The 249,519-nt window shown below is 41.4% G+C and overlaps 3 protein-coding genes and 2 pseudogenes across 15 annotated transcripts; 3 read left to right on the top strand and 2 right to left on the bottom strand.

Annotated features, from left to right (window-relative positions):
* Window positions 1-15,597: 15,597 nt before the first annotated feature.
* Window positions 15,598-22,148, top strand: LOC307186344 (cytochrome P450 2J2-like; annotated as a pseudogene). The gene is made up of 5 exons: window positions 15,598-15,900; window positions 16,312-16,453; window positions 17,246-17,430; window positions 21,702-21,842; window positions 21,932-22,148. The product of its transcript is annotated as a cytochrome P450 2J2-like (transcript).
* Window positions 22,149-36,337: 14,189 nt separating this feature from the next.
* On the top strand, window positions 36,338-101,615 carry PARL (presenilin associated rhomboid like). 2 transcript variants are annotated; one of them, XM_079922525.1, is made up of 10 exons: window positions 36,338-36,482; window positions 45,704-45,899; window positions 46,371-46,511; window positions 48,824-48,872; window positions 81,398-81,493; window positions 82,082-82,231; window positions 83,685-83,755; window positions 96,747-96,848; window positions 96,988-97,085; window positions 100,470-101,227. In XM_079922525.1, exons 1-10 carry the CDS (start codon window positions 36,358-36,360, stop codon window positions 100,579-100,581), a joined length of 1,140 nt encoding a protein of 379 aa, XP_079778651.1. In that variant the 5' UTR covers window positions 36,338-36,357; the 3' UTR covers window positions 100,582-101,227. The 2 variants fall into 2 exon arrangements, with proteins under 2 accessions (XP_079778651.1, XP_079778652.1); XM_079922526.1 differs by lacking the exons at window positions 36,338-36,482; window positions 45,704-45,899 and having other exon boundaries at window positions 46,412-46,511; window positions 48,824-49,331; window positions 100,470-101,615.
* A 2,593-nt stretch (window positions 101,616-104,208) lies between these two features.
* Window positions 104,209-112,483, top strand: MAP6D1 (MAP6 domain containing 1). Of its 2 annotated transcripts, XR_013828501.1 has the most exons (4): window positions 104,209-104,668; window positions 109,653-109,770; window positions 110,350-110,489; window positions 111,913-112,483. XR_013828501.1 is itself a non-coding variant. In XM_079922527.1 (3 exons), the coding sequence occupies exons 1-3, from the start codon at window positions 104,289-104,291 to the stop codon at window positions 110,428-110,430; spliced, it is 579 nt and encodes a 192-aa protein (XP_079778653.1). In that variant the 5' UTR covers window positions 104,209-104,288; the 3' UTR covers window positions 110,431-112,483. The 2 variants fall into 2 exon arrangements, 1 of the variants encoding a protein (XP_079778653.1); XM_079922527.1 differs by having other exon boundaries at window positions 110,350-112,483.
* Window positions 112,484-114,914: 2,431 nt separating this feature from the next.
* YEATS2 (YEATS domain containing 2) lies at window positions 114,915-229,986 on the bottom strand (the record flags this gene model as incomplete). Of its 9 annotated transcripts, none has more annotated exons than XM_079922513.1 (32): window positions 229,786-229,986; window positions 210,632-210,705; window positions 203,365-203,482; window positions 199,304-199,401; window positions 198,693-198,785; window positions 194,727-194,972; window positions 193,045-193,160; window positions 180,322-180,483; window positions 171,334-171,445; window positions 167,627-167,671; window positions 165,202-165,382; window positions 163,980-164,222; window positions 162,302-162,460; window positions 160,673-160,776; window positions 159,213-159,320; window positions 158,560-158,742; window positions 150,717-150,975; window positions 148,410-148,571; window positions 146,314-146,459; window positions 145,380-145,538; window positions 142,384-142,560; window positions 141,601-141,787; window positions 129,391-129,519; window positions 128,802-128,900; window positions 124,286-124,388; window positions 123,055-123,128; window positions 121,908-121,987; window positions 120,758-120,959; window positions 118,900-119,126; window positions 117,941-118,015; window positions 117,177-117,250; window positions 114,915-115,789 (listed from the first exon to the last, which is right to left on the bottom strand). In XM_079922513.1, exons 3-32 carry the CDS (start codon window positions 203,462-203,464, stop codon window positions 115,681-115,683), a joined length of 4,212 nt encoding a protein of 1,403 aa, XP_079778639.1. In that variant the 5' UTR covers window positions 203,465-203,482; window positions 210,632-210,705; window positions 229,786-229,986. The 9 variants fall into 9 exon arrangements, with proteins under 9 accessions (XP_079778639.1, XP_079778643.1, XP_079778642.1 ...); XM_079922517.1 differs by having other exon boundaries at window positions 159,213-159,317; XM_079922516.1 differs by having other exon boundaries at window positions 163,980-164,219.
* On the bottom strand, window positions 207,651-208,824 carry LOC307186707 (large ribosomal subunit protein eL29-like; annotated as a pseudogene). The gene has a single exon. The product of its transcript is annotated as a large ribosomal subunit protein eL29-like (transcript).
* Window positions 229,987-249,519: the final 19,533 nt, after the last annotated feature.

Raw genomic sequence — 249,519 nt, 5'->3', positions numbered from 1 at the left:
CTTAATAAGTATGACACTACTTAGCTGACTCTTGAATCATGCCTTATACGTGGATGCTCAGTGAATATTTGTTAATAGAAGCCAATGTTGCAGACTTTTCTTTGTGGTCATGACAAAAAAGAATTTGATTCCTCGGGAATTCCCTGGCAATCCAGTGGTTAGGACTCTGCACTTTCACTGCCGTGGGCCCGGGTTCAATCCCTGGTCGGCATTTGAGGTGTGGCTTAGTGATGTGACAGCTCCTTTCCTACCCCTTTCCTGATTGATCACCTAGAAATAGGGCCTAGTATTGAGAGGAAATGAGTCACGGGTGGAGGGGGGGGCACACAGAAACCTTACCTTGCACTGATGGTTGCCTGCATGGTCGTGAGACATATTTTCTAAATAAATTTTTTTCCTTATTATAAAAATAATGCATGCTTTTTGTACAAAATTTGGAAAATGCAGACAGGTGCAGTGCAGAAACCCAAAATTGCCTGAACCCTACCATGGCAGTGTGTTTTACAAGCATGGCTGCAACAGCACCTCCCATCTCATGGGCTTTCCTGCAATGTGACCTTGCTACTCTCCCATCAAGAGGTGGAGTCTTGTATCTCCACCCCCTTGAATCTGCGTGGGCTCTGTGGCTACTTTAACCAACAGAATATGGTGGTGCTGTGCCAGTTTTGCACAAAGCCCTTTTGTGGCCTAGCAGCTCACACTTCCTGCCTCTTGGAAGCCAACCACCATGTCAGCAGTGCAGCTATCTGGAGACCAGCATACCGTGAGATTTACAAAGCATATGGAGGGTTCCTGGAAGATGAGAGAGTGTATGGAGATGGAGTGAGGCCGGGGAGTACTGAGACATCAGACATGTGAGTGAAGAAGCCATTTTGGAAGTGAAACCTCCAGCCCCAGTCATCCCAGCTGATGCCACGTAAATCAGAGATGAACTGGCCAGCCAGAACTGTCCCCAAATTCCTGAGCAAAATAAAATGTTTTTAAGCCATTACATTGTGGGGTGGTTTCACAACACTACTGAGGCATCCATCACCCAAAAATAGCCAGTGTTATCTTGTTGTATTCTTTTATTTTTATTTTTTTGCAGTACGCGGGCCTCTCACTGTTGTGGCCTCTCCCGCCGCAGAGCACAGGCTCCGGACGCGCAGGCTCGGCGGCCATGGCTCACGGGCCCAGCCGCTCCGCGGCATGTGGGATCTTCCCGGACCGGGGCACGGACCCGCGTCGCCCGCATTGGCAGGCGGACCCCCCCAACCACTGCGCCACCAGAGAAGCCCTCTTTTCTTTTTTTTTTTTTTCTGTTTTTTTTTTCGGTAGGCGAGCCTCCCACCGCTGTGGCTTCTCCCGTTGCGGAGCACGGGCTCCGGACGCGCAGGCTCAGCGGCCATGGCTCACGGGCCCAGCCGCTCCGCGGCATGTGGGATCTTCCCGCCCCGACCGGGGCACGAACCCGTGTCCCCTGCATCGGCAGGCGGACTCTCAACCACTGCGCCACCAGGGAAGCCCCTTCTTTTCTTTTTTTTAACGGGTTTTTTGTTTGTTTTTGGCTGTGCCATGCAGCATGCGGGTTCCTAGTTCCCCAACCAGGGATCGAACCCTCGCCCCCTGCGGTGGAAGCACAGAGTCTCAACCATTGTTCCGCCAGGTAAGTCCCTGGTTGTATTCTTTCTTTTTTTTTTTTTTTAACGTTTTTATTGGAGTATAATTGATTTACAATGGTGTGTTAGTTTCTGCTTTATAACAAAGTGAATCAGCTATACATATACATATATCCCCATATCTCTTCTCTCTTGCGTCTCCCTCCCTCCCACCCTCCCTTTCCCACCCCTCTAGGTGGTCACAAAGCACCGAGCTGATCTCCCTGTGCTATGCAGCTGCTTCCCACTAGCTATCTATTTTACGTTTGGTAGTGTATATATGTCCATGCCACTCCCTCACTTTGTCCCAGCTTACCCTTGCCCCTCCCCGTGTCCTCAAGTCCATTCTCTAGTAGGTCTGCGTCTTTATTCCTGTCTTGCCCCTAGGTTCTTCATGCCTGGTTGTATTCTTTATAGCTTTTTCTAAACATGTATTTTTTTCCTTTTTAAAAAATTATCAAAAATACTATGTATGCATTTTTGTTAGAAATCCAAGTAGCACTTAAACATAAAAAATGTAGAGAGTAGAAATGCATCTTAATCACTCCCTACAGAAAAAGGCAACCACTGTTAATAATTTGATCTGTATTTTTCCAGGCATTTTTTAAAAACACATAACAGCATTATTCATTTAAAATATAATTCAGGGACTTACCTGGCGGTCCAGTAGTTAGGGCTTGGCACTTCCACTGCCATGGCCCCAGGTTCAGTCCCTGGCCGGGGAACTAAGATCCCACAAGCCTCACGGCACAGCCAAAATAAAATAAAAGTCATTAAAAATAAAATTAGGATAACTTACATATACAACTTGTATGATCTCAACTAATATATTATGAACATTTTCTCATGTCAACTATTCTTCAGAAACATGATTTTAATAGTTTTATAGCATTGTCTTGTAGAGATACACTTACTTGTTTCATTCAAAAAGTATTTATTGAGCATCTAGTATAAGGCAGACACTGTTCTAAGAACTGACAGTATAGTAGTGAATAAAACAGAGAACATCCTTGCCCTCATGGACTTTACATCCTATTGGGAGAACAGGCAGTCAGTAAGATATGTGGAATATTAGATAATGATAAGGTCCAGGAAAAAAATAAATAAAGCAGGGAAGGGCACCAGAGGGTAAAATTATAGAGAACCTGTCCAGTCTCACTGAGAAGATGACTTTGATGTGCTTTTTATATGAACAATCCAATTTTTTTTTATTTGCTTGCGCTGGGTTTTAGTTGTGGTAGGCAGGCTCCTTAGTTGAGGCTCATGGGCTCCTTAGTTGCAGCATGCAGACTCCTTACTTGTGACATGCAACTAGTTGCAGCATGCATGTGGGGTCTAGTTCCCTGACCAGGGATCGAACCTGGGCCTCCTGCATTGGGAACATGGAATCTTATCCACTGCGCCACCAGGAAAGTCTCTAAACAATCCAATTTTGATGGATATTTAGGTTGTTTCAGTTTTCAGTTTTCCATGTTGTCTTTAAATTTTATTCTTTAAATATTTATTTATTTATTTTTGGCTGCGTTGGGTCTTCCTTGCTGTATGTGGGCTTTCTCTAGTTGTGTCGAGTGGGGCTACTCTTTGTTGCGGTGTGCGGGCTTCTCATCGCGGTGGCTTCTCTTGTTGCAGAGCATGGGCTCTAGGCGCGCGGGCTTCAGTAGTTGTGGCACATGGGCTCAGTAGTTGTGGCTCGTGGGCTCTAGGCACGTGGGCTTCAGTAGTTGTGGTGCACGGGCTTAGTTGCTCCGTGACATGTGAGATCTTCCCGGACCAGGGCTTGAACCCGTGTCCCCTGCAATGGCAGGCAGATTCTTAACCACTGCGCCACCAGGGAAGTCCCTAAATTTGATTTTTAAAGGCAATTTCCACATCACCATTCTGTCCTCTCACGGCTTATAATTCCCTGAGTCCAAGTAGATAGTCAGAATCTGCTAACTGCTTTCAGCAGCTTATCACAATGACCCCACCCTGTCACAGAGCAGTGTGGTGCTGGGAGGGGGGGAGTGAGAGTCACTCGTGAACCCAGGCTTTCTCCTTCTGGTCATTCTGCCAACCTCTAGGCTTGAAGTCCTCAGCCAGATCCTCTGTGTGGGCTAGTAAAACAGGGAAGAAAGAGCATGCAGTGTTGAACAGGAAGTTTTTGTGGGCCAGACCTAAAGATATTATATATTACTTCCACTCAAATTCCACTGGCTAGAGCTCACTTCTGTAGCTGCGAGGGAAGCTGGGCAATGTCTAGCTGTGTGCCCAGGAGGCAAAAACTGCTTTGAGGACAAAACAGCTTTGGTGAACATCTAGCCACCTCTGCTGCAGGGAATTAGTGACCCATTGGAGCCTGTTTACAGGTATAGAAACAAAATACTAGTCTCATAAAATCCTCATGTCTACTTCATAATAAGTATTGATTTGTTGTATTTTAATTAATGTTTTAAACCTAATAAGCTTTATAACCTATCAGTGTTGTCACCTTCAACAAGGAAAGAGAGTACTCATATTATCTGGGCACCTGTGTGCCAAGCACTGTGGAGGCGCCTGCAATATGACCTTATTTAATTTTCTCAATTATTGCACTAGGTAGGTGTTATTAAACACGTTTTGCTGATGAAGAAACAGGTCCATGAAGATTAAGTTCTCTCGGGTCACACATCCAGTACGTGGTAAATTACATAGAATTCAAACCCAGACAGTTTGATTCTAGACTTCTAGTGGTTCTCTTGCATCTGATGACCTCAGCCTCAGTTGCTTCAGGAATAAATGAATGTGCTGGACCAGATGGTCTCTAAGATTTCTTCCAGCTCCAGTTCTGATTAACATGGATCAACAAATATGTCCTGAAAAACCTGGGTCCTGGTAACCTCATTTGAAGCATAGCTCCAGAACTGTGTCCATCCCTCCTAGCTCCCACGAGGGAGATGGTGTGTATTTGGAGGCAGGGGGTCACCTCTTTTCCTGGGATCTTCTCCCTGTCCTGCTGCTGTCTCTGGCCTGGGCTCCGGCAAACTCCCACCCACCCCCTCTGGTGGACTCAGCATAGGAAGACCAAGCCAGCTGCTGCCTGAGTGAGAACTGTCAGAGCTTGGAATTGCTCTCCCACAGCTATGGTACAGCCGCCTTCCTGAAGAGGAGCCCCATCACACACCCAGGACTGGCCCAGTGCCAGCCAGGGAGGAGTGTGGGCACACGGTTGCTGGGGCCAAGACACTCACCTTGCCCAGACAGTTCTAGGGGCTGAGGGACACTGTCCTGACCAACCTTTTGTGTCCTTGACAAAGAATCTAGTGGGCTGTGGTCCTGGGACCATTCTGTCCACTGATGACAGAAAATGTGTCAACAGGCCCACTTGGGGTCCTCCCCTACCTCATCCCCACGGGCCTATGAGAGAGGCCTTCCCTCCAAGCTCTCACTTCTCCTTCCCATGTTATTGACCCAACTATCTCTTCCCTCCCAGCTTCCCGATACCTGGACTCTAGCTTCCTCTGGACTTTTTCCTTTCCCCCCAAAATATTTCTGGAGCATCCATTAAGTGCTGGGCACTCTGCTGGCCACTGGAGACCAAAAACAGACACATGGAGCTCGCGGCTGAAAAAGAAGAGAGACTGAAACAATGTGCTCTCTGTAGCTGTCTCTTTTTCTCTCCCTCCTTCCTCCTCCATGATTCTCTGCTCTTGTTCTATGCAGCCAGCATGCTGAGAGCAGCCAGGCTCTCTCATAACTGGGGAGGTGCCTGGACCGGTTCTGGCCTGGGTTGTACAGACACCCTTTGCTCCTGTCAGCGGTGTTCTTTACCTTGAAATGGTAATGACCTTGGGGTCATGCGTTCTCACCTTGAGTGTGGAAAGGTCTGAGGGTCTAATATAAGGATGTGAGCCCGGGGCTGGTGCCAAAAGGCCAAAAAGGCCTTTGGCCTTGGGCCTCCCTGAGATCAGCCCCAGGAGCCCTCTGCACCAGACTGTCCAGACTAACCCACCAAGCTGCCTCACAGAGGGCAGAGCCTTGAAGTAATCAGTGGAAGGGTTTTTGCCTAGAGCGTCCTTGGTGGATGTTTCCTGTGGGAGCCTGGCAGCTGGTCAAGATTGTAGGTGCTCGGTCCTGGCCACCCACCATGTGATACCACCGCTGGCATTCATAGTTAGATAAGCAAAACAGTGTTTGACTAAGAGACGTGATACTACCCACTCCTAGGTATGATCGGATTCTCCCTGTAAATCACGCCACACTAGGCGAGCCATTTTGTACTTACAGAGAGACCGTCACTCCTCTGGTTTCAATTCTTTGTCCTTGGTCAGTACTAGAGTCATTCTCAGAAATGGACCCATGAGGAAAGCTGCTGCTCGTCTTCCAGAAAATCTCTGTTGACAACTTTGTCTCTAGATAATAGTCCGCACAGTAAATCCCTTTCAGAATTTGCTGCTGGGAAAATTCTCTCCTTCTCAATGGGGATTCTGGAACACATGGTGTCTCCACTCTTATTCTTAAGCTCAGGCACTGTAAGTACATTTGTCTCCGTCTATTTCCAGTGTCCTCCGTAAGATTTTGGGTCTTTCCTTTTGACTGTTTAAAATATAGTTAATATTTTTAACAAAAAACTTCCATAAATCTTGTTTGCATAAGAGGAATAGGCTGAGTATAATGAAAACATCGTTCTGGTTTGATGAATAATTCAACTACTCCGGAGCTCCGTGAAGGCAGGAGGTGTTGGGTGTGGGTGTGCCCGTGTGCATGGGGAGGGCGTTGGCTACCCTCCGCCGCGCTCTTCAGACACCAAGCCTCCTCCCGAGCCCTGGGATCCTACTCCTGGGGCACAGCAGTGGCGCATGGGAGTGTCTTTTGTGGCCCCACTCCCCCTCTCAAATTGAGGTTGAAAGCAAGCCACTCCCTGTGGGAACTGGAATGCTCAGCAGAATTCTCAATGCTGAGATCACATTACAGTGAGACATCACATCATCATTTCCCTGCCTGCAAAGTCTGGAGACTTTCGGAGTCGGAGGCTGTAGGGTGTTCATGGGGAGTGGTCAAACTGGGATACTTTGGAGAATGAAAGAGACACAATTAATGTTATAATGTGCAAAGCATGACGTGTCCTTTAGGGCCGGCCATTGTCCCGGTTGCCTGGGTATTATGGTCTCTGAGTCTGACCCTCCTTCAGTTAGGGACCTGTGGGTCTCCCGGTCTTCCCCAGAAATAGCTCCAGTTCTTTGGGGACTTCATCTAGCTGTCCGGAGGCCACCTGTATTTTTTCCCACTCACTCCCAGGAGGCATAAGGCGCATTGTGCAAATTCAACACAAATGTAGGAAGTACAAGTCCCTCTCTTTGTTCATGTGTACGGAAATAACTTTAGGGACCTCTCCTCCCTCACCTCTTCTTATTTCTTTTATCTCTAGTGGTCTCCGTACCTCCTTATTTTTGTCTCCTCCCCTTCAGAGTGGAGGGAGAGGTAGGGGTGGGGCTACAGGTAGCCCAAACCTTGCTGGAGTGGGTGTGGAGTGGAAGTGAGCATGGATTAGGCCCAGGTTTGGGTAGATCTAGAGGTGGGAGGAAGCAGCCTTTTATCTGGAATCCATCACATTGCAGGGAGCAGTCTATTTTGGAGAATACCTCCTGCCGGGGCCCAGGCCCCTTGGTTGAGGCTGTGATATGCTGTCCATAACCACTGTTTCTCCAGGGGCCACAGAAGGGGGTCCCCCCGGATGGGGAAGAGGAGAGAAAGGAGGAGTGGAAAAGGCATCTCAGTTCTGAAGAAGGGGCTCCTGGGTGCAGCATCAGACAGGGTGCAAAGCCAGACCTGGGACCAGCCTGGGCCCTGTGAAGGAGGCCTCTACAGCCGCATCAGGATCTCTGGAAGCATGACTGGCTCAGGGTTTCTCACATTTGTTTTTCTCTTGGCCTTTAGTAAACTCCCTTTTGAGTATGTTGGCTTGTCCCAGCTGAGAGGCAGCTGTGGAAAGAGAAAACTGAACTTGGAGACAGAAGACCTGGGTTAGAATTGTAGCCCTACCACTTTCTTGAGCAAATCAGTTCACCCTTGCTTTCTTCATCTGTAAGACAGAAGCAATAATGGTACGCAGAAACTGGGTTCGCCTCCTGGTGGGTGTCGAGCCAAAAGATGTACCCAAGCCAAAGAGCAGGAGAGGAGAAGGACTTACTACTCGCAGCAGGTAAGGAGAACACTGGGATCTTTCCCAAAGCAGTGTCTCCCCAAACAGCAAAACTGGGGGCGTTTTAAGCTAAGTGTAGATGTATATTCATAAAGGGGCCTGGGCGGTCTACGGAGTCCAAGCTTTAGTTGATTGGAGTCACGAGGGTCAGAAAAGGTCAACATCATCATCCCTTAGGTTCCAGTTGATCTGGTGGTTGAACCCTTCAGGCTAATGTTTACCGTGGTAGCAGAACCGGGAGCCTTGAGAGCCCATATTACCTTTGCTAATTTTACTTCTCTTGCCTGATAACAGTTGTTTGTTTCTGCATTCTTTTGTTCCCTTAGGGTCATTAGTTTTTAACGATCAAGGGCCAGCATTGTGGCCAGGCATAGATCACAAAATGACTTAGGCCCAAAATGGCTTCTTTTATGTCCAGAAAGCCAGGCTTGCTTGGTTTTCTTTCTCCGGGGATCCCCTACCTTACCTGCTTATAGTAACATCCATCACAGTGTCATAGAAAGCACTGGTTTAGGAATTCGATGGGCAGATACCTCACACAGGGCAGGTTCCCAGCCAAGACATCTTTAGTTGATTTGAGTCGCTCCTAGAGGAATAAGAGATGGGGGTCTGAGCTTTGTCTGCCCTTGGCTTAGAATTCTAAAAAGGAAACAGGGAGCCCCATGGCCTGGATGGTGATGGTGGCTGGAATCATAAGGGGACCATCTCTGAAGGTATGACTTGAGGGTGGGCTACCCCAGGATCAGACACTGCATGGGGACTTCCCTCTAAGTGGGAACCGTGTGGCCTACCTCCACCATCTTGTTGGGGAGCGCACACCTCACAGTGTAACACTGAGGGCCTTGGCCAAGCAATGAGGAGGGGGTTAGTGTCCTGGAGCCTCCGTTCCAGGTCCTGGACCTGCCATCCCCAGAATCGGATTGCGGTCTGGCCCTGTGTGCTGTGTGTGTCTCTCTTCCAGGAGCCACATCCCACCCTCAGGAGCCAGAAGGAGGGGAGGAAGTTTGTCAAAGTTCAACACACTTAGAAATGTTGACCAGGCAAGTCTCCCATTAGGGGAATAAATTTCTGTGTCTTAAAGAAAAGGCTTCCAATGCTGTATCTGATTCTGAGGAGGCTCTGAGAAACATTCCTACCTAGCCAAGACACCCAGAATGTAGCTGGACCCGAATGAAATGTGGTCAGTGGGTCACAGGACAGATGACCGACCCATCTTTCTATCCTACGACAATCTCCCAAAACAGAGTCACCGTCACAGCCACTGCCCAATTCCCTGCATTTGTGCAAAAGCCTCTACTAAAACCCTCATGCCTGCCAGCACCACCCACCCCAGCCGTCCCCAGAACACCATCCCCATGTGCCCAAACCACCAAAACCATCTGAGTTAACTCAAAGGCTGCAACGGTGTACTAGGTTACATGTGAGATATTCCAAGGTCCCCACACTGCAGTGGGGGAGAGGAGGGGGTAAAGCAAAAGTCTAAACATGTGTGGAAGGACCACCATGAAAGAGCTCTCATGCAGTGGACACTGGTGTGCTCACACAGAGGAAAGTGAGCAGTGGGACTGGCCTGGGGGGCCACCAGGTCCTTCTGTTAGTAAGTCCACGTTACCTAATGGCACCTTGGGACTCTGAGCAATCGGGTGACACTGTTGGAGAAACCCAAAGGAAGGCCCTTAGGACCTTGTCATATTGTGGAAGAGATGGAGTGGATACCCATGTAGTTAACAGAGCCAAGGCAAGGACCACTGTGGGAGAGGGTTGGGGTGTTTGGAGGTAGTGGATAGAGACCGGTGAGGTTGGCTAGAGAAGCATTTCGAGAAGTGTAGGCTCTTAAGCAACAATTTGAGGAAGAAGGAACATGACATGTTGAAGAGGGGAAGGCAACTTATAAAAAGCGGAAGCCAGCAGTTTTGTGGAAATTGCAGCAGTAACAGTATTTGTACCAGTGTGTACATTATCCACAAGCACTTGCATCTCACATTGTCTCAGCTCATCCTCCCAACAGCCCTGTGAGGGGAGCATCCTTGTCATCACATCCAGGTGAGAGAGGCCTTGAAGATAGATGGAACTTCTAGAGGAGGAGACATGGGGGAAGGGCCTCCAGGCAGAGGGAACTACATGAGCAAAGGCATAGAGATGGGGAAGGACTGACTGTGTGGATGGAGAGATTAGTGCAGGGTTTCCACATGCAGAGTGAAGTCTGAGAACTATTCCTCAGTTGATGGACCATTCATCATTTTTGGCCGTTATGGATGCTGCTGCTATGAACACTTGTGTACACATTGTGGTGTGAACATATATTTTCATTTCTCTTGGGTATACACCTAGGAGTGGAACCGCTGGGTCATGTGCTAATTCTATGATTAACCATTTGAGGAACTGCTAGAGGGTTTCCAAAGCAGCTGCACCATTTTACATTTTCTACAGGATTTCTTGCCCTCCAGCTTCTAATTGGATTTGACCAATGGGAGGCACATTACATTACAGACATCAGAGGGTAGAGCAGAGGATGGGGTATTTATTTTCTGCAGGATTGCCATAAACCAGCTGCATCTCACTACTGAAGGCCAGAGTTCTTGTCAGTGATCCACCAAGAGTCACTGGTGGGTCTCCACCAAACTAAGGGCTCCAGGCTCCTCTACTGATGTCTCTGTCCCTTGGCTTTTTTAAAAATTGTGGTAAAATATACACAGTATAAAGCTTACCGTTTTAATCTTTTTTTTTTTGGCCACACCGTGCAGCTCGCAGGATCTTAGTTCCCCGACCAGGGATCCAACCTGGGCCCCCTGCAGTGCAAGCAAGGAGTCCTAACCACTGGACCGCCAGGGAATTTCCCACATTTTAATCATTTTTAAGTGTACAGTTGAGTGGCATTAAGTGCGTTCACTTTGTTGTGTAGCCATCACCCTCATCCATCTCCAGAGCTTTTCCATCTATCTGAACTGAAACTCCACACGGGTTAATCGATGCCCATCTCCTTCTCAGCCTTGAGTGGGCAGGACGCCCCGCGTGGCTACCCTGGAGCACTGCACCGTGCCTTGTGGTTCCACTACCTCCTGCCCACACACCTTTGTAAATCTCTCTTAAACTATCTTCAATTTACTCAACTTGAGTGAACCATTTATCTCCCGCCACACCTGGTACAACAACTCTCTGAGGCAATGCCTAAAATTATCATCACCATTGTACAAATGAGAAAACCAAGGCAGGGGGAGGCTGAATAACTTACCCAAGGTCCTCACCTAGTAAGGGGAGAACTAGGATTTCGACTCAGCAATCTGGCTCCAGGTCAGCTGAGATAAAAGCAAAGGCTACAGAAAGTGACAACTGACAAACACGGGGATCCCGGGCAGGTGAAGAGTTCAAGCTGACCAGAGGCTGGAGCAGGGGTGGGGGTGACTGGGAGGCTGGAGAGGCCTCCAGAGACACTGTTTAGCACCTGGGCAGAGGGGAGCAGGAAAGATGAGCGCAGTCTGCATCATGCTGAGCCAGAATAGCATATCCCAAGGGGAGACACCGCCGCTGCCAGTGGCTGCCCCGTCCCTCGCCGAGCTGACCCAGGCGGTCGGCTGAGACTCGCAGGAAGAGGCCGAGAGGACCTTGACTGGGGTTGAGCTCCATGGGCCAGAGGTGAGGCTGCTCTGGGAATGAAGCTGTCCCAACCTGTCCCAGGCCGGGGCCCTGTGGCCCTGCTGAGTAGCCAGGCCTGGGTGTGACTAGCGTGACCAAGTGGATTTACTCCATTGTGAGAAGACTCCTGGGATTGCCTCCCAACGTGACACTGCCTGATTGTGCTGGGATAACAGCGGAGGTCAGAAGGCGCTGGAGAGGAGGGTGGCCGGACAGAGCTAAAGAGAAGGCTGGAGCGCACTGGCAGCCCAGGGCTGGAGGCAAAGGGGTGAGGGACGTGCAGGCCCAAGATGTTCTCCCTGCTCAGCGGGCTGGCTTTGCTGGCTGTCTCCTTCCTGCTCTTGAAACTTGGCACCATCTACTGGGAAAGGAGCCCCCTTCCTCCTGGTCCTTTCCCCTTCCCCATCCTTGGAAACCTATGGCAACTAAGCTTTCAGCTGCACCCAGAGACACTTCTCCAGGTAGGGAATCCGTCCTGAGTTGGAGGTCCTCCGGAGAGGGGGGCACATGGACCCTCCCCCTCAGCCCAGGGACACTAGAAGCAAGGAACTGGGCTCAGACACGCCTGGGGAGGTGAATCCTGCACCTGCCACTCACTTGCTCTATGACCTCAAGCCTCAGTTTTCTCATCTGTCAAATGCAGGGTTGTTGGGGGATTGGAAACATTGAATGTAAAAACTTTGCACAGGGACGTCCCTGGCGGTCCAGTGGCTAAGGCTCCACGCTCCCAATGCAGGGGGCGTGGGTTCAATCCCTGGTCAGGGAACTAGATCCCACATGCGGCAACTAAGAGTTCACATGCCACAACTGAGACCTGGAGCAACCAAATAAATAAGTAAATAAATATTTAAAAAAAAAAAAAACAACTTTGCACAGAGGTCACCCAAGAGGTTTCTGCGGCAGAGCTCCACTGCCAATGTAATGAGGTGGAGAACACTCTTTAACAGGACTCTGCTCCAGGAGAGCACTGTTTGTGGCTGGAAGGAATTTTCTGAAAAGCCACTTGAGATGCGAACTGGGGAGAATGGGACCCCCGAGGGCACACTCAGGTAGCACTGCTACACCAAGCCCCCTTCTAGGGTGGGTGGATCCCACCAGTGGGAGGGTTTTGTTGCCCTGAGTGGGGGGTCTGAAATCCGGGCCAGAGCTGACTTATTGCTGAGAACTGGAGGAGACAATTCCCCTCCCCATGACAATGCTCAGCTGTCATCAATGTTGACTAAGTATTTTATAAAATTCTGGTTGAAGATTCTAGATGACCACGATCCCCAGGCTCCTCATGTAGTAGGAAAAGCACTGCACTGAGAGTCGGGACACCTGGGTATGAAGCCCTGGTCTTTTGCTTTCTTTTTTGGCCTCCATTTTCTTTCTTTGTTTTTCTTTTTCTTTTTTTGGCCACACCGTGAAGCCTACGGGATCTTCATTCCCCGACCAGGGATTGAACCCACGCCCCTGGCAGTGAGAGCATCAAGTCCTAACCACTGCACCGCCAGGGAATTCCCTGGCCTCCATTTTCATAAACTAGAGATTATGATACCTACCTCGCACACTTATACTGAAAGTGCACTCAAGTAATATATGTAAAGGCCACACTGGACACTGAGCCCTGAAGAAAGTATAGTTATAATTGACTATTATCTGTAAAATGGGTAGAGCATACCCACCTCCCAGGATCCTTGGGGTCCAAACTAGACGCCGTATGTGTAAGTGCTGGGCCCTGACTATTCTAGGTGCTCAGGGAGCCTGTGATGTGACCCCAGCTGGCACTAGTACTGGCTGTGGGAACCCAGGGTTTGGCTTGTCTGACGAATGGGGTGGCGGGTGCTCTGAGAAGGTGCACCCGAGGTAAGTGTTGGGTGCGAGAAGGTGGAGATTCATGCCAAGAGGAAGGTTCCCGGGAATGGGGCCAGCTGAGCTTTCTCTGCAGCCCTGGGACCCTGTCTCTCTGCAGCTGGCCCAGGCTCACGGCAACGTGTTCACCACGTGGGTGGGCCCGACGCCCGTGGTGGTGCTGAGTGGCTTCTGGGTAGTGAAGGAAGCCCTGGTCTCCAACTCGGAGCAGTTCTCAGGCCGGCCCCTCACCCCGCTCTTCCGGGACGTGTTTGGAGAAAGAGGCAAGGCTGCCCTCTCTGCTGGGAACGGGGTGGCTGGATGGTGACTGCACCCAGGAGTCCCCTGGGGTGACCCAGAACTGTTAACAGGGAGGAATCTGCCAGGAGGACTCGGGTCTCCTCAAACACCGCTGTGCGAGGGGAGGGGGCAGCATGGGAAGGAACCAGCTCTGGAGGGTCAAAAAGACCTGAGTCAAGTCTCCGCTGTGCCCCTGCCAGCTGTGTGACCGGGCGAGGCAGCCTCCCTCTCCGTCCCTCAGTGTGCCCGTCTGTTAGATGGGGATAGTGGCTGCTCTCGCCTCCTCGGGATGTGGGGGAGATTAAGTGAGCCCTACAGCCAAGAGTGCCCAGGACAGCGCCTGGCTCAGCAAATGCCCTTCCCCCCGCCTCCTCCCCTCCAGGCTCCATCCTCCCTTCCCTTCTTTATCTCCTCCTCCATTTCTTGTAGGGACTCTTAAAGGCAAAATCAGATTGGCAGCTTGGGAGGAGGGCATAGCTGAGCTCACCTTGATGGTACCAGGCCCACGGACCACATGACCGCCAAATGCCCCTCGGTCAGAGCACCAGCTGCGAGCTGATTGGGAAGGCTGCCCAGGGGTCTGCTCTCCCTGCCTGAGTGAGAGCCAGGTGGCCCTGGCCTTGGAGGCTGGGATGGGCTGCTGACTGTCCCCCAACCCGGGCCCAGGGGTCATCTGCAGCAATGGGCACACGTGGAGGCAGCAGAGATGCTTCTGCCTGGCAACGCTTCGGGAGCTAGGCCTAGGCAAGCTGGCAGTGGAGCTGCAGTTGCAGGGAGAGGCGGCAGAGCTGGCAGAGGGCTTCCACCAGGAGCAGGGTAAGGAGCGGCTGGGGCAAGACCACCCTAATCCCTCCACAACAAACAAGCACACTCCTGCAAGGAGGCTGAGCCCTCGGGTGTGTGTGTGTGTGTGTGTGTGTGTGTGTGTAAAGGGGTGGACCCTTTGCGGGTCCAGTAGGGGATTTGTGCTACATCAATAAATCAGGAGTTTCTGTAAGGTGGGCAAGTGGGCAGACAGAGGCCCAGGAACGTCCAGTCCATTGAGAAGCCTGAAGCCCTTCTCTACAGATGGGGAAATGTCCTCCCTCAACATCTTGAGCCTTTTATACCACAGACCCTTTGCACATGCTGTTCCCCCTCTGGAATGTCCTAATCCACTCCCCTTTCCTCCCTGTGAGAAACCACTGCTCCTTTCAGACCTGGCTGACATCACCTGCCTAAGAAGCCCTCCCCAAATCCCAGGCACAGCTGGTCCCTGCATCCTTTGTTCCCAGCTGGGACATACCTGCCCCACGTTCTAGTGTGTTTAAATGGGTCTGTCTCCCACACCTCTCCCTGCAAACCCAGCGCCTGTCACCAAGCCTGGCTCATAGAAGTTGCTCCGTAAGCATTTGCTGAGTGAATGACTGAAGACTGGGAATGAATGAGTGATGCAATGAGTGACCTTATACAGACTGGATGAACACTCAGGGCAGTGCTCTTTTTGCCTCCTCGCCCTGAGCCCTGCCCCTCTGTTCTCAGGTAGACCCTTCGACCCTCGGGTACACATTGTCACGTCCACGGCCAGAGTCATTGGGACCCTCGTGTTTGGCTGCCGCTTCCTCTTGGAGGATCCCTTCTTCCAGGAACTGATTCAAGCCATCGACTTTGGCCTGGCCTTTGTCAGCACCATTTGGTGCAGGGTAAGCTGGCCCTCGGGGAGGCAGGTGTGCCGACCATTGGACAGCTGGGGGCCCAGGGTAGGCAGGGGCCTCAGCCAGGGCATAGCAGGGAGGGTGTCAGGTAGGCAGGAGGAAGGCCATGGGGCCTGATTCTGGGTTCCTCAGGCAGCCTCTGCTCAGCAAAATGACGATTCACAGCATCAAAGTTCCTTTATTGTGGTTGAGCATGGAAGTGTGGGCAGGGAGTAAGAGACAGGTTAAACCCCCTTAAATACAGCTGTCTGGGCCTGCGACATCCTAGCTGAGCCCTGGGTCCAGTCTCTGCTACTACTGCCTTCATTACTGTCTAGATTACTTTGGGAGTGTGGAGAGTTTCCAGATGACGAGCGGTCCTGGGATGCCCATGTCAGAGGTTCCAGACCACTTTGGTGCCCCCAGCACCATTCTGAGCTGCCCTGGCTCAGGGTCAGCACCTGAGCAGCCCCTGGGCAGGCCTCTTCCCCCACAGCTGTATGATCGGTTCCCCTGGGCCTTCCACCGCCTCCCAGGCCCCCACCAGGAGATGTTTAGGTACCAGAAGGCTGTGCGAGGCTATATCTGCCGGGAGATCAGCAGACACAAACTCAGGACACCTGAGGCCCCCAAGGAGTTCATCAGCTGCTACCTGGCCCAGATCACTAAGGTGGGCCTGAAACAGCTGCAGACGGAGGGAGGGAGGGACGGAGGGGGCTGTCTTCCCGGCTGCATCTCATTTCAAGGCCACGGCCTCAGTTCCTCATCCTGACCTCAGTTTTTCAGAACACGCTGAAGCAGCAGCCGTTTGGGTTTTTCCCTCCCTATCTTTACCCAGGCCGGCGCTGGCTCCTGCAGGCATGGGTAGGGTGGGAAGCAGGGGACCTGGCTGATGTCAGGGCAGTTTTCCCCTCAAAAGTCAGTGCAGTCCTGGGACTCAGGCCCTTCTGACCCCAGAGGAGTTCTGGTCCCACAAGTTTAGGGACAGGCCAGGCCTCAGTCAGGGAGATGCCAGGGCTCTGTGAGAGGAGAGCTTCAGACTCAGAGCTGCTCTCCCCACCACTCATCCCCCACCCACCAGGCCACGGACGACCCTGTCTCTACATTCAATGAAGAAAACCTGATCCAGGTAGTGGTCGACCTGTTTCTGGGAGGCACTGACACCACGGCCACTACCCTGTGCTGGGCACTCATCTACGTGGTCCAGCATGGAGCCCTCCGGGGTAAGGGGGCCATGGTTACACCCTGCTGACTGCCCCATGCCCATTACCCCTGCTGTGGGCTTCTGGGCTGAAGGAACCTGTCCCCATCACTGTCTTTGGTCTGTGGCCCCAGGGGTGGGTCCTGCTCTCACTGCTGTGGTGTAGGAGGTGTTCATGGCTTTGAATCAGATGGAGGGGCTGGGGGGTGGGGACTTCTAGTCCCACCCTGCTACTGACTGAGTGATCCTGGGTAAGTAATTCAACCACTTAGGAACAGTGTGAAATGAGGCAACATTATTTCACCCATTCAGTAATGATCCAGCACCTACTAAGTGCCAGGCCCTGTGTCAATGTCCACCAAGATCACAAAGGAAAGAAAGGCGGCTAGAGTTCTCTCAGGGACAAACTGGCCATGACCTGAGTTCAGATCCTGGTTCCACTAGTTTTGTGGCCTTCAGAAAAGTACCGGTCCTGTCACAGCCTCAGTTTTCTTGTCTGTAAAGTGGAGACAACAGTTCCTACCCCATAGGACTCTTTGTATATAGAACACTTGGCACACAGTGGGTGCTGAAATCTGGGTCCTAGCCCTTCCCTCAAGTTCCCCTCGGAGGAGCAACTCCTGCAAAATCTTGTTCACAAGCTCTGCCTCAGAGAGGGACTGCCACTGTTGGGACCAGGGGTGGCTGAGTGGGGTAGGGCAACCTAGGGGCGATGAACCTTGGCGACTGTCTCTGGGTGGGGACGAGGACGGTAGGGCGTGGTGGGGAGGTCGGGCTGCAGCCCTTCCCGGGACCCACGCAGAGCCGCCTGCAGAGAGGGTGCAGCGGGAACTGGATGCGGTGCTGGGCACCTCCCAGGCCATCCGCTACTAGGACCGCGAGCTACTGCCCTACACCCGCACCGTCCGTGAGGTGCAGCGCCTCAGCTGCGTCGTGACCACAGATGCCGTGCGCCAGTGAGTGACCTCCACCCATGTGCACGGCCACCCCGTGCCCAAGGTAGGTGGCCCCAGTGTGACCTCATGCTCGATCCAGTGCCTGCAGAAAGCACCCTTCGCTGGGCTGCCTGCCCAGCACAGCCACCTGCTACAGCTTCTGCCTGTCTGCCAACTCAGTCAATCATGCATCCATCCATCCCTTCATCTCTATCCATGGCATTCCGGATGGAGAGTTATGATTGCGAAAGAATACACTCAATTAGGGATATTTTTAAATGTTCTGTGTTGTTCAGAAGTAACCCCTGCAGACATTTTAATGCACCTCTTTCCAGTCTTTTTTGTCCACATATATTTTACGTAGCTGTGATTATGCTGAATGTATAACTCTGAATCCTTCATTTCACTTAACATATCATTCTGATTCTTCTACATTACTGGTTCCCAAACTTCTAGGTACACCAGAATCACATGCAGGGCTTGCTAAAATGTATGTTGCTGGGAGCCATTCCCAGAATATTGGGGGTGAGGCCTGAGAATCTGCCTTTCTGACAGGTTCCCAAGTGGTGTGGATGCGTTGGGGCCCGGGACCACATTTTGAAAACCACTGTTCCACGTCACTCTAAATGGCTGCATAATGTTCCACCAGATGGATGTTTTCTAATTCTTAACCCTTATTGGTGAACTTTTAGCCTATTTGCCATTTATGTGCCTTAGGCTTGGTCTGCATTTTGTGTTATATCCTTAGAACTGATTTCTAGTAGAAACGCCTTTCTCATTTCTTTCATTTTATAACTAGGTTAAGAGAACAAGTACTGAATAAGGAGAGATAGAGGAATAAAGTTAAATCAAACTGTTTAGGTCAAGAACAGCCACTGTATATGTACATAAAACTTGAGTCTGAGCTTCCCTGGATCAAGTCAAAAAAGGAAATCCCGATTAGGTATGACTCGCATTATGTCATAAAAGGAGGCATGCCTGAATCAGGAAAACTGGCTTATCACCCTTCGAGAAGTTATTATGAAGATCATCAATCAGAATACCTTTTTGAGGGCCCGTGGACGATGTATTGGGTGGTGCCTTCAGTAGGAGTTTAAAGACACAGAAATATTCTTTCATATGGTAGCTTCTTCTTATCTTCAACCCTTTTTTTTTTTTTTTTTTTTTTTTTTTGCGGTACCCGGGCCTCTCCCCGCTGTGGCCTCTCCCGTTGTGGAGCACAGGCTCCGGACGCGCAGGCTCAGCGGCCATGGCTCATGGGCCCAGCTGCCCTACGGCATGTGGGATCTTCGCGGACCAGGGCACGAACCCGCATCCCCTGCATCGGCAGGCGGACTCCCAACCACTGCGCCACCAGGGAAACCCTCTTCAACCCATTTTAAACGATGAAAGTTTAACATGAACACATTTCTCTTATCTGAAGGCTCCATGGGGAGGTTCCACTGTCAGAGCACTTGCATTGCTTTCTTCAGGATTCAGTGTCTCCTGGGCTGTTGGCTGGAGGCCACCCTCAGTTCCTTAACATTGGGCCTCTACATAGGGCAGCTCAAAACATAGCGGCGGCCCTTCACTAGAGAGAGCAAGTGAGAAGACAGAAGCTACCGTCTTTTTGTATCCTAATCTCAGATGTGGTATCCCATCACTTTTGCCATATTCTATTTGCTAGAAGTGAGTCACTAGAGGCAGCCCACCGTCAAGGGGAGATGGTTGTACGGGGAGTGAATGCCAGGCATCATGAATCATTTTGGGAGTGGGGTGTCATTTTAAAGGAAATGTAGCACAGGTGTGTAGGTGGCAAGGTTGCCATTTTAATGAAGATGAAACAGAGTCACTCATCTTGGTGCCCTATGCACAGAGGTGCGCTGTGTTAAGACTTTCCTCAGAAAGGGACTTTGGCTCAGCACTGATGCTCCAGCCTGTCCCTGGAGGAAGCCTCAATGGTACAAGGTGGTACACCGTGAAAACAATGGGGATAGAAGGTATGGGGGCCCAATTTTTTCCATCATGAGAATCTTTGTTCAACTTTTACAACCATGGTTCAGGGAAGACTTGACAGGAAGGGCCCTGCCAGGACGTGATTATTAAATTCTTATTAATTTGATCAGACTTGAGATTCCTGACTCCATGCATTTTTTTCTTCATAATAACCCTGTCCTTTAGATGCTGTTGCTACTGTTAATCTTTTTTTTTTTAACAGATAGCTTAAGAGAGCTCAAGTAACTGCCGCAAACACACAGTTAGAAAGGTACTTAACTGAGTTTCGAATTCATGTCCCTCTGATTCCAAATATTTTGCTCTACCATACTCCCTGCCGTTCATATTGCTCTAGAAATGCCTCTTTAGGAAGTTAAGTGAATCAGCATGTTGGAAGGAGGCGTTTTGCATTGTCTATTGGTCTGCCAGATTGGCTAATACTGAACAGTCCTTGGCAGTATTTGGCCATCAAGTTCAGAGGTTAGACAAATGTCTCCTTAATTGTGAGGATAGGACCATGTCATCAACTCATTTTGCTGTTATCCTGGTAGAAGCCCCCAGGCCCTGGTTGTCCAAGAGTTGTTCCAAGGTCAAGTTAAAAAGGAGGGAACTAAGGTTCAGCTCTGCTTCATGTCGTTTGGGATTAGAAATTTCCTTATTAATAGCCCATTCCTGCCAATTTGATTCTAGGAGGTGTTCTGTGATAAGAGCTCCAGGGAGCCATTAACAGCCTGGAATCAATACTGAGCTTTTCCAACTTGGGCGAGAGATGTCTCCTGAAAGTAGAATCAAAGCTTGACAGTAGATCAGTAAATGTTACAGATATTCCTAAACGGTTCAGTCGAGTGACAGCGACAACAGCAATGGTCCCTAATACAGAGGTGGCGCTTCAAGCCTGTCTCTCTTCAGACATTCTATTTGGTTGTAAGCTCCAAGCTGCCATTTACTGGGAAGAAGTTGGGATAGAATCCCCAGGAGGTATCCAGCAGGCAGATGGCTCTATAATTTGTAGGAGAAGGAGGGTTGCCCGTGTTGTGTGCTGGGTAGGCTATGGTCTGAGCCTGTCCCACAAATTAATATAAGTTAATCACTTTGCAAGGAGTCCAGAACATTACCCAGAACAGGATAGAAATAATTCTGGAGGGAAAAGAGCATCTTGCCAGGAGCCTCTGCATCTGAAGGTGATTATTAAGAACTGTTGTAATGCAGAGGTTACTTCATCCCTGGTAGTGAAAATGGAGGGAAATTCCCAGGACTATAACTAAGAAACAAACAGCTCACTCAGGCAGCAGCGAGAACACGTGCTTCCCAATCCCTCTGATTAAAGCCACGGAGTAAAGAGGTCTGGGTGCCTGTCAGTCTGGATGGCTAAGGTCAGGCCCCTCCCTTAAGGCTTCAGTAGAGCAACTAAAAAACAAAAAAAAAAAAAAGAAGAAGAAGAAGAAAAAAGAAAAGTGCCTTCTGAAAGTATTTACATTGTCTGAACTTCTGCATTCTTCACCGGCTTCTCTTTGGTGTGCAGGCTTCAAACTGCTGAGTTTTTAATTTCAAGATGCCTTTGTCAAAACTGAGAATCTCGTGGCCAGTTAGTTCTCTAGTCCCCACAGGGGTGACCAGTTTAATTCTCTGGTGTTGGTTAATGAGCCACAGGCTATGAGGCCTTCCTCAGAGCACCTGGAGCTGCACCTCCCAGGTCCCGGGTCCATAGCCAACCCCATCCTGGTTCCACTTTGGCTTCCTGGTCAGCCCAGGGCCCACGTGATAAGGAGCTGAAGTCACCAACAGGAGCATTTGGCTCCTTTCTTCTCCCATCTGTTCAGTCTGATTCTCTTTCCAGTTATTCACTTCTTTGAGGTAGAGTGAGGGCTCGGGTTAGAGGTCACTCTCTCCTCTCCCTAATCCTAAGGATTGAAGTTTTCTGTCTCTTCTTGTATCTGCCTTGTTACTCAGTCTTTCTTTCACTTTGTTTGTCTGCCATTCCATTTCTCCTCTCTCTCTCTCTTTCACACACACACACACACACACACACACACACCACCAGTATTCATTGCCCTGTGCAGAACTTGGTCCCCTCCGTTCATGCCCAATAGCCACTGGCCCTCTTCCTAGGAGGCAGAAGCTGAGTCTCTAGCCTGGGCCAGGAGTCTTTAGGATGGAGGTGGGTGCCCCTTAGCCGGGAGAGCATAATGCCCAACAACTTCACTGATGTGAAGGCCTGTCTGCTGAATCTCTTTGAGGCCCCCTGGTCCCAGGCAACTCTCCTCTGCACACCGAGTGTTCTCTGAGCTCATATCAGCCCAGCATCAGGGCTGGGTGCTGGGCCAGCTGAGCTCCCTGAGCCATACCAGCTCCTCTCTGGAGGGCACCATCATCTTGTCCAACCTGGCCTCTGTGCTCTATGACCCTGAGTGTTGGGAGACCCCCAACAATTCAACCCTGGCCACTTCCTGGACAAGGATGGAAACTTCCTGGTCAGTGAGGCCTTCCTGCCATTCTCTGCAGGTACTGGACACAGCACTGGGTCATGGGTGGTGGGTGTGACAGGACAGGCACAGGGACAGCTGCCACCCTCTGACCTTTCCTTCACACAGGGCATCGGTGTGCCTAGGGGACCAGCTGGCTTGGATGGAGCTCTTCCTGATGTTTGCCACCCTCCTCAGGACCTTTTGGTTCCAACTGCCAGAGGGGAGCCCAGGGCTCAGGCGGGAGTACGTCTTTGGGGGCACTCGGCAGCCCCGGCCCCAGAAGATCTGTGCCGTGCCCCATCTGAACTGCCCCAACCCAGGTCCTGGAGAGGAGGGCGCGTAGCCAATGGCAGGGCGCGGGGGCGGTCTGGAGACTTGTCCCCCACAAAGACCTTCCTTAGTCTCTTTCGGCTCCTGAAAAGTTGAAGAAGGACAGAGGTTCACCAACTCAGCTGCCTGTGGTTCCCCCTAACACAGGCTCTGGTGAGTGACGTTGGAGAGTAGACGTATTAAGGGCTCTACAAAGGTGGCTCAGTTTGGGTAATTCAGTTCTTAGGATTTTACAAGGTTGGTTAAGAGGTTTGGCCTTGAATCACTTCACAAGATTAATCTGGGGACTCAAGCCTCACAAGGTGGCAGCTAAAGAGGTTCAGAGGGAGAGGCATTTGAGAAAAACTATAAATACAGTAGTGCATCCAAGTATTATCCATGCTGGCCCCTGATAGTCCAAAACTGGGAGGCTTATTTTCTGTCCTCTCCTGCCCTCTACTGACTGGATGCGAGAAGTGCAGGTCCCTGCCAACACGGGACAGGGAAAGATCTTCCCGACTCTCTGTATCAGGCAAAGCCAGCAAATTAGGATGCCCCAAGGTTTGAAACACCGTGTCTCCAGACAAGTCTTGCTTATTAAAAAAGAATAACTTGTATTAAGAAAATTCAAATCAAAATGAGATACCACTACACACCTATTTGAATTGCTGAAAACAAAGCCCTGAGCCCAAGTACTGGAATTCTCACACAGTGCTGATGGGAATGTAAAATGGTACAACCACACTGGAAAACAGTTTGGGAATTCCTGGTACAATTAACATTATACCATACAACCCAGCTGTCTCACTCCTGGTATTTAACTAAAAAAGATGAAACTATATGTTCACAACAAACCATACTATCTGAATTCCATTTTCTGTGATATTCGAAAAGACAAAACTATAGGACATAAAACATAACTGGTGGCAAGGTCTAGGAGTAGGGTTCTGGGCTGACTATAAAGGGACACAAGGGAACTTTCTGGGATGATGGAAATGTTCTGTATCTTGATTGTGGTGATGGTTACACACCTGTATGTGTTTGTCAAAAATCATTGAACTGTTACTTAAAAAGGTGAATGTTATTGTGTATAAATCATATCTCAGTAAATCTGACTTCTAAGAAAGAAATGTCTTACCTTTCTCCTTTGATTTATTTAAAAGATGTACCTATGAATTGTAAACAACTAGAACAAAGCACAGATGTAGAAAACAAACTTATGGTTACCAGGGGATAAGGGCAGGGGAAGGGATAAATTGGGAGATTGGGATTGACATATACACAGTACTATATATAAAATAGATAACTAATAAGAACCTGCTGTATAGCACAGGGAACTCTACTCAGTACTTTGTAATGGCCTATATGGGAAAAGAATCTTAAAAAAAAAGATATATGTGTATGTATAACTGATTCGCTTTCCTATACACCTGAAACTAACACAACATTGTAAATCAACTATACTCCAATAAAAATTAAAACAAACAAACAAACAAAGGGTGTCACTCATCATCCCCTTATACAAAGGGTTAAGTTGCAACCCACTTACCAGTGGTAGTGTAGTCACCCATGACAATGCACTCTGAGGGGAATTCAGGATGGAAAAAACAGGTTGAAGCTTCTGTATTTTGGGTATAAAGGCCCCTTGATAGTTAAGATGCTTACCTCAGGAAGAATTTCAATGACCCCCAGATTCTTGCATTTTCCTATGCATAAATAGATAAGCACTAAAATCATTAACTTTGTGATTAGCAGTAACCTTTTTAATGCTTAACTACATGTATTTTCCACCAAAAAATTCATATACATACTGGCCCCTCCCCTCCCTCTTTGGAGCAGTTCCTCAGGGCTCTCTGAGAGGCTGTCTCCCGAGCTACAGTCCTCAGTACAGTCCCTGAATAAAACTGAAACTCACTGCTCCCGCTCTTAAGTTGTGTGTTTTTTCAGTGGACAGAATGAACCAACAGTTCTAATTAGTAGGACATCAGTCATCACTGTGATGAAATAAAATTCATATTTTATGGCAAGACAAGAACAAATTTAAACAAAAGTTTTCTTTGCCGGTTTGGGCCTCCTCCCTCCCCTTTAGTGTGTGTCGTGCATCTGCATTAACCAGACCTCCTTAGGAGATAACCTTCCTTCTTAATCTCGTAAGGGGCCATGATGACACATGACCCTCTATTCGCTTTATACGTGCAGATCTGGATTGTGTAAATTGTCAATAATGCGTCATTTGATGTATATTTGTCTCAAAATGTACATAACTGTGCTTTGACCTCTAATGGGTGGAACAGTCCTCAGAGCTTTCTGAAAGACTGTCTCCCAGGTTAGAATCCTCAGGTTGGTTCCAGTAAAATTTTCCATTTCTTTCTTAGATCGACTATTAATTTTTTCATCCACAACTGCTACACTGAGCTGGGAAAATTCCAGCCAGAAATGAGGAAACTTGTATTAGTTAGCCTCTGGCCTTTTTGCAAGCAAATGTACGGTTCTTCTAGGCTTTTTTTTTCTTCTTTTTTTAAATTGAAGTATCGTTGACATACAATGTTTCAGGTGTACAGCAAAATGATTCAGTTATATATGTGTGTGTGTATATATATATACATATATTCTTTTTTAGATTCTCTTGTAAAAAGGTTATCACATTATAGGTTATCACAAGATATTGAATATAGTTCCCTGTGCTATACAGTAGGTCCTTGTTGTTTATCTACTTTATATATAGTTGTGTATATATGTTAATCCCAAACTCCTAATTTATCCCTTCCTCCCCCTTTCCCCTTTGGTAACCATGAGTTTGTTTTCTATATCTATGAGTCTATTTCCATTTTGTAAATAAGTTCATTTGTATCATTTTTTTAGATTCCACATGTTAGTGATATCATATATTTGTCTTTATCTGACTTCGCTTAGTATGATAATCTCTAGGTCCATCCATGTTGCTGCAAATGGCAATATTTCATTCGTTTTTATGGCTGAGTAATATTCTCTTATAGGCTTTTAGAAATCTTGAAGCTTTCTCACAGACACCTCATTTTCTGTGTGGAACCATACCCAGGGCCTGGGGAGTCCAGAGTGGGGCCCTCTGGGCAAGCAGGGTCCCAGAAAGCAGCAGAAAGTCTAGGGTTCTCTTGCCTGGGTGATCCCCTCCCAGGGCTGGCAGCCTCTGGTGACCCAGGCAGGCTCTAGTGTGGAGAAAATAAAGTGGGCCCTGATGCAACTACTTCTTGCCTCACTCTCCTAATCCTCTGTCAATTCTCTCCCTGTTAGAGCCCCTGTGGTATAATAAGAAATGCATCTGGTCTCTGTCCCTTGTTCCTGGCACAAAGCTCCTCAAACCCTTGGAATTTCCCAAGCAACAGGAGTGCCTATAGCCTGTTGGTCAGAGGCACGGGTGATACCCTGAATTTGTGACTGACATCACAATTGGGGAATGGGAGCAGTCCTGCGGGACTTAGCCCATAACCTGTGGAATCTCCAGGTAGATCATGTCAGAATTGCTTTGTGGTGTGAAAAACATGCATTGGAGCCACTATCTCAAGCTTGCAGCACCCTCTAACACCCACCCCCACCCCCATCCAGCCTCCTGTCTTTGAGCCTGCCTGTCCCCCTGCATGTTACTCCTTTCAAAGGCCAACTTTTCCAGGAAGCTTTCTTTCACATGGGCTTCGACCCGGGTTGAAATCTCAGTTTTGCTATCAATAACTCTTGTGTGCCTCTATTTCCTCATCTGTCAAATGGAATGATAATAGGAGTTCTCCCTTAGGACTGTGTGAATGCCAATGTTCAGCATAGAGCCTGGTACATGATAAGTGCTCAGCTGATGTTGATGGAGATCTGTTTCCCCCATGCACACACACACATAAGCACTACATCTTCATTTATGGCCCTAAAATGAAAATGATGATGAGAGGCGCCCTTCCCCTGTGGATGGGCTTCCACTTCAGTTTCTAATATCTCACGATGATAGCTGCTATATGTTTATTTTGTTGTTGTTTTTGTTTTTGTTTTTTTAAATGGGCTTCTATCTTACAGGATGCAGTACAAGCTTTGAATCAGAGGACAATGTTGTGATATATCTCATAAGCCCAAGAGTCCAGAGGTTGTAGTGGGGAGAAAAGAAAAGTCTCCTGTTATTACACCTAGTAAACTGCTCCGATAGCTTTTTTTTTTTGAATTTTTGAATTTTATTTAATTTACTTTTTTATACAACAGGTTTTATTAGTCATCAATTTTATACACTTCAGTGTATACATGTCAATCCCAATCGCCCAACTCATCACACCACCACCCCCCACTTTCCCCCCTTGGTGTCCATACGTTTGTTCTCTACATCTGTGTCTCTATTTCTGCCCTGCAAACCAGTTCATCTTTACCATTTTTCTAGGTTCCACATATATGTGTTAATATACGATATTTGTTTTTCTCTTTCTGACTTACTTCACTCTGTATGACAGTCTCTAAATCCATCCATGTCTCTACAAATGACCCAACTTCGTTCAATTTTATAGCTGAGTAACATTCCATTGTATATATGTACCACGTCTTCTTTACCCATTTGCCTGTCAATGGGCATTTAGGTTGCTTCCATGACCTGGCTATTGTAAATAGTGCTGCAATGAACATTGGGGTGCATGTGTCTTTTTGAATTATGATTTTCTCTGGGTATATGCCCAGTAGTGGGATTGCTGGGTCATATGGTAGTTCTATTTTTAGTTTTTTAAGGAACCTCCATCTGTTCTCCATATTGGCTGTATCAATTTACATTCCCACCAACAGTGCAAGAGGGTTCCCTTTTCTCAACACCCTCTCCAGCATTTGTTTGTAGATTTTCTGATGATGCCCATTCTAACTGGTGTGAGGTGATACTTCGTTGTAGTTTTAATTTGCATTTCTCTAATAATTAGTGATGTTGAGCAGCTTTTCATGTGCTTCTTGGCCATCTGTGTGTCTTCTTTGGAGAAATGTCTATTTAGGTCTTCTGCCCATTTTTAGATTGGGTTGTTTGTTTTTTTAATATTGACCTGCAAGAGCTGTTTATATATTTTGGAGATTAATCCTTTGTCCATTGATTCGTTTGCAAATATTTTCTCCCATTCTGAGGGTTGTCTTTTGGTCTTGTTTGTAGTTTCCTTTGCTGTGCAAAAGCTTTTAAGTGTCATTAGGTCCCATTTGTTTATTTTTGGTTTTATTTCCATTACTCTAGGAGGTGGATCAAAAAAGATCTTACTGTGATTTATGTCAAAGAGTGTTCTTCCTATGCTTTCCTCTGAGATTTTTATAGTGTCCAGTCTTACATTTAGGTCTCTAAGCCATTTTGAGTTTGTTTTTGTGTATGGTGTTAGGGAGTGTTCTAATTTCATTCTTTTACATGTAGCTTTCCAGTTTTCCCAGCACCACTTATTGAAGAGGCTGTCTTTTCTCCATTGTATATCCTTGCCACCTTTGTCATAGATTAGTTGACCATAGGTGCGTGGGTTTATCTCTGGGCTTTCTATCCTGTTCCATTGATCTATATTTCTGTTTTTGTGCCAGTACCATATTGTCTTGATTACTGTAGCTTTGTAGTATAGTCTGAAGTCAGGGAGGCTGATTCCTCCAGCTCCGTTTTTCTTTCTCAAGATTGCTTTGACTGTTTGGGGTCTTTTGTGTTTCCATACAAAGTGTGAAATTTTTTGTTCTAGTTCTGTGAAAAATGCCATTGGTAATTTGATAGGGATTGCATTGAATCTGTAGATTGCTTTGGGTAGTAGAGTCATTTTCACAATGTTGATTCTTCCAATCCAAGAACATGGTATATCTCTCCATCTGTTTGTATCATCTTTAATTTCTTTCATCAGTGTCTTATAGTTTTCTGTATACAGGTCTTTTGTCTCCCTAGGTAGGTTTATTCCTAGGTATTTTATTCTTTTTGTTGCAGTGGTAAATGGATTTCTCTTTCAGATTTTTCATCATTAGTGTATAGGAATGCAAGAGATTTCTGTGCATTAATTTTGTATCCTGCAACTTTACCAAATTCATTGATTAGCTCTGGTAGTTTTCTGGTGGCAACTTTAGGATTCTCATCTGCAAACAGTGACAGCTTTACTTCTTCTCTTCCGATTTGTATTCCTTTTATTTCTTTTTCTTCTCTGATTCCGTGGCTAGGACTTCCAAAACTATGTTGAATAACAGTGGTGAGAGTGGACATCCTTGTCTTGTTCCTGATCTTAGAGGAAATGCTTTCAGTTTTTCACCATTGAGAATGATGTTTACTGTGGGTTTGTCGTATATGGCCTTTATTATGCTGAGGTAGCTTCCCTCTGTGCCCACTTTCTGGAGAGTTTTTATCATAAATCGGTGCTGAATTTTGTCAAAAGCTTTCTCTGCATCTATTGAGATGATCATATGGTTTTTCTTCTTCAATTTGTTACTATGGTGTATCACATGGATTGATTTGCATACATTGAAGAATCCTTGCATCCCTGGGATAAATCCCACTTGATCATGGTGTATGATCCTTTTAATGTGTTGTTGGATTCTGTTTGCTAGTATTTTGTTGAGGATTTTTGCATCTATATTCATGAGTGATATTGGTCTGTAATTTTCTTTTTTTGTAGTATCTTTATCTGGTTTTGGTATCAGGGTGATCGTGGCCTCATAGAATGGGTTTGAGAGTGTTCCTTCCTCTGCGATTTTTTGGAAGAGTTTGAGAAGATGGGTGTTACCTCTTCTCTAAATGTTTGATAGAATTCGCCTGTAAAGACATCTGGTCCTGGACTTTCATTTTTTGGAAAACTTTTAATCACAGTTTCAATTTCATTACTTGTGATTGGTCTGTTCATATTTTCTATTTCTTCCTGGTTCAGTCTTGGAAGGTTATACCTTTCTAAGAATTTGTCCATTTCTTCCAGGTTGTCCATTTTATTGGCATAGAGTTGCTTGTAGTAGTCTCTTAGGATGCTTTATATTTCTGCGGTGTCTGTTGTAACTTCTCCTTTTTCACTTCTAATTTTATTGATTTGAGTCCTCTCCCTCTTTTTCTTGATGAGTCTGGCTAATGGTTTCTCAATTTTATCTTCTCAAAGAACCAGCTTTTAGTTTTATTGATCTTTGTTATTGTTTTCTTTGTTTCTATTTCATTTATTTCTGCTCTGGTCTATATGATTTCTTTCCTTCTGCTAACTTTGGCTTTTGTTTATTCTTCTTTCTCTAATTCCTTTAGGTGTAAGGTTAGATTGTTTGAGATTTTTTTGTTTCTTGAGGTAGGCTTGTATTGCTATAAACTTCCTTCTTAGAACTGCTTTTTGTAATTTGTCTCTAGGTATTTTTTGTAATTTGTCTCTAGGTATTTTTTGATTTCCTCTTTGATTTCTTCAGTGATCTCTTGGTTATTTAGTAATGTATTGTTTAGCCTCCATGTGTTTGTGTTTTTTTCCCTGTAATTTATTTCTAATCTCATAGCATTATGGTCAGAAAAGATGCTTGATATGATTTCAGTTTTCTTAAATTTACTGAGGTTTGATTTGTGACCCAAATGTGATCTATCCTGGAGAATGTTCTGTGTGCACTTGAGAAGAAAGTGTAATCTGCTGTTTTGGGATGGAATGTCCTATAAATATCAATTAAATCTATCTGGTCTATTGTGTCATTTAAAGCTTGTGTTTCCTTATTAATTTTCTGTTTGGATGATCTGTCCATTGGTGTAAGTGAGGTGTTAAAGTCCCCCACTATTATTGTGTTACTGTCGATTTCCTCTTTTATAGCTGTTAGCAGTTGCCTTATGTATTGAGGTGCTCTTATGTTAGGTGCATAAATATTTATAATTGTTATATCTTCTTCTTGGAGTGATCCCTTGATCATTATGTAGTGTCCTTCCTTGTCTCTTGTAACATTCTTTATTTTATTTATTTATTTATTATTATTATTTTTTTTGGCAGTACAAGGGCCTCTCACTGCTGTGGCCTCTCCCGTCGTGGAGCACAGGCTCCGGACGCGCAGGCTCAGCAGCCATGGCTCACGGGCCCAGCTGCTCTGCGGCATGTGGGATCTTCCCAGACCGGGGCACGAACCTGTGTCCCCTGCATCGGCAGGCAGACTCTCAACCACTGCACCACCAGGGAAGCCCTATGGGTTTGTTTTTGTAGTTCCTTTTCTTCTCTTGTGTTTCTCACTTAGAGACTTTCCTTTAGCATTTGTTGTAGGGCTGGTTTGGTGGTGGTGAATTCTCTTAGCTTTTGCCTGTCTGTAAAGCTTTGGATTTCTCCGTTGAATCTGAATGAGCTGCTTGCCGGGTAGAGTAATCTTGGTTGAAGGTTCTTCCCTTTCATCACTTTAAATATATCATGCCACTCCCTTCTGGTTTGTAGAGTGTCTGCTGAGAAATCAGCTGTTAACCTTATGGAAGTTCCCTTGTATGTTATAACAAATTGTTGCTTTCAATAATTTTTTCAATAATTTTTCTTTGTCTTTAATTTTTGTCAGTTTGATTACTATGTGTCTCAGCGTGTTTCTCCTTGGGTTTATCCTGCCTGGGACTCTCTGTGCTTCCTGGACTTGGGTGGCTATTTCCTTTCCCATGTTAGGGAAGTTTTCGACTATAATCTCTTCAAATATTTTCTCGGGTCCTTTCTCTCTCTCTTCTCCTTCTGGGACCCCTATAATGCGAACGTTGTTGCATTTAATGTTGTCCCAGAGGTCTCTTAGGCTGTCTTCATTTCTTTTCATTCTTTTTTCTTTATTCTGTTCCATGGCAGTGAATTCTACCATTCTGTCTTCCAGGTCACTAATCCGTTCTGCTTCAGTTACTCTGCTATTGCGTCCTTCTAGTGTATTTTTCATTTCAGTTATTGTATTGTTCATCTCTGTTTGTTTGTTCTTTAATTCTTCTAGGTCTTTGTTAAACATTTCTTGCATCTTCTCAATCTTTGCCTCCATTCTTTTTCTGATGTCCTGTATCATCTTCACTATCATTATTCTGAATTCTTTTTCTGGAAGGTTGCCTATCTCCACTTCATTTAGTTGTTTTTCTGGGGTTTTATCTTGTTCCTTCTTCTGGTACATAGCCCTTTGCCTTTTCCTCTTGTCTATCTTTCTGTGAATGTGGATTTTGTTCCACAGGCTGCAGGATTGTAGTTCTTGCTTCTGCTGTCTCGCTACTATATGTTGAGTTTCAACAATGTGCACCTGGCCACCTGACACATACAAAGTCATTTAATCATCAAAATGACAAGGTAGAAGTTATCTGAATTCATAGAAATGAGTCAAAGTGTCAGATTATCAATAGCCTCAGTTTTCTCACCTGCAAAGTGGAGATAATAATGCTAACTCATTTGGTTGATATTAAGATTAAATTAAATATGACAATGTATGCAAAATACCCATCACAGTACCTGGTACATACTAAGTGCACAATAAATGGCAAATAATAATAAATACTCCTGTGCCTGGATTATAGTCAGCACACCTCCATAGATCCTTTCCACTCATCCTGACTCCTGGCTGTCCCGTGAGGACCCTGCTTCTGCCGCAGACTTTGAGTTGAGGCTGCTTGTTCTTCCTCTGTCAGTTCAGGTTCTCACCAGAAATAGCAGCCTCACTCAAAGCAATGAGGAGAGCTTAAATAACAGAACACAGAGGCCAACCCATGTGGATCAAGGAGGAAGAGAGTGGATGGAGTAAGTGCCTTTCTCCTCCCATGCTCCAATCTCCTGTTGGTGCCTGCAATTGGCTGAGTCCAGCTGAAAGCCAGAGGGCAGGGGAGCCCATTGATCTGGTCCATAAAGGTTAGTCTTGAGGGGCCTGGAGCAGGATACAAGAGTGATCTGGAGGAGCAAGAAGAGAATATCCAGCACATCCCCACCTCAGAATCCTTGGGTTCTGGAGGTGGACCACATCCTCCTCATGCCCTAATGATTCTTTCAGATCACTTGTCCACAGATCACCTGGAGCTTGTATTTATCCTCTGTTGACACTCTATCCTCTATTTCTAGCCATTCATCAGCACAATTAATCTTCTGGTCACTGCTTCTCTTTCACTGAAGCCTCAGGATTCCTCTCCAAGTCCTGCTGTCATCCTGGTGACACCAAGTTAATGTGAGTAGCCCAGTCAACATCCAGGACTCTCAGTTTCTAGGCTGCCTCATCTTTAGTGACTTCCAGCTTCCTTCCTCTTTAGCCATCAACCGTATGACCACACCCAAATTCTTGTTAGCAGCTAGAGAAGTTCCCCCTAGGAAATGACAAATTCACATATCCCTATCAAGGACTGTGAGGGCTCTGAACAAGTTAGCCTGACACAGTTTTATGGATGCTGGTAGAAAACACAGAATCTTGGGTCAAAGATGAAGTACAACTTATTAGAGCAATAGCATTAGCCAGAATATCAACATTTTTGTGTTGATTCCCTGGGTTCCAATTCCCACGGGACAATGCAATGAAGGCTAAATGACACCTGCACACTGAGTGGGTTGCATTATAGGAGAGGAATGCTGAGTTTAGGGAACTGGAAACTTCTATAATGGGCAGTAAGCATGCCCTTGCTCTGTCAAGTGATACTAATCTCTATCTTCCAAGGTGTTATGGACCGAATTGTGACCCCCCTAAAATTTGTATGTCAAGGCTCTAATCCCCAGTGTGATGGTATTTGGAGATGGGGACTTTGGGAGATAATTAGGTGTAGATGAGGTCATGAGGTAGGGCCTCCATGATGGGATTAGTGCCCTTAAAAGAAGAGACACCAGGGAGCTTGCTGTCTCTCTCTGCCACGTGAAGGCAAAGCAGTAAGTCAGCCATCTGCAACCAGGAAGAGAACTCTCACCAGAACTCGACCACGCTAGTGCCTTGATCTCAAATTTCCAGCCTCCAGAACTGTGTGAGAGAAGTTTCTGTTGTTTAACCCACCCAGACTATTGTATTTTCTTATGGCAGCCCAAGTAGACTAAGATGCAAGGCTATAAGCAAATATACCCCTTTGCTCTGGAAGAAAATGCCTTTATCTCAAGGTTGTTTGCTTGCTTACCACTTTTGTTCGGCTGAGTAAATTTGAAGATCTCAATTAGATCTTCATTTAATGATTCATGAATTGGACAGTATCCCATCTTAGCACTTAGAAAGGAGCTCTCAGGACCTGTCCGAAATGGAAGCTTATTATAGGCAGAAGGGGGAGGAAAAAGAAAGCTTCTAGCAAAAGAGTGGATTGTTTCAGGCAAGGTCACCTTCATTTGGGGGAAGCTGTGGGTCTATCAGGCAGATTACCCGACTAGTGCTGACCAGGTAATTCCAGATTGACTGGTTAAAGGACACATTCCTGGGAGAGGCTGAAAATGCAATTAGGTTACGTATTAAGTCTTGTTTTCCTGATGTGGGGCTTAGCACAGGTGACTCCATTTTGGCCTTGTTGTTTCTTTCTTAATACTATTAAAATGGTAGATACCCCAAGCTCAGTGTTCTTTAGTTGAGATGCAAAACCACTGCATGTTCAGCATTCACCTGGCCCTGTAGGACTTGCAGAACAAGGCGCGCCCCTGCAAACACGATGCACATGATGCTTGTTGTGCTGTGGGTAATAAAGTCTTTTCTTTCTGACCCGGGAGTCTCCTGTTTTCTGCCACCATCTAAACTAATTAGCTTGCAAATAGGGTAAAATCAAATCTCATAGTTGACACCTATGACAGAGCCAAAGTTAATTTATTTTAGTTTCTCAAAGAAGTCATGCCCTGGAAGACATCACAAATGCTACTTTCTCTACCTAGAACATTTCATCCCTTCTCTTCTCCTGGTAACTACCATCAGTTTCTCTGGGAAGCCTTCTCCCCTGCCTCCCGTTCCTTATCCCTTGACAGCATTATTTCCCCCCTCCTCCAAACCCCCAGAGAGCCTTCTGCTTCTCTGACCATAGCACTTCTTTCAATGTATTATAATTCCCTGTTTATTTACTTGGTCCCTTCTTCCCCTGTAGAGTAGGATCTCTGTGAGGACAGAGATAGTGTCTTCTAAAATATATCCCAGATCTAGTACATTGCTGGGCATACTGTAGGTGTTTAATAAGTATTTATGGAATGAATGTGGTGTTATTATACTGATATGCATAAAGCAGTATTAAAACACAGATGAAGGTCATCTAAATCAGTGTGAAGGTCTAAGAGGAAAGCCTTAAAGGGAACCAAAATGTCACCCCCAAGTATGACTCTGACATAAAAGTTATTTTGAGCTGAAGGCAATCAAGAAGCAGTAAATGTGGAAAAAGCTCCCCCTTTTCTTTCTAAAGGCAGGAAATAAATGTTTCCTTTCATGGAGACAGACATCAGCCCAAAGACTAGAGACCAGTGTAAAAGTAAACTCAAAATGGAGTTGGTGTTGCTAAGAGAGCCCTCTAAAATACAGCTGGGAGATCATTGAGGAAGTGTGACTTACACACATCTCAGCCTGGATGGAATCTGACCTTTTGACCACTTATTGTCTTAACACCGGCATCCAGAATATCTATCCAGTGTTCCAGAAACTCAAGATAATTATTCGACTCACCCTAAAATTAGCTCATGACAGCCTACCTACTTATTTGACCCTTACCCTAGAATAACTAGTGAGAGCCTGTCCCTTAAGGAATATTGCCCTAAGGGATTGCCTGAGAGTCCAACATAATTCTTTTTTTTGGCCGTGTGGCTTGTGGGATATCAGTTCCCTGACCAGGGATTGAACCCAGGCCATGGAAGTAAAAGCCCAGAATCCTAAACGCTAGGCCACCAGGGAACCCTCTAATTCTTGAACAACCTTGTGGCTTTTGCCTTTATAAGCCCCTGATTCCTTCTCTTCCCCGGAACACTCTTGGTTTTACCCTAATCTGTGTCTCTGAATTGCAGTTCTTGAGACCCTAAATAAAGGGTCTTTGCAGCTGCGATATTATTATGAATACTAATTATTAATATTATTGTTCAACAAGAGACACTGGTGTAATCTGCAAACAAGCTTTGTAAACCTAACTCTCATCTTCCTACTTAAGGAAGATAAGCCCTAGTTGGACTACTCCTAGTCCAAGCCTCATTGTCTTGTCAATTCTTCACAAATTGTTTCTTTGTAGAAAAGGTATAAAAACTTCCTGCTCTGGTCACTTCTTCTGGTCTTCATTTTCTTTCGAAGACTCCCATGTACATGTAAAAAATCAATAAACTTTGTGTGCTGTTCTCCTGTTAATGTCTTTGTCACTACCTTTCAGACCTGGCCAGGGACCCTAAGAGGTTGGAGGAAAACTTTTTCCTACAGCTTCCTAGAGGAGGTGACGATTCAAGTTGGTCTGGAGGACAAATTTGTTAGTAGGCAGAGAAGGGAAAGGCGTTTCAGGCAGTGAGGATGGTATATGAACTCGGGAGAAGTAGGGACTGGAAAAGTAGTGCCTTTCAGAAACTGCGGGGACTTCCCTGGTGGCGTGGTGGTTGGGGGTCCGCCTGCCGATGCAGGGGACACGGGTTCGTGCCCCGGTCCGGGTAGATCCCACATGCCGCGGAGCGGCTGGGCCCGTGAGCCATGGTCGCTGAGCTTGCGGGGCCTGTGCTCCGCAGCGGGAGAGGCCGCAGAGGTGAGAGGCCCGCGTACCGCAAAAAAAAACCCAAAAAAACTGCGTATGTTTCAGTATGACTGCAGCTAGGGTCAGAGGGAGGGATGGAGTGGCAGGAAATAAAGCTGACGGGTAGGCAAGGGCTGATCATGAAGTTTGAATTTTATCTAGAATCTAGATTTTCATGTCACGCTTGGACTTTTTGTTAAAGGCACATCCTCTTCAGTGTATCATAACGTGAAATGGTGGGCAGAAAAAAGAGTAGTAATTTAAGAAAACTTGGGTTGCAATATTGGTTCCTCCACTCACTTCTCTCTGGGCCTCAGAACCACGGTAAAAAAAAAAAAGCAGTAATAACATCTATCTTAAGAGTTTTGCGAGGATTAAATGCAGTAACTTAGGTAAAGATACATGGCATCATTCAATAAATTCGTTTTTCCCCCTCTTTTTCCTGTGGGTCGGTAGGGTGGAGGCCTGGCCGCTTTAGCACGCCCCTCCCAGGTCGAGGCTGGGCACTGCCGGGAGAACTGCTGCCGACCGGACTGCTGCCGATCGGCGGGTCCCTCTCCCTCAGGTTGGTCCGGCCTGGGATCGGCCGCACGGGGGCGCGCTAGGCTGCCCCTCGGCACTCTATGGTTCTTCCTTTCGACCCGGAAGTGGTTCCGGGCGGGGTTTGGTAAGGTCGGGCCATGGTGGGGCAGAGGTTGGGAAGATGGCGTGGCGAGGTTTGGCGCAGAGAGGCTGGGGCTGTGGTCAGGCGTGGGCTCCGCCGGCGGGCGGCCGCAGCTGCGAGGAGCTCACTGCAGCCCTGGGTCAGCCGCGGCTGCTCGGGCGCAGGTAATGGTCGCGTCTCGGGGCTTCTCGCCTCTCGTGCCCTCGGCTCCGGCAGCGCATCCTGAGGGGCGGAGGCCGTGCGGTTCTCTTATGCTGCCCCCGGCTCACCCTCTCTCTTCACCAGCCCCTCCTCTCTCCCTCCCCCTTTACCCCTCGCCTGCGTCCAGTCCTCGCTTCTTGCCGCGCCACCCTGCCCGGGTGCACAGTGACCAGCCCCGGCCCAACTCTCCGTGAGCCCGCGGTGGCCCCTTTCCCATCCGGAGGGACGGGAAAAGTAATCTGTGAGGGCTGATTGCGCACCACGCCTCATAATCCTGCGAGCAAGAGTTAACACAGCTGGTAGAATGGCAGGGCTGAGATTTTATTCTGTCAGTCTTTATAAAACCTTTGTTTTACTACAAATTACCTTCTTTATCGTTTAGAGAACTCTGTAAGGGAAGGCGGAGTCAGAGGAGGGCATCACTTTGCCTCTTGCAGAGTTGTAGGAGAGGCTTTTCTGTTAAAGAAGTTGGGAAGTGGAGTATTTGGTTTCTAGATGACTTGGAAAGAAAAGTCAATTTTTCCCGAGTAGAAGCTGTATGAAGAGTACGGTCTATCAGTATTTGCTGCTTTTGTATTAGAGTAATTCAACTCTAAATTGAGAGAAGAGAGAAATCCCTGAACTAATATTCTGATGTGTATTTGGCTCTGAAATTTCTTCCTGTTCTTTAACAGAATTTCAGCTCTGCCAGTTTCTGACTTGGTTAGATGTGTGCCTGGAATCCACCTGACTGATAGTAGCAAGGAACATGAAGTGTTTATCAACATGGGGATTAGCCAGTGGTAAATAATTGAGGCTCCAATATGGTGGAGCCATCCTTAATTTTAAAATCACCTGGAGTGTTTTTAGACTGTATTTCCCAGGCCCTATTGCAGTCCTTCCTGTCATCTTGCCCGGTGCTGGGGGGCGGGGAGTGAAAGAACCTGCAGTTCTAAACAAGCACTGCGTGTGTGTAGGATCAGAAATTTGTGGAAAACCGGCTTATATTGTACCTTAACTTCATGATACACTGGAACATGGAGCCTCAGGCACTAATCTTAAACTCCTGAGGAGATGGAGAATGAGGTCAGGTGGAGGTGGTGGTTGATTTCAGTGGTCCTGATTCCATTTCCACTTTACTCCAAATCCCAGTCGAAATTGCATGGTTTGAGGGGGAGGAAAAGTGAATACAGTTATTAGGAGGCAACAGGTGTTAAATATTCAAGATATGCGTTAGGAAGGGAAAGGAAAAGAACTAACTTGGTTAATGAGGCCATTTAAAAAAAATCATGTGATGTTGAAGATTAGCATCACAATTTTTTAGTTTGTCATTTATATGCAGAGTTTGAAATTGACATTTTTTTGTGGTGACACTGAAAAATGTGCATTACAAGAGATTGTAGGTAAGCCTGAAATATAATAGAATATATGTCTACTTTCCTCTAGAAAGCATGAGTTTCCTTGTATATAACTTTATTAGGTCTGCTTTCACTTCTAGTGGTTCTAAAATTAGTATGTGGAGGAATGAAGTCATGGATACGGTTAAAAAGCAGAGGTCTGGGCTCAGTCCTTGTGATTTTGATGTAATGGGCCTGAAGTGTGGCTGAGAATTTGCATTGTTTTCGTCTTACAAGAACTACAGGTGGTGATATTCCTCAAAATTTCTGCAAACAATAGCAGGCCCAAGGCAGCCCACCAGCCAAGAATGGTTTCTATGTCTTTAAAGGGTTGCAAAACAAAACACTATGCCGCAGAGTTTTAAATTGTTCTTCACAAAGACTAAAATGTTTATTGTCTGGCTCTTTACAGAAAAAAGAGACTATTTCACTTAGGGTTTTCAGAAACTTTACCATGATCAAACTGTTGGCAGCACTGCTGAAAAATGGTTTAGGTCTGAAAGAAGCCTGCGTAATTTGTCAGTTGTATAGAACTAGCTAAGAGAAGAAAATAGTTGATTGTAGCACTTACACAGAGCTTAAATCTTTTAGATTAGGATAACAATCTTAAGATATCTTTAGGTTAAATACCTGACAAATTAGTAAATCAGGTATATTCAATTATTTTCCCTGTTTAATTCACCATGTATTAACTCAAGGTGAGTTTTAAGAAAATAATTGTGGCATGCAAGAGTTTATGCCCCTTCCCCTAAATACAACTATTTTCTTTTAAGTGGGATGAGTCTGTTGTGTGTGTGCTTGGACACGTCTTGTCTCCATTTGCACAATAGGCCACTTCTACTCAGTTTATTCACACAAATCTATAGTAACATAGACATTAGTGCTGACTTGTACGATATCTAAGTGGCATTGTCTTTATCCTCACACTGTTGAAAACAATTCACTAGATCGTGTTATCTCACCACTAAGGCAACAGATATATAGACATGACTTTTCAATTTAAAAGTTACGGGATGATATTAAAAAATGGAACCATAACAATTGTGTGGTTAGTGGTAACTCAAGCATTCATAAGATCTTCCCACTTTGAGCACGTTACATTGCTTTCACAAATCGCTAGTTATTGGCAGAAGGACCAAAGCACAGAGCAAAAAGGCAGGCCTGTCCTCATGAGTTGGTATATACCTTTTGTGACTCTTTCCTCCCATCCCACCCCCATGCATTTTATTGTGTTGCTTCCTTTGTTTTCCAGACTTATTTCAGGTCATTTATTTTTCCATATTACCTACCCATATGAATGGTTAGAGCTTAAGAACCTAGGCCTTTAAATATGATATCAAACATTTGCATTTGGAGACATTTATTACACTTTTCCTGGTTGGTTTTACTTCTAAGAAATGTAAAACAAAAGCTCACTAAGGACAGAGAACGTACCTTGTCATATAATGTGTGACGAAGTACTTATTACATCTAAAAGCATCCTTGTACCAACAGAAAACCCAGCTCTAGCTGACCTTAATAATTAGGGGAATTTATTGGTTTATACCGTTAAAAAGTCCAGAGGTGAGCCTGGCTTCTGGGTGAGGCAAGATCGTGTTTCAGATTGTCACCAGGACTCCATTTTCCTCCATGGCTTGGCTCTGCTTCCTAAACGTTGGCTTTATGCTCTCAGTATGCTATCTCCTTGTTGTAAGATGGCTGTCAGCAGCTCTTGGGGCTATATACTTGTAGGTTCAAGTCCAGCAGAAAAGATTTTCTTCCCCAGTATTACAAACAAAATCTTGAAATTTGAATTTCACTGGACTGGATTGGCCTAACTTGGGATGCATGTTCATCTTTGAATTCCTTAAAGTTGCCAGGGATGTGGGACGTGTAGGTTCGCTTAAGCCAGTCAGGAGCTTGGTGTGCCTCCCCAAACCAAGTGGCTGGAAATTCCAGGGTACCCTTAGGTGCGGATGCTAGGATTGAGCCAAAAAAGCTCACTGTCAGTCCTAGTGAAACTTTTGTATTGGAATACTTTGGTTACAAATCCTAATTTTAAAATTCTAGTCAGATAGGATTAACCTGTAGATAACCATTGTAATTTAAGTAGAAATGTTGTTGGAAGGATGAGGGATTAGATTCTAGCTCCTGCTGTTCAAAGTGGTTCATGAACGAGCAGTTCAGGACAGGGTTTGCCAAACATATTTTGTAAATGGCTCGATAGAAAATAGGGCCACGTAGGTCACTGTCAGATATTCTTTTTCTTTTAAACAACTCTTTTAAGCAATAATAAATGAGACAACTGAGGAAGCTGCTACCAGATCAGGTTCTGCTAACCAAAGTAAGAACTATGCTGTCTCCACCGTTATTTTCACTAGCAGAAGTCATGCCTCGTGTGCTGCCTCTCACTCAACTCAGTTCTGACTTCAGGTGTTGTGCTGATGTATCTGATTAACAGGCCCTGATCACATCTCGAATACTAACCAAAAGGATACCTGAGAAATAGTTCTTAGCTTTCCAGTCCCTGCAGCATGTGAATGTACCATAGGTGAAAGGAATAGGTGTTCAGTGAGCCAAGTCATAGTACTTAATTCTATCCAACAAGTTCTGTATGTCCAACTCTAATTCCCAGTGTATGTATTCCTAACATGTATTTTGCATCTGAACTGCATCTGGGGCCAATTTGTTCTTGGTGTCCTCAGTCCCACACTTAACTTCTGTTGAGATTCTCAAGGTAAATATTATTCTAGGCAAAAGGTCTGGCTTTGCGTCAAATCCAGATTCCCAACCTGGTGTATTTGTATTCCTTTTCAAGTATTGTGCTTCAGAATTGTAAATGAGTTGATGAGCTGTAGAAGAACTGATTGAGTACATATCCTGGAGTATTAAGCTGTTGGAGATATAAAGAAATCTCATCCTTCATATTTCTTGGTCTAAAAGGAAGAAAATGTGGCCTACTGGTTGGGATTCTGGGTTCTCACTGCCGTGACCCAGGTTCAATCTTGGTTGGGGAGCTGAGATCTTGTAAGCCACGAGACGTGACCAAAAAAAAAAAGAATACCAGAAACCAACAACATTGGGTTACGATTTTTTTTTAACTTATTTATTTATTTTTGGCTGCGTTGGGTCTTCGTTGCTGTGCGCAGGCTTTCTCTAGTTGCAGCAAGCGGGGGCTGCTTCATGGTGGTGTGCGGGCTTCTCATTGCAGTGGCTTCTCGTTGCGGAGCACGGTCTCTGGGCACATGGGCTTCACTAGTTGTGGCTCACAGGCTCAGTAGTTATGGCTCCCCGGCTCTAGAGCGCAGGCTCAGTAGTTGTGGCACATGGGCTTAGTTGCTCCATGGCATGTGAGATCTTCCCGGACCAGGGCTCGAACCCGTGTCCCCCTGCATTGGCAGATGGATTCTTAACCACTGCTGCCACCAGGGAGGCCCTGGGTTACAATTTGTAACCATTTACAGGGAAACATTTAAAGGAAACATATTCCTATTACTTTGTGTCACATCTTTGGGGTTTTTGGCCCAAAGTGGTGTTACTTGTAATTTATTTACTAGACCTAGCTCTAAATTACTTCGGAATATTTAATAAAAATCAAATCCAATTGCAAAGGATTAACATCTGCCACTTTTAAAGCTGTTATCAGTTAGGAATGCATTTGGCTATAAGTTAATTGTTGCTTAAAGAAACGAGAGGAGTATTTAGCATAAAATGATTGGAGGTAGGTGGCTATTGTCTTTGCTCAGTGGCTCAAAAAATGTTAAGGTTAGTTTCTGAAGCCCTTGGCCTTTCTCTGGGCATTCAAGATGACTGCCTCATCTCTAGGAAATTGCGTCCTTTTTCAAGGCAAAAAGAAGTGGGAGGGATGTGACATTAGTGATACCTCCAATTTTATCAGATAAGCAAAACCTTTTCAAGAGGTTTCTAAACAGTTAAATCTCATTTTGTCAGAACTCTGTAATATGGCCATTCCTAGCCATAGGAGAGACTGGTAAAGTGAAGATATTTATCTTTCCTAGGCTCTGCAGAAAAAGCAGGCAACAGAACAAGAACTAGAAATAGATTTGCAATTAGCCATTCAACAGTTACTTGCTATAGGATATTCATAAGACTGGGAACAGGTTCTGAAGTTCAGAGCCATTCAGAGCAGCATTGGCATTGTTTGACTAAGTGTACTGCTTTCCGAAATAGATTTTGTTGAAAGAAGTAGCACTTATTTGTTAGTACAAATTCTAAATTATTAGAAGTTTTAAGGTGAATTACTTTATCATCATCACCCATCCTCACCATGTGATGTCTGAGAAGTTGAACTGTGGCGTAGACTTAGTGTTGAAGACAGAGCATTTTAGGTGAGTAATGGTAATAGTAGCTATACCATTTTTCTGAGTTTCGTGTTTCCAAATGCCTGCTAGACATCACCTGGGTGTTCTACCAATGCTAAAAATACTTCATTGCAATATAATTTACATGTAGTAAAACATATAAGTATTAACGCATACAGCCCATTAGTTCTGACAAATGTATACACCTGTGCAACCATCACCTAAAAATAAAGATACTGCCCATCATTCCATCAAGTTCCCTCTTGCCCCTTTCCAATCAAGTCCCACTTTACGCAACCACTATTAATTTTTTTTAAAAATTATTTATTTATTTATTTTTGGCTGTGTTGGGTCTTCATTGCTGTGCGCAGGCTTTCTCTAGTTGCAGCGAGCAGGGGCTACTCTTCGTTGTGATGCATGGGCTTCTCATTGAGGTGACTTCTCTTGTTGCAGAGCACGGGCTCTGGGTGCGCGGGCTTCAGTATTTGTGGATGAGGGCTCAGTAGTTGTGGCTCATGGGCTCTAGAACGTGGGCCCAGTAGTTGTGGCGCATGGGCCTAGTTGCTCCACAGCATATGGAATCTTCCTGGACCAGGGCTCGAACCCGTGTCCCCTTCATTGGCAGGTGGATTCTTAACCACTGTACCACCAGGGAAGTCCACCACTATTGATTTTGGTCACCACAAATTATTTTTGCCTGTTCTTTAGCTTGATATGCATTAATGGAATCACACACATTATGTGCTCTTTTGTGTTTGACTTCTTTTACTCAGCAGTGTTTTTGAGATTCATCCGTGATGTGTGATCAGTAGTTTTTCACTGAGTGATACAGTGGCCCTCTGTATCTCCAGGTTCCTCATCCATGTATTCAAACAACTGTGGATGGGGAATGTCACTGTATTATGTCATTTTATATAAGGGATTTCAGCATCCCGAATTTGGTATCCGCAGGGAGTCCTAGAACCAGTCTCCCGTGGATACTGAGGGACCACTGTATTCCATTGTATGAATATTACACAGTTCATCCTTTCCCCTGTTGATGGAAATTTAAGTTCCAATTTTTACCTGTTAGAACTGAGCTGATGTGATTGCAGGCATTTTAAACAGTGCCCAAGATGGAATTATTCATCTCTCATTTTCCAGTTTCCTATTTTGGTGCCTCTGATTTTCCTTGTCTTAGTGAGTAGTACCACCTTCCTTTCAGTTATTCAGAATAAAACCAATAATCATTCTTGACCCCTTCTTTCTTCTAACATAATTATTGACCCTTTCTTTATTAGGAACTGGCCTTGGTGGTGGAGATAAAATGAATACAGAAGTGATAATCTAGTTATGGTACAGGCAATAAATGAGACAAGTATAAGAGTACATACAGGATGCTTTAGGACTCTAGGAGTACAGAGGAGACACCCAGCCTGCGAGAGTTTAGGAAGGCTTCCTGGAGGAGGAAATAAATGAACTGAATTTTGAAGGGCACGAAAAAGTTAAAGGGAAGTAAGTACCGCAACAAAGGAGTAGCATTGCTCAATTTGGTGGGGTGATGAAAAATTTACTGTGAGATTTAAAGCAGGGGAATGATAATATATTTGTGCCTAATAAAATGTGGAGGATGAGTTGGAGTAAGGCAGTATTAGAAGCAGTGAGATCTGTTAGGAAATGGTAGAGTATTCCAGGCCAAAAGGGATGAACTAAGGGATTGTGTGGGAATTAGGGAGAGAATGTTGGCCCTCTAAGAGGGCATTTGAGGAAGTGTTGAATGTTTGTGGAAGAGTGATATGAGGAAAGAAGAACATGCAACATGTTAAAATGTTTGAACTTAAGTCAGCTGTTGCTGTTGTTTAGGCATGGGGTACGGGACTAGATTAGGAGTGAAAAAAATATTTGACAGATTTGGTTTTAAATTAGATGGTAAGAATTAAGCAGAGAGAACTCCATAATGACTTCTAGATTTTTAATCTTAGTGATTAAGATAACTGTGGGCCCACTGAAAGAATAAAGAAGTCAGAAAATGGAGCTTGTAGAAGGGGATGAATTCCCTTCTGAATATATTGATTTTAAAGTAATAGGGAGCATATCCAAGTAGAATTATTCAGTATACAGTTGGAAATACAAGACAAGAAAATTGAGGCTGGGACTAGAGACATATATTTGAATCATTTACTTGCTTAGAAGTCATCCGGGCCACAGAAATGAACTTTTTCTTTTATTCAACCAAAGTGTTTCAAGGCCCACGTTACAAAGGTGAGAAGACCTGTCTGACTGGCAGACAGGAGTTCTATGAGTCTGAAGGATATAGTAGGATTAGAGTACAATGAGAACAAACAGGAAGGGGCCTCTACATGGTCTACCTGGGGGAAATTACCATTTTACAAAAGAAAAAAATGCTTCACAAATTTATATGGGTTCAGTTTGAATGGAGAATGTGTAAAGGAACTGTTAGAGCCTTTAAGTATATCTGTCTTTATGGGATAGGAGAAAGGGGGAAGCCGTTAGGAAAGCACGTGTGAAGAGCAGGGAGTGCAACCTTACAGGCGCTGACAGGTGTGATCAGTAGTGTCAGATGTTTTGAGGAGGTCAAGCTATAAGGACTCAAACAAGAAAACCCTTTATAGAACATCTAGTTGGGTGTCCCCCAAACTGGTAGTGAAGTAAATAGGGGGCAAGGTGGGGAAAATCTGCCAATTTGTAATGGTTAGTACTTATAAAAGGAAAATCATTATTTGATTTAAATGTTTGGCCAAACTTCAAAAAAAATAAAGCTATTCTGTGCTAATTCAAACCACAACTTGTAGTTCTCCAGCTTTTTACAGGATTGCAGACTGTGTGGGGGATGGATACAAATTATTCTGTTGATTGATACACAGTAACGGCGCAAACAGATGCCCTGTAAAGCTGCTGTAGTTTATGTCTCTCCTTTTTCAGAAGGGCACAGTTCATTGTTTTGACTGAATCCTACCTGGGAGTAGGAGTCTTGGTGGCTTTGGGGCTGCATAGTGAGAATAAACTGAAATGGTGATGATGCACGTCAGTTGGGGAGGCTCGTAGAGGTTGATGTTTGCAAGATGCAGCTCTGTTTCTTCCTTCCTTCCCTCCTTCCTTCCTTCTTTCCTTCCTTCCTATTTATTTTCCTTATTTTTTTTTGGCTGCATCGGGCCTTAGTTGCAGCACACGGGATCTTCGTTGAGGCACACAGGATCTTTAATTACCACACTCGGTCTCTGTTGCTGCGCTCAGGCTTCTTACTAGTTGCGGCGTGAGGGTTTTCTGTCTCTAGTTGTGGTGCGCGGGCTCCAGGGTGCATGGGCTCTATAGTTGTGTTGCGCGGGCTCCAGAGCACAAGGGCTCTGTAGTTTGTGGCACGCAGGCTCTCTCATTGAGGTGCGTGATCTCAGTAGTTGTGGCGCGTGGGCTTAGTTGTCCCGAGGCATGTGGGATCTTAGTTCCCCAATCAGGGATCGAACCCACGTCCCTGCAGCTCTGTTTCTAATCTGTTATTTTCCCCTATAGGTTTAATGTTTTTATTCAGCAAAAATGTGGATTCAGAAAAGCACCCAGGAAGGTTGAACCTCGAAGATCAGACACAGGAACAAGTAGTGAAGCATACAAGAGAAGTGCTTTGATTCCTCCTGTAGAAGAAACAGCCTTTTATCCTTCTCCTTATCCTATAAGGACTCTTGTAAAGCCTTTGTTTTTTACTGTTGGGGTAAGAGCTCACGTCACTAGGAGTTACCTACCTTGCTGCAGGTGTAGTGTTAAAGTATCAATACTACTTGTCCTATTTGGGCTCCCTTAAAGACAAGTGGAGTGGGATCAAAAGGATCTGGGGTCATGATTACAATAGAACATGAATTTAATAATTGCTGTTAGAGTATGGGTCATTTATGTAAGCCCTGGAGAAGAAACTCATGGGCCTCTTATTTGGTATAACAATGCAAGTGATACTGAGTTGATATTTTGAATTTTATTGGAAAAGTTCTAACTGTAAACAGGCCCCAGGGTACTGTAACGTTAATAAAATGGGAAACAATTAAGTGTTCTTTTCACCTAGTAAGTTTCAGTGGGCCAGATGTTCCTTATGTTTATAAAAAGCAATGAAAATGAAATATCATCCTTGGAACTACGTATAGATCTATTTAAAAAATTTTTTCTTTTGTAATATATTTATTTTATATAGTTTACAGGCTGTGCATTTGGATCAGCTGCCATTTGGCAATATGAATCACTGAAATCCAGGGTGCAGAGTTATTTTGATGGTATAAAAGCTGATTGGTTGGATAGCATAAGACCACAGAAGGAAGGAGACTTCAGAAAGGAGGTAAAGATAAACATGGCATTTTTTTTGTTCTAGTTGATCAGTTTTTGAAGTCTGGTTATTTATGAAGTGTTTTTAGTTAATGGCAACGTTAGATCAGTAGATGTGAAGTCATTGCAGTTAATATTCTTCTTTAGAGTCATTTCATTGTAGTAAGTATCAATGTTTCGTATGTCTGGCAACGTTGTACTTAACAGTGTTCCAAGAAGTTTGTCCCTCTACCCACATATCAAGAATCACCACAGATAGTTGTTAAAAATTAATGTTTTGGAGCCTCTTCCAGCTCTACTAAGGGCCACTGTTTTACAGTACATATTAGAATCATAGGGAGTTTTATGCTTGAGGGGTAGAGATACTATGTGGGTTTTAAAAAGCTTCTCAGTGACATGATGTTTATATATCTCTGATAAATAACCACTGTTGATGTTTTTTCTAACTGTGCTCAGGGGATCAAGATGCAAGAAAAGGGTACAAATATAGAGCTTTTAGAACTTTTCGTTATTTCATATGCAAGTTGATGGCCTTCCTTCCAGCTAACTGATTTTCTTAAAATGTTGCCTTTTAGATAAAGCGTATATTTTATTTCATTTGCCAGTACTTATTGAGCAGAGACCATAAGCTAATTTGTGGATCCAGGTCCATTTATTTTTCAAGCACCTCCGTATTTTTTTATGACACACTGCTCTTCCAGTTTGGAGAGAGTGTTGATATCCTCTTCAGTTTTCTCCTTCCTAGGAACTTCTTATTCCTGGCTAGTGAGAGAGCAGCCTTGGGTTTTCTTTTTCCTAATGATAGTTGAAGGTTCCTCTAAGTAGGGAGAAGGATTCATTCCTCCTTGTTTCCCCATAGACACAAGAAGCATGAGCCCTACCAGTTCTAGAGAGGCTTTATGTCAGAAGAACAATGGATGTAATATTTGCAGGTAAAACCTGCAGTAATGAGCAGTGGTTTTTATTCAGTACAGTATGTTTGAGAAGATAGTAACACTGACCTATTCCACAGTCCTGGATCCCTTGAAAGCTACAGGCTTCTGCACTATAAAGTTTTGATACCCAAATTGTTCCTTGGAATGGTGAAAATGACACATGCAATATACATAATCTTCATCCAAAGATGGATTTGTTTAAAGTAGTTAAATGATAAAATATAAAATCCATGTTAAAGAAAATTGAAATAACACATAAATATATCATGGGAAGTGAAAGTCCTGGGAACCCGTGCCCCACTACTACATATGCAGTGAGTAAGGTCTGAGAGTTCACACACATTTAAATTGTTGTTGACCTTGAACAACTCAGGGGTTGGAGTGCTGACCCTCCACGCAGTGGCACACGTGCCTGTAACTTTATAGTTGGAGCTCTGTAACAGCGGTCCCACATCTGTGGATTCCACCAACTGCGAATGGTGTAGTATATTGTAGTACGTATTTATTGAAAAAAATCTGCATATAAGTCCAGTGCAGTTCAAACCCCTGCTGTTCAAAGGTCAACTGAATTACAAAAATGGCATCATTGTTGTGCATGAATCAAATATATGTTGATCTGTAACTTTTTTCTTTACCTTGGGTTTCTTTCTGTATTAGTATACAAAGTCTGGTTCAGTTTTATAGTTAGAACATAGTTTTTTTTAATTAAAAAACTTTAATCATGGAAAATTTCAAAGGTAAAGTAAAAAGAGTGAAGAGAATGGTATAATGAACCCCTGTCATCCAATGTCAACAATTATTGACATGTAGCCAACTTTGTTTCATCTAGTTCCCCTTTTTTCCCTTCCCTCCCCACCACTGATTACTATAAAGCAAATTCTAGGCATATATCATCTATAAAATTTCAAGGTGTGTCCCTAAAAGATTAGGATTCTGTCTTTTTCTAAACCTCAATCTAGTATTATACCTTTAAAAAAAAAAGGCAATTTTAGTAGAAAATATTCTTGGTTAGAATTTTAAAACTAGATTGGGTCTTGGTGAACAATCACTTGATAGTGTGCTAGGTACTTTATGTTATTGATATTCCTCACAGTGGTATTGCTATATATCTGTTACTGTCTCCATTTTATGTTATCAGGAAACTGAAGTTTAGAAGTTATTTGAGGTCACAAGCTTATCAGTGGCTTTGTGTAGAGAATGCAGGCTGTCTGACTATAAAACACCTGTGTTTTCCACTCTATCACATATTTGTTATGTCTGTTGTTCAGTAGAGATTTTTATAGATGAGGACTCTTTCATTTATGCACAAAGGATTTTCTTTCTTGCTTTTCATTTACATAGCCTGAAATTATTTACCATATGGTGACATGCAATTTTTCTTCTGTTTTAGATTAACAAGTGGTGGAATAACCTAAGTGATGGCCAGCGGACTGTGACAGGTTTGTGTTAGCTTACACGTTTTAGCCATTCAAGGGAAGAGAAATCAAACCAAAAGGTACAGTATGTCATAGTCAATGGCTTTTGTACCATGCTCATCAGTGGTTTAGAAGACAGAGTTTCTGTACCTTCAGGCTAATGTAATGGTTTGAAAGTAGTGTGGCATAAAAGGTATACATGAGGCTCTGGGTCAGTTATTTTCTAATTTTGATCTAGTATGATATTGATCAAGTGATCTATCTTTGTTGTAAAATCCTAGCTTGTGAAATAGGTTATGAGTAATTATTACTTTCCCATTAAAGTAACTAAAGGGGACATTGATTAAGTACCTTCTTTATGCAGCATGCTTTATACATATTCTCTCTGTACCTCACAGGGTTGCTTACAGGGTAGTTATCTCCCTTTTTACAGATAAGGAAACTGGCTTTCAGAGAAGGAACTTTTCGAAGGTCACACTGCTAGTAAGTAAGAGCTGAGTTTCAAAACCCAGGTCTGTCTCATCCTAAAGCCGGTTTTCTCTTTTCTATACCATGCTGTTTATAAAATCCTCTTTAAATGTAAGCATAACATGTATATCACCATGATAATTTGTTTTTTTAAATTTTTATGGAAGACAGATCTGGCTCTTCAAGGTAACACTTGTGCAATATATTATGGACTTAGTTATTTTGAGAAATTTGGGGAAATGGATTTGTAAGTTCTTTAACAGTTGTGCAGATAGGGAAAAAAATCTTCCTAGAGAAATAGCAAAATACTGCTTTTCCTTAAATATGGTTAGACTTAATGGTACTCTTAATTTTCTATACCTACTTAAGTGGAGAAAAGGTGCTTATGTTTCTTCATTCAGACTGTCTGGAAGGTTTAATTTTTCTCTCTCCTTGGTGGAACCTGATCCTGTCTTCAAGCTTATGGTTTAGACATTGCTTCCTGCAGGAAGTGCTTTTTTTCTGAACTCATTGCACTTTTTAACCACTTATAACACAGCCTGCCTTATATAATTGTACATGTATCATCTTTGAGGACAGTGATGAGATTCATTTTGCTATAGCTCCTAGCACATACCTGGCACACAGTAAAGGCATTCAATTAAAATCTATTGAGTGAATGAATGTCGATGAGATCTTGAATCAAAAGATTGAGATTTTTCAAAGTATATTGCCATACTGTATAATTGATTAGTGAGGTCTTAATAAATATGATAACTTCAAAAATAGCTATGTAATAACACGTTTCCATTGGAATTAATTGGGATTTTTGGTTTGTTTGCTTGTTTTCTGAAAATTAATAGCCTTTCCTTAGGGTAGCAAAGTTTTGATTTTTTTTGATATTTTCAAAGTATCTCACAATTAGTTGATACTTAGTGTTCTTTGAAGATTGTGAAGATTTTGTCATTTAACATTTGAGGAAACCTGGGACCAGAATTTAAAACCTTTTTCATGCCAGGAAATGGTTTATCCAAAGAAGTTGGTATTTGGAGATAATTAAAAATCAGAATTCTTTCCCTTAGGTGACGTTGCAGTGTAACTAGCAGCTTGAGTATAAAGTACTTCGAACCACATAAATGTGAATGGTCATGCTAAAGACCTTAAATACTTATTGTCAGGTTAGCTAAGTGACTTTTAAAGGCTGAGGAAATGCTCTTTGATCTGTTCAGTGTCATCTCAAACTCCTTCAGGAAATAATTATTCTGGTAGCAGTGAATCTAGCCTCACTGTTGGTGGTGCTTTATAATCAGTTAGCTATGCACTAAAATTTCAATGGTTAATAAACTTGTGCTTTAGTTATATCTTGTCTCTTTTCAGAGGTGCCAGTTCATTCCACTGACCTTGCTTAGCCCCTCGATTGCTTCCTTTAGGCTGATTCTAAGTGAGGTTGGCTCAGCTCCTGGCTTTTATTGAGGATGGGGTGACAGATTCATTCTGTGCCATATTTTCCTTGGATTGTAGCTGTTCTCTGAGTGTTTTTCTTTTTGTATTTTGAAAGAACTCGACAAGTCCTTAGGCCACTGACCTAGAAAGTTTCAAAGCTCTGTAAGACTAGTGTGCTTCTTTGCTCTGTAGTTTCACACCTAGACACTGGCAGCTTGAAAGCTGTAGCAGGTTAAAGATTTTGCAGTTTTACACCAAACATTTCATGTAAGAATTCCTTGCTATCTGAACCTAATGTGCTCATGGATTTGGATGGCAAGATTTTGGTTATAGCAAATTCAGACAGCAAAATGTTTTATCCAAATGCATTTGTTTCCTGAGCTTGAGGTGTAACAAGGGATATCTCAAATTTATCCATATCTCTTTTGAGTCCTAGGTTTGGATAAGAACAGTTGAAATCATAAGGGATACCTGTAATTTACTTTATCTTTAAGGTGGAATCCAGTGGTGAGGTGAAAAACCTCCCTTAGAGCTGATAGCAGTTTTGGAGTCCCTAGTTTTTGACTCTTCTAGCTCAATCTGTCCCTGGAAATCACTTTGTCAAGGTCTGCCAGAGAACTGGTCTTAATCCCTTAATCTTTTTTTTTCTTATCTGGTTTAGGGATTTTTTTTTTTGTCTTAATTGTTACACAGACATATCTCCCCAAACTTCACATTGCTCTGCAAAAGTTGTTACAAGTTCACTTGGTGTTTGTAGGATGAAGGGGGAGCAGCAAGTAGCATTCTTCAAAGTTAGGCTTGTCCCTGGTGCTTTTATATTTCAGCTGGTCTCCTGTATTGTCTTGCTCTGCAAGGCTTTTTTTTTTTTTTTTTTTTTTTTTTGCAGTACACGGGCCTCTCACTGTTGTGGCCTCTCCCGTTGCGGAGCACAGGCTCCAGACGTGCAGGCTCAGCGGCCATGGCTCACGGGCCCAGCCGCCCCGCGGCATGGGGGATCTTCCCGGACTGGGACACGAACCCGTGTCCCCTGCATCGGCAGGCGGACTCTCAACCACTGTGCCACCAGGGAAGCCCTCTGCAAGGCTTTTAAGCCTGTAGTAGAGGTCCCAGGCAACCCCCAAGGAGAGTATTTCCCCTACATTTCTAGCTTTTAGAGATGCCTGTGAGGCACTCGTCATAGTTTTAGTTATTTCTGGGGAAAGGATAACAAAACTAATGCTTGAGTGCCAGCTAGGCTTCAAGTACTATGTTAGGTACTTTACGGACACACATATTATTGTTAATCCTTATTATTAATCTTCTTAAATTATTTATTTATTTTTGGCTGCGTTGGGTCTTTGTTGCTGTGCGTGGGCTTTCTCTAGTTGTGGCGAGTGGGGGCCACTCTTCGTTGCATGGGCTTCTTATTGCAGTGGCTTCTCTTTGCTGCAGAGCACGGGCTCTAGGCATGTGGGCTTCAGTAGTTGCAGCATGCGGGCTGAGTAGTTGTGGCTCGCTGGCTCTAGAGTGCAGGTTCAGTAGTTGTGGCGCATGGGCTTAGTTGCGCTGCGGCATGTGGGATCTTCCCGGACCAGGGCCGTGTCCCCTGCATTGGCAGGTGGATTCTTAACCACTGTGCCACCAGGGAAGTCCTTAAGAGCCCTGTTACTGGTATCCTCATTGTTCAGATGGGGTAAGTGAGGCTCAGAGAGGTTAAATAACTTGTCTGAGATCACACAGCTAGAAAGGCTGGAGATGGGAAACAAACTCCTTAGTTCAAATAATATGCGTTTTATTACGTCCATTCACTTTCTGCTATAGCAAACCACCACTAATTACCTTTCTGATAAACCACACTGCCTTTCCCCATCTCAGGTATCTGAGTGCTAATTCATAGACCAAATTGCAGCAAATTGTCCCAAGGCAGCAGGCTGGCATTCAGTGAAGAAAGAGGGACGTTTTCGGCTACTCGGTTTATAGTTTGTCATTGTAAAATGAATAAATGTGCATAGTAACATTAAAATAGAGAATATGTAAAATAAAAAATAAATCTGACTGTAGACGTCCAGTTCCACCCCCATAACCATTGCCTTTTTAGCTGCTTGTATATTCTTCCAAAGCACCTGTTTATATATAGACATTTATATCTGTATCTAACTATGGTTTAAACACAAACGGTAGCATGTAATGCATACTCCTCTACACCTCCACACCTCCTCTACTCCTCTACACCTTTATTTTTTTTCACTTAGTATTTTAAAGGACATTCCATATCGATACAAGTAGGTCTATTGTATGCTTCCCCCCCCACCCCCCGCCCCGGTATGCGGGCCTCCCACTGTTGTGGCCTCTCCCGTTGCGGAGCACAGGCTCTGGATGCGCAGGCTCAGCAGCCATGGCTCACGGGCCCAGCCGCTCCGCGGCATGTGGGATCTTCCCGGACCGGGGCACGAACCTGCGTCCCCTGCATCGGCAGGCAGACTCTCAACCACTGCGCAACCAGGGAAGCCCCTGTGTGCTTTTTAAAAGTATTTTATTGAAGTATAATATACATAGAAGAACATGCACATGTCAGATGTACAACTGATTTTCACAAACTGAGCACATCCACATAACTAGCACCCAGATCAAGAAATGGAAATTACCAGCACGCCAGGGTCATTCTTTTTAATGGCATTGCAGCAGTTCGTGCAAATGAATACTATTGTAACAAGTCTTCTATTAATGAATACTTAGGTTGTCTTTAGTCTTGCTTTCATAGGAGGATGGAAGATGGATAGTCCCTTTGGATTTCCTCTCGATTTCAGGAAGCTGTGGAACCAGTCCTTAACTTGTTTTGTGGATACTCCCCAGAAGGAGAAATTACAGCCACTGTGTGAGGCCGACAGAATGATCCCAGTGCTTGTAGTCCTGGCTCCCAGGGAACCTGAGGACCGCTTGAACTCAGCTGTTTGGCTGCTGTGGGTGTGTGTGCTTGTCATTGTCTGGACTAGCCAAGTTCATTCAGATAGAGGAGCAGTGGAGGGGTGAGCTGGCCCACCTCAAACAGAAGGGATGCTGTACTTAGCTGTTAGACTCCAACTGGGATAGTCTTTTTTTTTTTTCTTTTTTAGGAAAAGAGAGAAAGAGATTGTACCCCCTTCCTTGGAGGAAAATAGGCTGAAGTTACTGAACCCCCAGTAGTGCTTCCCAAATCAGTGTATTTTTTTTTTTTAAATCAAGGTATAATTCACATGTCCTAAAATTCATCATTTAAAAGCACAGTTGACCCTTGAACAATGCAGAGATTAGGGTTGCTGACCCTCCACACAGTTGAAAATCTGTGTGTAACTTTATAGTCAGCACTCTGTCCACTGTTACACATCCGTGGATTCAACCAACCATGGCTCATGTAGTACCGTAGCACTTTAAAAAAAAAACTTTGTAAGGTGGACCTGTGCAGTTCAAACTCATGTTGTTCAAGGGTTAACTATACAGTTCAGTGGTTTTTATTATATTTACAAGGTTGTGCTACTATCACCATCACCTACTCCCAGAACATTTTCATTACCCCAGAAAGAAACCCTATAGCCATTAGCAGTCACTCCCTATTCCCCTCCTCCCCTCAGCCCTAGACACCTACTTTCTTTCTCTGTGGATTTGTCTGTTCTAGACACTTCATAAAAATGGAATCACATAAATATGAGGTGTTTTGTGGCTGCTTCTTTCACTTAGCATAATGTTTTCAGAGTTCATCCATAGTGGCACGTGTCAATACATATTTCTTTTTATGGCTAAATATTCCATGATATGGATACATCATATTTTATTTATTCATTCATCTGTTGGTGGACATTTGTTTCTACTTTTTGGCTTAATATTATGATAATGCTGCTATGAATTTTCATATATATGTTTTGTGTGGACATATGTTTTCATTTCTCTTGCTAATATACCTAGAAGTGGAATTGTTGGGTCATATGGTACTCTGTTTAACTTTTTAAGAACTGTGGTAAAAAAAACACATAAAATGCACCATTTAAACCATTTTTAAGTGTATAGCTTAGTAGAGTTAATTATATTCACATTGTTATGAAACACCTCCAAAACTCTTTTCGTCTTGTAAAACTGAAACTCTATACCCATTATACAACAATTTCCTTTTTTTTTCCCTTCCCCAGCTCCTGGTAACTATCATGCCACTTTTTTTTTTTTTTTTTTGCGATATGTGGGCCTCTCACTGTTGTGGCCTCTCCCGTTGCGGAGCACAGGCTCTGGACGCGCAGGCTCAGTGGCCATGGCTCACAGGCCCAGCCGCTCTGTGGCATGTGCGATCTTCCCAGACCGGGGCACGAACCCGTGTCCCCTGCATCGGCAGGCAGACTCTCAACCACTGCGCCACCAGGGAAGCCCTCATGCCACTTTTTGTTTCTATAAATTTCAGTAGTTTAGATACCTTATATAAGTGGAATCACACAATACTTGTCTTTTTTGACTGGTTTATTTCACTTAACGTAATGTCCTCAAGGGTCATCCATGTTGTAACATGTGACAAGATTTCCTTCCTTTTTTAAGGCTGAATAATTAATTCCTTTGTGTGTATACACCACATTTTGTTTATCCTTTCATTCTTCGATGGCCATTTGGGTTGCTTCCACCTCTTGGCTATTGTGAGTAGTGCTGCTAGGAACATGGGTGTGCAAATCTCTTTGTGTCCCTGCTTTCAATTCTTTTGGATATATACCCAGAAGTAGGATTGCTGAACTATATGGTAGTTCTATTTTTAATTATTTGAGGAAGCTCCATACTGTTTTCTATAGTGTTTGCACCATTTTACAATCCTACAACAGTTCTGATTTCTTTGCATCCTTGTCAGCACTTGATATTTTCTGTTTATGGTTTTTTAAAAAATGGGTGCCATCCTAATGGGTGTGAGGTGACACATTGTGATTTTGATTTGCATTTCTCTAATTAGCTGTGTTGCTCATCTTTTCATATGTTGGTTGGCCATTTGAATATCATCTTTGGATAAATGTTCAAGTTCTTTGCTCACTTTAATCAGGTTCAATTTTGTTGTTGAGTTGTAGGAATTCTTTATATGTTCTAGATATTAACCCTTTATCAGATAGGTGACTTGCAAATATGTTCTCCTGTTCTTTAGGTTACCTTTCACTCTGTTGATTGTGTCCTTTGCACAAAAGCTTTTAGGTTTGATGTCCCATTTGTCTATTTTTGCTCTTTTGGTGTCATAGCCAAGAAATCATTGCCAAATCCAATGTTATGAGGATTTTCCCCTGTGTTCTTCTAGGAATTTTAAAGTTTTTGGTCTTACCTTTAGGCCTCTAATTAATTTTTAGTTAATTTTTGTGTAGGGTGTAAGGTAAGAGTCCAAGTTTATTCTTTTGAGTGTGAATATCCACTTTTCCCTGTTTTCTTTCTGAAGAATGCCAAATTGTTTTCTAAAGTGGCTGCACCATTTTATATTCCCTTAAGCAGTGTATGAGGATTCCATTTGTTATTGCTTGTCCTTTTCTAATATATCATCAACTACAATTTTTTGGTATTTTTTTATTGTGGTAAAATATACATAACATAAAATCTATCATTTTAGCCATACCATAAAGTGTGCAATTCAGTGGCATCAAGTACATTCACAGTGTTGTGCAACCGTCATCACTGTCCATTTCTAGAACTTTTCAGCATCCCAAACAAACTCTGTACCCATTAAACAATAACTTCCCATTTCCCCTGCCCCTTAGCCTTTGGTAACCACCATTCTACTTTCTGTTTCTGTGAGTTTGCCTACACTTCATATAAGTGGAATTATAAAATATGTTTTTGTGTCTGGCTTCTGTTGTTTAGCATACTGTTTTCCAGGTTCATCCACATTTTAGCACATATCAGAATTTCATTCTTTTTTAAGGCTGAATAATACTGCATTGTTTTTTCAATTATTTTTAAAATTGAAGTATAGTTGATTTACAATGTTACATTAATTTCTGCTATACAGCAAAGTGATTCAGTTATATATATATATATATACATTCCTTTTTAAAAATATTCTTTATTATGGTTTATGGTTTATCATAGAATATTGAATATAGCTCTTTGTGCTATACAATAGGACCTTGTTGTTTATCCATTCTATATATAAAAGCTCACATCTGCTAACCCCAACCTCCCACTCCATCCCTCCCCCAGCTTCCTCCCCCTTGGCAACCACAGGTCTGTTCTCTATGTCTGTGAGTCTGTTTCTGTTTCATAGATAGGTTCATTTGCGTCATATTTTAGATTCCACGTGTAAGTGATATCATATATTTGTCTTTCTCTTTCTGACTGACTTCACTTAATATGATAATCTCTAGTTGCATCCATGTTGCTGCAAATGGCATTATTTCATTCTTTTTTATGGCTGAGTAGTATTCCATTGTATATATGCGCCACGTCTTCTTTATCCATTCATCCATTGATGGACATTCAGGTGTTTCCATATCTTGGCTATTGTGAATAGTGCTGCTATGAACATAGGGGGTGCATGTATCTTTTTGAGTTATAGTTTTGTCTGGATATGTGCCCCGGAGTGGGATTGCTGGATCATATGGTAATTCTGTTTCTGGTTTTCTGAGGAACCTCCATACTGTTTGCCACAGTGGCTGCAAAATCTTACATTCCCACGAACAGTATAAGAGGGTTGCCTTATCTCCACACCCTCTCCAGCATTTGTTATTTGTAGACTTTATAATGATGGCCATTCTGACCAGTGTGAGGTGGTACTTCATTGTAGTTTTAGTTTTTTATTTATTTATTTTTTTAAACATCTTTATTGGAGTATAATTGCTTTATAATGGTTTGTTAGTTTCTGCTTTATAACAAAGTGAATCAGTCATACATATACATATGTTCCCGTATCTCTTCCCTCTTGCATCTCCCTCCCTCCCACCCTCCCTATCCCACCCCTCTAGGCGGTCACAAACCACCTAGCTGATCTCCCTGTACTATGCGGCTGGTTCCCACTAGCTATCTATTTTATGTTTGGTAGTGTATATATGTCCATGCCACTCTCTCGCTTTGTGACAGCTTACCCTTCCCCCTCCTCATATCCTCAAGTGCATTCTCTAGTAGGTCTGTATCTTTATTCCCGTCTTGCCCCTAGGTTCTTTTTTTTCTTCTTTGTGGTACGCGGGCCTCTCACTGCTGTGGCCTCTCCTGCTGCAGAGCAAAGGCTCAGGACGCGCAGGCCCAGTGGCCACGGCCCACGGGCCCAGCCGCTTCACAGCATGTGGGATCTTCCCGGACCGGGGAACGAACCCATGTCCCCTGCATCGGCAGGCAGACTCTCAACCACTGTGCCACCAGGGAAGTCCACCTCTAGGTTCTTGATGACTTTTTTTTTTTTTTTTTTTTTGCTTAGATTCCATATATATGTGTTAGCATACGGTATTTGTTTTTCTCTTTCTGACTTACTTCATTCTGTATGACAGACTCTACGTCCATCCACCTCACTACAAATAACTCAATTTCGTTTCTTTTTATGGCTGAGCAATATTCCATTGTATATATGTGCCACATTTTCTTTATCCATTCATGTGTTGATGGACACTTAGGTTGCTCCCATGTCCTGGCTATTGTAAATAGAGCTGCAATGAACATTTTGGTACATGACTCTTTTTGAATTACGGTTTTCTCAGGGTATATGCCCAGGAGTGGGATTGCTGGGTCATATGGTAGTTCTATTTTTAGTTTCTTAAGGAGCCTCCATACTGTTCTCCATAGTGGCTGTATCAATTTACATTCCCACCAGCAGTGCAAGAGGGTTCCCTTTTGTCCACACCCTCTCCAGCATTTATTTTATTTATTTATTTATTTGTTTGTTTATTTTGTGGTATTCGGGCCTCTCACTACTGTGGCCTCTCCCATTGAGGAGCACAGGCTCCGGACGCGCAGGCTCAGCAGCAGCCATGGCTTACGGGCGCAGCCGCTCCGCGGCATGTGGGATCCTCACAGACCAGGTCACGAACCCGCGTCCCTTCCATTGGCAGGCTGACTCTCAACCACTGCGCCACCAGGGAAGCCCATCTCCAGCATTTATTGTTTGTAGATTTTTTGATGATGGCCATTCTGACTGGTGTGAGATGATATCTCATTGTAGTTTGGATTTGCATTTCTGTAATGATTAATGATGTTCAGCATTCTTTCATGTGTTTGTTGGCAGTCTGTATATCTTCTTTGGAGAAATGTCTATTTAGGTCTTCTGCCCATTTTTGGATTGGGTTGTTTGTTTTCTTGTTATTGAGCTGCATGAGCTGCTTATAAATTTTGGAAATTAATCCTTTGTCAGTTGCTTCATTTGCAAATATTTTTTCCCATTCTGAGGGTTGTCTTTTGGTCTTGTTTATGGTTTCCTTTGCTGTGCAAAAGCTTTGAAGTTTCATTAGGTCCCATTTGTTTATTTTTGTTTTTATTTCCATTTCTCTAGGAGATGGGTCAAAAAGGATCTTGCTGTGATTTATGTCGTAGAGTGTTCTGCCTATGTTTTCCTCTAAGAGTTTGATAGTGTCTGGCCTTACATTTAGGTCTTTAATCCATATTGAGCTTATTTTTGTGTATGGTGTTAGGGAGTGTTCTAGTTTCATACTTTTACATGTAGCTGTCCAGTTTTCCCAGCACCACTTATTGAAGAGGCTGTCTTTTAACCACTGTATATTCTTGCCTCCTTTATCAAAGATAAGGTGACCATATGTGTGTGGGTTTATCTCTGGGCATTCTGTCCTGTTCCATTGATCTATATTTCTGTTTTTGTGCCACTACCATACTGTCTTGATTACTGTAGGTTTGTAATATAGTCTGAAATCAGTGAGCCTGATCCCTCCAGTTCCGTTTTTCTTTCTCAAGATTGCTTTGGCTATTTGCGGTCTTTTGCGTTTCCATACAAATTGTGAAATTTTTTGTTCTAGTTCTGTGAAAAATGCCAGTGGTAATTTGGTAGAGATTGCACTGAATCTGTAGATTGCTTCGGGTAGTGGAGACATTTTCACAATGTTGATTCTTCCAGTCCAAGAACATGGTATATCGCTCCATCTATTTGTATCATCTTTAATTTCTTTCGTCAGTGTCTTATAATTTTCTGCATACAGGACTTTTGTCTCCTTAGGTAGGTTTATTCCTAGATATTTTATTCTTTTTGTTGCAGTGGTAAATGGGAGTGTTTTCTTGATTTCACTTTCAGATTTTTCATCATTAGTGTATAGGAATGCTGGAGATTTTTGTGCATTAATTTTGTATCCTGCTACTTTACCAAATTCATTGATTAGCTCTAGTAGTTTTCTGGTACCATCTTTAGGATTCTCTATGTATAGTATCATGTCATCTCCAAACAGTGACAGCTTTACTTCTTCTTTTCCGATTTGAATTCCTTTTATTTCTTTTTCTTCTCTGATTGCTGTGGCTAAAACTTCCAAAACTATGTTGAATAAGATTGGTGAGAGTGGGCAGCCTTGTCTTGTTTCTGATCTTAGTGGAAATGCTTTCAGTTTTTCTCCATTGAGGACGATGTTGGCTGTGGGTTTGTCATATATGGCCTTTATTATGTTGAGGAAAGTTCCCTCTATGCCTACTTTCTGCAGGGTTTTTAATCATAAATGGGTGTTGAATTTTGTCGAAAGCTTTCTCTGCATCTATTGAGATGATCATTTGGTTTTTCTCCTTCAGTTTGTTAATATGGTGTATCACATTGATTGATTTGCATATATTGAAGAATCCTTGCATTCCTGGGATAAACCCCACTTGATCATGGTGTATGATCCTTTTAATGTGCTGCTGGATTCTGTTTGCCAGTATTTTGTTGAGGATTTTTGCATCTATGTTCATCAGTGATATTGGCCTGTAGTGTTCTTTGTGACACTTTTGGTTTTGGTATCAGGGTGATGGTGGCCTCTTCGAATGAGTTTGGGAGCTATATTTTGGAAGAGTTTGAGAAGGATAGGTGTTAGCTCTTCTCTAAATGTTTGATAGAATTTGCCTGTGAAACCATCTGGTCCTGGGCTTTTGTTTGTTGGAAGATTTCTAATCACAGTTTCAATTTCAGTGCTTGTGATTGGTCTGTTCATAGTTTCTGTTTCTTTCTGGTTCAGTCTCTGAAGCTTGTGCCTTTCTAAGAATTTGTCCATTTCTTCCAGGTTGTCCATTTTATCGGCATAAAGTTGCTTGTAGTAATGTCTCATGATACTTTGTATTTCTGCAGTGTCAGTTGTTACTTCTCCTTTTTCATTTCTAATTCTATTGATTTGAGTCTTCTCCCTTCTTTTTTTTTAAATTTATTTATTTATTTTTGGCTGTGTCTGGTCTTTTTTGCTACATGCGGGCTTTCTCTAGTTGTGGCGAGCAGGGGCTACTCTTCGTTGCGGTGTGCGGGCTTCTCATTGCAGTGGCTTCTCTTGTTGCAGAGCACAGGCTCTAGGGCACACAGGCTTCAGTAGTTGAGGCACATGGGCTCAGAAGTTGGGGCTCGCGGGCTCTAGAGTGCAGGCTCAGTAGTTGTGGCTTCCGGGCTTAGTTGCTCCTCGGCATGTGGGATCTTCCTGGACCAGAGATTGAACCCATGTCACCTGCATTGGCAGGCGGATTCTTAACCACTGCGCAACCAGGGAAGCCCTCCCTTTTTTTCTTGATGAGTCTGGCTAGTGGTTTATCAATTTTGTTTATCTTCTCAAAGAACCAGCTTTTAGTTTTATTGATCTTTGCTATCGTTTCCTTCATTTCTTTTTCATTTATTTCTGATCTGATCTTTATGATTTCTTTCCTTCTGCTAACTTTGGGGTTTTTTGTTCTTCTTTCTCTAATTGCTTTAGGTGTAAGGTTAGGTTGTTTATTTGAGATGTTTCTTTTTTCTTGAGGTAGGATTGTATTGCTATAAACAACCCTCTTAGAACTGCTTTTGCTGCATCCCATAGGTTTTGGGTCATCGTGTTTTCATTGTCTTTTGTTTATAGGTATTTTTTGCTTTCCTCTTTGATTTCCTCAGTGATCTCTTGGTTATTAAGTAGTGTATTGTTTAGCCTCCATGTGTTTGTATTTTTTACAGATTTTTTCCTGTAATTGATATCTAGTCTCATAGTGTTGTGGTCGGAAAAGATACCTGCTATGATTTCAATTTTCTTAAATTTACCAAGGCTTGATTTGTGACCCAAGATACGATCTATCCTGGAGAGTGTTCCATGAGCACTTGAGAAGAATGTGTATTCTATTGTTTTTGGATGGAATGTCCTATAAATATCAATTAAGTCTACCTTGTTTAATGTATCATTTAAAGCTTGTGTTTCCTTATTTATTTTCAGATTGGATGATCTGTCCTTTGGTGAAAGTGGGGTGTTAAAGTCCCCTAATATGATAGTGTTACTGTCAATTTCCCCTTTTATGGCTGTTAGTATTTGCCTTATGTATTGAGGTGTTCCTATGTTGGGTGCATAAATATTTACAATTGTTATGTCTTCTTCTTGGATCGATCCCTTGATCATTATGTAGTGTCCTTCTTTGTGTCTTGTAATAGTCTTTATTTTAAAGTCTGTTTTGTCTGATATGAGAATTGCTACTCCAGCTTTCTTTTCATTTCCATTTGCCTCGAATATCTTTTTCCATCCCCTCACTTTTAATCTGTATGTGTCCCTAGGTCTGAAGTGGGTCTCATGTAGACAGCATATACTTGGGTCTTGTTTTTGTATACATTCAGCCAGTCTGTGTCTTCTGGTTGGAGTATTTAATCCATTTACATTTAAGGTAATTATCGATATGTATGTTTCTATTCACATTTTCTTAATTGTTTTGGGTTTGTTATTGTAGGTCTTTTCCTTCTCTTGTGTTTCCTGCCTAGAGAATTTCTTTTAGCATTTGTTGTAAAGCTGGTTTGGTGGTGCTGAATTCTCTCAGCTTTTGCTTGTCTGTAAAGGTTTTAATTTCTCCATCAAATCTGAATGAGATCGTTGCTGGGTAGAGTAATCTTGGTTGCAGGTTTTTCTCTGTCATCACTTTAAATATGTCCTGCCACTCCCTTCTGGCTTGCAGAGTTTCTGCTGAAAGATCAGCTGTTAACCTTATGGGGATTCCCTTGTGTGTTATTTGTTGTTTTTCCCTTGCTGCTTTTAATATGTTTTCTTCGTATTTAATTTTTGACAGTTTGATTAATATGTGTCTCGGTGTGTTTCTGCTTGGATTTATCCTATATGGGACTCTCTGTGCTTCCTGGACTTGATTAACTATTTCCTTTCCCATATTAAGGAAGTTTTCACCTATAATCTCTTCAAATATATTCTCAGTCCCTTTCTCTTTCTCTTCTTCTTCTGGGACCCCTATAATTCGAATTTTGGTGCGTTTAATGTTGTCCCAGAGGTCTCTGAGACTGTCCTCAGTTCTTTTCCTTCTTTTTCTTTATTCTGCTCTGCAGTAGTTATTTCTACTATTTTATCTTCCAGGTCACTTCTCCGTTCTTCTGCCTCAGTTATTCTGCTGTTGATTCCTTCTAGAGAATTTTTAATTTCATTTATTATGTTGTTCATCGTTGTTTGTTTACTCTTTAGTTCTTCTGGGTCCTTGTTAAACATTTCTTGTATTTTCTCTATTCTGTTTCGAAGATTTTGGATCATGTTTACTATCATTATTCTGAATACTTTTTCAGGTAGACTGCCTATTTCCTCTTCATTTGTTAGGTCTGATAGGTTTTTAACTTGCTCCTTCATCTGCTGTGTTTCTTTCTGTCTTCTCATTTTGCTTAACTTACTGTGTTTGGGGTCTCCTTTTCGCAGGCTGCAGGTTCGTAGTTCCTGTTGTTTTTGGTGTCTGTCCCCAGTTGCTAAGGTTGGTTCCGTGGGTTGTGTAGGTTTTCTGGTGGATGGGACTCGTGCCTGTGTTCTGGTGGATGAGGCTGGATCTTGTCTTTCTGGTGGTGTGTTTTGGGGTGTCTGGCCTTATTATGATTTTAGGCAGCCTCTCTGCTAATGGGTGGGGTTGTGTTCCTGTCTTGCTAGTTGTTTGGCATAGGGTGTCCAGCACTGTAGCTTGCTGGTCATTGAGTGAAGCTGGGTCTTGGTGTTGAGATGGAGATCTTTGGGAGATTTTTGCCATTTGATCTTATGTGGAGCTGGGAGGTCTCTTGTGGACCAGTGTCCTGAAGTTGGCTCTCCCACCTCAGAGGCGCAGCACTGACTCCTGGCTGGAGCACCAAGAGCCTTTCATCCACACGGCTCAGAATAAAAGGGAGAAAAAATAGAAAGAAAGATAAAATGAAGTTATTAAAATAAAAAACAATTATTAAGAAAAAAATTTAAAAAAAAACGGACAGACAGAACCCTAGGACAAATGGTAAAAGCAAAGCTATACAGACAAAATCACACACAGAAGCATATACATACACACTCACAAAAAGAGAAAAAGGGGGAAAAAATATATCTTTGGCTCCCAAAGTCCACCTCCTCAATTTGCGATGATTCGTTGTTTGTTCAGGTATTTCACAGATGCAGGGTACATCCAGTTCATTGTGGGGATTTAATTCGCTGCTCCTGAGGCTGCTGGGAGAAATTCCCTTACTCTTCTTTGTTCTCACAGCTCCCGGGTTCAGGTTTGGATTTGGCCCCGCCTCTGTGTGTAGGTCGCCTGAGGGCATTGTTCTTTGCTCAGACAGGACGGGGTTAAAGGAGCAGCTGATTCGGGGGCTCTGGCTCACTCAGGCCGGGGGGAGGGAGGGGTACAGATGCAGGGAGAGCCTGCGGCAGCAGAGGCCAGCGTGACATTGCAACAGCCTGAGGCGCGCCGTGCGTTCTCCCGGGGAGGTTGTCCCTGATCCCAGGACCCTGGCAGTGGCGGGCTGCACAGGCTCCCGGGAGCGGGAGTGTGCAGAGTGACCTGTGCTTGCAACAGGCTTCTTGGTGGCGGCAGCAGCAACCTTAGCGTCCCATGCCTACGCGCTGATTGCCACGGCTCACGCCCGTCTCTGGAGCTCCTTTAAGCGGCGCTTTTAATCCCCTCTCCTCACGCACCAGGAAACAAAGAGGGAAGAAAAAGTCTCTTGCCTCTTCAGGAGGTCCAGACTTTTTCCCAGACTCCCTACCGGCTAGCCGAGGCGCACTAGCCCCCTTCAGGCTGTGTTCACGCAGCCAACCCCAGTCTTCTCCCTGGGATCTGACCTGCCAAGCCCGAGCCTCAGCTCCCAGCCCCCCACCCGCCCCACTGGGTGAGCAGACAAGCCTCTCAGGCTAGTGAGTGCTGGTCGGCACCGATCCTGTGTGGGAACCTCTCCACTGTGCCTTCTGCACCCCTGTTGCTGCGCTCTTCTCTGTGGCTCTGAAGCTCCCCTCCTCCGCCACCCGCAGCTCCTCCTGCGAACGGGCTTCCTAGTGTGCGGAAACCTTTCCTCCTTCATAGCTCCCTCCCAGTGGTTGAGGTCCCGTCCCTATTCTTTTGTCTCTGTTTTTTCTTTTTTCTTTTGCCCTACCCAGTTACGTGGGGAGTTTCTTGCCTTTTGGGAGGTCTGAGGTCTTCTGCCAGAGTTCAGTAGGTGTTGTATAGGAGCTGTTCCATGTGTAGATGTATTTGTGGAGAGGAATGTGATCTCCGCGTCTTACTCTTCCACCATCTTGAAGCTCCCGGTGTAGTTTTAGTTTTGATTTGCGTATCTCTAATAATTAGCGATGTTGAGCATCCTTTCGTGGGTCTGTCGGCCACCTCTATGTCGTTTTTGGAGAGATGTCTATTTAGGTCTTCTGCTTTTTGTTTGTTTCTTTTTTTGGCTCTGTCATGTGGCTTGTGGGATCTTAGTTCCCTGATCAGCAATTAAACCCCGGCTCTCAGCAGTGAAACCACTAACCACTGTTTTCTTGTTGTTGAGTTGTATGAACTGTTTGTATATTTTGAAAGTTAAGCTCTTGTCAGTTGCATTGTTTGCACATGTTTTCTCCCATTCTGTAGGTTGTCTTTTTGTTTTGTTCATGGTTTCCTTTGCTGTGCAAAAGCTTGTCAGTTTGATTAGGTCTTATTTGTTTATTTTTGTTTTTATTTCTATTGCCTTGGGAGACTGACCTGAGAAAACATTGGTATGATTTATGTCAGAGAATGTTTTGCCTGTGATCTCTTCTAGGAGTTTTATTGTGTCATGTCTTAACGTTGAAGGCTTTAACCATTTTGAGTTTATTTTTGTGTGTGGTGGGAGTGTTCTGACTTCTTCGGTTTACACACGGCTGTCCCACTTTCCCAACACCACTTGCTGAAGAGACTGTCTTTTCCCCTTTGTATTGAGGCGGAACAATATTGCCTTGTATGTATACACTGCATTTTGTTTATCCAGTCATCTGTTGATGGGCATTTGGTTTGTTTCACCTTTTGGCTATCGTGAATAATGCTGCTAAGAACATTCACTGTAAGTCTGTTTTTCTGTTTTAAGTCCCTACTTTCAATTCTCTGGAGTATATATTTAGAAATGGAATTGCTACATCATATGGTAATTCTATGTTTAACTTTTTGAGAAACTGTTGAATTGTTTTTCACAGTAGTTGCGCCATTTTACATTCCCACCAGCAGTGTATCAATACAGGAGTTCCAGTTTCTCCATATCCTTGCTAATACTTGTTATTTTCCTTTTTTTCTTTTTTTTAACAATAGCCATCCTAATGTGTGGCAAGTGGTATCTCATAGTTTTGCCTACGTTTCCCTAATGACTGGTAATGCTGAGCATCTTTTCATGTGCTATTGTCCATTTATTCTTTGGAGAAATGTCTGTTTAAATCCTTTGTTTATTTTATTTTATTTTTTTGGCTGTGCCACATGTCAAGTGGGATCTTAGTTCCCTGACCAGGGGTCGAACCCACGCCCCCTGTAGTGGAAGTGCAGAGTCCTAACCACTGGACCACCAGGGAAGTCCCACTTTGTCCATTTTTTGAGTTGTCTTTTTGTTGAGTTGTAAGAGTTCTTTATATATTCTGGATACTAGACCTTTATTAGATATATGATTTGCAAATATTTTTTCCTATTCTATGGGCTGTCATCACTTCAATAGTGTTCTTTGCAGCATGAACTTTTTAATGAAATCCATTTTATCTTTTATTTTATTGTGCTTTAAGTGTTATATCAAGGAAACTGTGGCCTAATCCATGGTCACAAAAATTTACACCTATGTTTTTTTCTAAGATTTTATAGTTTTAGCTTTTACATTTAGGTCTTTGATTCATTTTGAATTAACGTTTGTATTCAGTTTGAGGAAGGTGTCCATATTCATTCTTTTGCTGGTGGATATCTACTTGCTCTGGCACCATTTGTTAAAAAAGACTATTCTTTTCCCATTGAATTGTCTTGAGACCACAGTTAAAAAAAAAAAAGAAAACCAGCTGACATAGATGTATGGATGTACTTCTGAACTCTCAATTCTATTCCATTGGTCTATATGTGTATCCTTATGACATACTGTCTTGATTACTGTAGATTTGTACTTTTAAGTTTTCAAACTGGTAATTGTGAGTCTTCCAACTTTGTTAATATGGACTATTACATTGATTATTATATGTTGAACCAATTTTGCCTTTCTGAATAAATTCCACTTGGTCATTGTTTATAATTTCTTATATTCTGCTGGATTTGATTTGGTAGTATTTTCTTGAGGATTTTCCATCTGTGTTCATAAAGGATATTGGTCATTTTCTTGTGATGTTTTTGTCTGGTTTTGATGTCAGGGTAATACTGGCTGCATAGAATGAGTTGAGAAATGTTTCTTTCTTTTCTGTTTTTGGAAGAGTTTGAAAAGAATGGATGTTGATTCTCCTTTATGTTTGCTATAATTTATCAGTTGTAGTAAGTTGAATAGTGTTCCCCAGAATTCATGTCCACCCAGAAACTCACAGTGTTATTTGAAATAAGGTAACCCAGAAACTCAGTGTTATCTTAATTGAAATAGTGAGATCATACTAGATTAAGGTAGGCCCTAAATCCAAAGATTTGTGTCCTTGTAACAAGAGAATAGGACAAAAAGGCACATGCTGAAAAGGAGGCCCTGTGAAGAGATGGAGGCAGAGACTGGAGTGATGCTGCTATAAGCCAAGCAATGCCGAGAGCTACCAGACTCTAGGAAGAAGGAAGGAAGGAGTCTTCCCTAGAGTCATAAGGAAGCATGACGTAGCTGACAATTTGATTTCAAATTTCTAACCTCGAGAACTGTAAGAGAATACATTTCTGTTCTTTTAAGCCACTGAGTTTGTGGTAATTTATTATAGCAGCTCTAGGGAAGTAGTATACTAATAAAGCTATCTGGTCTTGGGCTTTTCTTTATGGGAAGTTTTTTGATTATTAATTCAATCTCTTTACCTGTAAAAAAGGCCTATTCAGGGCTTCCCTGGTGGCGCAGTGGTTGAGAGTCCGCCTGCCGATGTAGGGGACATGGGTTCGTGCCCCGGTCCGGGAGGATCCCACATGCTGTGGAGCGGCTGGGCGCGTGAGCCGTGGCCGCTGGGCCTGCGCATCTGGAGCCTGTGCTCCGCAACGGGAGAGGCCAATTCAGATTCTGTATTCCTTCTTGAGTCGGTTTCAGGGCTTTGTGTCTTTCCGGGAATTTGTCAGTTTCATCTACGTTGTTCTCATTTGTTGGTATATAATTGTTCATAGTATCCTTAGAATCCTTTTTTTTTTTTTTTGGTTTTTTTAAATTTTTATTAGAATCCTTTTTATTTCTGTAAGGTAAGTGGTCTCATTCTGCTTTCTTTCCTGACTTTAGTGATTTTGACTCTTTTCTTCTTTTCTTTGTCAGTCTAGCTAAAGGTTTGTCAATTTTGTTGATCATTTCAAAGAACCAACTTTCAGTTTCATTGATTTTTCTCTGTTTTTCTATTCTCTACTTCGTTTACCCAGACTCTTTATTATTCCCTTCTGCTTGCTTTGGGTTTACTTTGCTCTTTTTTCCTCCTAGTTTATTAAAGTGGAACCTTAGGTTATTGCTTAGAGATCTTTTTTTTTTTTACATCTTTATTGGAGTATAATTGCTTTACAATGGTGTGTTAGTTTCTGCTTGACAGCAAAGTGAATCAGTTATACATATACATATGTTCCCATATCTCTTCCCTCTTGCGTCTCCCTCCCTCCCACCCTCCCTATCCCACCCCTCCAGGCGGTCACAAAGCACCGAGCTGATCTCCCTGTGCTATGTGGCTGCTTCCCACTACCTATCTATTTCATGTTTGGTAGTGTATATATGTCCATGTCTCTCTCTCGATTTGTCACGGCTTACCCTTCCCCCTCCCCATATCCTCAAGTCCATTCTCTAGTAGGTCTGTGTCTTTATTCCTGTCTTACCCCTAGGTTCTTCATGACGTTTTTTTCTTCTTAAATTCCATATATATGTGTTAGCGTACGGTATTTGTCTTTCTCTTTCTGACTTACTTCACTCTGTATGACAGACTCTAGGTCTATCCACCTCATTACAAATAGCTCAATTTCGTTTCTTTTTATGACTGAGTAATACTCCATTGTATATATGTGTCACATCTCCTTTATCCATTCATCCGATGATGGACACTTAGGTTGTTTCCATCTCCGGTCATTGTAAATAGAGTTGCAATGAACATTTTGGTACACGACTCTTTCTAAATTATGGTTTTCTCAGGGTATATGCCCAGTAGTGGGATTGCTGGGTCATATGGTAGTTCTATTTGTAGTTTTTTAAGGAACCTCCATACTGTTCTCCACAGCGGCTGTATCAATTTACATTCCCACCAACAGTTCAAGAGGGTTCCCTTTTGTCCACACCCTCTCCAGCATTTATTGTTTGTAGATTTTTTGATGATGGCCATTCTGACTGGTGTGAGATGATACCTCATTGTAGTTTTGATTTGCATTTCTGTAATGATTAATGATGTTCAGCATTCTTTCATGTGTTTGTTGGCAGTCTGTATATCTTCTTTGGAGAAATGTCTATTTAGGTCTTCTGCCCATTTTTGGATTGGGTTGTTTGTTTTTTTGTTATTGAGCTGCATGAGCTGCTTATAAATTTTGGAAATTAATCCTTTGTCAGTTGCTTCATTGGCAAATATTTTTTCCCATTCTGAGGGTTGTCTTTTGGTCTTGTTTATAGTTTCCTTTGCTATGCAAAAGCTTTGAAGTTTCATTAGGTCCCATTTGTTTATTTTTGTTTTTATTTCCATTTCTCTAGGAGGTGGGTCAAAAAGGATCTTGCTGTGATTTATGTCATAGAGTGTTCTGCCTATGTTTTCCTCTAAGAGTTTGATAGTGTCTGGCCTTACATTTAGGTCTTAAATCCATTTTGAGCTTATTTTTGTGTCTAGTGTTAGGGAGTGATCTAATCTCATACTTTTACATGTAGCTGTCCAGTTTTCCCAGCACCACTTATTGAATAGGCTGTCCTTTCTCCACTGTACCTTCCTGCCTCCTTATCAAAGATAAGGTGACCATATGTGCGTGGGTTTATCTCTGGGCTTTCTATCCTGTTCCATTGATCTTTCTGTTTTTGTGCCAGTACCATACTATCTTGATTACTGTAGCTTTGTAGTATAGTATGAAGTCAGAGAGCCTGATTCCTCCAGCTCCGTTTTTCGTTCTCAAGATTGCTTTGGCTGTTCGGGGTCTTTTGCGTTTCCATACAAATTGTGAAATTTTTTGTTCTAGTTCTGTGAAAAATGCCAGTGGTAATTTGGTAGAGATTGCACTGAATCTGTAGATTGCTTCGGGTAGTGGAGACATTTTCACAATGTTGATTCTTCCAGTCCAAGAACATGGTATATCTCTCCATCTATTTGTATCATCTTTAATTTCTTTCGTCAGTGTCTTATAATTTTCTGCATACAGGACTTTTGTCTCCTTAGGTAGGTTTATTCCTAGATATTTTATTCTTTTTGTTGCAATGGTAAATGGGAGTGTTTTCTTGATTTCACTTTCAGATTTTTCATCCTTAGTGTATAGGAATGCTGGAGATATCTGTGCATTAATTTTGTATCCTGCTACTTTACCAAATTCATTGATTAGCTCTAGTAGTTTTCTGGTAGCATCTTTAGGATTCTCTATGTATAGTATCATGTCATCTCCAAACAGTGACAGCTTTACTTCTTCTTTTCCAATTTGGATTCCTTTTATTTCCTTTTCTCTGATTACTGTGGCTAAAGCTTCCAAAACTATGTTGAATAAGATTGGTGAGAGTGGGCAACCTTGTCTTGTTCCTGATCTTAGTGGAAATGATTTCAGTTTTTCACCATTGAGGACGATGTTGGCCTGGGTTTGTCATATATGGCCTTTATTATGTTGAGGAAAGTTCCCTCTATGCCTACTTTCTGCAGGGTTTTTATCATAAATGGGTGTTGAATTTTGTCGAAAGCTTTCTCTGCATCTGTTGAGATGATCATATGGTTTTTCTCCTTCAATTTGTTAATATGGTGTGTCACCTTTATTGATTTGCATATATTGAAGAATCCTTGCATTCCTGGGATAAACCCCACTTGATCATGGTGTATGATCCTTTTAATGTGCTGTTGGATTCTGTTTGCTAGTATTTTGTTTGAGGATTTTTGCATCTTTGTTCATCATTGATATTGGCCTGTAGTTTTCTTTCTTTGTGACATCCTTGTCTGGTTTTGGTATCAGGGTGATGGTGGCCTCGTATAATGAGTTTGGGAGTGTTCCTCCCTCTGCTATATTTTGGAAGATTTTGAGAAGGATAGGTGTTAGATGTTCTCTAAATGTGTGATAGAATTCGCCTGTGAAGCCATCTGGTCCTGGGCTTTTGTTTGTTGGAAGATTTTTAATCACAGTTTCAATTTCAGTGCTTGTGATTGGTCTGTTCATATTTTCTATTTCTTCCTGATTCAGTCTTGGCTGGTGTGCCTTTCTAACAATTTGTCCATTTCTTCCAGGTTGTCTGTTTTATTTGCATAGAGTTGCTTGTAGTAATCTCTCATGATCTTTTGTATTTCTGCAGTGTCAGTTGTTACTTCTCCTTTTAAATTTCTAATTCTATTGATTTGAGTCTTCTCCCTTTTTTTCTTGATGAGTCTGGTTTATCAATTTTGTTTATTTTCTCAAAGAACCAGGTTTTAGTTTTATTGATCTTTGCTATCATTTCCTTCTTTTATTTTTCATTTCTTTCTTTTTTTTTTCTTTTTTTTTTTTGCGGTATGCTGGCCTCTCACTGTTGTGGCCTCTCCCGTTGCGGAGCACAGGCTCTGGACGCGCAGACTCAGCGGCCATGGCTCACGGGCCCAGCCACTCCGCGGCATGTGGGATCTTCCCGGACAGGGGCATGAACCCGTGTCCCCTGCATCGGCAGGCGGACTCTCAACCAGTGTCCCACCAGGGAAGCCCCATTTATTTCTGATCTGATTTTTATGATTTCTTTCCTTCTGCTAACTTTGGGTGTTTTTTGTTCTTCTTTCTCTAATTGCTTTAGGTGCAAGGGTAGGTTGTTTATTCGAGATGTTTCCTGTTTCTTAAGGTAGGATTGTATTGCTGTAAACTTCCCTCTTATAACTGCTTTTGCTGCATCCCATAGATTTTGGGTCATCGTGTCTCCATTGTCATTTGTTTCTAGGTATTTTTTTATTTCCTCTTTGATTTCTTCAGTGAGCACTTCGTTATTAAATAGTGTATTGTTTAGCCTCCATGTGTTTGTATTTTTTACAGATCTTTTCCTGTAATTGATATCTAGTCTCATAGCGTTGTGGTCAGAAAAGATACTTGATACAATTTCAATTTTTTTAAATTTACCAAGGCTTGATTTGTGACCCAAGATATGATCTATCCTGGAGAATGTTCCATGAGCACTTGAGAAAAATGTGTATTCTGTTGTTTTTTGATGGAATGTCCTATAAATATCAGTTAAGTCCATCTTGTTTAATGTATCATTTAAAGCTTGTGTTTCCTTATTTATTTTCATTTTGGATGATCTGTCCATTGGTGAAAGTGGGATGTTAAAGTCCCCTACTATGAATGTGTTACTGTCGATTTCCCCTTTTATAGCTGTTAGTATTTGCCTTATGTATTCAGGTGCTCCTATGTTGGGTGCATAAATATTTATAATTGTTATATCTTCTTCTTGGATTGATCCCTTGATAATTTTGTAGTGTCCTTCTTTGTCTCTTCTAATATTCTTTATTTTAAAGTCTATTTTGTCTGATATGAGAATTGCTACTCCAGCTTTCTTCTGGTTTCCATTTGCATGAAATATCTTTTTTCGTCCCCTTACTTTCAGTCTGTATGTGTCTCTAGGTCTGAAGTGGGTCTCTTGTAGACAGCAAATACATGGGTCTTGTTTTTGTATCCATTCAGCCAATCTGTGTCTTTTGGTGGGAGCATTTAGTCCATTTACATTTAAGGTAATTATCGATATGTGTGTTCCTATTCACATTTTCTTAATTGTTTTGGGTTCATTATTGTAGGTCTTTTCCTTCTCTTGTGTTTCTTGCCTATAGAAGATCCTTTAGCAGTTGTTGTAAAGCTGGTTTGGTGGTGCTGAATTCTCTCAGCTTTTGCTTATCTGTAAAGGTTTTAATTTCTCCATCAAATCTGAATGAGATCGTTGCTGGGTAGAGTAATCTTGGTTGCAGGTTTTTCTCCGTCATCACTTTAAATATTTCCTGCCACTCCCTTCTGGCTTGCAGAGTTTCTGCTGAAAGATCAGCTGTTAACCTTATGGGGATTCCCTTGTGTGTTATTTGTTGTTTTTCCCTTGCTGCTTTTAATATGTTTTCTTCGTATTTAATTTTTGATAGTTTGATTAATATGTGTCTTGGCTTATTTCTCCTTGGATTTATCCTGTATGGGACTCTCTGTGCTTCCTGGACTTGTTAACTATTTCCTTTCCCATATTAGGGAAGTTTTCAATTATAATCTCTTCAAATATTTTCTCAGTCCCTTTCTTTTTCTCTTCTTCTTCTGGAACCCCTATAATTCGAATGTTGGTGCATTTAATGTTGTCCCAGAGGTCTCTGAGACTGTCCTCAGTTCTTTTCATTCTTTTTTCTTTATTCTGCTGTGCAGTAGTTATTTCCACTATTTTATCTTCCAGGTTACTTATCCATTCTTCTGCCTCAGTTATTCTGCTATTGATCCCATCTAGAGTATTTTTAATTTCATTTATTGTGTTGTTCATCGTTGCTTGTTTCATCTTTAGTTCTTCTAGGTCCTTGTTAAATTTTTCTTGCATTTTGTGTATTCTATTTCCAAGATTTTGGATCATCTTTACTATCATTATTCTGAATTCTTTTTTAGGTAGACTGCGTATTTCCTCTTCATTTGTTAGGTCTGGTGGGTTTTTATCGTGCTCCTTCATCTGCTGTGTGTTTTTCTGTCTTCTCATTTTGCTTATCTTACTGTGTTTGGGGTCTCCTTTTTGCAGGCTGCAGGTTCATAGTTCCGTTGTTTTTGGTGTCTGTCCCCAGTGGCTAAGGTTGGTTCAGTGGGTTGTGTAGGCTTCCTGGTGGAGGGGACTAGTTAGTGCCTGAGTTCTGGTGGATGAGGCTGGATCTTGTCTTTCTGGTGGGCAGGTCCATGACTGGGGGGGTGTTTTGGGGTGTCTGTGGACTTATTATGATTTGGGGCAGCCTCTCTGCTAATGGGTGGGGTTGTGTTCCTGTCTTGCTAGTTTTTTGGCATAGGATGTCCGGCACTGTAGCTTGCTGGTCGTTGAGTGAAGCTGGGTGCTGGTGTTGAGATGGAGATCTCTGGGAGATTTTCGCCGTTTGATATTATGTGGAGCTGGGAGGTCTCTTGTGGACCAGTGTCCTGAAGTTGGCTCTCCCACCTCAGAGGCACAGCACTGACTCCTGGCTGCAGCACCAAGAGCCTTTCATCCACAGGGCTCAGAATAAAAGGGAGGAAAAGTAGAAAGAAAGAATTGGTCAAAGAAGAAAGAAAGGAAGGAAGGAAGGAAGAAAGGAGGCCGGGAGGGAGGGAGGAAGGAAGGAGGGAAGGAAGGAAAAAGAAAGAAAGAAGATAAAGTAAAATAAAATAATATAAAATATGAAAAAGTTACTAAAATAAAAAAATAATTAAGAAAAAAAACAAAAACGGACGGATAGAACCGTAGGACAAATGGTGGAAGCAAAGCTATACAGACAAAATCTCACGGAGAAGCATACACATACACAAAGAGAGGAAAAGGGGAAAAAATCATAAATCTTGCTCTCAAAGTCCACCTTCTCAATTTGGGATGATTCGTTGTGTATTCAGGTATTCCACAGATGTAGGGTACATCAGGTTGATTGTGGAGCTTTAATCCGCTGCTCCTGAGGCTGCTGGGAGAGATTTCCCTTTCTCTTCTTTGTTCTCACAGCTCCCAGGGCCTCAGCTTTGGATTTGGCTCCGGCTCTGCGTGTAGGTCGCTGGAGGGCGTCTGTTCTTTGCTCAGACAGGACGGGGTTAAAGGAGCTGCTGATTCGGGGATTCTGGCTCAGGCCGGGGCGGGGGGGCATGGAGTGCGGGGCGATCCTGCGGCGGCAGAGGCCAGTGTGACGTTGCACCAGCCTGAGGCATGCCGTGCGTTCTCCCGGGGAAGTTGTCCCTGGATCCTGGGAACCTGGCAGTGGCGGGCTGCACAGGCTCCCCGGAAGGGGGGTGTGGATAGTGACCTGTGCTCGCACACAGGCTTCTTGGTGGCGGCAGCAGCAGGCTTAGCGTCTCATGCCCGTCTCTGCGGTCTGCACTTTTAGCCGCGGCTCGCGCCCGTCTCTGGAGCTCCTTTAAGCAGCGCTCTTAATCCCCTCTTTTGGGACCTCTTTTGAGGTCTTCTGCCAGCGTTCAGTAGGTGTTCTGTAGGAGTTGTTCCACGTGTAGATGTATTTCTGGTGTATCTGTGGGGAGGAAGGTGATCTCCGTGTCTTACTCTTCTGCCATCTTCCTGGAAGCCCCCGCTTAGAGATCTTTTTTAGTGTAGGCATTCACAGCCCTGTTTTTGCTGTATCCTGTAAGTTTTAGTGTTGTCTTAGTTAGCTTGATCTGCCAAAACAGAATCCCATACATCAGGTGGCTTAAACAACGGAAATTAATTTTCTCACAGTCTGGGGGCTAGAAGTTTAAGATCAACGTGCCAGCATGGTCGGTTTCTGGTGAGAACTTTATTAGCTTGTAGACTGCCACCTTGCTGTGTCTTCATATGGCAGGTAGAGAGAGGAAGAACAAGCTCTCTGGTATCTGTCATGAGGACACTAATCCCATCATGAAGGCCCTACCTCAGCCTCCTCTAAATCTAATTACCTCCTAAGGCCCCATCCCCAAATACATCCCATTAGGGGTTAAGGCTTCAACATATGAATCTTCGGGGAACACAGTTCAGTTCATAGCAGGTATGTTATATTTTTGTCTTCATTCATCGCAAAGTACTTCCGAATTTTCCTTGCGATTTCTTCTTTGACCCATTGGTTATTTAGGAATGTGTTAATTCCACATATTTGTGAATTTTACAAATGTATTATTGACTTGTAATTTTATTCCATTGTTGTCAGAACCTACTGTTTATAATTTCAGTTTTGAAATTTTCAGTTTGGAAATTTATTGAGACTTGTTTTGTGGCTGAACATATGGTCTATCCTGGGTAATGTTCCACATGCACTTGAGAAGACTGTATTCTGTTGAGTGGTGTATTCTGTAGGTGTCTGTTAGGTCTAGTTTGTTTTTAGTATTCAGATCTCTCCATCTTTGCTGGTAATCTAATTTTATCCATTATTACAAATGAGGTATTGAAGTCTCCCAGCTATTACTGAGTCATTTATATTTCCCTTAAGTTCTGTCAATTTTTACTTCATATATTTTGGGTTTCTACTGTTAGAAGCATATATGTTTGTAATTGTTATATCTTCTTCATGGATATCAAGATTTTTTTTTTACCCTATTTTCATTATATAATAGCATTCTTTGTCTCTAGTAACAAATACTGTCTTAAAGTCTACTTTGTCTTCTTGTGGCTTTCTAGATCCCAGAAATACGTTGGAGGTTTTGTAAGCCCCTATAGACATCTCACTCCTCATATTTTCCTTTTAAGATTTTCGTTTAGTCTCTATTAACCATCACCTCAGGCAGCTGCAAACTTAAACACTTGCCTGTAATTGCTTTTGACAAACGCCCCCTGGGGAAATGAATTTTGTACTTAAGCTCCCAGGCACGTCAAATACAGACATCCTTGCAACAGGGGTCTTCCAAGAAACTATTATCAGATAGGCCAGATGACGATAATTCTTTGGGAACAGGGCTTTGAAAGAATTCAGCTCCATTCTGCTATCTCTGGTGGCTGCCAGGGAAAGTGTATTTTCATGGCTAACATATCTGGAAAGTGGGGGGCGGGGTGGCACTAAGGCAAGTCAGAATGCCTCAAAGCTCTCTGTTCTTATCAAGATTTATCCATTTTTCTTAAAAAAAAAATGCTGGGGGCTTCCCTGGTGGCGCAGTGGTTGAGAGTCCGCCTGCCGATGCAGGGGACACGGATTCGTGCCCCAGTCCGGGAAGATCCTACATGCCGCGGAGCGGCTAGGCCCGTGAGCCATGGCCGCTGAGCCTGCGCATCCGGAGGTTGTGCTCTGCAACGGGAGAGGCCACAACAGTGAGAGGCCTGCGTACCACCAAAAAAAAAAAAAAAAAATGCTGGTTTGCAGCAAGCCTTTGGCTAGTTACCAGGGTTCTAAAAAAGTAGATTCTAACATTTTTTGCCAGTTTTTTCATTGCTTTTATGAAGGACAGAACTTTTGGTGGTCTTTACTCCATTATTCTTGCTGATAGAATCCAGTGCATCACTTTTGGTAAAGGTAGGCACTGAGGCAGCAGCGACCTTCCCAAATCAGTAGTGCCAAGCTGGTCCAAGACATGATTGAGTCAGGAGGAGGCAAGTAACCCTCCTCCTAAATGGAGATACAAACAGAGACCCTAAGCAGTTCTACCTCTCAAAGGAGAAGGAAGGAGGGCAGGGAACCATTTTCTTTGAGCATCTACATACTAGGTGCATCTACTATCTATTTAAGCCTCACTGCAACCTTTATGATGTATAGCAAGTATTATCCTCATTTTACAAGTGAGGAAACTGAAATGAAGGTGGTGAAATGCCACATGCCACAAAGCTTCAAGTGACATACCTAGGATTCAGACCTGAAAAGGCCATTTCCTTTCTACCATATTTTTATTTATTGAGTTGTCTCTGTGTGACCACTGCATGTAATCATGCTTTCTCATTTAATCGTCACTCAACTCTTCGAGGTTGATTTTATTACCCTCATTTTACAGAAGAGGAAACTGAGGCTGAGAGATTAGGCCTCTTGCCCAGGTTATAGTGTAAATAGGACAGAGGCAGTCCTGCTGGGCTCCTTCACCCTTACCTTCAGACAGTGTGCAGTGCTTCCTCAGTAGGCCTACGATTGTCACACCTCCTGCTCACTCGCCTCTGGGGACCAACCTATGCTGTTCCCCGTATAAGGAGCCCTTTGTCTGGTATCTGAAGTCCTAGAGTGACCAAGGTCAAAAGAAATCCCCTTGGCTACCCATGTTGCTGTCTAAGAAAGAGCACTGCATTAGGAATTCTGGCTTAACCACTGAATTTGGCTCTCTGAAAACTTGTGCCTCTTAGAGCCTCAGTTTTCTCATCTATAATTGGCCTTCAAAATGGGATAACCAGGGAAGAAAATATCTGCATTTTACTTTCTCTCTTCTTTTGTTAGTGTATTTTATAATGAATTATAGTTGTTCATGTATATAATTTGGGTATATACGTTCAGCTGTTTACTGATGGGTTGCCTAATCATAGATCACTGGTCTATGAAGTGAGGGGTTTGACTGCAGCGTGTTCCAGTACCAATATTCTGTCAAATTTACCAAAAAGGCCTCTTAGGTTTGGGTTGAAAATTTGGCAATGTTAACTCTTTGGCTACTGTTAACCTGGATATCTTTGGTTATCTTTCCCTTCTTTTCCCTGGTTGTAATTTCTTCAGCCAGAGATGCTCTCTACTTCTCTACAGTGCTGTAGTGCTTGTAGTTTTTGGAATTGAGTGCTGTGTGTCACCGGTTTCAGGAAGTGGCCTGTGGAACTGGCAGAGTAGGCAGAGTAGTTGCCATTTTTCGGCAGGCAGGATGGGGCCCCATCTTGCTTTCTTTGCAGTGAACCATAACTGGAGCAAACTGCAAAGCCCTGACTTATCTTTATGACCATGGAAATCTGGGCCAAACTATTCTCAAGTCTTTTTTACCCTGAGATGCCAAACACTATGTACAACAATCTAGACCTAAGAGTCTCTGGGTTAGTAAAGATGTTTAACTCTGCAAAAGAAACTAAAGAACCCCAGGCAATACTCATCACTGCTCACTTCTTTTTATGATAAACACCTGAGATCTGTTCCTGCAGCTGAGGAGGCCCTGCCCACCTTCCCTGCCCAGGGTTCCAGATTCCTCATTGGGATGTACACACAGTGCTCTTACTTACCTTGTTTATGATCCCTTTCCCCATTTTTTAAAAAATAATTACTGTTCCTCACACCATCTTGGAAAGAGTTGTAGTTATTTACTAAAGATGGTAAAATAGGGCTTCCCTGGTGGCGCAGTGGTTAAGAATCCACCTGCCAATGCAGGGTCACGGGTTCGAGCCCTGGTCTGGGAAGATCCCACATGCCACAGGGCAACTAAGCCCGTGTGCCACAACTACTGAGCCCACATGTCACAACTACTGAAGCCATATGCATAGAGCCCATGGTCCAGAACAAGAGAAGCCACCGCAATAAGAAGCCCGCGCACTGCAACGAAGAGTAGCCCCTGCTCGCCGCAACTAGAGAAAGCCAGTGCGCAGCAACGAAGACCCAACACAGTCAAAAATAAAAGAAAGAAATTTTTTTAAAAAGAAAGATAAAAAAATTTTTTCTAAAGACAAATGGTAAAATAGCTGTCATAATCACAGTCACAGTCCTCACTAGTAGGGCATCTGATAAAATTGATAGGATCAGTTCAGTTAAATGCAGTAAAACACCATTCAGTGTGCTAGGAAGAAAGGAAAGATACTACCAGTTCATTGGACACACTACCAATAGTAAAATGCATCCTGATTTCAGATATTAAAATGGGAAAAAATGTCTTTGGAAAGGAAACTACCATTTTTCATAGATTCTAACTCTTAAGTGGGAGAGCAAAAACTAGAGAGACTAGGAATACCAGTGGATGGCTGAGAGTCTTACAGAGTGCGGAAATATGGGAGCCAAAGGAAAACTCCAAGATGTAGCAGCTGGCAGGGTCTGTACAGTGAATATCTTCTAAAATAAATTATTTTACCAGAATGTTGCTGGAATCAGTCCTTATTATCATTGAAGAAGTTGAAAGGGCTAGTTGCCTGTTGCCTAAAGAGACAGGATGAGTGAATACACGTTTAAATTTCTTTAATTCAAGTAGGTAAGTGTAAGGAGTTGTGGTACCTAAAATTAATGTATCTTTTTAAAATTTGTAGTTTTTAAGAATAACTTAATTTCTTCCCTAAAATTAACTATTTAGTCACATTTTAGCAGTAAATAAACTTACTCAATTTAGTGGTAGTTCTAGCAACATCAGTTCTTGCAGAAAAATAAAAGTCACCCAACTCCTACATGTAGACATTTTCAAAAGCAGTTGCAAAAGTCTTCCAGACTATTACTGAATTCTCATCTAATGAGCATTTTTCTCAGACATGTGGATCTTCATCTTCACAGATGACTTTTTAAAAAAAGTTTTTTGGCCGTGCCGAGCAACATGTGGGATCCTGGGATCCTAGTTCCCTGACCAGGGATTGAACCCACGCCCCCTGCAGTGGAAGCACGAAGTCTTAACTGCTGGATCACCAGGGAAGTCCCTATATGGTTGATCCATAGGTGTTTCCACAAGCTGTCCAGAAGTTAAAGAAGCATACCATTCCCTGTGGAAAAAGAAGCGATGTTCTGTAGCTTTTTGACTCTTGGCCAAAGAACCTAATTCTGTACATTACTTCTGTCTTTGCCTTGGCCATTTTCAAGCAATAATTATAGATCTGATTATTTATTGAGAAGAGTGAACTGTTCTGAAGGAGTAAAATATGGATCTGAGTGAAGGAAGTTAGCTCCTAGAGCATTTTCCAGGAATTTTCTGACTTTACCAACCTGTGACAGTTTTGATACTCAGAAACATTGATTTTACTTACTTAGCTTACTTCCCCCCAGCCCCCCCAGGTATATAATACTCTTAAATAATGTGGTAGAAAATCTTATTTGGGTGGACTTCTTTTTTTTTTTTTTTTTTTTGATGTGGACCACTTTTAAAGTCTTTATTGAACTTGCTACAACACTGCCTCTGTTTTATGTTTTTTGGTGTTTTGGCTGCGAGGCATGCGGCATCCCAGCTCCCCGACCAGGGATTGAACTAGCACCCCCCTGCATTGGAAGGCGAAGTCTCAACCACTGGACTGCCAGGGAAGTCCCTCGGGTGGACTTTTTTTTTTTTTTTTTTGAGGTACGCGGGCCTCTCACTATTGTGGCCTCCTGTTGCGGAGCATAGGCTCTGGACGCGCAGGCTTAGCTGCCATGGCTCACGGGCCCAGCCGCTCCGCAGCATGTGGGATCCTCCCGGAGCGAGGCACGAACCCGTGTCCCCTGTATCGGCAGGCAGACTCTCAACCACTGCGCCACCAGGGAAGCCCCCTTGGGTGGACTTTTGATCAGACTTTCTTTGCTTTTATTTTTAACTTCCCTAAATTATAAATGTTTATTTTGTAGGTATCATAGCTGCAAATGTTTTTGTATTTTGTTTGTGGAGAGTACCTTCTCTACAGCGGACGATGATCAGATATTTCACATCCAGTCCAGCCTCAAGTAAGTCTAACTTGTGTGATTTTATTTTGAGGTAGAGGTAAAATGGAAGAAATATGCTTTATGGTAATTGAAGTGCTATAAAAAAGATGATTTACTTGTCAATAATTGTAAGCAAAATCTGGAGGATAGGCTGTAAACTCTTGGAGGACAGGAACCTCATTTCTCTTACAGCTGTGTCAAGGCACCTAAAATGTACTTTGCACATAGTAGATAATCTAAATATTTTTTAGTGATTTAAGATCTGTGATCACTACAAGTTTACTCTTTGAAGAGACTATTATATACAAGTTTATTTCTTTAATTGAAATAATTTACAAATTCTTTTTTCTAACTTACTTTTTCTATAGGACAAGTTGCTTTCATTGACCTGAGAATCTTTATTGGTTGCTTACTAAGTAGAAAATCTCTGAGATTTAAGATAGCATTTTTCAAGTGTAAAAAGCTGTCTTAAACCATCTTATCCAATCTTTTAACTAGCTCTGGTTTGTTTCTCATGTTTGTGTCATAATAATAATGAAAAAATCTAAAATGGATCATTTTTACTGGCTGTGTGTTCCACAATTACAAGACTTTTTCTTTCTCTTGTAGAGGTCCTTTGTTCTCCAATGTTGCTGTCAACGTTCAGTCATTTCTCCTTGTTTCACATGGCAGCAAATATGTACGTCTTGTGGAGCTTCTCCTCCAGCATAGTGAACATTCTCGGTCAAGAGCAGTTCATGGCAGTGTACTTATCTGCAGGTAACAAGCTTTCATCTCAGGCCCTTTCAGAGTATAAGTGTTCTCCCCTATCTGGAGAAGGGACAAAGGGAATGATTATAGCCGTATTCTATATTCCGTAAGTGCTCAGTACATATTTGTTTCTCAGATTGTATATAGAGAAGGATACAAACTGGTGTAGTGTTTAAGCATGTCATTTTTATCTCCCTAGGCCTTGGTTTCTTCAGCTCAGGCCCATCATTTTATAGATTAGTGGTTCCCAGACTTCCGGCCTGCCTCAATCATCTGGATCTGTGTTAAATAACCTTAACGCTCATTTCCCAAGTGTGTTCAGTTTTCAGAAAACTTTCGATTAGCTATCTAATAAGATTGTCAAGAATTAGTTCATTCTTTGTTGCAAGCATATATTAGCATGGAACCACTCAAGTCATCCTGGAGGTAGCATCATTTCCTTATTTCACTAGTAAATGATAGTGCAGGATTCCCGGTTCCTAGATGCTGCTAAATTGGCAGTTAGTTGATTATATTTTACTTATCTCAAAAAAATTTTTTTTTACTTTGTTTGCAAAATGTACTTAATTCAAACCATAAAGTGTAAAAATTTATTCCTAAAATCCCTTCATTGAAAAACAGTATAGCTGGCAGATATATGTAGTGAAAAGACACTGAGCTTGGAGATGGAAGACCTAGGTTCAGATCCTGTTTCTGCTTACCAGCTGTGTGATGTTGCAGAAAAGACTATATATACTCTCTGAGGATAAAACTGCTTACTCTCATGACATGGGGTTGTAGAAGGGATAAAATAAAAGCACCTACCACAAGGCCCAGAGTGGGTACTTAATCAGTGTTAATTAAATACTCACATGCATCTAGTCCTCAAAACAGAAGCTGAGCAGTATCTTTGGCCTAATAAGTTAAGTGTGTAGTTCTTTCCCCTAGCACTAATGTTGTTGTAGGTACAAAGGGTCTGTTTCAAGTGCCATTAATTCCTGCTCTATAGAAAGTTGCTTTTTAAAGTTAGCCATACTCAGTTCAGATGACATTGGTGCCAAAGGGACCTGTAAAGGATCATCTAGTCTAGGTCTGCAACACATTCATTTGGCAAGCTGGGTAAAATATAGACTCCCTGGTCCCACTCCAGAGGTTCTGATTTAGTGTTTAGAGTGCAGTCCAGAGAATTCCCAGACAGTTGGTGAGCTTGGGAACTAGTCTTTCTTCATACAGTGTAGTTGAGGAAAATGATAACTACAAGGTAAAGTGAATGACCCTCTGTTACTCAGTAAGTGGTACAGTGGGTCAGACTTTGCTTTCCCTGTAATATATCTGAAGCAACAGGCAGGATAAGTATCTATGCCTGCACCTTGTAGTGACCTGGGTAGAAACCCAACATTGTTAGTCTCTGTGGGGTGGAGGTCAGAAATGGAAGCCATTTTTATACCTCACTAAAATTACTGAAATGTGATTTATTTCTTAGGTGTTATTTCCAATTTTGTTAGTTATGTGTGTAAAGTTGCCACAGGAAGATATGGACCATCACTTGGTGCAGTAAGTATTTCTAACTAAAATTTTTTGCTTCATTTTGAAATAATTTTAGAATTACAGGAAAGTTGCAAAATTAGTACAAAGGGTTCCTATATACCCTTAACCCTACTATTAACTACAGAACCACAGTACAACTATCAATGCCAAAATATTAATATTTAAACAATACTATTAACTAATCGACATCTAATTTAGAATTTATACATTTGTAAAGCCCTATAAATTTCAGGTTATAGCTTTTAACCATTGGTCATTTATATATACTTAACTGGCACAGCGTGTATATCATGAGGAGTACTCAGAATAGTGGGTATGCAATCCCCATAAACTGGAGAGCCAGTCTAGCATTGGAAAATTCTGAGTAATTAGAGATTTGAATCTGATACTGTGTCCTCCTCTTCAGTCAATATTTGAGTGCTATGCAGATTAGACTACTAGGCACTGTACTTACTAGAGGCTGAGGATACATCCAGTGAGTAAGATGTCAAAATTCCTGCCCTCAGTTATTTCTGGATGATTTTAAAAAATTACAATTGTGTTTTCTTTTGATTTTAATGACGGATTTCTAGGCACATGGAAATCTTTACGTAATATTTCTTTAAAAACTACACATTCAATTTTTGCATAGTTACATACACTTAAATGTATTCAATGCACTTAAATGTATTCAAATCGAGAATTTCACATTTAAAGAAACTGTAAGAAGGTTCAGTTTTGGAAAAGAATCCTTATGTAAAATAACCATTCCATAATTTGTGTGTTCCTCAGATTTGTGTCTACTTAATTTTCCCAATGAGGCCTGTATCTTGTCCTATGACCTTTATGCTTTCTTAACTTAATCCCACCCCCCCTTTTTTTTCTTCGTGGAATGTTTGTTTTCTATATAAAATTTGATGTCAATATAATTTATATCTCAAATTCTACCTCATTTGCCAACTAAGCACCTGTTTTGTGAAGGCAGTGAAGACCACTAGGAAATGGTCTCTGACTTTCAAGTTTAGTTTAGTTGGGGAGAAAACATTATACACATCTAATGTACACTGAAAGGGCTCAGTAGTCTCTAGAGGACATTGGGGGTTCTGAGGGTGGGAAAACTTTTCTCATTACTTCGGAGGATCTGGGAAGGCATTTTGATGTGCCCTCAGACAAGTGGTATTCCCATTTTACAGATAGGAAACTGAAGTTCATGAATAGAGTGTGGCGGCATGGCATTTGGAATTAGACTGAGTTTGAATCCCAGCTCTGCCACTTACTCATGATTTCCAGGACTTATTACTTAACCTCTCTGAACCTGCTTCCCCATATAAAATGGGGGTAACATACCTATTTCTCATTTGCAATGCAAGTGTGTTTAGAGTGCTTAGCATAGTAAGGAACATGTAGTAAGAAAGGTGGAAATGGTGGTTTCTATTTAGTCATCAAAATCCTATAGAGCCATGGCAGGATAAAATTATTAGCCCCAGATACTTTCATTCATTCTTGGTTAAAATGAAGGAAAACTAAATCACCAGGTATATGATATTTTTAATGAGAAATCTGGAGAAAAAAATACTGTTGACAAAATTGTGATAGAAAATATAAAGTATTGGTCTTATTGCCTTTGAAAGATGAAGATTGTTAAAGAATATTTGTCAATTAACAGTGGCACAAAGGAGCAAGAATACTGACTAGATTTTGGTAAGGGTTTTGTTTAGTTAGAGCTCTGCATATTCTGAATCTCATTTAAAAATGGAACTTCTTACTAGTTATTGGTTATTATTATATTCATTCCCTGTGCTATACAGTATGACCTTGTTGTTTATCCTATATATAATAGTTTGCCTCTGCTAATCCCCAAACTCCCATTCCTTCCCTCCCCTACCCTGCCTTCCCCTTGGCAACCACAAGTCTGTTCTCTGTATCTGTAAGTCTGTTTTTGTTTCATAGATATGTTGATCTGTATCATATTTTAGATTCCATATATAAGTTATATCATATGATATTTGTCTTTCTCCTTCTGACTTAGTATGGTAATTGCTAGGTCCATCCATGTTGCTGCAAATGGCATTATTTCATTCTTTTTGATGGCTGAGTAATATTCGTGTGTGTGTGTGTGTGTGTGTGTGTGTACACACCACATTTTTATCCATTCCCCTGTCGATGGACATTTAGGTTGTTTCCATGTCTTGACTGTTGTAAATAGTGCTGTTATGAACATAGTGGTGCATGTACCTTTTCGAATTCGTTTTGTCTGGGTGTGTGCCAAAGAGTGGGATTGCTGGATCATATGGCAACTCTATTTTTAGTTTTTTGAGGAACCTCCATACTGTTTTCCATAGTGACTGCACCAATCTACATTCTCACCAACAGTATAAGAGGATTCCCTTTTCTCCACACCCTCTCCAGCATTCGTTATTTGTAGACTTTTTAATGTTGGCCTTTATGACCGGTGTGAGGTGGTACCTCATTGTAGTTTTGATTTGCATTTCTCTAATAATTAGCAATGTTGAGCATCTTTTCATGTGTCTATTGGCCACTTGTATTTCTCCTTTGAAGAAAAGTCTATTTAGGTCTTCTGCCCATTTTTCAATTGGGTTTTTTTTTGTTGTTATTGAATTGTATGAGCCGTTTGTATATTTTGGAAATTAAGCCCTCGTCGGTCGCATCATTTGCAAATATTTTCTCCCATTCCTTAGGTTGTCTTGTCATTTTGTTTATGGTTTCCTTTGCTGTGCAAAAGCTTGTAAGTTTGATTAGGTTCCATTTGTTTATTTTTGTTTTTATTTTTGTTGCCTTGGGAACCTGACCTAAGAAAACATTGGTACAATTTATGTTAGAGAATGTTTTGCCTATGATCTCTTCTAGGAGTTTTATCGTATAATATCTTTTGTTTAAGTCTTTAAGTCATTTTGAGTTCATTTCTGTGCATGGTGTGAGGGTGTGTTCTAACTTTATTGATTTACGTGCAGCTGTCCAACTTGCCCAGCACCACTTGCTGAAGAGACTATCCTTTTCCCATGTTATATTCTTGCCTCCTTTGTTGAAGATTGACTGTAGGTGTGTGGGGTTTTTTCTGGGCTTCCTGTTTTGTTCCATTGAGCTGTATGTCTCTTTTTGTGCCAGTACTACACTGTTTTGATTTCTGTAGCTTTGTAGTACTGTCTGAAGTCTGGGAGGGTTATGCCTCCTGCTTTGTTCTTTTTCCTCAGGATTGCTTTGGCAATTCTGGGTCTTTTATGGTTGTATGTAAATTTTAGGATGATTTGTTCTAGTTCTGTGAAAAATGTCATGGGTAATTTGATAGGGATCGAATTAAATCTGTAGATTGTTTTGGGTAGTATTGCCATTTTAACAGTATTAATTCTTCCAATCCAAGAACATGGGATATCTTTCCATTTCTTTGAATCATCTTTAATTTCCTCTCTTAATGTTTTGTAGTTCTCAGTATATAAGTCTTTCACCTCCTTGGTGAGGTTTATTCCTAAGTCCTTTATTTATTTTTTTATGCAATTTTAAAAGGGATTGTTTGTTTCCCTTTCTGATATTTCATTGTTATTGTAAAGAAATGCAACCGATTTCTGTATGTTAATCTTGTATCCTGCTACATTGCTGAATTCCTTTATCAGTTCTAGTAGTTTTTGTGTGGAATCTTTAGGGTTTTCTATATATAGTATGTCATCTACATATAATGACAGTTTTACCTCTTCCCTGCCAATTTGAATACCTTTTATTTCTTGTCTGATTGCTGAGGCTAGGACTTCCAATACTATGTTGAAGAGAAGTGGTGAGAGTGGGCATCCTTGTCTTGTTCCAGATTTTAGCAGGAATGCTTTCAGCTTTTCACCATTGAGTATTATATTGGCTGTGGGTTTGTCATAAATACCTTTTATTATGTTGAGATATGTTCCCTCTGTACTCATTTTTGTAAGGTTTTTTTTAAATCACAAATGGGTGTTTAATTTTATCAAATGCTTTTTCTGCATCTATTGAGATGATCATGTGGTTTTTGTCCTTCCTTTTTTTGTGGTGGTGTAATCACATTGGTTGATTTGCATATGTTAAACCATCCTTGTGACCCTAGGATGAATCCAGTTTGGTCATGGTGTATGACCTTTTTTATGTGTTGTTGGATTCAGTTTGCTAATATTTTGTTGAGAATTTTTGTGTCTGTATTCATCAAAGATATTGGCCTGTAATTTTCTTTTTTGGCAGTGTCTTTGTCTGGTTTTGGTATCAGGGTGGCTTTATAGCATGTCTTTGGGAGTGTTCTTTCCTCTTAAGTCTTTTGGAAGAGTTTGAGAGGGAGCAGTACAAGTTCTTCTTTGTATGTTTAGTAGAATTACCCAGTGAAGCCATCTGGTCCTGGACTTCTCTCTGCAGGGAGTTTTCTTAGTTACAGATTCTATTTCATGTCTAGTGATCTGTTCAAGTTATCTATTTTTTCTTGATTCAGGTTAGGTGGGCTGTATGTTTCTAAAAAGTTGTCCATTTCTTCTGGATTGTCAAGTTTGTTGGCATATAATCGTTCATAGTATTCTCTTACGGTTTTTTGTATTTCTGTGGTATCAGTTGTGATTTCTCCTCTTTCATATTTTGTTTATTTAGGTCTTCTTTCCTTTCTTCTTGGTGAACCTGGCCAGAGGTTTGTCAATTGTTTACTCTTTAAAAGAACCAGCTCTTGATTTTATTGGGTTTTGTCCTATTGTTTTTTTTAATCTTTGTTTTATTTATTTCCTCTCTGATCTTTAATGTCTCCTTCCTTCTGCTGACTAGGTTTTTGTTCTTTTTCTAATTCTTTTAGGTGGTGGGTTAGATTTGAGATTATTTGAGATTTTTCTTATATCTTAAAGAAGGCCTGGGGACTTCCCTGGTGGCGCAGTGGTTGAGAGTCCGCCTGCCGATGCAGGGGACATGGGTTCGTGCCCTGGTCCGGGAAGATCCCACATGCTGCGGAGCGGCTGGGCCCGTGAGCCATGGCCACTGAGCCTGTGTGTCCGGAGCCTGTGCTCTGCAACAGGAGAGGCCACAACAGTGAGAGGCCCATGTACCGCAAAAAAAAAGAAGAAGGCCTGTATTGCTATGAACTTCCCTCTAAGGACTGCTTTTACTGCATCCCATAGATTTTGTATGGTTATGTTTGTAAATAGTTTATCATAGGCTGAATTTGCTCACCAACGTTATGATAACCTGCTTGCTGTAACTTCATTGATTTAACTCATCACTGGTCTAACTTGTACATAAACTGAATTCTTGTGCTTAGGAAAGTATCTTCAGTCTCTTACAAGGTTGCAAGTGAAATAAAGTGATCACTAGTGCAGATTCATTTGGAATTCCATTTTGATTTATCTATAGTGTTCTGGAGTGTTTCTCTTTGTATAACTTTTTAGTGGCTGCTCTGGGTACTACAGTCTATATATCACTTACCACAGCCTACTGGTGGTATCATTTTACCAGTTTGAGTGAAGTGAGCCTTACCTTGCTTTTTGTCCTCATACCTTCCCCAAAATATAATCATCTTAAATATTTCCTCTACATACATTTAAAATATCACTGTTGTAATTTTTGCTTCAGCCATTAAACGTAAGTTAGAAAATTCCAAGAGAGAAGGACAGCCTATTGTATTTACACTCAATTTTTACTTTTTCCATTGTTCTTTCTTTCTGATGTTCCAAGATTTCCTCCTTATATCATTTCATTGTTTAGAAAACTTCTCTTAGCCATTCCTTTAGCCACTAGCCAGTTAGGTCTGCTGGTGACAGATTCTCAATTTTTTTTTCTTTTTTCATTTTTTTTCTACCCTTCATTTCTGAAGGATATTCTCATTGGATATAAAATTCCAGGCTGACAGTTCTTTCAGCAGTTGAAAAATGTGCCACTTTTTTTGGCCTCCGTAGTCTCTGAAGAGAAATTCTTTGTTGTTCAAATAGCTTTTCCCCTATAGGTAAGGTGTCATTTCTCTTACTACTTTCTAGACTTTTTCCATTGTCTTTAGTTTCAGAAGTTTGACTATATGTCTTGTCATGGATATCTGTGTTTATCTTGTTTGTGGTTCACTCGGTTTCTTGAATCTATAGGTTTATGTCTTTTGGGAAATGTTCAGCCATTTCTTCAGATACTTTTTCAGCCTCACCCTTTTTCTTTTCTCCTTCTGGGACTCTGATGACATGATGTTAGATAGTTTGTTATTTCATGGGTCCCTGAAACTCCATTAACTTTTTTTAAAGTCTGTTTTTTCTCTGTTGTTCAGGTTGGGTAATTGCTATTCTGTCTCAAGGTAACAGATTATTTTCTGTCCTTTCCATTCTGCTTGAGCCATTCAGTATTTTTATTTAGGTTATTGTATTTTTCATTCTAAAGTTTACATTGTTCTTGATATCTCCTATTTCTTTGAGCCTTTCTATTTCTTTGCTGTTTTTTACTTATTTCAAGCATGTTTGTAATTGCTTGTTGAACCACTTTTATGATGGCCGTTTTAAAATGCTTGTTAGATAATTCTAACATCTGTGTCATCTTGATGTTGGTATCTATTAATTGTCTTTTCTCATTCAAGTTGAGACTTTTCTGGTTCTTGGTATGATGAGTGGTTTTTATTTTATTTATTTATTTGGCCACGCCTCACAGCTTGCAGGATCTTAGTTCCCTGACTAGGGATTGAACCTCGGCCATGACATTGGAAGTGCCGAGTCCTAACCGCTGGACTACCAGGGAATTCCCTGACGAGTGATTTTTTAAATGAAACCTGGACATTTCAGACATCATGTTATGAGACTTTAATCTTAATTAAATCTACTGTTTAGCAGGCTGCCTCTGACAGTGCTGTGATTGCTACTGCCAGGTGAGTGAGGCAGTCCAGGTTCCCCAGTCTCCTTTGACACTGCGGGGGAAGAGCTCTTGTTGCTGCAGGGCGGGGAGTTTGGGCTCTCCAGGAGACCTTTACTGATACAGCCCTGGCTAGGAGGAGGAAGAGTGCCTTATTACTGCTGCCTGTGTGACCCCCACTGACACCACCCTGTCAGGGACAGTGGGACACCTCATTACAGTCTGTAAGGCTGGAAGTCCAGGCTCTCCACTCAGCTTTTGCTGATGGAGATGGGGCCACAGTTGTTTCTGTGGTGTTTGGCTGGAGTAAAGTGGTTATTGTCTAAAAGTTTGTGTCTTGCTAGGCTATGCTTTCTTAGTCCTTTGGCTAGAGAGAGCATTTTTTGGTACAGGCCTATTTTGTCTGAGTTCATTGGTGTTTCCAGGTTGTGAGCTTCTCCAGAGCCCAGTCTGAGCAGCGTGAGGCCAAAAGAAAACCCAGGGAACTCACCACTGTGTCATTCCTTGGGTCCTAAGGTTCCTAGCTGGGCTGCTTTCCTTTCTCAGTCTTTTAGAGTCATCTTATATTTGTTTCACATACAATGCCCAGGGTTTTTAGCTGTATGTAGCTTGTAGAAGCAGAAGGCCTCTTAGAGCAAATTCATTTAAAATTCATAGTGTAAAAAAAAAATTTTTTATATGATAGATACATGAAGGTTATATATTAATAAAGAAAAGTACTTAATGAAAATTGTTTACTTATGAAATAAATAAAAATATATGTGCATATTGATTACAAGTTCATAACCAGTATACATAAACAAATTATTAGTGGAGAATAAAAGATCGTTACCTCTAATCAAAGAAGCAGACCTCTAGGGTCTACATGGGTTTGGGTTCATGAGTCCCTGAAATTATATCTAAAATATGTATGAATTTTTCTGAGGAGGAAGGGTTCATTTTTATTATATTCTTAAAAGCCTCCTACTAGGAAGGGTGAAAATAATCATGGGGTATGCCAAACATTTGTCTAAAAAGCAAGTTGCAACTTATTCAGACACATAAATATATTTAAATCTATGTAGATATAGGGCACTTTGAGAAAACTTTAGAAGGATAATGGAACTGCCTCCTATCTTTAAAATAATATGATAAGTACAATAAATTATAGTCAAACAGAAACTGACTTTATATACACTACCAAATGTAAAATAGGTAGCTAGTGGGAAGGAGCTGCGTAGCACAGGGAGATCAGCTCAGTGCTTTGTGTCCACCTAGAGGGGTGGGATAGGGAGGGTGGGAGGGAGACGCAAGAGGGAGGAGATATGGGGATGTATGTATATGTATAGTGGATTCACTTTGTTATACAGCAGAAACTAACACACCATTGTAAAGCAATTATACTCTAATAAAGATGTTAAAAAATAAAAATAAAGTCAGAGGAAAAATGAAATTAAAATAAAATTTAATAACAAAAAAACTGACTTTACATAGAAATGCACAGCTAATGAGAATTTTCTTTAATATTTAAATTTCTGTAATGAGTGCTTTAGATGGAGATAATAAGTGCTTTAGATGGAGATAATAATCTATTTACCATATGATCTGGCCATTTCACTCCTAGGTGTTTACCCAAGAGAAATGAAAGAACACAAAGCGTTGTACACAAATGTTCACAGCTTTTTTTGTAACAGCCAAAACTAGAAAAAACTCAAATGTCCATCAGGTGAATGAATATACATATTATGGTATAACCATACAATGGAATATTATTCACCCATGTAAGGGAATAAATTATTGATACAACCACATGGGTGAATTACAAAATAACTATACAGAGTAAAGGAAGCCAGACAACAACAAAAAGGAGTATATGCTGTATTATTCCATTAATATAAAACTCAAAGTGAATCTATCTTAACAGAAAGTAGAGAAGTTGTAGCCTAGGAATGGGAGAGGAGCAGGAGGGACGCACTGCAGAGGAGCACCGGGGAACTTTTGGGGATGATGAACTTTTGGGCCACACTCATAATCTTGAGTGTGGCCATGGTTTCATAGGTATTTATGTGTCAAAACTTAATTATAAACTTTAAACGTGCAGTTTTTTGTGTGTCACTTATACTTCAGTAAACCCAACTTGCTTTTATTTTTTATGTTTAAAGATTTGGGAGTCCTTTGTACTATTCCTGCAAACTTTTCTGTAAGATTTAAATTATTTCAAAATAGGATGTTAAAAAAACACCTAAGAGAAAAATTTCTAAAAGATGCACCTATAATTGACTCTGATTGTCCCTATAATTAAAAGGAAAGGTCCCTACTTTTTTATATTAAAAAGGCTATTTCTGGAAAATAGCATCTACCTCTCTTAATTGCCAACTGTTTAGGGTCTTCTGTGTGAAGAGTTGCTTCAGAATAAAGGATTATCTTACATTTTAGGAATTACTAAAACTTTTAAGAGTTATGAGTCCCAGGCATCCCTGAAGTCCGCAACCCTTTAATATATAGTTGCCAGTCAGCCTAAACAGGGAAACCAGCTCACGCTGCATTCCTAGGAATGGGTTGGGGAAGCTACACGGTGGAAGGACAGCATTAATATTCCTAAGGAGAACCTAAGACATGAGTTCAGGCAAGTGGACAAAGACAACCCAGGGCTTAGGCTAAAAAAATGAAAGAACAAGGAAACAAAGTCAACTACATATTAAAAGGGATAGGCTGGGTGTTGGAGATACATGTTAATTTTGCAGTGGAGGTCAGGAGTCAGAATTCTGTATTCTCTACTTAAGATCAACTGTCTGCTATTGTATATTTACCAAACTGGCTCCTATGTAAGTCTGCAATAGTAACACACGAGGTTCTTCAGAAATCCTGACTTCCCTTCACAGGGCCGTTGCTGCCTTGTGAAGACACACACACATGCACACACAGCCTCCGTAATTTGTTCACTCTTTCGCTGGTTCCCCACTCCACGTCCTTAATGTATCACAGCAGCTTTCAAGGAAGGATATCAGCACTACCTCAGAAGATGGGATTCCCCACAAAACTTGCTGGGTCATGGTTCCTCTAGGGTGCAACATGTTATACTGGCCAAATTTATATTTGTTCTGAAAGATTTGTTTTGGCTAGAACTTCAACATCTGCCACTATAATCTACCAGCATATACTGTATTTAAGCAGAGTGGATGTCAGTGTCACTGAGAATTTGAAAGTTAAAGAGTAACCCTTCACCTTTCAGGCTTTAAGATGTGCAACTTGAGTATCCTAGATTTTTAAATAAAACCTAAAAAAGTCAACTCAACAAAACCCAGAAGAAATCAAGTTGAGACCTTATTTTCTGAGAGAAAAAAACCAATAAAATTATACTTTTCCCCCAAATGAAACAAATATAATTTGGTTAGCTGAATTGAAAGAAGAGCACTGAAATCCTGTACCCTCTAAATTGCTTCTCCGTAGATGATTATATTCTCCATCTAAAGTCCTCATTACAGAAACTTAAATATTAAAGAAATTAGCTGTGCATTATTAGCTGTGCATTTCTCTGTAAAGCCAGTTTCTTTGTGACTATAACTTATTGTACTTATTATACATTAAACATATTTATGTGTCTGAATAAATTGCAACTTGCTTTTTTATTTTTTTAAATGACATTTTATTTTATTTATTTTTTGGTCGCACCATGTGGCTTGCGGGATCTTAGTTCCTCAGCCAGGGATTGAACCTGGGTCCCTGGCAGTGGAAGTGCAGAGTCTTAACCACTGGACCACCAGGGAATTCCCACAACTTGCTTTTTAGACAGATGTTTAGCCTACCCCATGCAGAGATTCTTTATTTTCACCTTTTTTAGTCAGAGGCTTTTAATGAAAATGGACCCCTTTTTTAAAAAAAGGCTGTGGAAATGGTCCAGCTTTTAGGAGACCAAGGAGACATGGCAACTAAATGCAATACGTGGGGAAAAACAGCTGCAAGTGCATTAGTGGAACAATTGATAAAACTGGAATATGTTTATAGATTAAATGAAAGTATAATATATCAGTATAAAATTTCTTGAAATTGAGAACTGTATTGTAGGATATATAAAGATATTCAAGTTCTTAGGAAATACACACTGAAGTATTTAGGGGTAAAAGGGTATGATATATGCAGCCTATGCTCAAATGGTTCAGGAAAAAAAGTATGGATATAAAGAAAAAATGATAAGTGAAATGTGGCAGAATGTTAAAAATTGGTGAATCTGGTTCAGGAGTATTTTGGAGTTTTTTTCAAAGTGAAACAGACCTAAATGTAAAACCTAAAATAAAAACTTACAGAAGAAAACAGGAAAAATTTGTGACCTTATTTTAGGCAAAGATTTCATAGTTGAGAGACCAAAAAGCACAAATTAATAAATCAGACTTCATGTAAGTTAAAAACTTATACTCTTCCAAAGACACTGTTAAAAGGCAAGATACATGCTAAAAGAAAATATTTGCATGTCAGAAGTCTGATATAGGACTTGTGTCTAGACTATATAAAGAAAAATTCAAGAAGAATGGGCAAAAGGTTTGAACAGACACTTCAAAGAAGATGTATGGATAGCAACTAAGCACATGAAAAGATGAACATCATTAGTTGTTAGGAAAATGAAAATAAAAACCACACTGAGATATCACTATAAACCTATATTACAGATTTAAAAGACTGACCATACCAAGTGTTGGTGAGGATGTGGAGGAACTGGAAATCTCATACACTGCTGGTAGGAAAGTAAAACACAAAAACCACTTTGGAAAACAGTTTGGCAGTTGCTGTGCTTCCCCATCATAACTGATTATATTTTGTTGTTTTTACTCATTTATGTCTTTCATGCCAGTCTGTAAGCTCCATTAAGGCAGGGACTGTCAATTTTGTTCCCCTTTGTATCCCCATCATCTAGCATAGTGCCTGGTAGGACTCAAGTATTTGAATGAATGATTATCATGAGATTTAATGTAAACAAGGGATTATGATCCAATTTCTCAAGTATTGTAGCATTTAGAGGAATTAGGAACATGTGTAACATTAAGAAAGTTTAGTTAAATTATCATAATTTATCCAGGAGATATTTCATAGCCATTATCAATTTAAATTATGAAGGTTATATAGCAATGTGGAAAAACACAATAGACGATAAAACTATACAGCAATTATAATTTCAATTATAACAAGAAATGGTTGACTTACTGGTCATAAGGTTTTTAAGTTTCAATTTTTATTCTCAAATACAAGGCTGTTGGGGAAAGTGCTTCTCAAGCAGGTGGATGCATGTGTATCCCTGGGAGGATGCTGTGATGGGGGGGGCGTGTCATGCAGAGCCATGGGATAAATTTGGCATGCTTTCCTGGAGCAGAACATTTGTCAAACGTTTTAAGGAAAATGTTTAGTGTTATAATGAAGCAGGATACAAATTTCACATGATTTATGGTAAAGCATTAAATTTGGGAGAAATTCCACACGTGTGGGTTTCTTTGGGCAAATTCATGCTCACTCTCTGGTTCGAGGAGTTTTGTTTTTGTTTTTTTTAATTTTCTTTCTTTATTTGGTTGTGTTGGGTGTTCATTGCTGCACGTGGGCTTTCTCTAGTTGCAGCGACTGGGGGCTGCTCTTCATCGCGGTGCGCGGGCTTCTCATTGCGGTGGCTTCTCTTGTGGAGCACAGGCTCTAGGCGTGCGGGCTTCAGTAGTTGTGGCACGTGGGCTCAGTAGTTGTGGCTTACGGGCTCTAGAGCGCAGGCTCAGTAGTTACAGCGCACGGGCTTAGTTGCTCCGCGCACGTGGGATCTTCTGGACCAGGGCTAGAACCCATGTCCCCTGCATTGGCAGGCAGATTCTTAACAACTGCGCCACCAGGGAAGTCCCTCGAGGAGTTTTGTTGAAGTTTGAGAAGTCCTTTTTTAGTCATTAAATGAAATGATGCATGTGCCACACATAACACTGTCCCTGAAGTTCATTAACTGTTGACATGCTGGTTGTTACATCTTATTGCCTGTAGTTCAGTCCTTGCCAGGTGGTTACCATATCACGGACTTAGAGTCCCTTTGCCTGATATTTTGTACGTTAGTAACGGAAAGCTTTTTAACTTTGTGCTAACCTAGAAATGTGTGGCTTGTAAACTTTCTGGAAAAAGTATTTCTACTTTAGACGTTATAGTCACTAAGCAGTTGCACATGAGAGTTTCATTTTTTCCCCAATGTGTTAATTTGCAGTCGGGCGCAATCATGACTGTCCTTGCAGCTGTCTGCACTAAGATCCCAGAAGGGAGGCTCGCCATTATCTTCCTTCCAATGTTCACGTTCACGGCAGGGAATGTGAGTATTTTTATGAAGTGAAGTGCTGGGGACAGTGGTGATATTTTTACATTGACTGAATTCTTGCCCTTAAATTAGAAATGTCAATGCTGGAGGAATCAAAGTTGTATCAGTTCTGTTCTCTTTTGCTGGCTTTCAGGCCCTAAAAGCCATTATTGCCGTGGATACAGCAGGAATGATCCTGGGATGGAAATTTTTTGATCATGCAGCACATCTTGGGGGAGCTCTCTTTGGAATGTAAGTTTGAGCATGACTGACTGTTACACTGCTTTCTCAGCTCATCTCCCTCCCCCCACCCCTGAGGAAGGCAGAATAAGGCAGTTACTTCTGTGATGGAAGCAGGGCAGGTGGGGTTGGGAGGGCAAGGAAATCGCAACATGGTTTGCTTTGATCTTGAGCAGCTTCACCATATGAGATGGGAACGTGAGACTGTTGGCCCTGCCCCTGCCTCGGTCATTTGTAGAGGGAGACCATCTGTGCCTTTACCCTCCCCTTAACCTCAAGTCACCTGAACTCATGACTGTCAAAATTCCTAGTCCTTCATGGAGACTGTTGCCCAGCCCCCTAGTCTGTGCTGTATTCCTTTCCCCACTCTCAAGCCACATCTCCCCTGCCCAGTCCCTACCCTGCTCCCCTACCTGGCTACCACTGACCTCACCAGTGCTGGGCAGACACCCTGAGTGGGTGGATCTGGTCCTCTGCTTGCGATGAGTGTGCAGGTGCCTGCTGCATGACTGGAGTAGAGGCCAGATGGCATAAACTCGTGTTGATACTTATTGAGCATCTGTGATGTTGCAGGCACTGAGTTAGTTACCTTGCGTTACATAATTATTACCCCTGTTTCACTGATGGAAACTGAGGCTCAGAAGTGATCTTCCCCAGGTCAAACAGCTCTTAAGTAGCAGAGCAGAGATTTAATAAACCCAGATCCAGAGCCCTCCCAGCCTCTGTCACACCACAGTGATTACAGTTACATTGTGGTTACAAGATCTCCCACTTGTGCTTCAGGCAATGGACCCTTGCCTAAAACATAGTAGTGCTGTAGCGACGCTGTCATAGAACTTCCTCAGGGCTTCTGGAGTCCATCTGACCGTGAGAGGCCCTTCAGCAGAGCTGTTGTCTGTCTGATATGCTGCATCCCTGATGGCCTCTCTTTTCTTGCATAATGTTGCCTTTTACCCTTATTTGGTTTTTACTTTATTTCACAACAATGGGAAACCTTAGTTTTTTAATTTAAAAAAAAAAGTAGAAAAATCTATTCTAAGTGGAGCAGTTTTGCCCAGTAGGCGGTGGAACTAAATGCCATTATGCCATTTATAATTTTCAGTGATGATTAAAGAATAGCATGTGTGAGTTCGAGCTTTAACAGCAGCCCATTATAAATAGTAAAAACTGACCTGGTATTACAGTATGAGAAACATGAAGACTGATGAAAAGGGGTTTTGTTTTATGAACTCTAAATTTACCTGGCTCCTTCCATGTATACTTAAAGGATCTTTTCCCCAGCAGTTTTTTATTCCTCTCAACTATAATTAGATTACCTTTTTCTGTTCTGAAAACTGGATCAAATGTATTTTAAAGTCCAGAATCTGAAAGGCAGAGGAATCCTTTCTCTTTGCTGTTTCTAATTTCAACTCCTTTCATTTACTAGATCTTGGTCATATCTAGAATTCATCTTTTCTAACATCTTTAATGGTGAAGATTCCTCAGTCTAGATTAAAGATGTTAGAAAAGGTAAAGATCTGTTAGTAACCTCCTGCACATTGCTTTGACTTTATGTCCCTGACCACATTTTATGGTCTTCACCTTGTACTGCTGCAGTAATGATAGCTAATGTTTACTGAGTATTTGCTGTGTGCCTACGCTAAGGAGTAATTTAATACTCTTAACATCCTGTGAGGTAGTCCAACTTACAGAAAGGAAACTGCTTAAAGAAAGGAGTTATCCAAGGTCACACAGTGAGTCACTGCAGAGCTGGAGTTTCAGACTGAGCACTAGACTGTGAGGCTGCTACCAAAAACAAACAGAAAAAAAGATACCTCAAAAATTAGTCGGTTTGAAATATTTTCCTAATTTTAATTTAACCAAATGACCAATTACATTTGAACTTACGAGTATAATCAAAACAAGTACCTGTAAGATTAAAGTGTTTGACTCTTTGCTTGAAATAAGTAGGTTAAAAAGATTTGAGAAGACACTTTACTAATGGAGAGTTCCCGATAAGTGTTTCATTTCTTGTAAGAGTTTTATAATTGCATTTGAATCATAGGATGATCCCTTTTCTCTTGTTTTAAGTTCACCAGAGAACGTCACTCTAAGCCCAAAAGAATTTTGTAAACATGCCTGTTAATTTGCATGTTTTTAAAATGCTTTTTTTCTTTCTGTAAATTTACTGATTATTTTTCAAAATTTTAATGGTGACTTTTTATGATTAAATGTTAACTATATTTAGTGAGAATTAGGATTCAGGTACAATTCAAGCCCTTTGTAATAAAAAAAAATACATGCTCCAAACATTAAAAAAATGTTAAAACATTAAACTGCCATTCTGATATCAATTAAATTGAATAGAGCATTTTTTCAGTCAGGTGTCTAAGATGAAAGATCAACAAAATCTAGTTTCTGCCTCAGGGAACATGAAATCTGTTTGGGGAAACCAGGGCAAAAATAAAAGTTTCAATAACAGAAGCTTTTTAAAATAGCCATTCCAAATGCCCCTCCTGCAGGGAAGCTCTCCGGGGAGGCAGGTGCCCTTTGAGCCTGTGCTGCCCTCGGGTAGAGCTCCTGGTCGTGCAGACCCCAGGCCGTGGGCTTCTGATCTCACTCCCTGTGTGTTCCTCAGCTTAAGCAGATGCTCCCGAGAGGCTGAAGTGTAGCACCGCGGTTAGAGCACAGGTTACAGGGTCAGATTTGGGTTCTAGTCTCAGTTTGGTCATTCCTAGTTGTGCAGCCTGAGCAAGTTAAATTACTAAACCTCTCAGTGTTTCACCTTCCTCGGCTTATTGCTTCAGGCTGCTTTTAGGCATTGTTTAGGCATGTTTAACAGAGGATGGGGATTGGAGCTGTATTTTAAAAGGTGGGCAGAATTTGGATCCTTTTGTGTAGCCAGGCTGAAGGTGAGGAAGGAGAGACATTTAAATTAGTATAGCCATCATTATTAGTAAATTCTGATTCTGACATTTCTTACACTTGACATAATAAAAAGAGTCCAGGCTTAGAATCGCTCTGACCTGCTAGTGAGTGCTTGATTGACCACTTAAAAGCTGTTAGCGCCTTGGGCAAATGACTTTCTTTCAGACTTGATTTCTTCATGTTTGTAAATGGGAAAAGTGATACTTGATTTGCAGGGTTGTGGTGAATTAAAAGTAGTGTGTGTGAAGTACTTACATTTTTGGAGCAGTCACACATGGTCCATCCTATTTCCATCTTTTATGTCTTCTGTATATTAAAGGTAAGTCATTGATCTACATTAAATAAATTAATCAGCTTTTTTAATATGCTGGATAGTAAATGACAGTGACATTCAGTTTTTAAAATGTCAGCTTGATATCATCATAGTACTTGGCATTTGTATGTCATACTGTTTGAATGTTGGACCTGGTTTGTTTTTCTTTTCCCCAGATGGTATATTACTTATGGTCATGAACTCATTTGGAAGAACAGGGAGCCTCTAGTGAAAATTTGGCATGAAATGAGGACTAACGGCCCCAAAAAAGGAGGTGGCTCTAAGTAAAACTGGGGTTGGACAATACTGGTACGACTGGTCCATGCTGCCTGAAGCCCTAGGAATGCATCGGCCCTGGAGTGACCACATCTTTGCTCCTGCCTGGAAGACACTGAGCATCTAGCTTTCCCAGTATTTTAAACTATGTCCCCAGTACATGTCTCATTAGAAAATGAATTATGACAAAGTTGTGAAATAAAGGTTTATATCTCTAGTTTGTAAAGAGCGGGTATATGTCTCTTTTGAAGAGCACTAATGCTGCCCTGGAATCTTGCTGTTCGTTGTTATATTTAACATAGTTTGAGTACATGGAAAGGTCTGATTGGAACTCAGAGGTGCTTGTTTTTTAATGTTGGCCTTCTAGCACCTCTGCTAAATATTTACTCTTACTTACCTACCCCTTTCCTTGCTTGGTTAACAGGTAAAAGTTAAGAGCATCTTCTCTCTGGCATGGCTCTGAAATAACAGCTGCAATATTTTCTAAATTTTCCCAAAAAGGTAGGTAACGTTTCGTGGCAGTGAGTGGCATATACAGAAAGACATTTTTAAGTTTTGCTTTCTAGGTTAAAATTGTAGCTAATTAAGAATTAGAAGGAAGTATCTTGGATAAATGCGGACTTGAATCTGAGCCTAATAGCATCTTATGTTGGAAAATGTACATTCTTTGAAGTGGAGCATCATACTGACATAGCAGACAGTGGTCGTCGTCATAGCTTCACTGTAGTGGAACTCGTCCTCGTGATTGAGAATTATTTCTAGGAAATGCGATTTGAGAATTTAAAAGTTTTTCTTGAAAGGATTTATAGGAGAGTTTTTGAGTCTTTTGGTTGATCTCAAAGAGTTACACCAAATTTTGCACCTTGTGCTGGAGAGGGCCGGGCTTGCGTGGTGGCGGGCACAGAGCGCCTGGCTTCATGACAAGGAAGGGAGTCGTGCTCACCTCACACGGTGTTGAGAGCTGAATGGCAGCATGTGCCCAGCACATAGGAATTATCCAGTTATGGTGGTTCTTCATCTTTTTCCCACCAACCTGGACTCTTCTCTGCTGCAAAGTACCGGTCATTCTTGCCCGGCAGGGGACTCTGTTCTAGTTTAGAATAGTCTAAACTAATGTCACTTTAAGGAGAGAGAATTTTTGTTAACCCAGCCCTCATTTTGCCAGTAAGGAACCAGGGCGGTCGTGTGTGGGAACTGCCCAAGGTCACACTGCTGTGCTTTGACATTTCTGAATATGTAGTTATGCTAAGAACCCTGTGACTTACAGATGAGACAAGAAGTGTTTTTCAGAGATGGGATGGGAGGCTGAGATCACATGGACATTCCATATGGAGTCCAAAATGAAATTCATGTTGTCCGTGGGCAGATCTGGAAAACAGGCAACAAAGACACGTCTGCTCTCTCTGCTTTGTGATGTTTAGAGAAGGAACGTTTGGAAGGTCAAGTTACCTACCTGTGAGAGGCCTTGGGAGGTCAGCACCCAGCTCCAGAAGCATAAGCCTAACTGTCCATAGCTTTGGCAACTTTCCCTACTCTCCTGTTTGCCCACTGGGGTATCTTGCTTTCTCATCTTGGCTTCTTTGCTGGCATGTGAGCACCCCAAGGCTGTGCTCTGCCTGGCTAGCGTGCCTCTCAGCCTGTGCTACCTCCACTGTCCTCTGAAGTGTGGGGTCCCAGGAGTGCACTCTTAGCTGTCTCGTCTCTCTCCATTTCTGTGGCTTCAGTTATCTCTGTGAGGCTGTCTTCTGAGCTCTGGACCCACTGAATATCTCTAAGCTGTCACTCAGTACATATGTCTACTTTGTAGACAGTATGGAACTATGTCCCAGGCATAGTTACAGATCCTCAGACCCCACTACAGAGGCACATCAAATATGACTCCTGGCTTAAGCCAGAAACCTGGGGCCATTCTAGATTTCCCTCTCTCACCTCTCATTTCTAGAATCCAGCCCCTTCTCTCCACTCCCAGTGCCTTAAGTTCAGTCCCTTGTCTCTAACCTGGACTGTTGTTAAGATTGTTCTCCAGCTGCTCTCTAAAATGTCCTGTACTTCTCCACAAGGCCACAGAGTGCTAAAAACACTTTAGTCATTTCCTGTTGTCGCCTATGAAAACTCCCTAGTGTGGCTACCAAGGCATTCCGTGGCCCAGCCTCTGCTGCCTGTGGCTGAACCCTTGGCCCCTGGACCCTGCATTCCCACCCGACCCCACTACCCTCCCTCACTATGGGCAGCGAGTCCAGGTCCCTGGCCCTCTCTCCGCTGTTGGAAAGCTCTATTACACTGCTTTCCACATCTGTCACCCACTGCACTGTAAACGTCCTGAAGGCACCCAGCATTATTCCAGGCACATTGTAAGTCCTCTTTGACTGTTGTTTAGTGAATGAAGAAATCAAAACAAGAAGGGCTGCTCTTTTTTTTCTGCAGAACGGAGTGTTTTAGTCACCAGTCTCCCAGGTGGCTGACCCAGGGCCTGGCATACATAAGTCACACAAAGCCAGCGTACCCTGAGCAGGTGTGTAACCTCCCAGTGTCTTCACGGTACACAGGCTCCTCTGCTGCTGCCTCTTGGGCCATGGCCTGGCCAAGGCAGCTGAACTGCTGCCACTTGGGGCAGTCGTTGTGTCGCTTTACTGTGCCTTCAAGCTAAGATAGGCAGTGGTTTGGGAGAGGACTCTGTATTCTGATGGCCAGGGCTGTACTGCAGTCCTCCCTCTGAGGTGCAGGCTGGATGCTGTCCAAGTATATGCTTGAGATGGAGCACTGGGTAATCAGTGCTGTTTCAACAGTGTTACTAGTAATTGGTCTGCAGTGCATACTGAGGGCTAGTGTCAAATATTCAGGAAGCCGTTGCGTGTGGCCAGGGAGCTGTTTGATACCCTGTCCTGCATTAAACAGACTGATCTATGACCTGGAGGATTACCTTTATTTAGCTCTGCACAGGAGGGAGAGAGACTTTTATAGCATAGTGGCCAAAGATTTGTGGCAGCTTTATAAGCAAGCCTTTATGGCCATGCTTTAAAATTAGGGATTTTAGGCCTCAGGAAATATCAGTTGAGGGCTAATGCCAATTCTCAGTGGAAGCTGAATTGGATGTCCCAAATTTGGCATCATAACGGCTGATTCAAACCCGCGTTCTGTGGGAAGCGCGGCCCCAAGTCTTCCCTGTGATCCCCTCATCGCGCGTCTCCCCCTGCGTGCCCACGAGCCCCGCGCTGCAGCCTCGCGCAAATCTGGCAGCCACGGCTTGTCCCCTGTCGGCGGGGTCCAACAGACCCTCCGGGAGGCGAGCTGCAGCCTGGGGGCTGGCGGAGGGCGATCGGCTAGGAATTGTCGCCATTCGGCCCTCGGCCTCTGCGAAGCCAGGTCTAAATTATAAGATAGCATTTAGGGAAGTCTGGATTAAATTATGAGACATTCTTCAAGTTGGACACTTGTGCCTCCGGGCGGTTTCAGTTCCTCCAACCCCAGCCCCGTTTCTGCACCCCGCCAGCCTTACCCTCTTCCTTCACCGGCGTCCAGCTCCAGCCCTGCACAGGCGGCCCTGGCCTCGCGGGGCTGTCGCCCAGCCCTCCCTCCGCTCCCTGGGTGGCCACCCCGAGGCCGGGGGGCGGGGCTGCGGCAGCGCCGGCAGGGCCGCGAGGGCGGGGCCGCGGGCGGGGGCGGCGCTGCCCGGAGCGCAGGGAGTCGAGCGAGCGCGAGCGCCAGGCGCCGGGGCCAGCATGGCGTGGCCCTGCATCAGCCGCCTCTGTTGCCTGGCGCGGCGCTGGAACCAGCTGGACCGCTCCGACGTGGCTGTGCCACTGACCCTGCACAGCTACTCCGAACTCGAGAGCGAGGAGCCGGGCCTGGGCGGTGCCACCTCACGCAGGGGCTCGTCCCCCGCAGGCTCGCGGGACCCCGGCCGGGACGTGCCGCTTACTCAGTACCAGCGGGACTTCGGCGTGTGGACGGCGCCCGCGAGGCCCAGAGATGCAACACTGGGGCGCGGGTCGGGAGCGGGCGGCCGCAGGATCAAGCCCCCCGCGCCCTACAGCCGGGGGGTCTACGTGCTCCCCGTCGGCGACGCAGATGCGGCTGCAGCGGCGACCACATCGTACAGGTATGAGGCTGGGGGCAGGGGAGCGCATTGTACGCAAACCACGTGGTCCCAGGAGACTGAGCTGGGGAGCCTGGAGGATCAGGGTAGGCGGGAGGGAGGAGGCGCCTGGAGCCCCCATCCCACACGACTTAGAGAGCCGTGGGTGGCCTCCGAGGTCATCCCCTTTGGTTCCTGGCACTGCCAGCGTCTCCTTCGATGCTCCCCGACCAGACTCGGAGTGAGTGAGCGAGCGAGCACCTCCGTGGCGGCGAGCTCACTACCTCACTCGCTGCCCTCTCGGGCAGTCCTGGCAGAAAGCCTGCCTTCGACCGAGTTAAAATCCTCTTCCCCTTAACTTCCACCAGGTGGGCCTAGCCATAGGAGGGGTGCTCGCAGGCCAACTGCCTGAGGATCGCCTTCTGTGGGGGCGTTGGTGGTGAGGACCAAATGCAGAGCTTCCAAGTGGGTGGTCCCCTAGAGATGCCACTGAGTGACTGAGGGCAGCTGACTTGGCTTTCACTGAGGACAGGCCTGTGTTCTGCCCCTGGACAGCTGAGGGCTTTCTGTCTTCTTATAACAAGTGATCAGAAAAATTGGAAATTACGGAAATTACAACATAGAAAATGAGTATGCCCTTAATCCTACCCCAAACTCGTAGTTCTTTCTAATCCTTAACATGCATTTGAGTGCGTATCTGTTTATAATTCTTGCATAGATTTGTAACTGTACACGTTTTTTTTTTCTTTCACGTATCGTGGATGTCATTCCGTGTTACTAGATGCTCTCCTACAACATGAATTTTAATGGATGTGCAGTATTTTATCTTATGGATATACATTATCCATATATTGATATATATGTCCACATATTAACCTACTCTCATGTCGTTAAATATTTAGGGTGTTTCTAATTTGGGGCTATTAAAAACACTGTTCCTTTGATCTAGTTACTTCACTTGTAGAAATTTTCCCTACAGGTAACCTTGAACATGGGGTGGGAGCTAAGGAGTATAAGGTACGTGTCAACAACAGTACAGCAGAAAATGGAAACAGTTCCATTGTCCTACTGATGTAGGGGACTGGTTAATTATAGCTCTGCCATAGGATGGGCTACTGGGAAGCCCAGAATGTACTGATAATAGAAGATGTCAAAAAAGATGCAGAACGATACATCTGCTACTATTTGTGTTTTTAAAGGGGTTATTGATACATACATATCTGCTGAAATAAGCGTAGGATGTCTCTGCATGGATGTGTGAGAAAATGGTAACCTTTAGGGAGAGGAAGAAGGGGAAGGAGTTGTGGATGCTGCCAGGGGTGGAAGGAGACTGAGGGACTTTTCACTCTGCCCTTTTGAATCACTGCTTTGTTTTTTTCTTTTGGCTGTGCCACATGGTTTGCAGGATCTTAGTTCCCCGACTAGGGATGGAACCCATGCCCCCTGCAATAGAAGCACGGAATCCTAACCACTGGACCACCAGGGAATTCCCTGAACCACTGCTCTTAAAAAAAAAAAAAGTACATGTATTACCTTTAACAAAAAATTTTAGAGAAAAAAATCTCTCTTTTGATCAGCATTCTTGTAGCTAAATCTTTGCTTATACAATAATTTCTTTAGTATGAATTCCTACCTGTGGAATTAAGGGCCAAAAGGTATGAACTTTCTCCTTCAATTTTATTACTTTTAAAATCAACTGTATTGAGGTATAATTTCCATATAGTAAAATTCATCCATTATAAGTGTACAGCTGGATGACTTTTGTATACACCTGGGCATCACCACCATAATTCAGACACGTGGAACATTTTGTCTCCCCAGAGGTTCCTTCACGGGCATGCAGGTTTTAAGGAACTCGATGGGGAGTGGCTGTTTCAGGATGGGTCTTGTGTTCAGGGACGTGTGCTCAAGCTGAGCTGCAGAAATGCAGCCAGGGGTGTCAGGGCAGGGCAGACACTGAGCCGCAGCACTGGGGCCCCAGCCACGCAGTGGACGGTGCCGACTGCTGCACGACGGGGCCCTGAACCAGCTGGAGGGGCCTTGAATGACAGGTCTGGAAGGCCAGAGGTCCTGGGTGTGCAGCGCCTTCAAATGGCTGATGTTCCAGGCACAGATGGGGGCGGAACTTGCAGGGAGATAGCTTCAGCTCAGGGAAGGAAGCACTTTCTAATAATTAGAACTGACTGGGATGGGTAAGGTCACGTGGTGCTGATCTCCTGCTCACTGGAAGTGTCCAAGCAAAGGCTGGACTTTTAGAAGCCATCCCTCACCCTTGCTGAGCAGATGGCAGGTTTGAATGTCCTGCTGGGTCCTTCCAGCTCCAGTGATACTAAAGGTACTAGTTATTACTCTCTGCTTGGCACGTACCAGGCACCAGGCTTAGGACTTCCCACAGATTATCTCCCCAAGACTTCACAATAACGCCCTGGAATAAGTTCAGTTCTTGCTGTCCCCATTCTATAGATGAGGAACTTGAGTGGCTGGCACGAGGTCACGCAGAGCAGAGCAGAACCCAAGTGTGTCTTGCCTCAGAGACCAAATCTGTGCCCCTAATAGGTTATCATCTCCTAAGATGCTGCCTCCTCTGAATCAGGTAGTTGCTTGACCTGTGTCCGGCAGTGGTGGAAAAGTACTGAGTTGGGCAAGAGTTGGGACTCACTAGAGCTCTCCTTCCTGGTATATAAACTCGGTGGGTCACTTGGCCCCTCTGACCCTTTCCTCATCTGTGAAGCAGAAATAGCAAGAGCTTAGTTGCCTGGGTCACCTGGCAGAGACATAGGACCACTGCTGAACTTGGCTCCCCAGCACCGTGCGAGCCGACCTCGGGGACCCTCCATCTCCCAGCTCTACTACTGGACTGAGCAATTCCATCCCACCTGCCTTCTTGAAAGATGCACGTTACCTAAGCGAACTAGTTAAAGAAATTTACAAAGCAAAGGAAATGAACAGATCCAGAGAGCCCAGGGATACGAGTACTCGTGGCTACTCCTCTCCACCCCAGCAGGTCCTGCCTCACCTGGCCCTTGGTCTCCAGGTGAGAACTGACCTGCCTCTCACTCGGCCAGAAGGGCAGCGGGTCCTGCCCACTGCCAGCCTGGGTCCTTCCTCCTGACCAGCTCCTCCCAGAGCCTTCCCTCCAGAGTTCGGTGTGTCAGCACCCCTGGCCCAGTCGTCTCCCTCTTTCCTTCCTGGGTGAGTCAGTTAAAGGGCCAACAGTCAAAGTGCCAGACTTGACTCCCACTTTTCCAAGTGCCCATCGGGAAGGCTTAGGGAAGTTCAGGGATTTGTTTGAAGCCATGTTGGCCTGAGAACCCAGGCCTCAGGACCCTCAGTCTGGCGCTCTGCAATGCCCTGGGTGGCTCCCTGCCCTTCAGCAGGAGGGACTGCGGCCCTCAAGGTCCAGCTGAGGCTCACATGAGGTGGACAGTGGTGGAAACTTGGTGAGGGGAGGCACAGTTGACTCAGCTAGTCCTGTATTATCTCCTTGGCAGGCCATTAGCCTGCCCTCCTCATCTCCTGGGCAGTCACCAGGCCCTGCCGAGTCTGTCTTCAACGTCCCTTCTCCATCCCCACTGCAGGCCTCCCTCTCACCTGGGCTCCAGCACCAGGCCTGTCCCACAAGGAACCACAGGCACTGCTCTAGCCCCTGGCTCTGGTCACCTCCTGCTCTGGGACCCCTGCAGCCACCCTGGGGCAGCAGGCTTGGGCTGCCAGACCCAAGGCTCAGTTCAGTGTGGGAACAGAAGGGCACACCAAGGGGAGGACCTGCTTCCCCAGGAGAAACAGAGTAGCAGATGGCTCGGGCAGCTGGTCTTTGAAACCTTGCAGCTTTGGAAGCAAAAGTTATCCAATAGGGCCTTGGCCCAATTCGCCTCCTGGTACCCAAGTGCTGGCCACAGACAGACACAGCTGCTCCCTGCACACGTGTCATGCCCAGTGGTGCCCAGCTGTGCTGCTAAGGAGAAAAGGCTGCTTTGTTGATCTCAGGGCCTGAAACCTGGCCAGGGCTGTGGATGGGGTGAGATAGGCTGGGCTGGACCCAGCCCAAATATGGATGCTGCCTCTGGCCATCTGGACCCTTTTCCTCAGAACATCACCTTGGCCAGCGGCTCCTGTGGGCACAGGAGGTCTCTGCCATTTAGTAGGGGAGTTGATAGAATTAAAATAGGTGTTTTTTTTTTTTTTTTTTTTTTTTTAAGAGGAACTGAGGAATTGAGTCTTTGTCAAAAGAATGCTACTCTGAGCACTTGGAGCTAGGCCGTGCCAGCCTTGTCACTTCCCTCCAGGTAGCCAACATCTACCCCCTGTGCAGACCACCGTCCCTCCCTGCTCCTGCACATCAGTGCCCGCGGGCACAGCGCCATACAAAAGCCACAGCGCCAGGCTGTCTTTAGTTTCTTGAGATGGTCACTACGACTTATACTCTTTTGTAGGAGTTAATAAGACAAGTTATTAAAAACTAAACACAACACTGAGCCTCATTTTCTTCCTCAGTTGTAACCAGGTATGGAGGACCGTGCAGTATGCTGTCCAGTCCGTCACCTCCTCTGGACATAAGGGCCACCAGTGACGTGGGCTGCAGGCGAGCGACTTTCGCTGGTTCTGGGCCTCTAGGGCCCCTTGAAGTGGCCCGGAGGCAAGATAGGGAGCCCTGGAGGGCAGGGCTGGAACGTGCTGTCTCTGAGGGCCGGCACACGCCGGGAGCTCGCAGTTCGGGATGAGTAGGATCCAGTTGTTAACTGAGCTCTCTGCTTACTCCCCGTGCAGCCTGTGCCACTGCTCCCCAGCAGCGTGAGAGAAAATTCCCGCTGGAGCTGTCTGGGGTACACTTCGTCTGCTAGTTCTGCCTTTGTAAGGGGAGAAAGGAACATCTGCAGCCAAAGCAGCATCTCAGCAGTGGACATTGGTCAGGAATATTCCAGAAGCACAGGGCAAGGGCCGAGGCCTCTGAGGGGTCAGGGGAAGGGACGGGAGACCCTGTGCAAGGTTGTGATGTGTTCTGTTCCAGACAGGAATTCCAGGCTTGGACTGGAGTGAAGCCATCGAGATCCACGAAGGTGAAACCCGCCACAGTCATCACAACCCACAGCTCTGGATGGGACAGCAGCCCCGGGGCTGGCTTCCAGGTCAGTCCGAAGCTGGTGCTGCAGGGCAAGGGGCTGGGTGCCTGGCTGCAGGCGGTGTGAGGACAGAGGCTTTTCTTCCAGGTTAGGGACTAGGAGTCAGGTTTGGGTGGTGTAGGATGGCATTATGCCAGGGACAGTGGTGTCTCAACACCCAATTGTCACTCGTGAACAGAAAGCCAAGGTGCTGCTTTGTCGTTAGCCACATGTGTGTCCCCCTAGTGCTGACTTCTCTGGGGAGAAGGGTGTCCCCTCCCTTCTAAATCCCAATCTTACCCTTGGCCACTGAGCCCTAGTGACAAGCTGTCCAGGCCCCGGCGTTCATGTAAGGAGGAGCTGGAAGGGAGGTGGGGCCGTTCAGCTTCCTGACTCAACCCAAAAGAGGCTTCAGGGAGAAACGAAGGTCCACGTGCTCCATCTGGCCAATGTCCCCTAACGCAGGAACCCTGCGTTAACTGCAGACCCTTCAGGTTAGCAGTCCCAACTCTCAAGGACAAAGAGGGGATTTTTTTCCTGGAGCTGTGGGGAGGGGGAAAGTCGAGGGAAAGGCCCGCTGATCTGTGGCCACATTTCATTTTCCAGGTCCCTGAGGTGAGGAAGAAGTTCGCCCCTAACCCCTCAGCCATCTTTCAGGCCTCAGCTCCCCGGATCCTCAACGTGTGACTGCCCACGGAGAGGAGCGAGCAGCCACAGAGGATCAGAACCCACTGCCCGGGGACTGGGTGAGGTCTCAGGACCAGATGGCCCCTGCTGTCAGAGGGGGAGGGTCCTCCGTTCTCACCGTGGGGCACTACTTCCTCTCCAAGCTGCACGAGGCTGCGGGCAGAACAGAGGCACAGAGGGACACAGCACCACCCAGCTCAGCTCTGGGCCTCAGAGATGTGTGCGGAAGGCTTCAGATCTTTTTTAATTGCCTCTTTTGGCCACCCTTCATTTTTTAAATCTGAAGAACTTGATCAATTCTACTGTGAACTGAATTGGTCGCTGGGGGCTGAGGAATATGGACATAACAGGTCCTTGAAAGATCCAGTAATGTCCACGTTGTTGTTTTCGCAGGCTGCATGACAATTTTATAACCGATGGTAACCCAAGGTGGTGTCCTTGGATAGTCCCACCAACGGCCCCACATGTTCAGGCTGTAGAAGAAATCTTAGGTTATCACCTGCATGTGACTCATGATGATGCTAAGTAACCAGGAAGAAGTTTCCCAAAGAAGCAGAATATCAATCATAGGGTTTCAGTTTTAAAGACAATTTCTTTATGGCCAAGACGACCCTGGTTTTAACAAAACAAACATTTCTTGGGATGAGTGAAGTACTGAGTGAATGACATTTACCTTAGTATTACTGACTCGTTTTGTTCCCTTAATGTATTGATGACTAGATGGGAACTACTATACTAAGAACTGGGAGCTTCTTTGGGAGAAGGGTGGCATTAGCTTCATTCCCTGAAAGACCTGAAAACGTCATCTCATTACAGGGAGCTCACTAGCTGTTGAGGCAGCTCATTCTGTTTTTGGAAGGCCCTCTCCTTTCTTGACAAATTCCAGCCAGTGCAGCCACTTGGAACTAGCCTGGTCCCCTCTTTGCACAGCAGCCCTCGAAACATTTGAAGGAGTTTGTGTTCCTTTTAGAGATTAGAGGCACAAGCTAAGGACAGTTTCGGTAAGGAAGCTCAAGGATTTCCCTTTGGATCTTTACCTCTTTCCAACCCTCAGGTGGCTTAGCCAGGTGAGCATTTACTTTCACCACAGGAGGTGGCATTCAGGTTTTAGAAGCAGCTCAGAGCGGAGGCGGAGCCCTGTTTCCAGCTCAGGCTGCGAGGGGCCATCAGTCCCCTCAGAGGTGCTAGCACCCAGCTCTGGCACATTTCCAGCAAAGGAAATGTTGAGAGAATCATTTTAAAGGGAAAAGCAAAACCATATGCTTACACAAAGGGTCCTATTATTTCAGACTTCATTGGTTTGCATGTTAGATGCTTCTAAGGGAAAAGAGACTGCGTGCTGGGCATTCTGTGAGAAGCAAACAGATTAATGGTACAATCCCAGATTTTACTAAAACGCAAACATATTGTTTCAATTTAACATTTCTTTAAATTAATTATAAACACGAACGCCTTCTCATGTCTTCCTTTATCTCCTCTTAGTAAGAGGACTTCAATGTGCCATGGCTACTGCTGCTCTCCCTCGGAGGCTTGTAGATTCTGAGAACGCTGACCCTGGGCTGCAGTCGCACTGCTGTCGTATGTAGTAATATTTAACACAACGCATGAACTTCCTCTTTTACACTTACCCATTTCCCCCCAACCCCGCTAGGAGCCTAGGGTAAAAGGACTGTCTTTGAAGCTAGTCTTGGGCTCAAATCTTGGCTTTTCCATTCACTAGCTGGGAGCAGTTTAAGCTTCTGTTTCCTTATCTGCAAAGTATGGGTAATGCCACTCCCCTCCCCACCCCCCCTAGAGAACGTGTTTATGTGCAGCGTGCTTAGTACAGTAAATGGCCAACAAAGCACAGCTGCTGTACTTATTCTCTCCTGCCCAAGCACCCCTTCCCGGGAGCCTGCTTTACTCCCATCTGCAGCTTTGGTCCATCTGATGCCACTGACAGGCCCTCTCAGTAGCCCCTGCCTGTGTCACACCACGTAGCCAGCCATGCCCATCCCTCCCCCAGAGCCTGTCCCAAGAGCCCATTCACTGAGCTGGGGGTAAAGCAGGCTGCCCCATGCTGGCAGTGTTGGCACTGCAGCAGCGGTGGGAGCACCACTGCCTGAGAGAGGCCTGACCTCTGGAAGGCATCCTGCACACCCAGGAACAAACAGCTTTTCAAAAACACCCCAACCCAACAGCCTTCCTTACTAGACTTCATTAATTATTAGATCTGGATTCTGAAACAGCAGCTTCCTCCCACTAGGTCTTCATAAGGCCTTAACACTGAGATAATAGCAGCCTCAGCCACGTGGTTCCAACTCACCTAGGTCATATGTATGATACAAACAGACGAAGACCGAAAGGAACGCACTGGAACACTGATGGTGGCTATCTTTGAGAAGGGGAACTATGGATAATTAAGAATTTTTTACACCTTACAGTATTTGCTAAAAGTTTCTATATAATTAGCATTTTTATATTAAATTAATAAGCAGTTTAATCTGCTTGTTAGGTAATTTTAGCCAAAGGAAAGAGTTCAAATTAATTATTCCATGACCAAAGTTAGCGCTGCAGTAGCAGCCTTGACCAGCCGTGAGGAGGCCCAACCACAGGGAGGCCCCTGGGTCCTGTCACCCACAGTCATTTAGACCAAGACTGATGGCTCCGTAGTGAGTCGAACTCAGAAGAACCCATTACAAACACTGATACTTTCATCCTTGTAATAACTCCAGGATTTTTGGCCAAACTCCAAAAAGCAGCTTTTGAGAGAACCTTGGCCATGCAGCCCACCCTGGGCCAACGGGGGACCCTTTGAGCAGGATCAGCTCCGCTGGCCTCACTCACACAGGCGCCTTCAGTCAGTTAAGAGGGAGTCCCCGATTAAGGTACTGTGACACTGTCCCGTGGCTCCTGTCAAAACCGTGGCTGACACAAATAACATTCAAGAAGGGGGCCTAGTCAATGCCCCTATTCTCCTTCCTCCAGACCATCAACTCCCTAAAGGTTGACACTAAGTGAAGCCTGGTCCCAGGAAAGCTACATACTTGGATTGTATTACAGGGCCTCCTCCCCAAAGAACTACTTACCTTTGAAGAACCAAAGCTTTCAAAGCTTTTAGTTCTTATTAAGGGTGGATATAAATAATAGTCATTTCTGAAATATTTCTGTACTTGCTGTAATTTTTTAGCCACTGTGATAGCAGATGGTCCCAGCAGGACTGGGTCACAGGAGTAACTTCTTTCTGGCTTCAGCACAGACCCATTCTTGCCAGATGAACCAGTGTGCTTCTTGATTGGACAACAGGAGCTGTTTTAATCTTTGCCTTGGCTTTGAGGTAGTTTTCCTTTGCTCCAAGCTGTCAGAAACCACTATGGCCAGGACCAACATGCATTTTTCCAAAACTTTTTCAGATTTTTATATAACTGTAATCCTTATTTTAAGTAGCTGCAAATTCTTTTTGGAAAGAAGTGGAAGAATTAATTCAAGTACACAAACAAACACCTATACCTTTGCCTCATCCCAGCTCTTTTTGACCTAATGTAAGAAAAACCCTACCAAAGTGTAGTGCTCCAAACTCAGAAAAACCCATCACAAATACTGAAAGATTTATTGTAGATATTTTTGTTACACAATTATGTTACATATTATGATACAAATACATTTCATTGCAACATTAATATATATGGGGACTGTTAAATCGCTTACTATTTCTTTTGCAAAAAGATAATTTCTTGAGGCTTTCACATCTGTAATAACTGACTCTGTTCTCATTTGGAGCAAATCTTCATTCTTTAGATCTGAGTCACAGTCCACTGCTGAATGAGTCTACACTTGCCCATTAACCTTGCTTGGAGTATTTTATGTATGGAATATCTGAGCCTTTACTACTGAACTGTTTTATTACTAAGCCAGGACATGCCCTATGCCTTACTGAGTAATTTCCCTCTGCAGCTGCTGTCCTCAGATGCTGAATAAAGGGCAGATTTCTTGTAGTTGCCTCCCTGCCTTCTCCTGACTCGAACATCTAGAGGATTCATGAAAACGTGAATTATGTTGCTTGGATAAGTTTCTTTGGCTCTGACTCACAGCTTTCAGTTTTTCTTGGAGCAGATTCCTAACTGCTGAGAATAAATTCTTTACTTCTACAGACTGTCAGGAGGATTGGGGTAAAGTGTCTATAATGAAACTGGACATCATGCAGGGTGCGGCTAACTTTCCTTTTTCCGACCACTTCTGCCTCCCACTGAGATGGCCTCTGCCTATGACACAATCTGTTCTCACTGCTTCTGAGCACTGACATCCCTGTGTCTTGCCTTTGACAGTCCTTTCTCTACCTTTAAGGCACTCACAAGTGTTTAAAACACTTTTCTTCTTGGGAAAAACTCCTTGACAGAGAAGAACAAGACACCAAATCCACTGGATAGGTTGAACTGTCCAAGGGGCTGCTTCCCACTGGCCACTCAACATGGATTCAGCAGCAGAAGCTCCAGCAGACCACGCCAATGGTGAGGAACCAGCTCTCTGCCTGGCACACACTCAAAGCTGGCCTGACTCTGCCAAGTGCCACGGGCTTTGTGGGTGCTGTCTATGGCTAAGAGCTTCTCAGTTGTAGTCAAACCTTTTCCTGACCTATGCTGGGATCTGTCCATCCCTTGACAATGCTCTGAGACTGGTTGTAGTAATGTTCCTGTGTCCCATGAAAGAAGCATTCTCAGTCTGCAGCCTCCCAGGCTTGTGTGTCTTCCACACAGCATCACTGCTTCCTGAGCCGATGCTTGGGGTCTGAGTGCCGAAGCCCAGCCCTCCTCCAGATGTTATCAGGGTAACTAGAGGGTGGTGGTGGTGGTGCCTGTAACCCCAGCCCACAGAATGGGTGAAATCTCTAGCTTGCCAGACTCATTTTCTGCCTCCTGGAGGGAGACTCAGGCCCAAGGTGCCCACTGGAAAACACACAGAGGACAGAAGGGCCTGATACATGGGGCCTGACCCTGCTCTGATGGAGACCCTGATGGAGCCTGCACGGAGAGGGAACAGATTCAAGCTGACAGAGCATGCATCCACTCATGGCTTCACTCTAGAATCGGGAAACAAACTTCTCTCCTAAAAGGATTTGACCTGGGACTGAACACTGGTGTTACTAAGTGGAGGCAATGGTTTAGTAGCCATCATACTCCGAGGCACACAGAAAACGACCTTCTCTCCCAAATAGAAGAATCATCACAGTTCAAGACTTCGAATCCTGCTTTCCTAGGGGCATCTTCATTCTGTTCACTGATCTTCATTCAATATCCCCATGTGTTTGTTTGTGAGGAAGTCCAGAAAAGGAGTGTTGCAAATGGCCTGGTGAATATTACTCACTGTAATTTCTTTGGGAATCCTGGTCCAAAAAACAAAGATGTTAGTGATTCTCTCAAATATGTAAATAATTTAACCAATTAAGTTACCGAAAGGACCATCCCATGCACGGGCTCCAGTAGGTGGGGATGATGATGAGTGATAGGCATGGTTTAGGGCCACTCTGGGGATGGGGAGTGGGCAGGTGCCTTCTCTCCCCCCCTCTTCTTTCCCACTAATTCCTTTGACTCTGGTGGAGATGTGGCCTACCCTCTTCCCGGTCAGCCCTATTTAGTGCTCAAATATGACTTCCTACCACAGGCATGAGATGGATTTCAATAAGGTGGTTGAATGATTAAGAAGAAGAAAAAAAAAGACTGGGGATTGAGAAAAGAAAAAGGAAGTAAAGCAGAACAGAACGTTCTTGCTGTAATTCAGTCTCAGCCGAATGAAAGCTGAGTCAATGCACCACAGAGCCCATCTCTTGGAAAGATGGGAGATGGAGTTATGGCAGGCCAAGTGTGACGTTCAATGTTCTTATCAGAAGCACTCAGGTCACTCTATGTCTTCACATTTGGAACCAGAGAGGCGAGCAGGGGCTGCAGAGGCACTCCGCCCACTCCTGGATCTCCAGCAGGACAAGAAGCAGCATTACTAGAACTCCTTTATTCCTCACTTTTTGTAAAGACCTCTCTACACTGCCTGATGTGTTACATTCCTGTTAAGTCTGACCTAATCATATTCCTCTGATTTCGGTCTCTTCATGTCCTCAGGTATTCTGTTAAAATTATATAAATTTATGACAGCCTTTAAGCACAACAGAATAAAATAAATTTGTTTCCTTTGAAAGGAATGCCTGTCTATCATTCTTTCAGGGCCCAGGAAAAGAGCAAAATTCAGCGTCCCAATCAATGACAATTAGAGAGGCTGCAAAGAGCACTGGTGAGCCTGTGGGTATAGAGCCAGTGAGATCTAAGTTTAAATCTAGGTTCTATCATGTATTTGCTGGGAAAGCCAGGCAAGATTACCTTTCAGAGCCCGGTTTCCTGATTTCTAAAAACGGAGCATGAGTTCTGAAATGAACAACAAATTAGGTAATATATGCAGTGCCTGGCCCTAAACCTGACACGAAAGAAACACTGCTTTTATCTTCAATGGCAACGAATTGGTATTTGTTCAACCCTGTAACATATGAGAGTCCTACTGAACAGGGTCTATGCAGTAGAGACGGGGAAGATACAGACCTCTCACAACCACGAGACTGTCTCAAAACAACCAAGTAGACCCCCAAGTCTGTCTGGCTCTGAGAATGTCCCAAGCACTGACACCGCCTACTGAAACTGACTTAGGTCTAAAACATCATGATGGGCAACTAAACTGTGAGGAAATATCTGTCAGCCTGATACCACCAACTAAAGAGATAACGGTACCTGTTGTGAGACGCTGCCTGGTATCCAACCGCCAAAGCCTGTCTCAGGATGTCACTGACCAGCTGCTCTGTAGCCTACAACAGAAGATGCTGTTACTCTCAAAAGGGCCACCTGCTTGCTGGCAAGAAGGGATGTAGCTGACCCCATCCCATACCCTAAACTTGGAAACAGCTATATCTAAGGATCAAAAGTCCTTAAGGAAAAATTAAAGGTTCGAATAATAGACCACAAATAATAGCCCACAATTACAGAGGCTATGATTCTGAGAAATTATGAAGGGGGTAACTTTCATTAATCAGACATTATTTTTAAAGAGAACAGGTGAGGGCTATTTGTGAGGTATCCCTGCTCCTGGAGGAGATCTACCAGGAAAGGAACTGCTGAGCTAGGATCTGGCTGGGTAAGGAACCTGGTTTTGTCATCCTCTCACCGAGGGATGGGACAGTTGTGGCTACTGTTGTGACATGTGAGTCACCTCTTTAAGCACTGAGACCTATGACTCTCACCTCAGACTACTTAAAAAGCGCTTGAAATGGCACTGAAAGATATCATTAGAGTGACATCAGCACAGAAACTCTTGTAGCACTACAATTTAATTCATTTAAAAATCAGAAGGAAAAAAAAGAGAAAACTTTAAGCCCGAATAAGCTGAGAAATCGTAAAGCCTGTCATCTCTGTTCCATTTCTGTCCTGCCTGGCTGGCCCCTCAGCGCTTCAGCCCCTGACGGCAGCTCACGGCCCCTCTGCTGCCCACAGGCACCCACCTTCAAAATCATATCTTCCACCACTGACGCATACACATTCCTATGCAGCGCCACAGGCTGCAGGGTGATCCCAATCTGGAAGAGTAGAAGAAAGCCATTTGTTCCTATGTCTTCATGAAAAACAAGCACGCTTCTGATACCCAAGATGATGTCCGGGTGGAAGAATAACTCCACAAACGTTCTGGACAAAACTCATGGAGAAGTAACACAGAATATAACAACCCGAAAATCTGTTATCCTACCACTCCATGTTTCTAAGGGATTGTTAAAAATGCTATTATAATCCTGCTCTTACTCCCTGATCTCCTTCATGAGAGAACGTAGGATTTGCCATGAATTCTGACAGTGGGAGCAACATATTGGAAAGCCTGGAATCAGACTCTCAGGCCCTATTTGCAATAGGTGATAAAGATATACTTGGAAACGGCCCCACTTATCATCTCCTTCTGTAGGTGAAAAAAAACTAGTCTTTCATCACTTGGGTCCCAGGCAGCCGTGCAGCAGGCAGATGCTGAAGTGAGGCTGCGTTCCACTGGAGGTAGGTAGATAATTCTCTCCTGTACCATAAGGGCACTGAGTGCCACGTCCACACCCTGGCAGGGCACTTGGGAGCTATTAGTGTCAGGGAGAGCTCATTATGACATGCCTCATGAGGGAAGGGTGCTTCTACTGAGGCAAATGAGAAAAGAGCAGATGAAAAGTAAAAAACTGCCTACATCTAGCTGCCTTTGCTTCAATTTCATGTTCAACGAGCAGCCTCTCTATACATGTAATTCATTTTCCTGCCCAAGGGCCCCGATGCAGGAAGGCAGGTGCCCAGAGAGCAGAGCCCAGGTTTACCAGGCAGAAGGAAATCATACACCTGCTTCACCAGAAAGTCTGGTGTCAGTTTCTAAGGCTGAACACCTTGCACCTTGCACCTGGTTAGGGATCCAGCAGCACAGGCCTTAGTCCCCTACCTTCTGTGTGATGTCACCAATAAATTCAGAGCCTGGTGTTGGTGGCAGGTAGAATTTCATTTCTTCCTGTTTCTCGTCCTGTTCTTTTTTGATGTTTATCTTTAATGGCTCTGAGAGGTTGAGGATGTCCACCTCCTCCTCATTCTCCGGCTCTCTTTTCTGAAACTGCTGCAGGTCCTCCAGTTTCCGGCAGAGGTTGTCAGCAGAGGAGAATGATGACGGGCACTCTAAATGAGAGGTAATCAGTCTTATGACAGCTGTGGTGACAAAAGAAAGGGACTGTCCATCTCCAAGGGACCAATAGCCTGAGACCCAGAGAAGAAGGGTAAGTATCAAGGGAGCTGACCTTCTTTCTGGTTCTAAAATTCTATGAATCTATAATTATGAGAACTAGTAATTCATAAGGGAGACAAGCACCAAGACAGGCATCCTGTGTTAAAACATACGTGCTGTTAAGGACAATCTAAGTCAAAACAGCACATAATTCATACTTATGCCACCAAAAACAAGGCCATCCTCCCACTCCACTAATTTGTTTTCAGATTTTAAATCTGGAGAATTTAGAAATGCACAATGAAGAAATTAAAAATCATCCATGCTCTGCTTAGAGATAAGTACTACTAACATTTTAGTGTATACCATGCATCCAGTCTTTAATAAGTTGATTTATACAAAACCCAACAAAGAGTATTAGAAGTTTAAAGCCAGCAGGGGCTCTGGGAATCTTCTAGTGCATCCCTTTCACTTTATAGTTAAATAAGTGAGGTCCAGACTGGGACAAGGGCAGCCAGCAGGATGGAGGTAGAGCACCCAGCTCCTGGCTTTCTCTGTTTTATTGGCAGGATGCTCACAGATCAGTCAGTCATATTAACAGAAAGCCTAGTACAGGTAAAGTATTGTGCTTTACATACACTACTGGTGAAGCACAGAAGTAATCGACATGGTCTCTGCTCTCCAAAGAGCTTAGATATAAATCTGACAAACCCTCAAGGTTCTGATATTAAATACCACTGGAGATCAGAGAAAGGAGAGGCCACCCTGTGTTAGGGTGAAAGCTTCATGGAGAAAATGGAACTTGTGCTAAGTCTTAAAGGAACCCCCCCAGACCCTCCCTGTGCTCCAGGTTCCCTCAGACTGGGAGGTGGAGCATCTGTTTTTCTACAGAAATGGGGCTGAGAGGAGAAAACACTCCTTATTCATTAAGGTGAAACTCAAAATATTTTCCCCATATGTCTTTTATACCCAGCTCCCCTGCACCCCTGCCCACATATCTCAGTTATTTGTGTCTTTATCATAAAACAATTCATTTTATCTGCAACATTATTAGTTGTTTAAACCTGTGTCTCCAGCACTGGGCAGTGCACTTCCAGGCTAGGTTTTGGAGATAAAGTAACAGATAAGACATCGTCCCCATCTTCAGGGAGAAGACTCGTCTGTGTGAGGGTGGCTATAAGGTCAAAAAGGAAGAAGTCACTTCTACCACAAGGAAAGGAGTTAGATCAAGAAGGTCTTCAAAGGAGAAATGATGCTGAGGAAGGGGGCTCCTGCATGAACAGTGTGTTCCTGTTGCGTGTCACGGGCCAGAACACTCCTGGCTGGGGCACAACACTTGGGACACTTGGGCACAAATAGTTCTGTAGGGACCATCCTGGGGGGTGGGCGGGACACCCAGGGTGGGCTCCTGTTCTCTAAGGCAGCTCTTGGAGTCCTCAGGTCCCTTCACCTCAGCTGAAGGAAAGAGCATGGAAAACTGCTGGGGCTGACGTGGCCCGAAAACCATGGAGGCTGACAGGTGACCATGTGCTCCAAGGAAACACCTCTCGGCTGCTGATGGTGCCAGAGTCCCACCAGTGCTTACCTGGCTCGCTGTCAATCTGGGTCAGCACATCCTCGATCGAGTCCCCGTCGCTCCTCAGGCTTTCGGGGTCAGGTGGGGTGTAGCCATGGCAGCGACACCAGTGAGCAATGTGCTTGGTTTTAAGCGGGGTCAGGTGATGAAATCTTGGATTCTTTTCCAGTATTTCTTGTAAGACTTTTCGCATTGTCATCGCTCTTTGCCACTTAAAAAAATGGAGGGGGGAGGGGGAGAATTCTTCAACTTAGCGTGTTCAAATAAATCACCCAACTCTAAACTACCATGCTAACTTGTTAGAATCATTTTTTTCTAAGGAAAAAAAATCTGATGGTGTTACTCCTCAGTTTTTTAAAAAAGTAAAAACTCTTACCTAATGCTTATAAAATAAAACTGAAATTCCTAGGTTTGGCCTACAAGGTGTTTCACCTGGTCTTAACCTGTGATCTCCCACTTCCCCAGCCTTCCCAGCCTTACCCAAACTCATCACACAGACTTTCTCAAAGCTTCCTAAGCATGCTCTGTACCTGCTACTTCCCTCTTATATAACCTTACTGTCTGGCACAGTTGCTACCACACGAGTAACAAATACTTGACTTAATTTTAATATAATTCTTTAAAATTTTTTAGAAACTTTTACCAATGCAGAAAAAAGTAGATCTTTCAAAGGCTAGCTACATGTCTTTGGAGAATGAGATTTTTAACTAAGGAAAAAGTTCTACCATCAAATATTTAACGAGGGACTTCCCTGGTGGTCCAGTGGTAAAGCAATCTGCCTTCCAATGTAGGGGACGCAAGTTCGATCCCTGGTAGGGGAGCTAAGATCCCACATGCCACAGGGCAACTAAGCCCTCACGCCGCAACTACTGAGCTCGAGCACCACAAACTACAGAGCCTGCGCGCCACAACTAGAGAGAGAAAACCCACATGCCACAACTAGAGAGAAGGCTGGCGCTGCAACGAAGAGCCAGTGTGCGGCAATGAAGACCCGGCACGGCCAAAAAATAAGTTAAAAAAAAAAATTTAACGAAACATGCTGCAAAATTTATCATTGCTCCATGTGACAAGGTTTATGGAAGCAGCCAGAATGCACATGTGTTTTGGTTATTTTCTCTAATAGGCTCTCAGTGGTGGCCTGCAGCAAACATGGGATTACCTCAGCAGCTCTCCTTTTCCCAATGTTCCAGCCATAATACTGCTCCACAGATTTTGCAGAAAAACAGCTGGCATCTTCACCTAGAATGCACATATCCAGCAAACTCTGAATAAAGTTATGATTTAAATAAAATCTTATTTGCTGGAAGCATGTCCAAAAGTTTCTTTAGACCTCTTTATTGGCTATGTTCCTTAACAGGCAAGTTCAGATGCAACATAACACACTCATTCGTGTGTTCTCAAAACAACAGCCCTCCCTGGGAAATCAGCTTCTCCGGTAGAGAAAGTATCATGGCAGTAGACTACCTATTAAAATAAGTGGAAATGGCACTCCACTGGGAACAGGAGACCTGAGATATAGCCTTGGCCTTGCCATTCACTAAGCTGCCTTGGGCAACCTATATCATCTCTCTGGGCTTCAGTTTTCTTAACTGTAAAATGAGACCACTGGGAAAGACGGTTCCAGAACTGCCTTTCAGCTCTAATATTCTGTATTTGTATCTGAATTTTTAAAAAAATTTTTTTCTTGCTGGGCTAGAAAAATCACTGAGTTTACTTTGAGCTACCTTAAAATGACCCCTTTGAGGGGAAAAAAAATATTTTCTTTGCTATTACAGCTGGAAAAAATAAGCAAGGTAGTCTGTACTTGGCCTATTGTTTTCATATTCCCATGAATGTGAAATGATAATCTGCTTCATCCCTTCCCTCTAAATGTTCGCGGGTGATCTCGCCCGAGAGCGGAAGCCTAAGTATCCACAGGCTGTCGGTCATGCCCTTGGTGAGGGCTGTTGATTCTGTCAGAGCAATTGGGGCTGAGAAGCAAACTGTTCAGTCTTGCTGACAATGGGCAGGGATAGAGGAGACATCACTGCAGGAGGTCTTGACAGTCGTTTATTTCTACAGAGTGAGTGTTAGATGAAAGATAAAAAAATTCCTTCTGCAGATCAAACCGTGCAAATAGTAAGACTAACTGACCAAGATATTGTTAATTCTAAAACCCTGCAAATGAGCTACAGCTGTAGCTAAAACCCTCTATGATAACTACCATGTCAGTATTAATTACAACACCAAGTGATTCAAGTTGACTTAATATCCCAAGTACTTCACAGCTTTAAAAAAATGCATCCATATATTCAGTATTGTCTTACTTTTTGCAGTGATTAAAGGGATCTTCTTTACTACTGCTGTTAAGAGTTGCTGGATAGTCTCTAAATGGTCTATCCTGAGAAAGACAAAGAAAAGAAAATTAAGGTAGGGAATACACAGAGCAGTTTCTAACTGTGTTTGTGTGTGTGTGTGCATATAACACATATGAATGTATGTATATATTTCTCCTTTCCAAGGGAATTAAAATTTAAACCAACTATATTGGTATGTCCTTCCTTCTATGCATAGCCTTCTTTATAAATGAAGAGCATTCAATGCTTAAAAAGTCAACACTAAGATGAAACCCCAAGAATGACAAATTATGCAAACCTGACATTTCATTTTATCTATATTTTAAAATTAAATAGCCACGTAATCTTTTTGCGATGTGATTGTCACTAGAGTAGGGGATTCTATCATATAATGCCTATCTTAGGGGTTATTACAGTTCATGCTGTCACCTGTTATGTGAAAGTGGCTAAGCTTCTACCATTCCCAGCAGTTTGAAATACTTCAAAATATGCAGTCAGAGGTGGGTTCCCAATTCGGAAATTAGAAAATCTCTGGGAGTATTTTTAGAAGAAGCACTGATGGGCTTCCCTGGTGGTACAGTGGTTGAGAGTCCGCCTGCCGATGCAGGGGACACAGGTTCGTGCCCCAGTCTGGGAAGATCCCACATGCCGCAGAGCGGCTAGGCCCGTGAGCCATGGCCGCTGAGCCTGCGCGTCCGGAGCCTATGCTCCACAACGGGAGAGGCCACAACAGTGGGAGGCCCGCGTACCGCAAAAAAAACAAAAAAACGAAGCACTGAGTCTGTATGGGCCATGAAAAGGCAGCTGTTTAAGATTAGGCAGGTGTGTGGATACTCTGACACAAAATGTATACACACCTGAGTAATTACATCATGAAAAATTTCATACCCAAAGATTCAGCAAAGAAACTTCGTGTTGGTAAGCTCAAATGGAGGGAGATCTGTAATTGCAGCGGAGGCTTTTGAGGCAACAAATCAAGTGCTGCTCAGAGGTCACGTCAAGGGGTTAAATGAAGACTCCTGAGCTGTGCAGCAAATGGTAATACTTGTTCACCACACACAGACAGAAGGTTTCCACCCATCAAAGGGCTTAACTCATACACACAACTCTACACATATGCAGCTGTCTCGGGGATGGTTTTTTAAAAGTACCATAAACACACCGAAAGCACAACTCCCTTAGAGAGGACTGAAATAATTACTTAATGACATAGTTTCCCAGCTCAGAACTTTCTTCTGTTTTCACTGCTGTGTGACCATCCTGAGAGGGGCAGCTTGGCACAGGTGTTTCTGGTTCAGTCTTCACTACAAGGGAAGAGCAACAATGAGAGAACTGTTAGGGTTCAATGATGGAAGGACACGTGCGGGCAGAAACAAAAGCTCTTCCATGGAAACTCAGTGAGGACACTGCCACAGCAGCTGCTGCAGAGACATGGCCAGGGCGCTGAGATGGCGCCTATCATCACAGGATCAGCAGACAAGGGGAGAATTGTTAGCCTGGGTCTCATGACAAGGTGGGGCAATAAAGTGGCTTTTTAGATATTTCTTAGAGGGCCAACCACAGTGCTATGTGAGATCTCTCTCTCTCTCACTCACTCACACACACTTGAACAATGCCACATTAAAATACAATGCTGGCCTGTTCTAAGTTCTAATATCCTTTTGCTTATCATCTCTCCAGCTAAGTTTATCAACTTTTAGCATTATCTTAGTGTTCTAAGACACAGGGCAAAAAGCAAAAATCAGGTATGTTGTGCTTGGAAAAATCCAAGCTAATCCCATGCAGCTTTTTAATATCACCAGATCTACTGATGGAAGAGAGCAATGTCTCAGGAGCATTGTCTTCCTTTACTTTCAGTCTTCTTTGATCAAAGTACTGTGAATACACACTCGCTGCTTCTGTATCAGCGTCCCTGCCTTCAGTCTCTTCCCTAACAACCCATTTTGTACGTGAGCACCAGAAAAATTTCCTAAAGGACCGTGTTAGTGTCATTTTCCTACTCAGCATCCTTCAATAGTTTCATAAAAGCAAGGGTCTACAAATGAGATCTACTAGTGCATCTTTCCTTTTTTTGATGTATAACATAACTTGCATAAAATGCACAAATACTAAGGGTACAGTTTGATAAATTTTACCTACGTATTCATCCATGTACCCATCACCCCAATCAAAATAGAGTATTTCCAGTCCTCAACCTGGCTCCCTTACGCTTTTGGCTTTCTTTCCTGCCAAAGATAACCACCTTTTGTCCACTTTAAATTTCATATAACTGGAATCATACTGTGCTACCCTTTTGTGTCAGCATCTTTTTAGCTATTAAAAATAACAATGTAATGGACCTTTGGGTGGACATACACATGCGTTTCCTAGCAGTGTATCTGCTGATAGGGCAGATATATGTTTAACTTTATTAGAAACTGCCAAACTGATTTCCAAAGTAATTATATCCATTTGTAGTCCCATGAGCAGTGTACGTGAGTTCCAGTTGCTTCACATCTTTGCCAACACTTAGTAATGTCAGTTCTTTTCATTTTGGTGATAGAATAGTATCTCACTACGGTTTTAACTTGCATTCCCTTGATGACTGATGAGGTTGAACAACTTTTCATTTCCTTAAGAGAGATTTCAATATCCTCTTCCGTGAAGTACCTGTTTACATTTCTTGCTCTTTAAAAAAAATCGGTGTCAGTCTTTTTCATATTGATTTTTAGGTCTGTGTATATTCTGAACAGAACTCCTTTGTCAAATATATCAATTGCAAATTATCTTCTAGGATGTGGCTTGACTTTCACTCTTAATTTTGTCCCTCTAATAAAATGAGGTTCCTAGTGTTAATAAAGTCTAATTTATCAATCTTTTCTTTTATGGCTAGCTTTCTTGTGTGCTCTTTGCCCAAGGTCATGAAGATATTCTCATATTCTTTTAGAAGCTTTATTGTTTTACCTTCACATTTAGTCTATGATCCAATTCAAATTAATTTCTGTTTATGGTGTAAGGCAGGGGCCAAGTTTTGTTTCCCCAAATGGATATATCCAATTAACTCAGCTCTATTTATTGAAAAGAACATCCTTTCCCTACTGAGTTTGCTGACTATATATGCGTGAGTCTATTTCTGGGCTCTTTTTTCTGTTCAATTATTCTTTTTGTTTCTTTTAAAAAATTTTTTATTTTTAAACAATTTTTAAAGGTTATTTTCCATTTGCAGTTATTACAAAATATTGGCTATATTCCCTGTGTTGTACAATACATCCTTTGAGCTTATCTTACAACCAATAGTTTGTACCTCCCACTACCCCACCCCTATATTCTGTCTATTCTTGAACCAATACTACACTATCTCAATTACTGTAGCTTTACAGTATATATATATCTGGTGGCCCAAGTCCCCTGGCTTTTTGTTCTTCAAGACTGTCTTAGCTACTCTAGGCCTTGCATTCCCATATACATTTTAGATTTAGCTTGTCAATTTCTGCACAAGCACAAAAACAACAATGTAGGGATTCTGACTGGGACTGTATTGAATCTATGTCATTTGGGGGGAGGATTAATAACATATCAGGTCTTTCAGTAAATTAATATAATTAAATAATATATTTATAATTTATTATATTTATAATGGTATATCCTTCCATTTATTTAGATCTTCTAAATTTCAGAAACGTTTAGTGGGTTGTTAGCAGTTAATTTCTATATAGAAATCAAAATGGCTTTTGTATGTATACAGACTTGTATTGCGTGACCTCGCTAATTTCACTGTTAGCGATACATCTTCCCCCAACCCCTAGTGATTCCAAAACTTCAAAAAACAAAAGGAAGGCCTCAGAAAAAGTTCAGATACTCCAGTTCTATAGGTGCAAGTATAGTCACTTTATTTACTTATTGTTTGGCCACACTGCATGGCTTGCAGGTTCCTAGTTTCCCAACCAGGGATTAAACCCAGGCCACGGCAGTGAAAGCGCCTAGCCCTAACCACTGGACCTCCAGGGAATTCCCGCAAGTATACTCACTTTAATCTGGCACGCAAACAATTACAAAATTATATAATCAGCATATTCAGGCTGGGATAGCTATTCCTCTGGAGAAATGAAAACATATGCTGAGACTTACATATACTAGCCCCAAACTGAAAATAACCCTAATCTCCACTAACAGGAGAAAGGATAAACAAATTATGGTATATCCATCCATCCCTACAATGTGGAATACTACTCACCAACAACATGGTTGAATCTCAAAAACATTGCAGTGAGTGAATGAACTTGGACACAAAAGAATGTATGTTCTTCCATTCACATAAAGTTTAAAAATAGACACAAGTAATCTATCATAATAGAAATCAGAACAGTGGTTGCCTATACGGGATGGGAATTGACTGGAAGGGGGCACAAGGTGATGGAAATTTCTATAGCTTGAATGCAATATTGGTTACTTGGGTTTATGCATTTGTCAAAACTCATCAAATGGTATGCTTAGTATCTTTGCACTTTACTACACAAAATTTTCCTCAATTAAAATCAAAACAGAGATGCTCTGGCCCCAGTCCAAAATTAATTGAATCAGAATCTGTATGAGGAAGGCCTATGATATATACCTACTGCTGAGAAGAAACGCTGGTCTAGATTAGTATCAATTCTTCCATCAGGACTAGCTAACTTTTCCTATAAAGAACTAATCAGTAAATATTTTAGGTTTTGTGGGTCATATGATCTCAGCTAGAACTACTCAACTCTTGAGGTTGCAGTGCACCTATGGACAATATGTAAATGAATGGGCATGGCCATGTGCTCATTAAAAAACGAGCAGCAGACTGCAGTCAGCCAACCCTTGCTTTGGATGGTCATGCTCTAAGTTCCAAATCCATCTCTTCACAAGACTATTATGAGACATCCTGGCATGCCTGGAAAGTATTTCAAATTCTGACTGTACTGCTTTCTAGTTTTCTAGACTTGGGAAGTATGGACTTAGTATCTCCAAACTTCAGTTTCCTCATTTGCAAAATGGGCGTAATAGCTGTCCTAAAGTACTGTGATAATTAATGATATATATATAAAGCAGATAGCATAGTGCCTAGTACACTTTAGGCTCTTACACATGGTAGCTATCATTATTGTAGATGTTACAAATGTCAAAATGTGTTAACCCACTGCACTATCTCCATCTACTCAACAGTCAGAAATGTCCCCACTGCCAGCTGCCAAGGTCTGGCCCTACCTACAGATCCTTTACCGCAACTACATACCCCAGATGAGTCCCTTTAATTGGTCTACTCCCCCAAACAAACCCTCTGAGTCTTTGTCTCTACTGTTCCCTTAATCTGGCATGCCCCTTGACCCCTCCACAGCTAAAAATGCTTCACTCTGAAGTCCAGGTTATAATCCTGCTACACAAAAGTGCTACCCACCTAAACACCCCCAGCTTCCCTGACCAGACATCCTAGATTGAAATACTTCAGCATTCATTTTCCAGATCACTTACCCTGCATGTATCAATCATTGCTTGCTGTCTACTGCAACTCTCTTCAACCTGATTATAAGTTCTTGGAGGGCAGAAATGATGCTTTATACATCTCTGTATTTCCCTTAATGTCAAGTCTATATATAAACACTCTACATATTTTTGAAGTGACCGATTCATGGATGCTGAAATTCAAGGGAGTCATATTACAGTAATGTCTTGCACAAAACTTCTGGGCAAATATACTGTGGGAAACTACATACCTTTCGTAACAGTTGCTGGAGCAGAGCTGGGGACAACTGGAGTTGGGGCAGCTACAGGCAGAATGGCAGGTGATTTGTTGGTAGGAAATGACTGAACCACTAACAGGCAAAAAAGGAGGGGAGGATATAAGAAATATAGAAATTATTTTAATGAAAATGATCTAACTCCCAGGTGGTAGCCCCTCCTTAGGCTACTAGCACAAAAACAATTTCAGTACAACAGATATGGTCCTTTTTTAATACAGTGATTGACAAGGTGGCTGTTTACTATTAGTACCAGGGTAAATGAGCTGGTATCTTCAACTGTGGAAATGGGAGCTTGTCACTAAACTCAGAAAATAAAAATCCAATTAACCTGCACTCATAAATGCTTAAAATGTAACCCCCCTACTCAACTTAAGAAATGGGCAGTTATTTAGAAGTCAGCGGATCATTTGGGTTTTACTTTCAGTCCTAGAGGTGGTGCCAGGGAGTATGGTGACAGCTCAAGGGCAGGCTAAAAAGGGAGGAGCGGCCACCAAGTGACGGAATACAGACTTTCCCACCAGACAGACCCTGAGACGACCACACCCACAGGTGAAGAACTCACCTTTATTCACAGGCATCAGTATAGTCTGCACACCTCCAGAAGTGTTTACACTGAGTGGTTTGAGCTGGCTGGGGATTGTCAGAACAGCCTGCTGGGGATTGGACTGACTGGAATGAATCTTTAACAATCCTAAAATAAGTTGGAAGATAAAGCCAAGCTGAAGATCAGATGCTTCCTTGAAGTTCATGCCCTCTTCAGCATTCATATTTTCTCACAGGAGGACATTCTTAGGACATTTACCCTTTCAATAAAGAAAGAGCTGGAAGCATAAGCCAATGGATGCAGCTGATTTCTCAATGAAGCAATGAGGCAACAATAATGATTTATTTTTACCCTGCTATCATAAAGTAATACAAAAACTTTTGGAAAAGTGGGAATAATAGAAAAGAAAAGTCACCCAGAGTCCTACTGCAGAGACAACCAGTATCATCATTTTGAGATAGTTCTTTTCCATGTTTGTTTTATATGACAATTTATTTGTTTTGTATATAGCTGTGATACGTACAAACTGGATGTAAAATTTTGTATTTTGATTTGGGTAACTGTCATTTTCCTACTTAAAAACCTTCTCTGGCTCTGGACTGCCTAGAGAATGTTTCCAAAATTAGTCAAAGCATTCAGAGTCCTTTTTTTTTTTTTTTTTTTGCGGTACGCAGGCCTCTTACTGTTGTGGCCTCTCCCGTTGCGGAGCACAGGCTCCAGACGCGCAGGCTCAGCGGCCATGGCTCACGGGCCCAGCTGCTCCGCAGCATGTGGGATCTTCCCGGACCGGGGCACGAACCCGTGTCCCCTGCATCGGCAGGTGGACTCTCAACCACTGCGCCACCAGGGAAGCCCCCAGAGTCCATTTTAATCTGGTCCTAATTTATCTGCATCTTCTTTACAACAACCTTTACATAGCTAATACTTCAGTCTGTCTACTCACCATATCTTATAATTTCCTATCTCTGTGCAGCCTTTATTTTTCAAACCAGATATTCTCCACTTATTTTAGAAGGGGTCATCCTCTCCCACTTTGCTTTAAAAGAATTTCCATTATAAAACTATTCTAGACATTCAGAGGGCCAGTAAAAAAGTGACAAAAAGAGAGTACACAAGATACAACACAAACACATATTATAACAACTACTTAAAAACAGCGACAGACAGGACTTCCCTGGTGGCGCAGTGGTTGAGATTCCGAGCTCCCAATGCAGGGGGCCCGGGTTCGATCCCTGGTTGGGGAGCTAGATCCCATGTGTATGCTGCAGCTAGGAGTTCGCATTATGCAACCAAGGAGCCTGCCTGCTGCAACTAAGACCTGACGCAGCCAAATAAATTAATTAATTAAATATTTTTTTAAAATACAACGACAGAGGCTAAAGATACTTTAAGGCACTGGAATGCAGTTAGCTTGAGTTAAGAAAAGGAATAGTCTTGGGCTTCCCTGGTGGCGCAGTGGTTGAGAGTCTGCCTGCCGATGCAGGGGACACGGGGGCAGGGAAGATCCCACATGCCGCGGGGCAGCTGGGCCCGTGAGCCATGGCCGCTGAGACTGCGCGTCTGGAGCCTGTGCTCCGCAACGGATGAGGCCACAACAGTGAGAGGCCCGCGTACCGCAAAAAAAAAAAAAAAAAAAAAAGAGAACAGGAATAGTCTTAAATACTTTCAAGAACAAAGCCTTAAATAAACAAGAAAATCGTTCTTTGGAATAGATGAGTGTTAGATCAGTCAAGTAGTAATTACTTAACTGAGATGTGCCCTCCAAGAGTACAACAATGACCTGGTTTCTTCGTATTTTTAAAATTCTTATTTCTATCAAAACATTACATGCTCATCAGTTGAAAAGTTAAAAAGTGCTAAAAGGCATATAACTAAAAATAGCCATCCTTTGCTCCAACTCCCTGTCTTCATCTGGTTCCCCAGTAGCATACACTTTTAACCTTTTGGTGTTTTAATATTTATCTCAGCATTTTTTAAAAGAATGTGTATATTGTAGGCCTTGATTCATTTTGATGTTACACACTGACTTACTATTAAGGTAGATAAGCACTGTAAGGCATTTATACCCGCTCTTCCCTCTCCTCCAATATTGGTCTCTATCGATCCAAAGAATATCATGATGCTATGACTTGATCTCATTTTCTGGAGTTAATAATTTCCTTCTTAGACTTCCGGGAAGATGGCGGAAGAGTAAGACGCGGAGATCACCTTCCTCTCCACAGATACACCAGAAATACATCTACGCGTGGAACAACTCCTACGGAGCACCTACTGAACGCTGGCAGAAGACCTCAGACCTCCCAAAAGGCAAGGAACCCCCCACGTACCTGGTTAGGGCAAAAGAAAAAACTAAACAGAGACAAAAGGATAGGGACGGGTCCTGCACCAGCGGAAGAGAGCTGTGAAGGAGGAAAAGTGTCCACACACTAGGAAGCCCCTTCGCGGGTGGAGACTTCGGGAGGCGGAGTGGGGGAGCTTGGGAGCCGCGGAGGAGAGCACAGCAACAGGGGTGCGGAGGGCAAAGCGGACAGATTCCAGCGCAGAGGATCGGGCCGACCGGCACTCACCAGCCGAGAGGCTTGTCTGCTCGCCCGCCGGGGCGGGCGGGACTGGGAGCTGAGGCTCCGGCTTTTGTCGGAGCGCCTGGAGTGGACTGGGGTTGGCGGTGTGAACACAGCCTGCAGGGCGTTGGTGCGCCGCGGCTGGCCGGGAGAGAGTCCGGGGAGGGGTCTGGACCTGCCGAAGAGGCAAGAGACTTTTACGTCCCTCTTTGTTTCCTGGTGCACGAGGAGAGGGGATTAAGAACGCTGCTTGAGAGAGCTCCAGGGACGGGCGCGAGCCGCGGCTAAGAGTGCGGAGCCCAGAGACGGACATGGGACGCTAAGGCCGCTGCTGCCGCCGCCAGGAGGCCTGTGTGCGAACACAGGTCACTAGCCACACGCCCTTCCGGGGAGCCTGTGCAGCCCGCCACTGCCAGGGTCCCGGGATCCAGGGACGGCTCCCCCGGGAGAGCGCACGGCGCGCCTCAGGCTGCAGCGTCACGCCGGCCTCTGCCGCTGCAGGCCCGCCCCGCACTCCGTGACCCTCCCTACCCCCCGGCCTGGGTGAGCCAGAGCCTCAGAATCAGCGGCTCCTTTAACCCCGTCCTGTCTGAGCAAAGAACAGACGCCCTCCGGCGACCTACACGCACAGGCGGGGCCAAATCCAAAGCTGAGCCCCTGGGAACTGTGAGAACAAAGAAGAGAAAGGGAAATCTCTCCCAGCAGCCTCAGAAGCAGCGGATTAAAGCTCTACAATCAACTTGATGTACGCTGCATCTGTGGAATACCTGAATAGACAACGAATCATCCCAAATTAAGGAGCCCTGTGGATGAAAGGCTCTTGGTGCTGCAGCCAGGACTCAGTGCTGTGCCTCTGAGGTGGGAGAGCCAACTTCAGGACACTGGTCCACAAGAGGCCTCCCAGCTGCACATAATATCAAACAGCAAAAATCTCCGAGAGATCTCCATCTCAACGCCAGCACCCAGCTTCACTCAACGACTAGCAAGCTACAGTGCTGGACATCCTATGCCAAACAACTAGCAAGACAGGAACACAACCCCACCCATTAGCAGAGAGGCTGCCCAAAATCATAATAAGTCTACAGACACCCCAAAACACACCACCAGACGTGGACCTGCCCACCAGAAAGACAAGATCCAGCCTCATACACCAGAACACAGGCACTAGTACCCTCCACCAGGAAGCCTACACAACCCACTGAACCAACCTTAGCCACTGGGGACAGACACAAAAAACAACAGGAACTACGAACCTTCAGCTTGCAAAAAAAAAAAAAGGAGACCCCAAACACAGTAAGATAAGCAAAATGAAAAGACAGAAAAACACTCAGCAGATGAAGGAGCAAGATAAAAACCCACCAGACCTAACAAATGAAGAGGAAATAGGCAGTCTACCTGAAAAAGAATTCAGAATAATGATAGTAAGGTTGATCTGAAATCTTGGAGATAGAATGGACAATAGAATGGACAAATTGCAAGAATCAGTTAACAAGGACCTAAAAGAACTAAAGATGAAACAAGCAACGATGAACAACACAATAAATGAAATTAAAAGTACTCTAGATGGGATCAATAGCAGAATAACTGAGGCAGAAGAACGGATAAGTGACCTGGAAGATAAAATAATGGAAATAACTACTGCAGAGCAGAATAAAGAAAAAAGAATGAAAAGAACTGAGGACAGTCACAGAGACCTCTGGGACAACATTAAACGCACCAACATTCGAATTATAGGGGTTCCAGAAGAAGAAGAGAAAAAGAAAGGGACTGAGAAAATATTTGAAGAGATTATAGTTGAAAACTTCCCTAATATGGGAAAGGAAATAGTTAATCAAGTCCAGGAAGCACAGAGAGTCCCATACAGGATAAATCCAAGGAGAAATACGCCAAGACACATATTAATCAAACTGTCAAAAATTAAATACAAAGAAAACATATTAAAAGCAGCAAGGGAAAAACAACAAATAACACACAAGGGAATCCCCATAAGGTTAACAGCAGAAACTCTGCAAGCCAGAAGGGAGTGGCAGGACATATTGAAAGTGTTGAAGGAGAAAAACCTGCAACCAAGATTACTCTACCCAGCAAGGATCTCATTCAGATTTGATGGAGAAATTAAAACCTTTACAGACAAGCAAAAGCTGAGACAGTTCAGCACCACCAAACCAGCTCTACAACAACTGCTAAAGGAACTTCTCTAGGCAAGAAACACAAAAGAAGGAAAGGACCTACAATGACGAACCCAAAACAATCAAGAAAATGGGAATAGGAACACACATATCGATAATTACCTTAAATGTAAATGGACTAAATGCTCCCACCAAAAGACACAGATTGGCTGAATGGATACAAAAACAAGACCCATATATTTGCTGTCTACAAGAGACCCACTTCAGACCTAGAGACACATACAGACTGAAAGTAAGGGGATGGAAAAAGGTATTTCATGCAAATGGAAACCAGAAGAAAGCTGGAGTAGCAATTCTCATATCAGACAAAATAGACTTTAAAATAAAGAATATTAGAAGAGACAAAGAAGGACACTACAAAATTAGCAAGGGATCAATCCAAGAAGAAGATATAACAATTATAAATATTTATGCACCCAACATAGGAGCACCTGAATACATAAGGCAAATACTAACATCTATAAAAGGGGAAATCGACAGTAACACATTCATAGTAGGGGACTTTAACACCCCACTTTCACCCATGGACAGATCATCCAAAATGAAAATAAATAAGGAAACACAAGCTTTAAATGATACATTAAACGAGATGGAGTTAATTGATATTTATAGGACATTCCATCCAAAAACAACAGAATACACATTTTTCTCAAGTGCTCATGGAACATTCTCCAGGATAGATCATATCTTGCGTCACAAATCAAGCCTTGGTAAATTTAAGAAAATTGAAATTGTATCAAGTATCTTTTCTGACCACAACGCCATGAGACTAGACATCAATTACAGTAAAAGATCTGTAAAAAATACAAACACATGGAGGCTAAACAATACACTACTTAATAATGAAGTGATCACTGAAGAAATCAAAGAGGAAATCAAAAAATATCTAGAGACAAATGACAATGGAGACACAACGACCCAAAACCTGTGGGATGCAGCAAAAGCAGTTCTAAGGGGGAAGTTTATAGCAATACAAGCCCACCTTAAGAAGCAGGAAACATCTCGAATAAACAACCTAACCTTGCACCTCAAGCAATTAGAGAAAGAAGAACAAAAAAACCCCAAAGCTAGCAGAAGGAAAGAAATCATAAAAATCAGATCAGAAATAAATGAAAAAGAAATGAAGGAAACAATAGCAAAGATCAATAAAACTAAAAGCTGGTTCTTTGAGAAGATAAACAAAATTGATAAACCACTAGCCAGACTCATCAAGAAAAAAAGGGAGAAGACTCAAATCAATAGAATTAGAAATGAAAAAGGAGAGGTAACAACTGACACTGCAGAAATAAAAGAGATCATGAGAGATTACTACAAGCAACTCTATGCCAATAAAATGGACAATCTGGAAGAAATGGACAAATTCTTAGAAATGCACAACCTGCCAAGACTGAATCAGGAAGAAATAGAAAATATGAACAGACCAATCACAAGCACTGAAATTGAAACTGTGATTAAAAATCTTCCAACAAACAAAAGCCCAGGACCAGATGGCTTCACAGGTGAATTCTATCAAACATTTAGAGAAGAGCTAACACCTATCCTCAAACTCTTCCAAAATATAGCAGAGGGAGGAACACTCCCAAACTCCTTCTACGAGGCCACCATCACCTTGATACCAAAACCAGACAAGGATGTCACAAAGAAAGAAAACTACAGGCCAATATCACTGATGAACATAGATGTAAAAATCCTCAACAAAATACTAGCAAACAGAATCCAACAGCACATTAAAAGGATCATACACCATGATCAAGTGGGGTTTATTCCAGGAATGCAAGGATTCTTCAATATATGCAATCTATCAATGTGATAAACCATATTAACAAACTGAAGGAGAAAAACCATATGATCATCTCAATAGATGCAGAGAAAGCTTTTGACAAAATTCAACACCCATTTATGATAAAAACCCTGCAGAAAGTAGGCATAGAGGGAACTTTCCTCAACATAATAAAGGCCATATATGACAAGCCCACAGCAAACATCATCCTCAATGGTGAAAAACTGAAAGCATTTGCACTAAGATCAGGAACAAGACAAGGTTGCCCACTCTCACCGCTATTATTCAACATAGTTTTGGAAGTTTTAGCCACAGCAATCAGAGAAGAAAAGGAAATAAAAGGAATCCAAATCGGAAAAGAAGAAGTAAAGCTGTCACTGTTTGCAGATGACATGATCCTATACATAGAGAACCCTAAAGATGCTACCAGAAAACTACTAGAGCTAATCAATGAATTTGGTAAAGTGGCAGGATACAAAATTAATGCACAGAAATCTCTGGCATTCCTATATACTAATGATGAAAAATCTGAAAGTGAAATCAAGAAAACACTCCCATTTACCATTGCAACAAAAAGAATAAAATATCTAGGAATAAACCTACCTAAGGAGACAAAAGATCTGTATGCAGAAAATTATAAGACACTGATGAAAGAAATTAAAGATGATACAAATAGATGGAGAGATATACCATGTTCTTGGATTGGAAGAATCAACATTGTGAAAATGACTCTACTACCGAAAGCAATCTATAGATTCAATGCAATCCCTATCAAACTACCACTGGCATTTTTCACAGAACTAGAACAAAAAATTTTGCAATTTGTATGGAAACACAAAAGACCCCGAATAGCCAAAGCAATCTTGAGAACGAAAGAAGGAACTGGAGGAATCAGGCTCCCAGACTTCAGACTATACTACAAAGCTACAGTTATCAAGACGGTATGGTACTGGCACAAAAACAGAAAGATAGATCAATGGAACAGGATAGAAAGCCCAGAGATAAACCCACGCACATATGGTCACCTTATCTTTGACAAAGGAGGCAGAAATGTACAGTGGAGAAAGGACAGCCTATTCAATAAGTGGTGCTGGGAAAACTGGACAGCTACATGTAAAAGTATGAAATTAGATCACTCCCTAACACCATACACAAAAATAAGCTCAAAATGGATTAAAGACCTAAATGTAAGACCAGAAACTATCAAACTCTTAGAGGAAAACATAGGCAGAACACTCTATGACATAAATCACAGCAAGGTCCTTTTTGACCCACCTCCTAGAGAAATGGAAATAAAAACAAGAGTAAACAAATGGGACCTAATGAAACTTAAAAGCTTTTGCGCAGCAAAGGAAACCATAAAGAAGACCAAAAGACAACCCTCAGAATGGGAGAAAATATTTGCAAATGAAGCAACTGACAAAGAATTGATCTCCAAAATTTATAAGCAGCTCATGCAGCTTAATAACAAGAAAACAAACAACCCAATCCAAAAATGGGCAGAAGACCTACATAGACATTTCTCCAAAGAAGATATACAGAGTGCCAACAAACACATGAAAGAATGCTCAACATCACTAATCATGAGAGAAATGCAAATCAAAACTACAATGAGATATCATCTCACACCAGTCAGAATGGCCATCATCAAAAAATCTACAAACAATAAATGCTGGAGAGGGTGTGGAGAAAAGGGAACCCTCTTACACTGTTGGTGGGAATGTAAATTGATACAGCCACTGTGGAGAACAGTATGGAGGTTCCTTAAAAAGCTACAAATAGAACTACCATATGACCCAGCAATCCCACTACTGGGCATATACCCTGAGAAAACCATAATTCAAAAAGAGTCATGTACCAAAATGTTCATTGCAGCTCTATTTACAATAGCCCAGAGATGGAAACAACCTAAGTGTCCATCATCGGATGAATGGATAAAGATGTGGCACATATATACAATGGAATATTACTCAGCCATAAAAAGAGACGAAATTGAGCTATTTGTAATGAGGTGGATAGACCTAGAGTCTGTCATACAGAGTGAAGTAAGTCAGAAAGAGAGAGACAAATACCGTATGCTAACACATATATATGGAATCTAAGAAAAAAAAATGTCATGAAAAACCTAGGGGTGAAACAGGAATAAAAACACAGACTTACTAGAGAATGGACTTGAGGCTATGGGGAGGGGGAAGGGTAAACGGTGACAAAGCGATAAAGAGGCATGGACATATATACACTACCAAACGTAAGGTAGATAGCTAGTGGGAAGCAGCCGCATAGCACAGGGAGATCAGCTCGGTGCTTTGGGACCGCCTGGAGGGGTGGGATAGGGAGGGTGGGAGGGAGGGAGACGCAAGCGGGAAGAGATATGGGAACATATGTATATATATAACTGATTCATTTTGTTGTGAAGCTGAAACTAACATACCATTGTAAAGCAATTATACTCCAATAAAGATGTTAAAAAAAAAATTAAATCTCTTAGGTTTAAAAAAAAAAAAATAATTTCCTTCTTTTTCATTTGCTTATTTAGTTCTCCTTCAACATCTTACTAAAGTCTTCCCATGTCCTTCAAAAATGCTATAAATCACCCTTTATACAGCTCTCCACATGGTCAAACCTCCTAAATAATTTACAGTTCCATTTTTAAAATAAGAGCTATCCTTCCTGGGACTCTCTGATATGCTCTAATTTGGACTGTTGCTTTCTAGGCCTGCTGCAAAGCCTTCATTCGGGGAGCGCTCTTTCACAGTTACCCTGGGAATTCCCTTTGCCTTCCTCTTTATTTTTGTCCTCTTTCTTGGTCTATACCTCTTCTCTCTGGTGAAACATGTATTTTAGTTATGTTTTGAGACAAGGTCATAGAAAATACATTTGAAAGGTTGTCAGAAAATATTTCTACCCTCATACTCAGTAAAGATCTGGCCAACTACAGAATTCTAGACTACAAGAATTCCCCCCTAGAACTTTGAAAAGCAATATTCTAGCTTCCAGCACTGCTACTGAGAAGCCCAATGATAATGTAATTTCTGAACTTTTCTGTTTATTTTTCTGACAGCTTTTCAGATCTTCTCCTTGTCACTGGTGTTCTGATTTCATGAACAAACTGTGCCTTCTTGTGAGCCACCTTTCACTCATTGTGCTGGACACTGTGCCTCTTGAACCTGGAAGTTCATGCCCTTCAATTTGGGGATAAACTGTTTCATTTCTTGGATCATTTCTTTCCCATTATTTTCTGTTTTCTTTCTGGAATTCCGTTTAGTTTCATGTTGCCAGGGCTCCCTAATACATCATCAAAGTTTCTTTCTTAGTGTCTACTTCTTGGTCTATTCCCTGTTTCCACCTTGTGCCCCATAGTTTAGTCTAAATGCTGTAGCCAGTGACCTGTTAAAAGGAAAAGGCAGCTCGTGTTACTCCTGAGCTGAAGACCCCGCAATGGGTTCTCTTGAAGTAAAAATCAATGTTCTTACAGTGACCTACAAAGGCCCTATGTGATTTGGCCCCCACCACTCTGACTTTATCTCCTGGTTCTCTTTCCCTTGCTTACTCTGCTCTAGTCACAATGGCAATCCTGTTCAAAACAGTTTGTAATGCACACAAAAAAGTTAATTGAAAAATTAAAGGTTATACCTCAATTAAAAAAAAAAGGATACACACACACACACACACACAAACACACACACAAAATGGTCAGTAGAAAACAGTTTGATTCTCTTATGAAAATAATATAAAGTTTCATCAGCAGTATCTCAGGAAACTAGAACTTAAAGCAAGAGACTTCATTTAAAAATCAGAAAAAAGGAGGGCATTCATTTCTTAAACTAGTAATTCCTTCTATTTCTACAATTTCTACTCCAGTGCTAACCCAGTACCTCTAAACATTCAGTTAGCAGAGAACAAGCACTCCCCACATAAAAACTTGGTCGATTTTAACTGGGAGGTAGAAATCATGGGAAAAATAAACCAGCCTTAATCTTTTGGTCTCTACCCAAAAAGCAAACAAAACATAGGGGCTTGATTTAGACTCATGTATGGAATCTAGTGATAATAATAATAAGAACAACAAGAATATCCACAATCTTTTATTTTTAATACCCAAGAGTCGTTAAGATGATTTATTTACAGACCAAAAAGCTCACAAGCCTATGCTTTTATTTTATCAAACTACATGCAGTAACAGTGAAGAATACCCACAATCTTTATGCAGAGATAGTAAGGTATGTGTGTGTATGTATTTATGTTTGTGTGTGTATATACATGTGTGTATGAATATATATCATATATATATTAGCAATACTCAGTTATTTTTCTGTATACCAGTGCCAGTTGGTAAACTATTATTAATCTGCAACAAGGCAATACAGATACTGAGTGTTCAAAAGTTTTGTAACAGTTTGACTTTGTTGTGATATTTTCATTGTATTTTACAGAAGTATCTGTCTGTACTAGATTATAGTAAAACAAAGTTGACCTTTCAAGTTTGAGAAGTAATGCTGTATATTATATCAGCCCCTGGCATCTGGGACAGTACAATGTAATCAAATACATTAATATTTGTGGCAAAAGATGAATATTCATATTAAGTAGTATAAACAGCCTGTCACTGGAGGTCAGATTTTGCCCTAAAATTCATTATGGGGAAAAACAACAATAAACAAACCTTTGGTTTTCACAGCTTTTTGGATTTCAGAATTGCAGATAAGGGAATGTGGACTAACAACAATGATGACACTAAAAATGATAACAGCAGCAATTATTTATATAATGGCAACTACATGTCAGACGGTATCCTAAGCATTTTTATATTAACTCATTTAATCGTCTCAACTTTATGAGGTAGGTATTAGGCAATCTGGCTCTAGGATTTGTGCTCTATGTTACCCAAAGAAGTAAAAGGCACACTCTTCCGGGGCCATTCAGGGTGGGCACAGAGAAATGATACATCTTACCAAAGCTCAAGCATGTCATTCTAACACTACCCAATATAATAACTACCGTTAAAAATAGTATCTTGGGGCTTCCCTGGTGGCACAGTGGTTGAGAATCCGCCTGCCAATGCAGGGGACACGGGTTCGAGCCCTGGTCCAGGAAGATCCCACATGCCACGGAGCAACTAAGCCCGTGCACCACAACTACTGAGCCTGCGTGCCACAACTACTGAAGCACTCCCATCTAGAGCTCGTGCTCCGCAACAAGAGAAGCCACCGCAATGAGAAGCCTGCACACCACAACGAAGAGTAGCCCCCACTCGCCGCAACTAGAGAAAGCCCGTGCACAGCAACCAAGACCCAACACAGCCAAAAATAAAATTAATTTATTAAAAAAAAAATCATGTCTTGGAGTCAACAATGCTAATTTAATTTTATATACTTTGTTTATGAAAGCAAAAAGAGATGTATGTTTTACCATGAGTTCCATGCAAAACTGCTGATAAATACCCAGAAGAGTTCCAGATGGCTAATGTTTTATTATATCAGTTAAGAATTGTTATTCAATCCATAAAAACATTTCAGACTTGAAAATTTACACCTGGATTTTAAATAAGAGTAATTCATCTAAAAGGCAGCTATATGGAAAATGCTGCCGAATTAATGATTTTTAACAATTTATTATTAAAAACTGTTATTATGTAAGACCTTCCACAAATACTCTAGCCCAAAGAAGGGAGCGAGAATAATATTATGGTACAACTGACCTGATACTGTGGCCTTTCCAGAGATGGGGTTTGGTGTGGACACCAGGGACGTAGCACTGATGACAGAGGAGGTAGCAGCCTTGCAGGGTCCCATGGTGGCTGGGCTCACACACACTTGTTGCTGCCCAGAAGTTTTCATTACAGAAGTCATAGCAGATGATGAACTGGGAGCTGTTCCTTCCGACTGCTAACCCACAGGACCAGAAATAATAGATATTAAGAAGAAAGTACTATAACTTAGAACAGTGACTGCCATGTAGCATACCCAATAAATATTAGCTATTAGCGGGCTTCCCTGGTGGCGCAGTGGTTGAGAGTCCGCCTGCCGATGCAGGGGACACGGGTTCAAGCCCTGGTTCGGGAAGATCCCACATGCCATGGAGCATCTAAGCCCGTGCACCACAACTACTGAGCCTGTGTTCTAGAGCCCATGGAGCCACAACTACTGGCCCGCATGCTGCAATTACTGAAGCCCAGTTGCCTAGAGCCCGTGCTCTGCAACAAGAGAAGCCACTGCAATGAGAAGCCCGTGCACCGCAACGAAGAGTAGCCCCCGCTCGCCGCAACTAGAGAAAGCCCAAGAGCAGCAACGAAGACACAATGCAGCCAAAAATAAATAACTTAAATAAATAAATTAAAATAAAATGGTGAGTTTTATGGTATGTGAATTATATTTGAATTTTTAAAAAAGTAATATGGCCCAATAGTGTGCCTGATGAATATCTTACATTTTTACTGCTTTTATGCTTCATTATGGTTTTCCACTATCATGCTACTTCTCACCTGTTGCGCAGGACCATTTGCTGAGAGGGCTACAGCTGGGGAACTGGCAGTTGTAATAACTCCTCCTGCTACCCTCAGCATCGTGGTTCCAGGCTTTGAGAGTTGTGAGGTGGCTGGCACAGACTTCAATGTGCTATCAGATATTTTCATTAGAGATGCCTGTGCCCCCGGGGCCGCCTGCAGAAATAAAATGGATTGGAGTAATAAGTTACCCTGGTTAATAGGCACAATTTAATCCTTACCTACATACACCCCCCAAATACTGCATCCCCAAGAAAGTCTTGCTAATTAAAACTATATGAAGGGGACTTCCCCAGTGGAACAGTGGTTAAGAATCTGCCTGCTAATGCAGGGGACACGGGTTTGAGCCCTGGTCCGGGAAGATCCCACATGCCGCGGAGCAACTAAGCCCGTGCGCCACAACTACCAAGCCTACATGCCACAACTACTGAAACCCGCACACCTAGAGCCTGTGCTCTACAACGAGAAGCCACTGCAATGAGAAGCCCGTGCACCGCAAAAAAGAGTAGCCCCCGCCTGCTGCAACTAGAGAAAGCCCGCGCACAGCAACAAAGACCCAACACAGCCAAAAATAAAGAAAAATAACAAAAATCAAGAATAATCAATACACACATGGGTAAATCTCAGAAACATTCTGTTCAACAATAAAAGCTAACATAAAAGACTATATACTATATAATTTTGTTGATATGAAGTTCAAGAACAGGCAAAAGCTAATCTATGGGGCTTCCATGGTGGCACAGTGGTTGAGAATCTGCCTGCCAATGCAGGGGACACGGGTTCGATCCCTGGTCTGGAAAGATCCCACATACTGCGGAGCAACTAAGCCCGTGCGCCACAACTACTGAGGCTGTGTGCCGCAACTACTGAAGCCCGCGCACCTAGAGCCCGTGCTCCACAACAAGAGAAGCCACCGCAATAAGAAGCCTGCGCACCACAACGAAGAGTAGCCCCTGCTCACCACAACTAGAGAAAGCCCGCATGCAGCCACGAAGACCCAACTCAGCCAAAAATAAATAAATTAAATAAATAGTTTTTTAAAACATCTAATCTATGGTGACAGAAAAATGGTGATAGAAAAAAACTGGAAAGAGAAATGAGGGTATGTTTTAGAGTAATGGAAATGCTCTATATCATGACTGGGATAGTGCTTGCAAGAGCATACCCATTTGTCCAAATTCCCTGAGCAGTATATTTGTGATCTGTGCATTATTCTATGTAAATTATACCTTAATAAAAGGCAACAGCAAACATCTTAGCTGTGGCAGAACAGAAAGAAAGTCACTGCACTGGCTGCAACATGAGCGGATTAGAAGAAATTAGCTAAGATTTTAAAGAATTCTGGGGCCTCATACCTGTTTAAAACAGCAAAGAGCATCTGACCAAAGGGAAGTTAGTACTCAAGGAAACCAAATGCTGGTAATTTGAAAAGATCAACAAAACTGATAAACCTTCTAGCTAGACTGATCAAGAAAAAAAGAGAAGATACATAACTATCAAAGTCAAGAATGAAAAAGGGGACATTACCAAAGATTCTACAGACATTAAAGGATAAGGGAAAATTATGAACAAGTTTGTTCCAAGAAATTCAACTACTTAGATATAATAAAAAAAAAATTCCTTTAAAGATATAAACTACCAAACCTCCTTAAGATAAAATAATGTGAATAGTCAGTCTTATCAATATATCTATTAAATAAATTGAAATTGTAGTTAAAAACCTTCCCAATTAGGAAAACTGCAAGCCATTACGGCTTCACTGGTGTATTCTGAACGGTTAAGGAAGAAATAATACCAAGTTGACATAAACTCTTCCCCAAAAAGTGAAGAGGAGGGAGAAGTTTCCAACTCATTTTATGAGGCCAGCATTACTCTGATACCAAAACCAGACAGAGGGCTTCCCTGGTGGTGCAGTGGTTGAGAGTCCGCCTGCCGATGCAGGGGACACGGGTTCGTGTCCTGGTCTGGGAAGATCCCACATGCCGCGGAGCGGCTGGGCCCATGAGCCATGGCCGCTGAGCCTGCGCTCCGCAATGGGAGAGGCCACAACAGTGAGAAGCTCGCGTACCACACACACACAAAAAAAACCAAACCAGACAGAAATTACAATGAAAACTACTGACCAATATCCCTTGCAAAAATTCAAATTCAATTCAACAATACATATCACAACCACGTAGGGTTTATTCTAGGAATGCAGGGTTGGTTTAACATTTGAACAATCAATGTAATTCACCTTATTAACAAACTAAAAAAGAAAAACCATAGGATCCTCTCAATAGACACAGTAAAAGCATTTGACAAAAATCCAACATCATTTCATGCTTTGAGAACTGCTGATCTACATTCAGTCATAAAAAGTGCATTATTTGTTGATATCCACACTGTCTATATCCTTCTACACTTTGTTTCATTTGGTAAGTTTTTGAGATTTAGCTATAGATGATTATGATATCCCTCGCCCAGTTAAAATTCCCTGTCATTATTCTTCCACCTATGCTAAAGACGCTGTAGAAACATACACCAAACTCCCTATAGCATTTACTTACGATATGGATATCGTGGTTGAAATCACCTATAACACTATTCAGAATCTCCTATATGAAATCCCTCCAGAGAAATTTTAGAATGAAGTGTCTAGAAAATCTTTGTTTCTTCTAAGAAAATATTGTGTGGTTATTTTTTTTCCTCTCACAAATAGTGTGAATTTTATAACTTATCATTGTTCTCATTTTGCTTTGGCAAATTTTATTAAATATACAGGACATTACTGTTTGCATATCTAAACAACTCTCTGGTCTTATCTTCTCATTCTACTTATATTTTCCCAAATCTTATGATTTTATTCTTATTTTTCTATACTATTTTATTGCTTATTTTCTTAGGTAACAATAATTTCTTTGTGGAAAGAGACAAGCTGTAAATATTTGTGTGTGTGTGTGTGTGTGTGTGTGTGTGTGTGTGTGTGTATTTACCTGGGTAAACAAAGTGGTTTTTTGTCCAGAGATGACTTTTAACGTTTGCTGTCCTTGTGCAGAAGATGTGCTGACTCCCAGTGTTCCTTGCACCACTGACCCCGTAGTCAGCTGTTTTCCAGATGTCTGGGGTGATGGCTGGCCAACTAAAAACGTGCCCTAAATTACAAACAAATAAAGACCTGATCAGTAATTTGTTAAGTTCAAATGACTTGCTCTGATTCTTTAAATCACAAGGTCCCATATTATAAGCGACAATGCTACCCTTCAATTCTACAACTCATCAAAATGATTAAAAAGAATAGCTCTGCTCTCAGTGTCACTACTAACAGTTATCCCCACTTCTCAAACTTTGCACTGGAGTTACAGAGCAGGCTGTTGGAAGCTCAAGTTTTACAGTCTAGTCCCCTCATAGCTGGATTTAATCCTTCAGACTGATAACTATCTACTCTCACTAAGAACATCTAGAACCAAAATTCCATTCCCTTCCTTAGAGAGGAGCCAAGACCAGCGACAAGGGGAAAGAAAGGAGGCAGAAGCCTGTTCCTAATCTTGAATCCAATGGAACTCCAAACCATAACTTGATACTATCTCTCTGGTTACGTCTAGGAGAAAATTTTCAACTGCACATTAATACTATTCCAAATCCACGAGAGGCAACAGCATAGCAAAAATCTTTCAGAAAGATCTGGGTTTAAATCCAAACCCTACCACTAGGCTTAGTGGAGAGATCTTGGATAAGTTACGTAGGTCCTTCTGAATCTCCACTCGCTTTTCTCTCAAAACAAAGCAAACCCAAAATAATACAGATTTATAACATGACTAAAATGTTAGTATTGATGCCTGATTCCAGAGCCGTAAAGGTAAATCCACTATAATTAAAGGCAGTCATTAAATAACTGATTTAAAAGATACCAGTCACAAATGAGCAGACCTGAGGGGTTTGCTTGAGGATGTAAGATGTGTAAGTCAGGTGCTGGGATATCCCTCCAGGGCCGGCAGGGCTCTGGGCTCCTCCAGTTCCTCCTCCACTGCCACTGCCACCACCACCGCTACTGGCAGCTGAGCCAGACTGGAGGTCTGAAAACACAACCAATGACAAAGTATTAAGAGAAGGCTTAAGAGAAAAAACAGATGAGCCCAGAGAGATGTTTCCCTTAGGGCTCCACTCCTTCCCTTTCCTCCTTTCCTCCTTTTTTTTTTGTAATATACAAGTTTGTGACAAGAGTGAGAACTTTCTAACGCTGAAGACTGAAATATATTTACGTTTGACTAAATGATGGTCGACTAGTTCAGCTCTGAGTACTGTACTACAATGAAGAACTTATCTTTGCAAGTGTTTTAGCTTAGTTGTGAGAGATCGAGAGTCAGATACATTTTCTAACCAAGTGTTTTTAACCAACACTTAAATGTGCTCAGAGAAGTGCTCCCAAACTTTCTGGCATCTGATTCAATTTCAGTGAACCTGCTGGAATTTAGTGTAATTTTGCAATACTCTCTCTTTTCCATCTCCCCCCCTGCTCTGGAAAAAACCAAGACTTTCTTCATATTTATAACGACGCCAGGTCTTTTTTGCTTTTCAAATTCCACTTTAAAGCCTTTGTACCCTTTTTACTTCCCTTTTGGTGACATTACATATGTAAACTACACTCTAAGTAGCTCTCTGGATGAATTTTGGAAGACTTACATTGTCTTTCTCTTACATATCTAAATTTTTGATACACCACTACTTAGGTATGAGGAAAAAACACCAGGGTAAGAGTGGAAATCGCCCATTACAGTCAGTAAACAAAATGGCTGACTAGCTTTTGAAACTGAGTCCCCCTAAAACCAAATTCCCCTGCTGAGTTTATGATTAATCTCTCTATCCAAAACTTTATTCCCTTTCTTGTCCCCTCTGACCTCAATTCTGTGCTAACTGAACATTAATCAACCAGAGTCAGATGACTAAACCTGCCGTTGTTAACAACATCATTAATGTACTAAAAGTGCTGTTGTAGATAACATCGCTAAGGTAAAAACTCAGATTGTTTCCCTAGGGCAAGATGAGCTAATAGACCCCCAAGCCATGGACCACCTGGCCAGAGAAATGTAAACCAGAGACATCCTGACACCCAAAACTACGATTAAGAAACATCACAAGATGATGATTAACCCCTGCTTCTTTGTTCCTCCCCTTTAAATACCCTGAACTCAAAGACCAAGTTGGAGTGGATCTGAGACTTGTTTCCCACTCCCTTGCTTGGTGCCCTGCAATTAACACTAACTTTGCTGCAAACTCCCACTGTCAGAAATGGTTTTCTGTACCACGGGCACAGGAGCTCTTGCTTGATTACAATTACAACACTGCACTTTGGCAAGTGACTAATTTCAAATGAACCTAACTGCTGTACCAACTATACTTCTGACTCAGATGGAAATAATTCCTCTTACCCTTTCCTTTTCAACACTACCCAAATTGTTTTTCTCTATATGTCAAAGCAAAAGTTTATATAAGCCTAGATAAACCACCTAATTTCCTTGGGGCTTTACATCTTACACACTAAGGCTGAGCCTGTATTTCTCTTGCCATCTCCAAACCTAGCAAACTTGAGTCGCACATCTAAATATAATGGCAAGCAGAGACACTTGATTCCAATCCTATTCCCATCCCCTTCAAAATAAAAACAGGCGTCCAGCAATCTTCTCAGGTGTCACCAGTTTTCAGATACCACTGACAGGAAGAAGTCTTCTTTATTTCCAGCTCACATATACAGCTTTCTCCCAACACAGGCTCAGTAGCCATACCTCTTCAGTGTAATTTGTTCCCAAACCCAGACTCTGAGCAGATAAATCCAAGACAACAGTGTCACCTCCTAAGACTATGATTATTTAAACTCACTTCTAGTTAAAATGTGTGCATGTTTTAAATCCATTTGAGCAAACAGAGCTATGAAAATGCTTCCTGAAACAGGTAAGAACTGCCCCTCAGGTGGATGAGATGAACGTACCCAGAGACCCAAGAACCAAATGATTTAATGATGGACTAACTAGAATTGTTGGTAGCCCGCAGGATGGCTCCTTGAGGGATCAGCAGCAGTTTTCCTTTTCCTGAAGGGTTCTTGCTGTTCGTTGTAAGGTAGAGTTTAGTGCCAGGAGGCAAATTTGCCAAGTTGGCCAAATTAGTGGCTGGCAGCTGCAATGTCGCCATTACTAAAATGGTGAAGGGAATAGAGGGAAAAAAAGAAAGAGGAAAAACATTAAGATAAATTGGAACTGAGGGCAATGCTATCTCTAAAATTAAAACATACACAGAGTAATAAAATACTTATTCAAAGACACTAACAAACAATAAACTCTACAGTTTGCTTCCTAGATGCACAGTGCTTTAAAGGCTGACATTTTTCATTATGTTGCTAATTAAAATATTTACATACTAGAAGAGCTTTCTACAAACTATAAAGAAATTTATATCTGTATATAGAGTGACCATATGTCCTGGTTTGCCCAAAGCCGTTACAATTTATACCTACGTCCCACTATAATTAATAGTGACTCTTAACTCTCAAAAGTACTGTTGTTTAGACAGTCAATAAAATAATCACCCTCTCTATGGATGAATACACATTTGCTTCTCATTTGTTTAAAGCCCCTTTATAGTCAATTTCTAGTAACGATGAATCTACTGATTTGAAACAAGACTTCTAGTCTCCCTCACTTTCTAAGAACTAAAAAATGCTACAGTCAACAATTGGCACATATACTATGAAACTATAATTCATCTTTTAAAAGTCTCACCTATGTCAAACAGCTTTCACTAACCCCTTAGAATTTACTTCTCGATGCACATGGCTGTGATACCTCTAAACATGAAAACTTTCTGCAGTTACTTTGTATTTGAATCTCCAGGAACTGAAGCCTACAGGACCATGTGAGTCCCACAGGGAAAGGACTCTCAACCTCCTGCCACCTGCTAGAGTAGTCCCTCTCAGGACCACTTCACTGTGCAAAGCTTTGGGAGGCAGGAACCCTGGAAGCTGCACCCAATATCAGGGACTGATATTAAACTGAGGGCCATCCCTCTTCATTATGACCAGAACTAATCTCATCTTACACCACTGTGCATCGCAGCCACGCCAGGACTGTAGACCTCTCTGCCACCCGCACCCGGAGTCCCATCTCCACACGGCTCACGGTCCCTGATCTGAACCATCTGCTCATGCTTTCTTCCTTCCCTGACTCTTTCACCAGGCACCCCACTCCAGGAATTCCTGCTGTGATCACTACACCCTCTAGAACATCAACCTCCTTGAACATTATCTCTTTTTGTGGTAATTAAACTCAGTCCTCTGAGGATAAGACTTCCCCAGAAATCCCCTAGCTACGGGCTGTTTTCTGTCTTACCTCAATATCAGAGGGCTAGGACCAGGAAAGGAACATTTTTGCTCTCCAGTTAGACTTTCAGACCATTATCATGGCTCATGCCAGAGGGGGAGAAAAAAAAGCCCTGCCTCTTTTGAGGCTCCTACTTAGCTATACCATCTCCCTCTCTTTTCTGCTCTCATTTACTGAACTCCCAAGTCACTTCCCCTCATTAGCTGAAGGCGGACTCCAGACTCAAAGTATTGTGCTCTGTGCTAAAGGCTCATTCTCAGTGACAACACTATAGATGACTTATTTAATTCTCTGCCTTCTCAGTGCTGTATCTTCCAAACTCCAAAGGTCACTTCTTCTGGCCCATCTCAAACACTCATTTTTAATGCCACAAAAGAACTTTGTCATCAGCAGCAATTCTTCACCTCTGAAATCTTTATTTTGGACCTCCACTACCCTCCCAACTCACTGCTACCATTCTTCAGCCTCATCAAGACCTTTAAAAATTAGTAAATATCAAATACCTGAGGTATATTTCTTCATGCACTCACAGAAACAAACACTAAGGACTAAAACACATTCAAAGTATTTAAACTTTTGTTTAGTAGAGAATGCCTTAGTCAAGTATCTCAAAATGCCGCTGGCAAATGACCATACCAAGACTGTAAGTCTGAACTAGAACACAATGTGGAAATAAGGACAAATGAGAATTATTCTTCAGACTTGAGAGCAGTATCAAGAAACACCCTCTATTTTTACTATTCTTGCTCATACCCGCACATGCGCACACACAACTTAGAGCAAAAGCCTTACAGGCCTCTATGTAAAATGTTACATGAAAAAGATTAACATGTTTTTATATACTCCTTAAAACATCAACATCCTAGGTTTTTCTAGAGAGAACCAAATAGCAAATAAAATCACTAGCACAGAGCGTTTTGGAAGGGGCTGCTGCTGAAAGGGCCCCCGATTAGTATCAGTTACCTGAACCCTGGGATCCACTCTTCTGAGGGCCAGCAGCAGTGACCTGAGCCTTGGTTAAGGCTTGCATCGGCTGAGCGACAATGGTTCCTCCACCTCCACTCACAATTGCCTTGGCAACTCCTTGGGTCACAACTTGCTTTGGACCAACTGCTTTGGCGACAGACGAGCTGGCCTTGGCTACGAGGATCTGGCCACCACTGATTGCCACTGCCTGCTTCACTGCCGAAGGTAGGGTAGACCCAACTGGAACCCCAACAACCTGTTCAAAACAGAGGAGAACCCAGCAGTGCTTCTTCTCATAGTCCCTTGAGGGGTCTTAAAGCAGCACAGTCACTCTGTTCCAGCAAAGAACAAAAGCAAACCCCTAGATAACAACACATGGAGTCTAATTCAATCATCTAGGAATTCTACCTACGATGTGAACAGCAGTATTTCTCAGTCTGGATTTTATTACAATAAAATGTTACAGCTTTTGTCTTAACCCCAGCTACTACCTATAACCTATTTTAATTATAAAAAGTAATATGTGTGTTTTTTTAAAAAAAAACACAGGAAATACAGAGATATAAAGAAAAAAACTCTACTCATCAGAAATAATCTCTTAATTTTTTTTTTTTTTTTTTGCGGTACGCAGGTATCTCACTGTTGTGGCCTCTCCCGTTGCAGAGCACAGGCTCCGGACGCGCAGGCCCAGCGGCCATGGCTCACGGGCCTAGCCGCTCCGCGGCATGTGGGATCTTCCCGGACGGGGGCACGAACCCATGTCCCCTGCATCGGCAGGCGGACTCTCAACCACTGCGCCACCAGGGAAGCCCTCTAATATTTTTAATGTAGTATTTACTTCTGATTCTTTTAAATGTACATTTTGAAACCAAGATTAGGATACATATAGTTTTATAATTTTTAAATTTAACATCATGTTACAACCATTTCCACTGTTATTTTTCAGAAACATTTTGAGATGACCAAAAAATAATGTATTAGAATAGATATACCATAATCTAAGTAAGTATTTCACTACTGTGTGACTATTTAGATAATTTTAAATTTCACATTATGAAAAAACTGCAATAAACATTCTCATATATGAACTATAAACTCCACTACATACTTTTAAATATCACCTCTTCAGTAACCCCTTCTGTGTTATCCCCATCTGAAGCAATATTTCTCCATCACTAGAACATCTAACAATTCATGTCATTTATTATATGGTATAACATGTGACACCTCTTCCAACTTATTTTTTTTTAAAAGTTATCTTTTTCGGGCTTCCCTGGTGGCGCACTGGTTGAGAGTCCACCTGCCGATGCAGGGGACACGGGTTCGTGCCCCGGTCCGGGAAGATCCCACATGCCGTGGAGCAGCTGGGCCCGTGAGACATGGCCACTGGGCCTGCGCATCCAGAACCTGTGCTCCGCAACGGGAGAGGCCACAACAGTGAGAGGCCCGCGTACCGCCAAAAAAAAAAAAAAAAAAAAAAGTTATCTTTTTCTATACTTTCTAATCTTTCCTTTCCTTAAAGGTAGACATTTCATTAAAAAAGAAAAAGTGTAAGCTAGAAAAACATTTAATTCAATTAAAAAAAAAAGATCCCAGCACCCAAAGAATGAAAGTTAGAAGTACCTAGTTCTAAAAATACCGTAAATTTTTTCAAGTAAAAGAATACTTCAGAGCTCTTTTAAAACAAGGTCAATAGTACAATGTTCAATTAGAAGAAACAACTTAATTAATGGAAAATTGGGGCAGTGTTTCACACTCCCTAATTCTTTATTTCATAAAAAGAACTTCTCACCAGAAACTAGATAAAAAGACTTTTACATTCTTTTTTACGAATGGAAAAGATCTGTCTTCTAAAGGCAAAAAAGATAAAGAAGAAAGTACTTTTCAACCATCAGATTGGAGGGGAAAATTTTAAAGCCTGATAATACCAAGAATTGGCTAGAGGATATGGGGAAACAGGAACTTTTGTTCACTGCTGGTAGAAAGGTAAATTTGTACAGCCACTCCAGAGAAGTACTAGGATATCTACTAAAATTGAAAATTCACCCTCTACTGGTAGGGATATATCCCAGAGAAATCTTAGACATGTGCTCAAGGGAACATACACAGAAAGTCCAAGGTAGCGTTATTTGTAATTACAAAAAATTGCAAGTAATCTTAATGTCTACAAAATGAAATATGCTTAATGTCTATAGATAGAGGAATGGATAAAATGTGGTATAAGACAGACTGATGGAATAGCATCCGTTAGTTACAATGAATGAACTGGAACTATATATATATCAACATCAACAGACTTTGCAAGTACAAATATTGAGTGAAAGGGGAGTTGCAGAAAAACATGAGTATAAATATCTTTTATGTAAATCTTCAAAATTCACAATACTACATGTTACGTACAGCTATTACGTATGTAATAAAAAGTATGGACTGTCAAGCTACACATCCAAATTCATGACTGTTGTTTTGGGGAAGAACAAAGTGGACTGCAACTTTATCAGTCATATTTTATTTGGAGAAAAAAATGTTGAATTAAATATGAACATGTTAATTCACAGTGGAGGATATGTGGATATTGATTATATTATTCTCTGTATTTACTGAAATTTTAGAATCTTCCCAAATTAAAAAATAATAGCATTACCTAAGGTAGAACAAAATGTCAAACCATATAACAACTGATGAATGGGATTTTTAAGTTAAATAATCACTAAATCATACATGGTTCCTTTTCAAAGAATGTGAATATAGTAAAATACACTTGTCATGTGCTTGGACAATATGGCTGATGTAAAGAAAATGGTCCCCTAATCAATTGTTATAAACCAGTGTATCAAGAGGAAAGAGTATAGGTTTTTATAAGCAGTCAGACCTGCTTTCCCAGTCTTGTTCCATCAGTTAGTAGCTGCACAGTTATTTAACCTCTTTGAGTTTTAGCTTTAGATATCTCATCTATAAAATACCTCATAAGATCATGAGGCATAAATGAAAATAAGTTTATAAAGTGCCTAGCCAGCATGATGTACACAGTAAACGACAGCTGCAGCCAGCACAACACTTGTTACTATGAACTGAAGACTGGTGATCTATGAGACTACGTAGAGACTCAGGACAGAAAGCCAAAGGATAAACACCTGTCACTACCTTCAGCATTTGGCCAGGGCAGAGGACCTTGATCTTAAGGTTCAGTTAATCAAACAGAAATCAAAATATATAGATAACAGCTCGTATCTGCTTTAATATTCTAGGAGAAGATCAGCAAAATGCTGGTAACTGCTGAAATGGAATAATGGACATGTAGGATTCATTAAAATAGCCTCTGCACTTTTATGTACGTTTAAGGAAGGAGGGAAAGAAAGGAAGAAACAAAACAATCAAAGAGGGCTTCCCTGGTGGCGCAGTGGTTGGGAGTCCGCCTGCTGATGCAGGGGACGTGGGTTCGTGCCCCGGTCTGGGAGGATCCCACATGCCACGGAGCGGCTGGGCCCATGAGCCATGGCTGCTGAGCCTGCGCGTCCGGAGCCTTTGCTCCGCAATGGGAGAGGCCACGGAGTGTGAGAGGCCCGCGTACCGCAAAAAAAAAAAAAAAAAATCAAAGAACCAATGGGTTGGGGGGAGAAATAAGTTCATCTAGAATGGAGAAGAGAAAACTCCCAGCTATCCTGGCTTGGTTAAAACAATCCCTGATGATTATCCAAATCTCTTCATTCTGACTGTATGAGCCTCATTATATAGGCAACATGGAGTGTTACTGTAGCTACAGAGCTGGGCACACTCATTCCCCCTAGAGATGTGGAGATATACAAACTCTTCTTACTAATCAAGAACTTTTCTCTGCATTGATAAAAAAAAAAAAGCTTCTTAATCCAGAAAATTATTGTTAAGGTATGGCAGAAACTGCCAGCTGAACCCCAATATGTATTCTTTGTTTCTCTCTCATAGTAACAGAACCCCCGATTTTCAGCTAGGGACATGGCCACACAGAATACCTACTATATTTCCCAACTCCTTCACACCTAGGTCTGACATCTCATTTCTGGCTAAAGGGACGTGAACAGAAGTGATGAGTGCAAATTTTTGGTTCGCTCTCCCCAAACCCTCTTCCCTTCCCTTTTCCTGCTGGCCAGAAATGTGAACACGGTGGCATGAGAGGAAGTGGCTATCATAGCCCACAAGCTGAAAACCAAATTTTGAAAATGACAGAGCAATGAGATGGAGTCTAGATTCTTGATGATTGTGGAACCAACACACCAGGGCCGCTTACCAGACTTTCATGTGTGAGAGAAGTAAACTCATTTAAGCTCCTGGTTTGGGAATTTGTTATAGTAGTTGAACTTTTTTCTAAGACGTCTGTCTTTACATTTCCTAAATATATCACACTTAATAATCCCTTGTATAAGCTAAATTACACATAATCTATTTTCATGTTCCTAAATTAACAAAGAAAGCAAAGATCTTAAAGGAAAATAATATATACATGTGATATCACTTATATGTGGAATCTAAAAAAAATACAACAAACTAGTGAATATAACAGAAAAGAAGCAGACTCACAGATATAGAGAACAAACTAGTGGTTACCACTGGGGAACAGAAAAGGGAGGAGGGGCAATATAGGGGTAGGGGATTAAGAGGTACAAACTATTAGGTATAAAATAAGCTACAAGGGTATACTGTACAACACAGGGAATACAGTCAATATTTTATAAGTAGAAATGGAATTTAACCTTTAAAAATTGTGAATCACTATACAGTACACTGGTAACATATTATATACAAACTATACTTCAATTTAAAAAAAGGAAAATAATACATACATGTACCTATTTTAATTTCTTTCCTCCAATCCCATGCATCTGACTTGCTTTTCCCTACTTGTGCCAACCTCTATCCTCACACTCAACTGCTTCAAAATGTCCAGAATATGACACACCTAATCCCTCCGAGAGCCAAATAAAACATAACCATGCTGGCCACAGGAGGGCAGTTTTTACTAGCAGAGCTTGTCCACCAAGAGCAAACTGCTCACAAGATAAACAACCCCCCTTTATTATAAAACACTGAGGAGAATGAGGAAGTCTGGCATTCTACTGGGGAAAACCCTATGCACAGCAGTCTATGACACCACAAGCAAGTCTCTTGAGTAGGACACTGTAACCCCAAATTAGTTTTTTTTTTTTTTAATACAACATTTTGGCCTAGAACCTGAAATCACCTACCAATTGTTTTCTTCTTCCCCTCCCACAGCACTGCTCTTCGAATTTCCTTAGTTTCACCTTTGTTCTGTACAGTTTTAAATACTTAATTTTGATTCATGCTTTGATTTGGAGTTTCTATTCCTGCCCTCCCTGTGCCCTGTACAGACCTTTGCAAGTCAGAATCTACTTTAGCAACCTGAAGGTGAGGATTCTCTATATGTGATTTTTCCCTGGATGCTGAAAAATACAGCCACTTACGATTTAGTTCTCAATGACAGTAACTATTACATGGTACTCACACATATATACATAGGACTCATCCTCACATAACTTTAGCTGCTATCACTTATTTAGCACCTGCTCTGTGCTAGGTCCTCTATATACAATGATCTCTAATTCTCCTATAGCACTGAAAGGCAAAGGGTATTATTTCCTTTTACTAGATGAAAAAACAAGGCTGAGACAGATAAATTTGCCCAGCTCACACAAGTAATGAGTGGCTGAGATCTGAGATGTGTAACAAGCTCATGCTCTTTTAACTTCACCACACTGCTTCCTTCCCATATGAACCACCAATTCCTCAACTGTCTCTTTTCATGTCAAAAGCAGCACCGCTTTCTACTTTTATGAAAATGATAAACTGTGTTTCTATTGTGCCAAAGTTGTGTGGAAAGTGAAACAGTACCATTCTGTTCACCCTCCTGTTTTCTGGCATACTTTCTCTGACTACACCTCAGCAATAACCAGGGACACGCTGTACTTGCAGATAGCTCTTTATCTCAAGTCTAAAGCATGTACAAAATTTCTGGGATAGATGTCTTGTTTCATGTTCTGCTTCTCTGTAGTTTTTTCACACTCTTCTGTGGCTTTTCTTATCAGGTACCTTTACACTTAAGGCATTCTAGCACAAACCCAGCCATTTTCTCTTGGTCCTACCTTGCCATTAGGTAGGTGGGAATGTGACAAGAAAGCCAATACAGTTGTTCAGTATTACTGGGTGAGCAGATTTGCAAAATGCAAAAGTGGCAAAAAGCAGAAACTTTTCAGAGCTTCTGAGCATAAATAGCAATGCTATCATGATTCAAAAGCCTAAATCAGTAATACCATGTATTTCTAGGTGAAGCAAAATAGATTTTAAACAACATACAGGATGTGTCTGAGTACGAAGACTAGATGACAATAACCGATTCACGAAAGGACTTGAACAAAATGCTTATCCCTGAAGCCAAAACAACAGAGGGAGCATCAGGAAGTAGTTGGGGGTTGCCTGTTTTAGTGATTCTAGCTATGGAATCCCCAAAGTCAAATTTTTTTTTTTGCAGTACACGGGCCTCTCACTGTTGTGGCCTCTCCCGTTGCGGAGCACAGGCTCTGGACGCGCAGGCTCAGCGGCCATGGCTCATGGGCCCAGCCGCTCCGCGGCATGTGGGATCTTCCTGGACCGGGGCACAAACCCGTGTCCCCTGCATCGGCAGGCGGACTCTCAACCACCTGCGCCACCAGGGAAGCCCCCCCAAAGTCAAATTTGATGCTGTAATTCCATGGTTCCTAAATTTGCCTAATCATATGAGTCAGTAGGAGAGTTTGTTAAAAATCCAGATTCTCGAGGTCACCAAGAAGTTCTGATATTTTTAATCATCAGTTGAGTCTTATGAGCAGAAAAGTTTGGGAAAGTGGTTAATGAACTCTTACAGATTTTAGAACCACCTATAAGACTATGAATTTTTAACTCAATCTACATGCAGCCATCTAGACTAACCAAAATATCTAAAACCTATTTTAAAGTTGAAAAGCAAGCGCTTCACATAGTACTCTTAATAGCTTTAGGATATATCTGCCCTAAAAGTAAGATTATTTAACTCTGGATGTTCTAAAAGCATGCTTAGGTTACACACAATGGCTCACAAATTTTAACAGTTCTGGAATGGCGAATTTTGGAGTCAACTAGACCTGGGTTCAAATTCTCTGTCACTTATTAGCTGTATGCTCTCAAGGATGTTGCTTAACCTCTCAGAGCCACAATTTCCTCATTTATAAAATAGCAGTGAAAATATCCATCTTGCAAGGTTGTCTGAGGTTTACAGATAATATGCAAATAAGAGCATGATATACTTTGGCACTCCTAAGTACAACGGATGCAGGGAAACATGTATCTCTGTTTTAGAGTTCTCCCAATATGTAAATTCCCCAAACCTTCAAATTATAAAGAAAATAAACTCTCTAAAGAGCCAAGAATCATTTAACAGATCACACAGTCAAGACATCAGAGGTGCAAACTATAGCAGTCTCCTATCAGAAATAAACAGGTAAAACAGTGGACCTCGATCCTGTCAGTTAGACTTGAATCAAGTGTAAAGTTGTGTCCATGATGTCAATCATCTTCACTGTCGGAGAGATAACACGGCATCCCTTCACCTCTTGAACTGTCCCTGGGCCCTCTATAAACCAAGTCCCTGCTCTTGTTAATAACTATGAAACGAACAGGTGGGTTAAACACCAACTTATCTGCTTTTCCTACAGGGCTTTCATCCACAGGTTTTCCCGGGACCATCAACACCGTCACCCTTCTCAGCACTTGTCCATTACTTAGGCAAACAACGTTCACTGACATGTTGACTTCCCCATCCTTACCCAACACAAACCTTAGAGGGCTGAATCTTTGGTGACTGGGCAGTCCCTTCTCCAGCAGTTAGGACTTGTTTTTGAGGGGACACAGCTATCATGTGACCCCCTTTCACAGTCACATACTGAGGGAGTGGTGACTGGCTGGCAGCTCCTGTTGTTGGTACATGAGAGGCTTCTCCAGGTTCCTGTTTGATGATTACCTTGCAACAAACATGATAATGACAATGAATAAGCAGCCCATGAAAAATGCTACTAATATTTGAATTTATTCTGTATGCAGGAATTAATGAAGCCCTGTATGTAAACAATGACTCCACTAGAAGGGTAAAAATACTGCTTAAGTATAGCCCATAATAGCTATTAAAGGGACCAAAAGTAGGAAGTGGACTAGATCCAGTGTATCTGCAAACCAACCTCGTCATTTATTTTAGACATTGGTGGCAAAACGGCACCAGGAAGTTCCCATCTTGCTAGACTCCAAGGGCTGCCCTGTGAACACCACTAAATAAATGGAAGCATGTCTCAGAAGTAGGATCCAGTCTTAGAGATGAGACATACTAAAAAGTTCCATGATGTGGGGTAGTAGCATCAATCAACTCCAACATGCCACAAAAAGATTCTGTAATAAGAGCTTATCCACTTGTGGGATAATCCTCTCATGAATACTTACTTTTGTGAAAGCTCCAAGTCCTCCAGTTATAGGTTTGGGGCTTTGAACCTTAGGGTGACTCCCAATTGGGCAAAGAGGTGGCATAGATGCAAACAAAGAATCCTCCTGCTGTGTTTGTAAAAATACGTATTGTACAATTAGGATAAAGTGAGTGATTTCACTCTAGTCACATATTTAATACAAACCTGTGACATTCCCTAGCAACAAAAACAAACAAAAAGCCCAAAACTCTTTGGGGGCTTCTGAGTCCCTACACCTGCATTTTAATATTGCTTGAAAAGACAATTCAAAGTAAGGCTATAAATTGGCAAGAACCTACTCATCTGTGCCCACTGTAAACTGGAAAGACTCCTATCATACTACCTGTAATATTTGGCTGACTCATTGGTTTCATGTCCAGTCCCCTGCCAGATGCTACTAAAGGATAGGTACTGTATTCTATTTCTTTTCTATCCCTAAGGTCTATGCACTAAATAAACAAATGAATGTAACAGGCAGTGACAGTGTTTCAGTATACCACACCGTTGTAACAGTACTTGCAACTTGATCTGTTACTCTGGAATAAATACCCAGGACGCAGGGGGAAATTTTTCACTAAAAATTTTAAAAACAATACAACAAAAAAAGCACTTGAACAATTAGCAAATACAAAGGCAGCAAAGGTCAAAATTCAAAATTACTGTCATTTGTCTCTAATTCTCAAATACAAAAGGCAAGTCTCAGAGGCAATTTTCCATAAATAAATGTTGGGGGCAAGAAACAAAGTTAAGAACACTGTTTAACTATGTAATGAAAATATCATCAACAAACATGCAAAAATACACTGGTAGAAAATTAAGACCTTCAAGGAATTCTTACAATTCAGGCATTCATAGAACACAGTGCTCACAGATTACACTGCATTAGAGAAAAACCTCGCCTTGGATCAGGAAACTATTCAATATCATCACAATTAAGTGCCTAGATATAAGAAATGCTGTGTTAGCACCAGTCATGTAAGAGATGATCTTTGAATTCTCAGGAATTCTCAAACAGGAGTTTATACCTCAGAGGCTCTAGCCTTAAGGTAGCCAAGACAATAACAAATAAGCTGAATAACTAAGTCAACAGCAGTGACTGTCTCTGCGGAACAGTGAGCAGATATCTAGCACTATGATCTGAACAAGTTAGATCATATTTGGAATTCTAAATTTCAAAGGACTTCTTATCCTGAAGAAGGTGGGGGAAGGGGAAAATACACTGTGGAAAGATGCGAATTATTACTTTGTAAAGAAAAATGTATAACAAAGCTGTCAAAAAAAAAATCATAGGTAAGGTAGGGGAGTCTGAAGTACTTGATCTTTATGATACTTCTTAGCTTGAAGATTCTACTTTATGAAATCTGCATTATCACTTGCAAATTCTGGCTCAACTTGAATGTACCACGTTTAGAAACTAGCAAAGTGCAATAAGAGTGTTACCTTGACAGCAGATGTTACAAAACTACTTCCATGAATTTTAGGAATCGGGGAACCTGTTCCTTGGGAGGCCTGAGAGGCAGTAGAGAGCTTGCTGGTAGGACTTCCTGATAAGCAAGGTAGATTTAAAAATAAAGTATAAACAAAGTAAAATTTACAAAATGGAATTTTAAAGCCATTTTCCACCACCCTCGTCTTCTCCCCACTATGTATTGTTCATTTTGAAGGGCTGAAAACTCACAACCATGATACTATTATAGAAAAAAACACTTAAGGATTCATCCTGTGAAGCTGACCGCTTCATCAACCTAAAAAGGGACAAGAAGCTAGTAAGGAAGTGTAGAAGAATAAGTAAAGTAAGTAGACATTATATATTCTGCACTCATATAGAAAGAGATACTGTAACATAATGGTGTTGGCTATTTCACAATGTGCCAAAATGTATGCATTCAACTGAATGCTAGTTCCTTCAAAGTAGTTTCACTAGAAGGTTATACCTACTCCAAAATGCTGACATTAAACACTTTATACTCCATCAGTACAACTGGCTTTAGGGTCTGATCAAAATAAGTCACATTATCTACAGTCAACAGTAAGTCAAGACTAAAAATGGTACTTGGCCACCTCCTCCATTTACCAAACTTGCCTGCAGAGACTTTGGCTGATTCCTAAAACTAAACATCCTCAAAAGACACCTACTTGGCATCCTTAGGTGTACTCAAAAGGGAATCTCTGAAAGTAGCATTTTGTAAAGGAGTCCCACAATTATAATCATTGTTAAAGAACATAACTTTCTAAAAAAATAGTTGGAAAGGCCCAACACACATTAATCTGTGTTAAAATCAAACATGTTAGAAAAAAATCAGTCTCATTATTTTATAGCTATTTCTCTTATTTCTCTTTTCGATATTTCTATTAGAAGTGAAAGCTACAGGAAAGTTTACACAGAGGTGCACGTGTTTAAACAGTTTAATTGAAGGGAATAAATAAAATGTTAGTGAAAGTACCTCAAAGAAACCTGAAAAGCTCTCTGTATTTATATGAGGTTATGATGATAAACACGGGGAATCCAAAGACTTCTTATGCTTCCTATTAGAGTTGTTTTTTGTTTTAAATAACTACAGGGTTCAGCTTCCCTCCCACATGCAAGTTTTATCTTATTCACTGAAAAGTAAAGATCACTTTTTTATTTCACTGGGGAAAAATATGTATGGCTCACAAAGCTATTCTTGCTCTAAAGCTTAATTTTGAAAAGTTAATCACACATTGCCTAAAAAGAATGTCTTCTAAATGAGAATAAAATCCACTCTTTTTTTTTCCTTTTTTAGAAAATTAATTATGGTTCACTATGAATCTTAAGAAATTAAAAAATAAAACTTAAGTAAATTCCTAAAAATATAACTTTTACAAGAAGTAAATCTTCCCTCAAATAGCACTGGAAAACAAAAAAGAATATATATATATATATATATATATATATATATATATACACTCTTATGTATTCCCTCCTCTTGTTCATGGTTGAAGATTTCATTCTCCTATTATATGGCTACTAAGTCACATTAGGATTCCACCTCTAAAAAAGATCAAATCTTGGGGATTGCATGAATATTGTTCCATTCAAACACACACCTGCAGTAGGAGTGGTGGCTCCAATAACCTGCCCTGGCTTGTCCACGATAACATAAGGATTATTAATAACAGAACTGGCAGTGCCTTGCTTCACATGGACTGGAGTGGAAGTTGGGGTTCGAGGCAATGGCGATGGACTTGGGGTTGATATAGGGGAACCTTTATTAATAAAAAGAGAAACAAAATAAACTAAACAAAATAGATATATTCAGCCCATCTAAGAGGACGCTAAAGAAAACGGAAGAGGGGCAGGGCCACCAGTACAAAGGCGACAAGTTGGGAAAAGAGAATGGGACTGTAAGTTTCAGGTACTGAGAGCAGCTGCAGCAGCTGAGGCCAGGGGTTAGTGCATTTTACTCTCTACATCCTTATCCATGTAGCAGCAGCAGCAGTCAGCCTGTTAGAAACAGATACTGAGGTCCTACCCCAGATCTACCAAATATATCAATAAACATTTAAACATAAAATAACATAAAATAAAAATAAGTATTTTAACAAGAGACTCCAGCAGGCATATTAAAGTTCAAAACACAGTGCTTTTACACAAGTGTGGAACTGCTGCATCCCCAGGTAACAACAACTTGGGCAGGTTGTTATAATACTGGTTATACTTGAAGAAACTGAAGTTAGGGAGGCAAGTGAACAGCTAGACTTAGGAACCAAGTCTTGATTTGCAATGAATTTCCAATAGGAAAATATGAAATTCATCCACCAAAACAAAAGTCTCTCTCAATACCATATCACAGCCACAAGCCAGACATTCGTGTTCCCATAGCTCTCAGAAGTTACCGACAGATACATCATTAAACATCCTCAACAGTTATTGATCAAATCTGTTATCCATGAATTTCTCTAAACTTCAAAACAATTTATATGTTCAGCCTATTCCACCTCTGAAGCAGCAAGCTCCAAAACGCTTCTAACTGGTGGGTAAAATTATACATTCTTTACCTTTTATCAATTTCAAGGACTTGGATCATATTTCTGCTTAGCTATTTTTAGCACTGAACACTCCCCCCGCCCCCTTCATTTAAGAATTATATAGAAGTCTCCCACTGCCTACGTATTTCTATTGACTCACTTTCATGTCTTTTCTGAGGTGGCACAGTCAAAACTATAAAGCATATTTCTACTAGAAGTTTACCTAACATAAACTGTTGTGCAGCAATGGACAACTCAACCTCAGTGAAAATGAAACCTCAGAACGACCTATCACAGGAATGAGTAAATTTCTAGTGTGGTTATAGAGTATAAAAGATATCTCAATCCCAAACCAACCCTTGAAGCTTAACTACAAACCAAAAGGCATCTAATTTTTTTCTATTACTAGTCACTCTGGTTTCCATATATAATTCCCACACTTAATTCCTACCTTAGTTTCCTCCATACATCCTAGCAAACAATTTACCTGTGCTGATTCTAGATGAAAATTTGGGTGCTTTGAATTTTATTTCTTTCCTCATTCAAAAATTGTTTCCATATGAATGACTTTTGTTTTTGTTTTGTGACACTTTTGCTTTGCTAATCAACAGTGATGAGCTTGCTTGTTAACTAAACAAAAACCCTGCTTAGAAAAGCTAACAAAAAAAAACTAAAAAAAAAAAAGAAAAAAAAAGCCATAGTACTTTATCATTCTAACAATTTTTACACACACCAAATTCATATATACCACGTATACCTGAGACAATCTTGCAGCTCATGGTGATAGGCTGGAAGGATTTTCCAGGTGACTCCGGATTAGGAACCTGACTTTGTGGCACAATTTTGCAACTTGATGCTATTGGCTGAAAAGCTGAATTGCCATGAGAACAAAAGGTGACTTTCTGGGATGTTGTCATTTTGGTGGGTGTTCGTTCCAATGAAGATGGCAAAGAATAAAATGTAGTGTGTCTCTCAGCTTCAGTGTTGGCTGGGAATCCTTCTTGAAATGAAACACGCAAATAAGTCATCAACCACTTTGAAATCCCTCACCATTTCAAGAACCATTTAAGCCATTTACCAGTAGTAAAATAAATACAGTTGACTGGTATTTAACACTGCTTTATGTATTTTCTGGTGAAATGTAAATATCATGCCTAGAATCATGTTTCATTAAAATGCTTCTTTCAAAAAATTAGAAAACATATTAGCTAACACTATATAATAAAATTTATAAGTTCATTATGTTCTCCCATTCTTTATATATGAATTGATAAACTGTTTAGAAAAGAAAAACTCAAAAGAAAGCATTAGCTTAATCTAATGATGTTCTGTTTTATTAAATGCCCATAAAAAGGATGCAACTGAAACTTAAGAGAAATAAAGTTGAGATTTTTATAAAAGAACTAAAATATTAACATCACATTAAACGTAGACTTACAGATCATACTAACACCATTTAGAATCAATTTTATATCGTACTTGTATATGTTATATAAGTGAACACTTAAATACTTAACTATATACTTATATATTTACTAAATAAAAAGATGCCATAGTCAAAATACATTTGTTGATGATAAGTCTTATATTGTATTTTAAATAAGATTAGATACTAATATTTGAACTTCTTGTTCACACAATTATGGACCAAACAAGAAAGTCTTCCTGTAACATATTAGAGGAAACCATTATATTCATCAAAGAATAAAAATGTAATGCTTTTCAGTGAGTTTTGTGTTCTATAAAATGTCGATAAAACTGCATTAAAAATTTTTTCTGAGAAGAGTAAGGGCTTGGCTATTTTCATAATAGGTCTGTGTAGAAGAGCAGCATGCCTACTTATGCAAAATTTATTTTCCATACACTCATAAGGCACTGAAAACAGCAGTTCAACATCAAGTGATGGAAAGGAACACGCCATAATGACTGCTCTATACAAGGTAAAAATGCATTTCCATACAAGGAAAAATATATACTACCTTTCTCCACAGAGGTATCAGGTACTGGCTCATGTGACTGCTTTACTGGTGAGGACGCTTTCACAGGGGCTGGAATGGTCAAAGGCAAGGATGGTGGGGCATCTGAGATGTCTGACTCGGAGGACTGAGGATAAACGGTGTCTTCTCCAAGAGAATGCCGATGGAGCTCAACATCCACTACCTACACGATCGGGCAACAACTGGGCTCATGAATCCATCATCAATGTCACAGAAAGCCCCAAACCTGTCTCAAAACATGGTGCTCTAACAGACGTTGCAAATGATTTCTATTCATACTTCAAAGGCAATTTCAATCTCAATAACTAAAGGATTTATCCCAGAATGTAATCTAATCTGGCTTAATAGATCACTCAATGAAACCAATCATAAAATTGGGGAACTTCCATTTAGTGTTTCTGCACCTTAGAACACTCTTTCCCCCAATCTCAGCATGACTGCCTCTTTCTCACCATTAGGTCTCAATCAAATGTCACCTTCTCAGAGAGGCCTTACCTAACCAACCTAGCTAAAGCACCCAACTTGTCCTCCGGCTACTCTCTTCTTTATAGCACTTATTTGTAAGTGAAATTATCTTATTTGCTTTTATATTTACCATATACCTTCTCCCTACTCTCAATACAACCAAGAATAAAACTCCTTGAGAGTAGTAGCTACTCTCATTTGTTCATTTTTGTATCCTCAGTACCTGAACCAGTGCTTAGCATATAGTATGTGCTCAATAAATAACTTCTGGCATAACACAGCACATTTCCCTGAAGAGAGTAAGGTTTAACTTAGCTAATTCTAATCATAATGGCTACTGCTGATATATCATGAATACCAAAAAAGGAGGGGGAGGATGGGGTGGGAAAACAAAGTTGAAGGTCTAATACTTTCTGATTTCAAAATTTATTATTACAAAACTATAGTAATCAAAACAGTGTGGTACTAGCATAAAGACAAATAGACCATCAGAATAGAATACACTCTCACACACATGGTCAAATTATTTTTGACAAGGGTGCCAAGACCACTGATTGGGAAAAGGACAATCTTTTCAACAAATAGTGCTGGGAAAACTGGAGATCCACATGCATTAGAATGAAAGTGGAAGTTTACTTTACACCATATACAAAAATTAACTCAAAATGGATCAAAGACCTAAACATAACACCTAAAACAATAAAACTTAGAAGAAAATATAGGGGCAAAGTGTCATAACACTGAATTTGGAAATGATTTCTTGGATATGATACAAAACGTACAGATAGAAGAAAAAACAGATAAATTAGACTACATCAACATTTAAAACTTCTGTGCATCAAAGGACACGATAATAGAGTGAAAAGGCAACCCACAGAATGGGAGAAAATATCTGCAAATCATATATCTGATAAGAGATTATCTCAAGAATATAGAGACACCTCCTAAAAATCAGCTACAAAAAAACAAACAACCCAATTCAAAAATGGACAAAGGATTTGAATTCACATTTCTCCAAAAAAGATATATAAATGGCTGATAAACACATGAAAAAATGCTCAACATCAATAATTATTACAGAAATGCATACCAAAACCACAAAGAAATACCACCTCACACTCCCTGGATAGTATCAAAAAAACAGAAAACAACAAGCACTGGCAAAGATGTGGAGAAATCGAACCCCTTACACACTGTTGGTGGGAATGTAAAATGATGCAGCTGCTATGGTAAACAGTGTGGTGGTTTCTCAAAAAATTAAAAATAGAATTACTGTATGATCCAGCAATTCCACTTCTGGGTATACACCCAAAAGTACTGAACACAGGGACACGAACAGAGAGACCCACATTCTTAGCAGCATTATTCACAATAGCCAAAAGATGGAAGCAACGCAAGTGCTCATTGACAGACAAGTGGTTGAACAAAATATGATGTATACATACAACAGAATGTTACTCAGCCTTTAAAAAGGAAGGAAATTTTTATTCATGCTATAACATGGATGAATCTTGAGAACATTATGCTAAGTGAAATATGGCAGTCACACAAAAAAAAGAATACTGTATGATTCCACTTATGTGTTACCTAGAGTAGTCAAATTCATAGAGACAGAAAATAGAAGAGTGGTTTAGGGGTTGCGGGAAGAGGGTGAGTTATTATAAATGGGTAGTTTCAGTTTTCCAAGATGAAGAGTTCTCTGGAGATGAATGGTAGTGACAGCTGCGTGAAAATGTGAATATATTTAACACCACCTAACACTTTAAAATGATTAAAATGGTCAATTTTATGTGTATTTTATCATAATTTAAAAATAAATAAGTAAATAAGGGGGGAGAGAAACTTTTTATAAAATTAAGCGTTCATTTTTTTTCCTAATTGAAAATGAAGATCAATTTTCATTCTACTTGTTTCCAAATAATACTGTAGGAAAATAACCTACCGTCTCTGCTCCAAGAGTCTGCAAGCCAGTATAAGTTCTGTCCAGCTATTGAAAGACAGAAGAGTATTAAGTTTCACTATGCTTACTTATAAAGCTTAGGATACAGTCTTATCTAAAACCCCTTTCACTGCAAGTCTTCATATCATAGGCTCTACTTTTTCATAACATATAAATTCATCATGTCAATAAAAACCCTCAATTTTCTGAGAGAAAAACTGAGTAAAATAAATAAAAACAACCTCAGACATATAGGTAGTTATTATAAAAACAGGCTATAAAAATATACATGCAGTGTGATGACACAATTATATACTTAGGGTATATTTACTAAGCACTTGTGCAAAAAATGAATGAAAATTTAGGCAATATAGGCAATACTAATAACTACCAGTATATTAACTTCATGGATGATTTATTTTAGAGGAGAGAAAGGAGTATAAATTGAGGGAATGTCAAAAATATAAATAAAAAAGTTTACAATTACATACAAAGAGGTTAGGTTCTTATTCTTATACTTTAATTTATATTTAAAATTAAAATTTAAAAAAAGGATTTGTGGCAGCTTACCATATAAATCTTATACAGGAAGATCAATAGGTAAAAATGGTTAAGTTGGGTAGAAAGGAAAGAAAAGGAAAGGAGAGATGGGGGAAAAAATGAAGCCAGGGATAGGTTAGTAAATAGAAAATTCTAAAGGCTTGCAAGAAGTAGATTTCAGTCTGGCTGAGTTCCTTAGCAGGGAACACAGAGAAGACAACTCAGTCATGAGACCTAGTGTTCATAATAGAAAAGGCAATAGAGGGTAGATTTATAGTAGCACCATGGAACACATCTGGAGTTTTAAACCTTCGCCAACAGGTTGACTGTTAAAAAGATACGAGCAATTTTAAGGCTACATCCATTCTGCATATTCTCCAGAGCACAGATATAATAGTCTCTGTAATCTGCACTGGCCGATGTTTTATTCTTGGGACCACATTTTGAGAGAGACACTGATAAAACAGAACTATTATCAAAATGACAAGAGAAACTGGAAAGAAAGCACAGCATACAAGAAACGTTACAAGAACAGGTTTTGGCTGAGGAAGAAATGATTTAAGGAGAGACACAAACGTTATCATTAAACATTTTTAGAGTTCTGACAAAAGAAAACAAAGTCCTGTTCTGTACTATTCCAGAAATCAAACTAGGATAAATGAGATCAAGGTTAGAAGGGGGGGCGGGGGAGAAACGGGTAACAGTTTTAGGTAAATTTATGAAAGAAGCTTCTAAAAGTTTATTTACTAAATGGATAAATGGATTGTTTTGGGAATTACTGTGCTCCAGTGATGGTTGAGGAGAGGTTAGATGACTACCTGTCAGGGATGCAGATATGTGAATTTCATCCCAGAAACTTTAAATTTTATTGAACTCTTAACACTTAGAGTATTTAGTATATAATGTAATTATTACAGTATCAAATATAGATTGTTATGTACTACAGAATTTCAGAATACAGAGGGATTGCTATGGACTTTAATAGCCAGGAAAAGCTACATAGGAACGTGAAGAATGGAAAGAATACACACAGGCATTCGAGGAGGGAAGAGCATAAAAGACTTAAGAGCTGGCCTAAGGCATTTCTGGGACATGAACAGACCTGGCGGGAGTAGGAAGTTCATGCAGGGGATTAGTGTGAGATAATTTAGGGCAAAGTATGTCAAGTCAAAATGTGAAGAGCCTGGAATAGTAGGCAGGGGAGTCTGAACCTGAATAACAGGAATTCAATCAAAGCTTGTCAGAGAGGAACAACATAATGGTTCTCCTGTTTTAGGAAGACTAATCTGATGGCGGTGTACAGAATGGACTGAGGGAAAAAAGACAGATTGGCATTAAAGAAGCTAATCAGGAGACAGAGTATAAGAATAGCCTAGTAAGAGTGGAAAGGGCGAAGGGTAGTCTAAAAGAAAAATTAATGGTCTGCAAGTGAACAAATGTTTAGAACACAGAGGGAAAAATCAAAGATGGTTCTGAGAGTTACCAAAGAAATTGCAGGAAAAATGATACTCCAGAATAAATAAAGATCAGTGGTCACAACAGAGGTGCTTAAGTTCTCAAGGCCAATCAGCATGTAATATATAGTAAAATTAAGGAAAATCTGGTAAGAAATACTTTAAAAACTGTCTCAATCATTCACCAGGAACTCTAAGGACAATAAAATATGTATAAAAACTATGTAAACAATTCCCTTTATTTTAGGGATTAGGGTTGGGCCCAGTGCAATATAAGATGGTATGTACAGTGCTTAAAATAAGTTAAGAGGAAAGCAAAACTATTTCAGACCTTCCTCTAAGTAAGTGGGAACATATCCTGCCCCTCCGAACCAAGTGGCTATATGTTCTTTATTTGGTTTCAGTTCTTCTCTGAGGTTATAAGGCAATCTTGTTTTACAGTAATCTCTAGAAAATAACTTAAACATGAAGTTAAGTAGTGCTGTTTACCAACAATGGAGGACAAATCTCAGGCGGCCTTAAGGTTGAAACGGGTACATTTGTGGAACAAAGGGAACAAAACAGGAATTATGAAAATGTACTCAGATTCACTTGGGGGCAATTAATGAGAATAATGTGGTAAATCACAAAGTAAGGGCATTTGGGGAGAAGTTCAATATTAGGATTATATTTTATGGAGAGAAAATGTACATGAGGTTACAACAGAGAGGGATGTGGGGCACTTTAAAAAAATGGTCTGTCTTCCAACTATGAAAGTTAAATGTTTATTATATAAAACTGGAAAAGAAAAACACACACATGCACACACAGAAAAAAGGGGCAGGAGAAACCTCCCACAATGTCATTACTTCAATTACTCCAACTTTTTAGGGTATTTCTTTTGTGTTTTTCCCACCTATTTAAAATCTTGGTTGACCTCGTACTATATACATAGTTTTATACTCTATGCTTTTCATTTACTAAAATGGTAGTTTTTCCCATGTATAAAAAACACTTTTTAAAATAAAATTTTTAATGGTTACATAATAAACCATGTGGATATATCAGTTAAGGATTTCAAAAGTATTACAACCTTCCACAGTACTTAATATTTCCTAAAATATGTTCACTTCTATCTTTATCCTTAAAAGATAAATAGACAAGGCTTATTATTTGTGCCTCTTTTTACAGAAAATTAAAATGTAAAGAGTAAAATACAGATTAAAAAGAAAAAGATTTCATTTACTTGTTAGCCCCAGGTAGCACAGTACAAGTGAGCTCTGATCAGAGATTCAAGTCTTCTGATTATCTGACCAGTTCATCTTTTTAAAGAATATACATTCTGCTGTAAAGTGACCCCTTCCCCAACCTTCAGAAGGCAAGTGTTGTAGCAGTAAGCAAAACACACTCAAAAAGATTTATCCTGCTCCCACTATCCATGGCCACTTCTCTCAGAGGGCTAACCCACCACTTTAAGTGGAGGTGAACAAAGATACTTCAGGGCTTCCCTGGTGGCACAGTGGTTGAGAGTCCACCTGCCGATGCAGGGGACACGGGTTCGTGCCCTGGTCCAGGAATCCCACGTGCCGCGGAGCGGCTAGGCCCGTGAGCCATGGCTGCTGAACCTGTGTGTCCGGAGCCTGTGCTCCGCAACGGGAGGCCACAACGGTGAGAGGCCCGTGTACCACACAAAAAAAAGATACTTCATTTCTGGGGAGCAATGTTTTGTTACAATACCTTCAGATTATGTATGATATCTATCCGCTTGTTCTGGCTGTCCTTAAAGTGTACTTGAACTCTGACAGGAAACTCACCCCAGCCTCTTCTGGTCAAGTGAAAAGGAGGCTCTCTAGGGAAAAGCAGATATTAATGTATTAGTCCATGTTCACTCTCTCATTCTAGAAAGAATAGTTTTCCCATAATGGCTAAGTTAGAACTTCACATGTTTCTAATAATTATTTAGATTTCCTCACTTGATGCTAAATCAATACGCTGAATTTTGCTAAAATGCGAAATCATAAAAAATTCAACTCAAACCTACATTAAGCTTTCAACTACTGAATACTTAGAGCTAAGACACTTATACCATACAATCCAATGTCATTATTTTCCCAGACAGGGAACTAAGGTGATTTGATGGATGTCGCAGTATTAAAGCCAGAATCCTTGATTGCTACTTGATAGACATAGGCTGGGAGGTATGTTCCCTACCCCAAGACAATCATTTATTCCTCCACTCTGGCAAAAACAAAATAAATCATGAATGCCCAATCTGAAAGTGACAATTTATTTGAAACTATCTACTAAGAAGACTTAAATTATATATGACTTTATATAATTTTAGTGAATACAGAGGAATGTGTGTGAATGCTAATTGGACTAGAGAATTTTCAGCAGTCAAAATGTAATTTGTGAAGAGAATAAAAAGGAAGATTGATGAGAAAAAGACTGGCATGCTGTTGATAATTGGTGTTGGGTACGTGAGGATTCAATATACTCTACTTTGTACTGGGTGGGCCAAAAGGTACGTTCATTTTTTTCAGTAAGATGGCTCCTAGTAGCACTTAGTTGTCTTTAACTTCATTTGAAACAATTTTGTTAGACTGTATGATGACAGCTGTCATATCAGCGTGCGTTTAAAAAAGAACTTATCAAAATGGGTGAATTTTTGTGTAGCCATTTTAATACTGAAGATGGAAGAAAAAAGCAACATTTTTAGCATATTATGCTTTACTATTTCAAGAAAGATAAAAATGCAACTGAAATGCAAAAAAAGATTTGTGCAGTGTATGGAGAAGGTGCTATGACTGATCAAAATGTGTCAAAAGTGGTTTGCAAAAGTTTTACGCTGGAGATTTCTCGCTGGACGATGCTCCACGGTTGCGTAGACCAGTTGAAGTTGACAGGAATCAAATCGAGACATTAATTGAGAACAACCAATGTTATACCACGTGGGAGACAGCCAACATACTCAAAATATCCAAATCAAGCATTGAAAATCATTTGCACCAGCTAGGTTATGTTAATCGCTTTGATGTTCGGGTTCCACATAAGCAAAAAAACCTCTTGACCATATATTTCCCCATGCGATTCTCTACTGAAACATAATGAAAACAGTCTGTTTTTAAAACAAATTGTGACGGGCGATGAAAAGTGGATACTGTACAGTAATGTGGAATGGAAGCTTTGCCTGTGGGGCTAGTGAAATGAACCACCACCAACCACACCAAAGGCCGGTCTTCATCCAAAGAAGGCGATGTTGTGCACATGGCTGGACTAGAAGGGAGTCCTCTATTATGAGCACCTTCTGGAAAACAAAATGATTATTTCCAACAAGTACTGCTCACAATTAGACCAACTGAAAGCAGCACTCGACCAAAAGCGTCCGGAATTAGTCAAAAGAAAATGCATAACCTTCTTCCATCAGGATACCACAGGACCGCATGTTTCTTTGATGACCAGGCAAAAACTGTTACAGCTTGGCTGGGAAGTTCTGATTCATCTGCTGTATTCACGAGACATTGCACCTTTGGATTTCCATTTACTTCAGTCTTTACAGAATTCTCTTAAATGGAAAAAATTTCAATTCCCTGTAAGACTGTAAAAGGCACCTAGAACAGTTCTTTGCTCAAAAACATAAAAAGTTTTGGAAAGATGGAATTATGAAGTTGCCTGAAAACTGGCAGAAGGTAGTGGAACAAAACGGTGAATCCACTGTTCAATAAAGTTCTTGGTGAAAATGAAAAATGTGTCTTTTATTTTTACTTAAAAACCAAAGGACCTTTTTAGCCAACCCAATATATGTCTGGAATTTTCCAGAATAAAAAGTTTAAAAATTTAATTGAGACCTTCATGTACTCAAGAATAATATGGTTTAAGTTAATGGAGGAAAGAGAGAATGCTTTAAAATTAAAGTGTTCATTATGAATCAATGGCTTGGAATTCCTATAATGAGAGAGAATGCCAAGATTGCAGGGAGAAAGGAACTTTCAGTGGGATGTGCTTTTGGAAAACTAAGGAGGGACATGAATTCAGTAAGGGCAGAGTCCAAGAACACAACCTGAGAGGAGTCTAGGAACAGATATGAATCATCAGGCACAAAACCAGAGGCTACCAGGAGAGCCCAAAGCAGGAAAAATCCCTGAGTGTGAGAGAAGCCTGGAAAGTAGAAGAAGCAACAGCTGTATTATAAACTAGAGAAAAGAAAGCAAAGAAACACAGTGCCCTGGATGGAAGGAACCAGCTGAGTTAGTAAGAGAAGTAGCCATGATGTCAGCATAGGTTAAGACAGCAATAAAGACAGGCTTGGGGTCAAATGAGAATGCTGACTTGAGACAGCAGCTTGAAAAGGAATCCAAAGGCAGAGATACAGTGGGGCCTACAGACATGGTGGACTTAAGAAGAATAATTAAGGGAAATTCTATTGATGACAAGTTTAGTCATTTAAATTCCAGTAAAGCTAAGTGGAAGGCCCAAATTCACTTTGCAATATTCGTCAATCTCATGGTTTGTATGCTGAATTTCTCTTACAAAGGATATAGTAAATCAGCTGTGCTCCTCAGTTTGTGTACATAGGCTAAACTCTAGTGAATGGACGGGAAGGACTGCTGCCAGGGAAGACAGAAGACAGACAAATCAGGAAAAAGGAACAATGCTTTTTAACAGGAAATTCCTCCCTAACCGTATTTTTGGAAACAAAAAAGAAATCCAAGACCTACCAACAGATAAGACAGCTACAGAAATGTTATACTTCAAAAGACATATGTATTTCACACAAAAAGGGGACTGCTTCCCCTAAATAGACTTCTATATTTCTAGATTCCTCATAGAGGGTGAAATGTATCAATAACCAAGAAGACAACCCACAGAATACTAGGCTTTAAAAAACTAGGCTTTAAAATGTCCTAAAAATACAGAATGAAGCACAATTCCTCGCCCAAATAATTCAAATGGGCAACCAGTCTTTTAGGATCACTTCTAGTGACCCAGAATTCATTACTTTAGTAACACTCTGTATCACATTTCTAAAGAGTTCTGTTATAAAAATATTTCATCTTCCTCCTGCATGTTACTTCTAGTATGCCTTCTACAATCACAAATTCCTCCTCCACATGACCTTCAAAAAACTAAAACATTCCACTAAGTTCTCTTCTTTTCAGGGTAAACACATTCTGTTCCTTATAACAGCCGCAGAAGCAAACACTTATATTGTTTACTATGATCCTACCACTGTTCTAAGCCCTTTATATCTATTAACTTATCTAATTTTTAAATCACAATATGAGATATCCCCTCTGAGACAGAGTGAGGCTAAATAACTAGCCCAAGGTCATGCAGCAAATAAGTAGTGGATCTGAGATTTAAACTCCAGGGCCCATGCTTATTTTTTTTAATGATACAAATGTTTTGAAGAGGCTCACTAGGACATTCCCTTGGGGGCTGAGCACACTCTAGTCTCTCATGCACCAAGGGCAGGAATATTCTACTGACACAGTAACCAAGTGTTCTTCATCTCTGCTAACCCTGTATCAAGTCCTGAGCCTGGCATACACTTAGTGACTATCTTGTGCCTAAAAGCAAAGTTTACAGTCACAGCTTTTAAGAAGTTGGCTAAGGAATAACTGAACCAAATGGAAAACAGATGGTCTACAGGAACAGAATCTACTTATGCTCTTCATCAGGTAATGTGCTCTGACGAGCAGATTCAGAGTGCACGATGAAAATACATGTGCTTTGGTCCAGAGATAAAGATTATCCCCAAGTTTCAAGGCAGCTGAAAAGATCTCGCCTACTCATCACGTTCCTTTAGATACCTGACACAAGAACCACCTTAAAAGCCTTGTAAAGAACACAGATTTACAATTAAATCTACGACACATGCTAATGTTCTGTCCTACCTGAAATTTAAAGTTCAGCTCTAAGAAGAATATTTTAAGAATACAGACAGGGCTTCCCTGGTGGCGCAGTGGTTGAGAGTCCGCCTGCTGATGCAGGGGACACGGGTTCGTGCCCCGGTCCGGGAGGATCCCACATGCCGCGGAGCGGCTGGGCCCGTGAGCTATGGCCGCTGAGCCTGCGCGTCCGGAGCCTGTGCTCCGCAACGGGAGAGGCCACAGCAGTGAGAGGCCCGCGTACCGCCAAAATAAAAAGAATACAGACAAACCAGAGTGTGTCAGAGAATATAACCTGGATGGCAGAGGAACAAAAAACAAAGTCACACGAATGACAACTGAAATGTGGATATTTGGCTTCGAGGAGAATAGAAGAGACCTACCAGTTGCTTTCAAAATATTTGAACAGCTACATGGAAAAGGGACTACACTGATTCTGTGTGGTGTTACAAAACTAACGGACGGAAAGTGTACTGTTTAGAAGTTAAAGGAAGTTAGGTCTCTGCTCAATATAATTAAAAACTTCCAAACAAACACAGCCACCTACAAATGGAATAGCTCACATCATGAATTCAATAATTCACTCAACAAGAAATGACATTTACTACATGCTGGACACTGTGCTAGATAGATCACAGGGAGAGAAAGAATTAAGAAAAGGTCCCAAACATCGAGAAGTTCTAAATCTACTAAGGGAGACATACATGTAAATTAATAAGTGTAATAATAAACTTATATACATTACTTGCTATAAAAACACAGAGATGTGGTTGATCATTAACAAATTATTTCTCAGGAGTTTTAAACACCAGAAGCACACAAGCAAGGATCTCTTTTAAAATACTATTTAAAAATCATAACCCAGTAGTTAATAAAGTATGGGAAAGTATGCTCTTGGGAAAGGTATGTAGTAATGGTGCAATTCACAAGCTGTGAAAAACTAACTGGTCAGATATACCACCACAGCCAGTTATGCAATACTGTCAAGAGTGTCATGGACTAGACAGAAAATAATTGTCAGAGGCTATTTCCATGATGTGAAGCCTCATAAATTTCAGAAAACAAAGTTCATTTACTATTAACAGAAGATACTACAGATGTATAAGATGAGAAAGAAATTTGAAGAGGAGCTATATGTATGATCTTTTCCTTGGATTTCCTCAGACCGTTACAATACAACCTGATAAGTGTGATTTGCCACCTTTACCGGCAGATTAGTAAAGATTTCTTAATAAATACAACTTCATATATTACTGCATGATATATTCTAAAACTTAAAGGAACTCAGTGTGTTTCACAAATTCCAATTCCTGGGATGAGAACTGAGAAATAAAATATGCATTGATTTGCATCATTAAGTATTTAGGGTTTTATGTAATGAGTTTTTAATCCCATTTTTGATAAATCAGATGTTTATCATCAATACAAAATATGATTAATACATTTTAACTGATTCACATGCTTTATATCAAATAAAATGTTTTCCTAAAACAGTATTTTTTTGCTGTTTTTACTATATAAAGGAAATTCTTGCTGGTCTGGACATTAAAACATATATATATGTGTATATATATATATATATATATATATATATATATATATATATATTTTTTTTTTTTTGGTACGCGGGCCTCTCACTGTTGTGGCCTCTCTCATTGCAGAGCATAGGCTCCAGACGCGCAGGCTCAGCGGCCATGGCTCACGGGCCCAACCGCTCTACGGCAATGTGGGATCTTCCCAGACTGGGGCACAAACCCGTGTCCCCTACATCGGCAGGTAGACTCTCATCCACTGCATCACCAGGGAAGCCCCCATAAATTCTTTTTATTATTTATATTTTTATAGACAAAGTACTTTTTAAACTCATCTACTATTTCTTACCAAACTCACTAAAATATGTGTATTAAAATACTGGACTTACCTGGAGTCAGTATATCTAAACTCAGAAAATACTGTTACTCTGTAAGCTATCTTAAACTATAAAATATTGTTACTATCCCAAGAATTCAAGTAAACAATCATTTACTGTATTTTAACCCCTGTAAGAAAGTAGAGCAAAGAAGGATTCACTGAGAAAGTAACCTGAGTTATGTCTTGAAGCACAAACAGCAGACCTTAAGAAAGACAGTGTGTGCATGTACATATGCATATGTGCATGTGTGTGTAAGTGAAGACGACAAACAATAGGAAGATGGTATTCCTAGCAAAGAAAACAAGTCTAGGTCACCAGTGGAATTCCAGGTGAGGCTAGATGAGCTGTATCGGGTATTTCTGAAACAGTTCATGAATCAGGTATAGACTGAAACAAAATCACAGACAAGGCCTTCTCAATACTAATGTTTGAGAGCCTAAGAATGTAATTGCTCCTCTATCAAACTCTACCATTAGGAAAAAACAGACTATCAACACTTTTCTGAGGTTCTATCCAGTGAAATATGTCAAGAAAATACAGGAAGTTTTATAAACATTAAAAGGAAAAAATCTTGTTTACACTGATTGATTCTCCAGGATAGACAAGACAAAAAGATTCAATATCATAAAAAGTGTGAAAATTAATCATTAATTCAATGCAATTTCAATCCATAACTTGACAGAGATTCTAAACTAATCTGGAACAACATATATACTCAAGAATGACCAAGACAAAAACTGTAGAATAATAATAATCAGGGGAGCATACTCTACCGGACATCAGAGTATACTATACAGCAAAACAATTAAAATAGTATAGGGACATCCCTGGTGGCGCAGTGGTTAAGAACCGCCTGCCAATGCAGGGGACACAGGTTTCAGCCCTGGTCCGGGAAGATCCCACATGCCGCAGAGCAACTAAGCCCATGTGTCACAACTACTAGCCTGCACTCTAGAGCCCACGAGCCACAACTACTGAGCCCCCACGCCTAGAGCCCGTGCTCCGCGACAAGAGAAGCCACCGCAATGAGAAGCCCACACACCGTACCACAATGAAGAGTGGTCCCAGCTCACCACAACTAGAGAAAGCCCACACATGGCAACAAAGACCCAACACAGCCCAAAATAAATAAATTAATTAACTTAAAAAAAATAGTAAAATACTAGTACAGGAATCAAAATCACTAATGGAATCTAGCATCAGATCCATGTTTATGCCAGAATTTAGTGTGTATTAAAGGACAGATCAGCTGGTAACTGATAAACGCATAACTAGCCATATGAAGACGATAAATGTTCTGTATTAGCTACAAAAAAAATCTCATTTCCAGGTATTTGACTTTCTGACCAACAACTCCTATCTTCTGACTCCATTCCTTTGACCCCCACAGAGATTTCCATTTCTTGCCCACACCAGTTTGCACTACCCATCACTGCTCTTATGTAATCTCCTTCTCTCCTTACTCAGCTTAGATTCTATGGTATATCACTACCATAACCTTATTATTAAAGTGAGGTTATCAATGAACTGGGAGACCAGGGTTTTGGATGAATTGTCTATCAGCATGTCAAAGCTCTTAAGAATGAGGGCAAGAGTACTGCTAGAGGGACTTCCCTGGTGGCGCAGTGCTTAAGAATTCGTCTGTCAACGCAGGGGACACGGGATCAAGCCCTGGTCCGGGAAGATCCCACATGCTGCGGAGCAGCTAAGCCCGTGCGCCACAACTACTGAGCCTGCGCGCTACAGCCCGCGAGCCACAACTACTGAAGACCACATGCCACAACTACTGAAGCCCATGCGTCTAGAGCCTGTGCTCCACAACAAGAGAAGCCACCGCAATGAGAAGCCTGCGCACCGCAATGAAGAGTAGCCCCACTCACCGCAACTAGAGAAAGCCCGTGAGCAGCAACGAAGACCCAACGCAGCCAAAAATAAATAAATATTTTTTTAAAAAAAAGAGCACTGCTAGACAGAAAATCAGTACACCAGGTGCTAAAACTGTTTCTGAAAGAGAGGATTGACTGGGAAATCAGTAGATGCCTGCAACAAGGAAGAGCAGCAGATCTTACGAAGCTTCTAAGGAGTTGAGGTTTTTAGAGAGAAAAAGGGAAAAGGTGGTCTAGAAGCCACAAATATGAGCAAGAAAGACATGCACCCCATTTTTAGACCCAATGGTACATGCTGTGTGAGAGAAAAAAACAGCTGCCACTTGAAAGTTTTCTTGGGAGAAGTGGTGTTCTCAGGAGATAGCCATGTTTTACTTAAGAGTCAGGAGTGGAGGGAATGTTCTGAAGAAAGCTGAGGATACAGGAGATTTCACTGATAAAGACCCACAACCACTTCCACAATACAGTCATATAATGAATATATATGTGATATGTAACATCACATAAAGATGTAAAGAATACACCTAAATGAAACAAATTTCAGAACAATATATATATTATCATTCCATCTCTGTGAAATAATGACAACAAAGAACCTCAACAACTATACTAGGTTTATATATACAGGAAAAATATCATTAAGGGTTACTTCTGAGAAGGTGAGATCATGGAGAACTTTCAACATTAAATATTTCTGTAATTTCAGAAACTTTATTTAATTCTACTATATTCTGATAATCATAAAAAACAGTAACGTTGTATCTATATAAACAAGTTAAGCTATTTCCAGAGGAGAGGAGAATCAGCTAATATAATTCATACGGTTAACAACCTGACAGAAGGGGATGGTACCTGTTCAGTGAGACAGAAATCTGCAAGAGGGAACCACAGCTAAAACTATACTGTGACTAAAAGCCGAAGCTGAGTAAATTATTAATGACACAGGAATTTCAAGGGAGTGTTCTCAAGTTAAATCACTTTCCTTCCACTTCAGTAAATCTGTACTTCTCAGGTTTAATAACTCAAGTGTGCTCACCTAACTTCCACAAGGTCATTTGGTTTATAGCTGGGATGAAGAAAGAACCAAACTTTCTTGACAAAATGATTAATGCTGGGTTCTCTACGAGACCCTCGGACATATACCATCCACTTGTGGGTTGACTGGTCGTTTTCTTCTCTCTTATCAGGAGGTATGTACCTAGAGTAAAGAAAAAAAAAAAACTACTCGAATTCTTTTTTCCTAACAAACCAATTACCTACTACTTAAAACAAGATTAAAAATCAATTACAAGACGAAAATAGGAAAATTTACATATATGTGAAGATTAAGCAACATGTTACTTACCAACAAATAGGTGAAAAAAAAATCAAAAGAGAAATCAAAAAACATCTTGAGACAACTGAAAATGGAAATAAAGCACACCAAAACCTAAGTGATGCAGCAAAAACAGTTCTAAGAAAGAAGTTTACAGTGATAAATGCCTACATTAAGAAAAAAGAAAGACTTCATATACACAATCTAACTTTACACTGTAAGGAACTAGAAAGAAAAAAACAGACTAAGCCCAAAGTTAGTAGAAGGAAGGAAATAACCAAGATCAGAGTGGAAATAAATTGAGACCAAAAACACAGTAGAAAAGATCAAAGAAACTAAGAGCTGGTTTTTTAAAAGATAAACAACAAAATAGACAAAAACCTTTACCCAGACTTACCAAGAAAAGGGGGGGGGGGTAATAAATAAATAAAATTATAAATGAAAGTGGAGATGTTACAATTCATACTACACAAATACAAAGGATCATAAGAGACAGAGAACAATTAAACACCAACGAACCAGACAACTTAGAAGTAGTGAATAAATCCTAAAAATACACAGCTCACCCAGACTGAATAGTGAAGAAATAGAAAATCTGAACAGAACAATTACTAATAAGGAGACTGAATTCGTAAAAACCTCCCAAAAAAGTACATTCCAGGACCAGATGGCTTTAAAGGGTGAATTCTACCAAACATTTAAAGAATTGGTACCAATCCGATTGAATTAGTAAAAACCTCCCAAAAAAGTACATTCCAGGACCAGATGGCTTTAAAGGGTAAATTCTACCAAACATTTAAAGAATTGGTACCAATCCTCAATCTCTTCCAAAAAACAGAAGGGGAGGGAACACTCAACAAACTTTTTTTTTTTTTTTTTTTGTGGTAGGCGGGCCTCTCACTGTTGGGGCCTCTCCCGTTGCGGAGCACAGGCTCTGGACGTGCAGGCTCAGCGGCCATGGCTCACAGGCCCAGCCGCTCCGCAGCATGTGGGATCTTCCCAGACCGGGGCACGAACCTGTGTCCCCTGCATCGGCAGGCGGACTCTCAACTGCTGCACCACCAGGGAAGCCCAACAAACTCATTTAACAAAGCCAAAATTACCCTGATATCAAAGCCAAATAAGGATACTACATGGAAATTACAAGCCAGTATCCCTGATAAAAGTAGATGCAAAATTCTTCAACAAAACATTAGTAAACAGAATTCAACAGTACATTGACACATTACTGACCTGAGAGGTAATAATGCGTCTTTTGTTACCCGAGCGTTATTGACTGGAAACGTATCAATAGAGTGTGATACAATTAACATCACAGTGTGAAGTTGTTACAGCTTAAAATTGATCAAGGGTTCATTATACAACTTATGACTGTCATTATCATTCACATTTTGCTCTGTTAGGTTTTTGTCCCAATCTTGTGTATATTATAAATGCAAGTTTATTACCATAAAATTTTCAAAAATGACGCATCACAAATTTTGAGTGAAGAAGAATTTTTCGGTGAATTTTATACAGATACTTTCTCTGACTGTCCCAGCAACATATACACTAGTGCCTCAGAAGATGACAGTTCTTCAGAATATAGTTCTGATTCAGACGATGTGAATTATTAGACCAACAAAAAGACAAAAAACCTTAGTGATTGATTCTGATACGGAAAGTGAAAATGAAACTCACGGTGCTGGAGAATGCTCCTTTGCTTCTACGGAAGAGTGGATTGAAGACAACACTTCACGAAAATTAGAAGACTTTACAGGTGTATCAGGTGTAACTACTGAATGTAATAACCCGCAAAGTGTTATTGAAATAACAGAATTAATTTTTGGTAACGACTTTTTCAAGTTGGTCGGAGTATGATAAGGGGTTTCCCTGGTGGCGCAGTGGTTGAGAGTCCACCTGCCGATGCAGGGGACGTGGGTTCGTGCCCCGGTCCGGGAGGATCCCACATGCCGCGGAGCGGTTGGGCCCGTGAGCCATGGCCGCTGAGCCTGCGCATCCGGAGCCTGTGCTCCACAACAGGAGAGGCCACAACAGTGAGGGGCCCACGTACACAAAATAAATAAATAAAAAGTTTGATAAGGCTTTAAAATGGACTGATGTAACCAATAGTGACATGAAGAAGTTTCTTGGATTAATAATTTTGATGGGGGCTTCCCTGGTGGCACAGTGGTTGAGAGTCCACCTGCCAATGCAGGGGACACGGGTTCACGCCCCGGTCCAGGAAGATCCCACATGCCACGGAGCGGCTGGGCCTGTGAGTCACGGCCGCTAAGCCTGTGTGTTCGTAGCCTGTGCTCCGCAACGGGAGAGGCCCCAACAGTGAGAGGTTCGCATACCGCAAAAATAAAAATAAAATAAAATAAAATAAAAATAATTTTGATGGGACAATTAAGAAAGTCACACTGGAAAGAATACTGGTTGACTGATCCTGAAACACCAATCTTTCCAAAGATTATGATGAGAAGGTTTGAACAAATAATGGTATTTATTCACTTTACCGATAACTCAGAAACTCCACTTGCTACAGACAGAATTTCAAAAACCTCTTTTGGATTATTTTCTACCAAAATTTCAATCGATCTATATACCCAAACAAGAGCTATCACTTGAGGAGGCAATGATAAAGTGGAGGGGACAACTCAGATTCAAAACCTATAATCCAAAAAAAAAGAAAACAAAACCTATAATCCCAGAAAACTTACAAAATATGGAATTTTGGTCAGGATGGTAAGTGAAAGTGAAACCGGATATATAGGCAACTTTGAGATTTACACGGGTGAAGGAAAGAAACTGCAAGAAACAATATTATTGGTCCTACAACCTTATCTTGGTTCATGGCACCATATTTACCAAGACAATTATTACAACGGTGTGCCCACATCTGAAATATTGTTGAAAAATAAAACCAGAGTTTGTGGGACTATAAGAGAGAATTGTGGTCTACCAAACCAATTAAAGGAGAAATCTAAAAATCTACAGAGGGGAGAAATGACATTCTTATGGAAAAGAGAAGTGACTCTTCTTCTATGGAAAGACAAGAGGCTAGTCCTCATGGTGACAACTATTCATGACACCTCCACAGCAACTACAGGAAAAGAAGATGGAGGACTGGCCATCAGATAACTAAGCCCACCTGTATATTAGAGTATAATAAATACATGAAGGGAGTTGATCGATCCAATCAATATCTGGCAAACTTCAATATCCTCCGGAGAACTCGAAAATGGTATAAGAAAGTAGGTTTACATTTGAGTAATTGCAGTTTTATTCAATGTGTTTAAAATTTATTGCAGCCTTAATGCACAGAATAAAGTGACTTACAAGCAATTTTTGTTAGCAGTAGCTAGAGAATGGGGAATTGACCATTCTGGTAATACAGCGGTAGTCCCACACCTGGTCCTTCTTGTGGCGTTTCTAGAACAGTGCGCCGCCAAGATCCACCTTGTCAACTATCAGGTAAAATAAAAGAATATATTCTAGAGGAAATAATACCCACAGGACCAAAAACAAATGCCACCAGAAAGTGTAGAGTCTGCTATTCCAGGGGAAAGTGCATTGTGTATACAAATGCAAAGTGCAAAGTGTATACAAATATACATGGTATATTTGTAATAGATGTTCTGTTCCCCTGCACAGAGGTGCCTGCTATACTGCCTATCACACTCTAACGAAATATCAGAATGCTTTAGTAAGACATGTACAAAGTTTCAAAATAAATACATTAAGTGCAAAAAACGTTGCTGATATTTACTCAAACGCAGGTGTTTCAATATTCACTTACATAACAAACCATCAGCCACAGGTGTTAGTTTCTGCAAAAATCCCCTGGTCAATAATGTGTTAAAAGTATCAACAACATGATCAAGTGGGATTTATTCCAGGCATGCAATGATGGTTTGACATCCACAAATCAACCAATGCAACACACCACATTAATAAAATGAAGGCTAAAAATCATATGATCATCTCAACAGATGCAGAAAAAGCATTTGACAAAATTCAATACCCATTCATGATAAAAACTCTCAACAAACTGGGTATAGAGGAAGCATAACTCAGCATAATAAAGGTCACATATGACAAGCCTACAGCTAACATCGTATTCAATGGTGAACGCTGGAAGCTTTTCCTCTAAGATCAGGAACAAGACAAGGATGTCCACTCTTGCCACGTCTTTCTACACAGTACTGTAAGTCCCAGCCAGAGCAATTAGACAAGAAAAAGAAATAAAAGGCAACCAAACTGGAAAGGAAGAAGTAAAATGGTCTCTATTTGCACACAACATAATATCATATAGAAAAACCTAAAGATTCCACCACAAAACTGTTAAAACTAATAAATGAATTCAGTAAAGTTACAGGATATAAAATCAACATAAAAAATCAGTTGTGTTTCTATACACTAACAACAAACTATCAGAAAGAGAAATTAAGACAATAATTTCATTTACAAGAGCATCAAATACAACAACAAACTTAGCAATAAATTTAACCAAAGAGGTAAAAGACCTGTACACTGAAAACTATAAGACAATGATGAAAGAAACTGAACAAGGCACAAATAAATATATATTCTGTGCTCACGTATTGGAAGAATTAATAGTTAAGATGTTCATACTATCCAAAGCAATTTAGATTCAATACAATCCCTATAAAATTCCAATGGCATTTTTCACAGAAATAGAAAAACAGTCCTAAAATCTGTATGGAACCAGAGAAGATTCTGAATACCCAGAGCAGTCTTGAGAAAGAAGAACAAAGCTGCAGGCATCATCACACTTCCTGATTTCAAAGTATATTACAAAGCTGCAGTAATCAAAAGTGTTGTTTTGGCATAAAAACACATAAATCAATGAAACAGAATAGAGAGGCCAGAAATAAACCCACACTTACTGGTCAATTAGTTTCCGACAAAGGAGATAAGATATACAATGGGGGAAGGATAGTTTCTTCAATAAATGGTATTGGGAAAACTGTAAAGCCATGTGCAAAAGAATGAAACTGAACCTCTATCCACACCACACACAAAAATAAACTCAATACGGATTAACAAGTTAAATTTAAGACCTGAAACCATAAAACTCCTAAAAGAAAGTATACGGGGGTTAGCTTTTTGATATTGGTCTGGGCAATGATTTTTTGGATTTGACACCAAAAACAGAGGCAACAAAAGCAAGAATAAACAAGTGGAACTACAACAAACTAAAAAGCTTTTGCACAGGATAGGAAACCACCAACAAAATGAAAAGGCAACGTATGGAATGGGAAAAAATATTTGCAAATCATAAACCTGATAAAGGGTTAATATTCAAAACATATGAGGAACTCACATAATAGCAAAAAAACAAAACAAAAACCTGACTTGGAAATAGGCAGAGGAAGTAAATATTTTTCCAAGGAAGACATACAAATGGTCAAAAGGTACATGAAAAGGTGATCAACATCACTAATCATCAGGCAAATGCAAATCAAAACCACAATGAGTTATCATCTCACATCTGTTAGAATGGCTATCATCAAAAATATAAGAGATAACAAGTGTTGGTGAGAATATGGAGAAAAGGGAACCCTTATACACTGTTGGTGGGAATGTAAATGCAGCCACTATGGAAAACAGTATGGAGGGTCCACAAAAAATTAAAAACTACCCCATTTCTGTATATATAGGCAAAGACAATAAAAAAGGATATCAAAGAGATATCTGTACTCCCATGTTCACTGCAGCATTATTTACAATAGCTAAGACAAGGAAACAAGTGTCTGTCAAGAGATGAATGGATATACACTATAAAGCTACGGTTATCAAAACAGTATGGTACTGACATAAAAATAGACACATAGAGTAACGGAACAGAACAGAGAGCCCAGAAACAAACCCACACATATTGGTCCATTAACCTACAACAAAGGAGGCAAGAATATACAATGGGTAAAAAATAGCATCTTCAATAAATGGTGTTGGGAAAACCAGACAGTAACATGCAAAAGAATCAAACTGGACTACTTTCTCAAACCATATACAAAAATAAACTCAAAATGGATTAAAGACTTAAATGTAAGACCTGAAACCATAAAAATCCTAGAAGAAAACATAGGCAGTATGCTCTTTGACATTAGTCTTAGCAATATCTTTTTGAATATGTCTTCTCAGGCAAGAGCAATAAAAGCCAAAATAAACAAATGGGACCACATTAAACTAAAAAGCTTTTACACGTTGATGGGAACTATGAACAAAACAAATAAGCAGCCTAATAAATGGGAGAAGATATTTGCAAATGACATATCTGTGATAAGGGGTTAATATCCAAAATATACCAAGAACTCACAGAACTCAACATCAAAAAAACAAACAACCCGATTAAAAAATGGGCAGAGAGGGCTTCCCTGGTGGCACAGTGGTTGAGAGTCCGCCTGCCAATGCAGGGGATACAGGTTCGTGCCCTGGTCCAGGAAGATCCCACATGCCGCAGAGCGGCTAGGCCCATGAGCCATGGCCGCTGAGCCTGTGTGTCTGGAGCCTGTGCTCTGCAACGGGAGAGGCCACAACAGTGAAAGGCCCGCGTACCGCAAAAAAAAAAAAAAAAAAAAAAAAATGGGCAGAGGACCTGAATAGACATTTTTCCAAAGAAGACATAGAGATGGTCAACAGACACATGAAATGATGCTCAACATCACTAATCATCAGGGAAATTCAAATCAAAACCACAATAAGATATCACCTCACAACTGTCAGAATGGCTATCATGATCCAGCAGTTCCACTTCTGGAAATTCCAACCATATTCAAAACACTAATTCAAAAAGATAAATATACCCTTATGTTCACTGCAGCATTATTTACAATAGCCAAGATATGAAAGCAACCTAAGCATACATCAACAGATGAATGGAATCAAGATGCGGTATATATATATATATACAATAGAATATTATTCAGCCATAAAAAAGAATGAAATCTCACCATTTGTGAGAATATGGATGGACCTAGAGGGTATTTTGCTAAGTGAAATAAGTCAGAGAAAAACAAACACTATGGGCTTCCCTGGTGGCGCAGTGGTTGAGAATCTGCCTGCCAATGCAGCAGACACGGGTTTGAGCCCTGGTCTGGGAAGATCCCACATGCCGCGGAGCAACTAGGCCTGTGAGCCACAACCACTGAGCCTGCGCATCCGGAGCTTGTGCTCCGCAACAAGAGAGGCCGCGACAGTGAGAGGCCCGCGCACCGCGATGAAGAGTGGCCCCCTCTCGCCGTAACTAGAGAAAGCCCATGCACAGAAACGAAGACCCAACACAGCCAAAAATAAGTAAATAAAAAAAAAAAAACAAAACCCACTATGATTTCACTTTTATGTGGAATCTAAACAAAACTAACATAACAAAACAGAAACAGATTGATAGATACAGAGAATAAACTGCTGTTTGCCAGAGGGAGGGGGTTGGTGGATGAAGGAAATAGATGAGGGAGATAAAGAGACATAAACTTCCAGTTATAAAATAAATAAGTCATGTAATATACAGATAATGTATAGCTATGGTGACAGATGGTAACTAGACTTATCGTGATGATCATTTTGCAATGTATAAAAATATCAAATCACTATGTTGCATACCTAAAACTAATATAATGTTGTTAGGTCAATTATACTTCAGTTTAAAAAAATGTTTTAAAAGGGATGGATAAAGATATGACCACATACACACACCATACACACTACACACACTACACACACTACACACACTACACACACTACACACACACACACACACACACACACACACACACGGGAATATTCAGTTCTGAGATAAAAGGTAAATCCTGCCATTTGTGACAAAATGGATGGAGTTTGAAGGCATTATGCTAAGTGACATAAGTCAGACAAAGACAAATACTGCTTGGTATCACTTTGATGTGGAATCTAAAAAAAAGTCGAACTCATAGAAGCAGAGTGGAAAAATGGTTGCCAGGGGATAAGGGTGGGAGAAACTTTTCAATTTAAAAAACCCCTGAAATTCATTCAATATTTAACAGCTATATCCGCTAACCAAAGTGAATCTTTGCAGTTAACCCTTTTCTTTTAAACTTTTTTTTTGGCCTAAGGGGCATTCCGTTAAAGTTTGTTTTGTTTTCTGATTATCACCATGCAATTAAAAAAAATCAATCTTGCTTTTCCTGCTAAGTGGGTACATTAGGTAGAAATAAACTGGCATACTTTATTCCTGGGTTAGGAAACCTCTAGCCTTTGGGTTGATTTCATTCAGGTTTCAAAGTGCTAGAACTTTGAACTCTTCTGTTTCCTACCCATTGCTGCCAAGAAGGATGCAACTGGTCTCTTGCCTTTTAAAAGCCAAAACAAGCCATTCCCTGAAGTCCTGACCATGGTAAAACTAGAATCCTTAGCCCTCCCTTTTGAAGCTGTCTTTATTTCACAAGGCCCCCTTATTACATTTTGTTGTAAAATATGGTCATGGACTTCTATACTTTCATCTATGTCTATGGTTATCCTTAGCAATGCAGTAGGCCAAGTTGCCTAACCTAGTTTTTCTTTAGGAGTATTCATGTCCCACCTTGACCCTTTGGTTTTTCACAAATAAAAGCCAGCCTGTGAATTTCCTGAACGCTACTGGGATTTTAATCAGAATATTTACATATCAACTTAGGGGGAAGTGGTATCTTTTACAATATTGAGCCTTCCTGTCCTGAACATGGTATAGTGATCTATTTATTTATTTATTGATCACACCCTGTGGCATGTGGGACCCTAGTTCCCTGACCAGGAATTGAACCTGTGCCCCCTGCATTGAGAACATGGAGTCTTAACAACTGGACCACCAGAGAAGTTCCTAATTACTTAGTTCTTTCATGCGTTTTAATAAAATTTTATTCAATTTCATGAAAGGCTAGCATATCTTTTGTTTGATTTATTATGTTGTATTTTTTATTGCTATAGTAAATGTATCTTTTCTCCCGTTGCGGAGCACAGGCTCCGGATGCGCAGGATCAGCGGCCATAGCTTACGGGCCCAACCACTCCGCGGCATGTGGGATCTTCCCGGACCGGGGCACGAACCCGTGTCCTCTACATCAGCAGGCGGACTCTCAACCACTGCGCCACCAGGGAAATCCGTAAATGCATCTTTTTAGAACTGTTTTCTAAGTCTGTCATACAGAAACACAATCAACTTCTGTGTATTGATACTGTAATTCAATAGTCTTGCCAAGCTCTCTTAGTAACTCTAAAACTATCAAAAATTGTTTTAGATTTTTCTGTGTAGACAATTATATCATCTATTAATAATGACACTTTGTTTCTTCTTTTCTAATCCTCATATTTACTAATGCATTATGACTCTATTAGTATCTCCAAGTGCTGTGGTGAATAGGAGTAGTAATACTGAGCATCTCTTGTTTTGTTCTGAACCTAAAGGGGAAGGTGTTTAATTGTTTACCATTGAGTATATTTGTTGAAGGTGTTTTGAGATAATCTTTATCTGATTAACTGAATTCCAAGTCTGCCATGAGGATTCACCACAAACAGACTTGAATTTTGTCAAATGTTTCTGCATCTTTTGAGGTGGTCATGTTTTATGTCCTTTATCATATTTATTAATTTCTAATGTTAATCCAAACTTGCATTTCCTGGTCATGAAGTACTATCATTTCTATAGTTACTGACTTCAGTTTGCTAACGATTTTGTTCAGCCCTTTCACCTCTATATTTATGAGTGTCAATGTCCTATAATTTTCCTTTTCTTATGAACTCCCTGTTTGGCTCTGTTAACAAACTTATGCTATCTTCATAATGTAAACTGACAAATGTTCTCTTTTTCCCCATAAGATTTTCTACACAATTGGAATTAGCTGTTCACTCAGCCTTTAAAGCAATCTAAGCCTCATGGTTTAATTTGGTTTTATGAAGAAAACGTTTTAAAAATCAATAATTAAACTTACTTAGTAGTTCTAAAACTATTCAAGGTTTTTCCTTTTTTGAGTCATTTTAAGTTGTGTTTTTCTAGGAATTCTCTATTTCATCTAAATTTTCAAATGCATTAGCATAAAGATGTTATTTCGTCTCAGTATAACTATTTCTTTTCATTAGATAATTAAATCCATATGCATTTTTTATGATTGTTGATACATTTAGATTTACTGCTACTAAATTATTTTATACTATTTGTCCTTTTCTTTTTTTCTTCTTTTCCACATCCCTTCTCCTGCTCCTGCTTGCCTTCCTTTGGCATCAGGGGGGTTTTCCCCTTTTCTTCATTCAATTCTCCTCACACCTTACTACATTTTTCTTTTTGGCTACGTTGGGTCTTCATTGCTGCACGCGGGCTTTCTCTAGCTGCAGCAAGCAGGAGCTACTCTTCGTTGCGGTGCGCAGGCTTCTCATTGTGGTGGCTTCTCCTGTTGCGGAGCATGCACTCTAGGCACGCAGGCTTCAGTAGTTGTGGCTTGTGGGCGGCTCATGGACTCTAGAGCACAGGCTCTGTAGTTGTGGCACACAGTATGTGGGATCTTCCCAGACCAGGGCTCGAACCCCTGTCCCCTGATTTGGCAGGGGAATTCTTTTTTTTTTTTTTTTTTGCAGTACGCGGGCCTCTCACTGTTGTGGCCTCTCCCATTGCGGAGCACAGGCTCTGGACACGCAGGCTCAGCGGCCATGGCTCACGGGCCCAGCTGCTCTATGGCATGTTGGATCCTCCCGGACCGGGGCACGAACCCATGTCCCCTGCATCAGCAGGCAGATTCTTAACCACTGAACCACCAGGGAAGTCCAACCCCTTACTACCTTTAAAGTTTAAATCTCTATGTCTGTTCTTTTCACTGTTATCTTAGATATGCTAATGAGCATTCTTAACAAAGTCCAAAGTAAATCGATATTTTTATCCTCTTCCAGAACAAACAAGGACTTTATAATTCTCATGCCAATCATTCCTCTCTACTTAAAATCCATGGTTAACCAGTATTTTAAGTTCTAGCTGGTCTTAAACCCCAAAACCTACAAATCAGACATAATTGTTTGAAAATGTCAGTAACTGTTTCTCCCCAATCTTCTGGTGGCCTGGTGAGTCTTCATGAATTTCTAGTTTTGGCCTTTTCTGGGCTGACCTGTCTTGTACTATAGTTGAGACCTCAACACTTCATATTAGTCCCCTTAGCTGAATGCATGCTAATTCTAAAATAATCCATGAGGGGCTTCCCTGGTGGTGCAGTGGTTGAGAGTCCACCTGCCGATGCAGGGGACACGGGTTCCCCAGTCCGGGAAGATCCCACATGCCACGGAGCGGCTGGGCCCGTGAGCCATGGCTGCTGAGCCTGTGCGTTCGGAGCCTGTGCTCCGCAACGGGAGAGGCCACAACAGTGAGAGGCCCACGTACCGCAAAACAAATAAAAATAAAAATAAAATAAAATAAAATAAAATAATCCATGAAACAGAAACCTAATTGCCTTAGTCATATTTCATGCTTCTGTTTAAATACTACGACACAGACCATTGAGAATCTTTGTTTTTATTATCCTGAGATTTTTAATGTACTTCTTATTTGTTATCAGTGGTCCATCAACTGGGACTTGGAAGACTTCCCCGAGATCTGATTCCCCCTCCCCAGATATTTACTGTAATTCTGAATCCTTTATTTTCAGTAATTGAATCTAATTACAATTTTCATAAATATACTGATTCATTCATCAGTCAAATATTTACTGAACACCAACTACTGCAAGATACAAAAACAAACAAGATATACTGCCTACCCAAAAGAGATTCAGCCTGATTTGAAAAAATATATGAAAATAGGAAATAACTATATAATATGATAAAAATGACAAGAGAGCATAGAGGAAATAAATATGCCTAGTGAGGAGAAGGGCAAATAAGGCTTTGTGAAGAAATAACATTCTTATGCTGTTTGAAGATTTATGATGTCTTTATCCATTCCTAGATACTCGGCAAAAATGATGATGTTACCACAAGACAGCATGAAATCATACTGTTAAAGAGATAGCCCTTTAGCTTGAAGGAATTCTGTCTTCAAGACCTGCACTACAACCTTTTGTTATATATTTAAAACATTTCAATTTGGGCAACCAAATAAACATTTTTAGGAATAGGTAAGGCCCCTAAGGATAGAACTAGGTCAGAAGAAGTCAAAAGTTCCTCCAAAGTTATCCACAGTTACATGCTTAATAGAACACACCATTTGCATAAAAGTTCACATCTACAAAATTTTTACCAAGCACAATTTTATCCTACATCAAAGATTCGCAGACACACTGGAGCAGTCTCAAGTCTCTGGACTTTCATTCACTTTTAAAACAACTAAGAGTTTGGGAAAAAGAATCCTTGAGGTCTATACTTACTGTAATACTGTGATAATAAGAGTATGCCAGAGTATTACCAAAAATGGATGACTGAAAATGAGACAATTCAACTGAATACTCACTTGGACACATTTCCCACTACTATTGTTTTCTTTACAAAAAGTCGTGAAGTCTCATCTCCTGTAAGATCAGTATTCCGCTGCTCTGTTTTATGGGAGCCAGTAATACCAGAAGTGTCCTAGAAAAAAATCATAATCAAGTTTCATTTTCAATTTAGACAGTTTTCAATAGGCAGAAACCACAAAATCATAAAAGGTATGGATGGACTAACTCAATTTTTTTTTAATTACAAAATTCTCTGGCTTTGTGGCTGCTCTCAGAGCATGAAAGAATAATTTTACTATAATTTTTGCATTAGTTTATAGAAAAAGTTTGTACACTGTAATTCCACATATGTGTGTGTGTTTTTAATAGTCATAAACAGCTGCTTTGTATATGCAAATAGGATGTGGAAGGATACACAAGAAACTACTAAAACAGTTACCTCTGGGATATGGAAATGGGGGAAGGGGTCAACGGAATTTACTTTCTTTTCAATCTTCTGTACTATTACAAATTTTTCAATAAGACGTAACATAAACATAATGATTAATTTGAAGTTTGACTATGGAGATAGACAGCCAGTGTTTAAGCTTTGGCCCTTACATTTACTAGATGTGTCAGCTTGGGTAATTACTTAACTCTTCTGTCTCTATTTCCTCATCTATAATATAAGGATGATAATAGTATCTATATCAGATGATGGTTTTGTACAGTTTTTAGAAAAATGCTTGGTACACAGTAAACACTAAATATCTGTTACATAAACATGAGCATGCATATTACATAAAAGATAGTAGGTTTCTAAATCCTATGACTAGTGTGACCTAAATTCATTTTAATTAAAAAAAGAAAAACATATGCAGTATTTCCCCAGAAAGTACACGAGAAGGAGACAACTAAATCCAAACACTAAGAGTTCTGATTTTGGGTGGTGGCATTATGAATGACTTTTCTACTCTCTCTTATTTTTCTGTAGTTTAATTTTCAAAAATGAACATATATGAATTTATAATCAGAAACATTTTTAATTTTATCAAAATAATCAAATCCTTGATGTCTGAGTATGTGGAAAGCAGCCTGGGAATTTCCTCTATCACAGAACATCTGGCTGAGAAAAACCACTGGTCTTATCCAGTAAGGATTCTATAGCCAAGTATTACACCAAGAAGATCAGAGCAGCTTGAGATGGGAATTCAGATTACAAACTGACAGGATCAAAGAGCGATAAACAGTCTTCAATTCTACTTATTGTTTTTCAAATTTCCTCCCGTTATTAAAGCATCTTAGAACATAAAATTTCAAAGAGGAAACTGAAGAAGAGCCACTGCTCTTGAGAGAATAAACAGGACAGAGTGGACACAGTACTGCCAACTCCTCTAAGTTTCTTTCATATCTACATGAATGGCATCTAGGAGTTGTGTGGTACACAGGAGTCTTGAACTGTAAAATCAAAGACACAGGTTTGATTCTCACTTCTGATACTGTGGACAAATATAAAAAGACAAAAGTTTAATTCTCAGTTCTGATACCTGTGAACAAATATAACTTACACTTCATAGAGACTCAGTTTCTCCATCTCTAAAAGGGCTATAATTAACTTATATCCTATGGTTCCTATGAAGGTTAAATGAAATAATATGTGCATTCTTAATAAATACTGGTTCCCTTCTCTTTTGGCTCCCTCCCATCCATCCAACTATACCCTTCCAGTATTTCGGCTTGGTCTCTGCTCTGTGTTGCTTGAGAGTCTTTCCTCTATGTCCACATTGCTGTTAGTGTCTTTGTCAGATAAGAAGTCATTGTGTTGAGATAAAGAATCACTTTCTGAATGATTGGCTGATGGTGTTTCTGATCTCTGATTGGCAGGAGATGATGACCTAGATGGTGATTCCAAAAATTTCTTGACAGCAGGATGATTAAAAACCATTGTATCACATGTCTTTGATCCCTGCAAAAATAAGGGTAAGCAAAACAAACTTTTAATCATATCCACCAAAAGTAGGCAAAAGTTTGATCTTCCCAAAAACCCTTATCTATTTCCAGTCATGCTTAAAATCCTTCAAAATCACCCCACTCCCATAAAATGAAGTCCAAACTCCTTAATGTGGCCCAAATCAACAAAACAAAAACTAGAGAATGATAAATAATTATGCAAAGGTCCTAACACTAAAAGCTAAAGATGCAAGTCCTCAGAAGGTAAATGAAAAGTAAAGATAAATATATAGGGACTTCCCTGGTGGCACAGTAGTTAAGAATCCGCCTGCCAATGCAGGGGACATGGGTTCAAGCCCTGGTCCAGGAAGATCCCACATGCCACGGAGCAACTAAGCCCATGCGCCACAACTACTGAGCCTGCGCTCTAGAGCCCGTGAGCCACAACTACTGAGCCCATGTGCCACAACTACTGAAGCCCACATGCCTAGAGCCCATGCTCCGCAACAAGAGAAGCCACTGAGATAAGAAGCCCACGCACCACAACGAAGAGTAGCCTCCACTCGCTGCAACTAGAGAAAGCCTGTGGGAGCAACGAAGACCCAACACAGCCAAAAATAAATAAATTTAAAAATTAAAAAAAAAAAAATATATATATATAGTAACACATGGAAAGTCAGATTTGACTTAAAAAAATAAACCTCACATTGCTTGATACAAATACATCAACTGCTCTAAATAAAACATTCCTGTAAGAAATATAAAGATTTTTTAAAACGTGTATGTAAAATAGCTCCCACGTAGGAATAAAATGTAGCATAGAATGGTTTAAAATGATTAATAATGATATATAGTTTGCCCTCAGTCCAGTACTGAAGCCTGCCTAGGGTATTTTTCTGTGTTTTGTTACTTGCATATAAAATAGTGTGTTGTTATAATGTAGTTACTTCCTAGGAAGCCCAGCTTTAGAAATTGCTTAATTGAAATTAAAAATAATTGTTTTCGCAAGTAAAAGGGAGCCAGAGACTAGTGTTTCAGAGTCAAAGCAACAGAGCTGTTGTATTTCAATAATAAAGGTTTATTTTAGAGCTATAAATGTATTTTGTTAGAGCAAACTAAAAATAATTGGCAGATCCTAAAAGATAAAAATATACCTAAATATCCTTAAATAAATCCCAATCAGAATATACAAGATAAAAATCAGTACATTTCTAGACTATCAAATAGCACAGTTCAGTACTGCTAATGGTTTAAAAAAAAAGGCATCAAAACATTAAATGAATAACCAGCTCTTCAGAGTAGCTACAGTCCTATGTCAGGCAGCTGCTAGCTCACAATGTCCATCTTGTTGAGTCTAATATCAAGCCATATGACAGATGACTTTAGAATCTGCCCTGGGTTAACACTGTCTCCCAAAAATTCATGTCCACCTAGACCTATGAATGTGGCTACTTGAAAATACAGTCTTTTCAGATGTAATCAAGTTAAGATGATGTCATACTGGATTTGGGTAGGCCTTACTTCAATGACTAGTATTCTTAAAAGAGGTAAAGTTGCATACAGAAAGAAACAGAGAAGACACACAAAGGGAAAAGTCCATGTGAAGTTAAAGGCAGAAATTGGAGCGATACAGCTACAAGCCAAGGAATGCCAAGTACTGCTAGCAACCACCAGAAGCTAGGAGAAGACAAGGAAGAATTCTTCCCTAGAGTCTTCAGAGGGAGCATGGCCTAGCCACCAACATACTTGGTTTTGGACTGCTAGCCTCTAGAATCATGAAATAATAAATTCCTGTTTTGTTTTGTTTTGTTTTTAAAGTCTGGTTCCTTTATTTATTTTTAAAATTTATTTGGTTGCGCAGGGTCTTAGTTGCGGCAGGTGGGCTCCTTAGTTGAGGCTCTACAGCTCCTTAGTTGCAGAACATGGGCTCCTTAGTTGTGGCTCATGGGCTCCTTAGTTGTGGCTCATGGGCTCCTTAGTTGTGGCATGCGCAAACTCTTAGTTGCATCATGCATGTGGGATATAGTTCCCTGACCAGGGATCGAACCTGGGCCCCCTGCATTGGGAGCGCAGAGTCTTATCCACTGCGCCACCAAGAAGTCCCAAATTCCTGTTGTTTTAAGCCACCAAGCTTGTGGTAATTTGTTATGGTAGCTCGAGCAAAGTAATTCAGACTCTAAAATGTAATATGGAAACTCCTGCAGTAGAAGAAACAACTATCTACCATCTAAGATCAAACTCAAATAATGCTTCAGATTTCTCAAAGATAACATCAGGAGTATCACCAATACCTAACACCTTAAAGCGCCACAGGATAACACAAAAGCCTATACATGGCAGGTACCTCTTATCTGTAAAAACCACAGGGAATGATGCAAAGCAGCATGCTACTATGCTCCGTGCAGCCCTTCCACTATTCTCATTGAGCCAGTACTGTCCAAGAGGAGAATTATCTAATTCTAACTGGAAAAAACTTAAGAAAAAATGAAACTTACGCAGAAATTATCAAAACGTCAAACAAGAAGAAATACTTCTGTATCAGTTCAATCCTATCCCCATCCTTTATAACTGGAGCAATCTAGTGGTAATCACATTAACCATGACTAAACTTAGTATCACTAACAGTAGCACAACCTGATACTATGTCTCCTAATGTGATACAATATGAAGTATACAGCATTACCTATGAAGTACTATCTCCAAAAAGACTCAACCTTAATCTAATCAAATCTTTAGACTTGACTCTTATTTTACAGAAAAATAGAAGGAATGAAGGAACAACCCAAGGGGAAAAAAGTCCAAAATGTGGGACATTCTACAACATAAATGGCCTGGTCTCTTCAAATAAGTCAATATCACAGGGGAAAAAAAGGTGGGAGAACTGTTCTAGATAAAATGAGACAAGAGAAACAAAACAGCCAAATGTAACCCATGAACCCTGATTGGATCCTGTCCAAAAAAAAACAAAAAAAACCCCCAACTTTAAAGATATTTTGGGGACAACTGGGAAAATCTGAATATGGACTAGTTATCAAATAATATTAGGAACACATTCTCTTAGGTATTGTGACTACACAGAAGACGAACGTTTAGGATTAAGTATTTAGGGATGAAGCGTCACGATGCTTGGAACTTAACTTTTTAATGTTTTAGACAAAAATAAGATAGATAAAGCAAACATGGAAAATGTTAAAACTGTTGAAGCAAAGTGATGCATAAACAAGTGCTTATTTCACCTTCTCTATATATTTGAAAATTTTCACAAAAAGTAGGGGGAAATATCAGGGCTTCTTGAATAGAATAAATCTACTGAAACTAACAATTGCCATTCATTAGCAATAAAAGGTCAGAGAAAAATCAATCGATCTATAATTTATTCCAAAGCCATCCATAATCAAATGAAGAGGAATAAGGCAAGTTAGAACAGGGTCACACTCATCTTTGTATCTGCAAAGCCTAGCAACAGTGATAACAATTAGTTACAGAACAATTAAGTAAAAAGAAAAAAATGTTACTTAACGATTAATGACAATGTAGAGGGGTATAATTAAAGGATATGGTTGAACACAATGATAAATTTATGTATATTCCCAGGAAGGCAGGCTAGGATTCTTGAATTCGAAAGGTCAATATAAGAAATGTTTTGAAGGCAGGGATTTCACATCAAGACTAATTTAATTTCTCTTCACACAACAATATGGGTGGCCAGAAATGACTGCATATGAGGAAAACTTACCTCAGAAACTTTCAGAAGTCCTGCAGAAGCATAGTAGTTTGCGACAATGCAGGCACGAAGTTTATCCATCATCCTTCTTGCCTCAATTAGTCGCTAAAATAAATATTACTTAATTACTTAAAAAAATGGAAATGACAGAAGAGATATACAATTTATAAGAAATGTAAATGAACCCAAAGGTTCAACTTGTCTAATAATCAAAGAAAGACAAATAGAAATGACCATTTTCCACCTATCAGATTGGCAAAATATTTTTAAAAATGACAAAATACGATGTTTGCAAGAGTATATAGACATATTAATATGTATTTGTATGTATATATGCATATTCATTGAGAAATGTCCACAAAGATATTGAGCACAAAAGCAAAGAGGAATTATCTTTTGGGATGGAATTTCAAGTGATTTTTTCTTTACCTTTTTCTGCAATGTCATTTAAAGAAAAAAAAAGGCACAGGTCTTTTTTTCCAAAAACGAGAAAGCTACTTTTAAAAGAACAGCAAAGGGGAAAAATATACCATAACTCCATCTCAACAGATTTTAAAAAATGCATCATACATAGTTTTTTTCAATAGTTCTGTTCCTTTATTTTTAATTTAACATCATTATACCTGGTCAATGACCTCAATTTCATGTTCCTTATTCTTCATTTCAAGTGCAAATTGTTCCTTGATAATAGTCTCAATCTTCTGCACAGCAGCATCTCGAGCTGCACAAAGAACATACAATAATCCAACGTCTAATTAATCAGTTGCCGCCTTGATTCAAGTCAGCAAGCAACAAAAGAAACCCAGGAACAGTAACTCTGAAGTGGAGAAACCTAATGGTCATCACCTTAATCAATAATGAAAAGTTAACATCACCAAATATTCAAGCAAACTGACCTCGCATGTTTTCTGATATGATGTACTGATAAGACTCCACCACTCTGTGGCATTCCTGCTAAAAATGCTGAATCTAATCACAGCGAACATCAGACAAACCTAAATTGAAGGACACTGTACAAAATAACTGGCCTATACATTCAAATACTAAAATCAAGAAAGACAAAGAAAAGTTAAGGACATTAAAAGAGACTAAAGAGATATAACAACTAAATGCATTGTGTGATCCTGGAGTGGGGGAATAGTTATAAAATACTGGGACAACTGGTAAAACTTGAATATGGACAGCAGATTAGATAATGTAATGTAACATGTTAAAATTTCCTGCTTCTGATAATTGTACTGTGGTTACATAAGAAATTTGTCCTTAGGAAATACACATGTGTTTACAAGTGTCTAATGTATCTTCTGATGATTCTGAAAAAATGATGTGCATATATACCTGCATGCATACATGCATTTGTGCAGTATGTGTGTGTATGGATTGGGGATGGGGGAAAAGAATGATAAACCAAATGAGGCAAAATGTAAACAATCGGTGAATTAATCTGGACAAAAGACATACAAATTCTCCTTGCAATTTTTCTGTTTGAAATCACATCAAAATAAAATTACCAAAAAAGAAAAAGAAATCCATGAAGATTCCAAGAGAAATACGTGGTGACTTCTGAAAAACCATAACCCCAAGGAAAAAGAAAGTAAAGAATTAGCTAGAGGAAGAGGTAGTCTGTGACACAAGAGCAGTTCATAAGAAGGCAGGAAGTTAGGATCTAGCATGCAATTCAGCAGTTTCTGATTACAACTACCTGAAGGAACCAGCAAAGAAAGAATTCAAAAGGACAGAAAATGTCTCTGAAGGCAATTCAATTCAGATGACTACTCAAAGTAATATGCAATTCAAAGAGTTAAAAACATCAGATATGAAATGTAGTTTGATTACAAGAGAATAAAAAAAGAAGAGAAGAAAAAAAAAAAAGAAGAGTCGAATGACTGCTTGAAAAACCTGGGATTTTGCATAATGATCCTGTGTTTGTAATATGAAAAAATCACCACCCATGCTTTGGGGTGTAAAAAAAATTGCAGACAAAATTTGGACCCTTAATCACCCATGTCATTTTCTCCCCGTAAAATATGCCACTAGACTGCCAATTTAAAACTAGTGCTGACATATGGTCACCTTATTTTTGATAATGGAGGCAAGAATATACAATGGAGAAAAAACAGCCTCTTCAATAAATGGTGCTGGGAAAACTGGACAGCTACACGCAAAAGAATAAAATTAGAACACTCCCTAACACCATACACAAAAATAAACTCAAAATGGATTAAAGACCTAAATGTGAGGCCAGACACTATAAAACTCTTAGAGGAAAACATAGGCAGAACACTCCATGACATAAATCGCAGCAACATCCTTTTTGAACCATCTCCTAGAGAAATGGAAATAAAAACAAAAATAAACAAATGGGACCTAATGAAACTTAAAAGCTTTTGCACAGCAAAGGAAAACATAAACAAGACAAAAAGACAACCCTCAGAATGGGAGAAAATATTTGCAAATGAAGCAATTTACAAAGGGTTAATCTCCAAAATTTACAAGCAGCTCATGCAGCTCAATATCAAAAAAACAAAAAACCCAGTCCAAGAATGGGCAGAAGACCTAAACAGACATTTCTCCAAAGAAGATATACAGGTTGCCAACAAACACATGAAACGATGCTCAACGTCACTAATCATTAGAGAAATGCAAATCAAAACCACAATGAGGTATCACCTCACACCACCAGAATGGCCATCATCAAAAAATCTACAAACAATAAATGCTGGAGAGGGTGTGGAGAAAAGGGAACCCTCTTACACTGTTGGTGGGAATGTAATTAATACAGCCACTATGGAGAACAGTATAGTGGTTCCTTAAAAACCTAAAAAGAGAACTACCATATGACCCAGCAATACCAATACTGGATATATACTCTGAGAAAACCATAATTCAAAAAGAGACATGTACCACAATCACTGCAGCTCTATTTACAACAGTCAGGACATGGAAGCAACCTAAGTGTCCATCGACAGATGAATGGATAAAGAAGATGTGGCACATATATACAATGGAATATTACTCAGCCATAGAAAGAAACAAAACTGAGTTATTTGCAGTGAGGTGGATGGACAAATAAATTTACATTTAAAAAAAAAGGGAAGCATCCTACCAAACCTACTTTGAGAAAAATTCTGAAGAATAAAAATAAAATCTTTATTAGGAATTAGGTTGAGAATGGACACCAAGAAGAAGAACAGCAAATTGGCACTTAGTAACAAAAAACTGTCCCTGCTTAGGCTACGTATTTGTGAACTTACATTAGATTTAAATTGAAATTACGATGCTTCCTAAAACAATAAGTTTTCCCTTTTCTTATTTTTATTACAAAAAAGATATGCCATGTGATGCATTTGAATAATGAATTTAAGTTTCATGATACTTTCATATTTATCTGGCTTGTTATTGAAAGCAAATGACGTATCCTTGTAAATAAAATTACAACTGAATGGAGAGAAAAGTTGCAGTGAAATGTTTATATTGTTTGGAACTGGATTTAATCACTTCCGGTACACAGAGACTTTGTGGGGTACATATGACTTGACTGCACTGACACAGACAGGAATTTCCTTCACCACTTAACCTTGGAGGCCTGATCTCTGTGGAGCTGCAGCACCTTATCTATGACTTTGAGACCTTCTTCATCTAGCTGTAATAACTTACATAGATTTATTTTTTAAATAAACAGTAATGAATTTTAGCAGTATTTTGATTTAGAAACTCAAATATAGCCACTTTTTTTGAGACAGCTTAAAACATTCTGGGTAACTACAGATGATCTGGTCTTCAACTAATTAAATGATCTTGGGCAAGTAATTTAATGCCTCTGAGCCTTAACTAAGCCACCACCAGCTAAGTGCAGAGATCGGTGTTTCCCAAATTTCCATCATTCATATACCACCTTCAAGTTACCTACCACATCTGAGAACCATGTGAAACATCTAATTAACGCCATTAAATAGTATTTTTAAAAAGTGTTAGCCCTTGAGGGGAGGGATAAATAAGGAGCTTGGGATGAAGATACACACACTTGGGATGAAGATACACACACTACTATACATAAGATAGATAACCAACAAGGACATATATGTATAGCACAGGGAACTCTACTCGACATTCTGTGATAACCTATATGAGAAAAGAATCTAAAAAAGAATGAATATATGTATGTGTATAACTGAATCACTTTGCTGTACACCTGAAACTAAAACAACATTGTAAATCAACTATACTCCAATAGAATTAAAATTAAAAAAAAAAAAAGTTAGCCTTATCCTAAGCAGTAGCCATGAAACTGCAAGTCTGATAAGACCATTCTTTTCTATAGACATTAACATTAACGATTAAAATAAAAAACCTTAATTCATGTACCACCTATAATCATCTCACATGATACCACATTGTAGTACACACATTGCTAAGACTTTATGATTACACCTAACACACAATGATAGCTAAAACTTAGAGCCTGTCTCATTACTGACGCTTTCACAGTCTACCTGATTATGTTCCAGCCTTTTATGCCACACATGGTATATTACTATTAAACAGAGCACTTAGCTAATCCCTCTCACAAACCTCTTCAAAATATACACAATAGTGGACATGCATTTCATTTTAGTTCCTATAAATCTTATAGGGAGGCATATGTCAACAAAGAAATAATTTCCTAAGGCAAGTGAATTTCTACCTGAATTCTCAATTGCTTTATGCCGCTTATTTGGAAGGGCCACAGATACATCTTCATAATCAGGGTCAGTTTCTTTGACTGTTCGCTTGATTCCAGACATGATGACATTCGTTCTTCACTGTGAAGCAATAATACATTAATTAATAACACTGCTTGATATCAATACATATATGTGTACACACATACAAAAGGAATATTACATAATACTGATATTTATAAGTCTGTGTAAATACACATACACATCCCCTTTAAAGCTAAAAACATAACTAACTTCAAAAGTTCACTGAAAAAAAAATCATAATCTGTTACAAAGCATGCGTTTCCCTTTCAAAAGAAAATCCTTTAACAAGGCAGCACATTGTTCAGACCTTCCAAAAGGAGCCAGGCTTTCACAGAAGGGACCTCATATAGAAAGAAAAGAAACCAGATTTTCATGAAAACATGGTAAGCCCACAATATCCTGGAAACCACAATGCATCAAATATATTACAGAATATAGCTCAGTAAATAATTTATTATAGAAATCCTCAGTAAATAATTTATTATACAAATCCTCTCTCTGGTACTTACATAGTACATGCTATATAACAAGTACTTAATAAATATTGTTACTGATCATTTATTATTATTCATAATAAACAGAAACTGTATAGACTTATATTAAACTAACAAGCTTGCAATATGGTAAACACGTCCTAGGTATACAAGTCTTTAAATAAAACTGTCCCATAAATCTTTAGATCTGCATTGTCCCAATACATTAGCCACTAGCCATATGTGGCTCCTTAAAGTTAATTAAAATTAAATAATATTTAAAATTCAGTTCCTTTTCCTACATTTCAGAACACTAGCCATATTTCAAGTGCTCAATAGCCATCAGGGCCAGTAGCTACTAAATTGGACAACAGAGATGCAGACCATTTTATCACTGCAGAAAGTTCCACTGGACACCGCTCCTCTTCCAAACTGTGTTTCACTGAGCACTTATTATTTCATGAGTCAGTTTAGGAAATGCTGTACAGATCAGCACTATCCAGAAGAAACATAATGTGAGCCACAAACGGAAATAAACATTTTCTAGTGCCCACATTTAAAAAAGGAAAAAGAAATGGGTGAAATTAATTTTAATAATATATTTTATTTAACCAATGTACCCAAAATACTATCATTCCAATGATATAATCAATATAAACGTATTAACAATAAGATATTCTACATTCTTACCTTTGTACTAAGTCTTTTACACCTAGAGTACACCTTAATTTGGACTAGCCACATTACAAAGGTTCAATAACAACCTGTGGCTGGTGGGTCCCTTACTGGGCAGCGAGGGTCTACTGACAGGTAAGAAAACAGGTCCAGGGAGGTTAGATGAGTTGCCCCTTAGAAGACTGATCTATGACAGAAAAGACAAGAAGAGCTCCCTAATTTCCAAACCTCTCCTCTACCACTGATGGAGGTTATTTACCTAACCAAAGGCAAAAATACACAAGATGTATTTATTGAGGTAATAAACAGTTTTAAAATAAAATTAATGAAAATAAAATATAACCCAAAAATAATTATTTTTTTATTCACTCAAAGTTAAGACAGAAATAACAATTTAAAAGCCTCTCAGCTCTTAGTCCAGTTCTTTCACCAATCTCTGAGGTAGACTCACTTGATTCAGCTGGGAGAGACTCATCATGTAATGATATGTATGTAAATCCTGGATCTAGAACATTTTTCCTATAATTGTTATTTTGTATAATGGCCCTAAACTTTAAAATGTCCTACCTGCCCACCCCCCCCCAAGCATTTATAAACATCCTAAATCAAGTCATTTAATGTTTGTCCACAATCATTACCTACCTGCTCTAATTTAGAATATAAATGAATATTTTTGGAGAAGTCCTGAATCCAACTATTATTTTCTGTTTTTAAAGCTTATAAAAAGTGAGAGTAGGGTATTGTTCTTTTAGCCTTCTCCATTTGGTCGGCAACTAGTTATAGACAACCTGAAAAGATCTTGGGCAATTACATAAATAATACTTTCTTAAAAATCAATAAACCTCACTCCTTTTTCCCTAATGCAGACAGAAAAAGAACAACAACAAAACCTCCTACTATCAAGATAAACCTGGTATCAGAAGTAGATACATCATAGCAGATCTCCAATCTGTTTTGCACCATACCATTTCCTCAATGACTACCTGTCTTCTACAGTTTACCAAGAGTCTTACTGGATTATCTGTAAAAATGAGTGAGTCCAGCATCATCTTCACTCATCCATTCAGCGGACTTCATAATCTCCATATTCTCCTCCCACACCCCCTCTCTCCCCATGTACTCTCAGGAGTAATGGTGGCTCCTCCCCCAAAACGTTGGGGATTCTTGAAGAAAACAGTATTTTGTTTTACCCTCACTTAAGGGATAAAGCAAAATTCTCTTTTGACTTCTGCTCTAAAACTGAGAGAATAGAAGGGAAAAAAGAGAAGATTTTGGAGGTGCAAGGGGGTGGGGTGGGTAAGGAAGAAACCACCAATGAATTAACTTATGCTGCCAAGGTAATTCACATTTTCATGCAGCCCCTGTAATAAAGCCTTTCCTGTCATCTTTGGGCACAGGTTTGAGCTCCCCCCGATAAACATGTTGAGGAAGATTTAGGTCTGTACTGAGCATTTTTAGTAATTGAGGTCTGCTTCTGTTCTACCAAGAACAATACTAAAGAACATACATGCCACATTCAAGTATATGCTACCTAAGGCTAGGCACATCTGCCAAGGCATGCTCTCACCATGATGTAATAAGTAAGTATGTGGAATGTGTAACAAATGATCCATGTAATAGTAAGTTTTGGATTCTTCTTGTCTTTGAGATTTATGAAAAGGAAATACGAACAGTTGTTAGATATTGTCAGGTTCAACTTTGAAACAAAATGTCCTACTAATCCTCTTAAGGGTTTGAATCAAATGAAATTGAAAAGAATACTGATGTGGTAAACTGTTAAAAAAGAAAATCAGTTACTGTTCATAATTTGTCTGTGAGAAAGGATTTTCTCCATACCATGGGACCAAATCCAAATACAGAAATGTATGTAATGCTGATTCCTCTAATTTAAAATTTTTCTCTCATTGAAATAACTTCTTTATAAAAAGTAAACACTGGCAATTTGAACTTTAAAAAGACACATTCTCCTCCCCCCATGTACTGCAATACAATGTAAGAAAGCAAAACCACCCTGTATCACACCCATTCAAATAACATAAACAAGTATAAGTTTCTGAGAAAGGTTAAATACCAAAAACAAAACAAAACTTTTTAATGCTCTATACTTTGAAAAGAAAAATAATTTTTAAAGGAAAATTGTACAATTTAAACCAAAAATTATGTAATATAGAGTCACTAGAAATTATTAGTAAAAGGTCTTAGTTCTCATGTTAGAGAAGACCTAAAATCTCTAGAATCTAGTCCTGGAACCCTGTCTTGCAAACACCACATCATACAAGATATGGCCAACTCTTGGGTAAAGGAATAAAATCTGATAAATAATGTTCCTGGAAACTTTACTAAGTGAGGTACCTTCTCAATATATAAAATTCTGTGATCCTCATGGCATTTGAATCTCACCAGAACCACTGTATTTCGTGCTTTCACTCAAGATGACTTTTCCTATCTGATTTAAGAAGGGGGATGGGGAGCAACAGTACAATCATTTTCCATCTGCTTCCATACAGACAGATGCTCCTAACATGTTAATAATGATTTTATAATTCTTTAGCCCTGTCCTTTCTGTAATTTTCATTTCAAACAAAGTATTTTCCCCTCTGTAAATAAGACAACTAGTGCTCCTTTATTAAACATGTGAAAGAGAGAATGCATTCTCCTCTATTAGCCAGATAGACATTTCAAAAATGTCTACAAAAAACAAAACAGGAGAATGGGTAAACAAATTGTAGTATAACCAATGAACTCCCGATCCAACCAACAACAGGAATAAATCTTCATTATGGTAAGTAAAAGAAGCCAGACACATAATAGGAGCACATACTGAATGATCCTATTTACATGAAGTTCAAGAACACACAAATTAATCTATGATGAAAGAAAACAGAATAGTAGTTGGGGTGCTGGTAGTGGAGACGGACTGAGAAGAGGAATAAAGACTCTTTCTGGGGTGAACTATTTTATATCTTTTTTCCCCCTATTTATTTGTACAAATAGCACAGGAGGACACCAGTCCCATGCAGACAGCAGCCCAGGGGTCACACCAGTCCTTCTGTCCTCACATTGGTAGATAAAGGCCTCTACTCTGGAGCCTTTGTGGGGGCCTAGGCAGCTTTGGGAGCCTGAGCTGGACTAGAGTTGGAGCTGCAGCTGTACCTGCAACTGCGGCCTTGGCCTTGGCCTTTGGCCAGCAGAGCCTTAAAGCTTTAGACCCTTAGCGATACGGGCACGAGCCTGTTTCCCAAACTCGGGGTGAGCGATGTAGGCAAGCCGACTGAGGTTGTGGCTGCTGCCCTTTGGGATCTTGGGCTTGAACTCCTTGGGCTTTACGAGGGCCTTGATAGCCTCAGCATGTGCACTCATGACCTTGGTGTTGTTGGCGTGCATCTTCTTTAGGCCCTTCTTGTGCTTCTTGGCAAAACACATATTTCTCAGGAGCTTGGGGTCCACCCCCTTAAGAGATTCATATCATTGTGATTGGGGTTTCTTGATGCCATTTCTGTGCCATTTTCGGGACTGGTTGTGCATGGTGTGGTTCTCGGACTTGGCCATGTCTGCACTGGGGCCCACCAAATTTTTTTTTTTTTTTTTTGGCTGTGTTGGGTCTTCGTTGCTGTGCGCGGGCTTTCTCTAGTTGCGGTGAGCGGGGGCTACTCTTCGTTGCAGTGTGCGGGCTTCTCATTGTCGTGGCTTCTCTTGTTGCAGAGCACGGGCTCTAGGCGTGCAGGCTTCAGTAGTTGTGGCATGCAGGCTCAGTAGTTGTGGCTTGCGGGCTCTAGAGCTCAGGCTCAGCAGTTGTGGCACAGGGGCTTAGTTGCTCCACGGCATGTGGGATCTTCCCGGGCCAGGGCCTGAACCCATGTCCCCTGCACTGGCAGGCGGATTCTTAACCACTGAGCCACCAGGGAAGCCCCGAAATATTTATCTTAAAGGTGTGGGTTACACGGGTTCATGCAATCGTTAAAAACTCATTCCAACTGTACACTTAAAATCTGTGTATTTCACTGTATGTAAACTGTAGCTCAGCTCAGAAAAGGACTATACAAACATATCTGAACATGCCCTCTCCTGCTTGAAATCTTCCAGTGGTTTCCCATAACTCTTAGAATAAAATCATACTCCCTAACATGACCTACAAAATGTTACATGAATTGGGCCCTGCCTGCTTCTCCATCCTTAATCATTAAGATCGAGACACACTGATTTTCTTTCTTTTTTTTTAAATGTTTTTTATTTTTGTTCTTTTTAAAATTTATTTATTTCATTTATTTATTTTTGGCTGCATTGGGTCTTTGTTGCTGTGTGTGGGCTTTCTCTAGCTGCTGTGAGCGGGGGCTACTCTTCGTTGCGGTGCACGGGCTTCTCATTACAGTGGCTTCTCTTGTTGCAGAGCACGGGCTCTAGGCGTGCTGGCTTCAGTAGCTGTGGCACGTGGGCTCAGTAGTTGTGGCTCGCGGGCTCTAGAGTACAGGCTCAGTAACTATGGCGCACGCGCCTCGATGCTCTGCAGCATAGGGGATATTCCCAGACCAGGGCTCGAAACCGTGTCCCCTGCATTGGCAGGCAGATTCTTAACTACTGCACCACCAAGTAAGCCTTGGTTTTCCTTCTATTCCTCAAAAACACCTCAATCATTCCCTAGGGTTTTTGGACTTATGGTTCCTTCTGCCTGGAATGTTCTTCCCCCAGGTTAGCTTTACCAGATGCTAGCTCAAATGCCTGCCTTATCAGAGAAGGCCTTCCCTCATCATACTACCGAACACAGCTCTCCCCATATTCCCTCTCCAAAGTTCCTGGAAGGTCTCAATAAATTATTTACTGAATAAATAAGTGAAGGGATAACTAAAATACATGCCAAAATATAAATACCCACAGGGAACAAACTACTAGCTTTCATCATTCTTCCTATAATACTTACAAATCTATTTGTTGATACTGCTATACCTTCAAAGGTATTATAGCTAAATGTTTAAGATAAAGGGATATGCAAAGAAATTACACACAGACACATGCAAACAAAAAGCACACATGGCAAGATTACTGGCAGAGAGAATAATTTAAGGCAAAAACCATTTAATACAAAAAAGATTGTTACTATTAAAAGACATAATCATAAAGATATGTCATAAACTATAAATCAAACAGCATCATGTCAAGACATACAAAACACAAAACCAGAACTACAAGAATTTAAGAAAATCATAAGAGAAGAATTTGAACATATGTCTCTCAGAAATTTAAACGATCAAGAAGACAACAGATGAAAATACAGATGATATAGATAATACAATTTACAAGCCAGATTTAATATATACATACAACTCTGAACCCAACAAAAAATATTTTAAATAGCTAGAAAAATTCATTAAATTAAATTATGTAAGTTATATGAAGAAAGTCTCAATTACTGCAAAATTAGGAAATGTTACAGCTTTATTCTCTGATTTTGATAAAATTAAATATGAAATTATTAACAAAAACTCACTATGATATGAAAGAAGGAAATTTCAATAAGACTATTTAAAAATTATCAGCAGGGCTTCCCTGGTGGTACAGTGGTTGAGAGTCCGCCTGCCTATGCAGGTGACATGGGTTCGTGCCCCGGTCCAGGAAGATCCCACATGCCACAGAGCGGCTAGGCCCGTGAGCCATGGCCGCTGAGCCTGCACGTCCAGAGCCTGTGCTCCGCAACGGGAGAGGCCACAACAGTGAGAGGCCCGCGTACCGCAAAAAAAAAAAAAAAAAAAAAAAATCAGCAAAAAGGAAACAATATATCTAAACCTATGGAGATGTGGTCAAAAGGCATCCTCAGAGGAAAACGAGAGACCAGTTTTCATTTGTGAATATAAGCAGATACAAATCCAGTCCAGCAGGGTATTAAAAGAACTGTGCATCGTGACTAGAAGGTTTTATTACCAGCAATAAATAAAGCATTGGGGAGCTCCAGAAGCAAGGTGATTTGAACTGCATAGGTCTAACATTGGACCTTTAGAAATACATAAATGCAACTGACTTTCAGTAATCCAAATACATATGATCCATTTCATGAATTATACCTTACCTTGCAAACTAAAAATAGCAGCAGCTTTTACTCCAACACCATCCAGGCTTCTCAAAGACTGCCCAATGTGCATGCTGAGAAAGAATAACCATTTTAATATCGTACTGACAAAAATCATTAGGCATGAAGAAGTCCTTTCAAAAAAATCAAAATATATATTTCAGTGTCAATTTAAATTTTTCCTCTATTTGAAGATTACCCATAGAGCTGTCATCTCCCATTGATACTGATAACTGAAAATCTTCTTCCCAAAATTATGCTTATTTTTCACAATACAAGCAATCTGAAGTAGCCTATTTATAGGAAAGACTCAGATCAAGGGAAATCTAAAAGGGAGAAGAGAAGATTTTGTTCTGATTTTCATTTAAGTTGGTAGCAACAAAAACTCTATCCTAAATGAAAGAGTTATTTGTAGTGAGGTGAATGGACCTAGACTCTGTCATACAGAGTGAAGTAAGTCAGAAAGAGAAAAACAAATACCGTATGCTAACACATATATAAGGAATCTAATAAAAAAAAAAAAGTGGTCCTGAAGAACCTAGGGGCAGGCAGGAATAAAGACACAGACGTAGAGAATGGACTTGAAGACATGGGGAGGGGAAAGGGTAAGCTGGGACTAAGTGAGAGAGTGGCATGAACATATATACACTACCAAATGTAAAATAGAAAGCTAGTGGGAAGCAGCCGCATAGCACAGGGAGATCAGCTCGGTGCTTTGTGACCACCTAGAGGGGTGGGATAGGGAGGGTGGGAGGGAGGGAGACGCAGGAGGGAAGAGATATGGGGATATATGTATAGCTGATTCACTTTGTTATGAAGCAGAAACTAACACACCATTGTAAAGCAATTATACTCCAATAAAGATGTTAAAAAAAAAAAAAAACTCCATCCTAGTTATTCTAAGCCAGGTCTTATACACAAAACCCAGTCTACCATAGTCCCCCCATTATCTGTGGGGGATACGTTCCAAGACCCCAGTGGATGCCTGAAACAAAGAACAGTAATGAACCCTGTCTTCTGTTCAACTCTTTCACCACAAATTTAATGCCTTTTCCATCTTAACTAGGTACTCTTCACACCCTGTAGCCATAAATTTTGCAATATGAGGTGTGGAAAAAAAAAACTAGCACGAATTTGTTTTTCCTTCTTGACAATTTCACAGATGGAATATTCGTTTGTAAGGCAGATCTTAGCAACCTCAGCATACAACTTTTTTCTTTCCTTATTAACTTTCACCTTTTCACCTAAAGGAAGCACTTTACGGCTTCTCTTTGGCATATCTGAATTGCCAGCATAACCACTCTTTCACTGTGGTGCCATTATTAAGTAAAATAAGGATGACTTGAACATGAGCACTGATACCTCAACAGTTGATATGATACCAAGATGGCTACTTAGTGACTAAAGGGCAGAATACACAGGACAAAGGGATGATTCACATCCCAGGTGGGACAGAACTGGGATGGCACAAGATTTCATCATGTTAACTCAGAATGGTGAGAAATTTAAAACTTCTGTCTGGATAAACAACAAGGTCCTACTGTATAGCACAGCGAACTATATTCAATATTCTGTGATAAACCATAACAGAAAAGAATATGAAAAAGAAGAATGTATACATACGTATAACTGAATCAATTTGCTGTACAGCAGAAATTAACACAACTTGCAAATCAACTAAACTTCAATAAAATAAATTTTAAAAAAGAGATCAGGAGAGGTGGAGTCAAGATGGCGTACTAGGAGGACGCAGAATGCCTGCCTCCTCACAACTAGGGCACCTACCAGGCACCAGTGGGGGACCACAGACACCGAAGGGGACAGGAAGAACCCCCAGCAACCAGGTAGGACATGCGGCATGGGAGGGAGTGAAGGGGGAGGAGAAATGGAGGCAGGAGGGGACTGGCTCCCCAGAGGGGAGGCTAGGGGAGGGGAAGGGATCCCATGCCAGAAGGGGGAAATTGGGGAGGTACTGGGAGGGCAGAGGATCAAAAGGGAGTGTGGCCAGGTTTCCCCTGTCCACTTGGACCCCCAGGAACCTGTTGAGATCCTGGGCCTGATCCTCTGCCCACCTAGGCCCCCTCCAGCCGTGCGGGTCCTGAGGGAGTGGGAGGGATGGAAAGGGGAGCAAAGGTAAGGCCGGACCTCCGGGAGCAGCATCCCTGAGAGGCGGCTGGGATAGGGGAGGAGTTCCTACACCCAGCGGGACCCACCCACAGTTAGGGGGCCAGCGGTGACGGGGGAGGCCCTGGGGGAGAGAGTTGGGGAGGGGCACGGAGTAACAGAAGGGAACGGGGCCAGTGCTCTCCCTGTCCACTTAGGCACCAGGAAGCCTGTTGGGCTCCTGGGCCTAATCCTCTGTCCTCAGAGCCTCCTTCCTGCTGTGCAGAACCCAAGCCCCACCCCACACCCCCACCCTGGGCCCCACCTCTACACTCGGAGTCCCCCTCCAACACTCGGGGCCTAAACCCCACCCACACACCCTCACTCAGTGCCCTACCTCCAAACTCCAGGGAACTCCACATTCCAGAGGCCCTCCTTTCCACGTGCTGCCTCTCCCCTTCTGCACAGGTCCTGAGCAGAGAACTGGACCCAGGCTTGAACGGTGCCTCGCCTAGGCCCCGCCCCACGCTCAAATGTCACCGCCCCCACTGGCCTAGGTCCCACCCCACCCTAAACCCCGCCCCTGCCTAAGTTCCACCCCCACCTAAATTCCGCCCCCAAAGCCAAGGCTTTTTTTCTTTTTTTTTTGGTTTTCTTTTCTGTTTTCCTCTTTTAGACTGGGTTTCTGTTTTACCTTGTTGATTCATTGTTCTTGATTCTTTTATATTTTTATTTTTCCTAATAAATCTTTTATTTCTCTAACTTTATTTTATTCTTTATATTTTGTTAGTGATCCCTCCTTTTGACTTGTTCCCCCCCTTTCTTTTCTTTTTTCTGTTGTGGCTTTCTTTTACCTTGTTGCAGTTGTCTCAATTATAGTTTTATTTCTACTAATACATTTTTTATCTTTCGAATTTTATTTTGTTTTTTATTCTTGATATTGTACTGCTCCTCTTCTTCTTTCTTTCTTCCCTTTTTTTTTTTAACCATGCCACGAAGCTTGTGGGATCTTGGTTCCCAGTCTGGAGGTCGGGCCCGAGCTCCTGTGGTGGGAGTTCTGAGTCCAAACCGCTGGACTAACACAGAACCTCAGACCCCAGGGAATATCAATCGGAGTGAGCCCTCCCAGAGGTCCTCACCTCAGCACCAAGACCCAGCTCTATCCAGCTGCCTGCAAACTCCAGGGCTGGACACCTCAGGCCAAATGACCAGTAGACAGGAATACAGCACCACCCAACAAAAAAAAAAAAAAACATGAAAAAAAAATACATTACAGACGAAGAAGATAAAAACCTACAAGACCAAATAAATGAAGACAAAATAGGCAACACACCCGAAAAAGAATTCAAAGTAATGACAGTAAAGATGATTCAAAATCTCGGAAACAGAACAGAGAAAATGCAAGAAACATTTAACAAGGATCTAGAAGAACTAAAGAGCAAACAGTGATGAACAACACAATTACCGAAATTAAAAATACTCTAGAAAGAATAACAGAATAACTGGGGCAGAAGAACAGATAAGTGAGCTGGAAGATAAAATGGTGGAAATAACTGCCAGGGAGCAGAATAAAGAAAAACGAATGAAAAGAATTGAGGACAGTCTCAGAGACCTCTGGGACAACATTAAATGCACCAACATTCGAATTATAGGGGTCCCAGAAGAAGAGAAAAAGAAGGGGTCTGAGAAAATATTTGAAGAGATTACAGTTGAAAACTTCCCTAACATGGGAAAGGAAACAGTCAAGACCAGAAAACACAGAGAGTCCCATAAGGATAAACTCAAAGAGAAACACACCAAGACACATATTAATCAAGCTATCAAAAATTAAATACAAAGAAAAAAAATTAAAAGCAGCAAAGGAAAAGCAACAAATAACATGTAAGGGAATATCCATAAGGTTCACAGCTGATTTTTCAGCAGAAACTCTGCAAGCCAGAATGGAGTGGCAGGACATATTTAAAGTGCTGAATGGGAAAAACCTACAATCAAGATTACTCTACCCAGCAAGGATCTCATTCAGATCTGATGGAGAAATTAAAACCTTTACAGATAAGCAAAACTTAAGAGAATTCAGCACCACCAAACCAGCTTTACAGCAAATGCTAAAGGAACTTCTCTAGGTAGGAAACACATGAGAAGGAAAAGACCTACAAAAACAAACCAAAAACAATTAGAAAACAGTAATAGGAACACACATATCAATAATTTCCTTAAATGTAAATGGATTAAATGCTCCAACCAAAAGACGTAGCCTGGCTGAATAGATACAAAAACAAGACCCATACACATGCTGTCTACAAGAGACCCACTTCAGACCTAGCTAGGGACACAGATTGAAAGTGAGGGGATGGAAAAAGATATTCCATGCAAATAGAAATCAAAAGAAAGCTGGAGTAGCAATTCTAATATCAGACAAAATAGACTTTAAAATAAAGACTATTATAAGAGACAAAGAAGGACACTATGTAATGATCAAGCAATCAATACACGAAGGAGATAAAACAATTGTAAATATTTATGCACCCAACATAGGAGCACCTCAATACATAAGGCAAATGCTAACAGCCATAAAAGGGGAAATCGACAGTAACACAATAATAGTAGGTAACTTTAACACCCCACTTTCACTAAAGGACAGATCATCCAAAATGAATATAAATAAGGAAACACAAGCTTTAAATGACATACTAAACAAGATGGACTTAATTGATATTTATAGGACATTCCATCCAAAAACAACAGAATACACTTTCTTCTCAAGTGCTCATGGAACATTTTCCAGGACAGACCATATCTTGGGTCACAAATCAAGGCTTGGTAAATTTAAGAAAACTGAAATCATATCAAGTATCATTTCCGACCAAAACGCTGTGAGACAAGATATCAATTACAGGAAAAAAAACAGTAAAAAATACAAATACATGAAGGCTAGATAATACGCTACTAAATAACTAAGAGATCACTGAAGAAATCAAAGAGGAAAGCAAAAAATACCTAGAAACAAATGACAAGGAAAACACAATGACCCAAAACCTATGGGATGCAGCAAAAGCAGTTCTAAGAGGGTTGTTTATAGCAATACAATCCTACCTCAAGAAAAAAGAAACATCTCAAATAAACAACCTAACCTTACACCTAAAGCAATTAGAGAAAGAAGAAAAAAAACCCCAAAGTTAGCAGAAGGAAAGAAATCATAAAGATAGATCAGAAATAAATGAAAAAGAAATGAAAGAAACAATAGCAGAGATCAATAAAACTAAAAGCTGGTTCTTTGAGAAGATAAACAAAATTGATAAACCATTAGCCAGAGTCATCAAGAGAAAAAGGGAGAAGACGTAAATCAACAGAATTAAAAATGAAAAAGAAGTAAACTGACACTGCAGAAATACAAAGGATCATGAGAGATTACTACAAGCAACTCTATGCCAATAAAATGGACAACCTGGAAGAAATGGACAAATTCTTAGAAAAGCACAACCTTCCAAGACTGAACCAGGAAAAAATAGAAAATATAAACAGACCAATCACAAGCACTGAAATTGAAACTGTGATTAAAAATCTTCCAACAAACAAAAGCCCAGGACCAGATGGCTTCACAGGCGAATTCTATCAAACATTCAGAGAAGAGCTAACACCCATCCTTCTCAAACTCTTCCAAAATACAGCAGAGGGAGGAATACTCCCAAACTCATTCTATGAGGCCACCATCATCCTGATACCAAAACCAAACAAAGATGTCATAAAAAAACTACAGGCCAATATCTCTGATGAATATAGATGCAAAAATCCTCAACAAAATACTAGCAAACAGAATCCAACAGCACATTAAAAGGATCATACACCACGATGAAGTGGAATTTTCCCAGGAATGCAAGATTCTTCAATATATGCAAATCAATCAACGTGATACACCATATTAACATATTGAAGGATAAAAACCATATGATAATCTCAATAGATGCAGAAAAAGCTTTTGACAAAATTCAATACCTATTTATGATAAAATCTCTCCAGAAAGTAGGCATAGAGGGAAACTACCTCAACATAATAAAGGCCATATATGACAAACCCACAGCTAACATCATTCTCAATGGTGAAAACATGAAACCATTTCTTCTAAGATCAAGAACAAGACAAGGTTGCCCACTCTCACCACTATTATTCAGCATAGTTTTGGAAGTTTTAGCCACAGCAATCAGAGAAGAAAAAGAAATAAGAAGAATCCAAATAGGAAAAGAAGTAAAACTGTCACTGTTTGCAGATGACATGATACTATACATAGAGAATCCTAAAGATGCTACCAGAAAACTGCTAGAGCTAATCAATGAATTTGGCAGAGTAGCAGGATACAAAATTAATGCACAGAAATCTCTTGCATTCCTATACACTAATGATGACAAATCTGAAAGAGAAATTAAGGAAACACTCCCATTTACCACTGCAGCAAAAAGAATAAAATATCTAGGAATAAACCTACTTTAGGAGACAAAAGACCTGTATGCGGAAAACTATAGGACACTGATGAAAAAAATTAAAGATGATACAAACTGATGGAGAGAGATACTATGTTCTTGGATTGAAAAAATCAACATTGTGAAAATGACTCTACTACCCAAAGCAATCTACAAATTCAATGTAACCCCCAACAAACTACCAATGGCATTTTTCACAGAACTAGAACAAAAAATTTCACAATTTGTATGGAAACACAAAAGACCCCAAATAGCCGAAACAACCTTGAGAAAGAAAAACAGAGCTGGAGGAATCAGGCTCTCGGACTTCAGACTATACTACAAACCTACAGTAATCAAGACAGTATGGTACTGGCACAAAAACAGAAATATAGATCAATGGAACAGGATGGAAAGCCCAAAGATAAACCCACCCACATATGGTCACCTTATCTTTAATAAGGAGGCAAGAATATACAATGGTGAAAAGACAGCCTCTTCAATAAGTGGGGCTGGGAAAACTGGACAGCTACATGTAAAAGAATGAAATCAGAACACTCCCTAACACCACACACAAAAATAAACTCAAAATGGATTAAAGACCAGACACTGTAAGTGTAAGGCCAGACACTATAAAACTCTTAGAGGAAAACATAGGCAGAAGACTCTATGACATAAATCACAGAAACATCCTTTTTGACCCACCTCCTAGAGACATGGAAATAAAAACAAACAAATGAGACCTAATGAAACTTAAAAGCTTTTGCACAGCAAAGGAAACCATAAACAAGACGAAAAGACAACCCTCAGAATGGGAGACAATATTTGCCAACTAAGCAACTGACAAAGGATTAATCTCCAAAATTTACAAGTAGCTCATGCAGCTCAATACCAGAAAAACAACCCAATCCAAAAATGGGCAGAAGACCTAAACATTTCTCCAAAGAAGATACACAGATTGCCAACAAACACATGAAAAGATGCTCAATGTCACTAATCATTAGAGAAATGCAAATCGAAACTACAATGAGGTATCACCTCTCACTGGTCAGAAAATGGCCATCATCAAAAAATTTACAAACAATAAATGCTGGAGAGGGTGTGGAGAAAAGGGAACCCTCTTGCACTGTTGGTGGGAATGTAAATTGATACAGCCATTACGGAGAACAGTATGGAGGTTCCTTAAAAAACTACAAATAGAACTACCATATGACCCAGCAATCCCACTACTGGGCATATACCCTGAGAAAACCATAATTCAAAAAGAGACATGTACAATGTTCACTGCAGCACTATTTACAATAACCAGGACATGGAAGCAACCTAAGTGTCCATCGACAGATGAATGGATAAAGAAGATGTGGCACATATATACAAGGGAGTATTACTCAGCCATAAAAAGAAACGAAGTTGAGTTATTTGTAGTGAGGTGCATAGAGCTAGAGTCTGTCATACAGAGTGAAGTAAGTCAGAAAGAGAAAAACAAATACTGTATGCTGGGACTTCCCTGGCGGCGCAGTGGCTAAGAATCCGCCTGCCAATGCAGGGGACACAGGTTTGAGCCCTGTGTCGGCCAACACAATCACTGTTTCTTCAACCCACCTGGTATGGGAAAAAATAGGTCTTTTAAATAAAAATAGCCACAATTTTACACTGGACCAGAATGGTGGGAAGCTGATAGACGTTGGTCATTTGCATCAAACTGATGTGATCCACTCGGTTGATGTAGCCGTCCCCAGTGTGACATGTAAAGAGGTGAGCAAAATGGGACAGTTAGACAGCTGAGCTCAAAAAACCTGTTTCATTATTTAAGTATTATATATTTCCAGGTCAAAAACACCTACTTTCCTATTATAAATAAAACTGCTTAAGACTACAAAAGTTCCTATATAAGGTCTGTCCCAGGATCCATTCAGGACAGTATTCTGTCTCCAGTCTTACAAAGTAACAAGAAGAAGAGTTTAGGATCAAACAGCTATACTAAATTATGAACGCCCTGCTTCTATCCATTATTGCAACAACTGGAGAGCTGGCTTTAGGTAGGTTTACCCTTCCTTTACCCGACCTCTTAAACATACTCTTTGTAGACAGACTGAGCTATCTGGGAAGTTTACAGGTTTTGATATATTTATGGTAAATTCTTCTTAAGTTGACAGAAGGTAGGCCATATAACATTCCAGTAACTTCCTTAGAGCCACTTTCAGACAAAAATCACTGGAATTACCTAAAGTGATAATTCTGGCTCATATGACAATCTTGTTGTTTCAGTTGTGAAGCCATAAAAGTTTTCTTTCCAAGAGAAGCAAAAAGAGGAAAAAAAAAAGACTTGTCTACAAATAAGGGCTGAAAAGGAAAGAAAGGAACTGGACCAGATCAAGACTGTGTCAAACTCTTGGCCACAGTCACTGAGAATATATAAATTAAGCCAAATTTTGCACACTTCACTAAATAGGGATTTTTTCACTGGAGCTTTCAAACTGACAGTCAATCCTATGGGGATAAGTCTCATGCCTTTCTATCAAGAGCTGGGATTCTAGAAAGAAAACAAGTACCTTAAAACATAAGACATTTTTCAGAAATTTGGTTTTTCTTTAGCAACACTGCCTAATCTAGAAAATCTACCTATTTACAAAAATCTACCTATTGATGAAATTTTTCTGGAATTAGATACAGTGATGGTTGTGCAACTTTGTAAATATACTAAAAACAACAAACCAAGAAACCCCCCCAAGTATTACACTTTAAAGGAGTGAATTGGTTTTTTACATTGTTTACTCTATTTATTTATTTTTTAACATCTTTATTGGAATATAATTGCTTTACAATGGTGTGTTAGTTTCTGCTGTATAACAAAGTGAATCAGCTATACATATACATATATCCCCATTTCTCCTCCCTCTTGCGTCTCCCTTCCACCCTCCCTATTCCACCCCTCTAGGTGGTCACAAAGCACTGAGCTGACCTCCATGTGCTATGCAGCTGCTTCCCACTAGCTATCTATTTAACATTTGGTAGTGCATATATGTCCACGCCACTCTCTCACTTCGTCCCACCTTACCCTTGCCCCTCAAGTCTGTTCTCTACATCTGTGTCTTTATTCCTGTCCTGCCCCTAGGTTCTGCAGAACCTTTTTTTTTTTTAGATTCCGTATATATGTGTTAGCATACGGTATTTGTTTTTCTCTTTCTGACTTACTTCACTCTGTATGACAGACTCTAGCTCCATGCACCGCACTACAAATAAATCAATTTTCTTTCTATGGCTGAGTAATATTCCACTGTATATATGTGCCACACCTTCTTTATCCATTCATCTGTTGATGGACACTTCGGTTGCTTCCATCTCCTGGCTATTGTAAATAAAGCTGCAATGAACATTGTGGTACATGACTCTTTTTGAATTATGGTTTTCTCAGGGTATATGCCCAGTAGTGGGATTGCTGGGTCGTATGGTAGTTCTATTTTTAGTTTTTTAAGGAACTTCATCTGTTCTCCATATTGGCTGCATCAACTTACATTCCCACCAACAGTGCAAGAGGGTTCCCTTTTCTCCACACCCTCTCCAGCATTTGTTGTTTGTAGAGTTTTTGATGATGGCCATTCTGACTGGTGTGCGGTGATACCTCATTGTAGTTTTGATTTGCATTTCTCTAGTAATTATTGATGTTGAGCATCTTTTCACATGCCTCTTGGCCATATGTATATCTTCTTTGGAGAAATGTCTATTTAGGTCTTCTGCCCATGTTTGGATTGGGTTGTTCGTTTTTTTGATATTGAGCTGCATGAGCTTAAAGGAGTGAATTTTATGGTATGTGAATTAGAAATCAATAAAGGCATTATAAATAATAACAATGACAAACCCACTATACATTAACCTTAAACAGAAATCTATTTACAGATTATCCTTCCCCAAGTATGCGTGTACATGCTATGTGTACACTTGCAGGAGGGCAAGGCAGTCACCTGGGGAATCAACCTTAGGAAGACCAGTTCCTAATCAACATTTGGAAGACCAGAGGCACGGACTGTTAACACTTTCAAATTTAGTTTTTTAATCAAATGTTTCAGATATTCAAAAAAGGTATAAAATGATCAGCGACAGGAACACAAGGAGGTTCAAAAGTATTAGTGATTTCCTATGTTTTTTTATTCATTCATTCATTCATTCATTTATTTATGGCTGTGTTGTGTCTTCGTTGCTGCGCACAGGCTTTCTCTAGTTGTGGAGAGCGGGGTCTACACTTCATTGTGACGCACGGGCTTAGCTGCTCGGCAACATGTGGGATATTCCCGGACCAGGGCTCGAACCATGTCCCCTGTGTCGGCAGGCGGATTCTTAACCACTGTGCCACCAGCGAAGTCCGGCTGATCTATTTCTTAAGCTGGGTGATAGCTAAGTAGGTATTTGTTACTTTATTATTATTCTTTAAAACATACCTCCTTATTATAAGTGCTCTTTAATATACATATGATGTATTTCATAATTTTTAAAAACAAAACTTAAAAGAAATTATGTACATTCATACTATGGAATAAATCAGTTCCACTGTAATGTGACATATGCATTTCTAAAAATCACCACGCTGTATAACATTGCATAACAAAAACCACAAGGCTTATAGGAAAAATGGGTTTGGGCCCAACACTCAAAAATTTTATCAGTGACATTAAGAAAAAAAGGGAATCAAATAAAAAAAGGAATCTAATATTGTAAAAATGGCAGCACAGTTCTACACATTAAATGGTTAAGAAATACCTACGTGTGACAATAAACTTGGAAGTTTGCCTTGAAAAAGACCTCAAGTTTGCTTGTGGAAGTGGGCATTGAAAAGTTACAGCTTGCTGAGTTACCTTGAAGTGGTAATGAGGCTAATCTGAAATCAACAGAAAAGTGTAACACCAGATGTGGATGGGTGTGGCTCATAACACAGCAAACTGAGGTTGCTGGAGGATGTCTGAGGTGTGTGCCTGCGTGTGGCTTGTGTATTTTTGCCATGGCTCAATTCAGCAGGTGCCGTTTTCTGCATTCACCTAGCATTTCTTGCAGATGAAATCACGCATGAGCGAATGTGAAATTCACGGTATACTAAAAATAGTTCCCTATTATATCAATTGCACTGGAACATATTCATGTTTTCATATAGCAAAAATGTTCTGCAATGTAGCCATTAAAAAGAATGTGTTGATATGGAAATACCTCTAAAATAAATTGTAAAGTGAACAAAAGCCAAGGTGCAGATGGTGTGTATACTTTGATTCTTTCTGTGTAAACTAGGGGAAAGAGCAGAGAAACCCAAAAATATGCGGGTAGATGCCTGTGTAGGTTTTTCTGGAAGAAAGGATAAAAAATGATTTAACAACAGTTGCCTCTGGGTAGTGGTTTTGCATTTCATTTTATTCCTGACTACAATGTTTGAATTTTCTAACCATGTACATGCATTATTTGGGGGAGGAAAATGCCAAAAGGGTTTATGTCTCTTTCTGTTTTCTTCTTACTTCTCTATATGTTTAAAAGACACAACTACAGAGAATGTGAAACAACTGGAACTTTCATGCATTGGTGGTGGGAATGCAAAATGGTAAATCACTTTGGAAAACAGCTTGGGAGTTTCTTAAAAAAAATTAAAAATTCCCTACCATATGACCCAGCCATTCCACTCCTAGGTATTTCCCAAGAGAAATAAAAGCCTATGTCCATACAAAAACACAAATGTTCACAGCAATGTTATTTGTGATAGTCAAAAACTAAAAACAACCCGAATGTCCATTAGTAGGCAAATGGGTAAACAAATTGCGATATATCCATACAATAGAACATACTCTTCAATAAAAAAGAATTAACCAGGGACTTCCCTGGTGGCACAGTGGTTAAGAATCTGCCTGCCAATGCAGGGGAGACGGGTTCAAGACCTGGTGCGGGAAGATCCCACATGCCACGGAGTAACAAAACCCGTGAGCCACAACTACTGAGCCTGCGCTCTAGAGCCTGTGAGCCACAACTACTGAAGCCTGTGTGCCACAACTACTGAGCCCACATGCCACAACTACTGAAGCCCGTGCTCCACAACAAGAGAAGCCACCGCATTAAGAAGCCCACGCACCGCAGCAAAGAGTAGCCCCCGCTCAACGCAATTAGAGAAAGCCCGCGCATAGCAACAAAGATTCAAGGCAGCCGTAAATAAATAAATAAACTTATAAAATAAAAAAGAATTAGCCAATACATGCAGCAACATGAATTAATTTCAAAATGATGCTGAGTGAAAGAAGCCAGCTTAAGAAAAAAGTATATACTACAATGGTAACATTTATACAAAATGCAAACTAGTCTATAGTGACAGAAACCTGATCAGTGGTTGTTGTGGTATGGGGCAATGATGGGGAAGGGAGAGAGAAGGATCACAAAGGGGCATTAGAAAAATTGGGGGGATAATGCATATGTTTACTATCTTGATTGTGGTGATGTTTTCACAGATGCATAAATATGTCAAAACTTATCAAATTATACACTTTATATATGTGCAGATTGTGGTATGCCAATTGTACCTCAATGAAGCAATCTAAACACACACACAGCTATTAAATATAAACTGTCAAAAAACGTATAAAGAATACACAATGGTGGGCTTCCCTGGTGGCGCTGTGATTAAGAATCCGCCTGCCAATGCAGGGCACACGGGTTTGAGCCCTCATCTGGGAAGCTCCCACATGCCACGGAGCAACTAAGCCAGTGCGCCACAACTACTGAGCCTGTGCTCTAGAGACCGCGAGCCACAACTACGGAGCCTGTAGGCCTAGAGCCCTTGCTCCGCAACAAGAGAAGCCGCCACGATGAGAAGCCCAGGTACCACAATGAAGAGTAGCCCCCGCTCGTCCCAACTAGAGAAAGCCCGCATGCAGCAACGAAGACCCAATGCAGCCAAAAATATATAAATAAAATAAATTTTAAAATATAAAAAGAATACACAATGGGAGCCCTCATACATTGTTGGTGGAAATGTAAAATGGTGCAACTGCTGTGGAAAACAGTTTGGCAGTTCCTCAAAAAGTTAAACACAGAATTACTATGTGACCTAGCAATTCCACACCCAGGTATACATTCAAAAGAACTAAAAACATATGTCCACAAAAAAACTTGTACGTATGTGAATGTTCATAACAACATTATTCACAATAGTGAAAAAAATGGAAGCAACTCAAATGTCAATTGATGATTGGATAAACAAAATGTGATATAATCATATAATGTATTATTAAGCAATAAAAAAGAATAAAGTACCAACACATGCTACAACACCAATCAACTTTGAATATATCATGCTAATTAAGTGAAAGAAGCCAGACACAAAAGGCCACATGTTACATGATTATATTTCTATGAAATGTCCAGAAACAGGCAAATCCATAGACACAGAAAGTGGCTGCCAGGGGATGAGGGGAGGAGGGAACTGGGACTGACTGCAAATATGTATGGGGTTTCTTTCCGGAATCATGAAAATGTTATGGAATTAGATGGTAGTAATGGTTGTATAACCTTGTGAATATACTAAAAAAACCACTGAATTATACACTTTAAAATGGTGAATTCTATCTTATGTGAATTATGTCTCAACGAATAAGTATACACTCAAATAAACTAAATTAGTTTAAAAAAACAAAATAAATAACAATCACCAACATATCCACAACTCTGTAAGTAAAAACATTATGAATAAAGTTGAAGCTCCTGCTCCTTGGCATTCTGGTCACCGCCAGCCTTCATTACCACCACATAACAGGTCTCTCCCCACACTTACCCCAAGCTCACTCTTCAGATAAACAGAATAAACAATCCTTGGTTAGGAGAACTAGTTCTTCTACCTCTCCCTGCCTACAGTCATCAAAGTTCACATGCTTGAACTTCTCCTAATTACCTTCCAACGGGTTCACATTTCATCCATAACTTCTCTCTGCTTACTGAAATGCTATTCATCCTTCAAGAATCAAAATAAATTCCAATTCATCCATGAAGTGCACCCCAGCCTTCAAAAAATTTTTTTCTAACTCCCACAGAACAGATGCTATAGAAACAATCTGCTTCATAAGTCTTGTTTTCTATGAGGGAAAAGTGCACCAATGCTGACCCTCACCCTCCATTCAGTGGCAGTGTAGAAAACAGACTGAAAGGGGGGCAGGTTTAGTTAAAAGCAAGGAGGTGGGGGCCACTTTAAGGAGATGGCAATGAAGAATTCTATTCTGCATGAGCAAATGAGAAGAGAGGAGGATCAAGTATTTCTTGGAATCTATACTAAGGAAATACTCTCAAGACTGGTGATATACATCATACATGGGCTGTACTTAACAGATCTACAACTTAAATATTAGTTCTCCACTTTCTATATATTTAGAATATAATAAAAAACTTCATAATAAAAAACTGGAAATAGTCCATAGCAAATTACAGTGTATCCATTGAATGACTATAAAGGAATTTTAATATGGGAAGATATGTAGAAAACCCTAAAGATTCCACCAAAAAACTGGTAGAATAAATTAATTCAGCAAAGTAGCAGGATACCAAGTCATCACATAAAAATCAGTTACATTTCTATACACAAACAATGAACAATCTGAAAAGGAAATTACAAAAATATTTCCATTTATAATAGCATCAAAAAGAATAAAATACTTAGGAACGAACCAAGAAGGTAAAAGATATATACAATGAAAACTACAAAATATTGCTGAAAGAAATTAAAGAAGACAAATAAATGGTAACACATCCCATTTTCATGGACTGGAAGACCTAATACTGTTAAAAAGTCAATAGTACCCAAAGCCATCTACAAAGTCAATGCAATACCTACTGAAATCTCAATGACATTTTTTGCAGAAATAGAAAAACCCATCCCAAAATTCATATGGAATCTCAAGGGACCCTGAATAACCAAAACAATCTTGAAAAAGAACAAAACTGGAGGACTCACACTTCCTGATTTCAAAACTTACTAGAAGCTACAGTAATCAAAACAGCGTGGTACTGGCATAACACAGATATATAGACCAATGGAATAAAATAGCCCCAAAATTAACTCTTGCATATATGCTCAAATGATCTTTGGCAAGGGTGCCAAGACCATTTAATGGGGAAAAATCAATCTTTTCAACAAATAGTGCTAGGAAAACTGGATATCTATGTGCAAAAAAATGAATTTGGACCCTTAACTAATGCCAGGTACAAAAATTAACTCAAAATGGATCAAAGACCTAAACACAAAACATAGAACTCGATTCAAAATGGGCAAAGGATTTGAATTGATATTTCTCCAAAGATATACAAATGGTCAATAAGCACATGAAAAGATATTAAACATCACTAATATTAGGGAAGTACAAATCAAAAACACAATGAAATATCATCTCACAGCCATTAGCATGGCTACTTTAGAAAAACAAAACAAAAAGCAGAAAAGTGTTAGCAAGGACGTGAAGAAACTGGAACCCTCGTGCATTGGTGGTGGGACTATAAAATGGTGCAGCCACTATGGAAAACAGTGTGGCGCTTCCTCAAAAAATTAAAAATAGAATTACTGTATGATCCAGCAATTCCACTTCTGTGTAAATACCCCCAAAGAACTGAAAGCAGGGACTCAAACCGGTATCTGGGCACCCACATTCCTAGGAGCATTATTCACATAAGCCAAAAGATGGAAACAACTCAATTGTTCATCAACAGATGAATGAAAAGATAAAATGTGATATATATATACACTGGAATATTATGCAGCCTTTAAAAAGGAAGGAAACTGAGACATATGCTACAACATGGATGAACCTTCAGTACATTATGCTAAGTAAAATAAGCCAGTCACAAAAAGACAACTGCTGACTGAATCCACTTATATGAGGTACTCAAACTAGTCAAAATCATAGAGACAGAAAGCAGAATGGTGATTGCCAATAGCTGTGGGTAAGAGAAAATGAGAAGTTTAGTGTTTCTGTTTTACAAGATGAAAAGAGTTGTGGAGACGGATCGTGGTGATGGCTGCACGATGATATAAATGTAGTTAATACCACTGAACTGTACACTTAAAAATGGTTACAGTGGTAAATTTTACGTTATGTGTATTTTACTACACCTGAAATAAAGTATACGTAGGAGTTAAATGGTAAGTATGCTTTTTCCATTATTAACCATGCCCTTCCTGATGGAGCACAGGTAATAAACTCAATTTATTCCCAGGGGGTGGGGAATGGTGACACACATTAGGGGGGAAATTCTGTAAGCTCTGTATCAGGCTACATATTTTTAGTATCTAGATAATTCTTGACAATTAGAAAGTCAATCAGGAAAAGACAAACACAAATAAAAAGACGCACAAAGGGCAGGAACAGAAATTCACAAATGGCCAATAAATGTGAAAAAATGTTCAAACATACTAGTAATCAAGGAATGAAACATTAAAGACACAATTTTTCATCTATTAAATTTAGTTTGGGGGAGGTGAAAATAAGGTGTCTTGAACAAGGGGCACTTGTTTCTAATTCACACTCATTGTCTTCACTTCCCCACTCCCATTCAATTACTCCCATCTGTTTCTACCTCCTACTTCTAGTACTCTGGATAATAATACCAATGACCAAACTAATAACCTCTGCGTTGCCAAATCCAAGTAAGCAACTCATTAAACATCTCAGAAGCACTGACGGACCAAGCCTCCATCATCCAGAAACTTCTCTCTGTGGTTTCCATGACACCAGTCTCCTGCTTTTTTCTCTTACCTCGCTGGCTGTTTCTTCTGTCCTGTGCCCATCGTTTTCCTCTATAAGATTTCCAAGCATTATAGTGTCTGAGGCTCACTCAATTTTCACTTCTCTACACTCTTTCCCTAAGTGATCACAGGTAGTCCTATAACTCTGAATATCATCTATATACTGAGTACTCCCAAATTTTTATCTCCAGCTCTAGGTTCTCTTCTGGAAGCTCCAAACCTGTACATCCAACTGCTTCCTCAACATACCAACTTCATATCTAATATACATTTCAAATTTAATACACCCAAAACAGAACTCATGATTTCTCCCACCTCAAATTTCTCTCTTCCATTCTTCTCAGCGAATGCTGCCATCTACTCAAAGTTGCTCAAAACAAGTATCAAAAAGCAAAGAGTTCTCCCCTTCACCAATCTATTTCCAAGTCTTGTTCATTCTACCTCCAAAATATTTGTTAATCTTTCTACTTACTCTTCTCCATCCCCACAATCATGGACCTAGTCCAAGGTACTGTAAACTAACCGATCTTCTAGCTTCCGCTCTTGCCCTCTCCCTCCGCCCAGCAGATTATGCTACTTTCCTTCTTACAGCCTTCAAAAGAGTTCTCATAAAAACTAAATTCCGGGCTTCCCTGGTGGCGCAGTGGTTGAGAGTCCGCCTGCCGATGCAGGGGACACGGGTTCGTGCCCCGGTCCGGGAAGATCCCACATGCCGCGGAGCGGCTGGGCCCGTGAGCCATGGCCACTGAGCCTGCGCGTCCCGAGCCTGTGCCCCGCAACGGGAGAGGCCACAACAGTGAGAGGCCCGCGTACCGCAAAAAAAAAAAAAAAACTAAATTCCTAAGAATGGCTTCACCTGCTCCTATCTTTGAAAGAACATACAAAACCAAAAATATACACTCCATGATAATATCTCTGGACAGTAAAACTATGGGTACTTTTCCTCATTTTTCTTGTATTTTTAAATTTTTCTATGATGAATACCTACTACTTGCTTATTAAGAAAGAGGAAATTATATTGCTGAATACTACATAATATTATATTCTTACATGTTAAGGAGAAAAGGGAATGGAAAATTGTAGTTACAACTCCGTAACTGTTACAAGCTTAAAAGAAAACAGTAGCAAACAAATATCAAAATTCTAAGAATGAGGTGTCAGGGCTGTAGAATTACTGGTGATATTTTCCCTCAACATAATTACATTCACAATAGAAAAAAAAAAAGTTATGAGATAAACCTCATTGTCTTCTGCAATCTGGCCGCAACCCACCAAAGCAGCCTTTCACTCCCACCCCGCACTGTCTCACACCTCTGGTGCTTTAACTCGGGCACCATCTCTAGAGTATCCTCCAACCTTTCTAAATCCTACTCATCCTTCACGGTGGAAGGAGACGGTAGGGAAGCCGACAGGTTGGAGAAAGGTTCCAGGATTCTTGCTGATAAATCCACAACTTGCCGGTGCTGGGGCCAAATCTCGTCTCCAATCCCTTCGCAGGCCACCAGGTTTAACGTGCTAAAAGCTCCCGCCAGTGGGGCCCAGGGGACCCCCATCCCCTCAGAGAGCGCGGTGTCCCTTAAAAAATGACACCCCTCACACACCCAAATTCCGGGTTCCCGCTGCGGAGATTCCCCCGGCACACACACTCACCCCGGACCCAGCCTCCTCCTTCGGATCCTCTCCTCTCGTCAGTCACCCGCCCCCTCCCTTCCTCCCCTCAGCCAGGGTGCCAGCGCGTCCGGCGGGGTGGGGGAAGGGCGCGCACGTGCCCGCGCCGCCCCCGCCCAGACAATGCCCGGGAGAACGGAGCGCGCGCCCGGCGGTCCCATCCCGCTCCCGCCAACACTCACCCTTTTTCCGGGTCTCCGGCTGAAGCGCAGGCCCCGCCGGGCGCCGCAAGAGGGTACGGGGGAGGGGAGGCAGCGGGCCAAGCCCCGCGGAGCCGCCCCGCCACGAGGCCCCAGCGACCCCGGAGCCCGCGGAAGCACACTGCTCAGCAGAGCCCGCCCGACCCGTCTGGCCCGGACGTCACCAGCAAGGGCGGTGGCGACGCGCGCGGTTCCGGGGGCGGAGTTCGCAAGGTTGTGGGCGGGGCCGGGGCGGGGTTGAGGCTGTCCTAGACTCTCACCCCGGGCCGGGACGCGCTGGCCCACACTGCCCAGCCCTGACCCGCTACCTGGGGAGCATGGGCGCCGGTTCTGGTAAAGGCACCATCATATATTATTTTCCTCCTTAGAGAAAGATGGCGAGTTCCAGCCCAAAGACAGAATATTCATTCTGCCGGCATTTATGAAGCTTCTACAGCAAGGACCACAGTAGCTATGATTTTTGTATGTGTCATCTTGTACCAAGCTTTGTGCTCTGTGCTAGGGATACAAATAACTATAGTTATTACTAACCTATTTTACAGATGCAGAAACTGAGGCTCGGAAAGGTTATCTAGGTCATACAACTAGTGAGTAACAATCCATCAAGTACTGTTTTCCACCTAAATATCTCTTGAGCCCAACCTTCCCTTTCCTTCTCCCTGTACCACCCTAGAGTAGACCCCATCATCTCTCTGCCCAAGGCCACTGTAGCCTCCCATGTGGTCTCCAGGTATCTATTTCTGTCCCCCTCCAATCTGTTTTCCTCACTACGTGAAGATTTACCATTGGAATTACCAAGGTCTAGAGGGGGTTCACTTTATAATTTGTTTTTCACTTTACGTATGTTATCAATTTTTTGGATGTGTTTAATAAAAATGTTTTAAAGGATTTACTCGTATATCTCCAATTGCAAGCCCAGTGCATTGCACATAGTATGCACTCAAGAAGTATTTGTTGAATAAATGAATAGTAGGGCCAGGAACTTACTCCAAAGCCCTGCATGATAAGGAAATAGAGGGATTTATAAAATGTCACTGTTGGCCTCCTGACCTTAATGTCTATTAAGGGTAAAGGCAGATTAACAATATTTGTTCAACAAATTTTTTGTGTGTTTCTATTCTATGTCCTGGCACTGTGTGCCCAGCACTATGTTAGATACTGAGGATCAGAAATGAACAAAACAGTTTCTGCCCTTGTGAAATTTACCGTCAATCTAATCTGAAAGGCCAGGAAAGGACTCTCTTAGCTTTAAGCTAAAACCCAAAGAGAGAATGAGAATCAGGGAGATGAAAATAAATTTCATGGAGAAAGAGGTAGGGTAAGTGGTCAGCATGGGCATGTCTGTATTCTCCTACTTTGGGGGTCTAACCCTGAGGCAGGGGCTTAGAAATATCCAGCTGAGTGTGGAGGAGGCTAGAAGCCCACTTCTCCTGGCTCAGCTTGGAAGGCTGCCCAATTCTGGCAGAAGTCTCACGTTGAGCAGGGCTTAGGAGCAGACAGTAGCTTTAGTGAGAAAGAGGAATCTGAGATAGTGCTGCTGGGTGTCCACAATTTGCAGATGGTGTGCCAGAAACCCAGACTTCTCTTATGCCTTCTGCCAGGCAAGCAGAAAGTAGCATGGGTGAGAGCCATGGACAGGCCAATGGGCACTGTGCCAGGGGCCAGGTGATCCTAAACCAGAGGCTTTATGGTGGACTAATTGGCAGGTAATGATGTGGCTAAGACCCCAAGGATGGGCAGAGCTAAAAACCCCAGCAAGAGCTGAAGTGCTCCCAGGTCAGCTGGTGAGAGGAGCAGGGATGAAGGAGTCGGGGTGGGAAGGTGAGACGTCAGACTCTCAAGGTGCTGAAGCAACAGATCATGAGTTTGACAGCCAACAACCTCAGCAGTTGATGCCAGTAGGGCCCTGGTGACCAGGTGTGACTAGGCACATGGCTGCAAAGGCCAGTGAGGACCCAAGCTATGGCTCACATCTCTGCACACAGATCTGAGACCCGTCTGGCCACTCCCTCGAAACTTCCCTTTGATCCCACAGGCCATCTTCGGAAGTCAAGAGTGGGGAGAGGGGCTTCCCTGATGGCGCAGTGGTTGAGAGTCCGCCTGCCGATGCAGGGGACACGGGTTCGTGCCCTGGTCTGGGAAGATCCCACATGCCGCGGAGCAGCTGGGCCCGTGAGCCATGGCCGCTGAGCCTGCGCGTCCGGAGCCTGCGCGTCCGGAGCCTGTGCTCCACAACGGGAGAGGCCACAACAGTGAGAGGCCCGCGTACCGCAAAAAAAAAAAAAATGATTAAAAAAAAAAAAGTGGGGAGGGGTAAGTTCTGATAGGACTACAACTTTCAATTGACTGAATATTTACCCAAAATGAGATGGTTTAAGACCATATAACTTTCACTGGCAAGTTGTTTTTGTTTGTTTCTCCAGAGTATTTTTTTAATCGAATGAAAGATTCTTGAAATGCTATAGTGCTTTACGATTTTCAAAAGTTTCACACACGTGATTTCATGTAATTCCATAATAACCCTTTTTCCCCCCTACCCCTATATTGCCTCTCCCCCTTCCCTCTCCCCACTGGTAACCACTAGTTTGTTCTCTATATATGTGAGTCTGCTTCTTTCTTATTTTATTCACTAGTTTGTTGTATTTTTAAGATTCCACATATAAATGATATCATACAGTATTTGCCTTTCTCTGTGTGACTTATCTTACTTAGCATAATGCCCTCCAAGTCCATCCATGTTGCTGCAAATGGCAAAATTTCATGGCTGAGTGAAATTTTATGGCTGAGTAGTATGGCAAGCTTAAATTTAGCCCACTCCCCAACAGGAATGAAAACCCACCAGAAAGTTTTCATCATTTAAAGAGAAATAACAGCTACGGATTTGTATACATACGCACACAGTGTGTACATTTCAGTAACAGAAATAAGCTCTATGAAGCAAATGGGCAGGGTGCTAAGAGAGCACAGCACAGGGGGACCAAATTTAATACGGAGGTAGAAAAAGCCTCCCTGAAAACACATTAAGTGAAACTGAAAGCAGTAGGAGCTGTCGGGTCACGATAAAGCCTAAGACAAAGTGAGAGAAGTTTAGGGTAACTTAAGAGCAGAGTGGCTGGGTTTGGGGCTGAGTCAGGCAAGAACAAGATGGTGCAGGTAGGTGGTGTTAAGATTTTTATCCTTACCTTAAGAACAACAGGAAGTCATCGAAGTGTTTTAAGCAAAGGAGTAATGTACTCAACTTGCCCTTTTAAGGTAATATATTCGACCTAGCAAATGGGTGGGGAATGACTGGAGGGGTGTGTGAACAAAGAAGCAGCCACACATTTGGAAAGCAATTTGATCATCCAGGTGAAAAATGAGGGTACCTTACAGTGGGCAGCGGAGATGGAGGGAAGCTACCGAGAGACTTGGTAATGAACTGCTAGAAGACCAGGGAAGTGAGAAAAAGCAGCCCCAGCCTTCAAGCAGATGGTGCCCTGCAGTGGAGCCCATGGCTGGAGATTGGATTTCAGGCCCCTCCTCGGCCAGGCCTCCTGCACTGGAGGGGGGCCTGGAAGGAGAAGATTAGGAGAAGAACCGAGGGGGAGTGGTTTCTGGAGTTGGCAGATGGTGGATGGTGATGCCATGTACTGAGAGGAGACAGACTGAAGGGAGGACAGATTTTCTATGTTGGGGGTAGTGGTAAGTGAATCAAGAATTCTTGGGACATTTTAAGTTTAAGACATCTACCTGAAGACATTAAACAGGCATCTGTGCACACAATTCTGGGGCTCAGAGAACTGGTGGGTAGCACTGTCAATGTACCCTTGTCAGCAGGTAGTTCTGAGAGCTGATGAGATTGGAGAAAAGACAGCACAGTTCAGAGGGGTTGCACAGTCACAGCCCATAATGTCACACTTTGCTTTATACAAGACAACATTCCAAATGTTGAGAAATATCACATAATAACCTGGATTTCCCCTTCTATGAAAAATCAAAGGACTTCCCTGGTGGCACAGTGATTAAGAATCCGCCTGCCAGTGCAGGGGACACGGGTTCGAGCCGTGGTCTGGGAAGATCCCACATGCTGCGGAGCAACTAAGCCTGCGGGCCACAACTACTGAGCCTATGCTCTAGAGCCCGTGCACCACAACTTCTGAAGCCCGCATGCCTAGAGCCCGTGCTCTGCAACCAGAGAAGCCACCGCAATGAGAAGCTCGTACACCACAACGAAGAGTAGCCCCCGCTCGCCGCAACTAGAGAAAGCCCGCGCGCGGCAGCAGACCCAACGCAGCCAAAAATAAATAAATAAAATTTAAAAAAAGCAAAAAGGAAAAATCAAGCTGTGGTAACCTGGGCCCACATTGCTATAATTAGATACTAGCTAACACTATGAACCAGGCAGTGTTCCAGGCACTTCACAAATTTAATCTAAGTAACAACTTGATTTTTATGGTTCATACGTTAAGTAAGAGCAAACGGAAGCACAGAAAGGTTGAGTAACTTATCAGAGAGCTAAGAAGTTGTGGAGCTGGGTTGCAGACCCAGGCTATCTGGCACCAGGGCCTGAGGGCTTAGACACCTGGGGTGCAGCTGGGAAGCTGCAATCCCATTTAGAAAAGCCCTGTTGCCTGCAGGGCATGGTCCCACCACTTCCTATTGTTTTCCTGTCCCCGGCAAACCCCATCCCAGTCTGAGCATCGGTTGCCATTTATTGTTTTATTTGCACTGCTGTTTTCTGATATTGGAGAATTATCTATCTATACCAAGTAGAATATTAAAAATATTAAAGGCATCTAACTTCCATGGGTAAGAATTTTAAAATTATTTATTTGTGAAATTTCTGTTTGTATGTTATCTGGTCAGATAGAATTGATAAAAACAGGTTAGTATTTAGGTTAAATATGTATGAGAAACTCATAACTATGTTTCCGTGCTTCTGAAACAGTCACGCTTCTGATACATACTTGGGATCTATCATTCCCAAGTATAAAAGATGAAAATGACACAGAGCGAAGGCAACATAATATTAAATAACTAACTTTTCAATTTCAGACAGTTTTATTTAGATAAGGTTGATCTGAGACTGAGGTCTTGGGAGACTTTGACAGTATGCTTAAACTTAGTTTCAAGTCTTGGGGGAAAAATACGGTTTATGTCAGTTTGGGGTCTTACAGTCTCTCAAGTGGAAAAGGGGGTGGGGTGACTTCGATCGCTCACCAGTCCCTTCCTTAGTAAAAGTGTGAGAGGAGGGAGGTGGGGGTGAATGTTAAACGTACAGTATTAATGAAAGGAAAAGCAACAATTATTAAAGTTAGTCAAGAAGGTTCTAGGAATGATGGCACTGACCCAGGAGAAGGAGCTGGTATTTGGAAGGGAGGCTCACTCTGGGAGCTGCAGCCCCCGGCTTCTTGCAGGGCTCCACTGGAGGGGAGGGGTGGGGCAGACTGAAAGCAGCAATCAGATAACCAAGGAAAGCCTGGGAAGTGTGGTGAGGCTCAGGCTCTGTCTGAGAGTGGGAGGGGAATCTGGCTCAGATGGACAATTTTGCTAAGCTCTGCCCCAGAGATCCCCAGGCTGGAAGTATCCTCCTGGCCTCCACCCTGGGAAGACCAACCACCCTTCTGAAGATTAACAGGGACCCCTGGAGCCCTTGTGGTCATGAGGTTCCCCTACCAGAATGCAGTCACTAATTAGACTTCTAAAATGAGAACCTCACACGTACAGTGCCAAGCAAACTGTTAAAGTAGTTAGTGCCTGGGAATTATGCTCGGGTTGTTAAAAATAAATGATTGTCCACAACCAAGTCCAAACAAGAAACCAAACGTCTGGTTGGCCTTTTTGGATTTTGACAAAACTATATCCCACCCTTGAAGATCTTACTGGACCCCATCCTAACCCACAAAGAAACCATGCATTGTGCTTCTCCTCTGCGTGGATTGGGCAGTCACCACAAATGCAGACTTGGGGAATGGGGAAGATGATGCAAAACATTTTCACTGGTGCAAAAAAAGAAATGGGTATTTGCCCTGAAAGGAAACTTTCTATGGTTGGAAGTGGTTGGGTTCTCTGTATTTGTTTCATATGAAAGTGAAGATGAGGAGAACTTGGAACTCTCATACATTGCTGATGCGAATGTAAAAGGGTGCAGCCGCTTTGGCAAACAGCTTGGCAGTTTCTCACAATGTTAAACACAGAGTTATCATGTGTCCCTGCAGTTACAGTCCTAGGCAAATACCCAGGAGAAATGAAGCATATGTCCACACTGTATTTGTACAGGAATGTTCATAGCAAATGCATGTATCTCAATAAGGTTGTTTAAAAAAAAAAGAAGTCATCTCTGGGCACAGGCTAAAAATATCTGAAAATTACTTGTAAAGTTAACATAAATATACAATTTCAGCTGTAATATGATTTGATTGTGGTGGAATCTAGACAATGTAAAAAGGGGAATGTACAAAAGTAGTCCTGCTTAAACTTCTGGGTCAAGCTTTAAAGACCGAAGACTTCTGATTTTAATTTGGTTACATTTCCTTATATCTTTCATCAGCTGTTAGGTGTCTAGTTAATACAATACTGTGATATTTTCATTTATTGTTTATTTTTTTAAAGTGGTTTTCTACACTACAGCCCTCTGTTATTAAAGATAAATAATGACACTAGTGCTAAGCTTATTAATTTGTTGACAGAATTTTTATATACTTTAATTTTCTTGATGGTATCTACTTATATTATCCTCTGGTAGCTTTTATCATGATCTTTTCCTGGCTTCCTATTTTATGGCTCATCTGCTCTAGAAATGCTCCGCAAATGCCCTCAGTCAAGAGGTATAGTCCTGGCTGTAAACAGCCCTCATTCCCAAATATAATAAGAGGCCTCTGGTGGCCTAGATGAAGCCAAAACAAATAATATTGCATATACATCAGGTTTCGAAAAGCAGTTACTGCCCAGAGTGCTGTCCTGTTGACCCTGATATTGGGAGGCTTATTTGGCCTGTACCATGGGGCACCCAATGGTAGATTGTGGGATGTTGCCCCTGTAGTCAGATCTCGGATGCTTAAAATGCAAGTGAACAGGGGATTTTAGTTGGCTCCGCGGCATGTGGGATCTTCCCAGACCGGGGCACGAACCCACGTCCCCTGCATCGGCAGACGGACTCTCAACCACTGCGCCACCAGGGAAGCTCTAAACTCATACTTTATATGGCCATTATGTTTCTTCTTCTGTGCTTACAAAATGCCTTATTCATATGTTCAGAGTAAACTCATCCGGGTTTGGTGTCCCCAGCTGAGCATCAGATAATGTCAGAACAGTCATAAATGTGCCTAGAGAAGAATTGTTCACATTATAAAAGGAACAAAAGGAGGGGAAACTATCAGTTTTCTGAGCTGCTTTGTATTCTATTCACTATAGAAAACACTGACTGGAGAATTTCAGTAGTCAGAGTTTGTGTATAGAATGAGTTTGGATCTTCATAGCCCAAAATGCAGGCAGTCTGTTGTAAAGATAAAAAAAAAAAAATCATAATATTGGGAATGATAGCTGGGAAAGCTGCTTTTTGTTTTGTTTTGCTTTGTTTTTTGACTCAATTTTATACTGCTTGTACAGTGTTGACATTTATATTTTGTGTAAAAGATTTATTTATGCAACAGCATAGGGCTGAGAAGCTGTGCCTCTCCTTGGCCCCCCTTTGTCACCGTGTCTCTCTCCTTGGAACTCTCCTTTTAGATGTGGCATACATGACAGCTTGGCAGATGTCACATCCACTCCCAACCCTTTTTCCCTTGCCTTCTTCTATAGAAGCCAGAAAGTTAAACACTCAATTTCCTATCCTCCCTTGAAGCCAGGAGTGACCATGTGACTCAGTTGTAGCCAAGAAGATGAAACCGCAAGTTCAGTGAATCAAAAGAGAGACTCCCAAAGAAAGGGGAGAGTTGTAGCTAGTCCTGCCTCAGCCTCTCTGTCCCCTTCCTCCTGCCTTGAGTTTGGATGTGATGCCTGAAAGTACGGCAGCCATCTTTCAACCATGGAGTTTCAAGCCAACACCTTAAAAACGGGACAGAAAGAAAGCTGGAGCCTGGGTCTTTTATGATGGTACCAGGCCTGGACTGCCAACTTGCTATGTAAGAAAAACATCATTTGTTTGTTTAAACAACTTGTGGCCAGACTTTCTGTTATTTTCAGCCAACCACATTCCTTTATGACACACGAGATTTCTTCAATGTGCTTCTTTCCTATTCTCAACTTCTCAGATGGCTCTTTCTCAGTCTCCACCCCCAGCTCCTCTTTCTCTGCCTATGCCTGAATACTGAGATTTCTGTGTCTTCTCTCCTTGTTCTATTCTCATTTCTTGAATAATTTTCTCCATGGGCACAGCTTCAACTGCCCCTTACATACCAACAAGTTCCAAATCTAGATCATGAATTTGGGCCTCCAACCTGAACCTGGACCATTATTTTCAAGTGCATTTAAGACATTTCCCTTTGTATGGCCCTGAAGCAAATTCCGCCTATCCATAATTAAACTCATTTTTTTCCCCAGCCAAGCCTTACTTTTCTCCCTTCTCTTACTATTTTGATTAGTTTCACCACCCACTCAGTTATCTGAGATAGAAACTTTGGAATCATCCACTCCTTGTTTACCTTCACAGGTCACATCCAGTTAGTCTCCAGGTGTTACTGAATCCATCTCTTAAATTCTTCTTAGGTCAGCTCTCTCTCCTTTATTCCCTCACCATTGCCCTGGTCCAGGTGCCCACCCTTTCCACCTGGACTTCTACCCTCTCCTCCTAATTGGTTGTGCTGCCTTCCTACTCTCCCTATCTAGTGTGTTTCAACTGCTGGGGTCAACTTTCTAGAACACATCTGATCACTTCACTCTACTATTTAAAACACCTCAGTGCCTTGGCCCCATTACCTAGGGCCAGTGGTTCTCAAATTTTACTGTGCACCCGCATAACCTGAAGGACTCGTTTAAACATAGATTGCTGGGCCACTCCTCCAGAGTTTCTGATTCAGTAGGTCTGGGGTGGGTCCTAAAATGTATATTCCTAACAAGTTTGAGGATGGTGCTGATCAGGGACCACATTTTGAGAACCACTGGTCTAGGCTAAAATTAAAACTCTTTAACATCAGGTTTAAATCATTTACAACCTACCTTCCCAGTTTCTGGCCGCTGCTCACCACGTTCCATAAGGTTTTTTGGGTTTTTTTTGGCCGCACAGCATGCAGGATCTTAGTTTCCTGACCGGGGATCGAACCCTATCCCCCTGCAGTGGAAACATAGAGTCTTAACAACTGGACCACCAGGGAAGTCCCCGTAAGTTATTTCTGAGGTCACCTGCCACTCTTATGTCCAGGTCTCAATCATTCTCTTCCCCGTGTCTGGAATGCACATCCCCCTTCTCATTCCTGGCAAACTCCCTACCAGTTCTTCAAGGAAAGTCCAGCTCCGGCTTCCCTACTGAAGAATTAATTTACTGCTTCCTCCTCTACACTCTTTTGGCACTTCATACACAGGGTACTTTAGAGTTCTGCTACTTAACTGGTGGTCCTCAACCAACACTAGGGCCATCACCTGGGAGCTTGTTAGAAAAGCAGAGTTTCAGGCTCCACCCCAGACCTACTGAATCAGAATCTGCAATTTAACAGGATCCCCAGATGATTCCCATGCCAGCTGAAGTGTGAGAAGCACTGCTGTGCAGGGCCTTGTGATTGATAGATGCTCTGATGACAGTATTTCCTTTAGTTCCTCCAGCATTCCCATGGCTCGTTATTATTGTCCACAATTTAAAAAGAGGAAACAGAGGCTGGTAGTAGCAGAGCTGCGATTCAAACCCAGGGCCGTCAGGCTTCAGAAATCTGTGCTTGCTCTCCATACTATACCCATCATCTGCCTATTACTGGTCTTCACACATAGTATTGTAATTATCTATCCATAAGTCAGCTCCCTGTCCAGGTAAGGAGATGCTGAGTGGGGCAAAGTCCTATTGTCTCTAGAAATCAAGGAAGAAAACTGCACTGAAAACAAGGAAGTACCTTTGTTCTTTCTCACTGTCAACTACAGTTCTAATAGCAACTTTGGGTAGGATGAGGTTCCTGAAAGAGTTTATACAAATTTTAAAAATATAGCAGCTTTATTGAGATATAATTCATAAATCATATAATTAACTCAAAGTATACAATTCAATGGTTTGTAGTAAACATATTCACGGAATTGTGCAATCACTACCCCAAAACGAACCACATGCTAATTAGCAGTCGCTCTCCATTTCCCCCAGACCCTCCATCTCTAGGCAACCACCAACCAACCTCTGTCTCTATAGATTTGCCTATTCTGGGTGTTTCATATGAATGGAATTGTACAATAGGTGGCCTTTTGTGACTGGCTTCTTCCACTTAGCATAATGCTTTTAAAATTCAGTCATGCTGTAGCATGTATCAGTTCTCTTTTCCTTTTTATTGATGAATGAAATTCCACTTTTTATTTATCCATTCATCAGTTGATAGACCTCTGAGTCGCTTCCACCTTTTGGCTGTTACAAATAAATAATGCTGTTAAAAGCACTGTTGAAGTTTTGGTGTGGATATATGTTTTTATTTCTCTTGGGTACTCACCTAGGAGCTGGGTTATGTGGTAACTCTATGTTTGACTTTCTGAGGAGCAGCAAGACTGTTTTCCAAGGTGGTTGTACCATTTTACATACTCAGGAGCAGTGTATGAGGATTCCATTTTTCCTACATCCTTGTCAACATTTGTTATTATCTGTCTTTTTTAAAAATTCAATTTATTTAAACTAAAAAAAAAAAAAAACACCCCAAAGCCTGTGTTTTTTATTATAGTCATTTTAGTGGGTATGAAGTGGTAGCTCATTGTGGTTTTGATTTGCATTTCCCTAATAACTAATGATATTGAGCATCTTTGCTTATTGGCCATTTGTATATCTTCTTTGAAGAAATGTCTACTCTGATCTTTTGCCCATTTTGAAGTTGGGTTTTTTTATTTTATTGTATTGAGTGGTAAGAGTTCTCTATGTGTTGTGGGTTGAATGTGTCTCCTCCAAAAGATCTGTTGGAGTCCTTGCCCTCGACACCTCAGAATATGACTTTATTTGGAGATAGAATCTTTACAGATGTAACCAAGTTAAAATGAGGTTTCATGGTGGGGTTAATCTAATATGGTGGGTGTCCTTATAAAAAGGGGAAAATTTGGACACAGAGAGACATGCATACAAGTAGAACATCATGTGAAGATGAAGGCAGAGAACAGGGTGATGTAGCAGAAGCTAAGGAATGCCAGAGATTGACAGAAAATACCAAGAAACTAGATGAGTGGCATGGAACATTTTCTTCCTCGCAGTCCCCAGAAGAAATCGAGATACCTTGATCTCAGACTTCTATCTTCCAAAACTGTGAAGCAATAAATTTCTGTTGCTTAAGCCACCCAGCCTGTGATACTTTGTTATGGCAGTCTCAGGAAACTAGTACACTATATATTCTAGATACAAGTCCCTTAACAGATTATATGATTTGCAAATATTTTCTCCCATTCTGTGGATTGTCTTTTCAGTTTCTCAATGGTATGCTTTGAAGCACAGAAGTTTTAAACTTTTATGAAGTTCAATTTAATTTTGACTCCTCTGCAGGGTTAGTTTTTAACGGCAGCCTTTGAGATTTATTCTGATCCCAGGAGGGGTCTTCTTAGCGGTTTCTTTCCCTAGTTCTCACTGGTAAACTAGCTGACCTGTGTTTGTCGACCTCTTGGAGCTACCAGCCTTCCCTTAACTGTCTACCACCATTGTGGTGGACACTTTGAACATCTCCACACTCTGTTAGAAATAAAGGCAGTCAGCTTTACAAGCAGGGTGCTATGCTGGGGTCGTAGGCTCTGGTCTTCTTGACCCGCCTTTTTTGGTGTGGAACGTCTGCCAACCAAGTAGGGGCTGGCTGGAGGAAAGGTGCCTCTACCTCTCAGCGATACTCACCTGGAAATTAGCCTAGGCAACATGGAGTCGTGGGGGCATGCGAAATGCTGGTGGCCTGCCCTTCCCACGGAGACCTCTTTGCCTGGGAGCAGGGGAGTCCCATCTTCTTGACCACATCCACTTGGAGTGTAGCTTCTGTCACATTGAGTTGGGAGGGAAAGTGAGGTAGAGCGTGCATAGTGGTTTAAGTGCTACAGACTCTGTTCTTACTAAGTTTCAGCAGATTTTTTTGAATAAATGTTTCTTTACTTATTATACGCCCTTAGGATAATTTCTAGAGACTTTAAATGTTGTTATTTTTAAAATAATTTTCACCAATTACACTTGTTTTGCTGAGGTGGGGGTCTGTGAAACTCTTTACACCACTATTCCAGAAGTAATTTATATACTTTTGATAAAAAATGGGATCATAGCAGTTGTGGAGGTAGGGGTAGGGGTGGGGTTAGGGATAGCAGTAGCAGAGTAAGTCAGGAATAAAAGATTGGGTAACAACCCATCAGGACTTCCAGTTAGCGAACAAGAGAGAAGCAGTAGGTGTGAACAAAACCAGGAATCACTAAAGAAATTTGGAGGCTTTATAACTTCCCCATTCCTCTGTTTTTCAATATATCCCTTCTGCCTCCCATACTGATAATCAGTCAGATAAATATTCATTACCTACTCTGTGCCAGGCACTTTGCCTGGTCCTAGGGATAGAGTTAGGTTAACAAGATAGACTTGGTCCTTGCCCTCAAGGAGTGAAAAATAAATCCCTTTGGGGAATCAGGAAAGGCATCATAGATGAGGTAGCATTTGATCTGGACTCAGAAGCAAGGAGAGGGTTATTGCTGAACCTAGATTTAGACAGAAACCCAAAAGCTAATGATAAGATCAGGGAAAGTCACTGTTATGTAAGATGCCAGGAGATCATTAAAAATATGATTTAACACATTTTGATGAAATTTTTCAGGTCTAGGCAAATTCAAAACAGGCCATTTGTCATTGGCACCCTACGTTCTAGCCACTTTGTCTCTCCTTTCACTTTCAAGTGACCTTGGGCCTTCCAAAACTACCTACTAAGGCATCTTACCCCAGCTGGTCCTCTCCTCTGGGCTGGATTCTTGGCTAGATTCTTGGACCTCACCAAATAAGGGATGGTATCTAATTTTGAAGAGTCCATAATCTGGGACAGGGAGGTAAAGAGTCAAGTAAACAGTAAAGTACTCTCACAGAGGTATATCAAGGAGGTAATGGGGGCACACAAGAGCCCATCTAACTCAGACTGGGCTTATTACCAAACCAAACTTGGGTCCACTTGCCCGCATGCAGTAAAGCACTCTACTGACACCTGGTTGTGGTGAAGGATAGTACAGCGTTCATTGCAGGGCCAAGCAAGGAGTCCAGGGCAGCTAGTGCTTGAAAGACCAGAATTCCCCAAATGGTTTCAGGAAAAGGTTTTTAAAGATAGGGTGAGGTGTGTGATCAACTCGTGGACATTCTTCTGATTGGTTGGTGGTGATGATCAGAAGTCAACATCATCAACCCGGTTCCAACCGGTCTAGAGTCTACATGTTGTGGGCAGCATACAGTTAATTTCTTCCACCTGGTGGGGGTTTCAGTATCTGCAAAACAGCTCAGAGGACATGGCTCAGAATATTATCCATAGCCCTTGAGAAGGAACCAAAGGTCCTTGACTTTGTTTAACGGCTACAACTATTATTTTGTCTTGCTTGACTGTTTTCCTTTCTGCATTTTCTCACTTCTCTGATTAAATTTATTCTTTGACTAGGACTTCCCTGGTGGCGCAGTGGTTGAGAGTCCTCCTGCCGATGCGGGGGACACGGGTTCGGGCCCTGGTCTGGGAGGATCCCACATGCCGCGGAGCGGCTGGGCCCGTGGGCCACGACTATTGAGCCTGCGCTCTAGAGCCCGCAAGCCACAACTACTGAAGCCCACATGCCACAACTACTGAAGCCCACCCGCCTAGAGACTGTGCTCTGCAACAGGAGAGGCCACTGCAATGAGAAGCCTGCGCACCACAAGAAAGGGTAGCCCCTGCTCGCCACAACTAGAGAAAGCCCACGCGCAGCAATGAAGACCCAACGCAGCCATAAATAAATAAATAAATTTATAAAAAAAAAAAATTTATTCTTTGACTAAAGTTTATCTATAGACAAAAGGCAGGCCAAGGATATGAGGGAGGGGATCCTGTTCTGGGAAGGCCCCATAGGGCTCTGCTTGGTTACAGGATGGGAAGAGGGTGATCACGGAAGCTCCCCTGAGGAAATGAATCCTAGCTCTTTCAGAGAATGTAGGGGAGATAGCTGGAGGCCAGGCATTCCAGGAGAAGGAAACCAAGGCACAGAGATGGGTAAGCCCAGGAAGTGTTCCTCCTCTCTCCCCCACCCCACCCAAGATTTGGGGAATTCCAAATTGTATTGATTTTGACAAGAAACAAAGTTTCCCTCTCCCTAAGGAATTCAGATATTTCTCTCTCCCTCTCTCTCTCCACTAGCCCTTAGCAGCCAGTCAGGTACATGAACTGGTGTCAGCTGAGTGTTTCCACCGCAGATTTCAATCAAGGAGTCAGTGAGGTAAAGATAAATTTATTAGCATGGTGGCTGGGTAGGGATGTTCTATCCAGATTATTTTTGCTTAAAGATAATTGTGTGTGTCCTGCTTCATAGCTCTCTAGAGCTGCCCCAGTTTATGCCTATTTTCTGGGTAGGATACTTGGCTGCCTCATCAACTCTGTGAGCCTCTGCTACCTTCCAATAAATTTCCTATTCAGATAGTGTTGTTTCAGTCACATGCCAACAAGGAATTTTGATCTTAGGCAAACCACTTAGAAGACTCTTCCATAGAGATAATGAAGGCCTGAACTAAGGCATTGGTAGGAAGGAGGGAAAGTAAGATGGATGGATAGATAGACAGATAGATCAATTTAGATATAAAGAGGAAAAGTTCCTGGCACAAGGTATGTACTCAATATTTGAATGCATGATTGAATAATAGGAAAAATTACTCTTAGGTTTCAGTCAATTTTGTTGCTATTAACCAGAAAGGAAAATACAAGATGAATCTCTTTGGAGAAAGCTGCTTTTGAGTTTCAGGTTCTAGTAGTCCCATATTAAGGACTCATACAGAAATTTCTAGAAGACATTTGGATATAAGTATCTTGTCTGAACATTTAGATTTAGGATCCATCAAATATAGTCATAACTGGGACCATAGTGGTGGATAAAATTACCCAGGATAATTATCTGCAGGGTAAGAAGAAAGCCTGATGATTGAGGATTTAGGGCAGAGGCAGAGGAAGAGCCCATGAAAGAGAAGGAAAAGGAAAAGGAAAAGTATGGCTATAGACAAGATAGGAAAATGTCATCAGGCGCATCAAATTTGTTAAATAAGATAGGGACTTAGAATTTAACAACAAAGATGTAATTGGAGCTCTTGGCAAATGTGATTTCTGTAGTGGTGTGAGTATGTGAGCCAGATTGCGGTATATGAAGAAGTGAAGCAAAGGAGAGACTTTTAAACAACAGGGTTTAGCCAGAAAGGAACTTGGGGCTGCAGAAAGGATTTTAAAGATGGGAGAGGCTAGAGTATGTTTAAATGCTATGGGAGGCTTCCCTGGTGGCGCAGTGGTTGAGAGTCCGCCTGCCGATGCAGGGGACACGGGTTCGTGCCCCGGTCTGGGAAGATCCCACATGCCGCGGAGCGGCTGGGCCCGTGAGCCGTGGCCGCTGAGCCTGCGCGTCCGGAGCCTGTGCTCCGCAACGGGAGAAGCCACAACAGTGAGAGGCCCGCGTACCGCAAAAAAAAAAAAAAAAAAAACATGCTATGGGAAAGTGCTCATAGAGAGGTTGAAAATCAGAGAAGGATGTAGGGGGAAGTCCCTAAGATGCTGGTTGAGTGGGATTCAGAGTTCAGGTGGAGGAGGGACACCTAAATTCTGAAGAAGAGAAACGATAGGAAAGAAGTATAGGAGGAGAGATTCTACTTCATGTCCTTTAAGTCTCTGAAGGAGAAAGCAAGATCAACTGCTGAGAAGAGCGTGGAGTACGCCAGGAGAGTGGCGAGTGAGTTGAAGCCTTGCCAAGAGTATCTTGCCCAATTGAAGTTGGAGATCACACAATTTTAGAGGTATAAATTAGCTGATTTTCTCTACCTGTGTTCAATAGCTTGGGAGTAGGAGCAGAGAAGGGCCAACCACTGGGATGATACACATGGAGGCAGTAGGAGAATAAGTGGAACGGGAGATCAAAAGGGTGAGCAAATTTTGAGTGCTGGTGAGTGTTGGAATGACATTGTGATGATGGAGTGCAGGCTGGAAAGGGATAATGGGTAACCCAGGGGCCTGCATGAAGAGGTGTTAGAAGACTGGAGATCTAGATAAACTCACAAGGAAAATCACAGAATGAGAGAGATGGAAGGAAAGGAAGGCTGTGGCAAAAGACAGAAAGGCTTTGGAGTTTAAGGTTTCATAGGAAAAATAATTCTGGGTGATGAAATGATCCGAGGAATGGCCTTCTGTGTTACTTGGGAGTGAGTGAGAGTGAAGGTCTGTTGACTAGAGGTCAAAACAACGTGAGGCTAGAGCAAAGGGATGGGTCCTATACGCTTAAATGACCCAGGATAATGGCAGAAATCAAAATTAAAGACTATGAGTCAGAGGTAAAAATTTGCTAACAAACAATTTTATGAATGGTAGGTATATGGAAACCACAAGTTGAGAAGTGGAAAATGCAACAAACTAGGACATTAGTGTAATGTTATTTCCATGTGTCAGTAAGCAGCCCTTCCCTGATTGCTATGTATTTCCTCACTCGACAGAAAGCTCTGGAGGGCAGGGCCTGTCTTATTAATCCCATAGCATCTTACCCAGTTCTTGGCAGCAGTCGGAAAGAAGAGACCATACAATCTCTTTACTCTAGAAAGTGCTGATTCTTTATTCCCATTTACACAGTTCTCAGTCCCTGGAATCCTGTAAGTTCCTCTATCATACTATATGTAGAATTTATCTATTCATATGTCTGCTTCTCCCATCATTCTATAAACTTTGAGAACAGGAACTGTCACATTCATTACTGTAATCCCAGAGGAAACATTCTGTCTGATCCACATTAAGGACGCCAGTGTTTTGTCAAATAAATAAATGAATACATAAACGAATGAACCTCTCAGCTGTTAAGAACTACCATTCCTGATTAAGCACCACTGCCAAGTACTGGGCTTTGGTCTCTTCCTTCCCGTTGATGCCAAGCACTGAGTAAGAGTGGAATTAATCTAATAAAACAGGCCCTGCCCACCAGCAGCTTTCTGTCAAGTGAAGGAGCAAGTGAAGGAGAGGGAAAGAAGCAAGTGAAGGAGAGGGAAAGAAGCAAGTGAAGGAGAGGGAAAGAAGGTTGGATAGAAGCATCTTACATTGCCATGTAGTCTAATGAAGGTTGCACAAAGCAGAAGGGGAGTCCTGGAGCCCAAATCCACCATCAGAAGGAACATGTGTGCCTTAGTATTCCTGTTACAAGTCACTGGCTGAAAGCAGCTGGTAGGAGGTGTGTGGGCTCAGCACAAGTGCAACATGGATTTCAAAGCCAGCAGCTGGGGCATTATTTGGTCAATTATGCTCTCTGTGGTTGGAGGCTAGTCAGGCCCATTTCCATAGCTGTCACACCATGCTAGAAAGCTTCTTGGAGTGTTGCTTTCTGTTTTGTTTCACCTCCTCTGTTTACTCACCTGCAGACACTGAATTCCTATAAAGCCTTACTATCTTTGGTATCATCCACCACATCTCAGTAGGAGTGTGTTAAGAAAGTAAATATGATCTTTTAAAAATCCTCTTTCCTCCTTTATCACACAACCGTGTTTTTCTCTAAATAAAAAGATATGAGTATTCAAAGCCTTGACTCTTTGGACCGATTGGCACTTTGGTTGTACTACATATGCATTGATTATTGTTTATCAAACTATGACTCAAAAATCCTGTTTTGGGGCTTCCCTGGTGGCGCAGTGGTTGAGAGTCCGCCTGCCGATGCAGGGGACACGGGTTCGTGCCCCGGTCCGGTTAGATCCCACATGCCGCGGAGCGGCTGGGCCCGTGAGCCATGGCCGCTGAGCCTGTGCGTCCGGAGCCTGTGCTCCGCAGCGGGAGAGGCCACAACAGTGAGAGGACCGCGTATCGCAAAAAAAAAAATCCTGTTTTAAGGTATATAACCTCTTGTATAAAAAACAGAATTGGTGGTTTTATTCACTAAAACATTAAGCACCTCTGTGCTGAACATGCCATTCAAACATAAACATGAACATGTGACTTATGAGTCTTAATTTATAGAGGTGACTGGGTGATAACACGGAGCAGTCAGTGCCATTGAAAGAAAAGTTTAGTGTTACAGTTCTCCTAGAAACAAGAGGCGCAGTGTGTCACACAGGGCCACAGGGGAAGCACCAGTGTCAGTCAGGAGGCAGAAAGAAATGAGGGGGAAGCATAGGACAGAGCCTTTACTGGGGTTTCCATGGGTAAGTCAAGGCATAGCAGGGTAAACAGTTTAGGGTTGGCTAGTTTGAATAATCCCAGCTGGTTTGGTGACACAAGGGGTGGTTCTTAGCAGTCTGGTACCTGGCCCTAGGGTGATTTAGGGCACGGGAAATGTTGGTTTGGTGTGTGAGAGTTAAGGAGGCGGCTGGAGTTTTGGACAGGAGATTGGTTGGTTTATATATGAAAGCTGGGCTCACTGACAAGCTGTTTACTGCCTCTAGGAATTAGCCAGTCCTGGGAGGAGCAGTCTCTCCCCAGCCAGCAAGGTCCCCCAAAGATGTCAAAACATCATATAAAAAATATAAAAGACCCCAACATAATTAGGAGGAAATCATGCCTTTTGATTTTCTCAGTCTCCATTAACAGTTAATGAATAGCAGAGAGGCAGAAGGCAGGTTTAGCCCATTTTCCCCCTCATTCTGTTAAGAGCACAGGTTATTTTTTGAAGAGAAAATTTAAATTATATGAGGCTTCTATTCTCTACCCATTGCTCATGGTTTTCCAATTATAAGCTAACAAATGCTTTTAATTCTTTCAACTCCTTCCCTGACTTTGCATACTGCATTTTTGTCCTGAAGACAAAATGCATAGAAAAGGAATCAACATTTATATTCTCCTCTTCTGTGCCAGAACTCTGTTCACTCTTCAACATACATCCCATTATCCAACAAGCCTGTAAAGTGAGTATTACGACTGCATTTCCTAGAATAAGCAAAGTATGGCTCAGAGAGGTGAAACGGCTTTATGGCAGAGCACAGGTTGGAATCAGAGCCGATGAAGCCTATCCACTTTCCAGGTGTGGCTACAGAGGAATTAAGTGAAATGAAAACAGCTTTAACATTTATTACTTAAGACACATTCTAACTTGCCATTTTATTTTGATGGCACAATATAAAAACTAAGCATAACAAGCTAAAGCATTGCTTGCACTTCTTCTTCTTCTTTTTTTTTTTTTTGCGGTACGTGGGCCTCTCACTGTTGTGGCCTCTCCCGTTGCGGAGCACAGGCTCTGGACGCACAGGCTCAGCAGCCATGGCTCACGGGCCCAGCCGCTCCGCGGCATGTGGGATCTTCCCGGACCGGGGCACGAACCCGCGTCCCCTGCATCGGCAGGCGGACTCTCAACCACTGCGCCACCAGGGAAGCCCCTGCTTACACTTCTGTAACATATCTTTTCAAGATTTTACTTTTGCTAATGTAAAATCAGACATTGCCTCTGCAGTAAATAATGTGCCCT

This window comes from Stenella coeruleoalba (assembly GCF_951394435.1).
Source record: "Stenella coeruleoalba genome assembly, chromosome: 5".
Classification (NCBI taxonomy): domain Eukaryota; kingdom Metazoa; phylum Chordata; class Mammalia; order Artiodactyla; family Delphinidae; genus Stenella; species Stenella coeruleoalba.
The sequence above is the reverse complement of the archived record's forward strand: the minus strand, read 5'-3'. Positions and strand labels throughout refer to the sequence as shown.

What these genes read in the sequence shown, in the direction of transcription:
- PARL (XM_079922525.1), top strand. Translation starts at nt 36,358, where the DNA reads ATGGCGTGGCGAGGTTTGGCGCAGAGAGGCTGGGGCTGTGGTCAGGCG. An exon ending in GGCAGTGTACTTATCTGCAG is followed by an intron (nt 82,232 to 83,684) that starts GTAACAAGCTTT and finishes TTTATTTCTTAG; the next exon opens with GTGTTATTTCCAATTTTGTT. An exon ending in TCACGTTCACGGCAGGGAAT is followed by an intron (nt 96,849 to 96,987) that starts GTGAGTATTTTT and finishes GCTGGCTTTCAG; the next exon opens with GCCCTAAAAGCCATTATTGC.
- MAP6D1 (XM_079922527.1), top strand. Translation starts at nt 104,289, where the DNA reads ATGGCGTGGCCCTGCATCAGCCGCCTCTGTTGCCTGGCGCGGCGCTGG. An exon ending in GCGGCGACCACATCGTACAG is followed by an intron (nt 104,669 to 109,652) that starts GTATGAGGCTGG and finishes GTTCTGTTCCAG; the next exon opens with ACAGGAATTCCAGGCTTGGA. An exon ending in GCCCCGGGGCTGGCTTCCAG is followed by an intron (nt 109,771 to 110,349) that starts GTCAGTCCGAAG and finishes TTCATTTTCCAG; the next exon opens with GTCCCTGAGGTGAGGAAGAA.